At 38.1% G+C, this 286,801-nt stretch overlaps 7 protein-coding genes across 9 annotated transcripts; 1 reads left to right on the plus strand and 6 right to left on the minus strand.

The window, feature by feature from the left end:
* Nucleotides 1-47,074: 47,074 nt before the first annotated feature.
* scn8aa (sodium channel, voltage gated, type VIII, alpha subunit a) lies at nucleotides 47,075-99,426 on the minus strand. The gene is given in 27 exon segments (XM_030139595.1): nucleotides 47,075-52,415; nucleotides 53,295-53,565; nucleotides 53,689-53,793; nucleotides 53,886-54,023; nucleotides 54,125-54,178; nucleotides 54,520-54,804; nucleotides 59,786-59,908; nucleotides 64,836-65,009; nucleotides 65,637-65,791; nucleotides 66,873-66,990; nucleotides 68,929-69,402; nucleotides 69,505-69,861; nucleotides 71,057-71,230; nucleotides 72,194-72,432; nucleotides 72,671-72,806; nucleotides 74,465-74,746; nucleotides 77,092-77,373; nucleotides 77,795-78,001; nucleotides 81,710-81,851; nucleotides 82,078-82,141; nucleotides 82,411-82,632; nucleotides 86,572-86,663; nucleotides 87,272-87,400; nucleotides 89,286-89,375; nucleotides 91,061-91,179; nucleotides 95,599-95,933; nucleotides 99,144-99,426. Coding segments are annotated over 26 exon segments (5,871 nt in total). The 5' UTR covers nucleotides 95,878-95,933; nucleotides 99,144-99,426; the 3' UTR covers nucleotides 47,075-51,255.
* Nucleotides 99,427-100,356: 930 nt separating this feature from the next.
* LOC115422467 (acrosin) lies at nucleotides 100,357-106,309 on the plus strand. Its single transcript, XM_030138820.1, has 5 exons — nucleotides 100,357-100,420; nucleotides 102,424-102,607; nucleotides 103,400-103,680; nucleotides 105,837-105,979; nucleotides 106,061-106,309. The coding sequence occupies exons 1-5, from the start codon at nucleotides 100,357-100,359 to the stop codon at nucleotides 106,307-106,309; spliced, it is 921 nt and encodes a 306-aa protein (XP_029994680.1).
* Nucleotides 106,310-113,289: 6,980 nt separating this feature from the next.
* dip2ba (disco-interacting protein 2 homolog Ba) lies at nucleotides 113,290-186,365 on the minus strand. 2 transcript variants are annotated; one of them, XM_030138176.1, is made up of 39 exons: nucleotides 186,100-186,184; nucleotides 150,959-151,030; nucleotides 149,198-149,353; nucleotides 148,767-148,892; nucleotides 147,428-147,664; nucleotides 147,199-147,327; nucleotides 145,489-145,500; nucleotides 144,995-145,114; nucleotides 144,408-144,605; nucleotides 143,595-143,686; nucleotides 143,388-143,498; nucleotides 142,700-142,823; nucleotides 142,330-142,439; nucleotides 140,098-140,200; nucleotides 139,893-139,957; nucleotides 139,705-139,798; nucleotides 139,376-139,495; nucleotides 139,172-139,286; nucleotides 137,627-137,766; nucleotides 137,376-137,512; nucleotides 135,716-135,796; nucleotides 135,495-135,622; nucleotides 135,226-135,340; nucleotides 133,800-134,001; nucleotides 133,014-133,126; nucleotides 129,114-129,194; nucleotides 128,158-128,281; nucleotides 126,333-126,454; nucleotides 125,854-125,965; nucleotides 124,510-124,619; nucleotides 123,703-123,833; nucleotides 123,430-123,598; nucleotides 123,152-123,322; nucleotides 122,202-122,263; nucleotides 122,026-122,083; nucleotides 121,842-121,916; nucleotides 121,571-121,745; nucleotides 120,363-120,486; nucleotides 113,290-117,352 (listed from the first exon to the last, which is right to left on the minus strand). In XM_030138176.1, exons 1-39 carry the CDS (start codon nucleotides 186,182-186,184, stop codon nucleotides 117,100-117,102), a joined length of 4,752 nt encoding a protein of 1,583 aa, XP_029994036.1. In that variant the 3' UTR covers nucleotides 113,290-117,099. The 2 variants fall into 2 exon arrangements, with proteins under 2 accessions (XP_029994036.1, XP_029994038.1); XM_030138178.1 differs by lacking the exon at nucleotides 145,489-145,500 and having other exon boundaries at nucleotides 117,100-117,352; nucleotides 186,100-186,365.
* Nucleotides 186,366-189,725: 3,360 nt separating this feature from the next.
* Nucleotides 189,726-205,508, minus strand: atf7a (activating transcription factor 7a). Its single transcript, XM_030139123.1, is given in 13 exon segments — nucleotides 189,726-192,599; nucleotides 193,599-193,704; nucleotides 194,649-194,837; nucleotides 195,400-195,549; nucleotides 198,070-198,186; nucleotides 198,272-198,365; nucleotides 199,764-199,912; nucleotides 200,196-200,360; nucleotides 201,005-201,126; nucleotides 201,344-201,400; nucleotides 201,403-201,438; nucleotides 205,390-205,408; nucleotides 205,410-205,508. Coding segments are annotated over 13 exon segments (1,521 nt in total). The 5' UTR covers nucleotides 205,494-205,508; the 3' UTR covers nucleotides 189,726-192,366.
* Nucleotides 205,509-216,464: 10,956 nt separating this feature from the next.
* asb8 (ankyrin repeat and SOCS box containing 8) lies at nucleotides 216,465-224,125 on the minus strand. Its single transcript, XM_030139381.1, has 4 exons — nucleotides 224,028-224,125; nucleotides 222,821-222,997; nucleotides 222,626-222,730; nucleotides 216,465-218,363 (listed from the first exon to the last, which is right to left on the minus strand). Exons 2-4 carry the CDS (start codon nucleotides 222,947-222,949, stop codon nucleotides 217,692-217,694), a joined length of 906 nt encoding a protein of 301 aa, XP_029995241.1. The 5' UTR covers nucleotides 222,950-222,997; nucleotides 224,028-224,125; the 3' UTR covers nucleotides 216,465-217,691.
* Nucleotides 224,126-229,036: 4,911 nt separating this feature from the next.
* Nucleotides 229,037-247,491, minus strand: larp4aa (La ribonucleoprotein 4Aa). 2 transcript variants are annotated; one of them, XM_030138263.1, is made up of 17 exons: nucleotides 246,923-247,491; nucleotides 241,883-242,000; nucleotides 241,123-241,281; nucleotides 240,164-240,245; nucleotides 239,945-240,081; nucleotides 239,725-239,828; nucleotides 237,992-238,102; nucleotides 237,851-237,904; nucleotides 237,550-237,759; nucleotides 236,007-236,110; nucleotides 235,745-235,786; nucleotides 233,897-234,118; nucleotides 233,373-233,427; nucleotides 233,119-233,283; nucleotides 232,861-233,000; nucleotides 232,566-232,770; nucleotides 229,037-231,532 (listed from the first exon to the last, which is right to left on the minus strand). In XM_030138263.1, exons 1-17 carry the CDS (start codon nucleotides 247,037-247,039, stop codon nucleotides 231,140-231,142), a joined length of 2,418 nt encoding a protein of 805 aa, XP_029994123.1. In that variant the 5' UTR covers nucleotides 247,040-247,491; the 3' UTR covers nucleotides 229,037-231,139. The 2 variants fall into 2 exon arrangements, with proteins under 2 accessions (XP_029994123.1, XP_029994124.1); XM_030138264.1 differs by lacking the exon at nucleotides 235,745-235,786.
* A 3,483-nt stretch (nucleotides 247,492-250,974) lies between these two features.
* Nucleotides 250,975-281,299, minus strand: LOC115422166 (ATP-dependent 6-phosphofructokinase, muscle type-like). The gene is made up of 22 exons (XM_030138265.1): nucleotides 281,212-281,299; nucleotides 278,634-278,707; nucleotides 276,495-276,572; nucleotides 272,239-272,428; nucleotides 270,096-270,261; nucleotides 268,652-268,696; nucleotides 267,376-267,484; nucleotides 265,371-265,466; nucleotides 265,176-265,268; nucleotides 262,082-262,207; nucleotides 261,893-261,957; nucleotides 260,547-260,610; nucleotides 260,219-260,365; nucleotides 258,037-258,107; nucleotides 257,867-257,954; nucleotides 256,703-256,855; nucleotides 254,744-254,908; nucleotides 254,590-254,651; nucleotides 252,806-252,917; nucleotides 252,601-252,700; nucleotides 252,388-252,493; nucleotides 250,975-251,342 (listed from the first exon to the last, which is right to left on the minus strand). The coding sequence occupies exons 1-22, from the start codon at nucleotides 281,297-281,299 to the stop codon at nucleotides 251,201-251,203; spliced, it is 2,340 nt and encodes a 779-aa protein (XP_029994125.1). The 3' UTR covers nucleotides 250,975-251,200.
* Between the last annotated feature and the right edge of the window lie 5,502 nt (nucleotides 281,300-286,801).

The raw sequence follows: 286,801 nt of genomic DNA on the forward strand, positions 1-286,801 counted from the left end.
ACATCTGTGCAAAACTTTACCGACATTTATTAAATGTTGATAAAACAGAAGTGCATAATGTCGGTTTTTCCATTAAATCACAAATGTGATGATTTGTTTATTTATTATCGCAAGATGATACGGGAAGTCATTCCATAAACATGGCGACAAACGTAAATATAGTGTTGAGTTACAGATATATTCACTATTATTATATTACCCCTCTATCTCATACTAAATTTAAAAAATGATTGGGTTTCCTGGTGTCTCCACACAAACCATGACACGTTTCTTCTTCTTCGCTTGTTGTAACATTCATCAACATCTGTTTTTTTTTAATTCACCTGACTCTAGTTGCGAAAAGAAGTCTGTTCATTTCAGTTTTGCATGACATACCATTTGTGCTACGCCCAAAAAACCACCTCTTGCCAGTACAAAAACTTTTAACTGAAAAATGAGACTTTCGTCGAAATAGTCGTTTTTCCATTAGGTAAATTTTTATGTGCAAGTTATATTTGTGCAGTTTGAGGGTCAATGGAAAAGCGACTATTAACAAGTGAAAACTGACTTTGTTTGAGGTCTGTCTCTGTATCAACAACAATCTCCTCAGAGATCTTGATGTAGAAATAACAAGTGGGAAAATAAAGTGAATTATAATTACAATCCAATAATCTTAGTAACCCAAAAAATATGGTGTTAGTGCATTACTAATTTATTTAGACATTGTTATCTACTTTCATTCATCTACATGTTCTCAACTCTTTTCACTCTGCTAACTTAGGAGACAGGAAGCGAACCATTTCATATTACTGATGAGGCCACAAGTTTTAGAAACAGAGAATCTTTGACTGTTCTAACAATCAACCCCATTAATCAGTTTATTTCTAAGATCTGAGCACCTTCAGAGTGGACTTTCAACAATTTGCCAGTTTGACTTCTTGTCTGTGGATTAGTCAGGTAATAATAGATACTCTGTTGAACATCACTGACTTTTTCATTAGTCAGTGCATGAATTATGAGGAAAATCATCCAAGTGTTTTGCTTTTTAGAATCAAAATTGTGCTAAACTTCAAATACTTTAATTACATTAACTGCAGGTGGATTATACTAAGAAACCCTTACTGAAAACTGATAAATATACGAAGGGGCTGGTGGTCTTGAAATGAAATGAAGGAAAATAAAAACTGCACCATCTACCAGCTGTACCTTTTGCAGAGTTATCCAATGGGAGAAGAGCCTGTGAAATTTTATCAGCACGTCATAAAATTCAGCCGAGTGTCTCTAGGTTTCCATCGCCATTTGTTTTGGGTTTGTGCTTCATTTGGTGGATGGGTCAGAGCACAGTGAGTCGGACTCATAAAGGAGGGATGAACACACAGAACAGGCAAAAGGGAAAAACATAAAGGTTTACTAGAACAATTTAATTATGTGGTACTTTATGACCTGCTGGGACTGGGATCACCTCAGCCAAATACGAGGACGAGCCACACATGACACATATGTGTAAAAAATGTATGTGAAAGTTAACAGCTCCAGATAAATACAACATATGGATTTTTAAAAATACAGTGTTAATCCAAACCCCAATGAAAAAATCCACAAAGCGCAAAACAAGCTCGTGTCGTAAACTCAGCTCCAAGAGAAAGGCAGTGAATAACAGAAGGGATTTAATTACTGAAATGTTCCAAACAAATCAATGGGCCTCATGCAATAACATTTTTGCATCCATATTTTGACTTGTGGCTTCAGAAAACTGTGCAAAACACTCACATAAACATGATAAATGCAACCATCTGGGTCAAACAGGCTGCAAACAACTAAATTAAAATTAGGAAAAAAATGTGAAAGTGGGAAGCTCTCCCAAACACGTGGTATTTAGGTACAAATATGTTAGTACAAGTAGGGATGTAACAATTAGACATTCTGGTGCTACAATTATCGTCAGAGAATAATAATAATAATAATAATAATAATAATAATAATAATAATAATAATAATAATAATAATAATAATAATAAACTTTATTTGTATTGCACTTTTCATACAGAAATTGTAGCCCAAAGTGCTTCACATTGATTGAAAAAATACAATATTAAAATACATTAAGATGTGATTATACATCAAGAAATAAAATGAAATTTGAGAGAAATACAATGAAATAAAAATAAAAATAGCGCACATTAAAATATTTGATTATGCATAGAATTTTTGAAGTGCAAGAAATAAGATGAAATTTGAGAGAAATACAATAAAATAAAAATAAAAAAGAGAAATAATCGCAGTTTCACGATTACTATAATTATTTTGCAGGGGTTTATACGTAGGGGTGCAGTCTGTGCCGTGCGTACCACACAATGGGTACGCGCAAACCATAGAACCGTACGTCTATTTGCAAAGAGAAAGTGAACCTTAACACACGTTACTAATTCCTGTATGTCTCCCGCTGTTGTGAAGCTCATTTACCATTTCCCTACCTCCTAAAACTTTGCTAACTTTCATTTGAGGGGGCAGGACCAAATGGAACCGGGCCTGCTCTTACAGGTGCATCAGACTATTTTATGCTGTTTGCCTTGTGATCAGAGCGTGTTTATTGCTTCAATTCACAAGTTCACCCTCCCAAAGCTTGTACGAAAGCCTGAACTGCTGGAGAAGAACGGCCTTACTCTACCAAAGCTATGCAGACAGACTGTTGTGAATGGGTTGGACAATGGTAGCATGAAGCTGTGTAGATGATGGTAGTGAACGCCAACTCCACGGAAACGAAAGTGAGCCTGCATCGAAAATATATTTACGGTCATGACAATTCAGAAATACGTCCGCCTCCTGAGACAGATTGTCTGCTTGTTCCTTCTCTGTCATTTTTACTCATGGAATGTTGAATACAGCGCTTGTGTAACGTTGCTTTCGTTCTGTACGGGAAGTACATATTGGCTTGTCTTTGGTTCCACTCTTAATCTGTTGTACTTAATGGGACAGTTTTTGGCAGCCTTGACGATTAATTAACCCTGACGTTTAAAATCGCGATTAATCGTAACACCATGACATTGTTACAATACAAGTGGTATTTCCATTGTCTCAAGAGGCAAAAAGTAGAACTAATCTATTACTAATGCTGATAAGAATAAAATATACTGCATACAGATACTCAAGTGTTTATATCCCAGGTTATCAGCAGGTATGAGTAAGGCAAATTTGGGACTTTTGAAGATGTTTTTCTAGGGGTACTTGGTCAAATTTATGACCTACATTCACAAAAAGAATAGTCCAACAGGCCTCATAGTTACTGTTATTGTCTTGAACCAGTCTTAACCATGTTTCAATCAGGCTAATGCTACATTTCCATTTGACCATGACTAATGTGTCTGCTGCTGACGTTCAAGCTGTGAAGCTCATACCTGAACCAACCCACCCATGAATGATGGATGGAGGCTCCACTCATTCCCATCTCTGTTACAATAAAATGCCTTAATGTAGTACAATCAAATTTAAGACTTTTTAAGGATCTGCAGACACCCTGATATTAGCTATAGAGGGTCTTTAAAAACAAGCAAACAACGCACTCTTATTAATTTCAAGAAATCCATAGAGCAGTGGTTCTTAACCTGGGTTCGATCGAACCCTAGGGGTTCGGGGAGTCAGTCTCAGGGGTTCGGCAGAGGTCAAGACACACACTCGACTCATTAGTCGGGTGTGTGTGTCGGGCTAGGTCCGTGTATGTAAACAAACGGCTTCAGAGACTCTTTCTCTGATTGACATCCAATATACACAGTGTATTGTTGTTGCTTATAGCACTACAACACATCCGGAAGTGTTTATAATCTCTTCCACTCGTCTGACAATGAATTATTCTCCACATCGTTGTTATGACTTTTGCTACTTCCTGTTAACCACGGAGGCAGCCATGTGTAGTGTTTGTTTACATTTTCGGTCACCGCACTGGTCAGTTACAATCGTGTGACGACTGACGCACTGTCACGGATGGAGAAAGAGAGTGGCACTTGCCAAGGTGAAGCCACGTATTTCTGAACTGGTCTCTCAAAGGCAACAGCAGAAGTCACACTGATTTGCAGTAAATATTCATTATTATTGTAGCCTGATGGAAATTAGGTGAAGGGTGTGTGTTAAAATGTTAAAAATGATAAATAGCATAAATTCAATAAGTTCATTATTGGAATACATAAGGTTAAAAATTAAAACCATTTCAGTGTGGTAGTATTAAAAAAGGTCATGTCTTTGAGAAAAGGTATGTAATTTGTTGTGAGTTCATGCACTGTATTGGTTTTGTTCTTTGAACACAGTGATGTTAATGCACAGTTCATTTTGTGCACCAGTAAAACATATACCTGTGTCTTGAATTTGAAAAAAATCATATTTTATTTTTTAATAAAGAAGGGTTCGGTGAATGCGCATATGAAACTGGTGGGGTTCAGTACCTCCAACAAGGTTAAGAACCACTGCCATAGAGTAAGAAATATAGCACCGTGCATGGTTAAGAGGGTCTGCATCTCAGGTGTTTTCTACAAAAAATTAAAAAAACTTGAATTTCTCCGTTAGTAGTGTACAGAAGGGGACATCAAAATGGAAACATCACTCCATTTTGCAACTGTGCAAGATACCCAGTTGCTTCTAATTTGTCTTAAATCTGTTTTTGATTATTAAAGAGCAACAGACACTGATTAGGAGGAAAACAAAAGACAGCCTATTCCTATTTTATTGGGAAACTCAAACCGGATTCAGTGCCTTATTTCAACACTAATTTTTTTGGTCAACCTGTCAAGCACATGTTGTTGAGTCGTCCTTTTCAAGCAACCTGTTCAGGGGAGCTGAGAACCCCTCCCCACACTGGTTCACTAAAGCCACTGCTGGCCAGTGGTTAGGTGTGGTACGCTAGCATAAGGATATTCACAGTCCCTCCCCAGTAAAATAGGGATGTTTTCCTTTGTATGCCTGATAATCTATCTCTCAGGAAAAGACAAATACTACGATGGTGCATCACTAAAGTCATGCAGTTACAAAATGGAGGAGGGTCACATTTTAATGGAGTGTACAGACCCTACATCTCTGCATACTGACATAGACAAACACTAAAGTTACTCTCACTGATTAAAAATATGATATAAATGATTTAGAACATGTTTTTATTGATCAATAATAACACCATAATCTAGTTTACTTGTTACAACAACATATAAAGTAAAATCTTGTATTAAAACATATCTAATTCTTAAATGAATGCGTAAAGGGAATCACAGATTTAATATTTTTCTAGCGTAGTCAAATTGTGTGACGTAGATAAACAGAACAGAACAGGTTGAATATTTTCATTTTTGTTTTTGTTTTTTTCTCTTTTTATGGGAAGGTGAGGCAACCCTATTCCTCGACAATCCTGTTACTGCCGGGATTTGTTCTGCTGCCCCTATAAAAGATTAGTCCTCGAGGAGAAAGAATGGACTTGATTAGCTAGACAGCAATTTAATGGGATTGTCAGAGGGCCTACAATAAATCAGCTTTTGTGATTAAATGGGATCTCCAGTAAAAGTTGTATGTCTCCAAATCAATAACTATTGAATGTTTCTCCCTTTTGTTCCAGGCAAAGGAGGAGGGGGGGGGGGGGCAATAGAAACAAAGCCAAAATTTCCGGTGGGCTAATGACCCTGCAGCCAGCGGTGAGAAGCAGCTTAGATGTTCAGGAGGGAGGGCAAGGAGCCACTCAGCCTGGAGACGAAAGGGGAGAAAGAAAGGGAGACAGAGAGAGATTTGTATTTAGAGTAAAGAACAAAGCATCAGGGAATAGTTGGGGCATTAAGTAAAAGCAAATGGACTTAAGCAGAGGCGGATGTAAAGCCATAATTGGACTGATACTGTAAAAGCTCTAGGCATCTCTATAATGGCTAACCACAGACAGCGCTGCACACACCCCCTCCCTATGTCAGCCTCTGTCCATGTGCTCGCAAGGATATGAGTCAGGTCCAGAGAGAAGCTCCGCATGTGTGTCTCCCTCAATGTGATTGAACACTTGCAGAAAGAGCAAGGCTTTGTCTATTAGTGGGAAATACAATGGTGTGGAGGCACAGAGTCTCCAGCCAGCCTGTGACCCCGTGCAGCGATGGAGAGCTGCCCTGGTCAATTAAGCAGCACAGCACTGATTCCCCTATACATATTAAGCACCGCACTCACAGAAGGTACTGCTCATAGATCATCACACCAGGTTACATGAAAATATCACTGACCAATGGCTGTTTTTGTGGCTAAATAGATATGGGATTTGGATTTTGCAGAAAGGTTTCACAAGGTTAAATGATTTATTGACATTCTGAAAGGAAATGTGCTTTTTTTGCAAAAACAGAAAAAAACAAGGCAATTATCAAAGTGTTGTGGTGGAAGAAATATTCAGATCGTTTAATTAATTGTGCAAACATGCAGTGTGTGAAGAGATTTACATGTGTTTTGCTTTATTGTTCACAGAGGTCATAGAAATGTCTTCAACTACCTAAGTTGCCTTCAAGAGCCTGGACCGTGATTTCAATACATAATGAGTATTGTGACTGTGTAGAGGTTGGATTCTTATGAGTACATTTGAATGCTCACTGCGGAGTTCAGCAGCAACACTATGCAACACCAGGTACAATCACTAACAACCAACTAGCTACAGCTGAGTACAACACAAACTTTACTTAAGCATGCAAGCATATGCAGTATTACACATTGCTGCTTTAAAGGAGTGATATTTTGCTTTTTTAAATGGAATTATGCATTTTAAAACATTTTCCTGTGGTCTACATAAACTGTAAATGCTATGCTTTGGTCGTAATTCTTCATTAATTCAACTCTACAGGTCCATCTTCAACCCTATTTCTGAGTAATGACACCAGAAAGGTCGTTTTGAGCGCTGGCCCTTTAAATGCCAATGAGCCACTTCACGCCGTTCATTGGTTGAATTCCTACCAAACTGGGTTTATAGATTGCCAGTGACCCAGAATAGATCTGATTACATTTTTTCAAAAAGTAGGTCAAAGTTCAAATTTTTGGTAATTTTTAAAATCTTTTTTCCCCCTCCATTTACTTAGAATGTGTGAAATTTCAAATGTCTATAAAAACATCAATTTTATTTAAATTTACTTCAAACTTGGCACATATATAGAGGCAGTTGATATGCTGACATCAGCACATGCATAGACGTGATGACATCAGCTGGATCAATACCAAAAAAAGCTACAATACGTGCGAGGGGAGGGGTTTACTGTGCCTGGCACCACTTATTTTTGTTCATTATTACAGAATAAGCCTGACAACAGCACACATTACAAAGAAGAACAATATTCCTTGGAACTGGACACTAGAACATGTAAATAAAACCTAGATCTATGGATTTTAGGGTTGTGTAAGTAAAAAATTCCACTGGCAAGATTTTAAATGGTAAGCCTTCTACAGAAATACACAGGTTAGGCTAGTTGCTCCTGGATGAAGAGGCATACTGAAATCATGTCCATAAATATACAGGTCAAATCTAAAAATGATGTGGAAGTTGTCACGGAAATGTAACTTTTTTGTTGGTTTCATCCAACAGCTGCAAGGACATGATTATCACAGTTATTTAAAATGATTGCATTTAGCTCCAATACTTGTAATAAGGCGATAATGTCAGACAGATGTCATGGTGTAAAAACTATATTTGCCTCTGAAATGTAACTGACTAGAAGTATAACCTCGAAATTATATAAACATTACAGGGGAATTGAAGAGTCGAAGAACAGCCACTGCATGATTAAGAAAACGTCTACGAAGTTGGAAAGTTGGAGAGTGTGGTGATCAGTCGTTGAATATGCAGGCGTCGATGTGAGAAGAATAGTTCGAGGACATTTGTATGATAGAGAATCATGAGACACTTATGCAGAACCATGAGGCTCTGAAAGGGTTTGTTTGAGGTTTTGTACTGATTTACCATCAAATACAGCCCAACCTTAACATCAATAACCATTTACATGTTCTCTGTATTTCTTTATTTTTGCTTTTTCTTGTTGTCTTACTGTACTTTCCCATGAGGACTTGGATCCCTGAAGTACTCTTAAGCCTAGCAATGTTCCACACAAAAAAGCCATTCTGTGACTTGTGTTGTAGTGTCACTGTGGGCCGGATCTACTAAAGGTTTGCATGTATTAAAACGTGTGCAAACTCATTGCACATCAAAAAAAATGTACAAACTGATTTACTATCAGTACGCAATAAGGGTTGCGTCTTTCAAAGGTGCAAATTAGTGCATCTGCATCAGTTAGTACATTTGGCACAATGAATATGGGGTGTTTACACACAGTTGTGCATTTGGTGGGAGGAGAAAATGTCAATATAGGGCTGCACGATATGGACAAAAACTCATATCTCGATATTTTTTAAATGAATGGTGATATGTGTGTCATGTCGGCTCCCAGACTGTGTCTGGATTTGTCTGTCTTTTATGTTGTCTGTCATTTATGTTGTCTGTCATTTCCTGTTTTATTTTGTTAAGTTTCCCTCATGTCTCATGTCTGGTGTCTTTACTTCCCTTCCCTGATTGTTTCACCTGCTCTGATTACCTGACTCCACCCTGATGTGTTTCACCTGTGTCCAATTGTCTTCCCGCCCTCTTGTGTATTTAAACCCTGTGTCTTCCCTTGTCTAGTTGCCAGTTTGTTTGCTACACTCATGTGCTTACTTACCAGTGTTTTGGATCCTGTCAGTCTGTCTGCCCGTTGTGACCCGTTTTGTCTTCCGACCACCGATTCTGCCTGTTTGTGTTTTGCCTGCTCGTCTGTGACCTGGTTCGTTTACCCGACTCTGATTCTGCCTACTCCCTTTGGTACCTCAGCCTCCAACGTTTACCTGTGTATCGACCCTGCGCCTGGTTTACCGACTGAGTTTTTGCCTGTCCCTCATGCTCTGTCGCCTCTCATTGTGCCTCCCCGTGTATGACCTGGACTGTGTTTTGACCTCTCTCTGTTTGCTCCTAGTTGGGGTTCCGTTGGGGTTTTCCCAGCTCGGCCACGCTGGTCGTCTGCTGTTGCTACCCACGGCCCAGACGTCAAGCCCCGAACACCGTGCCACCACAGATTCACTAATTATTCTGTGTTGTGTCTTCTCTTTTGTTAAAGTGTTCAATAAACACACTCGAACTCACTTCTGGCTAGTGATCTTGCAATTGGGTTCAGCCTCTGTACTAGACTCATTACAATATGATATATCTCAATTTTTTTTTTTTTTTTTTTTTTTCCTGCAAATTAATACCAATAAGCCAGTTCTTGGTCAAAACCACGTGACAAATGTCACAAAGGCACTTTTATTAACGTTCAGCAGCACAAAACAAACATGCAAATTGTGCATGAATTCACAAAATTCTCTTGAAGCAAAATAAAAAAATGTATTTTTCCTTCACTATGAAACAAAACATCCAATTTATGCAAAATGTAAACTGATAAGATACTGGCCAAAAACAAGTCAGCTTGTCATTTACAAAAGCTTCAATCCACTTAAGTTTTTTTTTTTTTTGCCAAACAATATGCTTCCTCCTCTGTAAATGCAATTCAAGCATTTAGTAACTTGGCAAATATCCAAACGTGTAAATAATCAAATAATGTAAACAAGCTCTTGATGCAATGATTTACTAATCATTTAACTTTCAAACAATGAAATACCTGTAAGATGTACTGTACATCCTACAGATTTTATGCTACAAAAATGAGCCTGTTAACACTGTCAGGCTTCAGGGATGCCCTGTGACAAGTTACTATGTTTCCACCGCAGCTAAAAACCCTTACTGAAGGGGAGCTGGTGGCTGCCACACGAAGATACTTCTTGGCCAGGCAGCTCAGTGTTGGAAAAGCAGTACTTAACTCGTAGTAAAGATCCAAGTGTAACTTAAACGCATTGGATCATCATGTCACACATAATTTGCGCTGCAACTCGACCATCGTAAACGTAGTGATTATGAGGCAGTCAGAATCCTTCAGCCTCCTTCAGTGAGACTAGACCTACTTCACGTTCCAACTTAAGTAGCATAATAACTAATGCTAAAAGGCTAATAGCAGAAAAACTGGATACTGTGAGAATTGTGGTGGTCACTTTTCCAACTGGGTTTTGTCATTAAGCAATGTATAAACAATTTAGATTGAGAACTATTTATTTCTCTGCGGTAAACATAAGACAAGATACATTAACTATACTTTCCTTACTAAAACTACCAGGTGATAATGTCTACATTTATTTTGACAAGAAGTCAAATAATAAAGCAAGATAATGGATAGCCTACAACGCGGGTCATTAATGACTCGCGTTTTGTTCCTAAATGGCCTGCGTTCTGTTCATTTATCCCTTATTCTTTTGTAAAACAAAGTAGGCCACTGAGTATTAATCCTGCAATTTTTTTGTAACATTATTATTTTAAATGAATGATTCAGTATAGCACTTACCAATAGCTGGGTTAGAGGTCTGATCTCACTTTTCCGACTGATTTGTACGCAGTTTGAGGCACTCTTCATATTCAACTTTATGTCGCTGTTACAAATGGTGAAAGAGATTGGTAGTGCTTGAACATTTGGTCGGAACAGGTTTTTGGCATAACCTGCACGATACATTTTTCTGCTCTACATTTGAAACCTTAAATCCAAACCAGCTCTATACGACTGAGCCATTGTTTCTTTTTTTACAAACCAGCTCATCTTCCACAACTTCTCTCGAGTCAGACTCCATTGTTGTTAATGTGTTGCTGCTGCAGTGCAGTGAGTGGGAAAGGGGGCGGGCTATTCTTCAGGAGGGAGAACAGAGGGGAAGCGGCGGGAAAAGTGATTATCGTCATATACAATAATGTCTGATCCTCTATCGAAAGGCACAACATTCTCGATATTATGATCATTTCGATATATCGTGTAACACTATGTCAATATATTAATTTAGCACACACAAAGTGATTTATCAAAGAAAAAATAATTGAGACATATGCCCGACCCCCCCCCCCCCCACACACACACACACACACACACACACACACACACTTTACGGGACTTTTTTCCACTCCTGATGATTGTGATTACAAATACGCACCAACATTGGACTACAGTGTGACAAAATTATATGCGTCTGACAGTCTTTAAAACGAAAAATACATGAATGAATGAGTCATGCTATACCTTCTATGACAAAACTCCTCCAACTTTACATTTCCATGCGTCTGGATCATTTCAGCACACTGTTCCCATTAGTGCTGCCCTATCCCAGCACAGTTTTCCAGCATATTGCCTCCAGTACCGCACGCAAAATCAGTACATGTACAAATTAGTATACTCAAATTGGGATCTTAGTAGATCTGGCCCTGTGTGTCTTAACATATCATTTCAGATTCCAGCAAAAATGAATTAACCCTTTAGGCACTGGAGTTTTTTGTACCTCCACCAAGGATGGCAGAGGTTATGTTTTCATTGGGGTTTGTCTGTTTGTTTGTCTGTTTGAAAGATAACTCAAAAAGTTATGGACGGATTTTGATGAAATTTTCAGAAAATGTTGATACTGGCACAAGGAACAAATCATTAAATTTTGGTGCTGATCAAGGGGGGGGTTGATTAAATTTTTTGATATCAAGATTTCAAAAGCTGTCTCATTCAGATATGTTGCTTGTCGCAATATTGACTTTGGCGTTTAAAGGGTTAACCAATCAAGATGGTGGTTTCACACCCAGTAGTGAGTTCAGTGTTTCTGAACAGAGTAATACAATGGCTTCAAGTCATCAGAAAAATTAATGAAGGTGATGCAAGGACGCGTCAATAAATATAGCGTTTTTTAATACAAATTTCATGATATAGAACTGTACTACAACTACATCACCCTGTCATGAAATAACAAATAATCTGCCCAATTTTTTTTTTCATTACTTAAATTTGTATTTATATTTTCAACATTTATAAACGACAACAATAACAACAACACTGTTTTGGAGTCACATTATTAATAGTCTATCTATTCTTTGCTTTTCTGTTATTCCTTCTTTTTGTTTTTGTCGCTGTTTTGGGTTCTGAATAAAGTCCATTTTCCCCATTTTTCTTCAAACTGTGCCTCTTGTACTCAGATGGTGAGTCAACTTTTCCATTATGCAGATTTCTTTGACAATTTCCACCCACTGTTCCAGGTTAGGAGGATCTACCTTGCCCCATTTCCTTGTAATTGCTTTCTTTCCAGCTATCAGTAATATTTTAACCAAATACCTATCAGATGCTTGTACATTTTCCTTAATGTATTTAAAATGACAAAGATAAAGTATCATGTAATTCATAGGGATGTCATATCCCAATAGCTCCTTCATGCTTGTATTTTATTTGCCCATTTTGAAATGCATTATAACCAGTACTCATACATTTCATTGTAAATAAGTTATATGGTTCTGTATACAGCACAAAAAACACATTTAGTACCACTTTAAGTACAATGCATGAGTAAAAGTAGTCAGTTTAACAAATGCTGTCATGACAAAATACTGACCACTGCCCTCCATGAAAATAAGCCTCCCTTTCTGTTTGTTCTTTTGTGCTGGTTAAAGTCTGCTAACCAGCTGCATGTCGGAGACCCCTGGTCAGTATCTCGGGTGCTGTGTGCAGTGCTAAGCTCTGACTCACCCCTCCACTTCACACATCACATCAGATCAGAGAGTTAGAAGAGTGTTCCAGGTCCTACCAGCCCGCTCTACATTCCTGCTGCTTTGATACTGGGGGGGCTCCCCTGTGTCTGTCCATCATCATCGTCTCCCCTCTCCTCCACCTCCAAACCTCCTCTAATCCCCCCACATACACACACCACCACTCTCTCTTTCTGTCCTCCCCCAGCTCAGAGGAATTCTCCAGCTCTGGACAATGTTTCATTTCTTCACAGGCCACATCCTTGATAGCTTAATGGCCTCTGCAAAGAGAGCCTGAATAGGGAGGACTATTCTCCATATTATTATATACTGTGTAAAGACTAAGACTGCTGTATAGGCTTACTGGTGACAATAGAAGAATACAGAAGAGCATGCTCTGATTCTGTGTGGCTGTATTATTCAGCAGGCTCAGCTGGATGTACCTTTTACAGGCTGCAGCTCTGAACACAAGGACAGAGCACAAGGAGAGGGCAGCCTTGAGCATTGTCCATCGGCAAGCGAGAAACACATTTCACACAGTCATGCCATATGCATGAGGCTGGACTCAATTCCATCGATTCTCATTGAGCCATGGCAGCTCTGCTCTTTGTCAAAGCCATTTCTCTACCTCTGCCTTTAGCATCGTCACAAGTGTGAATGCCATCTATGTGGTCCTCTGCACTTTGAAGGTCTGTTCATTTTCTGGGTTGAAGGCACAACACAGAGAGCGGCCATGCACACACACTGAGCTTTCCATCTGACATTAAGTATTTTGGTAGATGTGAAAAAGGCAGAAAATCCCTCTGGCTCTGCTTTTCTAAAGAGTGCTCTAAGACATGAAAACACAAACAGTAAAATCTTCAAAACATAAAAGAAATGATGTATTGATTTACTTTGAGCACTATTATGTCTCAGAAATCAACACATCTCAGATGTGTCTTTTCATTCAGTCACCAACCCATTCAGCTGTTCTCTGCAGTAGTGACTCTCAACCTTGAATTACCACAGTTCTGGTATTATTCCATTTAATTGGACCATATCTACTAAGTGGTATCAAAGTAGTATGTGTGCTACAGTGACTGCAATGATTGATCAATTATTGTTACTTTTTTAATTGAATAAATGTGAACAAAACCAAGGACTGACAGTCTGTAATCATGTTATGATAAGAAAGTGGAAAGAAATGTAAGATGTTCTTTTTCTTTCTCCATTTTAACTGTAAATAATTGGTGTTGCAGTGTCTCAGTTGGTAAATAAAGTGGCCCTATTTAATCACAGACTGCTTTACACTTTGATCACTATCTAACAGCACTGAACACCACTCTCCTTAATGATAAAGATCAGAGCAGAACAGTTTGGACAGAAGCCCTTCCAAGAGGAGGCAACTGGGAAATTACTGATTCTTGAGATTTTGGATAAAACAGGATTTTTTTTGGTGGAAAAAAAAGTTGTAATTTAAAAAAAAAATAAAAATCTTAAGTCTTATGGTCATAGAACCATTTCTTGGCCACCAAGTTTTATACTGATGTAACCTCCCCATTTTGTAATTTTTCATAAAATAGGTGTTTTTCCATTACTTTGTTTTTGTCACCACCGTCAGACACAACAAAAAGCTAATTATTCCTATTTATTTTGTCAAGTATGGATTTTCAACCTTTAAATAATTGTGTCTGACACCATATGTACAGATATATGCTGCTAAATGTTGAATATTCAGTTTTGTTCATTTTTTTTACTAGTTCTCTTGTTCTCCTCAATTGTGCAACAGCATCATGCAACTTTCATCTATACCTTTAAACAGACAAAGTAACAATATTGTAATTAAAAAAAACACATTTCTAATTTTCAAGTGACAACTACTTTAATAATTCAAGTGCATTGACAAAACAGATTATAAGCATATTCACTAAAAAACAAATAAAGCTCGATCTGACGGTGTTGACACAAATCTGACGGTGTTGACAGTGGCTTCATTACAACAAACAATTCCAACATTTCATCACTTAAGTTAATGCTTCTTTGCTTAAAAACTGTATTTCACTATTCTGGAATAAATAACAAAAAGGCTAATTTGACAATTTAATTATTTTATTTTGTGAACATTATATAATTTCAGAAAGGAACACCATAAACATAAGCAACGAAACTATTTCTCTTACTATATTCCTTTGACACTTTTTTTGTTTTTAACGACGTGTCCACAGTCCTGTGGGACTGCCTTTGTCATGTGTCTATTACCACAGATCCAGTCAGTGCCCTGGTTCTATCCTGTGTAGACTGGTAACCTGTCCCCCTGCTGACACAGTACTGTGGACAGAACCATCATACATGCCATGGGCCTATCCGGGTCCAGGAAAAGGACAGGGGACCAGTTACCAGAAGCTGCTTTGAGCCTATTCACACTTTCAGTATCAGCATGGAGGCAAATAACATGCAACGCAGCAAATGTTTTGCCTCATAAGAGGAATTTCCCCAGGTTTTTGATGGATATTAATCAGTCACTGGGACAACATTCAGAGTACAGAATTCAGATCATTTGATTGGCTCTGTGGCAGAAGACAAACTGATATTTCGTGCCACAGTACTGTGGCTGTAGCTATTGATATATTTATATATTTTTTTTTATCCGATTCCACACCTTTCTCTAACTCCTTTTTACATCTTCTCTACAACCCGTTCCCTGTTTCTACTCCTCCACTGATAGCTGCTGCCTAGCCATAACTGTCCAAAAAATATAAAAGTCAGAGTTTAATGAAATTGGGTCAAATGTTGGTTAAATTCATTTCCATTTGGCTTTTGTCATTGGGGATACATATAATACGGAAAATTGTAGGATTACAATATTCTAACAATGAGCATCTCCAATGACTAAGTGTCTGTGAACAGACATAATATTGCATGACACACAGTTGGAGCACAATGAGCTGCAGAGCAGTTTAATGGTTAAAATGTTTTAAATGGTATTGTAGGTCTGTATGGAAGAACTATAGGGGAAATTTTACAATAAAGAATAGATAAAGAGGTTAATGAAATATGAAAAGCCATATTAGTATTTACTGTGATCCTAATCTATATTATAAAAGCCAAGTGGTCTGTGTATGTGTGTCTCAGGATTCACACAAAATCCAGAAAGAGCTGACTGCTGCAGTTTGTCAGACTTATTTATTTTTGGCCAATGAACAGACAATTAAAAACGGCAAGTTGATCGGACCAATATTTTGGGAGATATTAGTAATTTTGGAATACAATAGCCTTACTATTATGTTGCTATGGCCAGAGGGCGTTGGTGGTGACTGCTGGACAAATGCGGTAACATGTGTCAACATGTTAGTGTGTATTCAGTCCGCAATTTTGAATGATCTTTGGGCTTTTGTCAACATTGTCAAACTATGTGTCAGCACTGTCAGACAGAAAACCTGACAGTGTTGACATCTGACGGTGTTGACAAAAAACAACTTTTTTTCATATTGTGCATGAACTGTATACATTAGCCATCTGGTGTTAGCCTGTGGTGCTAGCTACCTCTAGCCCTACTATAAATGTATACATTTATGCAAAAATTCTATTTAATATTTTCTATACAACAGTGACGGTGTTGACACATCATGGTTGTGACAGTAAAGATATCAATAAATATGTAAAGACTTTTGAAGACATAGAACACTTAAAGGAGGCTGAGTGAACTTCTTGCTTGTGCTGGATCTGGAAGATGAAGAAGAAAGTCCTCATGAATATAGGTGACCCTGTGGTGCCTGATTTTTTAGTCTTTTTTAAAATATCTGACAGTTTTGACAGAAATGTGGGACACATTTTAAGAAAATGGAAAATAATAGTAAATGTTAATGAAAATTCATGGCTCTTAGTTTTCAAGTGATTTTTTATTTTATTTTTTCATTTGATAAGTATTTTATTTATTTAAAAAGAGTTTTCACTGTTTGTCATCAAATTGAAATGATAATCTCTTGACTGTGGATGAATCATTTTGTGGGTAATGGACTAACAGATTATTATAAAATTCATTAAATAAAAAAAAAAAACAAACTTATGGAAATAAGGCTACATTTGTGCAAAAGACCCTTAAAAGATCAACTCTGACAATTTTTATAGTAAAAATATTATTCATTTTCAATGGAATTAGCACTTTTCTGAGTGGGACATGTTTTTTCCAAAATCTTAAGAATCAGTGAAATGTAGTCACTCCTGCACATCCTGACAGACAACTAATACCTTCAACACATTAAAGTATCTTCAGTGGCTGCATGAGTCTGAATATATAGAGGTTCTTTAAAATATAAATGTTATTATTGTCACGCATTTCTATTTTTCTTGCATCTTCATTATTAATTAATTATATATTATTAAGTGATGATTATTTCAACAGCAAGCATGTAAACATTATATACTAGGAACTTACAAATAAAAAACACAAAACAAACTGCTATAAAATAAAACAGATCACAAAGAAAGATATTGAAAAAAATCGAGACTTTTTTTTCTTTAAGCTGTATTACTATCAGTAGAGCCGTACTGATATGGGATTTTTGGGGCCAATGCCGATACCGATATTAGGGGCTAAAAAAGCTGATATCCAAAATATTGGCCAACATCTGACATGTTGGCCAATAACCCATATATCGGCCGATATATGAAATAATAATAATAATAATAATAATAATAATAATAATAATAATAATACATTGGTTTTATATAGCACTTTTCTAAGTACTCAAAGAACATTGATATACACAGGATATAATAGTTTTGTAATAGATAATGGTGGACATGTGAATTAACAGTTGCATCTTTGTTTTTCTCACAAAGATAATTTACACAACTTTACTAGTGCGTGACCCGGGGTTGTAGATGTGGTAGTTTTTACGCTGGGGAGAGCAGACTTTTAGAAAAAGATGTGAGTAGTAGTAGTGACATAAAAATTGTTTAATAAATCATTCTTTAAAATGTAAGCGACAATTAATATACAGTATTAATACCCAGGCTCGCCTGCAGAATGACATTGATAGGTACACAGGAAGCACACAGACGGGGGGGGTGGTCCATGATTGTCAGAGCGTGGGGGGGGGGGGGTGCGATAATGAAAGTGAAACTGAACGTGCTTTACTATTCCTCTAACTCTCTGGGCAGCACAGACAAACAGCAGGGCGACAGAATCTCCGCGCAGCAAAAAAGTTAATCCTTTGGTTACATATTGAACAATGTTGATTAATCGGTGAAAAGCTATAATCAGCCCAATTAATCAGTCAGGCTCTAACTATCAGTAATGAAATGTTCCTCTGTTATTACTGAAATAAACAGTGTTTCTATGGTCCTCAAAAACACACAACAGTGGCTTTTCATTTCTTTTCTAATTCTATGCATGATCTTACAAGACCAATGATTACTACAAAAAAAGAAGAAAAGAATAGAAGAAAAAGTCAATAAAGCACTTAATGAATCTTCTATATGTAATTTGTGACTGAAGAGTGTGTGAACTACACCACATGGGCCATGAACAGAGAGTCAGTAAAGGCATCACAAACCTGTTGTAAGCCTCGCCTTCCCTCTGTATTCATGTATTCAGTCATTCCACTGTGACATAAGTAAAATAAACTACACTTTGATGCATGATGTAGAAAAAGTCTAATTAAAAGAAGCAAAACAAAGACAACCAGCAGTTGTTTCTGAATCAGCTGGAGCTGGAGAACCACAGCCAGCTCCTGACCTTCAGATGCCATTTGAGGGACAAGACCATGATGCTGCTTTTACAGCCAACCCCCCCCACACACACGCACACATTCTCTCCACCTCTGTCTGTAATAGCATGGCCTATAGTCATTTTCAGCTATAGGACATTTTATGACAGCCATAGCTATGATTGTAGACCAGTCCAGCGGCAGTGGCAGCATGGCTGAATACATAGAACAAGGTGTGGGCTGACCCTGAACCAGCCCCCACACTACTGGCTCAGCCATGTCAGAGAGGAGCAGGGACACACAGATTATGGCAGCAGAGGTGCGAGTGTGGGTTAATCTCAGGTGTTGTGAGCAGGTTTTAATATAGATGGTCAGCGAGGATGTGATAGGGGATAATTGCTTCTGGGGTTGTCACAGATGGTGCTGGTTGATCTGTTAACTATGGCCACACCAGGGCTCTGTCAAGGACATTTTTACTGCTCTGATCTCCTTATCTCAACCTCACAATGTCAATCAGCACCAGTCCTGCACAAGTATGACTCCATGTGCAGTATATTTTCTATAATATTGCTTGTTTAGCACTGATGTGTCCCTACACCACTGCAAAAAATGTGTACTAGTATTCAACTAGTACAGATCAGCAACATGTAAAAATCATAATTCATCATAATTCACTGTAATATCGATCCCTCAATGCTATGACTGCCTTTACATAGAATGAAGTCCAAAAAGATCCATTTAGTCCATGTAGAATGTGTAAACATGCATAACTGTACATAAATTTGCACCAATAATAAAATAAGAGTGCAAGAAATTAACAGAACACAGCATGAAATATTAACAATTCAACAAACTGTATGTACAATTATCTCAACAGTACAGTGAATAAAGTAAATAATATCAGATCTATTGTACTGAATATTGAGTGTAGTGTTTAGAGCTGTCCAATATAACCATAAATACCTGTCATTTCATATCAGACTCATTATGTACTTGTTGTTTTGGGAGGGTGTACTCCTCATAGATGATTTGTTCATGAGGAGTCTGAATGTTCTGTGATACTGTGGACCAGTTCCCACAACTGACTGAAACACCCTCATTCAACCATTAACTTTAGGCCCTGTGGATATGAAAACGGTTTTAGTCATATCTGCAAAAGTTTTGTATCAGATAGGCCTTTCATCCAGATGAAACTGACATTTTCAGTCACTGAAACCACAACTTTTTGAATCCTGGTCCCAGAGTGGATACATTTGAAAACACCAGTTTCGCGTCTTCGTCTGTACAACCAAACCACAACTTTTCTAAAAGGATGATGTCATAGCTCCACCTCTCTAACCTTTCACCCAGAGTAGTGTTGGTGCTACAACAGCTATCGAGCTTATTGGAAACACTGAATCAAAATCTTTGGCTACTCTTTCATTGCAATGAGCAACAAACAACCATAGCTAACAATATTTACGATGTGCTCTTGGATCTACCGCAGAGGGGGGCCACCAGAAGGGCAACCAGAACGAAATATTGGATCAGACCTGGTAGAACCAAGCAAGCAATCTGTGCATGTGCCACATCTTCTTTGTTTTTTGCGAGAGCAGTACAACGCCACATACAGGCCTGGCATTTGTACTCTGGGGCACCGTAAAGGGGGAGTAAACATGACAAATTCATGGGGCCTAGCATTTGTGGGGGGCTCATTGAGCACTGGAGGGGGTCCAATGGATGCAGGTTAGAAGGTGTGAAAATTTCTGCAAGATCCATTGAATAATAGAGGCATAGATGTCGGGAGTTGGACACTGAAAGCATGTTAAGTTTCAGTTTCGTTCCACGCTAGCGTAAGTTACATTAGTTATGGACCACACCCCCAACTATATATACAAACACACACACACACCTGCTCCGACAGATCGACAAGATACTGAATTTTATGAAGGGTCTGTAATGTTTACCTTTCATGGGGCCCACAGTTGCTAGCAGCGCCCCTGTTTGTACTACATCGTTTTCAGTCGTTTTCAGTGGTTTTGTGTGGATGCAGATATTTCCTGAAACGACTCCGTGTTTACAGAGCCCTTTTTTGAAAACGACAAAGAAAAAGACTGGATAGGAAAAGATGTGTTTCATGTGGACGTGGCCTTAGTTTGAAGTTTGATAGTTTCACTAGAGTTATATTCCATATACTGTTATCCTACATTGTGTTAAATGCTTAAGTGAAATGCTGTATGAAGGTGAAAAAAAATCAAACTAGAAGCACTTGGAGAGCGCAGACCTCCGCCAAGGCTGATCATGGGTCCCCACCGTGAACCCCCCCATGCCAAGGAGGTTATGTTTTTGCCAGGGTTTGTTTGTTTGTTTGTCTGTCTGTTTGTCTGTCCGTTAGTGTGCAACATAACTCAAAAAGTTATGGACAGATTTTGATGAAATTTTGTGGTCGGCGCCCCCCCCCCCGTGGGCCCCCCCACCCCCGATCACCACCAAAATTTAATCATTTCTTCCTTATCCCATTTCCAACAAACCCTGAAAATTTAATCAAAATCTGTCCATAACTTTTTGAGTTATGTTGCACACTAACGGACAGACAAACAGACAGACAGACAAACAAACAAACCCTGGCAAAAACATAACCTCCTTGGCGGAGGTAATAAGTACCTTTAATGTTTGACACAGATTAAATAGTTGGGTAATGGTAAGACGTTGGTTTGACAGAAGCTGGGACTAATAGGGATTAATAGATAACACAGAATTAGCCTCTAAACTGGAAACACTGAAGGTAAATGAAGACTCAAAAGATAAAAATCTGTCTAAACTTGACTTCTCATAGTTTGACTCAGTTCCACATTGGTATAATTACTTAGAGTTTGATGTTCTGTGATTCAGATTTATTCACTGAGGTATTTTTTACTTTGACAGAGATGTTCTGTTCAACAATCATCCAGTTTCTAATACAGTGAAAGATTAAACCTGTAATTGGCAACATTTTCAGGGGGACAGGTTTTTTCCTGCTCCAAAGTGTTCTTATTAAATCAGCTACTGGTCGACCTCCATTTTTTTTTTTTTTTTTTTTTTTTTTTTAATCGAGTGTATTATTCAAAAAGTAATAAGAAATTGAATTCTCATTTTGGAGGTTTTCCTATACACGATTTATTCCTGGAAGATAATGTGATATGTAAAGTTATCTGGATATGTAATGACCTGTAGTATATCAGACTATGATATTTTGCCCATATCCCACAGCTCTCAGTAATATTGTTCTATATTTTTCGGTTGGCTAACAGTATAATGATATAACCTCCCTGCTATTAATATTGGTTCAGCTGCTTTATATGACATTATAACTGCAATAACAGTGAACTTTCTGTACCTGCCTGCATGTAAACAATGTCAAAGTAAAAAACCTCTTATTTCACTCGCCAAACCAACAACAGACAAGCATGTGCGCACAGAAACAAAGAAAAAAGCAGAGTGACAGGGCACGGTGGCTGAATGATAGAGGTCTGCCTTGGACTCTCATCAGAGCTATTCCAAGCGGCCGCCCTGTCAGAACACGCCCCAGATGAAGTCTCCGAAGGCGGGGAAAGAGCTGTCATAACAGCACGCCTGGAGGGCCTTTGGATCAGACAGACAGCTCTGAGAGGTGTTAGACACACACAGGACCCATCTGTATGTGAGAGGTCCTGGTTACAGCCACGCTGACAGACAGCCATCATTCAGATGCCTTTATCTTCATCTATCTGCCTCCTTTCCACTCTTGTTTTCTCCTTCCTCTGAGAGCGCACCAAGAGGGAGGGAGCACTACTGACAGGTTTGCTTAAATATTTATGCTGACAGGGGGAAGACAAGAATGTTATCTCTAACAAGACTTGCTCCCATATCAACACATGCTCTGACTCAGCCTTGCACTTGAAACTTTTTCCCTGTAAAATCCATCCATCATCCTCTTAGATCTAGTTGAAAAGGTATGTGAAAGATAAGATGAGCAACTTTCATTGTGTTGTAAATATTAATACGAACTCCTTCCATTTAAATGTCTGTAAAAATGTCACAGATAAATTAAAAATTACTTTCTTCAATTGCAAAATGATCCCCCCCCCCACACACACACACACACACACACCACCAACTTATTTATGCTCACCATTCTAGCCTCAGTATTTTGAGTTCACTTTGCTCTCCACTTACAAAACACAGATGGGCTGGTGTTGTTACAGTACCCTGGACCCCGGGGACGTGTACAAGAATGAGGCAGTGCTGTACACAGATGCCACATCTCATGTGATGCACATCCCATTAAAAGAGGGAGGACGGATTCCCCAATCAACAGATCACCTTCTCAAACAGGCCTTTGTTCCCCGACCTCCAGCAGCTGGCAGCAATTAGCTGGCAGGACAGCTCACAACAGTCCGGCTTGCCAGTCAGTCCATTATGGTGCAGAGTCGGGTGAAGGATTGGAATCCCGAGTGCTGGAGGCTGTAAATTAGATCTGTGATAGATGTTGTGAAGACCTACTCCCCAAAACCTGCGCGGCTAGCTGGGCAGCTTTTGTCGGCCGGTCACACACATGTTCTCCTCCATCCATTCCCACAGACTGGGTCATGAACCGCAACATCTTATTTGGGTCGGTAAATAAATTTTCTTGCATTTTAGAAATGTTCAACATCAAGCACACGTGAATAGAACTTAAAATATGGAATCTGGTAGGAAAGGCTAGTGTTTGTTTTTGAGATGAAAGAGAAAAACACAAGTCTTTTATTTGGTCTTAATTATATAGTTTCTTTTATCACTATTTTACTGATGAGAGGAAATAAAAACAATGAGAAATCCTGTTACCTCCACCTAACTTTTACCTCATTTATTAAGTATTTATGGTGTATACTGTATGTAAACCTCTAAACCCTTTATGACTGTGGTGCTGCAGCTTTTGCTTGGTCCTTAATGAACATGTTCCTTGGTGTAGTTACTGTAGCATACCTCCAAAACTCTCCTAATGTGAAAAAGAAAACAAGTCATAAATATATAAAGCTGCATCTGTTAAGCTATAAACTAAAATATCACACAAAAAAGCATTAGACGGACTGTTATGATTTAGGTATTCAGGACAATATTAAAAAGTGATGTAAATATGGTCAGGGACATGAATTCATGCACAAAATTCACTCCTGTGATCTATAGATAATGTGAAGTAGGTCACAATGGAGTTTTGAAAAGTACCAAAATAAAGAAAAAAAAAAGTTGATTCTACTCCAGCCAAATTATGCTTAGGGAATATTGTGCATAAAAACTGTTTTTTTTTCTTTGTCAAGTTGGCATGGTAGAGGAGATGAGTTCAGTTTACCCAGTGGACTGCCAAGTTTCCCCTTGAAAAGTCTTGTTGCTGACAGCAATAATAAATTGCAATCTGACCAATCAATTGCAGACCAGCTTGAACCCCTTAAGTCCTTAAGAATGAGATGCTGGGGAAAAAATCAATTTGCAATTTACATCAGGCTGATGAGTGTTGAAAACACTAAGAAAGAGACAGCTGCAAGGAAGTATAATTACATCCCAGCCAGTGCAGAGTTGTGGTCTAACATCATCCTGGGTTTGACAATCAATGGTGCTGAGTAGAACTCACAGTGCCTTAACTCCTGTCATTCATGTACGCTGTCGGCTTCACACACACCAGCTCTCACACAGGGGAAGTGATTTGTGTTGCATCATCGGGCAGTAAGTGTGTAATGACAATCTTTTAGTGGCTGGGCTTCCTGGAAACGTGGCTACCTGACTGAAACACAATGGGCCAACTGGGAAGGGGACACCACTGAGGTTAAGGAGCATATTGAGCCAGGACCATGTATCAGGTGCCAGAGGCTACTGTTGTTTTGAGGCCAACACGCTCACATCATGTGGCGAAATCAGATCTGAGGAGTTACAAAGAGAGCGCTTGTGTGTGAGGCTTTTACTTCATTCCAATATGCAAACAAGGAGCAGGAGTACAGGAATTGTTTCCGTCTCTTGTCTCTCACCAACACTTGCAGATAAAGGGTCTCCACATGGTAAAGAAAAGAGCACGGCACAGCCAGAGACAGAGCCAAACGTCATAATGAAAACCAGAAGCAGAGGGAGGTGAATGAATAGTCGTGGTTTCAGCTATGTTTTGTTTTGTAGTGGAGACAGAAAGAAGAGGCAGAAAAAGGAGCAGGCTCGAAGGGTTAAACGTTGGCAAAAAGCGGGGAGGGGACAAAAGCCCCATTGTAAGGGCCAGAAGTGTCCCCGGAAAGGAGGGGAGAGAAAAGAAAGCCACCACTGGCTGGTCCCCCGGACCCATTGTAAGCAAAGGGGAGTGCAGCCACGCATGACAGATGTCCCTGGCTATTGTTTCCCAGCAGCCTCCTCTCTGCCTCCTGCTCCAGCTCTGGAATTCCACGAGACGGCCTCCGCCTGTGAGAGTCGCTCAACACGCATCGTCTCTCACGCCGTGTTTCGCCACCACCATCCGTGGGTGTATATTAGGGCTGAGCTTAAAGATCAGGTTTCTGACTCAAATCAGTCCAGTATTAATTAATAAAATCCTCAGATCAGTTTTTAAATAACTGATTTTATAAGCTTCTGCTCAATAGCGAGCACAGTTTGAGTTTTAATGCATTCATCTACACTGAAGAAGTCCTGTTAAATCAAAAGTACAATCATTTAACTGCTTAGCTTATATTCTTAATGCAAATATTCATACTTTCTAATAATAAACTAGGGTTCCTCTACAATTTAACATTGTTTCATTGTGAATAACAAAGTTAGAATTGTAGCTAAAGTAACAGGGTTGATACTGAATTGAACCAAAGTAGATCCTTCTGAATTCAAATCCATTCATCATGAATCTACTGATTCAGTAGATCAGTGGTGATGTTCATGGAGACCTCTGACGGGTTTTTACTGGATGTGGAAGTTGGTCTCAACAGGCAGGGCTGCTGCCAAGTCAGTTCTTATTTATAAAGCCAAATATCACAATTACACATTTGCCTCAAGGGAATTTACAATCTGTACAAAATAACAGCCTTCAACACATTTTGACCATTGGTTTATGTAAGAAAAACTACCCCCAAAAATGACAGATGCTGAGATATGAACACATATAAATAATTATAACAACAGACTGAGTGGTGCTGCTGTTTAGGGACTTATTCTATTCTATTATTATCATCATTCATTTATTTATTTTCCCTTCTTTCTGTGCTTTTTATTTATTTGTTTAGGTAACCAACTGTTATATGTATTTATATACATACATAATGACTGAATGTATTTGTCTGTGTAAGATAATTAATGGAAAATGCAACAAAAACAAGAGTAGTGGCACATACGCACAAAAATGAAATGAACTGATATTATTCAAGTTACCAAGACCAAAACATGAAATCTGACATTCACCAACTTAAAAATCAATAAAAATAAGATCAATTGCATTTGTAATCATGTGAACGTCTTCAAAAAAACAGCACTAACATTTTTATTTTCGCCTCTGGGCTGTGAAGCAAAAGCAATTACTAAAATGTTAAGTGACGTACAGGTGAAAGCCTTCCACAACATAAAGAGTTTAGGTAAGCTGTTTTCACAAAGCAGTGACGTTTTGCATTCCCCATTCAGCAGCCCACCATGTGGTAGACCCACAGAGGCGGCTTGTCGGCCTGTCAGTCACAGCAACAGTGTGCCAGTGGGAAGTGGGACTAACAATGGCCCTGTCTGGTTAATGGGTGAGAGAAATTGCAGACAATCCTTCATTTCTATGCCTTACTACCACACTGTCTGTTCTCTGTGCTATTCTTCTCTCAGACTCGACCACATTCTACCAACACTCGCTCACACCAACACCAATCAGTTACCCCACCCCCCGCCCGCCTGTTAACACTCATTTCTAACACACACACCACACACACAGTCACATTCCAGTGCATAAGCAAGAGACACAAAGAGAGATCTCCAAACAGAGTGAAAAATCTGTTTGAAAGCAATGAATGTTTACCAGGTGGATCAATGGCGGGTGTTAAATCACTGGGTGAATTATAACCGTGCTGATGCATAGCTGCTGTTGTGTAGCGCCCAGGGACTCTCAGCTGTACCGACTCCAAACACAACACACAACTGCGCCACTAGTGGGAGACACGTCCAGGCCAGCACTAATGAAGTTAATTAACCCATAAAGGCCCAGCGCTACTTTTGCAGAAGTTCCCAAATGAATTTTTCTCTATATTTAACTTTTCTTAAGTGATTTATCACCATTTATTATAATATTATCCTCTGTATTTTGCACTTTTTCAGTGAAAATCTGGTATTTTCTATATTAAATTTACTGATCATGTAGATGTTTATAAAAGCTCAGATTAAAGTTAAGGGGTTATTATAAAAGAAACACAGAAAAAGTGACTTTTTCCACCAAAGATATCATTAACTGAACATAAACCAAGTCTTTCCATTCACTGTCTTTTATCAAACTCTGTGGGTTTTACTGGTGAATCAATGTTGTAGAAGATGATGGTGTTTCCACGTTCACTATGGAGCCTCTGAACGTCCAAATGGGTCATATCTGATGACCATGAAACAACGACAAACTGTATTTAACACCAATATTTACATGTATTGATAGAATTAGTGGATCAACAGGTATTAAACAGTTTACATCAGTAGATGGTGTGAGCTGATGGTGGATGTTTGGGTCTTTATGGGTTAAGAAAACAATTACATTTCAGATCTTAAAATATTCCAAAATGACTCGGTCTATATTTTATACGAATACATTTGTTGACCTGTGTACTTGCATTATATCACATTTCCAAAAATCTTACTCAGCCTAATGGTTTGTTTCACTTGCTCAGCTGTCAATAACATCATTAAGACTGTCACAGTAATGACATTTTAGCTGGAAATTACGTGGCAAATAAATATGAGTAACAATTTAATTTCTAGTCTTTGTCAATTTTTTATTTAGTATAAGCTAATGCTGAACAATATATTGAAATAATTATATTAATCAAGGTTTCAAGGTTTTACTTCCTCTCACTCCTTTTCAAATATGCACATGAAGTCATATTTGGTTTTCATGTATATGCATAAGTTTTTCATGTTTTCTTGCCATCTGTTTTATTTCTAAGGACTAAGGATTACTTGGTTTTGTTGAATATTCAAAATAAACTGAAACTAACTAACTTTCTGAAAATAAAAAAAAAGAAACTGAAATCACAAACTTGAGATTATTCTTCTGAAGAAAATTTCTTCCTTGAGTTTCAACGTTCAACCTGTTCGCTTCTGGTGATGTAATTATGCAACAGCGTTTTTCCAGTTGTGCTTGACATAGCCTATACTTTTAGTGAAAGACAGAGTGCTGTTCATGTTGTTGTTTTGGTTTTGTTTTGTTTTTTTTTGTTTTTTTTCAGGTCTAATAACCAGAAAACAATCATTTAAAATAGCAAATCTTCTATAATACTGAAAAAAAAATTGCCATGTCGCTAAGTTTTAGTATAAACCTTAATATAAATTATTTACATGTGAGCCCTGATTCAAAGGATTGCTTGACTTTTGTGTCCCTAAAACCAGTGGAAACTAAAAAAAAATATACCACAACCATGCCCCAGAACAACAATATTACAAGTCTGAAGCATTCAGATATTAATAAATACATTCTCATTAATATTAAATGGGTTGTGAAGTGAAGTAAGAGAGAAGTTTAAAAAAAAAAAAAAAAGTCCATCTTGGTTTGTAATGATGGAAGAGCTTAAAGATACAGAGTTTGTCACCGCACAGTTAGTGGGCATAATCCTTCAGGTGTCTCAACTGGATTTTGGTGACTTTGATGGAAAATGATAATTAAATCACACCTAGATTTAAGATTTTTTTTAAATGTTAATGTTCATTTCCAAATGTATTAATTGACTGATTCATTTTACAGTATTTAATACTTCAATTCAAGAGTAATTTAGTTTCTGATAAAGTAAAAATTTCCACATTTCCAACAGTGTCTACTTTTTCTGCTGTGATAATGGCCAAGTCATTGTCTGTCAGTTAAAACCTCTTTTGTTATTATGGGCCATTAGTCAGTCACTAGTGCCAGTAGAACTGTAGCACCTTGAATTTCACGGAAATCAAAGATGTGATATTAAAATAGCAAATAGTGGAAAATTATGTGGAAATAATGGTGGAAATTTGACATGTCTATTAGCCTCATTCAATCTTTTTTTATACGTGAAAGAAGACTATTATCAAGATTATCCTCAATAATTGCAGTTAGTTCCTCTCATTGTGATAGGATGATTTATGTGATAAGTTTGACATGTCTAAGAATCACATCAGTTTTACACATAGAACAGTCACGTCTTTAAACTAGATTTAGGTTTAATAGAACATCAGTCTGGGAGGTGGGGGGTGGGGGTTGTCTTACTTATTCTGTATGTTTGAAAGACTAAAAAAAAATTAATTGATAAAAAAAAATATCAGATTGATTTTCTGGGCATTGATGGTGAGAACAGCTAAAATTCACATGCTTCCTCAAGTCACCATAAAACTATGGCACAGGATGGAACAACCCTTTACAGCAGTTTAATTAATAACACTGTCAATTCATTTCAATAGCATTACTCGCTCTCTCTCTCTCTCTCTCTCTCTCTCTCTCTCTCTCTCTCTCTCTCTCTCTCTCTCTCTCTCTCTCTAGGACATATATACATAAACATATAAATATATATAGAGAGAGGCATGTAAATCTATTATCTATATATAAATATAAATAAGAGAAATGGAAAGCCACACTGACAATTTCATATAGTATTTGAATGCACTTTTATATTTTTAAAAACATCAAGTAAACATATACTTACAAATACTATAATTTCAGCCATTTACTGTTTTGCATTTCTTACAAATGTTTCTAACTTTGCCTATTTTTTAGTATTCACATAATTTCACAGTAAAATTACCTGCTTGGGGGAGGGTGTCTATCAAACACAATCATAGCAAAAGACATATTAGTAGATGATGATGTGAAGTACTGTGGGATCATGGGAAAGGCATTTTTCACTACTATTGCATATGTATAACACAATGTGGAGATTCAGGGAGAAAATGTTTACAGGAAAGGCAACATATTAAAGTATTACTGACCTCATGTAACATCATTTCATCCTTATGATGTAAATAAACAACATTAAACATTAAGGATGGTCACTGAAAGTTGAAAGTGAACAAAATAATGCATTTCTCTTACTTTTATTGGAAACATTTGATTTAATTAACAAGACAACAAAGGATAAAATAACTACACTGAAAAAAGTCTAAATCATACTAAGTGTATTTTTCTCATTTCTAGTCAAAATATCTCATCACACATAAAATGAGACATAATCACCTAAAGAGTAACTTTTTAGTGAGCTATAAGAACTTATTTTTAGAAAATCTTATTTCAAGAAATCTTACCAAGATAATTTTCACTTGTTCCACTGGCAGATCTTTTTCCTTAAATTAAGCAAAAAATTCTTGAATTAAGCAAAAAAAAAAAAAAAAAAAAAAAAAAAAAAAATCTGCCACTGGAACAAGTGAAAATGATCTTGGTAAGATTTCTTTAAATAAGATTTTCAAGATCTATTGTCTAAAAATAAGTTCTAATAGCTCACTGAAAAGTTACTCTTTAGGTGATTATATCTTATTTTAAGTGTGATGAGATATTTTGAGTAGAAATGACAAAAATACACTTGGTAAGATTTTGATTTTTTCCAGTGTATCTAGCTGCATTTAGATATTATGGGTTTAAGTTATTGTGATGTCTTAACTGTCTACTGGTCCTTTCACTTTTGCTTTCACTTCTGCAAACACGTGTTTGTGTTATGTTGTTGTATATTTTATCCCTGGATCTCTTCGCTGTCTCTTTCTTTGACTGAACTGTAACTCAGTTGTTCATCTTGTGTTCTACTGTCAAACTTGGCTCCAAATGAGTGCATCCAGAAACAATGTAGACTAGACTAAAACACTTGAGACAATACACTGGCCTGTTTTTCTGTCACGTCTGTCAAGTTAATGTCAACAGAAGAGCAACATTAGTGTCATACATGTTCCTCAACCCACTCGTGTTAAAGTCCAGAGCTGTTTTGACTGTGGAAAGCTCACACACACAGTAAAAGACCCGCCACGGAGAGTATTTATTCACCCTAACTAGCATCCATACTCTGGTGGGTTTGACCTTCAGACCAGAGGTGGAGAAAACCAGGACATATGGCCTGGTCTGCCCATCAGTGGGCCGACCTAGACTGGGCCAGCAGACCCCTGGGTAAAGTCAAATGAATGCATGTAAACATTTAGCCCCCTGTGCACTGTGCTGTGATCCCCTGTACGGGCTTAGGTGACCCCAGTCAACATCAATCAGAAAGAACACAATGGGAAGAGGCACACAGGGGAAAAACCGGGGTCAACCACACTTTTAATAAGCACACATGGATGGCATTGTGGATGCGGATCGGCCCTGTTCTCCTGACCGTGGGTAAGCTTGGCACTCCTGCCCCCTCAACCACAAGCGACAATTATGAGGAACCCTCAATGCATGAGCTTTAGAGATGAGTGGATAATCTACTTGGGCGGATTTAGGACTAATCTGCCATTTCTGCTCTCCAAATCAAATCACAATGGGATACATATAGGGCTTATGCACCGATATGATGATTTCAGAGCATGGCCAGAAGGAGCGCGATGCACAGAATGGCCAGGGGAGTATTTGTGAGGATTTGGCAGGAAAATGATGAAATGACAAGATGAAATGCTTTTTTTGGTTGAGTTTAGATAGCACAAATGGCCAGTCTCTACTACAGTACAAATTGTACTATGACAATCCATAACGCCTTTCTTACAGCTCAGCTAAGCTCTGTATCGCAGGGACATGCATCAAGTAAACAGACAGAAAATAGCTGTTTTGACAGCTGCAGGGACAGCATTACCCTATTTCTCTGCCTTCTCAGATAAGTACTATCAGTAGGGTAGGAAATGCAGGAGCTGGTCACGCCTTTCCTGTTGTAACATGCTGCAGTTACGCTGTCATTCTGAGGTTTGGGTCTGTCACCGCACTAAAGCTACATACCGACCCACAGAGCTAATGACAGTTTGCAAACACTAACCCATGTGATCCTTGTGCCGGTCTGACTGTCAGCAGCAACAGCAGATCTGTGAAAGCACACTGTCTGCATGGGTATAAGCTCATGTACTCACATGTTCACGAGGGTGAAAAAACATACACACACACACCACACATGATGGTGTGTGTCTACCAATGTGGGCAACTGTCAGTTAAAATGTCTCGCTCTGACAGCCCCAGCCCTTTATTTCATTACCACTCCCTCTGTCTGCCAGACACTTACAATCCCATTACCTTCTGCAGATCAGCTTCAGACTGAGCCGGAGCTTCCCCAAACAGACACAAACACATTGATCCAGCATGTGAACCAGTAAACAGCAAGGGCCAAAGCCACAAAATCAATGGTGAAAGGAAGTGGAAAACCAATGCGAGTTAAACCAGGCAGATTTAGGAAAACAGAGGGTTTTGCTTATGATTGACAGGTTTAAAACTGATCAGAATGGAGATGAATGACACTGAATAGTACTTTACTAAATCTTTCATCAATCTTGTTATGACAATATTGACAAAAAAGAATTTCAGTTTCTATTTTACTATTATCCTTCCAAGTATTTGTTTCATTAGAAGAGTAACCAAATTTAAAGAAAATATTTCTAACTTTTTTCAATAACCTTTTCTAATTAACAGTGAAAATACGAATACTACATTTAATCTGTAACGAGCTAAAACAACAGAGAGGAAGAACATATTCTAAGAGTGATTCCTTTAGCACACTTGGTCTCTAATAATTTGCTTATAAAAGTGAAACCTGCTTATATTTTTTCTAGGTTTGGTCTTACCTTGAAATTTTTCAGTGACTATAAAAATGTGCTTAACCCAGACAGTGTTTTGGAAAAACACAAGACAGTTTGGTGGCATTTGAGAATATTTGGTTTCTTTGTCAAATGACGGTTTTCAAGTGTTTATCCCCTTTAAAAAACATTAAAGTAATAATATTTTGCTTTTTTAAATGGAATTATGCTTTTTAAAACATTTCCCTAGGGTCTACATGAACTGTAAATGCTATGCTTGGGTCTGAACCCTTTATTAATTCAACTCCACAGGTCCATCTTCAACCCTATTTATTGTATTGACAGTATTGAGTATTGACACCAGAAAGGTCGTTTTGAGCGCTGGCCCTTTAACTCCAAATGAGCCACTTCATGCCCCACCCCCTCCAGGTTGTTGACCGTGCTTTCTGTCCCGTTCAGCCACTTGTGTTCATTAATACAACCAACAACTGAACATTTTAGGTAATCGGCTCGAAGTTTGGACATATTTTCAGTATGGACTACAACTGCTGCTGACAAACAATTATGTCATACTCAGAGAAATGTTTGTCGGAAGTCTTGACCTTATACGTGCAAATGTTGTGACGTAACTAGTTACAGACGTAACAAATTAAGCAGTAATTAAAACTTGTTGTAGAAATCCACTCGATTTTTGCCAAAATTAATATAAAGATAGCTTTGCAGCACCTGGAGGGTTCAAATTCAAACTTTTTGAACTATGAGGGTCCAAATACACAAATAAATGTACCAACGACTAATAAAATATGACCCCTTTTAATATTTTCAACACTTAGCCTCCATTTAAACTGTTCTGCATTCCCATAAAGTTAATCGGACTCTGACTAAAAGCTGACTCCTCCTCTCGCTTCATCCAAAACAAATGACATGAGGCCACAGAATAAACTATTAGACAATCACTTGGTGGCTGACAATTGAGATCACAGTTGTCTACAAGCATCCTCCAAAACCTGCTGAAAATAGACTTCCTCAGCTGCTCCTTAACCACATCGACCAGGCTGATTGCCAAACCCCCCCACCCACCTCTGCCCCTCCAGGAGGAATGGCCATGCTGCCATGATGTTGCCCTCAAGGTGTTATTAAGAAAGAAAGATCATTTTAACTCATTACACTTCTCATTTATTACAAGCAGCAGAGGACCACCCGGCCTCTTTTCAGTTTTGCTCCAAATTGACAATTTACGCGAAAAGACCAGTTATGGGAAATCAGGTTTTGTGTTTTGCAAATGGAAGTTAATTAGGCACTAAGAGAGTTAAAAACAAACATGAGGTGCTGGGTTTTTTGACTTGTTTCCGTTCTCCCTCCTCCCAACCGGAGAAAAACTAGCAGTGAAAAAATAACTCTGTCAACTGAACAAAAAAAAAAAGATTTAATATTAAACAAAAATACGCTATGATCTAAAACAAAACATTATTGCAGATAACATCAGCTGTGTTCTCATTTTCCCCTTGATTTGCACAATATTCGCTAAAGTAGAGAATAAAATAGCTTTGCACTGCATGAGATTTTTAATAAGCAATGATTTTTTAATTATTAATATTTGACCGTGCATTCTTTCATCTTTTTCAGCCTAAGAAACTTTCATCTTACCTGAAAAACTAAACTAATAATATTGAGAAAACTAAAAACAAGTCAATTCATGAAAATCCAACTGAAATTAACATTAGAAATGAATAAAAACCAAAGAAAAACTGATCCGTTCCTTATAATAAACCACTTCTACAGTTATAAAACTAACTAAAACTCATTTGAGACTGAAACCAAAACTAAGACACTAAATAAAAATAGAAACCAATCAAGATTTCAGCTCTTTAATGGCTCCACTCTCCACCCCCCACCGGCTGAGTGTCTATGCCCTGAGTGCACTCGCTGGAGCACAGGGCTATGCAAGAATGGAGCCTATTCAACAGCCTGCCTCCAGATGCTCGTCAAAACAGTCCTCCAGGCAACAGCAGGGAGAACAGGAAAGGGAGATAGGAATCTGATAGCCTATCATTAACAGCCAAAATAAATTGAAGTAAAATCTCAGGCTAAACCAGTGCCCTCAGTCGTGATGTTTATAGGTGATATCCTTATTGTTTTGTCTCCTGTGGACTTTCAAAGGCCCGTTATGCTTCACCACAGAAGGTATTTGTTGTTGAAGATAAATTATCTAATCTGTAGCATCCACTGTGATTCACAGATGCTGCCCTCAAAGCCCCAGTGAGGCACGATCCGTGTAAGTGCACTGCGTGGGAGTGCACATAAACTAATCTCTCACTTTACCTTAACTCCACCTTCTACTCAGCGTTCAGGCTTTTTCCTTCTGATGCAGCTCATCTCCTGAAATGAAACAAAAAACAAAAAACATATAAATATACAGCTTACAGTATATAGAAATGTTCATATCTGCAATTGTGGGGAAAAAAAAAAAATCTTTATTGGCTACTTATTTCCATCTGGATCAGGCACAAAACACAAAATCAAACTAAATTCAGGGAAAATCTGATATCGCATCTGAGATCTTTACTTTGATTCAAACATGTTTGTAAAAGAGTGTTCCACTACAAAATGGAAGGAGCGGATCAATGCAATATTAATGTATCAATCAGCACCAAGTTAACAGGCAGCGACAGAGAAAGCAGCAATGTAGTCCCTGTAAACATGACCTTCGGCCTCCCCCTCTTCTCTTAGTGATAATATATATGGAATATAGACTCAAACATTTATGTTCCTCCTCCCCAAGGATAACGCCAAAAGAAAATGGAGGGTGTAAGTTATGAAAAAGGTGCGTTTGTGTATATTTCTCCAAGGATACTTCTTCTATTCATATTCAACGGCTCTATTCTCACCAGATCTTCAACAGATACAATGATCAAGTATTTGCCATTTTATCACTGCCTTTTTCTCAGTATCAGACATGTGTGGATGTATGAACCTTTTTGTTAAGTTTTTGCACAGTAAGAAGCCAATCTTTGTTAACAATAAATCTCCTTTATTAGTTGTTGTTCGACTAAATGCAGATAAATGTATAATCAACCTACAGCTTCCACCAAAAAGAAAACAACTCAAGCCAAGAGCACTGTGGGATGAGAGACAGTGTTACACCTTTAAAATATTGAGAAACACTCTGGGTTGCAGTCACTGACTCTCCTGCATGAGAATGAAAGAAAACTATCTGAAGTGTTGTGGTCAATGCTGACCCCTAGTGGTCTACTTTTGGAAGTACACATTCCTACACACCATCATCGGCTTTAAGGAAAAAAAGAAACTATAATTAATAAAATAGCAGAAATGATTGGGCTCAGTTAATTGTTTTAGGGTTTTTGGAGCTGGTAAAGCACGAGCTTCAACAATTCTAACTGAAGTTACAATAGTTCCTTTTAGAATTAAAAATCTCACTTACATCAATGGGGATATAGGAACCTTCTCAAAGATAAACAAGTGTTTCAAATTTCCATAAATGTAACAGTGAACATAACATCAGCATACACTGGTGGAATAAAATCTGAATACTCTCACACTACACTTCCTGGAAAATATTACTGTTCTGAGCTACCCATATAAGAAACATAACTCAATCAATGAGGTTCATGTATAATTACTATTTTATATTGCTATTGACTGCAGGTACAGATATACAATTCTGTGCATTGTGCAGTGTGTAACTGTGCATGTGACAAATAAAAGATATCTTTTCTTACCATGCACTTACCGCAAATTAAACTATATATAATAAACACTGAAGAATAAACTAACGAAATGAAGACAATATACTAGTTGGAAAAGCTTCCCTAACATGAAACTCATATTTACATTTAGTGATAATACACGTAGTGTATAAATGTAAAAGGGATGCAGAAAATTGTTTTATTTGTCTGACCAGGGTAAATCTGGAGGAGGGAGGATGTCATCCTGAGACCAGCAGCCTCTGTCTGAAAAAAAACAACCACTGATTCATAACAAGTAAATATTCTCTACATCAAATATACTGTCATGTCTCAGATGCTAATCATGGCTAAATGTGTGTAACTTTGTAGCAGAAACTGGTGTGGACACCAACAAACTTCATCACTGGAACCAGATTTTATAGTTCAAGTTTTTAAACGAAAATAAAATAATGTTAGGGTTCGAAAGTAGAGGCATTTGACCAATACAGTTGATTTTAGTTTCTAAACTCAGGATTAAACATGTGTTCATGTTCATGATCATGTTCAGACACGTCACAACCCACCTGACACGGACACAAGTCCCACAGACCCACTGACCTCCATCCACAGTGTGTGTCACAGACAAACAGAGGAACAGACAGTCAGACAGAGCAAGGGAGTACGTTTGAATTTGACATTGGTGGGGACACAAAAGTGCTCCAAGGCAGAACTCCTGAAAGTTGATGTTTTTTTTGCATTTTTTTTTTTTTTTTTTACATCATGTAGAGCCAATCAAACAAGCAAACAATCATAGTCAGTCAGTTCTAGCCATTTTGGCACCCTCAGTGAGATATGAATTTGGTGCCTGCCCCCCTTAAAAAACACACACATGCACACAAACACAAACGCATGCATATGGGGGGTGGGGGGGTACACGTAGAGGAGATACATGAAGCATGAGAGGAGATGCACAAAGCAGCCAGCAGCAAACCACATAGAGACATATATCAAACAGCCAACTAGTAGTAAACCAGACAGAAACATATAGAAACTACATAGAAACCTGTATAACCCAGTTCAGCAGCAGTAAACCAGGCAGAAACATATATAAACCACATAGAAACATATATAACCCAGTTCAGCAGCAATAACCCTCACACCTTAGCAGATATCTCATATCTTAATCATCTCCAGTTCCATTATTAGCCATCTTTGCTTCATTTCAGTTCAGCTAACTGTTGCCAGTAACATCAAACTATTTTCAACATTATAAAAGGTTACATACCTCTGTAATTGGATTAGTTTTCTGCCTCCTCTTCTCTCCTCTTCTAAACTGTGCAGCTGAGGCCTTGGAAGGGCTTTTCATGGTGATAAACTCTCCATCCTTCACCTGGATGCTAGTTCTACACCTGTCTGACTGTCTTTCAGCTCTGCTCTGTCTCATTCACACACCTGCAGTGAGCACCGGTCTGGGAGAGCTCACCTGTGAAATTACAGGGGGGGTTGTTGTTTTGTTTTTTCCTCTCATTTCTTTATTTTAAGGACAATTAATTAGAAATGATCATGTTATCAGTTATCAGCCTATGCCATGAACTGCCCCTGCACGCACAGACACGCATACGCACGCGCTCACGCATGCAGACAAACAAACACATGTACAAATGTACATGTAAATATAAATGACACCTCTGATATTCAAATCCGTCTAGCTGACGTGACCCAGGCAGAACAAACGCATACATGTTGACAACTTACACTGCGGTTAGAGATACGAACTGCCTCCTGTCCTGTCCAACTAGTGGGTAACGGTAGCTTTTACAAGTAGATGGAGTAACAGCGGGGACGGCCAATCACATGTACGATAGCAAAACCGCAGAGCCAATCGGAGAGTGATAATTAGGTTAGAGGCGGGACTTCTAGCAGAGACCGACTATTAACCCTTTGTGTGCCATAATCGTTGAGTAAACACTACGGACAGCTGTTGGATTGGTAGGAACAGCACAGTAGTAGATGGATATTGGTAGGGACGTGTCCCTAGCGTCCCTACGCAGTTCTACACCCCTGAGACAGAGGAACAGACAGACAGACAGAGGAGCAGGTCATGTCACCTCAGTTACTTCCTCTTCTTCTTGTTGTCATAAACATAAACATTCATCATGTCTGTCTGGATCATAAACACACAGTTTTAACTGTAAGTACAGAAGCTGAGAAAGGACAAAACAGACACTGTAGTGTGAAGTGGAGTGGTCTGTGACTTCACCGCTAGATGTCACTAAAAATCCTGCACTGAACATTTATTTACTAATGTCATCCAAACCTAAACAGTCCTTTAGAGGTTAATTCAGTCATTCATTCATTCATTCATTTGTTCATTCATTCATTTCATTTATAGTATAAATGATATATACATACAAATGATATAAAGTTGCTGCAGAATAATATTTAGAAATGTGCTCCATCAACTAGAGCAAGCTGCCATTTCTTTCTTTCTTTCTTTCTTTCTTTCTTTCTTTCTTTCTTTCTTTCTTTCTTTCTTTCTTTCTTTGTCATTTTTTTGTTTTTATGTTAATTCTTAAGTCTTTCATGTCAAGTCAAGAATGTGTTACAGTAGAAACAGAAGCAACGGTGTAATAATAATAAGAAGAACAAGAAGAACAAGAACAAGGAGTTCCCTTTATGGTCCAAAACTTTCTCCAGTTTCTCTAATCTCTAAATTACACACAAAAAAATGACATATTAAAACTGCAGGAGCTGAAATGAGGAAGACTTTTTGTATACTCCACAGCTTTCTCCTCTTAGTTCACTTACAGTCATATGTTGTATGTATCAGTCTGAAAACACCTAAAATGAATGAAACATCCAGTTTTGGGGCAGGTTTTCTGGAGCCTCTCACTTGAATTACAATATACTGAAAGCAAATTATAAAATTTTGACACAACACACACAAAAAAAAAAAAAAAAAATCAAGCAGATTTAATGTAGATAAAACAACCAGTAAACTCCTGTAAAGTGAATTACAGTACTCTGATACACTGCAGCTTTTGTAGGTGCAAAAGTCATAAAATTGACACAGCTTTTATAAACCCATTAAAGCCCAAATAGCAACTGGCACATCATTTATGAACATCTACATGATCAGTGGATTAAATATAGAAAAATACCTAATTTAGACTGAAAAAGTGCAAAATACAGAGAATAATATCATAATTAATGGTGATAAATCACTCAAGAAAGATTAAATGTAGTGAAAAAATTCATTTGAGAACTGAACAAAGTAGCACTGGGTCTTTATGGGTTAAAGCATCTGTCATCTGTCCAATATACCAAAACTATTACAGAGGTTATATGCAGCATTTTAATTTTGAAATATCAAGAACTGACCGGTAATTATCAATAGAGTGTTTAAAATAAAGAGCTGTGAAGTTCTGCCAAAGATTCCAAAGTATTTTATTGCAGAGATATGATCTGAGTGTATTCACATTGGCGGAATGTTGAATTTCTGTGACCACTAGAGGGAGTAGTGAATCACTATAGCAGGGGTGTCAAACTCATTTTAGTCTAGGGGCCACATTCAGCCTTATTCAATCTCAAGTGGGCCAAACCATTAAAATAATAGCATAATGACCTGTAAATAATGACAGCTCTAAGTTTTTCTCTTTGTTTTAGTCCCATAAAAAACATTAAATTATGAAAATATTTACATTTAAAAATTACCCAAACAAAAGAGATGTGAATAACTAGCAAAAAAATACCAGAAAAAAACAGAAAATAAGTGATTTTGTTATATTATGCCTCAACTTTTCACTTGTACTTGTGCATTACACACAATATTACACAAACATTTGGCAACAGTCATATTATTGTTGACATTTGGAAGTTTGGAATTTAGAACTAAAATAAGAATAACTTCTAACTTACATTATTACATATTACATTATAACTTACATTATTAACTCAACTTACAGATCGGATCTACAAATACACACAACATTTAGTAACAGGCAGAATATTGTTAAAATTGTACTTACTTCTCTTAAGACATTTCAGGTTGTTCATATTTGTTCTGGTTATTCACATTTTTTGTTTTAGTGTATATACATGAAAATATTTACATTTACAAAGAGAAACACTTGGAGTTGTCATTATTTATATGTTATTATGATAGTATTTTACTGAATCCTGCCCACTTGAGATTGAATTGGTCTGAATGTGGAACCTGAACTAAAAGGATTGTTAATATCTTAGTGTAATTTTTGCATTTCACAAATTCATCCCAAGGGCCGGACTGGACCCGTTGGCGGGCCGGATTTGGCCCCCAGGCCGCATGTTTGACACCTGTGCACTATAGTGAGGAAAACCAACACCATGGGGCCCCGGACCAAAGCAGAAAGTGATTAACCCCTAAAGACCCAAACAGCCCCTGATTCTCAAACCATCTGTAGCGGCTATTTGTCATCAAAATTAAATCAACTTAAAGGTCACTGAACTTAAGACTTTAACATAACTCAAATAACCACTAGATGCACCATGGATTTGTGGTTTACGCAGTCAAAAACACAATGTCCATATCATAGATGTAGTTCAAATGGTTTATTTTCAATATTTCGCAGGCAAACAACAACTAAGGCCTTTTGTGCTGTCTCTGCTGCTCATCCTGTCTGACTGTCTGATAGTCTGTGTGTCTGGTAAAAAAAAAAAACATAGGCCCACCCAGGTGCATGCTGGTCTATCTTTGTGCTCCCTATTTATACCCAGGTGCCCACGGTCTAAACCAATCAGAAAACACAAAACAAAAAGGTGCTAAATACCAAAGAATGAAAACAATAACCATAAAAATAAAAAAAATATATATATTCTAAATATTAAACAAACAAAAAATAAACAATTAGCAAAATAATAATAATAATAATAATAATAATAATAAGTTAGTAAACAAAAACGGTAAATTAACTTTAAACAAAAAACTAAACTGGCAAATAGCTCCTACACCATCTACTGATCTAAAATGTTTAAAAGCTTCTGAACCATTAATTCTATCCATACACGTAAATCATTGGTGTAAAATACAGTTTGTCATCTTTTCATGGTCATCAGATATGACCCATTTGGACGTTCAGAGGCTCTGTAGTGAACATGGAAACACTGTCATGTTCTACAACATTGATTCACCAGTAAAACCCATGGAGTTGGATCAATGACAGTGGATGGACACATTTGTTTTTATAATAAGTTATCGATATATTTGGTGAAAAAGTCCCTTTTTCCTCACTTCTCTACATTTCTGATATAAAAACCCTGAACTTTAATCTGAGTTTTTACGAACATCTACATGATCAGTAAATGAAATACAGGAAAATGCATGATTTACACTGAAAAAATGCTAAATACAGAGGATAATAATGCAATAAATGGTGATAAATAACTCAAGAAAGGTTAAATAGAGAGAAAAATTCATTTGGAACGTGAAAACATAAAAGTAGCACTGGGTCTTTATGGGTTAAATGAGATGAGAACCACTAGGGAACAACTTTAGATGTCAAAGAAAGTTACAAAGTGATAAAAGCTAGAGACACTGGTGTTGATTTCTCCACTGGACACAGATAGAAAGAAAAAGAAGGGAGTTTAATGATGAAATGGCAGCATTTCTTCTACATGGGTGAGTTTGATTATGAGGCTCATGAAGGGTATAAAGTTATTATGGGATGTTATTATGTTTGCTGAGTTCACTGTTTTGTTGATCCACAGTTCAGACTAAACTGTGACGGTTCTGACCTTGTTTGGACGATTCCAAACAAATCTGTAGTTCAGATATTGACAACACAAGCCAAACAGAAAACAGAGGTGATTTGTGGTTTTACTGTGGATGTTTTCTGTCTAAAAACAGAGCTAAGCTAACAGAGTTATAATGTAAACTAGCAGAAAACTTAATGATACCATAAAACAGATAAACTATGTCCTTTATACTTCATTCAGTGAGTGGTACATTCTGTGGAGACATTGCATTGATTTATCTGTGGTTCTAGTATCTGTGAATGTGTTCAAGTACATGAGTTCTCCCTCCTGTTGATACTTTGGAATATCAACTATTAAAGTATAAAAAAATAAAAATAAAAATAAAAAAGATTGAAAAAGATGTATTTCAATCTATTTTATAATGAAACAGAAATAACCCATCTGATGACAGCTATGAGTCTCAAAAAACTACAACATTGGAGCTGAAATGACATCACATCAGTTCCAGATAAAAGACATCGTAAAGTAGTCAGTGGTGCAGTTTAGAAGACGTCTTTCTGACATCAGATAGGAAACACCTGCTTCTGTCTGAGGAAGAAAGAATGACCTCTGACCTCTGATCTGTGTAGAGAACACGTGCCATTCAGGTTCAGATCAGCTATGACCCCGTCCACTGTAATGAGGAACAGGGTCATGAACTGTGGAAGGTGACACATGTCATACCACAACACTGGCTGTCTTTATTAGGTGAAAGACACCACCAGGCTCTGTACAGGTTGGTCCACTCCCAGTACTTTACTAGGAATGCTTCTTTTTGGCTTCATCACATTACACTGCATGTGTTCAAGACAAGCCAGAGTAGCGCTGGACAAGTGGACACAGGTCAAAGCTCCTCGAGGTACGTGATTCAATCAGCTCTTTTCTTCTGTTTAAATACACTGTTCCTTAACCCTTTCATGCATGAATTATGAGAACTTTGGTCAATATTTTTTTCTTGAGTGTTTTTATTCCTCTTTAGGCATGAAAAAAAACAATGCAATTGAATTTTTTTATGAACCTTTTTTTCGTGGAGTTACAAAAATGTCCACTCAACTGGACACCATGTGTTTAATTTTTGAAGCAAAAAAACATGTACGTAAAACCCATCATCAGAAAGTGATAAACTGTGTGAAAACTATGAAATAAAAACAGTTTTAATGCAGCTAATCTGATGTTTTCTCACATTTTATCATACTCTAATATTAGTTATTACTCACTTCATGGAGATAATATCCTCTGAGACCCAGGAAATTGACAATTTTAGTTTTTTTACGCTAAAAAAATGTCTTGATTGGAAACTGCATAATCCAACAGTTTTTTCAGTTACATTTTTAAGATCATTTTTATTTATTGATTGATTTTTTTAATGGAATGTCCTTTGCAACGGACAGCATTTAAATTCAACTGTCAAACTTTTGTCCCCTATAGAGGACACAATGCATTACTGGGTCTCTGGAGGATATGCAAAAAAAAAAAAAACAAAAAAAAAAAAACTTTTTGTTTCAGAAAACTTTTAATTACAGTCTCATAACAATTAGCAATTGATTTACACTCAAATATGTTAGTGCAGATCAGGTTTATCAAGAACAGCAAAGTTACAGTAACGGTCTGAATGTAAGTGTATGAGATGATGCATAAGAGTCCACTGTGTTGGCTGATATGGAACTAAAACAACAAAACCCAGGAATATATAAGAGAACAGCTGTAGAAGAACTGTCCACTGGAATGACCACTATGCATGAAAGGGTTCATGTTAAGTAAAATAAACAGTTTCGTGTTCCTGTTTGTGCTTTTAACAGGTGACCTAAGAATGAGCCTCCTCATTTGGTGTGTGTTGGTCTTGTTTGTGTGTTCAAGCAGTAAAGAGATGGTTTTAGACAAAAACAGACCAGCAAGGTATGTATTGACTTTAATATGTCTGATTTTTAGCAGCATCTTCATCTAATTCATCTAAATGATTTTACATGAAGTTTTGTTTAGTCATTTTAACCATTTTAGCCACTGAATAAAATAATAAAATGTAAAATGATTTGAGGAAAAAAGTTGGTATGTTTTTAAATATTAGCATCAATTAGATCAATTAGAGTCTAGTTTCTATATGTAAAATGTCATGAGATAACTTTTGTTATGATTTAGTCCTATGTAAATAAAATTTGATTGATTGATTGATTGATTGATTGATTGATTGATTGATTGATTGATTGATTTACAACTCAGAAACTGACTGTGCATTGCCCTTGGTCTTCAAACTTATTTTTCCTAGATTGCATGCATATGAGATAGAAAAGGGAAGACATTTCATCCACAACCTTAAAAGACATTCAGATGGGACATTTACCAGCGACTTCACCACTAACCGAGATAAGATCAAAGCTAAAGACTTTGTGGAGTGGCTGGCCAGCATCAAGAGAAACGGGTGAGCTTAAAACCACGATTAATTTTCAAATGTTCCTTCAGTAAAAGTTTGTTTCAGCTGTAAAATTCTAATCAAGAAGTTTAGTGGTTTTTTTTGTTTTTTTTTTGACAGATTAGGTCTAGTTGAAAAGTAAAGTTTTCAAGATCCTGTCAGAATATTTAGACCTTTGGTGACTGTGTTTTATTTCCAGATGTGCAGAAGACCTGCTCCAGTTAGCGATGGTTTAAGAAATGACACATTACTGCTTTATGTCATCCAGCAACATGAAAGATGCTGAATATTATCCATGCTGAGTTATGTTCAGAAAAAATATAACTTTTATTCATTTATTTTCAATTCTGTCCAAATGTTTTCAATGTCAGAAAATGATTTGAAGCTTATGCTGAATGTAAATAAATGCAGACTTCATCCAGTTTTATCTTTGCTGTGTCAATAAATGAAATTGCATGATTTAAAAAATTACCTTTAAATAATGAATGGTCTTTTTCTAAATGCATTGATACTTTTGATGTATACCTGTGATATTGTGATGGAACTTTATCATTTTATTTAAAGCTTTAAAGTTTCTGTGTTGAAATAGAGACAAATTACAGATACTGCTGACTCTGGTGGAGCTCAAATGTATTAGGTAATGTGGGAAGGCTCAGTGAAAGTGGGCAGGTTTGAAACATATATAAGAAACTGACCAGAAGTGGGTGCTGTTGTTCAATAAATGTGAAAAATAAGGCACCGAAGGAGTTCACACAGGCTGAATTGGGGAGTATTTTTTTTTATACTTTTATACAAACATTGTGTAGGTGTGAAAGCTGTTTTGTTCCTTTTTGCAGTGGAGAATACACACACACACACACACACACACACACACACACACACACACACACACACACACACACGGTGCAAATCTACATTGTTGCACAATAAGGTTATGTAATGAGGCAGGCAAAAGCCAAAAATTAATGGAATGGTGAAAGTCCATGTGAAAAGGCCCAGACAGGTGGAGGCAGTGCATGGGTGGTGTGTGTGCTTCTGTCCATATTTGTGCTGGGGTTACAGGAGGGAAGCATGCCTCGTTTCTCATTATAAATGAGAGTTGTTAGAGGGTGCAGCTGTGGTGGGGTGGGGGGCTCTTGGCTTCTGGCCACAGCCGTGATGAAGAACTCACTCCTCACTCTTTAGGCACCGTCCTCCCTCCTCAGTCTGAGTCTCTCGGGAGGAAGGGAGACCAGAGGGGGAGGAGGTGAGGAAGGGAGAGGAGAAAGGGGGAACACCAGCAGAACACAAACACAACCCTCTGATCTCAGTCAGGGGTTGAAATGGGATCAGATAGTAGGAATCCCCCCCGCCCCCCCCTTTAACTCCTGGCTATTCGCGCTTGGTTGACATTTAGAAGCAGGACTGTGGCAAAATGGAGCAGAAGGAAAAATAAGAGAGGAAGGGAATGCGACTGGACTGATAGAAGATTTTCGAGAGACGTTTTATTGATATGTTTTTAAAATGTGCAGAAAGAAGTACACCAGTGATTAAAAGCATCCCATCATAAAGCTCACCGTGAAAAAAGAGCAGTGACAGGTTCAAGCGTTATATTTAGCCACGTCCAGGTCTACCCACAGAGAAACCGCATGCTTTGTGGCAGCATCCTTTAGGGGGGAGGCGGGGGGTGAGAGGAGCAGGGGAGTGTAGGTGTGGCTGTCTGTGAATTAGGTCGAGCTCCTCCGCACACCAAACCGTTTTTTTATGGTTGGAACATGCTCCACGCCAACCAGCCCTGTCCTCCATCACCAATGTAAATCCACCCAGGAGGATCCTCGGAGCGAGACACGAGTGGGTTTCCTCCACCGCCAGCACCACGGACAGCTCCCCTCCAGAGCGCACCGCGGACGGCTGCCGGTGCTGAAGCTGAGCCGCCCTCAGATGTCGCACACCGGCATCATGTTTTGTTAATTTTTTTGTTTGTTTTTTTGAAATATGAATCATCCTATAATGGCGTGATTGCGAGCAGGGGTAGACGAACTCCTACAGAGACGAGCATGGGCGCAAACTGAAGAAGGTACTGGGCCAAACTGGGAGTGTGCTGCTGACTCAGCCTCGACTGCTGCATTAATTTATCTGCACTGCAGTGCTCCACCACCCCTACCCCTCGCTTCTTCCTTCCTCCCTCCCTCCCCCTCCCTTCCTGACTCTCTGCCTTCTCCACCTCACTGCACTCGCACAGCCATCCTGGGAGGGGGGGGATCAGATCACCCTGATACATGTGCATGATGACAGATAACACAGACAGTTTGGAAAATATACTAAACATATGGAGGATAGAGGCGGGAGTTTGGAAAACGCAGAAAGACAAAAACTCCAGAAAGAAAGCAGGGAGACCAAATGTTGTCAAAAAACAGAAAGAAAGGGAGGGAGGGAGAAAAGGGGAAAGGGAGGGACTCCTTGGAGAGTGTGCCATCTTTTCTGTGACTATGCACAGTCTGAAAACACCTCCATGCATCATTTACATACAACTCTCCCTCCTCCCCAAAAACATGCTTATCCTTACTCCCCTCCCCGGAAAACCTACAAACAGATCAATATACTTTGACGTGGCTATCTCAGCCCTGTAGTGAGATTATGGGGGTGGTTATTGTGATATAATACCTTTAGGCTATTTACTTTATGGTAGACCGCAAACAAGAGCATCCCAGTACAGATGGACTGCATAATAATGGGGCTATAGTCCATCTTCTGCCTGTGAGGGGGATGTTAACACAGGCTCTTAACAAATTCAATACATCCATTACATTTGAAAGGCTGCCTGTTACCACAGCACCACTCAACTCCATTTCACAGGATGCTTTGTGTTTCTACTTGCATTCATATACACAGCACAAAAGTAAAATAATCCACACAAAATGGTGACCATCACTTAAAGTGGACACTGAGTGAAATAAGCCAGAGGGAAAGAACAGAGCCGGCTCCACCGTATCAGTCTCCACTTAATCAGTTTCATAGAGGTATTATGTTACAAACGTAGCAAGTCATTGAAAAAAAGCAACAAGGCATGGTGTAACTGGAAGGCTGCTTTATTGGTAATAAAAAGGTTCGTGCTCAAATGAAGACAATCTTTCATATATTCTTACCAAGTCCAAGTGGTTGTGCAACACACCATCGTATTGTACTGTATATCCTCTTTTTATCACGGTGTCAAATGATAACAACAGTTTGAAAAGCACTTTTAAATTTTTCAGCAAAAAGAAAAAACGCCCATAATAAACCATGCTAAAAAAGAATGAGTCCTATAATCAAATATTGATACAAAAATAAATTTCAGATGGAAACAGAAATATAGAAGAAATAAAACAGAAATATAGAAGGCAAGCTGCTTTTTCACAAGCCAAGTGGGTGACACACATAGCACTAAGAACAGGACATTTTTGAGTTAGCTGTTTTTCTGTTAACATCACACACTGTTGAATATTAAGATGAAGTGGGGTGTCTGGATGATCCTCCGGCAGTTTTTCTGACTCGACATCCCTGATTAATGTTGTGCTCACCCTCAAACCCCCACCCTCCACAGTTTGGAAACATATCTTTTGTTTGTTTTTTTTTTGGTTTCTTTTTTTTCATATATATATATATATATATATATATATATATATATATATATATATATATATACTTACATACATACATATATATATGTTTTGTTTTTATTTTTTTCAGTGTGGCATCGACATCCAATTTTGCAGAAAAAGCAGAAAAAAGGCACATGCCATTGAGTGGAACATTAGAAACAAACCATTCAACGAAAGAGATGTGAGGATGACAAGCAAGTACATGACTGTATGCATGTTGAGCTGTAATGGCACTGATGTGTGGGTATGGGGTGGAGGGGGCAGTCAGTCACACCAGCTGACGCCCTCCGGGAAGAAATCACTGGTAAGAGTTGGTGGGCAGTGAGGAGAGTCACTTGTGTGTGTGTGTCTGTGTGTGTGGGTGTGTCCTGTATACTCAGTGAAGGTGAGAGATCTGACAGTAAGTGAGAAATGTGCTGGTAACATTATCCTTTCATCATGATCAGGCTACAATCCATGGCAAGCAGCTCCAGTAACATCGCACATGAGCTATTCCCCAACATAGAAGGGTGCTGGAAACAACCAGTTTTAGACATCCACTGAACGTGTTGCACATAAATCAAATGTGACAAACAGTGTTCCTCTGTTTTATGTATATACATATAGACATATATGTATACATGTATATATCTTTTGTATTATATAATATCTATATTTCATTCAATTTCCGTCAACAAAGTGAAAAGTGTCTCAAAAAATCCAAAAGGTAACAAATGTGACAAAGGGCATAGCTGGAAGCCATTCTATATTATTGTTATTATTCATTTTTTGATTATTAGTAGTAACATTTTTAAAATTCCATATTTACAAAAAACACAACAAAGCATGCCAATAAAATAAAAGAATATAATACAATATTTATAGTTTCTCTCAAAAAGTTCGTTCTTTTTCAGCGATTGTGCCATTTACATCATAGCCTGCACTGTACATATATATGTTTTTGTGTTTTCTTTTTTGTCTTTTTTTGTTTTTATTTTTATTTTTTTCAAGTGTGAATGTACCATTCTAAAACATTACATCCAAGATGAACATGGGTAAATTGGATGAAGTTACTCACTCCTGTGGTTTTCATTGGGAATGTATTTGGTTTCAGTGTGCAGCAGCCAAACTGATTCGGAGACCTCATATTGTAAACAGACCTCAGTTCTTGTTACAGACAGGGGGTTCTGGTACAGGCAGTGTTAAACACACCAAAATGGCATTAGTGGTGTGACGATGGATGCCAGATTTATGTCCAGCTATCCACTTATAAATAGGACCATCACTCCTGTGTAGAAAAGAAATGGCAGGAACACCTAAGGAGGCAGTTGTGTCTCATTTACCACTTGACAAGCCTCAGGTTTTTTCATGAAAAACACCCACAAAGCTTATTATACAACGTAGCTGCATCGATGTGAGGCCTGCTGATGTTTTATCTCAACAAGTATTAGCGTTTCTACCTGCATTTCTGGCTAATCGTTTTGAAGCGGGTGATAGCATTTGAAAGCCTGCAAGAATGTGAAAAGATGGTGCGAGCCTGGGTCCAACACCACACAGTGTTTTAGAGGTCCCACAGAAGCACAATGATACACTGACAAACATGGGACTTTCAGCATTCTGACTCAGACCAAAGCCTCGCTCTTCTTCTTCTACTTCTACTCTTCTTGTTCCTATGGCAGTCAGTCTAAAACCCTGAAGGGAGGGGCTCTACCTATGAATTGGTCCGCGTTATATTGTATTATCGTCCATCCGCCTCCCTGAAATATCAGACCAAAATCCATTTATTCTAGTCAAAACCACAAGCCCTTCATGGCTATCCACCTTCCATACATGCTAGGCACGACAAGGCATATCCTTGTGATAATCCTCTACTAACTGCTGCGTCAGGTAGTCAGTGTCACTCTCAGCGATCAAAAAGCCTTTTCTGAGAATGATTGAATCACAAGGACATCAGAGAAAGACTCCAAGGCTTTTTTTTTTCTAAAGCTGGCAACTCAAATTGTCCAAAAAGCACTACCTAAGACATCACACACTTGGAAATCCTGATGTTAATCTGACAGAGTACAAAAGAGGAACTGTAATGTCTAATGTACCTATTTAAATGCAGTTTTCACTTCTTCCACTAAGCCAAAACAAAACAACATAAACCAAAAGCTAAAATCGCACTCGTGTCCCTTCTTGGGGAACTACAGCAGAAGAGGGGATACCTATGACACTTGAGAACACCAGACCTTCACTGGTGCCAGACATGTATTCCTTGGCGTGAAATATCACCTTCTCTCGTTGCTGTAACAGGAACCACAGGTAAGTAAGAAAAGTGACTGTATGATGGATGTAAGTAAACAAAGAAGATGTAAGCCCCAGATTTGGTTCAGGACGACTGAAATGGCCCGCAAATCTGTGCATCCTCAACATGAGGATATGCATTTTCCTAACACTCATACACTTCTCACTCTTTCTAGACTATTAACATTCAGAGCAGCAAAAAACCTTTTCTAGTTTGTCTTATGAATGACAGACTGGGACTTGGCCTCTGAGTGCTTACATCCTTCATTCAACTGGAATTATGATGAAGGGCAGGATTAAAAGATCTGTCAGTTTTGAAAGAAAACTAGTGAAGGGCAGGATCATATGACTACCTTTCCCCAATAATCTATATATCATTTACCATAATCTTTATTTTCCTGTTATAGTTCTCATAATTTCCCCAGTGGACAACCTCAAACTTATAGTCAACCCACTGCAGTGGTCTGAAAATTAGTGTCTTGTGGACTATGATACTCATGCATGATTCCTGATCAAAACATGCCTTCATGCAAGTCATTTCTATGCATTGAACGAGCACAATAATTATTATTTATCTGGAACTCGGTCTGAGCAAGTCTCCTTCAGCCCAAGTCAAAACAATGACTAATGACCCCTACCCGGTCAGTGTGAAAGCCCATGTAGAAAATGTCTTTTTCAATGTCAGTATAACAAAGAGAAGATGAAAAGACTAGTGACATGGGCTAAATGTTATCTTTTTTGCTGCTCAAATAATGTAAAGATGCAAGTATACTCAGCACAAACAAATAAAAAAAAATCTTTGTCTACGCTTCTGGGTTTCCCCTCCCTCGCTAATCTTGCTTGGTTGATTATTGTTTTCTTCTTGATAAAGATGGTAAACTGTGTTACAGACCCTTCTTTAGACTGCTAATACAGTTCTTTTGGGATCTGTACGATCCATTCCCGTAGCAATGGCGTTTTGCTGCGGGGGTCCACACAAGGTGGTGGCAGGGATTTTGCAATTTTTCTCCAATCATTTAGCAGAGATTTCTGTGCCTTGGCAGTTGGTCCCCAAAGAAATGTGTGTCATTGGCCAGCACACTGTGAGTTACTGGTTCTTGTGTTTGTTCATCATTACTTGGTCACTATGCAGCAAAGTTCCACGGTAAACTGATTGTGTTTGGTTCAGCTGTCTTTGACGACATAAGAAACCATTTTGCCTCAGTTGTGTTTGAGTCTGTAAACATTTTTTTTTGTATGTTTTTGTTATTTTTTTACTTGCAAATGATCACTTTTTCTATATTTGTTGGGTTCTGGGCTCAGAGTCTCATCTCGCCGTGTTTTATTGGAGTTTGAGAGTCAGTGAACCCTAACACTTGGATTCCCACTCATCTTTTTGGTTTTTGTCCTTCTCTTTCCTGGCCCATTCTTCCTTGTTGTCGTCCTGCTTCTCTTTGTCAGGTTTGGTCACGCTGTCATAAGAGGGAAGAGAGGCTGTGGATGGTGTGCTCTCCTTCTTCTCTTGGTTGGTCCCACCATTCTCAAGCTTGTTGTTGGTGAAAGTGTGACGCTTGAAGATGATGCCACGCCTAATGAGGTGGGCACGGTAAGCATTCTGGATAATTCTGGCAGAGACCTCTTCCTGTTTGCGGCGGAGGGTGGTGGTGATCGGTTCATATGACACTTTGGAGGGGTTGGCTGCCACAAAACGCTCCTCCATCTGCTGCCTCAGCATGTCCAACTCACCACTGTCACCCAGCACACGCTTTGTGAAAGCAAACAGGATGTCCAGGCAGTGAATGCGATCGCCACTCACCATTGGCATGTCCATGGCGATTAGTTCTATAGTGTTGGGCTTTGGCACACGAAGTGGATGCTCCAAAGCGTCAGCAAAGTCAGACAGCTTGGCAAAAGTAATAAATTGAGAGGCAGTTGGATCAAACTTCTCCCAGATCTCATAGAAGGTTTCAAAGTCGTCCTCACTGAGTGGATCAGCACTTTCCTCTGTGGCTACACTGAAGTTCTCCAAGATGATGGCAATGTACATGTTGACCACAATCAGGAAAGAAATGATGATGTACATGACGAAAAAGAAGATTCCCACTGAGGGGTTACCACAGTCACCCTTCACTGATGTCCCAGGGTTCTCCAGGTTGGGATCGCAGTCTGGTGGGTAGTTGAGGATGGGCAGCAATAAGCCGTCCCATCCAGCTGACGTGGTAATCATGAACAGGATGATCATGCTGTTGCCAAAGGTCTCAAAGTTGTACAGGTCATCGATACCTGCTCCATGTTTTACATAGCCAAAGTTAGACATACCAAAAATGGAGAAGATAAACATGACCAGGAAAAGCAGGAGCCCAATGTTGAACAGGGCTGGCAGTGACATCATCAGAGCAAAAAGTAGTGTCCGGATACCCTTAGCTCCTTTGATCAAACGGAGGATGCGACCAATTCGAGCCAACCTGATCACCCTGAAAAGAGTCGGTGACACAAAGTACTTCTCAATGAGGTCAGCCAGGAACATACCTGAGGGAAAGGAAAGACAAAAGACAGTCATATTCAATACTCTTTCAGATGACATTAAACCTGAGCTGTTTATCTTCTACCATGTCCCCACAAACATGAACTTGTGCTAGTTCTAGGCTAGACCTACTGCTGCTACTGTTCAGAGTTAGTTCAACCAGTAGACCTTCTAAGAACCACCACAGACCCAACTCATTATGTCATGGTATACACAGATCTACAACGTCTGTATACCGATGAGCTAATCACAATGCTGGCTAACATTAGGCAGGCTAACATGAGCCACTGTTATGAAGCTGGGTGGTTGTAAGTTTTCAAGATAATACAGTTTTTGGGGTCAGAGAGTGTATTTTAAGATCTTTCAGGGTTGAAGTGTAATTGTTTGAAATCACTGGTTGATTTATCAAGACTGAGTCTAACTGAAGATTTGCTCCATTGTTTTTGGAGACGTGCAGTCCAGCTACCCTTTCCAATTAGCAGTTAGGCAAGGCAGGCAAGGCAAATGTATTTGTATAGCACCATTCATACACAAGGCAATTCAAAGTGATTTACAAAGGCATAGAAACTTAAAATTTAATAGGACAATAACAGATAGCAATAGCAATTACTTAGCTACTTACACTAATCTGGCTCTGTTTTTATGTGACGGTCACAAATTTTGTAGCTGATTATTCTTTGGCATAAATGGTTCATAGTTACACAGAAGTAAAATGAAGGCACCACTTCTGGAACCTGTTTTTGTGGTAGTGAACACACAAAGAACTGGTTCATGATTAATCACTATCTCTGAACCAGCTGTGGAAGTACCTCGGTGGAAAAGTAAAATTAGAAGGAAAAATGTAAGTCTCTCAGAGCTTTGTGTCTCCATTATCCTTCACTTACCAACAATAGACAGGATGACCACCACCACATCAAATATATTCCAGCCATTGGTGAAGTAATAATGGCGAAGGGCAAAGAGTTTGAGCAAGAACTCTGTCGTGAAGACCACAATGAAGATGAAGTTGACCCAGTACAGAACAATCTCTGTTTCATCAGACTGGTCGTCTGTTTCCACCATCATGGTAACCATGTTGAGGCAGATCAGTATCATGATGGAGATGTCAAACACCTGCTGTGTCACAAAATCAAACACCATGCCCTGGACCTTGTTCTAAAAGGTGAGAGGACACAAGAAAATGAACATTAATCAGAGCACCATAGGCTGAAGCGAAAACCATCTGCTCTGACACATTAGTCTAACATACTACGAAGTTGTAACCTAGATAAAACATACCTGTGGTCGGGGAATAGGTTTTTGTGGCTTTTTAGATCCTAGCTTTTTCATGGCATTGTAGTATTTCTTCTGTTCTTCTGTCATGAAGATGTCCTGACCTCCAAAGTAAAGGGATAAACAAAGATTTGGTTATAATCACGTTAAAAAAAAAAAAAAAAATTCCAAAATGGAGGGTTAGGGGACAGAAAGGGTCTTATCTTTTTCTTTTGCTGGTTGAAGTTGTCAATGATCACACCAATGAAGAGGTTCAGCGTAAAGAAGGAGCCAAATATGATGAAAACCACAAAGTAGATGTACATGTAGATATTGACTTCATAGTCAGGCTGGTCTTCCACCTTGGAGAGAAGAATAAGGTGGTATTGAACTGATTATTATGACATTATCTGACATATATTGATAAATATTACACAACTGAGTCCAGAAGTAAAGAATGTACCCCTCTCGAATCCACGGCTGCATACATTATGTCCATCCAACCTTTGAATGTGGCCTTTAAAAAGAGAAAAAAAGACTAAATACACCTGAACCCGTAAACAAACACAAAAACATAAAAGATTTGACAGATGTTATTCCACAAAGAATATTCAAACTCAAACCGAAACTGATGTCTGTCCTGTGGTACAGCTTGTGCATGGATAGAAGTGAGTACATGAAAACAAGGGCATGGAGAGACACTAAATATACAAACAAAATACTCCATGAGATTCTTTTAGGGTACTGGTAAGGAAATGGAGTTTAAAGAGAAAAAATACATGGGAAAAGGATGAAGGAAACACAACTAAGACAAGAAATGATGTTAGAAACTAAGGAGAGGAAGAATAACATTCTCACCACTTGCAGAAGAGCCAGGTATCCAGCGCCCACATTGTCAAAGTTGATCTTGACGTTCTTCCACCTGACCTCACTAAAGTTTTGGTGAATGAGGGCCTCGCACTGGGTCTTGTTGTTGACTATGTCAACGGGAAAGTATTCCTCTGATGTCTCATTGAAACAGTAGTAGTACTTGCCCGCAAACAGGTTGACCCCCATGATACTGAAAATCAGCCAAAAGATGAGGCAAACCAGCAACACATTCATAATGGAAGGGATGGCACCCACCAAGGCGTTGACTACCACCTAGACCAAACCAGGGAAGACAGGATATGACGGTGTGAGAACCAGGAAACAAAAGCAGTGCATTAAACCCCTATAACAAGACACTACATACTGCTATGGCGTTACACTTAACACTTCAAAATCCTATTCAACCCTTTGTTATGGGTAGTGTTGAGGTAAAGAGCAGCAGTTCTGTCCTATTAGGATTCCAAGTAGCCAAAAATAAGCACTGCACTGCACACTTTGTTGCCGTGTGCATACTGTAGTGTGGGGAATTAAAGGGAGGGAGAGCTGTATGAGTCCCATTCTAATTAGTGAAGCACTGATGTGACTTTGAGACAGTCTTTGATCTGATGAAGTGTGCCGCTACAAATGCTAAAGGAGGCCTCAACCATACATATAAATACATGTACCAAGCCAAACAAACATGTTAAAAACTATTAGAATCAAATGCATGTATGTGCAAATTCCAAAAATGGTTGTACAGCAGACTACAGTTAGACTCTCATGCTTCATGGACTATTCTACCACTTTCTACATTTACTTTACTACTTAGATACTAACAAATATTTACCTCTACATAAAAACTACTTATATTGTGTGTTTATCTAGTCATCAGCAGAATTACACTGATGGGATAAAGTATACCATATCTTATTAATTATATTATATACTATTAGATTATATTATACACATGGCATCTTTGCAAATGTTTTACATTTTCAATAAATATCTTTTTGTTGAAGAATATGTTAACAGTGTAAACCAGGGGTATTCAAATCCGGTCCTCGAGGGTCAGTATCCTGCATATTTTAGATATTTCCCTCTTCCAGGACACCTAGTTCAATTAATGATCAGCTCATCACCAAGCTCTGCAGAAGGCTGATAATGATGTAACAGCTTCCAGGTGTGCTGGAAGAGGGAAATATCTAAAACGTGCAGGATACTGGCCCTCGAGGACCAGATTTGAATACCCCTGGTGTAAACAAAAGGCAAAAAACTGGCTACAGTTATAAAGATTAAAAAAAAATGATGCTAATACTGTGCAGTTATGTGAATACTGGTGCATTTTAACTGCACAACTTCAGATCATAAATGAATGTAATATTTCATTTCATACAGGCACACACCCTAAGACACTCACAGACACACAGTGTCTAATCTGTTTAATGCTAAAATTACATCTCTTTAAAGACTTGGAACACTGTCACACTTCTATTAATAATTCATATGAACATGTTTTTTAGTGATAAAATTTGAATGGGCACCTGGACGAATTAGAGGTGCATGTGTTTCTGTTCTTTTGTCCAAGATAGAATGTCATAAATGTCATAAATAAATAACAAGTGTTTGCCATACCACTATGAAGTGTCTACTCTCTCCACCCCAAGCTTTAACAGTCAATATTTTAATCTTACTGACCTTCTTCCAAACAAACAACAGTATGGCAGTAAAAGTAAAGCTTTAATTAAAGCATTTTCCCACCACCACCCAAAAATATAGACCTTTCTAGCAATCCAACCTGATTTCACATAAATATTCATAGCAGTAATTATAAGCTCAGCACATATTGAACCGCTCACTACCAGTGTTAGGCAGGCCGACCAGCAGCTCTCAGGCAGACAGCTGAGCATGCATGTCTTTGGCAGACTGGTTTTGTGGAGCCATATTCCCTCCTCATTACATACAGACAGGGAGGAGCTCTAGAGCAGGATTCTCTCAGCGTCTACACGGCCTTCACTGGCTGACTCATGTCCAACATATGATCATAAATTTCACATGTACTCTACAGAGTTCATGCAATTAAACTAGTGTCATATAATGACAAAATACAAATACTTAGGCATCAAATTTTACATGAAAATAATAATTTATTCTTTCCTCCACAGTGTTTGCCACTGCATTCGCTGAGAGAATGACTCTTGGCTCAATCTCAGGTACAATTGAACCGCTTTCAAAACTTCTGTGCTTTTAAAAAACAATTAGGCCATGCTATGTGGAAAGCATTCTCGAAAAGAGGGAAAATGGCTTTCAAAAATGCATAATGTGCATCGGCAGTTATAGTACATGCGTGTTACATGGCATTGTGCAATCTCAAGAACCGCTCAAATCAATAAATAAATAGATAGAGAAATGTGTGGATAGAGAGATAATGGCTGAAGAGATAATGGCTGAAAGTTTGCTTGCTTGTACATTTGACAAGTCATGTTGATATTTATATGGATTTTATGGGTGTCTGACAATATTTACAGCACAGTGTAGCTGGTACTGAGAAAACAACACTAACAAACTGGATTAGGTGTTGGCTATACTTGAGGCAGGCAAATAAAAGGATCAGAGTTCACAGGTTATATGAGATGCCCCCTGGTGAGGAAAATACTAGGTTGCCATTTTAAAATCTCTGTGTACAACTTAAACTCCAGCAAGCAAAATGGGATTTACTGAAACTAAGGTAAAGATGGCTAGCAGTAGTATCAGTCCTGTACAATGCATTGCTTAAAAAATTAAAACTGAAATTACAAGGCAGCATTAAGAGAAAGAGAGAGCAAAGTACATCGTCAGAACAGCCCATAATCATTGCATGTTAAGCAGTGCAATGTGACCAATTGAAGCTGCACTGTTCGCTCGACGCTGTTGAGTTACACTGGCCTCTGCGATGCATCGTGCCGTTAACACTCAACCAGCGGGGAGGTAAGACTTCTCAACATTCTAACTCTCTAGAATCTCTTTCATATGGTGTCATCTCTCCATTCATGAACTTCCCTGTTCATTTATTTATTGCTTTGACCTCAGTTTTTTTCCGTTTTCAGTTCAAACAAAATGGTAACTCAACTGATGAACATAGACATTATAGTAAAAATTGATACAGCAGGATCAAATTCCTCTGTTTGTTTCCCTATGCATGACTGGGCCACCCTCACCTCTCTTACCACATACTCCCAGTGAATGACATCATTCATAGGGGCATTGGTATTTCACTGAAACACGCTAGTGAAGCAAATGTGCCATGATATAAAACCCCAAAAATGACAGAATCTTAGAGACAGGTATATTTCCTCTCCCAAAACATGAATTACATGTATTAAATTTTATATTTTAAAACATACCAACATCCATAAAGCCTATCCAGGGCCTAAAAGCGTTGATGTCTGCTCATATGCAAGGGCATCACTTTTTAGTCACTGGATATCTAGTATGAATGACACTTCACTGTTAGTCCGTCAATTTATAAATGAATAAATCCACCACTAGATAGACACAGGCCTTCTTCTCCTGCTGGTTGTCATTTTTGGGACATGCTAGACAGGGGCAACACATTGTCTCTCTAGGGTTGAGAGTGTACGGATGCTGTTCTGCTAAGTCAACCTATGGGCCACCACCCACCCAGACCCACAACTCAAAGTCAGAGTTTAACTGGGCCTGTTGTTGCCCTCCCAGTTTCACTTCCTGTGGGAGTGGAAGGCAACAGGAAGCCAGGGCCTGCTGTATGCACTATATGGTGCCATGACATGACAGCAAATGCCTTGTGTGAAATGGCAGCCTAACATATTTGCTAAGCTTCTGCCTGCATTCCAAACGGAAAGCCCTGTAAACCGTTGTTGGCATTTAATGTATAGAAAATCCTGTAAAATTTAGATGGAAAACCTGCCAATGAACCAGACCATCAGCAGATCAGTCGATCAGATGGTGTAACCCAAACTGCTGACACTGGCAGAAGCTTAACAAATATTGTCCTCCCAAAGCCACAACACTGTGAGTGTGTGGTTTCTGTCTCTGTCCTTGATGCAGAAAGATCCTGGACAAGCAGGAGAGAGTGTGGTGACCCTCCAATGGTCCAGCCTAGCCGAACCAGGTTGATGTAGAGTGAGTAGTGGAAGGATAAAGGGGTGCGAAGGAAAAGGAGAGGGAAGGGTGGGGTGAGTGCTGCACAGTGCTGCACATGTGGGGCTGATAAGGAGGAGGAGGTGGGGAAGGAAGGGCTGAGGTGAAGAGAAGCTCAAACTAGAAGACAAGGCAACCAGTCCAAGAAAAGTGAGAGTAAGAAAGAGAGAGATACAAAGACTGAGACAGAGAGAGAAAGAAGAAACAGGAGGGACTACAGGTGACAACAACCAGGTGCAACCTATCGCTACCGCCAGTCACAGAGATGACCAATCAGTGTGTGTGTCAAGAGGAGACAGCTGAAGCAACCAGAGGTAGCACCACTGAGAACAGTGATCAACCATTTAGTGATTTAAAGTTTTTTTCCACCATTAACGGCACAGATTTCTCTGACTGGTTGTTTGGCAGCCGTCCTCTAGGCAGAGTTTTGGTGTGACTGGTTAGGCAGAAGTTTTAGTATCCTGGAGCTCCCCGGTTCCTGCTGGTTGTTTTCGATGCCAGATGCATTGAGGGATGGGTGTGAGCTGGGAAAGGGAGGGGGTTATGGGAGCAGGGGGCATGTGGAGGGGAGGGGGGGTTCTCATTTGAAAGCAGTGGTTGAGAATCAGGCCAAATGAACAGCTAATAGTTGATTTGAATGCTCTATGAGATGGCATGTAAGTTTGGTTAGCCTTGACCAATTTGACATTCACTTTGGCCAATCAACAAGAAGAAAGGAGGATGAAGTAATCAGAATTTCTAAGTTTTCACTTATGTGATGAGGCAGCTTTTTGAAAAACATTTCTTTTACTTTTGGGTATTGTTTTTTTTTTGTTTTAAATAGATCAATTCAGATATAGATTTTGTTTGTTTGTTTTAAGAAATTCAATTAAAATGCACTTTAATTTTACTTTACTCAGTCTCCCAGCTGCATCATGACTTGTTCTTTCGCTCTAACAAAGGCATGGTACAGGATTGCGCATGGAAAGGTTGACTTCGTGGCTTTCATTTCTGGTTTTAAAAATCCCCCCAATATTTGGAGTTTTTGTCCTCTTAGATTGTTGTTTAGATCAGTTTCTAGCATGCTTTAAACTGTTGAATGGGCATGCGGAAGGATCAGCTGCTTAGCTTTGGATCTTACCCTCATCCCTTCAAAACGTGACAAGGCTCTGAGGGGGTCTCAAGGCCCTTAGTGTCCTGATGATTTAATGGGCCCTAGATCGGAGTAGCCCAGCGCATTAGCTACAAGGCTGACTATAGACACCTACCACAAAAACAGAGAAGCAAAAAGAGGTTCCAAACTGTTAGAAGTGAGAATATTCACTAGGGAAGAGAGACGGCCCTGGCATAGGCGGAGAGTTGCTTGACATACACACATAAATCTATGCATGTATATGCATGTATAATATTGCATTTATACATGTATATACACTGAGAGAGAAGGTCAATGTTTAGTATAGGTTTTATGTGCGTAGTATTTTTAGTAGCAGTAGGCCATTGGGATTGTTTGTTATTTTGGGGCAGTTGACGAGTTGTGAAAAGTCCTTTGTACCTGCAAGAAATTTGTGGTTGAGAGAGAAAGAGAGGAGATAGAGACATAAGACTCAAATAGAGGGTAAATTAGGCAGAAAAGAGTGCTACATGATTTAGTAAAGATACAAGCGAAGGGACTGGGAGAGCAAGAGGAAGAGGATTTGGGGAAGGAGGGAAGGAGAGAGGTTACCCTGTAGAAGCTGATAAAAACCCAACAGACTTGAGAGCCTTACCCTTGCCCCTCTAATATTGTCTCTCCATGTCGCTCTTGGGCTGAGGCATAAAATCCCATATAATTTAAGACAGACAAACTAACGGAACCTAAGAGAAAGAATACAAGTAAACATGTACAAGTGTGTCATTTTGCCATTTTCTTTCTCAGACATAAAATCAAATGTTCACACATCATTTAGAGTCAAATAGGAGAGCCACAGTCACATGAACCACACACAAAAAACAGGGATGGAGGTTAAGGGCAGACCGGATATAGTTATTAGCACTGGATGGCACTGAAAGGACAGAAATACACATAGTACAGTCGAGTTACACACAGTTAACAATGGTTAACAATAACAACACACAACCTCAAAGAAACTGGCACAGCTCTGCTCATGTTCAGCAACCACCAAAGCATTCCTGGAGCCAAAAAACACTTGGTTTTGAGGTATAATACGCTAAAAATACTAACTACGCCTGTAAATAAAGTCACTGTAGAAAGCTCTTGAACAAAACTGTATGCATTTACAGCACAAATATAAACATGCAGAGCTCTTGTCATTGCAATAGATCAATGTAAATTTAGGCAAAGTAGCCTGAGTTATGGTTTAGTAATTGTGGACCATATAGCTGATCTAAGCCGAATACGTATTGCATCGTTAACAAAGGAGCAAATGGACGTTGGGGAGCGCAGTCAATAAGCTGCACTAATGTTCTGTGAAGGGGTGATGAGGAGTGCAGGAATGTCTTTGATGAAGTCACCTCAAGTGCACCACGACAGCCATTACAGGCCGCCTGCTGCACAGGGAAGCTCTGTAAAGAAGGACAATGAATGCAGCTTAAGCATTTGCTTTGTCTAGAAAATATAGGGAATAACTACCTAGGATTTTCACTCTTTGGTTTCTTTTTCCTTTCTAATTGCAATATTCAAGGTGGATGCTGGAAGGACTGAAACATGGAAGAAGTGCCAGTTCCTTACACATAAGGAAAAAATATCAACAGTGAACACATGTGAAAGCACCTCCAACCAGCCACCGACACCAACTGGTCAAACTCACCGCAAGAAGAACACAACATCCAAAGCTTACCAAAGTCACGGAGGGAGGATTGTAACAGGCAAAATCTTCATTTAACCGATGCCATTATAGAAACAAACAACTACACACTAACCATTAAACTACTTAGGGGGAGACTCAATCTAAAGTACAGAATAAAACATCAGAATTAATTTGGATCTATTCAAATTACTGTAAATTTTGCACATTAATAGAATGTGCTGGGTATTTACAGCAGAGCCTACATGTAAAGTCTCTAGAGATGTTTCTCTTACTTCCTAGAATGAATGAAACTCTTGATAAGTCAATTCATTTGTGTTTCACAGATGTTGGCAGCTGTTCTGCTGGGGATACAGCAAAATAAAGATTTTGCCTTAATCTACACTACAGTGTTTGGGGTTATTGTCACCTTCAGCCTGACCCCTTGAAGTGCCCCCCTTTGGGGTGCCGGGCCTCTGGCCCCCCCGCTGGGCCAGTTGTGCGGTAGTGGCCTCAGTGCACCAACGTCCTTCTCACAGAGCTCTGCAAGGCAAGGCCAATGACATCTGGTGCTGTGATCCCATGATGACGACAGCACAAACCAAACGGAAATAAAACAAACTAAAGAAAAAACACAACAAACAATGATAATAATCTGAGTGAAAAAGAAAGATGAATGAAGTATGACAACTATCAGCCTTTCCCTTGTTGATTTAAATATTTTCCATGATTTGCCTTGCTTTGCCTATTCTCTCATTAAATATAAAAGTCAATATAATTTATTATTGTAATGTCATGAAAATATTTAAAATACTTTATTTGCAAATATTTGCATCATTTGATTTTGATCATTTAGGGTTGGGCGATATGACAAAGACATCAGAAGTACATCTACAGATGGCACAGGTTTCTGTGTGATCTCAAGTTGCCTCTCAAGGTACTTGAAAATATTGGTCTCGTGTATTGAAGCTGGAGTTAAATGATTACCTGACACTGGTACATTGTAGTTTATTTTGACTGTTATTATTCTCATTGGGAGCCTTAAAGAGCCTTAAAACTTAAAGCCTTAAAAGCACATTTTATTAAACTCAAGTGTTGTGTCATATGAAGCAGTTGAAATTTGCAGGTATAAAAACAATAGTCACACAGAATAAAGTGCATTATTGCTATTTTAAACAGTTTCTTAACTAAATTTACTTCATTTACAATTTCTGTATCAACACAGATACCATTACTGTAATACAGAATAACATGCAGTGTGATGGAAGATTTTGTCCGTATTGCCCATCCCTAACATCATTTATCAGACATAGCTCTCTAACATTACATAACTAATACCTGCTAAATATGGCAATAAATAATACAATATAAAAACATTGTCATAATAATGAAAACCAGGAAGACAACTCAAATGGAAAACAGAAAACAGTAACAAAAGGGGAATGAGGAGTAACACACTCATACACAGATCAAATCCACACGGAGAGAGAATTACGGGCCGGTCTAATGATGGTGCCCCCCCATTCTGAGTCCATGGCAATGGTTTCACCCCACAACACATGACAACAGAGTCAGGCCACAGCACAACCCAGACTCATCAAGCACTATTTTTTTTTTTCTTTTCTTTTTTTTTTTTTTTTTTTTAAAGGGGGGCGTACTAGTGAAGACCAAACTTACCGCCGGCTGCCTGTCACCCACCATCATTACATCTCAGCACAATATCACCACATTCCTGAGGTTACAATTTCAAGAGGGAATGAAAGGAGGACGGGGAAAGAAGGGAGGAGGGATGTCACTCTTTGTAAAATGGTCACAGCTTGGGAAATGTAGCGCCCTGCGCTGTCCCAAGTGTTTGACTTCACAACACACCTAAAGGGAGGGAGTCTACAATGGCAATATTCAGTATGAATTAAATTACCACATGCTGTATATAATGTATGTTTTAAGCTTCAAAACTGTGATTTAAAAAAATCTTGAATAGCATTTCTTACAAGTACAACATATTGTTATGATAATATCAAACTTATCATATTTTAAAATAGATAAATTTCAAGATGCAACAATTAAAGAATTAGGTATATGTTATCTATAATATGTAATAGAACCATGTTTTCTGTATTAAGACTGCAGGAGCTTAAGATAAATCAACATGGCAACCTCAGGCCATTGATAGGAGTCCATTCACAGGTTTTGGCAGACGGTGTTGGACACTGCGGAGAGGTGGTTAGTTCAAGGAGAAAGTGAGAAGTCAGGGAAATTCTTTTCTGTCCAATTACCCGCTCATTTTTCAGTTCTACATTATGCAGATGACTCAGTGATTCAGCATTTAAATAAAACTGACCCCCCAGTTTACACCCCACACTGAAATATGTCTCTGAAATCCCTGAAAGACAGTTCAGGAACTTCACAATCAGAGATTACCTCATCAAAAAATGATGTTATAGATAGGAATATAGATAAGTAAACTGTAGTTATAATGCCTATACGGCAAAGAATAGAGTCAAGAATGTTCCCTGTTCTGGACTTTCAAACTTGACTGACACAAGGATCAGAGAAGAACATAGAGAGAGAGGACAAAGGCACATATCAAACATCTTACAGGTCAGAGACACAGGCAAAGAGACCTTTACAAAGACACATCTTTGACACCGTCCTATTGTTCTGAATATGACTTGAATATGATTGGAATCAGGAGTCATTTGGTTATGGACATGTCTGATTGACATCTTAGCGTAAATATCAGTAGGCTCATGCTTCAGTCAACTATTTTAAAATATATGTGTCAGTTTGTTTCTACAGCCTCTTGCTTGTGGGACACCAGACAAATCATTCTGATTCACAAGCAGAGAATCATTGTACATATTCAAGCATCTCAGAGTGACAAAAGAACAAGTGAAACAGGGTTTGTTGCTTGATGGAGCTGTAAAAGGTGACATGGGCATGTATGCAATTAAAATGGACAGACTGCAGAGAAGTCTTGTAAAACACTGCCCCTGTAGTGGTGATAAATCCAACAGACAACTGTTTTTTATTGTAAATAACATGCCCTTTCACCTATTCCATGCCATGGAGCAGTTATGCAATTTATAACCTGACTTTTCAAACCTAACCACACCCAACAGACAACAACAGGGGCAACACATACATAGAATTCTAACACAAAAACATCTGATCCTTCGGAATATGATAGGGTCCAGAATAATACACTAAAGCAAAAACAAAGATTTTCTTTATAGCTACAGCTCGAATACGGGAAATTGACATTAGTTTTGCTTTTTAAAAGACTACATATGTATTTATATGACTGTGTTGCTGTTGGACAAGTGGTGTGGTTGACCACTAAGTAAAATTTCACTTTGTCTTATCTAGTCTAAAACACATATGAAAGGAAACAAGAGCTAGACTTACATCCACAATGAAGAAGTCCAGCCAACACCAGGCATTGGTGAAATACTTGACAAAACCATATGCGACCCACTTCAGCAACATCTCCAAGATGAAGATGTAGGTGAAAACCCTATCTGCATACTCCAAAATGATCCGAATGGTCTTCCTCTGCTCAATGTAGACATCCTCAAAGGCCTACAGAGTGGCAGGAAACGTATGTCAGCCATGACTGGTCGGGGAAATATACAGTAACACCTTAAGATTTATGGTTCCGCTAATGAAATTGTATACAGCGCTACAGCCCACTCATGGCTGATCACTAACAATGATTTACAAGGCAAAAAAAAATCAGTTCTGCATGAAATATTTCAGATAACTGCAAGGTTAATGCAGATGTGAAACAGTCTTTGGTTTAGTAGTATTTGACATGCTTGAGAACACGGTACCCCCATCCCCAGGAATAGATTCCCTGTTTGATAAATGGTACAGTCCATTAATCACAGGCACTGCTGAACCCTCCCCCCACCAAGCAGCTGAGCAACTAAGCTGACAGCCACACTGATCGACTACAGCCCCCTCCTCACTACCACACACACATTGGCCCCTATTTCAAATGACTCATCTATATTAATTTGACTTCTTTATCCCTTTATTCTCAAATCAGTAGAGGGTTTACAAACTGTAAGAGAGATATACAAACTGATGTTATGTGATGATATTATACTGTTTCTTCATTATTACTTAAAATAAATAAATAAATACATGGACAGTCTGTTTCAGCGTTGGAATGGGAATGTAAACATAAATCGAGATCGTTCTCACCAGGGCACCACTACTGAGGAGGATCATGAAGATGATGAGCGTCTCAAACCAGTTGTGCTCAACAATCAGGTAGCAAGTCTTTCTCAGGAACCACCAGCTTTTACCCCAGCCCATAGTGATATCAACGTCACAGCACTTGTACTTGGCCACACATGCTGAGGAAACACAAGAGAGACACTTCATTGTTGAGTTTCAGATTGTGTACTTTGGTAGATATTTGGGTTTCTGTAGAATTTGAATACCTTATGAAAAGGTAATTGTGTATGCTTTATGACTGACGTAAACATGCTGTGTTAATCACTTAATGAACAGTGAATGGAAAAGTAGTTTGGTCCGTTAGAGGTGAAATCCTGGATGCTACAGCAATCATGTAGAAATATTAAGGACATAGAATTGACCCTGTTCTGACTGTTCACAGTTCTGTAAACTACATATACATATTAGTGCTGCCAAATAGACATGTTCATTTGTATCATTAATTAATATATCTGAAGTGGTTAAAAACTGCAGATGTATTTGTTAACATCTTGTGTTGACTGACAGTAGTCTCGCCATTGGCCTCAATGGTTTAATTGGAAATCTGTAGTTCTGCTTCAAGGTAGAAAGATGCTATAAAATAAAAAACATCTGCATTGTAATATACCTGCTTTGTGTTGATTCCACATGTATATGTTTCTGAATATCCATTATCATAACCTCGAGTCTTCAAGGCTCAGTGTGTAATATTTATTGACAGCTAGTGGTGAGAATGTGGATTCAAACCAATTAACCTCCCTTTGCAAAAAAATGCAGAGAAAAAAAACCCTTGTTAAAGCCAGTGTTTGTTTATTGGATAAAAATATCAGATAATAATTCTGGGCTGCACTCAAATATATTGGGTAAAATAGAAAACAACAAGAAGAGGAAGTCCAGTCAGGGTTACTTTAGGAATAGGTTGCCCTGTCTTGACCGCCTCCTGGTGTGACAACCTTATTTTCATGTGACACTAATGAAAAAATAATTATTGATATAATTTTACATTTGAGCATCTGCATACATCCTCATTAAACTTACATACTGGAGGAAAGAGGGTAAAAAATATAGACGGATAGACAGACAGATAGAGTCTCCATGGATGAGTGATCTTTTCTAATGAAGCTGTCCTTCACCCTGCTGCCCTATCATTTCCATTCAGCCCTGGGGAGTGTCTGTGCTGCGGTGTAGAGGTAATGGGTGGAATGGGAGCAGCAGTCTCACCATCTGTCCAACATGGCTCTGGTTCCATGTACTCCTCCACCGTCTCAACCACCACCACCTCCTCCACATCTGGCTTGATGTCGATGGTGCTACCCTCTGATGAACTGGTGTCATCAAGCTGTGGAGACACAGATGTATGAATAAACTCAAGCAATACACACACAAAAGCAAGAAAAAAAACTTTACTCCTTCAAACCTACTTCTGTTATCTCAGGCTACAAAGGGAAACAAATGATTCGATTAGAGACTTTTCCATTTCGAAATCATTATGATAGCAGTCCTTAACATCACATATGATCCACATGAACACCGAAATGGAATATCAAATGTCAGTTCATCTGCTCTGAGAGTCTTCTAAATGCATTTTGTAAAACTACATGCGTCAGCAGATATCCATTTCACCCACAATGCCTGCCTTCCCCCACCTCCACAGATGCCTCTGTGTACTAATGGAGTCATATTAGTGTCTGGGCAGTGCAGAGTAGCCAGCCACACCCATGGTTTTACAGTCTAGAGACAGGAAACTGCACTGTACACGGACGAGCTGAGGATGTTAAAACAACAAAAACAACACCAGGCCTTGTGGAAATAGAATTATGTTACATCTGCAGTATGTGTCTGGTTTTGACATTTACTACCGAAAAAAACCTGTATGGGATATTAAAAACATGATTTTAAGGAGAGCATCTGTAAATTTAGATGAAAAATTTATTTTTTGTCAGCATTGTACAGAGAGGGATTGCTAAGAACTGGATTAAGAAATGAGAAAATATGTTGCACAAATTGCTGGTACATATGTAAAGAACCTCACAAATCATTGTCTTTTTAACAAGAAATTCACAAATGCTCGAATATAATCACTAAAAATGCAATTCCTTTTGGTATTTTAATTGTGTATGGGGCTTGATAACATTTAATTTTACTGTAAAACAAAATGATTCGGGGTTTTAAATTTCCTTAATATACCATTTACAGGTTGACATAAACAAAAACATAAGGGCGATGACAATAAGCTATATTATAAAGCCAAGTGGCCTCTGTGTGTGTGTGTGTGTGTATGTGTGTCTGGGGATTCACACAAAATGTAGAAAGAGCTGACTGCTGCAGTTTGGCATACTTATGTATTTTTGGTCAAGCAACAGACTAGCAAAAACGGCAAGTTGATAGGACCAATATTTTGGGAGATATTAGTAATTTGGAATACAATAGCCTCACAATTACATTTCTATACCCAGAATGCTTTGGCAGTGACTGCTGGACAAATGCGGTACAGCATGCATGAATACACAACAGCATAAAAACTTCAACATCTAGAAACTGTGGATCCCAACGGGTCAACGCGCTAGTAATGTTTAAACAAGTGAAAAAATATGCAGAGCTTACTAATACCCCCACCAGGTCACATAACACTATGCCCCTCCTGCCCACTGATACCAAGGGATTCATGTTGAGTCTTAATTTTCCATCTTTTTAAAACTTTTCAAAAATTTGTAAAAAAATAAATAAATAAAAAAGCACAAATTGAGAGAAAGGCACACGTAAAGAATATATGTGTGAAATCTGAAAAGATTTGGGTGAATAGTGTCCAAGAAATGGGATGGACAAAAATCTCAGATGGAGGGAGGGAATTCCTGGCCCTCTGGGGTGGGCAGGGGTATAAATACCTATATAGACTCTAATATCCTATGTTTTGTTTTTTAGGGCATTTAGCTGTTTTATGTAATTGACTTTACCTCTTATGCTTAACAAATTGTTATTCTACAAAAAAGAACTGGACTTGACTGGATTTTTAAGTCTTTCAGCCTTTCAGCCAGTCTGAATGAGCAAAAATTCAATAACACTAATTCTATGAAATAATGTTTTTAATACAACGCAACAGATTTGGTAACAGGACAATGATGGTCCACAAACTCAATACTAGTGTTTGAGTCATGTATGAAAAAAACTTTAAGAGGCAAATAAGAGATATGCTAAAAGAGTGAAGGGTAAAAGGAAAATGTATAATCAGGTAACAGTATGACAGTATAATGATAGCATACATTCACTCTTCACTGACCTCTTTGCTGTTCTCATTATCCGACTCGCTGCTGAAGTCTTCTGTGTTGAGATTCTCAAAGTCAGATTCTCCCACAGCTATAGGCACGCAGACGGTCAGGTTCGGGTTGTGGATGAATGACATGTGGTCCTCATCGATCATATACTTGCCAACACTGCTGCCAATGCCACTTGTGGTGCCATTACCATTCTTGGCATAGTCCAAATCACGGTTGATGTCCACCCCAGTGTGGTTAGCGATGCAGTTCACTTTGTTTCCATACATGTCTTCCAATGGCTTCTGTTCATCCTCCATGGGTGGTTTCTTCAGCAGACTGGCCACCAACAGCCGCAGCTTTGCTTTTATCCAGGCAATGCCTTTCTTGATTCGTATGACAGAAATTTGTAGGTTGTTGAGTTCACCATCATCATCTGTTGCTGCCAAGTTGTCAGCACTGAATGAGCTCAGCAGCAAGGCAAGAAACAGGTTTAACACCTTTGGAGTTAAACAAAATAGACAGAAAATGACACTTAATCACCATTTATTTTTTAATGTTTGAAGAGCTAACATTGTGCTGTATGTTAGAAAAACACTCACCACCAAGTTACCAATGACCATGACCATCATGAAGACGATGAGGCACATGGCCTGGCCTGCAACTTCCATACAGTCCCACATGGTCTCAATCCACTCACCACACAACACCCGGAAGACGATAAGAAAGGAATGGAAGAAGTCGTTCATGTGCCAGCGTGGCAGTTCACAGTCAGTAGCAATCTTACACACACAGTCTTTGTAGCTTTTTCCAAACAGCTGCATGCCCACCACAGCAAAGATGAAGACGATGATGGCAAGCACCAAAGTCAAGTTTCCCAAGGCTCCAACGGAGTTACCAATGATCTTGATCAGCATGTTCAGAGTGGGCCATGACTTGGCCAACTTGAACACTCTCAGCTAAAGCACAAGGTGTGAGAAAAGGAGAAATAGGATTTAGTGGTGTGCAGAACTATAACTTTACAATGACACTGAATACATTTCAAAAGAAGGGAAAGTAAAAATAATCCAGATATGCTTACAAAGACAAGGCGAAGCTACACTTAGCCTATAAAATGCCAACTGAAAGCTTTCTGATTATGGAACATAATTTCATAGACAATTTAAAACGTAAAATAAATACCAGCACCTAGCCACATAAAGACATTAATTACCCCGCCCCCTGAAGGGGAGGCAAGGGATATTGTTTTTGGTTTGGTTTGTTTGTTAACATTCTAAAAGCAAAACTACTGGTTGAATTCATACCAAATTGGGTTTATAGACTGCCAATGACCCGGAATAGATCTAATTACATTTTGGGAAAAGTAGGTACATTTTTTTGAATTTTTAAAATCTTTTCTTTTCTATTTACCTATAACGGGTGAAATTTCAAATGTCTACAAAAACATAAATTTTGTTACCATTTACTTCAAACTTGGCACATATACAGAGGCAATTGATATGCTGACATCAGCACATGCATAGACATGATGACATCAGCTGGATTGATGCCAAAATAAGCTATAATACGTGTGTGAGGCTCATTGTGCCAGGCACCACTTGTTTGTTTTGTTGCTGAGTTAAACGTGAAAATTGTTATAGTCTCATATCTACAATTTGTGTTCATTATATACAACTTGAGTAAAAATGACACTTTATTGATTTAATGGCGGTGAGGTCCCGGCAGAATGAACTCCTACAAATTCTTCCTAACGCCATCATCTTGGTTGGATGAGATATAAAAGGTTAACATTGGTGTTAATGAGTTCTGAGGACCATATTACCTAGAGCAGAGCTTAACTTTCAGTTTTTGCCAGTTTCCAGTTGATGTGCTTAGATATCCAATTTTCTGTGGCTCTAGTGAATGCTGCATAGTTACCCTAAACACAGTAGGCTATATAAACAGTTAACCTTATTGATGTAAGATAATAGACACAGCTGGCTAACAGTCCCTAAGACTCAAACTAATTGTTTCATTTTAGTAAAAAAAAAAAAAATTGTATGATTAATATCTGTAAGTAATGTCAGTAAACCCCTTTAGTACCTACAAATACAACACAATAAATATTACTACTCAAGTTGCTGTATCCATACGAGACCAGAAAAAAACATTTACCAATCGGAATGATCGTAGCACAGACAGACCCTCGACATCAGCCAGAGCCAGCTCCACTAAACTCAGAGTCACAATGAAGCCGTCAAAACAGTTCCAGGCCTCTTGGAAGTAGTAATATGGATCCATTGCCACCAGCTTGAAAAGCATCTCCCCTGCAAAGATCCCTGTAAACACCTGGTAGACAGGAGATAAGACAAATTTAAAAGGACTTTAAGCAACATGTTTCAAGTGAGAAACTGAAGAACGAAAAACAATGCGGTTGTCTGTTGCAGTGTGTGCATTAAGGAAAAACACATCACAGTGTAATTTAAGGTCATAATATACTGAACCAGGAAGACGTTATTTGAGCGAAAGTGTGTGCACCAGCTGTTATAGCAGGTCTAATAAATTACTGAGGGTTATCCTTAATCATAGAGTCTACAAAAATGAATAAGTACACAATCTAATGCAAGTATGTGTAACATTTTGCATGTGTATGTGTGTGTGTGTGTGTGTGTGTGTGTGTGTGTGTGTGCGTGTGTGTGTGTGTGTGTGTAAGATGGTGACTCATATTGCATCAAGGTGACCTAGAAATTTCCACCTGTGCCACTACAGGGTCTTTTCTGCTAAATTATCTTGCAGCAGAATGTAAATAACACATTTCAGTCATTTTTACATTACTGATAATACCTGTCCACATCCATTTACTCTCGTGTCTCAGAATCCTTATATAAAAAAAAATGCTAATATAAAAATGGACAGGTTGAGATATCTGAGCTACAATTCAGGCACCATTTCAGAGCAGCTCATCGATCAGACTCCATGAAATATTAATGCAGGCCTCCCACCAGTCAGCCAACCAGCAGAGAGGTAGGCAGGTCCCGCTGAAGCAAACAGCAGCTCCACTCAACCAGGGGAGAGAGAAAGAATAGAAAGGAATGGAAGGAACGGACAGGGAACATGTGTGCGTGTATGTGAAGACTGTCAGAACTACATGGATACAAGAAAGCAACAGGGAAGTTAGAGATTGTTCTTTTTCTTCTTTTAACTTTGAATGGGTAATGACAGGGCTGCCAATTATGATCCCAAAAATAACACTGCCGAGGAGAACCACTGGAGATTCTTAACAGGTTAACCTGAAAGAAATCAAACACTCACCAGATTGCCTACAGACAGCATCTCCTCAAAGTCGGGGGTCATAGGGTAGTGCTCCATGGCCATGAAGAGGGTGTTGAGAACAATACAGATGGTGATGGCTAAGTCCACGAAGGGATCCATCACTATCAAGTTCACAATCTCCTTGATCTTGATCCACAAAGGGCTGCACTCCCAGATCAGGAATGTATTAGAAAACTTATACCAGCATGGTGGACACTTGCGCTGAGACTCCTCCAGTTCTGAAGACATAGCGCGGATCACACGTCAAAACCAAACATACTTGCATGCTTAAGAATACCGCATGCAATGGTATTAAAATGATAGAAAAAATTGTATGCATTGTATGTATCTGGTACTTGTTGGATATGCAAAGCAGATAAGCAGGAAATTCATGTCAAACTAATCAACCAATGAGAGCAGCCCTAGTTAAAGAATAATGAGAGAGCAGGTTAAATAGCTGGGTTAAAGTGGCAGTACCCTCCACTAGTGTGTTGGTAATGACGCTCATGACACTGTTGGCCCGCTCTTTCCGCCCAAAGGAGGTATTGAGCTGGTCCACAGACACCATCAGGGAGCCCGACAGCTTCTTCTTCACCTCAACCTCAGTAGTTGGCTGTCAGGAGGAGAGGAAGAATCAAGCACCCATGGAGAGGACATGAACACCATCCCACATCACCACCGGTGGCCGGCGGAGGGAAGTGCACAACAGCATTGGCAGGAAAAAGTAGTTGGGGAGATCAGATTTTTTTAGAGGGGCATGGGGGGCAGGACATGTTTCATTCTTTTCTATATCAATGCTGGTTTCAAGGAAGATGTGTGTATGCTGTAAATGCATGCAGGTCTCAGCCAAAGTGGGAGCAGTGGTCTAGGGCTACTTGACCTAATTGTGTTTGAATGTAATTAGCTCATCCAGATTAAATAATAAATGGATTGTGAGATATTGTGCAAGGAGAGCTGTTTCTGCATGAATGCATTTTCAGTCCTGTCATGCAATAATGGAGGCTTTGCTGCCATTGCAATATAATTATTAGGTTACAGCTACTTTACAAAATGTCTCCCAAATCTGGCCATTTTACAGTTATTTTGCAAATTGAGGCTACTGTATCTTCCTACTTTGAAACCATACAACTTATATTGCAACCATCAAGTCAAGAGCATTGTAAGAGATCATATGGAGGCAGGTAATTCAGATTCATCCAGTTGTCATGCACGAGCATGCTCCAAGTCAAAGAGAAGGAGAGGAAATTACAGACACCATAGCCATTTTCTACTTATACTACTACAGTATGTCATGCTTAATAAAAATTTAGGGTTTAAATCTACCATGCTAACTAACAAGAGAACACATCTATTTTACTAAAATTGACCAAGGGAGAGTTTGGAAAACAGAGAAAGGTAAAGACAGACAAGGACAGCAGCCCTCCTTTTGTTTCCTAAATTATAAGGCCTAATAGGATGGTGTGAGATCTACATCTAGCTGTGTGTTCATACTGTACATCTATATCAGTTTTGGGATGTTAGCTGGGTTTAATGGAGGCAGATAAGAATGTCTGTGGCTCTACATTGCTGGTCCCCTCTGTTTCCTCCGACTCCTACTGTAGATCTACCCACACAGGCTAGCAGAGGACCTGGATGCCTGGAGGAGGAACACATCAACACACTGGAGCATGTTAACTCATCATTATATGCTGTTTGTAAAACATATATCGAAAATGGTCTATTATTTCTAAAGTGTGTTACATGGGAACTTGAAGACAAGAAGTTGTGTATTAAAACTTAACCAGGCTTTAATCTACATGCCAAAATTTAAGATGCCAATAATGTAAGCAGTAGACTTAGAGACAAACACAATGTCTTTCTGATTGTATAATAGTGTGACTATTGTAAATGTAGAAATAATAAATATTTTGTTAAGGACATATTCAAAACATTGACATTCACTGTTACCAGACAACAAAATATTGCTGGAAGTCATTGATAGACCCAGTAGTACTAATATATCAAATGGAGTTGGCTATAGTATATTCATTATAAAAATTCATTTTATTTCTCCATCCTTTGCCTACTTTCGGAGGGCAGCATACACTGCAGGGGCTGGGGGAAGGGAGGCGCGAGCGCTTAGCCAAGAGATACATACGGACTTGCAAAGATGACAGAGTAGAAGATAGAGAGCCAGAAAGAAAGGAACGGACGATAGGGGGGCCATGCCTAGATTGGTCTACTCATTGACTTCCTTACACTGTCGTCAGTAGCTGCCTTATCTATTTTCACCTCAGGCAGTAGGCGTCCACCAGGCCCTGGGCCGATGAGCGACACCACTCCATTGCAGTCCACCGTGCTGTTCCTCTTCCCGTGGAAACCGCTGTAGCTGCTCCGCCTGTACGGGCTGAACAGGGAGCCCCGACGCTCCTCGCACTCCTCGACCGTGCTGTGTTCATCGTCTGCAAATTCATTCTCTGAGCCCACATCCTTACCACGGCCCTTGAAACTGAAGATGCTGCTCTTGCTGTTGTGGCGGGACAGGAAAGGTGAGCCGGGTATACTGAGGAGGGACTGAAGGGGACAATGGAAAAGAGAGAACAGAGGAGGAAGTGTGTTAATAGCTATGCAAATTTCATTAGCTGTGTCTTAATTTAGTTTGTTTTGGATTTCAGTTTACTTTCTTTTTTAAGGAATTGAATAGTTTTAGTCAGGTATCATGAGGAAAGCCTTAATTTTTACAAGTTGAAAAACGTAGAATGAAATAATATGCATCATATTACTTGTGATGTATAAAAGGTCCTGTATTGTATAGTCGTTTTACTCATGTTAACCCCGGTCTATTTCATAGGTGTTTTTATTTAGTTTTTGTATTTTTGAATACCTCTGACATTATTATTTCAGTCAAAAAATTATTTTGTCTCTGCTAGTTTTAATCTTACTTTTCATTGCCTATAACAACCTTGCAGGGGAGTAGAGGTTTGTATGACTGATGTGGCCCAGGGTGTTTCTGAATTACACTTAACTGCACCATCATTTTTTTGCTGTTTGTCATCAGTTCTGGAGGTCAGGATGAATAAAGGAGGGGTGTGGGAAATTTAATGCATCTAAAGCACTTTTCCCCAAGGAGGTGTATGCTGCCTGAACGATCATGTGACTTCACATACAAGGCAGAAATACATAATTAGGTCAGTGATATCCTATACTGTCAAGGTCACACATGCAGGACAGACACACACATCTGAAACACCGAAGAGAGGAGCATGAGTCATGAGAATATCAATCTGAGCTGCTGCTAGTATCGATCCAGGTGTTATTATAGCTGCACACAGAAATAAACCTAAATAAATCACATTTCCGACAACCGAGCTCTGCCTGTGCAAATAGTGAATGTAAAGCAAACACAGCAACCTCTGCATTTCAAAATAGTGTTAAAAGTGTTATATAAGCCCTGTGTGCTTTGTTATATTGTTTGTCACATACCATAAAATATAACATAAGAGGCAGTAGAGCCAGAGTGAAGCCTAAACAAAGCTGCAGAATTGCTCCCTCTCTGAAACATTCATGTAATAATAGTTAATAATTCAGCATGTGGACATGCATTTTTGTACCTCTGGCCACTATAAGCTTTTCTGTGTGTGAGCTCATGCAACACTGCAGAAGAACACTGAATCTGAAATATTTCCCAAAAGATGTATGTATTTCTAGATGAAATCTCCCACAAGATCTCATCAAGTGTATACTAATAATTAATAATACATAATCTTATCATAGATCATAGTTATTTTGCATTTCTTTTATATTAAGGAAATTAAAAGTAGGATGTATTTGTATCATAAAATCAATGAGATTTTAATTGGATTATATATTTACATTTCTGTCCTTCTTATACTAATGGGGCTGGCCAAGGGACGGTTAACATCTAGATCAAAAAATACATTTAAAATCACCTTTTGAAGACTAACCTTTTTTTGAAAGTACATTACTGCTAGTGTCCAGCACAGGTTTTATTTTCGATGGCATTATATTCACCATAAATTCATGTTTGCATTCTTTGTCTGTCACTGCAATTCAAAGTATGACTTTGATCCTCTTCTGTTGGACCTATATTATACTTGTGATAAGTTGTAAGGTCCATTTAAAAACCTTTTGCTACTCTTTTTACAGCAGTTACAAATATCTAATAAACTGAGATAAATACATGTTAAAATTTATTAGATTAGTTTATTAGGATATTTGACTTTGTAGATATTATATGTGCAATGTATATACTAATAAATATTCTGAATAAACAACTGAAACTTGTAATTATTCTTCCTAGTCCATCCATTACTATAACGGCTGTGTCCATCCGCTGACGAAATACCCTTGCTATTTTATGCCCTTATATATTAAAAAAATACAAACTGTTTACTGTTTTGCAAAATAGATACCCTAAAGGACAAAACAATAAAAACATTACAGTTTTATGAAAATTGGAACTTTAATTTTAAGGCAGGTTTTATAAAGTGGTCAAAAACAGATGTTAATTTTCTATCTGATATCGAGGGATTTTTACTATTTTTAAGCCAGAAAATACGGTTAAAACATTTTTTTCAATCACACATTTAAAAGTGCTCATTATTCCCTGCAAAATGAGGTATCATTCATCTTTCTACCAAAAATAGTTGTGAAAGTCAAACAAAAGCATAGTAAGGCTGTCCATCCGTTACTGCTTGGCCAGTCCCTAACTTTTTTGCTGTCATTTCATTAAGTGGTGAGTCCATAAAAAAATTTTGAAAACACCTTTTTACCCCCATAGTACATAAATGATAGACAACTCAACTCCTCAGTATATAAACCCACATTTTTTATTATTATTATTTGCATAAACTGACCCTATAAATAATAACATTTATGAAAAAATGTGAAGTCCTCACCTGGTTCATAATGGAAGATTTTCGACCCAGGCGATTATCAGGGAAACGAAAGCGACTCCTCTTGCTCCCATCGTCAGACTCTGATTTGACAAACTTCTCGCTGTCGCCTTTCTCCTTCTCCTGTTCTTTCTGCCGCCACTTCTTCTTCCGGTTGCGGCGCTCTTTGGCACTCTTGGAGCTGAGCTTTGACATCTCAGAGGAACTGCATGACAGTCGCCCTCCTCCATCGTCTTCCACCGCATCTTCTGAAACTGTGCCCGCAGAGGTTGCCATGGCAGCAGTCTGACAAGAAATGCATAAATATAGTCAGTGCAATGATATGGCATGACTCAGGAATCCTGTCACAGTGTTATTATAATTAATGAAGGAAAAAATAACAACAATGGAAAATGTAACACAACTAAAACTGAAAAGAACTGTAGGCAAAACTTTGCTTTCATTTAACTCTAATGATAATGATTCAATAAGCAACGGTTTTATGAATCATATTTTAGGCCATTCATTCTTTCTTCATAAACTAAAATGAAATAGAAAGTAAAGTAAAAATTCCTCAAAACACAAGTAAACTAAAAGTATCCAGTTCTTTTTTTTTTTTGTTAAGCTAATAGCCAAAGTTGAACACAAAAATACTAAATAAAAGAAAAAATAATTTAAATTTCTAAACTGTAATCTTTTCATCTCATCAGTTTCATAGATGACTGACCTGGGCTTCTTCTTGTTGTTTCTTGAGCTGCTCCAGCATGGCCTTGAACTCCTCCTCCTTCTGCTGGGCCTCCTCCATGGTGGCCTGGTTCTGCTCCTCATAGGCCATGGCCACCACAGCCAGAATCAGATTCACCAAGTAGAACGATCCCACAAAGATCACCAACACAAAGAAGATCATGTAGGTCTTCCCTGCCGCTCTCAGGGTCTGTTTGTGTGGGGGAAGGGGGGGGGGGTGTTAGAAGGGGGAAATAAGGGAGACACCAACGACATCTGATACTCAACTACAATCCCTGCGTCAAATTTTGCGTTGACCTCACAGTGACTCATCACAAATAACACGAGTCAGCTGTTGGTGGGGAAAAATGAACCAGCAGATTGGTCTGATTAGGCATTTCTGTGCACAAAAATCGAGCTCAGCACAACTGTCTGTTGCCTTCTCCAGGCAGCGGGTTTGAGGAGAAAATATAAACAGAACATTCACACCTACAGTTAAACATCTATTCCAAGTACGACGACTGCTTGGCTCAATTTAGTTCGACGATCAACTCATAAAATAATGAATTTGTAATCTGCACAGGAAAAGTCTTATACCATGTTTTCATTAGGGTTCTCAGGCTGAGCTCAAGGTTGTGTTGTTCATCAGGGAGACTCACTACATATGCATTTTTGTCCTACTTTTTCATGCTTACCACACTAGAGTCTGTGCACAGCCAAATAATGGGATGCAATAATGGAGAAATATGGTCTGAGTTACAGAGTTAGATCCGAACAAATGACAACCTAATGGACAACCTCCAGAAAGTGTTTTCTTGTTTTTGTTTCATTCACTTATGCATTTAAAAGGTTTATGTTTGACTGAGGGATTGCAGATGTGAATTAAAATGTTCCCACTTGTCAACATCCGCTATTTCTCCTTCTAAAGGCAAACTAATGTCTTCAGGGAGCAGAGGAAAAAAGAGAGGACTTCCTGGGATAGAGAGGAGAAATTCCCTCACACATCAATTATGGATGATGTTGACATGTATTGCTAAGAAGTATGTACAACACAACATTCTAAGTAAGAGAGAGACAAATAATTAGGATGCAGCAATACTGAAAATGAAAACCATTTGCCCTATAGCTGAGGCAGACGTTACTTTCCAGTATGAAAAATAAATGTGTCCTTTTATAGTCAAACAGCCTTTTGTATAGCTCATAGTAAACTGGTGAAATGTCATCTCTGCCAGAGTCAGTCATTAAGGTTGATTTTGACTGATACCCATGTTTGGCTGATGAATATGTGAATCCCTACTTAAGATGTGATTGGGTTAGATTTTGGTGTAAACAACATAAAAGCATGAATCCATCCTGCCTGGTATTAACGGTTATGGTTGATGGTGGTAGTACAGTGGTCTGGGTGTATTATTGCTGTCCATGTCCATGATGTACCTTTCTTGTGGTGGGTACTTCCAGCAGGATAACATACCGTGTCACTAAGCTCACAAGATCTTGAACTGGTTTCTTGAAAATGATATGGATCTTAATCCAATATGGATGTGCAGTCGACAAATCTGGAGCTGCTGATGTGGCCATGTCAATATTGGCCAAAATCCCTGGGGAATGTATCCAGCTCCTTCTTCAATATATGGCAAGAAGGATAAGTAGTTCTGAAGGCAAAAAGGAGTCCGACCCAGTGCCAGCAAGGTGTACCTAATAAAGTGTCTTTTAAGGCTGTAATTGCACCTGGGACTGCAACCACTTGGCTAAAATGGTGCCTGTGTAGTTTACCATGTTTAACTGTATAAATACATTAAACAAATGGGTTTCAACAGGTCAAAACACACCAAAGGGTGACCCTTCCCTGGGGGCCACAAAAAAAAAACATGGAAGTCCCTCATTACAGTATTTGTTTTGTCTGTTATGTGATTTTTGGTGTAGGGAACATTAACTCATTCCAGTACACAGGGAGGGTGACAGCAAAGTACATTAACAGTGAGTGCCACCTACTGCAAGACAAAAAGAGGAAGACATCTTTTCTGAGCTACTGTGAAAACAGCGCAACATTGTGGACGCCCTCTATACCAACTCCCATCAGTGATGAGTGTGATTCAACCCTAAATAAAAATATAATTATTAATTTTATATTCCATTTATTTCACTACATTTTACAAACTGGATCTTTAATTTAATTGTTTAACATATGACAACAACAGGCCTAAACAAGGCTGCATAATCATTACTCTTAAGATCCAGAGCTGGTAGTTGGAGGCTGAGTATCAAGATAGGGCCAAAAATAGAAGTATGAGCTGGGATGCTCCCATCAGGTCTCATCTCCCTCATTGGCTGTACTGTAATCCTGAGTGTTAATATTTCATACTTCCTTCCTTCCACTCAGCATCCGTATGTAGAGGGTGAAGTGTTCCTACCATTTCAGAGCAGCTTTGTGCAGCTGACAGACAGACAAACGGATGGACAGACAGTGGCCAGACCACAGTATGTAAATGAATCAAAGTGGGAACACTGGGAGAAATATTGACAAGAGGTGGACTAGAGCTACAAGCAGGCTTATCCACCATTTTCTGTCTCAGAAGCGGAGTTACACATAGAAACTGCTTTTATGTTGCAACACACTGCAATGTGGGAATCAGTGAAAGAGCTGAGCATCTAAAAATTAGTGCCAGAAGATCACTAATCATTCTGATAGAGCTGTATCCCTAATATAAATCCAGTGTTTTCTTTCACACAAAATTCCTCTTCTCTGCAAGAGAAAAAGAGACTCCCATAATTTTCAGTGACATTATTTAATGTCCTTTCTGGTTTGGACTTTAAATAGACCAAAGGCTAAAACACATAGAAATGAACCCTCTATAACAATGGTCTACAAGTAAAATTCCTCCAGAATAAAAGTAGTGAAAGTTTACCAAGTTTGAGTCACTAATAAAGAAAAATATAGTCAAAAATGCAGGTTGGCTGTAGTTTCCAAGACACAGTCTTGGGTCAAAAGGGTGACACTCTGGAAATTAATGAGAGAATGGGTTTTACTCAAAAGGAATGTTTGCCTCAGAGCTACCAGATCTACTTCAAAACAGTGTCTGGACATTACAAAACATTCACTTTACAGGTTCTTTCTAGTGGAAGATTTATTAATCTATTATACAAATGTACATAAACCAATTTATATGTGTAATAATAGTTTATCATATACAGTGATCTGATTAGCTAACCAGTACTTTTGTCATTTATTTTACAATTCATCTTATTAAAGTATGTATGATATAGCACATTTAATCTCTGTGGCAGACATTCTTTAAATAACTGCAGACCAATGTGATGAACCAATGTTTTCTGGCTCTATGCATAAACTTTTTTGTCAATAAACTGTTGTGACGCATTTAATGGTTCAGTATTTAGTTTAGCTGTCGTATTTAGTGAAACCTAGGGGTGGGGTTGTTTTGTTTGTTTTAGTTAAATGAATATTAACTCCGCACTCAGACATATGAAATAGATCAAATCAACCATAAAACAGAGAAAAAATATATTGAAGTCCATTCTGTGCTACAGTAGAAAAATGGTAGTGATATAAATTTAAAAGACCTTATTTTCATGTGATTATACTCCACTGAAAACATAATTGGAAATATTATGTTCTATCTCTGGACTTACATTCTTCCATATCCCCCTAGACCTTATACACTGGAAATTATTTCAAAATATTAAAACGATGTATTGTAAAAACTAGAAAGCACTAAATGTTTAAATGTTAGAAAATTGTATTCATGGATACATTTCTAATTATTTACTTTGTTGATCATCTCATCTATTAATTGTTTGAAGGGACATTTATTTTAAACATGAAACATCTCAAGTCGATGTCAATCACTGATCTATAGGCCTCATTCGGAAAATGCTGAACTTGTTGACATTTCAGCTTTACCAGCATGTAAAGATTCTCCCAGAAGTCCTGTGTCATGAGTCGAAAGAGAGCCAGGAAGGCCCAGCCGAAGCTGTCAAAGCTGGTGTAGCCGTAGTTTGGATTCCTCCCAGCTTTCATGCATGTGTAACCCTCCGGGCAGCGGCTGAGGGGTGAGCAGAGAAAGAGAGAGAGAGAGGGAGAGAGACAGAGAGAGAGAGAGAGACAGAGAGAGAGAGAGAGAGAGAGAGAGAGAAACGGGGCACCAAGCCCGAAAATGACTCAGCATTATTTTACAATCTAATCTGATTTCAGGCAGACAGATAAATGAAAGCAGGTCTTGGTGGGGTCAGAAGAGGAAGGGGAGAAATAGGGCAGAAAAGGCAACTCACCCAGAGTCAGAGCTGTTTCCACAGAGAAGAGCATCCGATTGACCAGGCAGGAAGTAGAAATTGGCTGAGGATTAAAAAAAAATCAATTACGAGACATTTTACTCACATTGTGTTGCAGTTCTTTATTCAGTAACAGACTGTAAATCTACTCAAAGCAATTTCTGACTTCACTCCTTCTATGCATTTTAAATTCATTGCAGTTCATTTTAAACCAATTCTCTTTGTCTACCCACTGCCAAAATGACATATTGTATTCTCCATCCAGCATATGGGCTGACTCATGCACAAATATCACAGCCAGCTCACCAATGGCCTTGCTTCACCTCTACTTACTATCGTTCATGATGTACTCATTCCAGTCGAAGCCCTTGCTGCCATTGGCCAGGTAGTTCTCGGTGCTGTTGATTGGCCAGATCACACACTTATGGCGTAGGTTACCCATGAAGAGCTGGAGACCGATGAGGGCGAAGACGCTCAGGCAGAATACGGTCAGGATCATCACATCTGACAGCTTCTTCACAGACTGGATCAGGGCGCCCACAATGGTCTTCAGGCCTGTAGGGTGGGCACGTACACACGTACACAAACCACGCAAGTGATGCAAGAGATGCTCACACCCAAAATATGAATCTTTGGAGTGTATTACTTTACTGAAAATTATTTACTGTGGGCAAAAAGCTAATCTAGTTGTACCTCATTTACTGCAGAATTACAGCTGGGAAATCTACAGTTTGATTGGATTTAAGTGAAAACACTGCAGTAAAACTACTACTTCAGTATAAAATTGAACTATTTAATGAAATATATATTCATTAAATAGGTATACTATTTGTTAGTTACTCTAAATGTCATGTTCGTGTGATTTTTTTTGATGACTTCTTGTGTTCAACTGAATCTCCAGGAAAAATCATGGAATAAAATTTAATTGGAGCAGGTTTACTGCTTTACATATACTGTAGGTAGTAATACATTTTGGACAAAACTGACATATTACATACATAACACCTCTAGAGAACAAAAACAAACAGGAAATATTTAGAAGTCCTCCCACTCTTTTCATTTTCATTTTTCTCAAGATAAATTTGTATAAACCAATTTAGGGAGCACTTTGAGTTTCATTACCAGTGATGGATAGAGTGGAAAAGAGGGGGAAGACTGTAGAAAAGTGAGGAAATCCATAAGGAAGAGAGCACAGCAGCACAACGAGGGGCCATGAGAGGGACAGAGGCACAGGCAAGGGGGGCTGGAAACCACATGCAGGTCATTTAAACTCCAAGGCTGAACAGGAGCAATTCAATGCCAGCGCCAGCGAGGGCACTTTCTTGAACTGTCTTGTATAAGGTGTCTTTAGCAAAGCACTGACTCCCCATAGCGCGAACCCTGCAGTCTGTCTCATCCACAGCTTTCTCTAAAGACAAAATCGGTTTACCTTCCGGACAGGAATCCTCTGGCAGCGCTCACATGGGTCCAGGAGGAACTCAAACATAGAAGCAGGATGACCAACACCCCCTTTTCTCTTTATTAGCTGTACATACAGTTAAATGTGGTCTAAATGTATGTTTATAAATGAAGATAAAAGCTACACAGCTGGATATTTTTCTGAAATAGTCTTGTTTACGTTCTTGCAGAGAATTCAACATCATTTTCACGTCTGTACATTAAATATGAGACTACAGCCAACACTTCAAGAAGTTAATGCATCAAAGAGACTGTTTTTGTTACTTTCTATTTGTATGTATCAAGCATTGTAAATGCTGACATACCTTCAGTTTACTTGACTATTTATATCCTTTTGTCCTGTACATTAATGTATATTGTAATCAGCCATAACAATATGACCACTGACAGGTAAAGTGGTAATAATTTTCATCATCTCCTTTCATCCTTTCAATGTGTACAGTGTATTATGCAGCAAGTGAACATTTAGTCTTTAAAGTTAATGTAATAAAAGCAACAAAATGGGCAAAGGAAAGGATCTGAGAGACTTTGACAAGGGCCAAATTGTGATGACCAAACAACTTGGTCAGAGCATCTCCAGACTGCAGGTGAAGTTGATTGTTCCTGTTCTGCATTGGTTAGTAACTACCAAAAGTGGTCTAAATCTCAACCCAATCAACAATGAACAACATTTCCACCTGTCTAACATTGTGTAGGTGCCATTTTGCTCTCTGAAGGTGTGTTGTGATATCTGGCACCGAAACATCAGCATCAGATATTTTATGTCCATGGACCATGATTTCTTTGTCTATGACATCCTACAGGTACTCAATTGGACTGAAAATATCCAAAAAACATAAATGGAAAACTCAATTGTTGTTTATTAAACCACTTTTAGTAGGTACTTACCACAGGGGACACTGGGAACACCCAACAACACCTGCAGTCTGGAGATGCCCTGAACCAGGCATTTGGAGATCACAATTTAGCCTTTGACAAGTCTCTCAGATCTTTACACTGCTCATTTTGTTGCTTCCAACACATCAGTATATACAGTAAATGTTCACTTGCTGCCTAATGTACAACACCCACTGAAAGGTACCAGTGTAAGGAGATAATCCACATTAATACCACTTCATCTATCACAGGTCGTAATGTTATGACTAATCTGAGTATGTATGCACTGTACAAAATGTTACTAGATGTTTGATTTTATATATTAAATATATGAAGATTACAAGATTACATAGTGGATTGTGACAGGAGATACAATGCAGCACTGCATCTAATTTTACAGTCTCCGCTTTAACTGTTGATTGACGCATGTATTACGCTAAAAATAGGTAAAACAACATATCAAAATTTTGCACTATCCTGCTGCAAAATCAGTGGCTTTATTTCATCATATTTGTGATGACAATACCTCTGTTGGTTTGTTTCTTCCACTGTTGGCTATAGTGGCATATTTAAACAAAATACACAAATTACTCCTCTAACTTCTGGCAAGAAAGCAAATGACTGTATTCCTCAAAATGTTACTACTGCTATTTAAAATGTATTTAAAGTGAAAGACTTTTTTCTCTCAAGGACCAAATTACTTACAGACAATATGTTACATTTAATACTATTTAGGTATTATGTTAAAATACCTTCTTGCTTAAAATACAAACATGCTTAAAAATTTTTACCATTCCTATACTGTAGGCCTTGATGAATTATTCTTAAATATATTCAGTTTAAGATATGATTCAGTCACCAATATTGGCTGAGTAAGCATGAAATATGCTCACCATCCTCTATCAATAGATAGACAGATGCATTGTCATTGTTGGTCAAACGGGTCAATAGTTTGTACAACCATCCCATCCCATCCTCTGTGTTCCCGACCACTGTAATGTGACCGCACCATTTCTTTTTTCCATGTGTGGTAAATCATTCAAGTACGTTGTAACAAAGGAAAAGAAAATCAATAATCAAACTAAAAAACAAAAAGAGGGCAAATCAAACTTTCAATGCCATTTGTCAGCCAAGCTCTTAGTAGGCTAGTATTGTAAAAGCAAGTGACTCAAAAGCATCATGCAGCATAAGAGATATGTTCACAAACTAGGCTTGGCAGTCTTCATACATTAATAATAGGTGTATTCCGTTGGATCTCTCTAAGAGCTAGGCCACTTCTCATATGAACTTGAACATATATGAGCTTTTTCTCATCCCAAAACCATGGGATTGTGTTTTTCAATCCAATCATCTGTTACAAATGTGTGACAAAATTATTGACCTGTAATTTCACTTGCACATTGAGTCAACTAGAGGAATTTCTTGCAAATTTAGGGAGCTAATTTCTACTCTTTGCTGGTAAAATACAAGACATAATGATCTAAATTTCATCCTGAACATAAGAATGTTCTTTCTGTAACTTATTAGATACAGAAAAGGGCTTTTGCTTAATCTGTAAGATAGTGAAAGGAGTGGGTTAAAGCTATTTCTGAAGAGAAACACAGCTGCCTTGGAGACGGGCCTCATAATGAGAGTGCTACTGGGGCAGAAGAGAGTGCAGACACTTTGGAAGGCCCTAGAGGAGACTGCAAAGCCTATCAAAAAATGTATTAGTACCATTTGATAATTTTGGAGGAAAAATAAATCAAAAAATGGTTGTCTCCAATTCTTTTGTTGTTGCTTAAATCATAATTGTAATCATAATATAGTGAGTAGAAAAGAAAGGGTGAGAAGATCAGCCTTAGTGTTTAAAACTGAGTCCTCACCTGGAATGACAGAGTAGTTTTCAATGCTCTGGAGAACTCTGATGTTCTCAGCGCAGATACATTGCCCAGGTCCACAACTCTGTTATATATCTGAATAGGGGAAGGATCACACACAGAACAAAACACGATGACAAAAACCACACACGCCAAGAGCACAACACCACCGAACCAGGAGGAAACGACGCCACTCACAGAGCCTGTCCACTGAGGAGAAGGGTGGAAGGTAAAAGGAAAGAAAGACACACACACCTAACACCGACCCCGCCCCACCGTCCCCCGCCCCATCCTGTCTTACCTGGAATTACAGAAATAGTTTTCAATGCCCTCAACACCCTGAACGTGCGCAGAGCTGAGACATTGCCTAGGTTTACAAACTCTGTTATATACCTGCAGGATCAAACCACAGTTACAACAGCTTGTTATTTACATGCAGATATGAAGATAAATGATAAATTCACACACAGTCGGGCTATGGGACACCTCTACGACACTGTGTGGATTACGTATCTGGTCACTTTGCTGATATGGAGGCAGTTCTATGTGATATAAACCACATTGATGGAAGGACACTGGAACTTAAAGTGGCAGTTGCAGACTCCAGGGACTGAGACAGAAAAGGTAAATGAGAGGAAAAGCTGATATGATAGGAAGAAGATATCAGATGAGTAGAACTAAGGTTTGGGAGTTGGAACGGAGGGTTGCAGTGGCGGATGGAAACCTTCAAATTCCCACAGAGGAAGACCAGAAACATATCAAATAAATGGAGGAGACACATAAGATGGGTTATTAGAAAAGAAAGAAAGAAGAAAGAAAGAAAGAAAGAAGAAAGAAAGAAAGAAAGAAAGAAAGAAAGAAAGAAAGAAAGAAAGGAAAGAAGGTGAAGGATCATGAGCAGACCTGAAAGTTCACTTTGTTCACCTTCCTCCTAAACAGACCAGTGGTGACATAGTTTTCACATCGTTCCTGATATTGATCACAAAACGAAAATACTTACGGCCATCGAAATGACCATGAAATCCAGCCAGTTCCATGGATCTCTAAGGAATGTAAACCCGTCTATACAGAATCCTCGCGCTGTGATTTTTACAAGAGACTCAAATGTATAAATTCCTGTGAATGTGTACCTGAAAGACAAAAGTGTTGACAGAATCAGTTCACTCTAGTGGATCAAAGCGCCTCCTGCACACTCGTTAAATGATAAAACACCCAGGAAAAGAAAATGTTGAGTGTAGGGCAGGAGATAAATTTGGAACAATTAGGTGAAAAAAAAAGTCTGTAAAAACTATTCAATTTAGTAGCCTTTTTAATACACAGATGTGTTCACATTAGGACTGGGTGATCTTAAGGTTACGAATTAATGAGTTACCTGATTTTGAAAGGAAATGTACAGATAAAATAATTAACTCAATAAATAGAGAAAATATGTGCAGAAATTTTGATAGCCCCTGCTGGATTTTTGTAGCACAGCATCCCTTTCAAAAATTCATGGTTTGATTCAGATTAAAAAACTGTTCACCAGTAACTGTATTTAATGTGCATTTTGAAAGTTCTCACTGGAAAATGTTTATTGAAATAGTAAGATTTAAATATATTTCGACAGTTTTACACACAAAAAAAATTTCATTTGGTTGAGGTGGTTTTTAGCCCCTTTTCACCAAAGACTAAACATGCACAGAGGGAATGTACACACCTTTTTTTCATAAGGAACATTTGACTTAAGACTCAGATATGCTGATGAAATGTGAAAATATGTCTAGTAGTACAAAGATGGCATGGACTGATGAGGAGATTCCTCTGTCTCATTTGTGAAAAGAGATGCCACGGCCATTCCAGATGGAAGACAACACCGAAATGTTCTGCGTCTTCAACTCCGTTTATTAGAGCCACCTATAACCATGTAATACGGAGGCTACACAACATGGCCACTGGCCTACATAATTCACTCCAAACCAGTTTAAAAAAGCACATATATTTCTATTGTCATCTTTGGTATTTTTCAAACCTTCACTTCAAACTCACTTGACATTTTATGGAAACAGCTACTGATTGATACGTAGCTTTGAGTAACACAAAAACACAAGTTTCTCACTTACAGTTTCTCATCTCACCAAAATCTTTTCCCCATGAGAGAGAAGAGACTCATCTAACCATGTTAATATAAATCTGAAGTAGATTTAGTGGAAATTGTAGGAGATATAGGGATGTAAAAAGTGACTTTTTCTAGTTTTGAACATAAATGTTGCTCTGATTTATCATTGGGTTTAACAGAGGCAGATGGATTGTAACTCCTGTCACTTTGAAACTCATATGTCAAGTTCAGTAACTGGACTTTGAGAGTCACACTGTATGAATGACGACAAATGTGGCTACATTTGTGGTAAATATGGTTTACTAGTTGTAAAAGGTCTCAGAGAAACAGCATTCTTACAAGAAAACTATTCAATATTTTTAGTTTAATGATACATTTTGTGTGTGGTGTTGTAATAAATTGGTGGGATTAAATAAGTGTTTAACTTCTTCCTACTCCTTTTCGGATGTGTAAATAACACTAAAATTGTATTATTTCTTTTGTATGACAATATAAATGTCTTTTTTTACTGTTTTGTGTTGTTAATTTGAGAAATAAAAACTCCTTCAGTCATTCTCATTCATTAATTTCACAACTCTATTGAAGTCTTAAGATTGTGTGCAAAATCAAGAAAAAAATCACAAAATTTAAACAGCAATTTCACAAATATGAAATTAGCTACCAATATATAGTTTGAGCCTGCTAAAGTCTGGCATCCTGTGAACTTTTTAAAGTTTCAACTATCTTTCTATGACAAAGCATGGTACTGTGATTCAGTCATGACACTTCCTAAAAACACTGTCACAAAATCTTTTGGCCAGATCACCCAGACTTAGTCAACATTTTAAACAAAACAATCCAAACACAGAGCAGTAAAGTTATCTGGTAGCACAAAGACATGCATCCATATTATTCAGTAGAAATAATGAATCTGTACTTACTCTACTTGTTTTGACCACTCGGGAGGATCACTAAAGGTCATGAATATACAGTTGGTCAAAATAGTACACATAATGATCATGCTGAAAAGAGTGGGAAGCAGGTTAAGGAAAATGTGGATAATAGACAGATCACAAACACAACACAAATCCTCACAGTTCTTCAAACTTAGATGCAGTAAAGATACAGTAAATACAGTAAGTACTGTAAATTTAAAAAACACAACCCTAAAATGATACACAGAGTATATCTATAATGTGATTTCTGGTTCAAAGGGTTAATGCCATGAAATCTACTTGTAGCACTTAAAAGAAGGTGGTTATGTGTGGCCACGACCACAAAGGCCATTATTTTGCCTATGAAATATTTAACAGCTGTGTATTTAGTGGAAATACAGTGGCTCAGCCTTCCTAACAGAATGACCAAACACAATGTTGTAAAGCCACGATAAGGCTTTCATTGCAGAGCATTAACTACACAGGGGAAAGAGGAAATGAGCTTTAAAGGCAGCCGGAGGTCAGTAATAGCTAAGGGCAGCAGCTAAGAAGGAGAGGAAATGAAGTGAAAGTGCGTACAGAAATTTGCTTGCAATAATATAATAAAATGACCAGATTTCCACTGTCAGTATTATTGCACCAACACCAGTGGACATATTTGACCAAATGATGCTCATATTTCTAAAAACATGCCTAAATTACTTTCTTTTTGTAAATTTATAAGTTTGTCTAGTGCTTACAATCCCAGTCATGTTATTTTAATATATTCAGAATCACATGCTTAGATACTATAAAAACCCTAAATCTTTATTGTTACTCTATAACGAAAACATTGACATTTTGCTTGGCAAAATGCTACAAAATCCTTAAGAACAGAGAAAAGTTTAGCTAATGTCTCCCAGTTTCATTTATTAGTAGTATAAGATTTTAATATATAGATTATAACTGACGATAATGTAGTTGTGGCCCCATAAGTACAAAATATTCTATAATTAGACAATGAAAAAACAAGTTTTACTGCATATAGATATTATCTGAATTATTACACACTCCAAGCTGTCTCAATTTATGCAAAAATAACTAAGAATAGGAATTGTGAAACCTAAAATTCCGAATCAGATGAATTCTAAAAACATGCCTAACAATTTCAATCTATTAAACATGAGATTTGTGTCTGCACACTGAAGCCTCTCTTTTATTTTACTGGCTTTTTGTCAAATATTCAAGTAAATAGTGTAAGTGTAGCCAGAGTCTGGTCGATTCTGTTTCAGTTTCAGTGTCATTTTTAAACAAACAGTCCATGAGTAAACAGATCTGACCCAGATTTAAGAGATGATGTAGCAAAGCTAAAATTAATATATGAATATCTTTGAGTCTTTAACATGTCTGTAAACAAAAGGAGAGGTTCAGGTCTGTGTGCTGAGATAGATAGGACATTGTTAGACCACAGTGGTCTTAAAGGGGAGGTCTAACCTGGTTTACTGTTAAGCATGACTCATCACTTCCTTTCCTTTTGGTGACAAAATGGCTACTGATTGACTTATCGTATGCTCCTGGATGTCATTGGTTTAAAGAAGACATCACTTTCCGTTATCTGACATGCTATTAGCTGCTGTTTAGTACAACCATACATCCCCAGTGTCTGTATCCTCCCCTATAGCAACAGTCACAGGAAAACATCAATAGCAGAACAAGCAGAACGACAGCCCATATCATCATGAATAATACACACGAACAAGGAACCCTTTTGTCTTCTGTTAAGACACCGTTTCAAAGGATATGAATGTATCAAAATTTTAATAGCTACTCGCCTAACCGGATTAAAAGGACTTATGAAGTACAAGGCAGGTGTGGCACTAAAACGGAAGATTGTCTTCCCTTTATTTAGCACTATAAATGTCTGTGGAGAGAACAAAAACAGAGACAGAAAACATGAATCAGTTAAGTCAGACCAAGAAGATGCATTTACAAAATGAATTTCAGACCAAACTTATTCTGGCACAGTTGATACACATATCTTTCAGGATAACTAATTCATATCAAACTAAAATATTATTTATTGTACATTCGTTTGTGCATGGTCTGTCACATACATTTGACTGAATGGATGTTTCTAATGTTGGTATGTTGTCCCAAGCACTCTCTAATCTCTCGCACTGTTTTTTTTTCCCCAGTGGAAACACCCACAGTGCGTTTAACGGCATTCAGGATACAGGAGTGTGCACGTGTTCAGCAACCATTTCTGGTCCTGTCATAACTTTGGTGGTTTTGAGAGAAGGAAACAGGCAAAACCGAACAGGGGTGGGCAAGCCTTTTTTCTGTGGATAACCTCATAATTGTTTAAATAAAACATGGCGATTTGCATGAAACTTTAATGACACTGTGCATTTGCACAAGTGATATGGACCCTTGTGCTTTTAACAAGGCATCCCTCACTACATTAAGCCCTGCAGAGCTGAAGGCTGGAGACAGTGGAGTCAGGAGGAGAGGGCGGAGGATAGAAGAGGTACAGTACGAGTCTTCATGGTGTCACACTCAGTCTGTGCAATCAACAGAAATGAGGTGATATGCTGATGTTAACAGGGTGCATAAACATCCCACAGAAGGAGAACATGTTGACCAAAATGAAGTGTTTCTTCTGCTGGAGAGTCACATGACCTGCTAACATCATGCCAGTGCAATGCGCTTAATCATGAAGAGATCATTTTACGCTCTCGTTACTATTACGGGTCAGAGCAGCAGTGCCTGACTAAGGTTTCATATGATTATATATACTGTAAACATTCCCAGACAGCATGTGGTCAGATATAATGACACACTTGGAAATGTATGTAACATGGCATTTCAGCTAAATACAGCCATCACACATACTGTATGTTGTGTGCATAGACACCAAGCTGCCTTTACAAACACACTAATCTGACACGTGCACAAATGCAACATGCCCAGACCTCAAAATTAGTAATATCATACAGTTACACTCATATATGGGTGCTATGTATGTAGGGAGTCTTTTTCTGTAACGCATGACTAAACTGCTGCAAAGCTACTGAAAATTTCATAATCCAGAGCTAAGCAAAGAGGAGAGAGGGAAGGCAGAAAAAACGGGGGAGACGGAGAGCGAGCAAAAGCAGGCAGGCAGGCAGCCAACTGTAGCAGCAGCAGGCTGAGAAGAGGCAGGGCGGAGGGAGACGGAGCGAGAGAGCCAGGAGAAGACTGAGGGGAGGGGGATGGGCGGATAGGAGATGGAGCTGCTTCAACACAGAAGCTCCAGCCATCAGGCAGGGTTGCAGCAGCTGCATCTGTGAGGGCTGCAGTAACCATCCAATGAGCCCCCCTTCGTTCAACCTTGTGTGTGAACGCTAAATGGATTGCATTTTATGACACTTTAAGCCTGAGAGCCTCAGATTCACACTCATCAATACACAGATGGTGACCTGGCTGAGCTGCATGCTAGGTGCTAACCTGCTCAGATGTCTTTTTTTCTCTTCATTTTACAGTCAGAAATATATATATTTCCATTATTAGAAGACAATCTGTTATATTTGTTTTAGTTAAAACACTTTTTCCAAGTACAGCTGAGCTGGAATCACAATTTATAACACTGTGAACTACATATAGCACATATTATCTCCATTACATCATGATAACTTACATCATGAGCGATTGGTGACAAAATGTTTTAAGGTCAAATATATATTGTAGTAAATATTTGTGTTTTCCCAATACAGAGTATGGAATACAAGGAGATGTTAATAATAATAATAGTAATAATAATAATAATAATACATCGGTTTTATATAGCGTTTTTCTAAGTATTCAAAGACGCTTGTTGTCTATGCTTTAACCTCATACACGATATTGTGGAAAAATTCAAATAACTTCCTCATGGGTATCTGTAAAAATAGCTCAGTTTTTGCATCTTCTAGTCTTTTCCAGTCAAACACATTTTAGTTAGAGTGGGAGAGCCAGTGAGCTCATGCATCCTTGCACATGTCGTCCATTTCAGCTCTGTCCTCATCTCTCCCTCCTTCTCCTCTCCTTGTATTCTCTCAGTGTGCCTCTCTCAGGTCTCCTTGAAAAAGGTCTCATGCTTTCTATACTGACGCGGAGCTGACCTGGCCTGGCTCTGCTCAGCATGGCCCAGCCCAGCTCTGGCCACCAGCTACGCAAAGGGGGGGTAGGACTGGATGCTGCGTCATCACCCACCCGCCTGTGACACAATCTAAAAGAGCCACGACATCTGAGGATTTGTGATGAAGTCGGTGAACAGCCTTTCCTTTACCCCCTCCACCACCTGACAAGACATGAATCCAGGACCGGCCGCTCCCCTCTTTGTGACAAAGACATACAGAGCAGCGTTCTCTCATCAAGGTCACCACCTGATCTGACGTCATGGCCGCACAATCTGCCAGAACCAAAGCAGCACCGGCTCCCCTTGGCATTAGAACGAGACTAGATTGAGGGCCATAATTAGATTTGCTTGAAGCTAGGAGATGACAGGGCTGCTGGTGAGGGCAGGCTCAGAGAAGCAAAACACAAGCAGCGCAAAGAAGTTTGCACAACTCGAAGCGAGTTAGCTGTGTGTCAGGGAGTGAATTTATCAACAATCCCACGTATCACTGGACATGTTTGCCACGTTTCATCTGAATCGTGTCTCCTGCTTGTGCACTGGACTGGTGACTTACATAACCATCCGAATGCACTGTGTAAAGACAGTAATATATGAGACAGAAACAGAAACTGTGTAGCTACATGGATATGTACACAAAATCAGATCACCTGATAATAATTAAACAAGTCACTTCAAGCTTATTTTACTACAGCCAACTACTGTACATTTGAATGTATAAAGAATGGACTGGCCCTGAGTTATGCAACACTGTTGTCAAAAAAGTGCAGCAGTATTAACAATTTGTGACTGGAGGAGACTGTTTTAAACAAAATGCCAGTTTGTTACATAAACCATTGTTAAAAATAGACAACAAAAGACGTTTCCATGGTAAAATATTTCAGCCACACTGCTCAGTTAGAAAAGTGACCAGAGTCAAACTGACCTCAGTCCTCCCATATTGATTATTAATAAATTAAAAAAATAAACATTTTCTCCCTGTTTCTAAAGTCCAGTTTCACATACATGCTCTGCTGTCAAAATGTGTTCAATGACACATGCACAGGCAGCTCCTATTTTCCAAAATGGCTGCAGATATTGAGAAAAGTTTTCAACTTTTTGCACTGTCCATTTCACCCTCCCTCTCATCAGGATTTGCAAGTCATGTCTTTCATGCGTTTTATGCTTTTCAGAAGCAATTAGAGATTACAAAGTAAGGTACAGTTTCTTGGGATGTAAGCCGTCCCTTTGTTCTGTTTTTTTTTTTGTTTTTTTTCTGTTGACGGGTTCACATGACTACTCTCAAGGTCACCCATCTGTCCTCACACTGAGACGTCACACGACAGAAACCCCAGAGAGACACGTGTCTCCTTTAAGACAGTCAGAATCCTCTCAGCTGCCTGCTCCGGCTGCTTTTTCTCTCCTGCCTCAGATTAATTTTTGAACAATTAGGAAAGTCTGTCATGTGGAACAACAGTCTTTCAACAGTTACTGCTTCTGACCTTTTCCCCAAAGCACTGTGAGCACATCAGAGATATGCCAGTGGCCCACTCAACAACTCAAGTGCTCAACCCTCACACTCCCTAAAGGTCCTCAAGGAGGAAAACATAATTATATTCTGCAACCTAATCATGAAATTAAAATAACTGTAAACACAGCACACCTGGAAGCCAACCACCACAAACCAGGCAACATCTCTGCTTTGTCACGTTTTTTTCCCCCAGTAAGTTCCAGACAAAATGCATGACTCACCTCAACATTGTGACGCCATTCATCTCCTGACTGTTACCGGAAATATAATTACATTACTTTCATTCAGGTAGAGACTGGCCATAGCATCAAGACATGCATTTGCCAGTCACTTTGAAAGATAAATTGCCAGAAATACATAGTGCGACACAAATGATTTTCCAGATCTCAAAACCACAGACTTTTCGAATTGGCTCATTCTTAATCACAGGCAAAAAACACATGAGGTAGTATGTACTGGAGTTTGTCTAGAAAAATAGTTGCAAATGTGGCCTCTGTATGTAGCTGTAATTTGAGATTTTGGATGCCTGAGGACTAAGGACAACTACCAATCACACAAAGGGCTAAGCTCTGTTACATATAAATATGACTGTATTTTGACACTGGGTTTAAATAAAGAAGCCATATTCTGAGAACACAGTGTATGTGTTCATGTGCATTTTTGTGGTTTTAACTCACTTTCTGAGAATTTACGTAGAATGGGTCCAGATCCTCCAGTGGTACCGCCACCATTCCTTTAGGGATGTCCCCATAGATGTAGGGCAGGCTCTTCCCAGCCTCCAGGTCGCTGTTGGGCTTGGGCTTGTTCTCGTCATCATCATCACGATAGCTGCTGTCCTGCTTGGGTGGCTTCTTGTTCTTCTCCTCATTGATGCGCTGCTCAAGGGCCGCCAAAGATTCCACAGTAAACTTCTTGAAGCTATCAGGTCCTGGCGGTGCAAGAAGGGGTGCAGCCATGTTTTCATCCTGCAGCTACTTGGTCTTTAGGTTTGTACCATCCACAGTAGCTAGCTCTGTAGGACAAAAAGGACAGGTTAAGATCAGCTCTCTTTAGACTTCATGATTTCCAAAATACGCACACATACAAACATATTTCACAGCTCTAAAAATGAACATTTCGGTGGCTCAACTTATTCTTCATGTATCTAAATAAAAACATATGCTGCATATGTGTAAACGAACAGAGGTCTCCTTTAATATTCCATTGACATACGGGCTCATTTCAAAAAACAGAAATATAAATACCGTAAACCACTCTCAACTTTCCAATCAAATGGACACCAAAATCAAAAAGCTACGGTAAAACTACTTATTAAATTTATTTTCAATGAATTTATTTGACAGGGCAGTACACTTTATTTACACTACAACAGAATGCCTCTGCTGCAGTATATACAGGATTTCCAGCTGTAATTAATTAGCTTACTTCCTGTCTTTCCTGCCTTTGCCTTTGTTGCGGCTAAAGATGCAAAATATACAGGTACATAAACATGTATGTCTTGAATGATCTTTCACCATCTCTAGAGCATCACTTAAGAGAAACTCTGAGATCACAACCCCTATGAATCTGACTCCCAGCCTAAACAAATCTAATCCTAAACATTTTAGAGTTTAGAGTAAATATTTAAAGCTGAAGATGAACAGATTCTCTGATTTCACATGAATAATAACCAATGTAACAATTAGTATGAATATGTTTATAATAGATTATTTAAAAAGTACCTCATTCTCATATTTTTTATTGTAGCTCATTTGCCTCTTCTGTTGTTTGGGAAGCGTTATTTAAATTTAGTGAATTTCTTTCCAATTTAAGCATTGAATGTTGCTATTTTTTCTTTTGTTTGAATATTTTGTTTGGCCTGAATTTAAAGATCATACAGTGACTCAAGAAGCAAAAATAATGCAATTTACATATCAAAGACATTGTTTTTCATCATTTATGCCCGTTCTCATCTTGAGGCATCAGCTGTACAAAGAAATGACTGGGTGTGAGCCAATATTCTCATCCAACGTTGGAACAAAGTTCTGGACATTTCCACGAGAGCTCCATTAAAACTTAACACTTCTCACACTGAAGACAACAGACCCATTTGAGGATTTTACTCCTTATGATTTTTTGAATAGTGGTGAAAATGCTGAGTGCATTTAATGGCTGCATGACTCAGTACAGCCTTTTACCAACACACTTAGATGTAAAAGGGTATGATGGTTACATGACAACTGTTCGGGCTGCAGGACATTTCAGGGTCAGTGTACTAATGTGAAGGAGTGGTGAGGGGAAGAGGAAGGAGAGAGGATAGAGATGAAAAGCTTCAATTCGTGAAACAACACCTAAAAAGCCTGAAAAGAAATGGAAATACTTTTTGTATAATTTTACCAATGGAATCATTATTTCCAATTTGATATCTGTACTACAATATATTCCACCAATTGAATTGATCACAGTTAATCCCAAACTTTTTATAGCCTACAGTGGTGAAGATGGTAAATTCAGCCTAAATAAGGAGGGCAGCAGCACATCAGACATATCTGCATCACAAGGCCTGTCACTTCCCTGCTCCCCTCTTGCATAACACATTCTAATTAAAAATGCTCATCGTGTCACGCTGATATCTCATAGAAAGGCTTCGACTGGATCTGTGCAGCTCTACGGTAGGAAAAAGACGGAAATGCATCAGTGAAAACAAACATAAAACATGCAGCCTGTGAGCCAAGACGTCTGTTTTAAAATGGACCCCGGAACCTCGCAGTCACTGCCTTCTGCTGCTCTGCTGGCGCTGTCCGCTTCAGCACCGACGCGAGTGCGCACGCACGCACAGACACACACTCATATATAGACACACACGTACATATGCACGACTGCATGCAGGCCAGGCAGGCTTCATATGGAAAAAAAAAAAATCAAAACCGATCTGTCTGGAAACCGTTTTGGCCTTCATGCTCAGCTCCTCTTGTCGACGCCTGCAGGCCTGCAGTTTATCCTTCAATTCCACTCACTGTTATTAAGTCATGATGACAACACTCGTCTTGTTGTGTCTCAGTCTCGTGGGCTGCGCACTGCTTACATCCCAGTTTGTCAATGCGATCATTTTCATAGAAAAACCTTCATTTTCTCAATCGTTTTCTCAGAGTCACAGTAAAAATAGGTTTGTTTACTGGACATGCCATTAAAAAAATAACCGCCTACAGACACCTGATATGTGCATTTTCTGGAATATTCCACTCAACTGAGAGAATATTCTTAGCCACAATGAGAATCTGATGGTTAAACTGCGCAGAGAAGTGGCCCGCTACAACCAAATTGGCCAAAGCAAACTGCTGCAGTGGGTGGTTTGTACTGTATGTTGAAAATGTCACGCTGTGGTAAACGCATCCATGGATTTGTCAAAGCACACGTATGATGTCGATATATGAATATAGCAAAGAGTTTCATGTCTCTAAATGTCAGTTGGTGAAAACGCAAAAACGACAGACGGTTTTTTTTTTCGGGATATTCTGTGCGTTTTTGCGCGTTGCCTTGAAGGATCTGCACCACACCCGTGAAGCCATGTCGACTGCCAAATCAATAAGGGCTCTATCTGTGCACAAGATAGCCTACAATATGAAGCTAAACAGCAACATTAAACACACACACGATCCGAAATATAAAATAAAACTGTCAAATGTGAAAATCCGCAAGTCGTTCTGATGTTGCCACACCAAAATCAGATGGAAGAATGGAAATGTATTGGCTATTGATGATGATGATCAGGCTACTCACATAGCATCAGTCCCTTTTTCAAAGCCTTAAGCTGTTTCAAGTGTGTCATCCTGTCGTCCGGAGGAATAAAAATTAAAATATTAACAGATACTGCGAGAAAATAATAACGTTTTTTGGATTTTTCTTTTGACTAGAGCAGTCAGACGGCGCCCTACCTGAAGCCTAACCTACAAGACATTCACTCCCTCAAACATGTCTTGGATGCACGTCGAAATACATAATCCATTAAATACCTCATGATAGAAGGATTAAATGACTGTTCAAAAACACGTTTCCCCGCTCAGGTCCAGCCGAAAGATACTCAGCAAACGCAGACACCCTCTTCCATTCTGCTCCAAAAAAGATGCGGGGCAGTGTGCGGCTCTGCGACATTTACGCAAGGATACCGACGGAAAGAAAATCTACCATCGCCAATCAACATATGTCTTCTTTTCTCAAACGATTATAAATGAAGGATACTCACTTTATAAGCGTTACAGGGAATCCAGGAAGCCGTAGCAGGACTGCAGATGTGGAAAAGATTGGGGAGAAACTGCGGTTGTCGCCATATTGTTGCTGCTATCTTCCCCCTCAGAGCGAGCAGTTTCCCTGCATAATTGATGACTCTCAGCAGAATGTAAGGGAGTGTCGGCAAGTGCGTTTCGTGAAATCGTAAAGGTCATTTAGGCCTGCAGCCTCGAAACCCCCGTATGTGGCTCACAAAAAGGACTTCAGAAATGAGCCCGCAGAAGAGAAAACCTGCGCAAGGTTTATGTGGCAAAACGTATCGGCTCAGTGTGTGGAGAGTTTAGTGCAGGAATTTATGTGGCTGTCAGGCGGTGGGCATTCAAGACAGACACTTTCCAGAAGGCCACTGCACGTCTGACACCCAAAATCATAAAAATATACACACAATACATTTATGTGCGTTTAAACCCAGCCTCGGCACCATAAAACATGAGAATACATTTATAGAAATCATTAATTCCTTGTGAAATTGCGGAAAAACATGAATTATCTTCTTACAACATTCAATGCATAAGTAATAAAAAAAATAATTCAAGACATATAATTACTATCCATTAATACTGAGCATGTCTGTTGCATGTAATGGTTGCCCACCAAACACAAAGTAGCAAAAAATTAATACAAATTATAAACGTGTGAGTTTAACGACATGTTTTGTGCCATTAAACATGACATTACTTTTACTGCGCTTATCGCCACTAAATAGAGAAATACAACCGAACATGCTCTTTGAAACCTGTTAGCTTATATTAAAGGGTAATAGCATTAATTAGAGATATAAAACTAGATATATTAATGCTGAGGAGCTAATTTCTTGTATACTCTCTATATGTGATGTTTGTCCTCTCACCCCCTTTAAAAGCCGGTATTAATATGCAAATAAGTTGCTATTGTGCTCACCTACCTTTTCACCTGCCTTTTATTGTTACATAATGTATGTCTGAATTAAATCAGCTTAATTCTAATAAGCCGCACTGAATAAACATGACACATGAATAATTAATATTATATGTGCCGAATTAATTTTTGTGGCTTTTTGTCCCTGAGCTCATTACAAACCGATTATTTTCAACGCAGGGCACGTCAGACGTCAACAGTCGAAAAGAAACGCGCAAAGTGTTTAAGCTAAGTTAAGCTAGTTAAGAGTTAGTTACCGCTAGCTAGTCTAAATGAAGCTGTTTCTGCTGTTTGTGGTAGGTCTGAGTTTGACCGAACAGGCTTCAACCCAGGACAGTAAGTACACCCAGAGGAAAAATTAAAACGAATTTTCTTTACATTAAACATTAGCTAGTTAGCTAAATATATAAAGTTACTTTGAAATTTCAACTGTTGCAGACGAAGAGCTAACTGTCGCTAGCTAACTTATGACTCACCTTATTTCACAATGTGCAGTTTGTCTGAGAAAATGTTTTAATACAACTTATGTTTTGAGGATTAATTTTTCACTTAGCATTACGTTCTAGTTTCAGGAACGTTAACAGGTGTAACTCGCATTTTATTGGCGGATTATAATCAGCGTTATTAGGTGCACACTGTACAGGAGTGTGGACCACAGGTGAAACTCGCATTAAACCCGTGGTAATGAGGCCGAAGTCCCGCCTCTTCCGGTCGTGCCCGATAGGATTTAATTCATTAAAGGTCTGAATGGGAAAGACAAGTTATTGTTGACACAGTTTGAGTTAAACCCATGTCATTATTTACACATATGATGTTTGTCAGTTTAAAGGACGATTTTATATTTTGTTTTCTGGAATGTTAACAGGTGTAACTTGCATTAAACGAATGGTAATGAAGCCGAAGTCCCGCCTCTTCCGGTCGTGCCCCATTGAACCTAATTCAGTAAAGTTCTGAATCATGAGAGACAAGTTATTTTTGATACAGTTTGAGTTAAAACCATGCCATTATTTACGCATATGATGTTTGTCAGTTTAAAAGATCATTCTTTCTGTCTGATTGTCCAAGTTGTGATAAAACTGTCAAACTACCAAACTGAAAATGCATAAATGTTCAGACTACACACTGGAAAGTCATGGAGCTGATGGCTGTCTCTGCCCACGATCTGTTCAGTGTCACTGAAGATGTCTCTGTAGTTACAACATGACCAGAATTGTTGTGTCTTTCATCTCTTTTAATATTTTTTCACCTCACTTTCAAATATTAAGGTAAAATGTCCAGTTGGTGACATGTATCACATGTGACAAAACATGAAGTCCCTTTAGCTCTTTAACACAAAACTATATGTTCCTTTACTATTTTTGCCACCACCATGATTTTGTTGGATCACGATGACATGTATCATTTGTTTGAATGGTGGCAAAAACTTGATTGAAAAATGATTAGTTTCTCAACACTGGCTACCATTCAGATCTGTATAGATTTTAGAAATTACATTTGACTAGCATTGTTCATTTGTTTGTATGTTTTCATTTGTACAACTAGCTACTCACCAAAAATGCCCTGAGTATTATTAACAAAGTTTATTGTATTATATTGTATTGTAATATAATAATTAACTCAAATATTTTGGGTATATTTTATTCAGAACTTTGGAGGCAGTGACAAAAAATGTTGTTCAAAATCCATTTAACCCTTTCATGCATAGTGGTCACTACAGTGGACAGTTATTCTACAGCTGTTCTGTTATATATTCATGGATTTTGTTGTTTTACTTGCATATCATCCAACACAGTGGACACTTATGCAACACCCCATACATTACAATTCATACCATTACTGTTCCTGTTCTTGCTAAACCTGATCTGCAGTAACATATTTGAGTCTAAATCAATTGCTAATTGTTATTGGACTGTAATTTAAATTTCTTTTAAAACAAAAAGTTGGGGGTTTTTTGTTGCATATTATCTGATTGAGTAATAACTAGTATTACAGTGTGTTAAAATGTGAGGAAACATCAGATTCACAGCATTAAAAATGATTTTATTTCATAGTTTTCACACAGTATGTCAGTAAATACACATTTCTTTGCTTCAAAAATTAAATGCATGGTGTCCAGCTGAGGGGACATTTTTGTAACTCCATGAAAAATAGTTTCATGAAGAAAATTTCAGTCACATTGTTTTTTTCATGCCTAAAGAGGAATAAAAACATTCAGGAAAAAAAATCTTTATTTCAGTAATCATAATTCATGCATGTGAAAGGGTTAATTACACTAAAGTAAATTTACATGGATATCAGAGAAAAATGCAACAAGTCTTTTTTTTATTTTTATATATTAGGTTGTGGCCAGAGGTTCCTGGTTGGCCCTCCAGCTGAGTCTCGGATCGTGGGAGGCCTGGAGGCTCCAGAGGGGGCGTGGCCCTGGCAGGTCAGCATCCAGATCTATTTCAGCCATCACTGCAGCGGGACGATCCTAAACAATCTATGGGTGCTCACTGCCGGTCACTGCTTCAGCAGAATCCTGTGAGCATCTCTTCTTCACCCTCAAATGAACTCCACCCTGCAATCTGTGTTTAGAAGTCACTCTGCTTTTCTTTATGATGCAAAATCTAAAATACTTCTTTCCAGACTGTTTTTGCAGCGCGTGTCCAATAAGATCATTATATATTTTGTACTGTTGTTGTACTGTGAGAGGAATCTATCCCTAAAAGGTCAACTTTACATGGCCTCAGAAAAACAGGCCTATTTTCAGCTGTGTAACTCTGAATTTTTGAGGTATTCAGTAGGGCTTGTTTTAAAGAGTTTATTTAGCTTAAGATAAAGGAGGATTTTCTTAGCCTCTACAATCAAACAATTCAATTCTTAAATTTATTGCAAATATCTAAACTCAGCATATAGAGACACATGGTTTTCACTGGAACGGGAAGAGAATGAAAAACTGTATTGTGAAAAGTAATTAAAGATGTCAGAAAAAGAGTGCAGTGGTTTAAAATGTAAAACATTGCCTTTAAGATGAAGCTGGGGTGAACAGCAAAATGACTAATTTTACAACATTTGCCGTATGAATGTTATGAATATAGAACTTTTACTTTTACCAGAATACTTTTTTTATGTTATTAGTGATTTTATGTAAGTAATATTTGTAAACAACAGGAAGAGTACCAGTTGAACAGTACCTCCATTTCCCCTTCACTGGTGCCAAATCGTATGATCACGACCACACAACATCTTCTGAATTTTCAAGAGGCTGGTTTAAAGGATATTAAACTTGCAGGAGTTATCACATTCATTCTTTGTCTTTCTCATTTTTACCAGAAATCATTTCAGCCTAAGATATTTGCATGTGGTGGCAGGACTATCCATGTTATCTACCCCTGGAGAATACGTACAGATCCACCCTGTTTCTGAGATCAAAATCCACAAGGACTTCGATGAGGAGTCAGGTGACTACGATGTGGCCCTGCTGCTCCTTGTCTACCCCCTGAAATTCACTGATCATGTCCAACCCATCTGCACTCCTGACAGTGTGACACACGAGTTTCTCTTCAACTTCACCAACTGCTTCATCACTGGATGGGGCAGCATGTTTCACAAAGGTTGGTTGAAGAAGTCACTCAAGACAGTTATGAAAGGAAAGATTCACCCCTCATGTTAGTAAGTAAAGGAGAAAGGCAGTGAATTCTATGAGAATTACTTGGACTGATAGAAATTCAACCTGTAAACGTGGCAACAGATCCTCAAATGAACGAAAAGGCGACGTAACATTCTGTCCAAAAGTTATATAATACGGCTCCATAACATTTGACATCGATCAATCAACCAATCAATCTTTATTTATGTAGCATCTTTATTATACATGCAGGCTTGATGGCTCAGTCGGCACAATTCTTGTATCATAATCTGTTTGAGCAGTACTCTCAGTTTCTAACAACTTACAAGTTGTGACCATTCGTTAGACCTTTGGAGTCAAAGTCAATTTATGTCAAATTCTGTTGTTCCAGAGAAATTAAATTTTCAAATGTAATGGGTACTATGAAGGTAGATTTGTTTCTTTATCATTCAATCAAAAGGAGAGCTGCATTAACCCAAAAAAATATTTTCAACCAAAAAAAAACTTCTAAGAAAAAAAGTGAATGCAAAAAAGTATTTGAGACCCAAAAAATTGCATTTGAACCCTTTTTTCTTTGATTGAAAATGTTTTCTTTGATGGAAGTGAGTTATTTTTTGATTGAAAAAAATTTTTTTGACTGGTCATCTTTTTTGTATTTGGGCCATATTATGGGTAGGATATTTGTGTCTTTTTTATTCATTCCCAAAAAAAATATCACAACAACGTTAACTTTAGATACAAAAATAAATTTTACCAGTAACATTTTGAAAATATAGAACATTTAAGGCAGGTTTTTTAAAATTATTACATAAAACCTTTTACACCCTTTTTATTTCCCTTGAATGGCACCATAATTTCAGTATTTTTCAGTTTTCAATGGAATAGCAATATAAATGTTTTTCTTAACGGAACTTTTTGAAAATGACCAAAGACATTCCTACTAGAGCCCGACCGATTAATCTGCTGGCTGATTAATTGGGCCGATTATAGCTTATCACCAATTAATCAACATCGGCCAGTATGTAACTGATTTGTTAACTTTTTTGCTGTGGAGATTCTGTTGCTCGCTGTTCCTGTGTGTGTGTGTGCCGGGAGTTAGAGGAACAGTAAAGCATGTCAGTTTCACTTTTCACAGTTGTAAAACAGGTCAGTTGTAACTCTTGCAATTGCTCCAATCAGGAACATCTTAGGACTCACCTAATTCACTCTGCACGTGCTCAGTTTAGTCCTTAGTCCACATGGGAAGTTGTCGTGCCGTGAGAAAGACACATCAAAATTTGTGAGGGAAAACATTATTTTGTGATAAGTAATATTTTTTGCTCCAATTATTTTTGTGATTGCATAGCTCGCTTTGTAGTCCGACTCATTAAAGGTAGGTGTTGCTTACATTTTAAAGAATGATGTACCAAACAATTTTTATGTCACTACTTATAAAATATAGACTCAATTCTTTTTCAAAAGTCTGCTCTCCCCGGCATAAAAACTACCACATCTACAACCTGTGGTTCCACACAGGTCACATACTAGTCTAATGTAAGGCTATTATACAGTGGTTTAAAGTTGTGTCAATTATCTTTGTGACATAAACAAAGATTTATCCAACTGTTAATCCACCTGTCCACAATTATCTAATATAAGATTATTATATCCTGTGTAGATCAATGTTCTTTTTTCATATATCGGTCAATATATCGATTATCGGCCAATATCGGATATCAGCCGATATATTGATATCATCTGTTTTTTAGCCCCCAATATTGGTATCAGCCCCTAAAATCCCATATCGGTCAGGCTCTAATTCCTACAGAGTACGTATAGGATGATTTAACATTAGCAGCCAGATTGAAAAGGGCAAAAAAAGCTTTTCCACTGGCTGTAGTGGGATGATAATCCACTAGGAGACAGAAAACACATATGAGGTCATAAACAACAAGTCTTTAAGGAAAGTATTGATCTTGTTGATAAGATAAAGGTCTCAGAACCTGACATAGCAAATATGATACAAATGGTTTTATAGGGTTAAAGAAGTAGAACAGATACTTTTACTTGCCTTAAATTTGGGCTTATTAATGAAAGTTTACCAAAGTTATATTCTTCCTTTAACAGTAAAGTGATATTGATGCTTTGGGTGATGTGTTGTAGGTCCTCCTGTGAACACACTACAGGAAGCTGAGGTGGAGCTCATCGACACAGGAACATGCAACTTGGACACCTGGTACTCGGGTCTTATCACTGAAAACATGATCTGTGCTGGACTGAAGAGCGGGGGAGTCGATACGTGTCAGGTGATTATTTATGTTTGTTTTCAGTTCCACTACACACTATGGATTTGTATTTGAGTATCACAGGTTTGTGTGGTTTATCAGGGTGACAGCGGGGGCCCTCTGCAGTGCTACAGTGAGGATGAGGAGAGGTTCTACGTGGTCGGAGTGACCAGTTTTGGGGATGGTTGTGGACTTCGTTTCAGGCCGGGGGTCTACGCTCGGACCACCAGGTTTTCAGACTGGATAAAGGAGACTCAGGAAGATGTGTCTGTCATGAGTGGACACAAAACTGAAAGAACAGACATGAAACTGGTCTCAGTTCTGCTCATTTTGGTTTTGAAGCTGCTCTGAAACAGCAATAAACAACACTGCATAAGATGTTTAGGTTTTTATGCCTCTTTGTTCAACTAATCCATCATTTTTGTATGAAACCACCAGCAGTTAGTGGCAACATTAATTTAGAATAGAATAGAATAGAATAGAATAGAATAGAATAGAATAGAATAGAATAGATCTGTATTGTCACTGTCACAGGAACAATGAAAATTTGTTGAGCACCTCTGTTCTGTTAGCAGCAAAAACAATTAGTGCAAAAAAAAGGGATGTATAAAATATCACAAAATCCTGAAAAATGTAAGTAATGTTCGAAAGCTACAAGATAAAATATTAGATATACATATTCTATTAAACTAGTACAAAAACTGCTGAAATATACAAAAAACTAACTTTATACTACAGATGAGAAATATGTACAATAAATAAGGATATACATACAGGCAGTATAGGATATATACAAGGTAAGATTTTGTTTTACACATTAAACAAAGATGAGTGATAGAAACAATAAATTACATACAGAAGTTGAAGGATAACACTCTTTCTTGTCCCCATAGGGAAATGATGTCTCAGCATTTTACCCATTCTAATACACCCAGTAGCTAGCATTAGCATTAGTGATTAGCATTAACACATTGCACACATTAGGAGCAGTGAGCTGCCATTGGAGACACTCAGCTCTAAACCTTCATCAACACTGTGGTGAACCTGTTTTTAATTTATACACAATGTCGACAAGAAAATGAACCCCAAAACATCTAAGGCGTTGATCAGGTCTTTGAAGAGTATTTAAATATTTCTGTTTAAATGTTTGTAAGAAGTTGTTCCCAGACCACACCTCTCCTCTATGAGGGTTGGTCTGGACCAGGGCTCGTGACTGCGACTGAATTACGGTCGCATGCGCCTGAGAATTTCGGTAGTGCGACTGTTTTTGAGATTACAATCGCACGGTGCGCCAATAAAAAAAATGAGCGAAAATTAATACGTGCGCCTAGAATAATGGCTGCAGAAGTAACTCGTCAGCTGAAAATAAACAAGCTCCACGCCCCGCTGACTGAAGCGGAAAATCTAGTCCCCGCCCCCTCGCGTGCGCAGGCGGCATAAACAAAGGGATCAAATAACTCCACCAACGTTTGAAACAATCTCCTGACTTCAGGCGTGGTGTAGACCACAGTGACTAAGGGGCACCAGGTCAAGGAGACTTGACTTCAGGCGTGGTGTAGACCACAGTGACTAGGGTACGTTTACACGGCAACACTCCGCAAAGATTTCTCCTTTGCGTTATAAAATCATTCCGCGTTAAGACGACGCCGCTATGATAACGATCTGCGTTAATATGAGTCCGCGAGGACGGCTGAATACGCTGTAGTGGCCATGCCAGACCAGTAGCTGGCGATGTAGAGCTGTAGTGAAACAGTGGTGGTAAAACAGGCGCCTGCGCACAAACAATTTCCGGGTTAGACAGCCTTTAAATGAGGAGAAGAAGAAGAGGAGGAGGCGGACAACACTATTTACAAACAACAATGGCGAGTGGTCGTACAAAGACGCAGAACTTCTTTGTCTGGACAGACGAGCTGAGCACAGTTAGCAGCACGTATGTTGTTCTGAACCGGCCATTGTTGTTGTGGTTGTTCCTTCTTTTTCTGCAGCTTTATTGTGTCATAGAGGCTGGTAAACCAGCTTGGAGGCGTATTACCGCCACCAACTGGCCCGGAGTGGGTTAACTGGCGGTTCTTGGCTGCGGGCGCATGCGGTGACGTCATATTTTACCCCGGAATGCTCCGATTCGCGTTAACACGGAACTGGAATGCGGAGCGTATCGATAACGTTCCACCCTGGACCCTGGTAGCAAAAGTTTCCGGATTCAGGCACTCTAGGCACCGTTTCCATGTTAACAGAAGGCTAATCCGCGATGAAATCTTCCCGGAGTCGACTGAAGCCGACGCCGTGTAAACAGCCCCTAAGGGCCTTTAGGCCATGAAATAAAAAAGTTGGTTTTTGCAAATAATGGTGTGATTCGTCTTTCTTCTCCAAGAACCAACTAAAGTATATACCACACATTGACAATTGTTTTGCACCTGTGTCAATGTAAGCTTTTTCTTTCATACTCTATTCAAATACTTTATTCTAGGTTGTTAACATTGCTTAAATACATATAGGAATATTACTTGGTATGGCCAAGAGTTTTGCTTGTTCTCCAAATTTTTTATATAATAGTGGTGCGCCTAGAATTTAGCCTGTGCTCCTAACTTTTTAGGGTTAGGAGCACAGTGCTCCTAGGTCAAAAAGTTAATTTTGAGCCCTGGTCTGGACGCTGTGTGGCAACTCTTCAACTCTTCACAGATCTTTACAGCTCTTTGATCTCTTTGCTCTTTTCCTCCAAAGAGTCCACCTTCATCTGTTCCTTCCTCAGCTTGGCCTGGTATGGAAGCTTGTAGGCCCCTGGTCCTCGAGAGCTACTATCCTGCATGATTTAGATGTTTCCCTCTTCCAGCACACCTGACGGTCATTATCAGACTTCTGCAGAGCTTGATGATAGGCTTATCATTTTGAATCAGGTGTGTTGGACGAGGGATACATCTAAAATATGGAGCATAGTGGCTCTCGAGGACCAGGAATGAGGACCAGGGTTGTAGGCAGAGGCACTGGTATATTAGTAGAACATCATTTTCGGGGACCAAGCAGTCAAAACACAAAACACAGGTTTAAAGTTCTGGAAAAAGGGATTTATTTCCCAGAAAAAATCTTTACAAAACAGATAACTGAAAAAAGAGTTATAGGGCCCTTACAAAAGGTCAACAAAATATAACTCTACTGAAGAAAAATGCCAACAAAACTACACATCAACCCAACTAACAGACCCACCAGACTGAGACACTGGGGCAGTATATATATACCTAAAGAGCAAACCACAGTAAACACACAGGGGGAAAGTAAATGGACATAAACTAAAACTAACACAAAGAAATCCTAATCCCCTTTCTGACGTGCACGCTCTTGGTCTGGTCTATGGAAGGGACTTCAGAATAAAAGCTTGCTCCGCCCTCAACTCCATCTTTAGGCTGCAGCAGGAAATGCCACCCAGCAGCCAGGTAACTCAAAGAAAAGAAAAATTAATTAATAGCAAAATGACAAACAATGTAAACTAAATGTGCACGTTCCATCTAGTGACAGTGTAATATCAAAGTGCTAATAAATCAATTTTAAACCAAAAAACAATGAGTGTTGTATGTATACTAAGTGACTGCGGCTCAACATAACTCAGCATGTGGTGGTGGTTGAGAGTGTGGCTGCTGCAACCTTTTGTGTGGCTGTGGACACGGACATCACAATCATCATCATCCAGGGTCTCACTGTTTGACCTGTTGCTTTTGGTAAATAAGATGACCAATCTCAGTGGCCAGAGTTTATCAGTGGTGTTGTATTAAAAGTAGCTGTATGATTGAATTTGCCATGATTATATAAAACTAGTGCGTTGACCCATGGGGAACCACGAGTTCTAGATCCTCTGATACAGTTCATTCTTTACTTTCTTGGCAAATTCAACTGGCATTTTCTGTTGAATAACCTCTCAGCTGGCATGTCTGTTTCTGCACATGAAATGTGACACCATGGCAATGTGGCCCTTTTGTTTATCTGTTGCTAGGTAATGTAAGGTAAGGTCAATTATGCCTCTAGGATTCTGGGCATAACAATGCGATTGTGAGGCTATTGTATTTCAAAATTACTAATATACTCCCAAAATATTGGTCCTATCAACTTGCTGTTTTCGCTAGTCTCTTCCTTGACCAAAAATAACATAAATATGCCAAACTGCAGCAGTCAGCTCTTTACGGATTTTGTGTGATGCCTGAGACACATACACAGTCTACTTCCCTTTTATAATATAGATGTTTACCTGGCAAAAAAGTGGGAATAGGTAACAACAAAAACCAAATAAACAAACAAAAAACACCCACTTCTATCCACAAAACTGTTATAAAATTCTGTTTCACTTTCAGCCCAGAACTGGTGAATCAGCTCTTCCCTACACTGATTAAGAAGCAGCACAAACTAACTATAACTTTAATTTAAAAGAAAATGAATTAAAAGCATTGGTAAACAGATTGGGCTTGGATTTGATAGTTGTCAGCATCATCTCAAGTACATCAGCCCAGTCAGTGGAAGATAGACTGGAGAACACACTGGTAGTTACCTGTTTAACTTTTCATTTTTTTGCTATCATGTCTTTTGTTGAGGTGATGGATATTGAATTTCTCCCTGTAGCTAAAAGCACCATGTTCCGATTTAACATCCAGTGATCCAGGAGAAGCTGATCAGAGAGTTTGAAACAGTTCACACTGGAAATCTGATATTTTAGACCTTTAACCATCTGGTGAATTATCAACAAGCAGTACATAATGTTGATTATGTCAGAGGCTGAAGCCATTGTACTGATCTGAGACACTGTTTACTACCATTTTTTAACATTTTACTGACCAAACACTGAGTTTAACAGAGAAAACATAATCCATTATTGAATCAATAATGATATTAAGAGAATGTTTTTATTCATAAGATCAGCTCTGATGGAAAATTGATGATATCACATGTCAATCAATGAACCAATCAGAATCCAGAAACTGAAGAATCAGAATGTGATGACAGATGTTGCTGATGTTACCATGGAGATCCTTGAGTCAAGGAGAGGTAAAATAGAGAAAGCCAACCAAAGAACTGATATTGACAGATTATATTGATTATATTGCCTCTAACCTTTGTTTAAGCTGTCAGCTCTTAGTCAAACAAACAAAAATAAATAAATAAATAAAAATCTGCATGACAACAAGGCAAATTCCTTCACTCTGATGGTGAGGGTCATTGCATATGATCAGAAGCTCCTTATCAGCCTTGTGAGAGGGTGCTGAATATTCTAAGAAGAGTAAAAGAGGAGTGTCCATTTGTCCACAAGTTTTTGTTTTACATGTTCATTGTAAACAACATGTAGTTTTCAATCATGTTCCATTTTTTTCCATGGGGGTGAAAAAGAAAAGAGCAAAGAAAGAATATAAGATAAAACAAAAAGAAAAACCCTGCTGTTGATATTAATAGTTATAATGTGTAAATAACAACCCATTGTGTTTTGTTCTTGTAGGAATAACTGTTTTTTCTGATGCTCCAGCTGATATGTATCCATAAATAGAAACAAAAAACAAAACAAAAATTATGATAAAGAAAAATGCACGGATGAATCACCAGACAACAATGAATAAATCAGAAATGCTGCATATATTTGAGCTGAAATAGTGAAAAAAGATCTTTGACAGAAACACAGCGACAGACATTGTACCTGAATGAAGAAACACGTTCAGTCCAAGGTTTTCTCATCTAGTTCTTAAAATTCATGTTAGTTTTTTCATAACAAAAAAATGTGATGAATCCAGTCCAGGAGTTTCAGGTGAGGGTTCATCCACTGTCTTGTGAAAGCTCTATTACAGCTAAATATTAAATATATATTTATTTTTCTAAACTTCTCCTGTTATATTCTCCACATTCATCCAATAGTTCAACAGCAACAGGTTAAACCTCCATGTTTTTGTTATATTTGTTTTCTATATTTATTTTTCTATATTTATCTTTTTGTGTATTTTATTTGCAGTAATAAACACCTTTAGCTTCTTATTATTCTTTATTATTCAGTTATTTTCTTACTAGTATGTGTATTTTATCATAATTTAGGTGTTTTGTCTTAATTCTTGGGTTTTTCTTCATTATTAGCTAGTTACTTATTATGTACTTTTTGCATTTTATTTTTACTTTATTATTATTCATATTTAGTTAATTAACTGTTGCATTATGCAGTTTTTAATTGCATAGGTCTTGTATTTCATTATAATTCTGGTGTTTTGTCTTCATTCTGTTATATATTATTTAGGTAATTCTTGTCTCACACCTAGAGTTACATAACAATTCATTATTATTGATTCTTTCATTGTTTTTTTATTGTTATTTGCATGTTTGTGTTCATTCTTGTGTTATTTACCTATTTTAGTATATATATTTCCTTCAAGGTTCTTTAGTTATCGTGCCATATTAGTTGTGTTTATTCTTGATATTCTTCATACATGTTTAGCAGTTCATTATTATGTAGTTATTCTTAGGAATTATTTATTCTAAAGTATGTATGTGATGTTTCTTAAAATACTAGATTCCATAATTTCTCTCTAGATTTTCCTGTCATGTTTGTGTCTCTCTAATGTTCCTTGTGTACATACAGTAATTTTTAATATTCATAATATTTCATGTTTTTAACTACAGAACTACTGCCTTGAAACAGCAGTGTTTGGAAAATGATGTTTTACAATAAACTCTATAAAAATTATTAAACAAATCTAAATAAAAATGGACCTGTCATCTATTATTTCAGTTATATGAAAATTAATTTAACATATTCTACTATGTGAGAGTTGAATGAAATGGGAAAATTTAGACAGGACATGAGTTTAGTCCAAAAGTGGCACACACTGACATCATCATAATCACACCTTCAGTTCAAATCTGTCAACAGTAGCTTTGAGCGACACCTGGTGGAGACAAGGGGGATTTTCTTTAAAGCAGCAGCAGCAGCTTTCTAAAGTTTCCAGACAGAAAAAAAAACACAAGAAACTCTGACAAAGCAATTTTTTATTTGACATGAAACACATCCAAATGACAGTGTGACAGTGTTTTTTTGTCAAGTAAGACATGTTAGAAGTTATCGCACCAGTTCAGAGCGTCTTTGCTGCAGCTTGACTAATGCATAGTGAACAGACAGTCGTTGAGGTATACATTGTGGGCCCTTGAGTTTGGTGTGAAAGATCCTAATTTCATTACCTCACATGTACATTTTACATTTTTTTGTGCTTAGAATAATGTTGGAGGTTTTTGAAAACGCACGCCGTTCTTCACAACACGACAACTTGACGGCTGAAATAAATATTGAACGCAGACAGTGCATTGTCTGTTTTAAGAGATTTTTTTTTTTTCCTCACCAGGACTGGCTATGACGAGCAATTAAAACGAGCAGTGGGTCGAGATATCTGAAGAAAAAAGTGGCGTGGAAAAAGACAGACCACACAACAAGGGCATCCAGGAAGAAACCTTTGTAATGACATTGGAGGACACACTTTCCCTTATGTAGAATAGCACCAATGTCTATTGAAAAGGCTTGAAGGCCAACATGAAATTATAAAACTTTATTAAAACTTGTCGGAGTGAAACAGTAGCAACAAAGCATTTATCACACAGTAGCTCAGAAAAGCTTCACTTTGTCATTTGTGAGTGATTTTCAACCAAAAGATTAAAAATACTGGCTCGCATACTGTTACTGTACATGTCACCAGTGTCTGAATGAAAAGTGGTTTATTAACGCGTCGGATTCATTATTATTAAACCAGCCGTTTGCAGAAGATGTTCAGTAAAAACAAAGATTACATCAGGAAATATTGATGAAACCCCTTAGAAAATATATTAACTTCCAATTTTGGATGGAAAGAATTAAAATACAGTGGAGGCGACATTAAAAAAAAAGAACTCTGGGATTATTTTCTTACAAAAAGACAAACCTTGTTGCACCAGAAAAGCCAAATATGACCGTTAAAGTGGACACACACACTCTCTCATTCACACACAACACATTTAAAATGATATTGGGAAAGTGCACATTGTTCCTGCCAAAATAAACTGAAACCTTATTCTTTCTTTTGTTATGAGATACCATTAAATTAACAAATGCAGAAAAATGCTGTCAAGTATGAAAGATCAGTCAAGTTTTATCAACATCTCCATGTACACATTAACACCAGTAATACAGTATTTGACCTCTAAAATACAGTATACAGACGACATCCTTACCCTCATTTATTACCCTCCCCTGTTTTTTTTTTTTTTCTTGTAAAGGAGGATTCTGCTGTTTTTTTAAAAACACACTTGCTGCTCACGACTGATTGTTGTTCATTTCTAATTTGATTATTTTCAGTGTTACAGACATTCAGGAAGAATCCAAATGGCGGTGATGAAATGACAAAAAGGCATGACCGCAAATAAAAGAACAAGACACCTCCCCACCCACCCCCCTTCATTTCCCCTTAATAAAATAAAAAAAATATGTGATATGAGCGTGAACTGAAACTGGCTCTGATTCCACGTATAAAAACCACCGGAATCGTTTTTTTAATCCGACTACGACTACAGCCAAAACTGAGGAATTCAAAGTGAAAGTAGTGAAGCTCCACAGGTTTTAGTAAGGCAAAAATTCTGTCCTCTTTGTGTTATTTATTTTTTTGTTGTTTTTTTTTTAGAAATTCAACAGTCCCATTATCATAAATGTCACGATGGTGCAGCATAAAAGGCACTGACCTGCCTTCTGATGATCATTAATCCACTGAGATGATGCTATGTGAAAGACGTTCTCTGCTTCAACATGAGGAAAATACACAGACTGAAAGCTAGTGGCTCGTTTCTACTGAAGCCAGGATACGCTGAATGATCCTGTGAAACTCTAAAACTCTACTTACTTGTTTGTTTGTTTGTTTGTTCTTGGGCTTTCACCTATATTCTATATTTTATCGGTTGACGGGAGGCGTACGCAGATGGTTACACTTCCTACTACTCAGTGGTGATTTAGCACTAATGGATAAACCACTGAGTCTGTAAAGACACTCTGATATGTGAGAAATGACCAAAAACCAGCGATGGTGGACCTGAACCGTTAACTGTCTAGCTTAAATATGTCAGCGCTGCTTACAGGTTGTGTTGTTTTTGTCGACTGAGGCTGTGTCTGAAATCACTTCCAATCCAAGGCTATTGAAAGGAGGAGGTTCAGTGGAAGATGCTTCATTTTCCAACCAAAGATGACAGCGGTGTTTAAAAAACTAAGATTTGGAGTCAGAATGATAGGTGTTGCTGATGTCGACAAGAATAACTTATACTGATAATTTTAACAAAAGCAACAGAGCTAGTTTTCTACCATGGCTGGACTGAAAGAGGTTCTCAAAAAGCACCATAATTTTTTTTTTTTCCTTCAGTCTTCCCCTATTTCTACACTCTCTGATATGGTCAACAACATGAATTATGAGAAATGAAATCTAATTCTTTCTTTCTCTATTTCCATCATTTTAAACTCAAAGTTGTTGTTAAAACGCACCAGTTTCACCTGTTTGCTTCTGTACTCTTTGACTTACACTCTTAAGTAGAGTTAAAACTACATTACTGAGGCAAAGAGGGAACTCTCCAGGTCCCACTTCTTACAAATAGACGTTGTTATGGACACCCTGGAGACTCACCTGGTGGAATCATGTACCACATAGGTGCAGATTTGATCCTGGTTGCATGCCTCCTACCTTCCCTGTCTATCTGCACACTGTGGAAAAAATGATCTTTAAAATATATATAAAAGTTATGTACTATGGTGGAAAAGGAGCTCTGTTGCAAAAGGAAAAAAGAAAACAATACAGTTCTTGTTACTTGGTTGAAACACCAGTGTTTTACATCTTTTAACATGGCCTGACATTTCAGAATATATTTCTTCTATTTCCCCTTTCACACAGAAAATTGACTGATCAGGAATCAATAAGGGACTTGATGAAGAATCAGACCAATTGCAGTGACCTGGGTTTGATTCCCAGCCCAGGTCTCTTGTGAAAAAGCCCCAAAAATATCAGAATCAGACCAATAAATAGAATCAATGATGGGAGGTTTCACTGACAGGCATATCTGCATCATTCTATCATCACAAAGACATTTTTTTGTACTGATTAATTGTTGCGGCTCTAGGAACCCCCAGTAGGAAGTTTTCATTATTTATCTGCTGTTTGTCTTATGGTGCTTTAGACACATAAATAGTAGCAGCAGAAGTAGCATGTATGTGTATATATATATATATATATATATATACACATCATAAACTAAAAAATGAGTGATTTCAGACACAGCACTCTGAACAACAGCGCCTCAAACATTAATGAGCACTATTACAATCATTACAATCTAAAGGACCGACTCCTACTCACACTGAAAAATGAAGAATCTGCCTGTTAAAGCTCATCTGTACGACCCAGGATGGAGTGAGGATTTTTCACTTTGACCGTGTGTGACGTGTGAGCGCCGACAGCAGCAGTGTGTGCGGTACGTGACGGTGGTGGGTGGACGCCACAGCTCATGGTGTCGGGAAAGGCTGCACTCGCTGGTGGCGTGCGTTAATACTGACTGGACTGATACTGACTGGGTTTGCTCTGGTGAAAAGGGGTGTCCCCTCAAGGCAGGCGGGCCAGGAAGTGGACTCATGAGGTGCGAGGACTTCAAAGTGCAAGAGGGGAAAGTTCCAGCTCCTCTCAGCAGTTCCAGTGTGACATCCTGCCTTCAAGACTCAGAGGTGAAGGTAAAAACAAAATAAAAGCAAAACACAGGGATGAATGGTTCAGGAATGAAATGAGGGCATCATTCTATGTTCTATATGTCTTGGATAAAAACAATAGGAGATGGGGGGGTGATGATGATAGATTTCCATCAGTTGACAGATGCATCTGAGCTGTCAAGAGGAGAGAAACCCCCACCCCAGTAAGAATCTGGACCGCAGTTTTCGAGCAGGTGGAAGCAACAGTTTCTGAGAGGGAAGCACGTTCCTACTACAACACTCGTACGGCGCTCACATTCCCAGATGTTCGGCGAGTCGAATGTGTGTCTGAGGTTAAACATCGGGGGCTGCTACCGTACCACCGCCACCCTCCTCCTAGTCTTTCTCCCTCATTAGCCTGGCTCAGTTTTCTCCTCTGTCGCTCGGGGGGCGTTCACATGTTGTAGGCCACGTAGATGGGGTCCAGTTGGTCTGCCAGGAAGGAGTCTCGCAGGTGCATCCTCTGCTTCTCTCCTCTGGAGTTGATGGGAATCACCCCAGGGTCCACGATGACCACCACCCCGACGATCAGGTGGTGCTCCTCCAGGACCACGTTGGTGACGAGGGGCACCAGGTCCAGGGCCTCCTGCTCCGAGCCGCTCAGCTCCGCCACCACCACCAGTAGGTTGGTCCATGTAAACACAGCACTGAGGGGTGACAGGTGGGTAAATACACCAGAGGTACTTGACTGGGATGATTCCATTTCATCATACTTTAGACTTCTACTGCACTTCATTTCAGACACAAATACTGCATTTTTTGCTTTGTCTGCTTTAGTTACTTTTACAATTTTTCACCCACTTCCTCTAAACTAGAGACACTCGTAGAGTGCAGACCTCCGCCAAGGCAGATCAGTGGGCCCCCATGGCCCCCCCACCCCACCCACCCCCGATCACCACCAAAATTTAATCATTTGTTCCTTGTGCCAGTATCAACATTTCCTGAAATTTTCATCCAAATCCGTCCATAACTTTTTGAGTTATCTTGCACACAAACAGACAGACAGACAAACCAACGCCAACAAAAACATCATCTCCTTGGCAGAGGTAATAAGAAGATTCTGAATGTTGGAATGACACAAACAAATGACGTTAAGAAGGGATTTCAGAATTTTGTACATAATCACCGAATTCTGAGTGTTAGAATATCAGAAAGCTGAAATCAGGCCTGTTTTTTGGCTACATAATTATCACCACAATGTACATTTTTGCTGCCTTTCCACTGTTGGTATCACCTGGACTCTGTACATTTTTTTGGCATTTCCACTGAGTGAGAACAGGAACCACGAGACACTATCGGAAATTACTTCTAGTATTACCTTCACTGAGGAACTAAGCAAACAAAACAATACCAAAAACAAGTGGTGCCAGGCACAACAAACCCCGCCCCTCACATGTATTGTAGCTTATTTTGGTATCGATCCAGCTGATGTCATCATGTCTGTGTGTGCTGATGTCAGCATATTAACTGCCTCTATATATGTGCCAAGTCTGAAGTAAATTGAAACAAAAATTACGTTTTTATAGACATTTGAAATTTTGCCCATCCTTTTTTTCCCATGGGGGAAAAAAAAGATTTTAAAAATTAATAAAAAATTTTAAGTTTGACCTACTGTTCCCAAAATGTAATGAGATCTATTCTGAGTCACTGGTAATCTATAAACCCAATTTGGTATGAATTCAACCAATAGTTTTGTTGCTAGAGTGTTAACAAAGAAACAAACAAACAAACACACCGAAGCAAAACAATACCCCTTGCCTCCCCTTCAGGAGGTGGGGTAACAACAATCGCATGACAAAAAAAATCATGCAACTCAGGCTGGTCAATCCATCTTGGTAAATCAACTATGCACAAAAAAATTAAGTTTTATGGTCAAAGTGATAAATTAATTTAGTCTTCTATTGGTGACTTGTTCATTGCTGCAGTTGTGCTGCAAATGTCAGAATAGTTTACGCTGCATTGCTATGACAACTGGCCATCCTAAAGGAGTGCTATACCTGCAGGGGGCATACAACATACTGGGGGCCAAACTGAGCCAAGTCGACATGAGTTGAGCCGATACCAGCAGCAGAAAAGTGGCATTTATAGGTAATATTTAGGTACTTTTACTTAAAGGTAAAGTATGTAGTATTTTCCTTAAAGAACATGATAATGTCACATACAATATTCCCTCTGAATCATCACTTCTGACCCTTTATTTATGTGTTAATGGTGTATTTGCCTACACAGACCCTGTCCTCTGCCTGTGCATTCTATTTTTCTCCAGTTTTACTGTGTTTTAGACGGTTTTCGGTGGTGAGTTTGTATTTCCAGCCAATCAATAACAGCATCTCCAGTTCCACATGGGTGGAGCGATATCAATGTGACATGACTCTTGTTATGATCTTCTCTTCTTTATGCTCTTCACACTTATTACTGTCTGATAAACAAAACTGTGGGCAAAGCACACATTCACATGGACCTGTTAGTCTCTATATTGTCTCTACAATATTCATGTAGTGTTTTGTGAGGGTGTGAGTGTATGTTTATATTGTAATAGGTAGATGGGAATTAGGTTTTCATGTTGTCTGTTTATACTATTGTTTGTTGTTCTTTATATTGTTCTTGCTTGAAAAGCCTGAGCAGGGATGGGATTTGTGTATTAGCTAATTGCTATTTACTCCTTGTGCAGAGCCGTAGCTGTTCTATATGTCCTCTATGTTTAACTCTATTGTCCCTGATGAATAAAGGAGTATATAAATAAAACAAGACAAAGGTGTATTTGTGTTTTTACCATATAAGAGCTGTTAGAGAATCCTTTTTTTTTTTAAATTTATTTATATTTCAATTTAACTGCTTTTTTGTACTCTACCACTCACTCTCCCCATTCATACAACTACTTACTCAACTAACAATGACATAATTTGCCTTTAGATTGAGTTCTGAAAGCAGAACTTTCATATGTCATGAAATATTTTACCAGTTTAGTTTTATGACTTTAACCCATAAAGACCCAAACATCCACTGGCGACCAAAATGATTTACTGATCTAAATTTAATACTTGTCGATCCATTAATCCTATCAATACATGTAAATAATTGGTGTAAAATACAGTTTGTCGTCTTTTCATGGTCATCAGATATGACCCATTTGGACGTTCAGAGGCTCCGTTGTGAACGTGGAAACACCGTCATCTTCTACAACACTGATTCACCAGTAAAACCAACTGAGTTTGATAAATGACTGTGGATAGACCCACTTGGTTTATGTTCAGTTAATGATATATTTTCCTGAAAAAGTCACTTTTTTCTGCAGTTTTCTCTGTTCTTGATATAACAATCCTCAACTTTAATCTGAGCTTTTATGAACATCAAGGTTCAAGGTTCAAGGTTACTTTATTTATACCCGTGTGTAGATTTGTTTGTTTGAACATGTACATGATAAGCGAATTAAGTATAGGAAAATACCTGATTTCCACAAAAAAAAAAAAAGCAAAATAAAGAGCATAATATTAGAACAAATGGAAATAAATCACTTAAGAAAGGTTAAACATAGGGAAAAATTCATTTGGGAACTGCCACAAAAGTACCACTGGATCTTTATGGGTTAATTTTAGTGACAGATCTACTCGTGTTTGATCGGTTCTACATCCTGTCAGTATGTCTGATGAACCTCACCTCTCTGCAATGCTGCGGTGTGCTCGGGACACTGACGTCTCAATGTCAATGGGGTGATAACGCAACCCCCTCAGCTCCAGTGTTTCATCAAGAGAACCAACCACAAACAAGGCATCATGACGATCTGTAGAATTGTGGACAAAGAGTACGATATGATGATTTATGTTGAAAACACAAACAAACCCTCAAGAAAACATGTCTCCACTTAATAAACAAATGAAGTAAAGAAGGAAACAGTTCACAAATCTGTACATAATCATATGTCATACGGTCCTCATTAGCAACTGAGTTTTCTCTCATTGGGACAGTGTGACATAATTAAATGTAAATGGAGCATCAACTAAAAGTATTTAGTTTTTATTCATCAGATCATTATTTTAATATAGAATATCTTCCCAATTATGTTTTTAATTAAATGTTTTGTCCATTCAAGTTCTATTTTTTATTTGACCACCTATCTAGAACTCAATGATAAATACACAACTGGGCCAAAAAAACATAACACACACTAATATTTCCTTGGATCGCCTTTAGCTTTGATGATGGGACACATTTAACACGGCATCATTTCAATAAGGTTATGTAATGTTACAACATTTATTTCCATCATTTTTCAGACCAATAACGTTGCTGAACCTAGACCTGACCAACTGAAGTCATCTCCGATCATAACACTGCCCCACAGGGTTGTACTGTAGGCACTAGGCATGATGGGTAATCACTTCATCCAGCTCTCTTCTGACCTTGATACTCTGATCTCTCTGGAACAGAGTCAATCTGGACTCATCAGACCACATGACCTTTTTGAATAAAACACAGTCCAGTCTATATGCTCTCTATTAAACTGATGGTTGTTTAAGTAATGAGAAACTACTCACTGCATCAGTTAAAGGGTTAAAGAACTGGTTGCAGCTGAAACACATTAATCACTGCAGTAAATATTCAATGGAAGGATTTCACCTGTTTGCCGAGTTAAATCCAGGAGGGGGATTTCTGTTTAGTTAGGCACAGAAGTTTAAAGACTTGTATATAATTTCTGCCTTAAAATGGTTCTCGTTTATTATTAATTTTTTATTTAATTTTTTTTTCTGGAACAGATGCCATAACATGCTCTTTCATACTTTTCCAGTAAGCACTTTCTGATTCTAAAAGGACATAGATAATGTCACTCTACTATTGTTTTCCATGACTTCTATGAAACATCTCACCTCCACTTGCGTCCAGAAGCTCCGTCCTCTTGATGAAGCCCAGGTATCCCGTCCTGGCCCATAGGGTGTGCGGCTCCCCAAAGCTCAGTCTGGTGTTGAAGTGGTCGGCTTGCAGGCTCTCCTCGCCGTAGATGGTGTAGTACCCGCTGGCACTGTGAGGGCTGTTCACCCAGATCTGAGCACAGACACGATGACCGAAAAGGTCACTTCGAGGTCAATAGTGCGTCTATAGTTTGGACAAAACATCTACTTATCCAATGTGTCTACTCACCTCCCCCAGATGTGAATCTCCCAGGGGGCCTCTGGTCTCGGGGTTCACGATAATGACCCTGACTCCTGGCAGGATCTTAGAGGAGAACACGAGAGTTTAGCAGACCACTTCTCTTACATCTCCATCTCTGTGGCCAGCTCCACCATCCCACAAATGAGACTCACAGTCAATAATCAATACTCACTGTCCCTGATTCCATGAGTGGAAGACTCTGTGGCGCCCCTCGCTCCACCAGTCGAACCCTGAGGAACACAAATAAAGCACGCTTGGTCAATGTTTCCATCTGAGCTGACCAACCAAAAACGTCATGTCTCTCCAACTGGATCACATGACTCTGCACTGTTCTTTCTATAGTCTTACCTGTCATGGCGTAAAGACTTCATATCAACATAGACCGTGGAGGGATCTGGTCCAGCAGTGCCCTGATGAGAGAGAGGATCTGTATTATCCTGATGCAGAATGTTCGCTCTTGAATGCTAGTTCCGACTGTACATATGTAATCACATTTCAGCCATGTTAAGATTCTATATCACTAAAATAATATAACTGATAATACAAATATTCTTTGAATGCTTTTTTACCTAAAATGACACTTTCTCCCTCAATCTACTGGATACTTTCTACTCATTTTTGTCTCTTTTTGCAGTGATTGCATCTAGTTTCCAAAATAACTCCACAATTCTATTCATATCAATTCTATTCAGTCCTACTCATATGTAGATATACAAAAGTGACCACATACCCCCCCACCCCCATGTGACAGAGACAAGACTGACTGTATCAAACTCTGCTCATACATTAATATGTACAATTGGTGCCTTTTCATGACGAAATGATTTAATGAGCATTCTGAAATTTTGGACTGGAAAATGTTTACAGAAATGGCAGAACCCAAATAATCTTGTGTGCAGAGGAATGGAAACACCCTTTTCAAATAAATTCTGATGTGAAAACATGTCTAGGAGTCAAACAGACAGTCTGAACTCAGTTTAATCTGTGAAAATAGACATTACAGCCATTTTAATGGAACAACAAAATACTCTGCTTCTTCTTTTCTGGTAATTGGAGTCATATAATGCAGCCTAGAGCACCACCTACTGGCAACACAATACAGCCTCAATAATCCGCTCCAGTTCATTTATCCTCATATACTCAGAATACACATATTTGTTTTTGCAATGTTTCATTTGCTTGACATTTCATGGACAAACAGGTACTGAGGTTGAAACTTTACAAACCACTTTTTTAGTAAAGAAAGATAAAAAACAAAGTCATGTGGAGAAAAAATGAAACATTCCTAAAAACCTCACCTGCAAACAGATGGCCAGGTTGACTCTGGAGCCAAAGGCAGTGCTGACGGCCCGCGATGACAGACCGAGGTCTTTGAAGAGCTTGGAGAAGGACATAGTGAGGGCGAGGCGAGGCCGCTCCTCGGCTATAACCACACAGCTCCGCACGCACGACAGATTCACACCTCGCGCCTGGAGACATGTACAACTAATGGTTATTCACACTCATTGAGTTTGACACAAACATGCACTCAGCATTAGTTTCCTCAGCTCACAGTATAAATGAGCACAGACTTTACCTTTAATATCTCTGTCTGAGTCCCCAGTCCTTTGGTGCAGAGCTCCATGACAGAGTAGGAGCAGAAGGTGTCTCTGATCTTGTACTGACTGAGCGTGCTCAGCCACAGCGGCAGCGAGCACTCCAGCTCCAGCGGAGGAATAAGGATGGACTGGTGACCTGAGTAAACGCTGAAACATGAAAAACACAAGAGCGTCAGCAACAGTGCTACTGTACCACAAACATAAAGCTCCATCAAATGTAATAATCTGTGTGTGTTTTGTGTGTGTGTCACCTGGAGAGGCACCACAGGACGAAGCCCAGGCCGCAGTATGGGTCAAGGCAGATGGCTATTTGGCGAGAGGAGTAGAGCTCACACTGCAGCTTAATGGAGCGGCATAGAGTACTGACTGCAGCGTGGGACATCTGAAGAACAAAGCACCCAAAATTCACCAAAAACATCCCTTTACATTTTCATTATACTACTAATATTCACATTACGTCCTATGAAGGGTTATTATAGTGAACGAAAACCAAGAACTAAAACTATTAGTGAATGTAGAATTGTGAAACTCAGATTAAATAAAAAGATCAAATAAACCAACAATGACCAATGCTACACAGACTAGAATAAAGCAGAATTGCAGGTAAAAAATCACCTTTTCTTTAATTTTGCCCCTTGATGTGCATTGTAGTTGCAAAACATTATCCTCAAGGTGAACAAGAACAAAAAGGTTTTGTACTATACAGGACTTTTAATAATCAGTGTTTTGTGAATTTGATGTCCTACATTATCTCATCCTACATTTATTTCTTTCTAAATCAAGGCTGTCCTCATCACAACTGAAAACTAACACTAATACTGAAGAAAATGATTAATTTCCTACAAAGACAAGAAAAACTACTTGTGCAAACCAAACTGAAATGATAAATGAAGCTGAATTAATAAAAAACAACGTAATAGTCTAATAACTCTGGTTCTCTACTGTTTACTTTTCATTTACTCTATTTAATGATCTGACGATGACTTGTGAGAGGAGATGTTAAACAGTGCAAGTCTGATTTGTTTTCAGTTACGTAGCAGACATTTGAGAGTGTTTACCTTGACTCCAGTCAACATGCCTGTGGTGGACACACTGAAGTCCAGATAGGCCAGCATCTCGGCTGTGGGGGGTTTATAAATGTGTGGAGGCCGCTTCCTGGGGAGATCATCTGCAAGCAGAAGAGGAAATGTTTTTAGCCAAACACACTTTTATTTTATAAAAATCTTTTACATTGAAAGTTTCTCTACAGTGAAGCAGAGCCCTATATATATATGTGTACAACAACCATAACAGACACAGAAAAAGCTACAAAAACCCAAATACATAATACCCCATCCCAGTCATTTACATCCAGCTACAGTGACTTGTACTTTGTATTAAGACAGATTTTCACTGAAAAATGAACCACAGTCTTGAAGTCTCCTCAACAAATTCCTTTTTGGTGTCAGACAGTGAAAATCCTCCTATGAATGACAACCTACATGAACCCGAACGCAGTGGTTTTCTGGAGAAAAGGGATCTTGTAGAATTAAATCTAGTGTCACATTTCAATGAGACACACATTAAGACTGAATTAAAGATTAAATACATTGGTAATATGTGAGTGACTTCCTTAAATGTGAAAAAGGAATGCTTTCTGGTGACCTGAAATAACTTCATATCCTGGAGCCTGAACATGACAAACACCTCACAGAGCTTCCATTTTTACAGTGTGTGCTGGTTTTGTTGCTCTGTTTGCTTTGCCTCTGCAGTTATTTTTCACTCAGCTGTTGAGTAGGAGGATGTTATAATTTCAGATGTTCATGCGCACATTTAAAAATCTACTAATTTAGATTTATCACTCCTACACTATGTACCATGACCCTCTGGTCATAATTATTTTGAACCCACAAGAAGGATATAAAAATAAATATTTTCCCAGGTGTTTTGAGCAATGAAAAGAGCAAAGAGGACATTTTGTGGCTAAAAGTGGAACATGTTTATGTGGCCCAAGTGATGTGTCATAGAAACACAAAGGGCCAGGCTGATGACAGCTGGGTTTACTTTGGCTCATTTAGTGTCATTCCCAACACGCCTACGCTACATTTGTTTCCAGTCACGTGATCCCGATGACGCATGAAATTCAGATGGAAGGCAGGAAGTGGAAAGCAGAAAGGATAAAATGAAGGAAAACTTGTATTGTGACAGTTTCCTGCATTTTTCCCCACTCATGCACAATAGCTTTTGGCAGTCAATAAAAGCAATCCAAGAAACCATTATAAAATATTGTGTTTGTTTGTATTGGTGTTCCCAATGAAAATCGCCTCCCTCCATCTGTTGTTCACACCACAGTGATGCCATGAGATGACATCACATGCAGAATACTTATTGTAACTCGAACAAATGCAAAAGTCCTTTGGCACCTGTGTCGATAATCGTGGGCCACGTCTTGACGTTGACGCTGGCGGCAGCCTCCCTGGACCTGAGGATCCTCATGAGAGGCTGAGTAGTGAGGATGCAAGCTGCTTTGCTCACCTGAAAACAAAGGAAAGAATATAATTAATGAGCCGACTCCTCCAAATGTATGAAAACACAAGCTCCTTGTGTTTGTCATCTATTCAAGTTTTATTTGAATCAATGCATAAAGCTAAGATCACTTCTACTTTTCTGGACTTAATGACTTCTAAATCTCTGGAGTGAGACCAAAGATGGACGCCCACAAATAATCAACCAAAGCATCAGTAGGGGTGTAACACACCTCAATAGCCTCAAATACATACCTATAAACTGTAAAATCAGTGTTCATTTTTTTCAAGGGCTCTGTCAATGCTTGCATTACAATGATTCAAATGCAGATGGCACTAAAGACGTCCATTTGAAATATTTGTTTGTGTGCACTCACATCGATGATCATTCGCACAGTGGGGAGAGTAGCAGCCAGGTTCTGTGGATGGGGCGGCCTCACCGTCACAGGGATGACCCCCGCATAGAGACAGCCATAGAAGGCAGCAATCAGGTCGATACCTGCACATGTTAAAGTCATGGACAGGTGGCGAAGTGAATAACAGTGCAATGAGTAGAGGTCCTGTGGTTATTAGTAAGTAAAACTTATGTGTATGGCATTGTTTACACATAAAAATCGCAAAGTGCTTTTGTAGAAGAAAAATTACACAGTTCAACCAATCCAAACAACAATCATTACAAACAACAGGAAATCAATGTGAACAAAATAAAAACTTACAAGCTTGTCTGAATGAAAAAGTTTCAATATAAAGGGACTGCATTCCATAATTTGCTTGGAAGCAGTTATCCCATTGTTACATAAAATGTCCATGTGGATTCATTAACCATCCCTGTCCAGAGGACAGGAGGTTACAAGTGGAAGAATACAGTTGTAAAAGGTCAACAATAGTACCTTTACCACCTTAAAAGTCAGCACCAAAATGTTCAACAGTATCGGAAAATTAACGAGGCTTATGCTGTCAGGGACCGACAGTAAGGGTATGTCCCCGAAATCACACCAATCCTCTGCTCCCCCAGCCATTTGGAAAAAAACCCACCACCTGGTGTCAAAATATGACATCATGTAAACTGAAGGTAGTGGCTTGAAGAAAGATAATTGTTAGACAATCATATGAACTCAATTTGAGCTACATTTAGTGGCAGAATAATGGTCAGAGAACCAATTTTTCCCCACAAAACTCCACTTAGTTACTGAAAATGACAACATATGAACTCTGGATGGTAGCCAGAAAATGGGTATTTGTAAGACGATCAATATGAACCAAATTTTATCTCAGTCGGCCTATTATTGCTTGATTTATGTCCAAAAAAATGATTTTCAACTAAAGTGCCCTCATTTGGATGACCCCCGCATAGAGACAGCCATAGAAGGCAGCAATCAGGTCGATACCTGCACATGTTAAAGTCATGGACAGGTGGCGAAGTGGTACTTACAGAGAAGCTAAAATCGATAGGGTTCTTCCACTATGGGTCCCCTATGTTGGCTATCAAGGGAGAAGAAATCCACCCAAATCTGTCCTAATTACTGTGTTCACATGAAGGATATCTGGCGGCAGCAGATCCGCTGCCGGATCTTGTGGCAGCATTCAGGGTAAAACCATCATATCCCAGAAACTCCATTTCGAGGATATAATAAGGATATAATATAATATATTAATGAATGATGATGTAAGTAATGTGTGCTCTTCTGTTTGGTGCAGGTAAACGCCTTGTGGCGGCATTCTGCACAGACTGAAAATGGTCAGTAGGTGATTGATTGATACAGATAAAAAGTGGCTACAATCATCTATATGTGATCAAATGAAAGCATGAGTTTTCATTACTAATCCAGTTACTTTGAACCCATCTTTTTCAGTTTACATATGGATACGTTCCTCAGGTGAACATATCAGATCCAAACCATTTATCTGGAGTCACAGTCTAGAGACATATATTAATGAATGATGATGTAAGTTTCTGATCAAACAGCAACAGGTTTTTGTCAAATGAAAGGAATGTTACCACCTACAGCAATAATCCCAGTTTCTGTCTTGTCTGAGATCTATTGGAGGCACCTTTCAGTTAACCAAGTCTTAATAGTAGAAAGACAATTTGTGAGTCTTTGAATGAGCAGTGTAGTTGGATATTGTGTATAAAAATGGCACAAAATTAATATTATTATTTTTATTGGGAAATGGAAGGGGTGTGCATCCGTGTCTGTGTACCTGGGGGATAAAGCAGCACCACGTTGTCTCCTGTATTGAGGCCTCCTCTCTCCATCAGAGTGGCTGTGATTTTCTCTGCTCTCTTGTGCAACTGAGCACACGTGGCTGTGCACACTGCCACCCCCTAGAGGACAAACAGAGGAGGTACATTCAAGCACAGACCCAACAAAATGGATCATCTGACAACAGGCGAACGTAAACCTGTCAACTATATCAACCTGTAGCGCTGATATTCAGTGGAATGGATATATATTTATATGTACAGGATATGGTCAAACTCCACGTAGAAAACTTTGTAAAGAAGTTAAAACTTAAATTGGGCTTTTAGTGTCAAAATAAGTTGCATTTTTCTTTTGATGTTAAAAAAAAAAAAACGCCTCGTCACTGCCACTTTTTTATCTGTGTTAGATTATTGAGATCTATTTTATATGAATGCATCATCAGAATGTCTTCAAATGGTTGACACAGTTTATCATGCTTCTCTGAGGTTTATTACTTATTCTAAAGACATGACTCAGATTCAGATTGAAATTTATTTGTCATTTCAGCATATAAAATACACAATGACACATCACTGAGTTGTACTACCGAGTGGGATGGCATTGTTAACCCCACAAACATAATAACTCCCCACCAACGTAATAAACCGCAAACATAATAAAAAATTTGCAGCTTTTAATAATCCCACAAATGTAATAACTTTCCTTTATGCAAAACCTCAAAAAGCTTCAAAATGCTGACGAAACACAGAGTAACCATATATGGGGGCCTGTTTTTCTATAAAGTCCAAAACACACCAACTTTATGGGGATCAAAATGTTGTGAAGGATTACATTTTAGGTTGGTTAAGGTTAAGAGAAGTCTCAGGGAAATAAATGCAAGTCTATGATGTCTCCTCCTGTGATGGAACTGGGTGAATGTGTGTTTTGTTTTTTGTTTTTTTGTGTATACTCCACCTTGGCATTGAGAAGCACATATAGAACATGGTCCGGGTCGGTTTGAGCTCTCCACTGCAGGGCTTCAGACAGAAACTGGTGCTGGAAATGTACAGAAAGTAATGACCACATAAACATCAAACAAGGATCAAGAAAGAAAATTTACACAAAGACATAATGATCCACTTAAAAATAATCAGCTGATACAGTAGATACATCGACACAAAGCTGGCCTCAAAAGTCAGTATATTCACACCTCCAATGTCAACCATCCAACACCAAGAAAGAAACAAACTTCTCACTGTCCACATAGAAAACAGTGTATTTCAAAGACTGAAACCTGAACAGAAAACATTAAAGGAACTCTGACTCATTTGACCTCTCACACAGACACACAACAGGAACAGACGAGTGTCCAGAGACCAGTCTGTCAAGTGCAGAGTCCTGCAGGGAGCACCTGCACCTGCTACCAGGCAAACGGGAGCTGCAGTTAAAGCCCAACAGAGGGTCACCAGGTCCTCTAACACAGGGGTGTCAAACATGTGGCCTGTGGGACTTAACAGGCCCGCCAAAGGTTCCACCCGGCCCGCGGGATGAATTTGCAAAGTGCAAAAATTACACTAACGACATTAACAGTTAATTGTGTTGAACTCGTTCTAGTTCAAGTTCCATATTCAGACCAATATGATCTCAAGTAAAACAAGTGGTGCCAGGCACAACAAACCCCGCCCCTCGCTACTTTTCCCAAAATGTAATGAGATATATGCTGGGTCACTGGCAATCTAAAAACCCAATTTGGTATGAATTCAACCAGTAGTTTTGCTGCTAGGATGTTAACAAACAAACAAACCAAACCAAAAACAATACCCCTTGCCTCCCCTTCATGGGGTGGGGTAATAACAGCATTATAACCTATAAATAATGACTCCAAATTTTCTTCTTGGTTTAATGTGAAAAAAATAATATTCCATTATGCCTCTAAATAATGACAACTGCAAATTTGTCTTTTAGTGCAAAAAATAACATCAACTTATGAAAATGTTTACTTTAACAAGCATTTAACAATAAAATGTGAATAAACTGAACAAATCTGAACAACATGCAATGTCTACAGACAATCAAGTGCAATTTTTACCATGTTCTGTTTGTTTCTACATGTTTTGTGCCTTTGTAGATCCAATCAATAATGCACATGTATAAATGATAAGTTGAGGCGTCATATTGTTAAAATTGCACTTATTTTTCTTGAGAAATTTTTTTTTTTTTCCAGGTTGAGATTTCATTATTTATGGGCTATTATTTTTCTGGTCTGACCCACTTGAGATTAAATTGGACTGAATGTGGCCCCTGCTCCAACATGTTTACTGAAATAAAATTAGTTCAAAGGAACAGCTTACTAGGTTGTTCAACCATTGAACGTTTCCCAAAGTGTGGCTCGTGGCCCTTTGATGGGCCGTGAAAGTACCACCGGTGGACCAGGGATGATTTCAATTAATTATTCTTAATTATCAAATTTGTCATTAATTTTGAAACTAATGTAAAATGTGCTGCATAGCATAAAAAGGCATTAATTAATAAAACAAAGCAATATGAGTGAAAATAGGCATTTATATTCTGTATTTAACCAACTCTTAATCCTGTAGCTATCAGGACGGTTTGGTCGATCTATCAGCACCCATAGGGTCTGTATCGGCAGAATTTTAATATTTAATATTAAGCTTTTGTAGTGGATTTTCTGACTACTGAGGGAAAATAATGGTGCAAAACTAAAATTACAACTATGTTCACTTGTATTTTTTTGTTTGTTTGATGTTCCATTCTATATTCATGGATTAATTACTAATCATTTTGATGTTCAGTGAAAGCAAATAACACTGGTCAATGATGATTTTGATACAAGGAGAAATATACTTGGTTTTTAGCTAAATCCTGATGCACAGGAGAGATTCTGATTTCAGATCAGCATCGACATTTAATGAAGATCAGATGTTTTCCCTCCAGTAGAAGCTTATAGTCCAATGTTAAGTGACTGATCAATTTATTAATTTATGTATTTATTTCTTTGAATTACATGTTAAGTCAAAATTAGCTAACTTAATACAATGTCGAGTAATATTGTCCATTTAATCAGTTTTCAGTCTTTTGTGGTTAATGGTTATTATATATGATCTTAAATATACACTGCCAGCTGATCTTTAATGTAGAACCAAATTCAACAAATAAACTAATAAGTAGGGAAACACTGTATCTTACTAAACTTAGCATCTATTGACAATGTTGTGACTAAAAGGTTTGGATGGGCTGCAGATTTTCAGATTATAAATGGGGCTGTTGCATTCTAATCTATAGAGTAGAAAATAAAAAATGATCCTGATTTCAGTTATTCTCTTCCATATCGATAAGGTGAGTCATCAGTGCACTGGACAGGATAAGAAGTCAACAAGTTCTTTAAAGACAGACACAGGAAACAGTGGGCAACACATAAAAAAAAAGAAAAACTACATAGAAGATCCAATAAAGGTGACAGTGTAATACTCTCTGGACAAACAGACACGGGGTCTTCAGCAGTGTCATGTCGCTGCTGGTCATCATTAAATCACCAGCTGGCGTCACCCACAGTGACACCCACTCGCTCAGTCAGACAGGTCATCACACCATGCTGCCCTGACCACTCAAGCCATGCTACACGTGGGAGCATCACAGTGAAAACAGCAAGCAGAGGTGCACACGAAGGGACTTTAATCTTTAATCTGGTGCTCTACGTCACTTTGTTTGAGCAAAACCTGATGAAAAGGGGGAAAAAAAATCCTTTGATTGTCTGCTTATTCATCTAAAAACAAAAAAATCAATATTGAAATACAATGCATTTCTTTTCCAAGGTCAAAAAGGGAGAAGCTAATTTTAATTTTCTATTTTCAAAAACAAAACCACAAGAAAAAAAGAAAAAACTGTTTTTCTCAATTCCCCGAGACTGAACACTATCATTCAAAACAAAGTGTGTTGTTGAAGATGGTGTTGTGTAGCCGTTTTTGACCCTGAATAAGAAAAATGCATTGTATTTCAATTGTTCAAAAATCACCCAAAACCACCCGTTTGCAAAAAGAGCGTCCAGTGACTAAAACATAAATGGATCTTTCACTCAGCAAATTAATTGTATCAAATTTATTGCTGAGCTTTTGGTTTGGCCAAGTTACAGAAACAGGCTGCTGGCCAACTCACATTTTAAGATGTGATGACAGAGCATCTGTTCTGAGAAGACACTAAATGGACAGTGTCTTTCCTTCTTCATTTTTTATGCATCACATTAGATAAAGTGTGTGGACCCCTGCTGCCGAGGAGACAGTTATCTGTGTGCGTCACGCCAAGCTGCTGCTGCTGCTGCTGCTGGTGACCGTCAGGAAATCACGGCTGCGAAAGCACATCTGACTGACAGAAGCAGGAGAAGCAAAGGCGGCTGGGACCAGATTAGAACCTTACCATCATGGTGGGCCACATACAGAGCTAAAGCCCAACCCAAGCAAAGTCAAGGCAGAACAACAGAATCAGAGAGTCAGCAACAGTTTAGCCAATTAACTTGGAAAACACATTAAAAGGTGGAGTGAGTAATTCATGTGTGTGTAAAGGACAGGGGATTGGATTATGGCAGATAGAGCAGTGTGTGAGGAGTGTGTTTGACCAAGGAATCACCAACTCCACCTTAAAAGCACAGATCAGTACCAGTATATACATCAGTTTAGGATCAATGTAACAAACAGGGGAAAACAATAATATCTGACTTTGACACCAGAGTCATAATTAAACTGCTTTACATATAAATTAACAGCGTTCTATTTTCTGACAACATACTGACAGATACCACTGTGATCATTAAGAATCTTTTTTCCAGTCAGTCAAAACACGTCAGGCTTTGTGTTACAGTACCTTTCGGATCAGGTCCTGGTCCTCCACCACGCCCAGTTCTCTGCCGGTAGCCTGAGCGATCCGTTTCCCTGCCACCAAATTACCGACGAGCATAGAAGCCGGACCGACGTCCACTGCACAAACCAAAGAGTCCAAGAAAAAAATTATTTACACAAGAGCTGAAATGATTATAAAACTAGTTCCATTACAATTCTCTTCAATCAAAGCTTCGTTTCCATCATTTCGCTGCCGCTAAACATTGGTTACGGTGTTGTTTTTCACACAAACACTATTGTGACGCACATGATCAATACAAAGTTGTATGTTGGGTCCATCTTAAGTTGTTTGTAAGTTGAATACATATTTGTTGACGACTGCAGTGCACATAGTTTGCAGGTGTAATTTTATTTTCTACATATCTATAGATTTTTTTATAAATTCTCTCATACTGTTGTTATTTCCATATAAATCTTTTTTACATATCCTTTTACTTTTACAGTTTTTGTGGTTGTTGTTTAAGCTGGTTCTGGAAAAAAGGACATGTTTGTCATTTTCAGACATTTCGTTTTCACAGTTTTCCTAATTTTCTTTTGTTGCCTATTCAAATAATTGTTTAATAAAATTGAACTGAAGAAAATAACCAATAGATTAATCATAGCTGCATCTCTAATTTACACAGAACAAACCCTAAAATAATCAACTCAGCAGTGTGATGCATTCATTCATCTGTTAAACAGACAGATGAGTTCTGAGTTGGTCTCTGTCTTCATAATTGTTAAAACCGGTACTGAAAGCAGTCTGTCGTACCTGGCTGTTTCTGTCGTGGTTTGGGCAGGTTGGTAACACAGGTGTGTGGGCACATGAGGATGTTGCAGGGGTGCAGGTTTCCCTCCAAAAAGTTCTGCTTGGTTTCACAGATATGGATGCCTCCGAGGGGCGTCTTTGGCAGAGTGTTGGCTGGGACGAGTGCAAGGCAGTAAAGGCCGACCTGGTGGATACTGTCGATGGCCTGTGGAGAAAAAAAACAAACACACAACACATGAACATGAAGCTACAAGATTGAAACAGGTAAACTAGGCATCATGTGTGTGCAACGAAATTAGGAGTGCTACTCCAGTCACTGCAACAATATTAATAAAACACCAGTACTAGAGAAAATAAGAATAGAGTGAATATGAAATTACAAAACTAAAAATAAGATAAAAAAACATACAATATAAAATTTTACAGAGCACGATAGGAATAGAGCTAAGTAGAATAAAAATAAAAAAAATAGACAAAATATGAAGATAAACAAATTTACAGTATTAATAGTATGTGACAGTATGAATATCTATGAACAATATTAACAATATGAATAATCTCTGAAAACAGTATTTATATCTATGCAACAGTAGGTGTATCTATGATCCCAAGTCTATAAAAAATAGCGCATTTATATTTTGATAAATATTGAATAAACATTGCTTTGTTACTAAAGAACAGAAGATTATTGCACAATTTATAGCACATAATTACACATTTTGTAGGGAAATTATGTCTTTATCTCAGATCACTTCACACAAATCTATGTTATACCAATAAAACAACACAGTTTTAACCCCAGTATTTATGGGCACTGTATAACATTTAAGCAGAGTACTAGTATCAGTACCCATCTCATCATATGTGGGAATATGAGAAGCTCCACCTATTTTGGAGACAAATCTCAAAATAAACAGAATATTCCCATTTAGGCCAAATTGAGTGCTTCACACATTTTACCACAAGATTTCCTACTAAATAGAAGAAAAATAGCATATTAATATAAGACATAAAAATCTGGTGTATCATTTTATACTATTTTAACGCATGTAAATATTAAAATCATATTAACTCTATTCAAGACAGGCTATAGGTTGATGCATCAGTATGATCAGAGAGAGAAGTTAGTAACTAGTACATGTAATGTGATAATGGTACAATTAGAGACATTATATAATACTTTGAGTCCAGTCAAAAAGAACAACAATATGAAACATATTAGATGAAACACATTTGAGAGAGAATACATACGCTACGGGGGGGGGGTATGTTGTTATGTTAGTTATTAAAACAGATGTTCCAACATTCACATCATAATCAGATATTAATGCTACCACACTGATATGTCTAAGAAGATTCATACAAATTGACTCATCCATCATCCATCCATCAGAATTAGAAAAGTGTTGTCGTCCGTAGCGTGACCTACCTGTAATACTCGACTCATCCACTGGAAGCTGTCCTCCTCACTGGCATCAGGTCTCTGCTCGGCCACGATCACAATCCTCTCATCATAAAACACTGTCACTGAAAACACAGCGATCCTGAGGAAATGAAAAGAGGAGTGACTTTAATGAGACACACACAAAAAAAAACACAATGGACACATGTGTATGATGGACTTGGATCCACTATAAGAATGCATGTGCATTTATGAGAATAAGAATTTATAAGAATGCATGTGCATGTGTTGCTCACCGTCCCCTGTAAACCGTTTTAACCGGCTCCACAGCCAGCGCCGTGGCTACCAGGTCATCAGCGTTGTGGCGGCGTCCGCTCACCATCAGCAGCCCTTCATTCTTCCCCACAACAAACACCAGACTTCCCTGTAGAGATGACATAGTTACCTCTGTGAGAAGAATGAAAGTCTTAAATTTACTTCAGTCAAACTTCAACAAAATTGTGTGTGTATGTCCTACCGGTCCTACAAATCCAAGAAGACCAGTACGAGTGAAGGGAATTTCTCCTATAGGTGCTCCAGCTTGGTTGACAGGGATCACCTTAGAATAAGTAGAGAGATTGAGGATTTTCGTCAGATGTATACAAGTAGAGCAACAAATACCAAAAGATCACACAAGACAGGCTGAAGGACCTGTGAAGTAGATAACACAGTTAAAGGTTTGGCGTAACATTCATTAATTACAACAGAAATATGAGGAAAAAGTATGTTATTAATCTATACAATATGGTTTTATGAAACTGAAAATCAGTAAAAATAAAAAACAAAAAAAACAAATACATTCTACTAAACTGTACTGAAATGTTTTGTTCCTATTGGTTTCTTTTCTTTATTTCAAATTGCAAAAAATGTAAAACAGAAAAAGAAAAATTAAAAAGACAGATATTAACTGGAAAATGGATATATTATATTTGCATTTTGTATGTTTCCATTGATAATTTTAGACATAGTAAAAAGTAGAAACATAATGAAGCATGGTACTTGAATCAATCAGTCATAAGACACTAACCTATGTCTGCACACTTGTATATCATGAACACTCATTTGTACAAACACAATCATCCACCAAGTAGACGTAAATGCTGTCATACGGTTTAGAGTTTCAATGAGACAAGAAATCTATAACTGCAGCTCCATCTAGTGGAACACTTTAAATGTTGCTTCCCATCATCCATTTTCTAAAGATGGTTTTCATGCATTTATAATTTACTTCAATTCATGTGCTGCCTTAATTTTTAATTATTATTATTTTCCAGTCTTCCCAACATCAATTTGGGTTGATTTCCACTGTGTATATTTCCACTTCGACTTCATTTCAGGGATTTTCACTTTTAATGCAATAAAAGTTCTTTTGTTACCCTGCCCCCTGAAGGGAAGGCAAGGGGTTTTGTTTTTGGTTTGGTTTGTTTGCTTCTTTCTTTCTTTGGTAACTCTCTAGCAACAAAACTATTGGTTGAATTCATATCAAATTGGGTTTATAGATTGCCAGGGACCCAGAATAGATCTGATTATATTTTGGGAAAAGTAGGTCAAAGTTAAAATTTGTTATGAATTTTTTTTAAAAAAGTTTTTCTTTCCCCATTTACTTAAAATGACTGAAATTCCACGTCTGTAGCAGCAAAAGTATTGGTTGAATTCATACCAAATTGGGTTTATAGATTGCCAGTCACTCAGCATGGATGTCATTACATTTTGGGAAAAGTAGGTCAAAGTTCTAATTTTTTATTAATTTTTAAATGTTTTTCTTTTCCCATTTACTTATAATGGGCAAAATTTCAAATGCCCATAAAAACGTCAATTTTGTGCCAAGTTTGAAGCACAAATATCTGTACTTCTACTTGAGTAACCCAAGTGTGTAACTGTGCCACCTCGGTCTTTCACAGGAAAACGTGTGGCTGGAACCAACCCCTACACATACTGTACTAAAGGTGAAATAATGCTTTCATTTTCAACATGTATTAAATAATGATTTCTGAAGGAGGACAATATAGAATGAAACTACATAAACATTTGTTCAGAAGCCAGTGAGTTAAATTTTGTATATTCTAGAAATATTTGAAATGAAAACGGATTTGGAGCCATACAGGGGTTTCTAATAATGTTTTTATATTTCAACACACCTCAAATGTGTTCTTAGTGACACCCGGCAGACCATAATACATGGTGCCTCCGGCCCGAGAGTTGATCACGATTTCACCTATTTCATCGGTTTTACACAGCTGAGGAGGTCCGTCTGGTTTCACAATGCACATCAGAGCTGAAACACACACCACAATATTAAAATACATCTTTGGAAGCTGACTAAGTTTAATATCCTTTATAAACTACATAAGTAGGAATGCAGGGTAAATGTGAGTGCTGCCTGTCTAACCTCCAGGCATGATGTGGCCCACATCCTGTACAGTGAGAGCAGAGTTTTTGTCTTCTGTGTTCACTCTGATCACGCCGTGGCTCAGCCCACCCATGGACAGGATGGCCCTCGCTGGTAACGGAGCTCCTCGAGCACCAGGCCTGCAGAGCCCACACAAAAGAGAAGTGATGAAGTGAAAAGTAATGACAGAGCAGACAGGAAGGCGACAGAGAGCTGACACATTGTTCAAGTGTGCTGACCAACAAAACAAGTTTCAAAACAGGAGCCTTTACAGCATTTGTTAACAACAGCATTTATTTTGCACAAGACAGAAAAAGTGGAAAAGGTTTTGGTAGTATTGAGAAGTCAAGTTGAAAAAAATAGTTTCTCTAAATGTTAAAGTAGTTAGACAGTTTCTAATATCTTTGACCTCATGAAACTGTTTTTTAACTGAGGTGCAACTAAATATGAATAACAGAATATATTGTTTCACCTTTGTTTGTGGAACATTACAACACACTAGTGTAAAATATTAACACATGCAGTCAGTACTTTGTAAAAAGACGACACATGGATGTGGAAGTTGCAGCTAATGTTAAAGTTCAGCCTGAATTTATCCACTTTTTGCTCATCAAAAACTCTGAAACTGCAACCATGATGCCATGAATAAATATGTGATTCACATTTTATCTTTACAAGGGTATTTTACCACAGATATCATGATGTATCACAGATACAATGTATCACTGTACTGTAAAACCACTGGTGATGAGGTCAACATATTATGATAGTGTTGTATGATGAGATCCTCTACACTACTACATGTCACTGAGCCCGTTTACATGACCACAAAATCCGATAACTGGGAGTAATCAGAAAAGTGTAATAATCAGATATGACATGTTACATGCACTTAGGAAATGTGATAATTGAAAACCCTGGTTTAGACGCTCCAGTCCATTATTAGATTTCTTTCAGGTTACGTACATACACAGTTACAGTAGACTCAAACTTCCTGTTACTGTCCTCCACTCACGTTTGACTATGCAACTTCTGTTTTCTATTATTTTAATTGTGTTTACATATGCGCAGATGTAAAAGAACAAAATAAATCATGTTAACCTGTATACATGCAGGAAGACATCGGATTATTGGAGAGAAATCCAGGTGTGTAAATCTGATTTCTCATAATCAGATTACTCCCATTATCTGATAAAACATATCAGATTATACAGTTTACATGATCCCTTGAATAATCTGTTAACTCCAGAAATCAGATAGTGATCAGAGTATTAGTGTGCATGTCACCAGGCTCACTAACAGTGCAAAAATCACATACATTAGTCCAGTCTTTCATAGTCACTTCTTTGCCTTCAACTAGTCAGATAGGAGGTTATCTACATATAATTGGAATACAAAAACAACACTGAAAAACTCTCAAATTGTACTTTTAAATTATGGCGTGTGCTATGTTCAGAAATGGTGGCTGAATGTAGACTGAAAGTTAAAAACCAAAAGTTTTTAATATTTTTGTATCACAGTATGCTGAGTTTGAAGATGCTGTACCTGCGGATGGCAACAGTCAGAGCCTCAGGAGAGGTGGCACATGGACAGATGACCTCAGGCTTCAGACCATGAGACTGGAACACATTCAGGAAGGCATCACACGACGACACAGACCCTAAAGGGACACACACAGAGCATGGAAATATTACCTGAATGGGAAAATACATGGACTATGGCTGGGGGGTCGTTATAACTGTGACTCACATGGATTTGCTCCGTCGGCCACTATCAGCATACGTATGGAGGATAGATTGGTGTCCTTTTGGTCCTTGTGGGCCATCATGGCCCAGTGGAGGTCACGGCACTTCACCAAGGCCACACGAGCTACAAGCAGATAAACAAAACATTTCAGTGTAGGTAAAGATATAATAAACTAGGCAAACAGTAGCAGTACTATCAAACACTGAGCTAATATAAAATAAGCAAAGCAAAGGGCTGGACAAAGGACTAGATTAAAAAGTAAACCACCATGAGAAATATATTGACAACAACAAATGATACAATCTGATAGTGAGATCAGAATTATTCTGAACCTTTGTGAATGTGGACTCTTTGCACCCAGGACATAGGACAGGCCTTCATAACAGCATATGGCACAGTGATGGTGTGGATTCTGTTCATGACACTCTGTAAGGGAAAAAACACATAATGTTAATAAGACAAAGGGCTGCTTAAATGTCTGACTGGTCTGGTTGTACAAACTGAATGTGTTGTGCCTCACCGTTAAGACACCGTGCCACATGCCCATATCTTTCTTGCAGTCCAACACATTGACCAGCGTCTCCCCTGTGAAAGAAAATGAAGACATTCAACACCATTATTACATTTTTCATTTCCTGGTCCATTACTTTGAATATGTGCTATGTGTCTCACTCTTACATACACAACAAATACAAAAGCATTAAGCATTCATACGGTGTTCTGACCTTCACAGTAGTTACAGGCCTGGGTGAGGGCTTGACAGTGGGTCAGCATAGAGATCTTTGACACAGCGACTCCCATCACTGTCCCCTCCTTACTCGCTTTGTACTGTGAGAGACACAAACACATCAGCAGAATGTGTAATGAGAACATTTCAAATACAAAGATGTGTGACAAATCATAGATAATACAGAATTAATGAGCAGTGAAGCAGGATCAATGGAGATGATTGTGTGCAGAATGAGCAGAGGCATCCATAACAAAGCTCAGTAGGTCCAGTTTATTCTGATTTTGGACCAAGACGACAAGATCTAATGGTGTTTTTAGGTATCAGCTCAACTTGCCTCGGCGCATTTTGCACCAGGTACATATGGTGCAGCATAATGAAATATAGGCAACAGTAGAGTTCAGTATAGTAACTTCATCATAAATGATAGGTATGTTCAGTCCTGATTCTCATGTGACCTTCTCAGCTGATACAGAACATTGATGGAGATGTTACTAAAAGAGAACTGGGTATCAGGCACTATCCACAACTTCTGCCTGATGAAAAAACTAAAAAAAAAAAGAGGTGAGTGGAGTGGAGAGGACGCATTTAAGGGAGAAGTACCATAAGTGACCTTCCCTGTGCTCAAATACCCACAGTACTATCCGATTTAGAAAAAAGATCAAGTATGTCAAAGACTAAGTTGTTCCACATTGACGTTTCCTCTTTTAACTTCAGCTAATGTTACAGAGGCAAGTACCAATTATATGCATACTGCATGAAACAGAATGCACTTTTCCTCAAAGTAAAAAGAAAAAGTAGGTGTTTTAGAAGTGCACAGACAGGAGGAGCTTCAGTCAAAGTCTGCTCAGCTGTTTCAACAGGAACAGTGACTAAAGTGACATCTGTATGTATATCTATGGGAAAGGCATAAGTAAATAGGGTTGGAAACTGAACGACAACACACATTTGCTCATGCATTAGTGTCACATTTAAGGAAGAACCGAGGTGAAACTCTCTCAGGTGACTGGAAATGTGATTGCAGGATGTGATCAGAGCAGTGTATCGACAGTTTCACACAATGGGATCTCATAGGAGGACTGGAGGGCATGAAACCTTCACTACAAAAAGGAATGGATGGTTCAGTTTCCAGCAGTGGTCTACATAGATGTGGAAAAAGGGATCTGGCCTGATGAGTCACCCTTCGCATGAGTATGAAAATAGTGTGAATCATACACTGTGGCCGTCACAGTCATATCCCAACCTAATTAAACACTGATGGGAAATTTTGGACTGACATCTTACATAGTGCTCTTAACCACAGTCAAACAGGGTTTCACAAGCTCAATGTATGACTTGTTGAGACCATTGCCAGAGCTATACCAGCAAAAACTCCTCAAAATACTATTTAAAGATCATAAAGACCCAAAAGCATCTACTGATCTAAAATGTTTAATACCTGTTGATGAATTATTTCTATCAATACATGTAAAAAAAATTGGTGTAAAATGCAGTTTGTCGTCTTTTCATGGTCATCAAATATGACCCATTTGAATGTTCAAAGGCTCCGTAGTGAACGTGGAAACACCATCATCTTCGACAACATTGATTCACCAGTAAAACCCATGGAGTTTGATAAATGACAGTGGATGGAGACACTTGGTTTATGTTCAGTAATTGATATATTTCACTGAAAAAGTCACTTTTTCTTCAGTTTTCTCTAAATTTAATGTACTTAAGTTTTCATGAACATCTAAATTAAATATAGGAAATTAAATGTAGGAAAATACAATATTTACAATGAAAAATGCAAAATACAGATGATAGTGTTAGAGTAAATTGCAGGTTGCATATATCATTTAAGAAAGGTTAAATAGAGAGAAAAATCATTTAGGGATTGCCACAAAAGCAGCACTGGGTCTTTATGGGTTAATTTTAAAATTCACATGATTATATTTGAGACTTAAGTCTTCAGAGTTCACAGACTTCAAGAATCAATGTGGATGTGCATCGAAGACATTCTGGAGGCACAGGAGGGACCAACACTTGACATTTTATGCTGATTTTTATCTATCTATCTATCTATCTATCTATCTATCTATCTATCTATCTATCTATCTATCTATCTATCTATCTATCTATATCTATATCTATATATATACATAAAATACCATAAATGTGTCAATCTTTGTTATTTCCCTGGTTCAGTAGACATAAGCTAAAACCCTGTATATGTGAATACATTTCATACCTCTATGTAGGCAGTGTCTGTGTTGGCTGTGGGGATGTGAGGCTGCCAGTCTTTGGAGGGTTTGGTCAGGTACTTGGTGTCTGTCACCACCCATTTCATCCTGGGCCATCCTAATAAATGTAACCACAACACAAAAAACATCACATACACGTTCTATTAATGCTGACACAGCCTTATATTGATGATGTTCACCTTGTAAAACCTCTGGTTTCAAGGCCAAAGGTGACCAGTCAATACTTTACAAGCAGAGTGAGCACCATAACACATCCATCCTGTGGATATGATACTATCTTTTTTTAATGAGTCATTTTATTGCATTCCCTTGAGAGTGAAACAGTGAACAGAGGCGACAGTTATCTGGTAATCTGACCTTTGAACTGGATGATCTCTCCGTTCGGTGTCTTGGGGAGCCCTTTGAGACACACTTCGCTGGTCAGTGCCAGACTAACACCACAGCTGCCCAGCAGGAAACCAATCTGCTGGCTGCCTGCATCCTGCAGAGACACACAACGGTCAACAAACTTCTGCTACACTTAAGAAACCTGTACACAAAACCGAGACAATTAAAACCCAAATATATAGGAACTGTCAATATGTCAGCTTGGTCAGAAGATGATACTCTATTTAAACAGGACATTGCTCATCATGTTATTTAATATGGTTTTAGAGGCTTATGTAATAAAAAGTATAGATTAAACAATAAAACAATTCAGAGTTTAACAACTAGATTTTCCTCATGTCTGTAGCTTTTAAACTGCAATGGAATCAATGTTTTTATCGGTAAGACTTTATACATTTTATCTATTAATTATTATTATTTAGATATCTCACTGTAGTAAGTATGGTGTACTTTTTTACAGTAACAATATTGATTATTTTATTGACACTGTTTTATATTCTTGGTTTCTTGGATTTTATTGCATTATTTGTCTAGTCTTTCAAAAATGTAAGACCTACGCATAATTGTACACATAATTTCTGAAGTAAATGTACACATATCCATCTAAAGACAAGTGTTGCTGTCATTTGGTCCCTGCTAGACACTGACTATCTTTTACCTGTCTTGACAGCGGCACCTCAATGGGCACAGGGATGACCTCGGCCAACAGGCAGCCATAGAAAGCCACCCAGAACATGCCAGGGTCACTGTTTGGGTAAACCAGAGCCACCTAAGAAAGAGAACAAAAAACTGTCTTTATTAAAATCATTTATAGTCACAGACATCAGCTGACTATTAAAGACAAATGGTGAGAGGCGACTCTTACCCGATCTCCAGGTTGCAGCACAGGCTCAGTCTTTGTGCCAAGTTTATTGAGCAGGGTGTAAGCCAGCTTCAGACTACGGCTCCATAGTTTACCTGAGAAGAATAAGAGCTTTATTTCAAGACATGAAGATATTTATGACAGTGTATGTTAATGCAGGAGAATGTCTGGGTCCCATCTATTTAGGAGCATTTTGAATGAAATTTAAAAATTCTTCAGATTTACACTAACAAAAGTTGAAAAGATATAGAAGAAAATTACTTGCTAAGTAAATACTCATATTCACATTCAACATCAACGACAGTCATGGAAAAAATTATTAGACCACCAAAAGTCATCAAAAACAATGGTTATGCCATCAAGTACTGCCTCATGTGTGTATCATGTGACTAAAACAGACTGAAAAGAAAACATGGAATGCCTAAAAACACTGTTTTTGGCAGTACAATGCCACAGCGATTGATGTAAGAACTTAAGTGGTTTTGGTTATTATCAAGAAAACCATTGAAAATGGCCAGAAATCAGCTCTTAAAATAAACTCTTATGAGCTATTTTTGTTGGTATCATTATATTTGTCCAAACAAATACACCTTTAGTTGTGCCAGGCATTAAAATGAACAAGAAATTGAAGAAATCAAGGGCGGTCCAATATTTTTTTCCGTGACTGTATGTGTTCTCAAGAGTAATGTATGAATGACTCATTAGTTCTGCAAAACACAGGAGCTTAAACCTTTTAAGGACCTGTGAAAACCCTGGTCACATGTACATGAGTGTATGTACACACTGATATTCATACACTAACATAGTCTTACTCACCATATGTGAGAGTATAGAGAGGTTTTCCGGTGATATCCAGAGCTGTTAAGGCAGGGCTTTTAGCCTGGGTGGCACCCCAGCGGGCCAGGGCGGCCTGTAGGGCAGGGGGCCAGTTACTGACCACTCCGAGGGGTTCTCCTTTTACTGGGATGATCTGACGTCCCTCAGGCTTCGGGGTGTTGGGGTCTGGCTGGGGAACTGGATCAACAACAAAGGCTACGTTCAGGTGGGTTACTTTAACTCTGAGGCTACTTAGAGGAGGCTTTAGTAAGATATAACACAGAAAGGCAGTGTTGTGGAAAAACGACATACATGTAATGATGCAACACAATTAATGTAAGTAATAAATGTCATTTTAGTCAGTAAGAGAAAAAATAAATAGAATAAACTTATAATTAATGATTAAAGTGTTCAACATATCCGATATTCATGTTAAATATTATTGATGATAAAACTAATCTTCAAATAAAAACTAACCGTAACAAAGCTACAGATCTGCTGCCTCAAATAATATGTAATGTGTATATATTAAAGAAATTATTCATCACATAACACTTCTCTCAGTAAAAACAGAATGTAAGCGCCACCTTCTACTATTTCCTCTGAGTCATCAAGGAAGAATTCGCTGAGTGGTGGTCTTTTGGGTCGTTTGAGTGTGTTCAACAGCTGCTGGATCTTAGTGGACACCCTGCTGTTGACTGGCACGCCTGGACAAACATCAAGAGAGGCAACAGTCACAAACATATGCAAACAAACAACCAAACAAGAGGGCACACACCCACACATGCAATTCTATGCTAACACGTATCACTACTTTGTCACGCATTCGCACACAGGCAGAGTCCTACGCACTAGCACACAGTCAGGATCAGAATCAGCAGCAGGAAGGATTTGAAAGGGAAATTTGTACTCGAGAGACACAGATTGGACCTTAAAGAGAATCAAATACAGGAGAATCTCTAACTCTAAACCCATGACACCAGACAAACATACGGACAGAAAGACAGACATCAGGCTGGAAAGCAAGCTGACTCGGGCCTTGGCATCATCCCTCCCCTTCCCCGGTTTCGATTTATATTACCTTTTCTTTTTCCTTTTTTAAATGAAAGGCAAGACAGGGACGGATTAATGGACCCAAAAGAAAGAACACAAAATATCAGTCATTAGCAGTGAAATGAGAATGAAGGTGATTTCGGATGAACATGAGCAGATCATACACTGATTGAAATCGGTTCCCTGGGATCAGGCCACACCGAACCAAACTGCCATTATGTATATCACTCAACTGGTGTGAGTATAGCACATGCAAATGGTTTAAGCCAGTGGTTCTCAGCTGGGCTAGCTTCGGGACCCACTATCACCCCCCAATGATAAACTGATACAAGTTAAACTTCTCAAATGTATTTAATGCAAAGATGGTGTGTTTTGAACCTGAGATGATACAGAATATCACAGTATGTCAACACAGAGGACTAGTTTAATGATAAACCAAAGTGACCAGCAGGTGGTGTTGCTAAAGAGGGAAATACTCCCTTTAATACTTAATTAGGTACATTTTAACCAAAAGTAAAAAGTGCACTCCGTTAAACATCAAAAGTACATTCAGTCATTTATTCAAGCAATAAACACACTTAGGTTTTTCTCCTCCATATCTGATATACTCGTTGTCATACCTGAGTTTTACCATGATTTGAATAGAAACTTTTGGGTCTTCTTTTATGCTTTGAAATGTCTAGTGATAATTATCATTACAGCACATTACTGCCACCTGTTGTTGGGGAGTGTGAATGGCTGGCGCTCCACTCCATAAAAAATAAAGCACTGGATATGATTCTTAACATTTTTTTGCTCAGGCACAGGCCTGCGACCCACTGGAAACGGGTTTGTGACCCACTTTTGGGACACAACCCACCAGTTGAGAATCCCTGGTTTAAACCAATGGTGTAATGCAGGAACCAGGTGATGAAACTCAAATCCACACATTTCAAAAGGAGAAAATGATCTGGAGTCAGCTGGAATGTGATATACACATTTAACAACCCCATCGACTCATTAAAAGACACCATTAACTACTTGAGTGGTTCTCACTTCAGAGCTGGATGTGAGTGAATGTGTTTAATATGATGAAGCCCATACTGAGTGGTTACAGGGATTAACCACTGCACACTAGAAAGAGTTCAATGTGATCTCAAGGAATTGTAGGAACAGAACTGTAGCTCATCTTATTATGTTAGCTGTATATAGTAGTCCTTATAATGTCAAATTGGTCTACGAGGGTGTACTTCCTGTATATCTGTATATTAGCATCATATGTTATTACAGACGTAGCGTTGTGTGATGGTTTTGCCATGTTCTTTGAAGAATACTCCCCCACTCACAAAAAAGTAAGATTTAACAAGATTAAGACTGTAATAATTATTCATGCGACCCATATGTATTTACGACACCTGGGAGTGCTCATGTAATTTTGTGCAAAAGTTACAAAGTCATTCCAGTGTGCGGTGGTTAATTCTGATCTGCCTTTCACAGAGTGTTTCAAAGACACACTGCGATCCACTACAGTTCACTCGTTTCAGTTCTCTTAGCCTGTATTTCAGAAAATGGCTGCCAATCTGAGCAAGGATAGGGCACCTTCTCCTCAGTCACATGTCTTGAAGATGAAGATGTAATATAATATATACTCATAAAGCATCCAGATCTAAAAGGAAGATGCATGGAAACATCACAGCCAGCCTTGAGTGCATATATTGCATCTGATCTTAATGGGGTGAATGTGTGAGTGTAAGTCTACCGTCTGCAGTGTCCAACATGCTGGAGCGGCTCTGTCCACGGCTCATGCCCCGGACTGCAGGAGGCAGGTCCACTCTGGACCCCCTCTCCTGTGGAGTGGAGGAGGTCACATCTGGAGGGACACTGTTTTCTATAGGAATAAAAAAAATAAAAATAGTGTCATAAAAGAGGAAAATTTCACAATCCATCACTTGATTAGAGGTTTTTGTGGCTGTAGTATTTTAGCTCACCTATTCGTGTGTGAGCCAGTACGTCGGCTAGCACAGAAGCAGCAGGTTGCAGCTGGGGCTGGGGCTGGGTCTTGGGCTCTCCATGGGAGAGGGTGGAGGAAGCAGATGAGGATGTGGAGGAGCTTTGGACGGAACGGTTGATCCAGTACTCGGGGCTCTGGAGGCTCTGGGCCAGTACTGCACTGAGAGCAGCCTTTCTACGCAGAGAGCCTTCATCCTCTGATGCGGAAGATGTATCTAAGGGAAAGGGGACATGAAATGAACTATGTCTCCAGGTAGTGAACTTTAATGGTTTTATATGTTTATTTTTACCCATTTCGGCCCAAACAACCATGATTATGCTTAGTGTTCATAATTACTCAGTTAAATTAAAGTAAATTAAAGTAATTAGGGCATAAAATAATGTTAGTGATTAAAACGCCAAAGCTTTTAGCTGCCACAGACAGAAGATCAGCTTTTCCTTTACTAACAGATGCATAAAGGTAACTTACTGGGTAGTTATTAATATTAAGTACTGCCATTCCACAGACACATGCCAGAATGAGTCCACTGGTGTTTTGTAATGCCCTTCTGGTTACCTGATGTTAGTTACCAGGAAAATATATGATGTTACTGTAATATTGTTATATTTAGCCTTTACTAATCTACTTTCTTCACTGGACACGACATTCTCAACCTTTCAAACTACACGGCTTAACCCTTAACATACATTCAAATAACACAATAGTCCAACAATTCCCACAAAGGGATTATCTATATCAAATTAAAAGCCACAGCTCTACTTAAAAATCAATAAAAAGCTTCTCTGGCTCTAATAAATGAGTGGATAATCCCTAATTAATGTTTCAGGAGAGGCTGTTTTATGTCCATTGAGAAAAAGCATTTGATGTCCCAGAGTATCATGTTCTATTTTACTTATACAATAACATAGTTGTGCTGATTTCAATATATTTTATTGAAACTGAAATCTACCAAGTCCAGTTTCATATTTGGTCAGATTTGACATAAACAGACTTCCATGTACAAAAATGTGCAGAACCTGTGCAAAAGTTCCTTTTTTCATCTTTTGGGTCTTTAGGAAAAGTCATTAAGACTTTTAAAGAAAGAAAAAGGAATTTAGGGGTGTTTCTATTACTGTTAAATGTCTCAACAGGATTTGAAGCAAACACTATGTTAGAGTTATGAGATAGAAAGTGTATATCATTTCATATCATTGGAGCAGCTAAATGCATTATCTAACGAGTATGTTTGGGCTTCAGCGACCAGGATTCAGACTGAGGATCAGCTCTCATCATTAATGCACAGACCTGCTTCCCACAGAGTGACAAATGACGTTTACCTGGAGGTGTGCAGGTGTCTATAGGAGACTGGACGAAGGCCGAGCGCCTCTTGGTTGGCATTGGCAGTGCCATCTTCTCTTCTTTGTGCTTTGCCAGCGCTGCCTGCACAGCCTCTGTGTGGATGTCTACGTAGAGACCAAAAACAAACAAGTGAAGTAGGCAGATAAAAAGAGGAAAATATTCTCTAGAAAGTGATGACAGATTGGGTATGATTTATCATTTGACAGCATTTATGATTTGTGTTTTAACATTTGTTGAAGTCACAATAGTTATTATTTCATTGGAAAGGAAGATTATGTGTATTTAATGTATTTGTTCTGTTTCTTTAAATGCTTGTATTATGATGAGAACTCAGAGGGTATTTTTGTGTGTGAATGAGAGAAATGAGAGATGCTGTATCATGGTTTCTTTCTACAGAGTGCGGTGCTACCTGATCTGTAGCGCTCATCCCTGGCCCCTCCACTGCGGTGTGCACGGTGATGTCTGGAGGCTGAAGACGTGGAGGGGCCCGGGGCCTCTGGACTTGGGCTGGGGTCAGCACTGTGGCCTGGGGACTGCTGTACATCCGGCAGAGACAGATCCACATCTACAGAAAAGGAGCAGATAAGAACACACTCACAAAAAAAAAACCAACATGTAGAGCAGTAATAAACAACAAACATGAGTTGTACACTGGAGCTTTACATAATAGCATTACAGCAACATCCAGGCATAAATATTGAATAAGATACTCTCTAAACTCAGCCTCTCGACATGAAGTGAAATAAGGACACGTGCCTGACTGATGCAACTTATACTATCCACAAGTACATGAAACTAGGCTACATTCAAGCAAATGTATTTTTAGTCGCCTGCCTTCTCAAAGGGACATAGCAGCAGAGCCCCTGTGATGATGATGGCGAGAAAGATGAGAACAGAAGCAGGAGGCCACCTTTACAGCTCCAAACCTTCCAAATATCAGCTCTAATAGGAAGGGCAAGCAGCCCATAACGCGACACTAAGCCCAGAAATATTTCATTAATAAAACATGGAGTCACTTGATGAGATTTTGTTGAAGTAATCATTTTTATGCTTGTCAAACCATTTAAGAAACCATGTTGATGATAACTGGGCCTTGGTGTTCTTGTGCAGATTAACAACTTTAAATTAAAACAACTGATTTCATTCATTGCAATGGTTCATGTCTCACGTACATATAGGATTTTTTGATGTTGTGTTTTGTTGTATGTCTTGGGGCAGAGCAAAAACTTCAGGAGAAAGCTTTGATAATGAGGTGAAACCAAACGGAATATATATTAGACAGTTTACACTTAAATACGCCATAGTGGAACTTATTTTACTTATCATCTTAAATACATGTTTTCCAATACAGTACAGCTATCAGATGGTCAAGATTTAATTCTTGTCTTTATTGGCATTTTTGAGGTGTTGTTGTGTGTTTAGCGTGTACATTTATTCATATATCTATACATAATTGTTCTGTTGTCTTTGTTTCTTGTACATTAAATTCTGTCTGGCTGTTGTGTTGCAACCAAACCACACATATGGAATCTTAATAAAGACTGAATGGAGCCTTTGAAATAACACAGCAATGCCCCTCTCATTTAATTACTTTTTAGTTACACATCAAGAAGGATTTTTTTATGCCTTTGCTAATGTGGTGTGATTTTTTCCTCAGGAAACACCACACCCTGGTGTCTAACTGACAAAAACTGAACAATATCAGTTTACGACCAAGGACAGAGGTGAGTGGCTCATAGTACAGCAGTGAAACTCTGGGACTTTCCCACTTCTCAAATGGATTTTAACAAACAAAGATTTAAGAAAATCCAGCAGCAAAATATTCATCTCAGAGGAACATGGTGGTTTTATTATTATTCTTGCTACAGTAGAGGTGGAGTTATTGGATCTTATTATGTATGCAGTGCCTGTTTTGACCACTAGAGAGCAACATTCTGCTAAAAATTCTTGCAAAACTGAGACAAAGGGTAACACTCAAACTGGATGTTCAGTTGACTTAGTTTTAATATTTAATAAGCACACATCTTTACCATTGTAATTCATGTTGCACAATTACCAAAAGAAACAATGCTGACAGAGGAGAAAAAAGTGACTCAGGAAAGGCAGGAGGGAGGAGTTAAGAAATGAAATAAAGAGAAGCAAAGAGCAGAAGAAGAAGAACTGGTCTTACTTGGCAACTGGGGGATGTAGGAGGCCAGCAGCTTGGCTCGTTTCTTCTCATAGCCCTTCTGTGTGATGTCACCTGGCAGAGAAGACAGCAACACCATACTGTTATGTTTGTCATAATTACCACACAAACACTAAACTGCTCAACACACACCAAGTACACACACATAAACCAGAAAGCGCACACAACACTCTTCGGACAGGCACGGCTTTAGCTAATACATTTGCAGGGGTTGAGTCATATTAATAATCCTCTTTAAACCAAATCTACTGAACTCCACATGTTGACGGCTCAGTCCATTTACAACAAGGAGAGGAGATAACACCATTGTTTGGCCTTACATTAGCCTGGGTGTACAAACACGATGTGTGCACAGAAAACTCCTCCAGGCTTCCAAACCCAAATATGATTACAGAACAGGCAGATAATCGTGCCAGGAGGAGAACAATGGCAAAACCGAAGGCTATCGGGAGCAGTTAGGATAGTAAGCAGAGCAAAAAAAAGGAAGCCATGTGAGCCAGTTTCACATGGGACCCTTCCATTTATCTCTCCGCCTTTTCCCACCCAGCACCACCCCTTCCTCATTTGGCCTTGGACTGGCAGGACTCCCACAGCAAGCACCGTTTGTCAAGACAAAGTCCAAATAAATGAGACCCCAAAAACACACATGATCAAGAAAGACCCACCCTATCCAGTTAGTTATCTACACACACACACACTTTGCTTGGACACACAAACAGTCCTGCTACCGCAATCTCCACCTAATTCTCCCTGTTATTTCCCTTCCTGTGACTCCAGTGATAACATAGTGAGTTATGTCAAGTGCAACGAGCAAAACGGCTGCTTAGCCTCAGTGCTGTGACACTTCCACACTGGCCAGTGACGACAGGAGCGACGTGGAGACCCTCGCACAACCTACAAAGGCAACGTTCACACTGAGAGCCTTAAAGGTCGAGTTGGATTTGTGCCACAGATACAATTTCTTTGTTTGACTCTTCACAATTTTTTTTACAAGTTTAAGCTCCCAAAAACTTAATTTGAAGGCTCTTTTCTTGGAAGCTGCAGTCACATCCTACTGCCCTGTTCTGCTACTTCATTCAATGTATTTTGATGTGTTTATTTCTTTCTTAAGATAGTTCACTTCTTCCCCTCCTGATTTATTTTGTTTGGATAAGAGAAACACAGCCTTCTCAGTATTTTTTTTTTTTGCCTTTTTCTGCAACTTCAAATAAAAAAATAATGTGAAAAATGTTTATTGGTGTGCTTTCCAACTCAAAAAACATCTGTTTTATTCTTTTGTTCTGATTTCTACAACTGATAACTGCGTAATATATATCATAAAACTCTCTAATCATATTTTTTGACAGTTATCACATTATTAAAATCTGTTTTGCCACCCCAATTCAAGTACTGAACAGTACATACAGCTTTGCTTGTACAGACATGCGGCCCTAAATATGTGTGAGGTCTAACACCTTCGCTGTCACTTCACTGACTTGTTCCATCACAGCTTGTGACAAATGTCGATCTGAAGTGATGTAAAATACACATGTTAAAATACCAGTGTTGCTGTTCAGACTGAGGTCACACCGCACAAAACCAGACCTATATGGGATTTAGGACCACATATGGAAGTGGGCTGGGTCAGAAATTAAATTAGATTCCACATAATTTATGCTGCCGACACTGAAAAAAGCACATTTGTCCCACTTTTGCCAGAGAAGAGCAGGAATCAGAGATAACGGAAAAAAACAGGAGAGCGGGTTGAAGTTTAATGGGAGGACAGGTTTAAAGGGAATGAGGAGGGGGATAGAAATATAAAGTGAGAGGGAACATAAAGCGCAGATGAAACAACGGGAAGAAAATGAGAAGAGAAAGAGGAGTTAATAGTTCAGCAGCAGCGTGGGGGCAGGAGGGCTGGATACATCAGCCATGGGGGACTTTGATACTTTAGTATCCTGGTTCTGGTCGGGTTTATGAAGTATCCAGATATTATGTTTGAGCATGTAAACATCACATCCTGATTTCAGGGGTTATCCAGGATATGGAGAACATTAAAACTAACTAAATGGCTTTTCTCAGATCTAATGGTAGCAGCTGGTCCCCAGTGGCCTACTTTGGCAAGTTTTGTATGTTGTTTATTTATTTATTTATTACTCAGTTCCCAATTATTGCACACCAATAAGGCAGTAGTAACAAAATGCACCTAACTCTTCTACAAACTGGAAATCAGACATTAACGATGCCTTTGGAAAATCTAAGGAAAATCAAAAACAATGGTGCTCACTTCAGGAGCAGTTTTCTATTTCATTGATAAAAGAATCAACAAAGATTAAGGACTGAATAATCGTTCTCACTGGCCATAGTTCAATTAATCTATGGTAAACCAAACCTATACAGGAAAGTCAGATTAATTTGCTGCTGGGTTTGTGTTTCCAACATCCCAGGCACCTGCACAAACACTGCACAGTAATCAGTAACTGGGATACAAGTATTTACCATGTACATGAGGAAATGAATAACCTCATTTCACTGTGTACCATGTAAATACCATATCATGCCCCAAATATGATCAAAACCAGGACAAGCCTCATGGATGGACCACTGGTGTACATGCAAATACTGTGTTTTTCACTGTTCATTGTGTATTTAAGCCTTTTCACACACTTGTTAAAATCTACTGGTGTGTTCAACAGTGAAAATAAACAGAATCTGAAGAAATTTCCCCTTTGGGTCTGAATATGTAGATTACCAGTAAGGGTGGAATTTGAGGATTTTTTTTTTTTTTCCTGATCCTTCCCATGCAGAAAACCCTCGAGGTTTCACAACAGTGTGAAATCATGAGAAACAGGAGGAGGAGGAGGGAGTGCACGACGTTTGCAGAGAAAGAGCCAACAAAACAAAGTCAGAGACGGTTTCAGAGCGAGAGAGGGAGTGTGTGATTGAGTGCTTTGTCATTCTCTGCAAAAAAAAAAAAGAAAAAACTCAAAGGGGGTGACCGGCATTCAGGACTGAGTTCACGCATGGGTACACACACTGGCCTGAGAATCTAAAAACAGGAGCAGTAAACATGTCTGCTTTTCTTCATTTGTTCTTTTCTTCTACATGCTACCATAAGGTGTGTACAAACTGGCATCCAGACAAATTCACACACACATGCAAACACAGCAATCATCGACCAGCTGATTGCAGTGCACTGGAGATTCATTGTTGCCAGAGACTGGATCCTGTCAAACCCTGTTCTGGTGCCCGAGTGGTGTCGAGAGAGGGGACCGAAAGACAGAGGGTGGGCCGTCATTAACACACACAGAGGAGAGTCTGTCTCGGTGTGGGGCACAACAACGGACACGGACTGGCACAGCCACTGTGGCTCTGTGGTCAGCAGTGGGCAGGAGACAGTGGTGGCTCTGGTCTAAAAGAGCGACTGTGACAGCTGGCTCAAACCAGAGGAAAAGCTGTGTGTTTGGAGTGCAAGAATGTGGTGTTTTGAGTGCAGGCATGAGCTGAAACAGTACAGTGCCTGTGAGTGTGTGTGTGTAATCTGAGGTCAGGGGACAGGATATGAGAGTTACCCCACCCTGTGTATGCACTGCCAAAATTGTGTCCCTGTGTCTGTCTAGGGAAAGAGGAATGTGCTGATTGGAGAACAGCCTAACAGAGAGAGCCAACTGGACTGGAGAGCGAGCTCACTGGCCAAAAACTCCCCTGAGGTGCAGGAAGAGAGTGTATCTATGTGTGTATTGTGTGTGTGTGCGTGTGTGTGTGTGTGTATGTGTGTGTACACAGCTGGTGCAGGTTAAATGGTGCTACAGTACACACAGTGATGAATGCTGACTGGGCCTAAAACAGAGTGGCATTACAGGCCTTCTCTGTCAGATGTGTGTCAGTGTGTCAGACCAGGACCCTGTCTGTTTTGTCGTTCAGGGTTAGGAATGGGTGTTGGGTTTAAGTTTTTCTGTGACCGGTAAAACATCAGCGGCAGATTGATGTGTTTTTGACCAAAAAAATAATACTAATATTTGAACACATATACAGTTTCAATAAAATTTGGCTGACTTGTTGAAATGTTAATATTAGCACAGTCATTGTACTTTAATACTGTACGTTGTAATCTGTTTATTAATCTGTATATAACAATATGTATGGAATATTTATAGCACCCCAACAATCTATCCCATATATTTACAGATTGCACTTCTGGTTAGATGCCAAACTGCATTTTGTTACTTTGTACTTGTACGTGTAATGACAATAAGGTTGAATTTAATCTATTCATTCATTCATTCATTTTCTGAACCCGCTTTATCCTCACTAGGGTCACGGGGGTCGCTTGGAGCCTATCCCAGCTACATAGGGGCGAAGGCGGGGTACGCCCTGGACAAGTCGCCAGTTCATCGCAGGGGTGACATATAGAGACAAACAATCACTCTCACATTCACACCTATGGGCAATTTAGATTAACCAGTTAACCTATCAGTGCATGTCTTTGGATGGTGGGAGGAAGCCGGAGTACCCGGAGAGAACCCACGCAGACACGGGGAGAACATGCAAACTCCACACAGAAAGGTCCCACCCCCCATCGACTGGTGTTGGAATTGAACCCAGGACCTTCTTGCTGTGAGGCACGAGTGCTAACCACTGCACCACCGTGTCGCCCTGAATTTAATCTAACCTCATCTAAAAGGCACATAATCAGACTGTCAACTCAAATAAAAAAGGATCATTTTCAAGTACATTTACACAGTGAACTGGAATGAAAATAAAAATGTAAATACTGTTAAAATATCAGATTAGATAGTTGACCAGCTCCTTTAAAACACTGCAATTCTTTAAAATAATTAGTCATTTTCATCACAGTCTGTCATCCAAAGGGAAAAAAAGACATCAGGAAAAAACAATAGTGGCCTGTTGACTTTTTCTTAAAATAGCTGCTGTTGACCTGTGACCTCAGAACAAGTCAGACCAAGCTGACTGGCTCACGGTTGAGAGCTTGGGATCATATGGGAGAGTAACGTGCACACACACAAGCGCGCACACACACACACACACACACACACACACACACACACACACACACATATACAAACAGCTGCCTGAGATAACACCAGTAATTAAAGCAAGTAAAGGCACATTCAAACCTAAAGAGGTTTTATTGCAATCATTTTGTTTAATTACATTACATAACATCATTATTTTATGTCATTACCACTGTTTGAGGTTTAACTGTCATTCTGTTAATGAAGTTAACCTGCTTCATCTCCTATGGTTCAATTGCACTTGAGTGGAGAACTACCATAATTTATTTGATTTACAACATTCAACTGATCCCATATCTATGAGCATCTATTCATGTTAAATCACATTTTGTTATAAAAGCCAAACATCTCATGCTTTACTCATAAATTAACAGAGATTTGTCACATTTGCTGCAAAAAGGCAAACAAATGTATTTTTAATTTATACATTCCAATGTTCAATGTCAATAATATCTGAATGGCAACTAATCATTTTAAACTAAATTGTTGTACATTAATACTGACCATCACTAATCGCTTTTCCATTGGACATATGCGCAAAACTTTACCGGCATTTACTAAATGTCGAAAAAACAGAAGTGCGTAATGTCAGTTTTTCCATTAAATCACAAATAAAATGATTTGTTTATTATCGCAAGACAACATGAGAAGTCATTCCATAAACATGGTGACAAACATAAATATTGTGTTGATTTACAGATATATTCATTATTATTACATACTACCCCTCGATCCCTGTTGTGTCCACACACACTGCGCCATGTTTCTTTTAAGAATCTTCTTCTTCACTTGTTGTAACGTCCATCAAGATCCGTTTTTTTTTTATTTTTTTTTTATTTTTTTTTTTATTCACATGACTCTTGTTGCAGAAAAAGGTCTTTCCATTCAGTTTTGCATGATATATCATTTGCGCTATGCCCAAAAAAACAGCTCTTGCCAGTGCAAAAACTTTTAAATGAAAAACGAGAGTTTGAGCAAAATTGTCATTTTTCCATTTGGCAAATTTTTATGTGCAAGTTATATTTGTGCAATTTGAGGGTCAATGGAAAAGTGACTACTGACAGCTTCAGTCTCTATTGTTTCTGCAGTTTGACTAAGCATTGAAGCATTTTCTGTTTGCTTCAGCCAGACCATATTAATCTAAGCACCAACTTTTTGTTCACAACCACAAAAATCTCTGGTCAACCACTATTTAACTGCACAGCAATGAGTAATATGAATGAAATCCTTTAAGCAGATGAAATGTTAAGCCATCCGACTGTCGTAGATGATAACACACTTTAAAATCTGCTTCTATTTACAAGAAATGAAGTTTTGGCTTGGCTTCTACAAACACAAAGAGGAGCATTAATCCACATCAGAGGTGGATAAATGATGAGTATTGAAGAGCGGTATGAGTGCATGCATTCAGTCTGAGGTCTTGGTAAAACCAGTGCGGTGCAGTGTGGAGGGAATGCACAATGAAACACAAACCAACTGGGACAAATCCTCACTACAAGCTCCCAAAATCTTCACGCACGCCTCCAGGTTGTTTAGCAATGGGTGAAATTAATACTGAAATTGGAGGAGGAGGACTTGAAAGGATTTTTAGATAATCTGACAGAGCAGGTTGTACTTTCATTCGAGCTGCCATTATCACACTCAGGTAGAAGATACTGTTTTCTCCACCTACTCTATTAAATCTACCTACTGCGAAATTCTATGGCATGGAAGTTCTAGGTACAATAATGACCCTGTTGGCCTGAAAGGTCTGGAAAAGCACGTTTTAGTGTCACATCATGGTATCGTTCATCATGAGGCAAGAGAACATTTTCTTGAGCAAAAACACAGCAACAACATTAAAAAGCCATTGTAAATGTGTATTCGGCTGTTCTTAATGTACAGAGGAAACAGCTTGAAATGGAGATGAATACAGCGGTTTATTACTCTGTTCCTGGGGCCTCATTTGTAAAACAGTGAATACGATTCATTCCAAAAGTGCACATGCAGATGAAAATGACATGCACTAAAAAATGGATCAGATTTGTAAAACTTGCAGATAATATTCCCTTTATACATACACAGTCATTCTGGAAATGTGCACGTGGATCAGCCGTATATGCTGCCGTTTCCACACCCAGTTCCAATATCACTCTGGAACCTTCCTTAGGATGTGTGTATCATTTGTATTTCTTTAAGCAAATCGCACACCTTGAGTGGCTCAAGTGCAGGATGCACCGACAATGTCTTTGCAAAACTGTGTCACAGTAGAACTTGTTTTGCTGAAGATTTGCACATGGTGAAGTGAGCTGTGGTATATGGTTATGTCATGTCTAATACGTTATGTAACACGGGTAAATATGTTTGATTACATAAAAACAGAGTACAACAATAAATACAGGTATAGATATTTTTAATTAAGCATTTACAGAATGACAGAATGACAAACTCTATAGAATGGTCACTCCCAGTGAGCTATGTTGTGATTATCCTACTTTTCTTACATCTATACATGTATATATTCACTGTTCACTTTGCTAGATACACCTGTTTAATTGCACATTAATGCAAATATCTAGTAGGTCAGTCACATGATGGAAACTCAGTGCATTTGGACATGTCGACATATTTAAAATGATCTGCTGAAGTTAAGACCGAGAGAACTTGGGAAAAAGTTTGATTTAAGGGACTTTGAACATGACAAGGGTGTTGGTGCCAGACAGTCAGGTCTGAGAACTTCAGAAGCTAATGATCTTGAGGGATTTTCCATGCACAACCATCTCTAGGGTTTACAGAGAATCATCAGCAGAGGTCTGAGGGGAAAGACCAGACTAGTTGGAGCTGACAGAAGGGCAACAGCGAGTCAAATAACCCCTCATTACAACTGAGTTGTGCAGAAGAGAATCAGAGAAGACACAATATGTCAAACCTAGAAGCAGATCGAATACTGAGGCAGAATGAAGGTATACACTCAGCCAACACTATCATGTAAACCCAGTACGAGCAAGGGGTATTGAATAAAGTGGTTGGTGAGTATAAGTGAGTTTATTACCTTCAGTAGATCACTGACAACACTAATACATGTAACAGTGTTTTGGTGAAATCTACGTACTATCAAGGATACACTTACACTCAGATATTACATGAGGTTCTGCTACAATTTGCCCATCCAGACACAATGGTTTGTCTGAACGTAGCTTACAACTTTATCAAATGGCTCCACAAATTTGCTATATACTGACTAAATTCAGAGCATTTCCAAACAGGGATTTTTTAGGTTGCGAACTCTCTGCCATCCTCACTTGCTTCAGTTTGACCTTGAGTCCATTTTAAAGCATGCTAAATAACACTGAAACTTTGGTCCATCATGCACTGCAGTCAATACATCAACCCACATGGAAAGCCGTCAGACTGGCTGCTGTAGTTGTGCTTGACAGTCACATATTCATATTCATATGTTCTGGTTTTGTCTGCAATGTAAATTTACAATATTTTTTGACTGCCTCACTAGGCTGTATCTCAGTATTAAATGAGGTCCTTGAGGATAAGAACATAGAAATATATATTAAAAAAAAAATAATAACAAGTGGTGCCAGGCACAATAAACCCCACCCTTCGCACGTACTCTTTGGCATGGATCCAGCGGATGTCATCATGTCTATGCATGTGCTGATGTCATTAATTGCCTCTATATATGTGTCAAGTTTGAAATAAAATGAAAAAAAATTGATGTTTTTATAGACATTTGAAATTTTGCCCATTATAAGGAAAAACAAGACTGGAAAAATTCATAAAAAATTTTGAACTGTGACCTACTTTTCTCAAAATGTAACCACGTGCATTCTGGGATAGTGTCAATGTATAAACCCAATTTGATATGAATTCAACCAATAGCTCTGCTGCTACAGACGTGTGAAATTTTGCCCATTATAAAGAAATGGGAAAAAAAAAAAAAGATTTAAAAAATTCATAAAAAATTTTAACTTTGACCTACTTTTCCCAAAATGTAATGACATCTGTTGTGGGTCACTGGCAATCTATAAATCCATTTTGGAAAGAATTCAACCAATAGTTTTGCTGCTAGAGTGTTAATAAGCAAACAAACAAATAAACCGAACCAAAAACAATACCCCTTGCCTCCCATTCGGGGGGTGGGTAACAACAAAATATAGCTCTCAGGGTTCACGGTGGCTGAAAGAGGAAGGTCCTGGGGTAATGTTTCCAACTGGAGGATTATACTAGCAGACCCCCCCCTCCATCCATGTGCCTGACACATAAACACACAGGAACAATCAGATTAAAGTCAGTAAAGTGCATTAAAGTGCAGACTTATAACATGTGTCTCGTGTTTGTGCACTGAATGGCTTTACGAATCAGCTGATCGGGCTCTCAGCGCTGACGGCTTAACTCAGCTGACACAAAGATCACGTATGATCACACCTCACCAATTTTCAGATCTAAGTGACAGAAGGCTGGGAGCCATTTCCTTCACTTCCCTTACAATGTGGCAACAATACTGATGTCATCTGATTTAGTTGGTGCTGCGGGTGGAGCATCTTGACACCTCCACCCTGCCCCCCCATTGACAAAGCTTTGTAATTACTGAGGGCAGATTAGTTTGGTTGTATCCAGCCCCGAGAGGAAGTGACATAATACCCACAATTTCCTGTTGCTTCAGAGTATCAGTTCCTCTATCTTTATGCACAGGCACCTACATGTCTGTTTATTTGGAAACACTTTGTATGATTCATGCAGCGCTCACATTTTAGGCTTCATTCTTATCTGTATTCTGAGATTATGTCCAAACTCACAATTCATATACCTTTCTGTCTGGAATTTCATATTGAAAGTACAAGTGGTAAGAATGCCACACTGACATGTCTGACTGTCTTCTACCTAAAAGCCAATGGTGCAGGTCATAGTTATAATGAACTGTTTATATTATTTCAACTTTAAGATTTCAACTTGTTCATTCAATTTAGTTTTCCAGGTTTAATCATTTAGTTTTTATCAGTTTCAGTGTGAGTTTTAGATTGTTTCTAATAAAGTATTTGTCAGGGGCAAGATTCAACAAGAACTGTGTTCAGGACAAGTGCAACAAGATACACATATATGCTAGTCATTCATTTATATGAACAACAAACCACCCAATACAGCTAGAGAAAGTGTGTTTTCATCAGTGTTTGTATCACCAACTACAAAAACTCATCTAGACATAAAAAAAGTGTAACAAGAGAAAATAAATTGAAAAGATCTAAAAGTACCTCATTTTTTTATGTGTTGATCGTTGTCACCGAGTATATTAACATCATCTGCACAAAGCTGCTTTTATTTACCACTTGCTTATTGTCTATGACCAACATAATGCTAAGATACAATCCTGTTACACCTCACTCTCAGTGCGAAACAAAAGAAAGCCACTCTCCCCTTGGGTCCTGGTGAGCAGAAGCTGACAGTGAGGAGATGTACTGCACGACCGCAAACAAAAATACTCATAAACACCCACAGTGTGCACATTTACATGTAAATACACACATAAACACAGTGGCTGAGAGAGAGGAACTAACGTCACCCACAGGATCTTATTTATAGAGACTCTGAGCAGAAACACAAAAACAACGGCCTCACTGTGCTGAGAACATGGGTAAACAGCACTTGGCAGGAAATGCAAATGAAGGAGGCTGACACCAAAGGCCGTGTAACGGCACCTGGTCATTAGTTAAAGTGGATGTTAGCAGCTTATTTCCAAACATAAATGGAGGCAGTAAAAGAAAAAACTGAAACGTCTCCATATGCTTTTACTTCTGATGTGTGACTTATTTTATTTTCTAACACATAAAAATATCAGTTACAGACTAGTCTTTACATGGTCTATTTTCACACTCTTGATGAAAATAAAAGGATATATTTTAAAGGAGTTATATGTGGTATTGATATAATAAGCTATCAACAGCAAAGGGAAGTCTCATATCAGAGTGTACCCACAGCTACCAAAACAACCAACAAATTAACAAGCTGCATCAGTAACTGAATAAAGTTTATCTGCATTATGATATCATTAAGTTTAAACACAACGTAAACTCAAGATAGTCGGGCACAATAAGACTGATATATATATAATCTTCATGTACTGAATCAGCTGATAGTTTACATTATAGCTCTGTTAGCTTATCTCCGTTGTTAGACAGAAAACAGCCACAGTAAAACTACAAATCACATTCACATTTTCCATATGGTTTGAGGTCAATAGCTGCACGTAAAGGAGTGATATTTTGCTTTTTTAAAAGAAATTATGCATTTTAAAACATTTCCCTGTGGTCTACATTAACAGTAAATGCTATGCTTGGGTCTGAATTCGTTATCAATTAAACTCCACAGGTCCATCTTCAACCCTATTTCTGCGTAATGACACTAGAAAGGTCGTTTTGAGCGCTGGCCCTTTAAATGAAAAGGAACCACTTCATGCCCCACCCCCTCCATAAGGTTGTTGACTGTGCTGGTCTGTCCTGTTCAACCACTTGTGTTCTTTATTACAACCAACAACTGAACGTTTTAGGCAATCTGTTTGAAGTTTGGACATATTTTCAGTACGGACTACAACCATTGCTGCTGGCAAACAATTATGGCGTACTCTGAGTAATGTTCGACAGAAGTCTTTACCTTATATGTGCAAATGTCGTGACATAACTAGTTATAGATGTAACAAATTAAGAAGGAATTGAAACAGGTTGTAGAAATCCACTCAATTTTTGCTGGAATGAATATAAAGATAGCTTCGCAGCACCTGGAGGGTTCAAATTCAAACTTTTTGAACTATTAGGGTCCAAATACACAAATAAATGTACCAAAGACTAATAAAACTGGGTTTAGCTAAATATGACCCCTTTAAAGATTTCCTTTCAATTGTCCAAACACGTTCAACAAACAGTTCTTCCTAGTGAATAATAAATGCTGCAATTTCAGCATCAACTTCATTCTTTTATTTTAGAGCTGTGTTGAGAGGTGAAAACAATGGCAATGCTTCTTACTTTACATTGGTTAGAATGAGTAATGCTTTACTGTCTGTGATTGCAAAAATGGTTTCTTCTCAGTTCTCATCCTCATCATGACCCACTGCAACCTCATGTGGTCACAGTGATATACCAGCCTGTAGTTGTGGCAATACATTACACTGACATATTTAGCATTAGAATCAGTCAGAATGTACAATTTATAGATATTCATAAATATATTGTAAAGTCTTAGGAATGAAAAGGAAAAGAAATGGGTGCAAATAACCTAAAACTCTGACAGCCATCCTCATCCATGAGTCAACAGGTGCTTTTTGTCAGTGTCTCACCTATTGAATCACAGTTACTAAATATTAGCTGCAATCAGGGGATTTCTGTTTATGTCTACCAATGTTTGTACATGGGCCTTCCACCTCGAGGACCAATATTTTCCACTCCAAAAGCAGGCCTACAAGTCCTCTGGGGGCCAGCTAAACCATGTGGGGGTTTTCAGACAGACAGGGAGGACTAAGTAAATTCTAGATGGTGTAAGAAATCTGCTGGCCAGCTGAGAAAAAGGGAGGGGGAGTGCAATTTCTCTTGGTTGAGCCTCATTCGCAGAAGGAGATTCAGCTTGTTTTTGATTCCTTTAAGGGTGGAACCAGCAGGTCCTGACAGTTTACCACTTTGTCAAATTATTACTGGGTGGGAATTGGCAAAACAGAGATTACTGTAGTGATTTGTGGGAATTTACCAAGTGTGTAATTCTTTCAAACAGTGCATGATACTGGGGTGGACTAAAACTAAACCAAAATATATTTAAAAGGGAGCAAAGGAGTAACTAAACATTAGCTAGCTGAATGTCAGTGAACTGAAGAAATGTAGATCATGACTTTTCAGAGAGTAATTTAATAATAAAATAGTAATGCAGCTGGCAGTTACAGCAGCTTATTTGTCATTAGTCCCATGTAATGCCCTCAGAGTCAGGAAGACAAAACCAACATGTGACTTTCTGGTATAAATTATCCTCATCATTAGAGTGTCTTTAGAATTGTCATTGCTTTCCCAACTGTATTACAGCAGAATCACCTAATAATAACAACCACTTTTAGGCAAATTGCTTTAATATAAGAAAACTGTCTGCTCGGGGTTGGTGTAATTCTTTTAGCTATTTCATTGAATATTCTGGAAAAAGAAGCAGATTGATATCTTTGTGTCAGATCACATGACAAATTAATATCTGCTTCTGTTATTGTATCTTAGATAATGTGTAGCATCTGTTTGCCAATATAGCCACCAGAACCTCCTTCTAGTGCTAGTTCAGACTTATTTCAATTTACAAAACAATTAGGAGCTGGTTTGTTTTTGCATTGGTTAAAAAGCCATCCTAACATCATGTCTTCATATCACTGTAAATGTGTACGTTTCAGTTTTCCCAGCAATACTAGCACCAATGTCAAACATAAAAACAACAATAACCATCAATGTAGTGGAGATTACATTGAGAATGTTTATATGTAAACTACTATTCCACTATTACTGTAAATACGACAACATTCTGAATTTGACAGGTGTCATGTAAACAGTATATTCCATATAGATATTCTGAATTAGGCATTTTTCCAAAATGGAGCATTTCCATACTAATCCCATTTTGTGAGGATGCTTTCAGTATATTCAGAATATGTGTCACATTTGCTTGTTATACTAGAGTTGGCGACACATGGCTGCTGTTTACAAACTGCTGGAGCACAGACAAAGATCCTCTATGGTAGAGATAAATGAATCAAAACTAAAGTACACATTTGTCAGAAAGAGAAAAATACCTACTGGTTAAAATTATTAAAGAAGATATCAACAGGTGTTTGGATAGCATCAAAATGAGATGACCTTTCCCAAAAAGAGGCTAGATGTGTTCACACAATTAAATGTCTGGCACCATTGAAAAATTATTTTACTTTTCAGTTTGGTTATGTTCCACTGCATGTGAATAGGAATGTTATGGCATATTCATTCCCTGTCACATATCAAATGCCCATTATCAAATTTGTCTTTCAAGAGTCAAATACATAATGAACATAGAATATTTTATGCATGTAAACACAGTCAGTGATAACCAAACATGAATGGCTTTGTTATCTCAACCTATCACAAAGTTTTAGTTGTTCTTGTTGGTCCCAGTAAACCTGCACCTACACTGCAATGAATGCAGTTCTTGGCTGTTGACCAGCAAAGAGTGTCAGTACTGGTCTGGAACCAGTTTTTCTAAAGAAGAGCCAGTTTCCTGGGTGTTTAAATGCAAAGAACTGGTTGACAATTGTGCACCGCCTCCTCAGAGTGGTAGAAAAGAGGTAAAAGATCAACAATGTAACAGCAGGCATGGGAAGTCCTGAAAACTAAAACTGAAACCACTTATCTGGCATGGCTAAGATGATAAGGTTTACTGTGCAGGAAACTACAAAGAGAACAAAGAAACACAGTAGAAAATGCAGTTAGTAAAATGCAAATACAGTATGCATTAAAAGACACTGAGTTTTGATCCTAAACTTCAGACACTTGTATACACAGGGGATCCACAAAGTCTTTTAAGTGATGAGATATGTTCATCAGATTGTTCTATGTACTCAGTGGTTATCAAAGTTTTTAATCACATTGTGGGATCATGTTCAATGAAATCATTGGTCCATTTTTCTTCAACAAGATAAGAATTATTGCAAATGTTGACCTTGACCTTTTGACTGAATATGTGTCACCACAACTGGATGACCTTCAACCAACCACCATATTCCAGGTAGATAGTGCACCACCACATTTGGTTCTGCATGTTGGTGGGTTCTTAAATCAAACATTTCCAGACCGGTGGATTGGAAGGGATGGTCCAATTCCCTGGACACCTCGTTCACAAGATATCATTGCCCTGGATTTCTTTCTATGGGGTTATGTTAAAGATATCATGTATCGAACAAAGATACAAGACATCAACGACCTGAAGTAAAAGATCACCGATGGCACCGGCACCATTAACAGTGAATTTAGAAATAAATCCAGTACAATCTGGATGTATTTCATGCAACTAATGGTGCCCATATAGAGGTGTATTAAATGAGGCAAAACAATTTCAATATCTACTTTTCATTTTATAATAATTTCCACAGATTTGTCTGTACATTGGCTTTTGTAATAAATAAATTAAAAATTGTAAAGAGACTTTATAGACACCCTGTATATCCTCAGCTGTACACCCTTGCAAACACCCATTTCAACACATCTCAAAACCACGTGCATACAGAACGAAGAAACACACCCACACACACATAAACAAGCACACCAGCTTTCACCTAATCGTTGCATCAAATCAGACCTTCCTGCACAGGACAAAAACACTTCAACTCAATTGTGCTGGCTCTAATAAGATCAAACCTAAGATTATGCATACGGTGCCCACAGCCAATAACAATCCACTTCTGTTGCTGAGGCACAATCAGACTAAATGGTCAGCATCCTGAAAGTTATTTATGCCAAAGAAATTAAACTGATGTTCTTCCAAGCTTTTAACGCATACATATTCAATTTGGAAGTGGTGGGAGTATTGCCCTACTTTCTCCATTACTTCTATTGCATTGTGCTTTCTATATTGGCAAAGACTTGAGCCAGCTGTGTGACTGCAGTGAAGTTTTTGGGCTGGGGACAGTCACAGCACTGTAAGCTCCTTTATGCCACAGTGAAGAACAAAACTCCAGAGACAAAACTCCAGAGCTTACATTGGAAGAGCCACTTACAACAGCTGCTTTGTCTCCTCTGGGCCACGGCAGTGACTCACTCTTTTTTTTTTTTGACATTTCATTTCAGTTTGCCCTGCTTAATAATGTCAGTCGGAATATTTTAGCAGTCTTCTAGGGAGTGATAAGCTATTTCACAGACAAATTCACAGCAGATTACTTCACCAGATTGGTAAACAACTGTAGGTGGTTCAACTGAGTCAGACACTCAACGTCAAACCAGTCTTTCTTAGAGGTTGATACAGTTTCATCAGGTTTCCCAGAAGTACACTCCATGATGACGTATCAGTAGATAACAGGTTGTGTGTTTGTTAGTTACATAGATTACAGAGACAACATGAAGTGAAAGAACAAATCCAGGATTGATTTTTTAGCTCAGATCAGTGGCTGTATGACTGTATTGTATTAAAGCAGAGATTATCAGCCTTTTACCTGTTAAACAACAACAACTATTTAACATGTAACTGATTAGGAGCTGTTCCTTGAGTTATAAAAAACTGCACATCAAATCCATGTGATATCAATTTAACACCAAAAAGTAGACTCTTTGCTCCTAAAACAGGTTATTTAACCTTTATTTTAAGGCACAAAAGAGAAAAAACAAACCTAGGTATAAGTGCTTTTCATCCATCTACCTGCAGTTAGTCAGTATAATAGCTTTAACAAGGTAAGTGCAGGTGTAACAATGGCTGCATTCAATCTGGTTCATTATATTGTTGTATTATAGTACTGTGTTGTGTTTGCTGGCTCGCTGAAATGGGAACCCTTGATCCATGTCATTAATTTCACTGGCTATGAATGTGCTTCAATTCAAAATGTCTGCAGGGAAAAAAGTCAGTCAGGTGGCAGCAAATGTTGATAGTCACACCTGGACTCAGGTATTTAATCCATCCATCCATATTCCGACCCACTGTGTGTCCCAAACTGTGTCCTCATGAGGATCATGGCAGTGCTGGAGCAAATCCCAGCTACCAAGAGGCGATGGATGTCTCGCCAGATCATCAAGGGGCTGGCATATACAGACAGACAACCCTGGCTTTTGATGTAAAGAGGAAGACATTGCATAAAGCTTATGTTTCTATTACTCATTTGTACTTGAAAAAAATCCTTTCAATTGTTTTAATATGATGATGTTTTCAGTGTCATTGTCAGCTTAAAAGTCATCATTCTAAAAAGAGTATAACCACCACTAAATAAAACCTTATGCAGCACACAACATGTCACTAAAATGAAAAGTAATAGCCTAGTATTGGGATACATTGGCTAGAAGGAGTAATTTAATGCTTTCTTCTGGATCTCATACGCTGCTTTTTGCCCTTATTCCTTAAAGACAACACTCCAAAGCTGTTGACATGACTAATGAATGTTCCACTAATATTACTAATATGTACATGCAGCCATGCATACCCTAATTAATGTCTGATTCCCACAAAGTTTCAAAGCCCACCCCTCTTTCATTCCCTCATCCATCAAATTGTCAACGATGTAATATTTGCTAAAAAAGTCACATTTCAGCAATAACAGACCACTGACAAAAAGCTTATTTCTAGGAAAAAAATAGCGCATTGACTAATAACAGTGTGCTTCTCCTCTTCCTTTAGCTAGGATGTTGGGTAAATAAGCCTTGTAATGTTATGAAATCCCTGTATAAATAGAACTGAAACCTCATTTGAGATGAATATTCCAAAGTCGCCATCTAACATCCAAAGAATGCTTCCAAAACCTGAATAAAATAGGCATATCCCATGGGTTTCCATCGGAAAATGCAACATCCAGACTCAAGTTAGATTCAGGTTATCAAAACAGAACACGCTGTTTAGATGACCCATATCCAAATGTTGGCATATTTGGGATAATAATGGAATGTTTTTTTTTTTTGCATGTAGGCATAGTTAGCTTTTGAAATTTACTGTAACTATGGAGGAAGGTTGATCCAGTCAATAGGCTGACTGACCTAATTCAGCAGTCTGTAAAGACAGCAAAACAGAGAGGAGACTTATTAACAGAGAGGCGTCCTGGCCAGTGAACTGCATGACAGACCAGTGTTTCAGCATTGCTGGGTAACCAAAATGCACTGAGCAGTGAAAGTAAGAGGAGTGTCAGGTTTCACTGAGCTGGTCTGAGGTTCACTGGGCCTTGTTGATTAGTTTCCTCAAGTATGAGGTCAGCAAGTCTATAAAACAAACATATAGCTAAATATTCAGAGCACACTGGCAGTGATATCACGTCTGAGGACCTGCAGCCACAACCAGCCTGATGCCACGCACCAAAATTGATGCTCCTTGACTGGGCTTTATTGTTAATGGATGACAGGTTAAAAGAGGGCATTAATGTACAAGGAGGAATGTTAACCAGGCAGCTGACTCATTAAATCAATATTAGAAGCTCATAATAAGACATGAGTGGCCATCGAGAAATGCTCACATCCCGGGTGTTGAGTCCACAGCTGACACCGAAACCACGCAGGCTTTATTGCCTACGTTCCACTCTGCGGACAGCTCATGGTCCTGACCTCCCACCACCCACCGCTCACAGTCATTACACAGCCTGTCATCGGGATGGAAATCTATCACTGCTCTGAAAATCACGGTGCTGGGTCCACAGGGATGTTCAACAAGGCACAGCACTACAGGAATGTGTGGAAGAAAAACATATTTTACTGGAAAATAAGCTGTGTAAGGGCTGTCAAGAGCTAAAATAAACAAACCTCTTCTCAGCAAAACATTTTATTTCACGTGCAGCCGAAGGTGTAAGGTCACAGGGGAGAAGTAGCAACAAGATACTCACTACTGCACAAGTATTTATGGGATAAGGTGAAAAGACAAAAAAAAGAGATAAAGTTCAACAATATGCACGTTCACTTCAACACTTCTACATTTTAAAGCAACGGAGCAAAATAAGCTCTTTTAGCATTCAGGTCAATGTTCTAACTCTAACAGCCATCTGCTCCTATATCCAACACAATAGAATAGAATAGAATAGAATAGAATAGAATAGAATAGAATAGAATAGAATAGAATAGAATAGAATTTATTGTTACTGCAAAATACCATTGTGCAGTGCAACAAAATCTGGTTGTATGTTCTATAAGGTGCTCAAGTAAAATACACACATCAATTATAAAACAATAATAAAATATATATATATATAAATAAATATAAATGTGACACAGATGCACTGTAGAGGGTCATTTGTTTGCCCTGATCTAAACTGGTGGATGAGTCGATGACCTTGGTGCATTTTCCTCTCAGTACAGTCTTTTCATACCCCAAAATGCACCATTTAAAGCTGCCCACATGACAACATTCACCCCTCATTGGTTAAATGCATTTAATGCAGAAGGGAGAAAGTAAATGCAGTTAACAAAGTTAAAGTTATCCCTGTCTGAGCTGGAGTAGAGCAACTAGCTGTTCCTTGAATGTGCACGAAATACACAGTATATGTGGAAATTTGAAGAGTGGTTGAACAGTTGATCTGCCAAATGCACTCTGAGGATGGGCCGGGTTAACATTGGATCAAATATCCACCACAGATGAAACCAAAAGCACCACTTCCTCCAAACGATCTTTCTGCGGTTGTCTTGATCCACACCAGAGTACAACCGCTATGTTCACATCTGGCCAAACATACTGCACCAAAGGAGAAAAGGAACCAGTGTCCAGCCAAACACAACAGTGTCAGTTTGGGAACACCCGTAAATTAAAGTGTGAGATTGGTAATATGCTCTCCTAGAGTTCCTGTTGGTGTTAAGAAGTTATGTTTCAGATCATTATGAATGCAGGAACAGGCTATATTTTACAGTCATATGACAAAAACTGATAGGAGGAACAAATAGTCCCAGAATTACTTGCTGGTGGTTTTTTGGTTTTTCTGACTTCTCATGAGACTCTCATGCCTTAATGAATAAATTCTTATTTTCAACAGGGTTTAACCAAGGACTAAATGCACTGTTGTTGAGACAGATCACATTAACTCATCTTAGATCAAAATAACATCATTTCTGATGACAGGACACATTGTCTGCATCACATCTATCTGCACTAGTTTCCTGTTACTTTGGTTTTGCAGCTTTATAGGGGTGAAACGATTCCTCAAGTTATTCGAGTACCTCAATAAAAAATGATCAAGGAATTTTCTCTCCCTCGAGGAATCGCTTATTTAATTGTAAAGCTCATAGCACGGCATTTTGCACAGACCACTTTATGAGGCACAACGTGCTTACGTCACTCACACAAAGGAAGATGATGGAGGACGCAGAAGTGTTCGGTTGAAGCAGCAGTGAGATGGACAAGGCGAGCATAGACAGGTGAGTGAATACAGCAATGATGACGAAAGACAAAAAAAAAACACAATAAAAAAGACAGAAAATGTCGGAAGTGTGGAAGCATTTCAGACTGAACAGCAAGGTGAACGCCATGATATGAATCCGTTGTAACACGGCCTCTCCATACCATAACAGCACATCTCCGACGGAGCATCTCCTCTGAAGACTTTCAGAATGGAGCGGAGGACCCAAGATAATATAAAATTAACGTAATGCAAATCAGTGAAATTAACGTTAATGTACCTTACTAACATAACATTAGCCCTGTGGAGGGCAAGGTTTCTGTTAATTGTGGCTACTGTCGAATGTGTGACTAGTTTATTATGATTGTGACAAGCATAGATTTAGGCAGCAAGCCGTGCACCCGTGATTTGCATGGTTAATTCCCAAAAGCACGGCCAAAATGGTGCACAGCTTGCTAAAAGTTTTCGCTTACCTTGTCACGGCCTAATTTTGGCAAAATCCAACTACTTTTTGCAAAAATTAAGCAAATCATCAATTAACTGGACGTGTGTGTGTGTGTGGGGGGGGGGGGTTATAGGTTATGAGACAGACAGATAAAGTGTGGGGGGGCATTGCCTTGATTCTCCTGAATATAGCAGAAATGTGTAAAACTGTTCATGCATGGACTCGTTCCAAGTTCCCATTCAAATGTTCTTGCCTCTTATATGCCACAACACATTCCTACATACATTTTGTTGTATATGCACAATACAAATGTAAGAAATAAAACTGTTAATTATCAAAAAAAAAAAAAAAGGAAACCAATTAATCCTTCATTATTAAGTGAAATACCTTATTTCCTCTTGTGTATTTATAATGGCTCTTTAACCAAGCAAAAATAAGTTTTATCCGATTACTCGATTAATTTAAGGAATTTTCAGTAGAATACTCGAATACTAAAATATTTGATAGCTGCAGCCCTATAGCTCTATAATCAATATTGTATAACTTTCTAATAGAAGCCAACGGATAGTAAATTCTAAAGCCTATCATGATAAAAATAGTCTGGTGAGGAACAATATAATCCCGACCTCTCCCCAAAAAAATGTTGACACTGCAGCATTATGCATGTCTGAAATTACCATCCTATCACTTTAATGGAAACAGGATAACTGTTGAACTGAAGCCAAAGCAGTAAATAACTTCATAAATAAGTCTCCCCACCATTATAAGGTGAAATACCGTAGCCAAATTAATGTCAAATCAGATTTATAGAGCATCATAACTAACGAAACAACTTTTCCTCAGATCCAATAGTTGGCCCAACAGTTGTTGTTATGTATGATATTATCTGCTCTAGTTTTCCCAAGTTTCTGTACACAGGTGTGGCGATAACAATAATCCAAATTATAAGAAATTTGTCTTTTGAGGTATTATTTTCTCAGAAAGCCAAATATTTCTGATTTGAAGCCTATTAGTAACCATCAGCCACTACTGATGCCAACGTACATTGAATGTTCATCAACAAAAACATTAGTATTCAGCTTTTTGCGTTTTATACTTTCAAAGGAAACACAAACATCTGTAAATTAGGGCTGGGTAATCTCACAATCCCAAATCTTAACTGATCTCAATTTGCCTTTTCTGCAGTTTGTGTCATTTAGTAAATAAATAATAGCACTGTCAACATTTTCCTGCTCAGCTAACATTCATTTTAAATGGTATGTTTATTAGTGTAATTACAGTATTTTACAGACAACATTGCACACAGGTATTGCATTAACTCCAGTGTGCAGTGAGTGTGATTTACACACATGGTTTAGAGTTATATTAGTGTCAAAACATTTTTAAATCATTACAAATTCCAGTGGCAGAAAACAGTCCGTCACAGTCTAGGTATTTAATGAAAACCCTGCAGTTGTCACAGATGTGTGGACTTGAATTTACTTCATTTAGAAACTGACAAAAATACTGTAATAATGTCAGTCCAAAATTATGCAAGCGTACACAATTTTTAGTCAGGTAACAACAAAAAGCCATTACTCACAGCCTAATCCTCCAGAAACCAGAGAAAACAAGAGGAAAACTTGTTATGGTTTGTTTATATCTCACCTAGATTTTATAAGACGTGAGAAAATCATGATTAAAATTGTGATTCTACCTCAAAAAAAATCATCATCTTATCTATTTGTCAGATCACCCAGGCAAAACTCAATGTCCATACCTCTCCTACATTTATATCAAGAGACAGTCCGGTGATCATAACAGCATAAATCATGCACAAGAGTAAACAACCAAATTTAGCTCATCTAAAGGAAATGACCACAGATGTGTGTCCACTCACTGTCAAAATATAAGCCTAATGCTTCCATTTAAGGATATGAGAATCCAAAACGAGCAGTTCACAAGCTCAAAAGTTCCTGATGACCGGAGATCTGGAGGCTGAAGCCACACCCATCCAATATGTTTTTATGCCCTTTGTTTCACCTCGTTCTCAGGGGAGTTGAATCAAAGAGGACCATGACTACATGAGTGGAGCACAATGTGCTCCAACATGGGCCAAAAACTGAGATACACATGGACTCACCGAGGGGGTTTCCTGACGACAACTACTCACTGGGACTTTTTGATAACCTTGGCTCCACACATGAATTAGGAAGGTGGACCATTCAAACACAAGGCACGGATCCAAAAGGAGGGGGAAAAAAGAGCCGATGAGTGAGGGACAGAGAAAGTGTTTGACCTTTTGGAAATTTTCATTGTATATATACAGCAGGACTACTTTACCCCTGATCTCTAGTTTCCCATCAGCCCTTCCTGTGACGCAGGCCTGTGCTTTCATATATAGAAACTGACCAGCTGCTGAGAAAATACTCAGTGTTCTCCACACCCTTCAAAGGTTGTAATGATCAGCTGCAACTGATCAGCTGAAGAGCAGACCAGCTTGAAGGGGGCAGACACTATTGACAACCGACTAAAGCAGAAAAAGAAAATATCAACAACCCTTCCAGTCAAAATTTATATGGACTTCATTTTTTAATACACACACTCATAATGTTTTAATTACTGAAAGAATATACATGTCTTTGAAGGTACTATTTTTCATCTGAGGTTGATATTTAAAGAAAAAACATTTCACTAGCAATCTATTCTGCCATTAGTACATGTGCAGACATTTATTTACTGCTGTGTTCATTCATTATTTTTGCAGGCTACGCTCTGGGAAAAAAATGGGGCTCGAGAGGTAACCATTAATATGTACACATAATGAATGAAAGTAATATAATGATTGATGTTAAAATTCATGATTTTATTTGCTGTTTTCTTGCTATAGCTCACTGGCCCTTAGAGACACTGCCAAGTACAAAAAGTAGGATTTTAAAAGCTTTGTAGTAACACCTCTATTAACGCATTTTATTTTTGACAACTGCTGACAATATTCAGTGAGCTGCATATCTGAAGCAGGTGAAGTTATCTGGAGTTAACTGTCATACACATATGAAGTGAACAGTATCCTGCTTGACAGTGTATAACAATATTTACAGTAAAAAGCGTGTGATACGAGCAAATATAAAGTAGATAAAGTGATTGGTAGTTCTGGTAACTAGAAGTGGACAGTTTGATGATCTTTTACTGAAATCACAGTCTAAATTGCAGAGAACGTGTTGCTCTACTCCTGTTTCCAAATTTAATATTTAATAACATGGTTCTGCATTGCATCAGTCAGTCAAAACAAACAGATACCTCAGCTGACTGTACAAATAACTAGCCTACAAGTCTCTTTTTTTACCTAATGTGATATGCCTGTAAACCAGCGGTGTCAAATATGCGGCCCGGGGGCCAAAACCGGCCCGCCAAAAGGTCCAGTCCGACCCACAGGATGAATTTGCAAAGTGCAAAAATTACACTGAAGATATTAACAATCAAGGATTTTGAACTCATTTTAGTTCAGGAGCCACATTCAGATCAATATGATCTAAAGTAAAATAATTCAAGATTCAAGAAGTTTATTGTCATATATACAGCAGTACTGAGCAATGGAATTCTTACTTTGTGAGTTCCCTTCACACTAATAATGTAAACAGTTAAGCTAAACTAAACTAAAACAATAGAAATAAACAATTTAAGTTAAATAATAGCATACTAGCCTTTAAATAATGACAACTCAGTTTTTCTTGGTAGTTCTTCTAGGTTCAACTGGACTAGTTTTGCTCTTTTGAAGCAAAACTAGTCCAGTTGAACCTCAAAGAACTACCAAGAAAAACAATGACCTGGGCAAATGAGAGATTGCATGAGTAATCGTTCTTATTTTAGGTCCAAACTGCAAATTTTTAACAATATTATACCTATTACAAAATGTTTGTGTAACACTGTGTTTAATGCACTTGTACAAATGATGAGCTTAGGCATAATATTGTTAAAACTACACTTATTATTCTTACAAAATTTCATTTTTTTCAGGTTATTCACATGTTTTTTGTGAAATGATTTTATGTTTTTTATTGTGCTAAAACAAAGAGAAAAAGCTGTCAATATTTATAGGTTATGATGCTATTATTTTACAGGTCCCGCCCACTTGAGATCAAATTGGGCTGAATATGGCCCCTGGAAGAAATGAGTTTGACACCCCTGCTGTAAACAATGCTACTTCAAAAGCAGAGTTTTAGTGGCCGAAAACCTGTTCATAAAACCAATAGGTGAGTGAGTGAGGCAAGTTAAGAGTAAAGCTAGGCCTGAAGAGGTTTATTTTGCTAAAAACATGGTTTAAAGCTTTCGACAATGTGAGTCTGAACATGTTACTGTGGACTGTAGATGCATCATATGATCTGCAAAGCTGCAAGTATTTTTTTTTCAAGTGTCCCAATTTAAAAAGTGCATGCTGGAGTGCTGTGGGGTTTCAATATTGATTAAGTTATTCATTTCCAGTTCCAAGGCTTTATTTTAAATACCCTTGAAAACACAAGTATTAAGCATTGTTTCAATAAAAAAATAAGGGTCTATGTTAGAAGTAGTGCTATTTTTAATTGTACTATAATTGTATAAATAAAGACCTTTACTGTCATCATCTGTTTCTAGTCTGTCTATAATCTACAGTTTATTTCACAACAGAAAGAGAAAAAACATCCCCACTGAAATTATGAACCATGATTGTGATTAAAAACACTGCGATATGATCTTTTGGTTGAGAGTGCCTGCCCCTCCCAGTAACCACTGGAAACCACTGGAATGATGCTTTTACAATTAGCACACCTATGGCAGCTTTCTTCACGGGTTCGACGGCAGGGTGTTTGCTCTGAAAAGGGTAGGTCACGGCAGTCTGCAGAATTTCACACACAACCCATGGGCGTAACAGTGACCCATATGCAGCGGCCCACCGGCCCCGTCAGTTGTGACAGTGTTCGCCGCTGACCGCTGATTACTGGGCAAGACCGGGAGAGACAGACATCCACAATTAGGACTGACTCCTTGGGACTTTGAGAAGGTGGCCTCTGCAGAGCTTTTGTGTCAAAGAGATGCTTGTTTTCTCCTCCTCAGGCATGAAAGCGAATTTGTCTTGCCAGCCAGGTCTATTTATATTCACAAAAGCATTCTTCAGCATTAGCACAGTCACATGGTCAGCCGGGCAGTGCGTATAGCTTACTGATAGACTGGAGGGGCACCGCATTAACTCTCACTGTCTGACAACCACGAGTAAACACAACATGATTTCTGTATCATGTCGCCTATGAGTTATAAATCAGCGAACATCAGTCAACGCGTCTGGTGTGTCACAGCATGGGCCCCCTGACTAAGTGCCCTCGGGCCACTAAAGCGCCGAGTGGGAGGGTTGTGCAACGTTACGTCGGTGCGGTGCTTCACTGTCATCTGGAGACCAGCTGAGATTACAGGTTGGTGAGGTGCTGAATGAATGTAGCAGATAGGGTTTTGATATCATGGCATCTCCATTCATGCTTCCCTCTCGGTGAGTCAGAGTGTGTATCACAGCGGTAAACAACACAGTGACAACCCAAATCCTAAAACAGGTTCTCTCACATTGTGGTGGATGGTTGTGCCCTGGAGAAGAAGACACGCCTAATTACAGTGACTCACACACATACAACAACACAACATACAGGCTTGTCTACCAAGACTTTATACATGGTGTATTTCCATGGACTGTTAGTTTAGCTCTGGATCCATAGGAAGGCTATGGAACAGGACAACAGAGCAAATTACAGCAGAACTATAATCTTTACCCCGGCTCCCGGTTACTTACAGAATAGAGTTTAACCTACTGTTACTGCACTACAAATCAATTAAATGTTTAGAGTCAAATAATCTCTGATACATGTATAAATGTTACAAATTAAGTAGAACAGGCCGGGGGTCAATATAAAAAATACCTGTACTATTTAATAGATCAGACTCATAAAATTGAACATGTGTAATACTGGCAGTGCTGGTTGCCATGTCCATGTTGACCCAACCACATGTAAATGGTTTAGGTTTCTAGAACAGATTCAGTCGTGTGCAAATGATGTTGTAGAAACATCACAACTAAAGGAAGGTAGGAGGACGACAAATGCATTTCACTACCTCAAACGAAATCAGCCAGAGCACTTTGCTGCATCACTGAAATACCGCAAACAGGAAGAACATTTATTGTAAGGGAAGAACTGTGGTTCTATGTTGCAAATAACTCATCTCACATGCATAGTTAACTCTAACTTGTTACAAATAAATGCCGAAGCAGTAAGTTGATATTTTCATTGTGCTGTATTGCCATTTTTGTTTATTGAGATATGTGTTTTTTAGGCATTTTTGAGCCTACAAAGCAGGGTTCTAAGATCTACTGGTCAGCAGGTACAGTAGCAAATATCCTGAATGCAACTACACTGTGTGCACAAGTGAGTATTTTGACCATATCATCATTTTTCTGTGTATTTTCCAACACCAGGCTGTGTAAACTTGATCATATCAGGTGAAGAGGGAGGGTGTGGCCTAAGGAGATCAACACCCCATATCAAGATGTGCATAATTATTAAGCAGCTTCTTTTCTTCAGGCAAAATGGGTCAAAAGTGATTTAACTGACTCTGAAAAGTCAAAAATTGAGGGAAAAAAAAGTCTTCAAAAGAGGAAAAAAAGGTAATCCCTCAGTCTTTCAGAGGGATGCAGCACTTGCTAGGATACTGGGGCTTGATCACAGAACCATCAAATATTTTGCTGCAAATAGTCAATAGGGGGGGTGAGAGAAAAAAAGACACAAATTAGCAGCCAAAGATTTGAGAGGAATCAAAGAGAAGAGCAATGTAGTTGTAGATGTTAATGGTCAAGAATAGAAATAATAATTGTTTACAGTGTAGACTAAATTATCAGTAGATCTTGACAGACCCTATTGTTATGGCAGTGAAATTCTACATTACTGCATTCTTTTAATCATACTACGTAATTTGTATTTTAATATTTCAATTACATTTTTTCATATTTTTGTCTTATTGTTAAAGCGTAACTTTACCCCTAAGGCCAACTCCACCCACAGTGTGATTCGGAGAATTACAACAGTTCAGTCCGAAGCAGGCTGACCATGTGGTGATAAGTGGCTGAATTTGTGTGTGGATTTGAGACAGAAGTAGTTCAGGGACATCTGAATGACAGACGAGCACGAGACACATATGCAGAACCATATCATTTGCCTAACAGCATAATTGCCTAAGTCATACTTTTGGCCAAACTGTGATATCTATGTACATAACTTTACTCTCCTAACACTGCTGCTTCATTTTATGCAGATATCGCAATTTGACCAAAAATATGACTTCGGCAATTATGCTATAAGGCTAATAATATGTGGCTCTGAAAAGGTTAATTTATGTTTTTGTAGAGTGTTTGCCCCCTGAGAGAGGGACGCATAAAAAAAATTCAGTATCAATTTACATGCACTCTATATTTAGAACAATTTTGTCCTTTTTCTTGTGATCAGAGAAAAAAACCCAAAAAAACAGCCATTCTGCAGCTTGTGTTGACATATCTTTGTAGTGTTTTAATATTATAAATAAAGTAAATCTATCTATCTATTATAAAACTGATAAATAAATTAATTGGCTGAGATAATGGTTTTACAAGACAAATATTACTGTCCTCGTGTGAGTCCAGTGGTTCAGAATAAAGTAATAAAACAACAGCAGTTCGGCCCACTGGAAAATCATTGAGGTTTGGTAGAGTGGGACTGATAAACAGGTGGAACACCTCTGTTTATTTTAATACAAACTTAGTGACACACAGTCGTATTCTACATTAGAACTAAAGTACCCTAATGGAGAAAAGACTCAAGAACGTCACATATTTGTTGACTTTTATGTGCATTAACACCAGCATTGCTGCATTTCATCACATTTGTGTTTGAACCTCAAAAATCCTTTTAGTGTTTAGTATCAGTTGAAGTAAACATGCCTTGCCTCACATACCACACAAATGGCTCAATGCAAATTTACATGAACTGTGCTCAGGGGCACTTCAGCAGAGTGCCATGTTGCTAACACAACTTTATCTGCACTTGCACAGTAAATACCTCAGTTTACTAAGCTATTACATTGCACACATCCACGTCACACTCATCCACAGTCCTGACATCCCATGCTGTGTATAATCTAATGCAGAACGTGAGTTTCACACACCAGAGACTTGAAGACACCGACGGCTCATGAGTGGGATGTCAACACATTTCATGGCACTGTTTCAAAGACGGCAACCTCTACCTGCAGAGCATAAACAAGTCACGCACAACAACCATACACGGCATCACACCCACCCACACCCACACAGTCCTGTGAGGGTGTCCTGGTATTTAATGAGAGCATGTGAATAATTCAGCCCACTATAGGCCTGGAGGAGGAAATGGACAAGAGCCACCATTAAGTATTCACAGAAACAGTATTATGTCACATGTACATACACATTTGCATGTGCAAACATGCTCTGTAGGCACAAACACACATAGGGAAGACCTCTGCCAAGTGTCCAACCATCTGCTTTGGCCTAAAGCTTTGGCTCTGAACATATCTGGAGTCTGACCTAGTGGGAACTTTAGGTGGCATCAACAGTAATGTACTATCAAGCAAAAAACAAGAAACACAGGGCGAGACGTGACAGAGTGAAGATCATTTAGATTTGATTTAAGAAATAGAGAGGAGTTGAAATTTGTCACTCCAGTAATTAATCATTGGTCTGGAACCGCTCCTTCATTTTTCATTTCTGGGGGTTGTTATCATCGAGTGGAGACCAAAACATGGATGAAATTGGATAGTCCTGCTACCCTATCAGAGTAAAGAAATGTGTGATACCAAATCCAGTCATAATTACAGCAAAAACATTTGTCTTATTAACAAAGGCTTTAACTGCAGTCGTTTGGTCTTCTTTTAGAGAGGATATAACTGTCCAGTTTACTTCATACCGACATGATAATGATTCAAAGGATTGCTCCACATCAGCAGCAGCCATTTTGGTTGTTTATAAAAGTACCTCAATGGCATTCCTCTGTCAGTTATTGTATTAAAGCTGCTCTGTATCGGCTGAGCAGTTGTGACTGGCATACTACAGTCTTGGTCAGGAGGAAATCTGTATGACGGGGGGGCATACAATCTGCCACAGCAAATGAAAGATTAGCTCTCAGATTCATTAGAGGTGTAAATCAATTTTATAATCATGATGTTTAGAATGATTGTATTCAGTTCTAAGTAGTTCATAGGTGCCATCATGTCTGGTGACTTTTCCAGCATGATTTCACTCAATTCTATAATAGAATGAGATTTTATGATACTGTTGATTTATGACTAAAAACTATAATATAAATCTAACAAAACATTTAAAAGCCCTTTGACGCAAAGGGACAAAAATGGGCTCTGTGTTGCATGTTATAAACCCCTGTCTCCCTCTGCTTGTTTCCTCTCATTTGGACTGTAGATAAACTAATGAAAGTGGTGTGATCATATTAGTACGATAATGCTGTTCTAATTGCCACATTAATTATTGTGGTGAAAGTATCCAACTCCATCCAGGGGATAAATGCACAATCACTAATAAATTAGTAAAGAGTGATTTCATTTGTCTTTTGGCTGAGATTTGAGCAATATAATCAGTGTGCGAGGGCCTTATTCCTCTTTTTGTGCCAGTGCAAAAGACCTCCACCCTAAAAACGTAGCTTTGCAGCAGATACTCCAGATATTTAAGGAAGTGTCTGTCATACGTCTGCAATCTGTTTCAAAATAAGAACTTCGCCTGTTTACAAAAATATCTATTTATTGCTGATTTCATTCATGAAACCCAGAGACAGCAGAGTCCCCCATGAGGATCCGTCTGGCTTTGTCCTACAGACCGTCAGTGATGATGAGTAGGATGACGGATGGCCAACACAGACTGGGTCCATATTAGTACTGTTGTCCTTCATGAGGGCACTGCCTTGAAACAAATGAGCCCAGCATGCTTTGCTGCCTCTGAAAATGAACTAGCTGGTTATGTGTGTGACTGGCCTAGAAAAGAAACAACTGGCAGTAATCTGGACTCCCAGTTGCTACGCACTGTTCAGGAAACATGGAGTCTGACTGTATCTTCACATGAAAAGACAGACATGCACACCAGAAAGGTCAAACCTAAGAAACCGATTAGCTTAAAGTCAGATCTTTCAAGTTGTAGTTTAACATCCACATGACATTTGATTAGTACTAATTCACAGACCAGATACTCATCTTGTCTTATCATTCAGACCCACATGGAACTGCTGAGGTAACATTAAAAAAGTTCTACAAAATGTCAAAAATTCAATTTTCACCTAATGAGCTACAAACGTGAACCTTCACAACATGATTAACAGCAAGAGACAAAGTAAATAATGACGTAAGCGATTTGCACATTTTCTAAAAACATTATTCTATTGAATGGACAATCAAACACAAATTAGAAATACTAAAAACAACAGTCACAGCTGAGTAATGATGTGTTTCGTGTCAAAAGACTGTTTTAATGGCCCCTATTAAGATTCTGTTTTTTGAAACTTGACGTGCCTTATTAAAATTACATACACCAGCTTTATCTAAACTCAATGAAAACTGCACAACACATAGGCTAGTGGGAGTTTAGCTCTACATTCTTTCTTTTCACCCAGTTTTACTCCTTTTTTGACGGTAACTGAAGTCCTCAGTTATGCTTCCACTCTTTACCATCACAATTTTCTCGATAATGTCAGATTTGCACATGTGCATGTCTAAACAGATTATAAGACAGTTCCCTCCTTAGCTACTTCAATCATAAGTTACAGAAAAATGTATATTTTTTTTACCACTTTCCCCAATCACAGACATGTAAACATAGAACCTACATTTACTGCTTCAGTCTGTTGTTGCATCACATCAACATGATCCCCATCCAGGTCTAATTCAATGCTAAAGACTGAACCTGAATGTTCTGTCTGGGATCTGTTTATCAGTGCTATCACGCTTCTGTTTAACAACTAGAGATGTCAACTCAATAGAGGAAAGACACACATGACCTTTTACCCCTTGGCCCAGCTGACAGTGGCAGGGTGAGTGGGATGAACCACTCCCTGCAGTTGTACACACCACACGTCACCTTCTTGAGTATGACTAGTCATGGCCCCTCCCTGTGGGGCTTCCTATGGAGGCAGCTCCTTCCAACGTACACACAAAGACTGGGTTCAGCTGAATGGCCTAAATGGCAGCAGAGCTCCTGGCCACGGCAGCTCAGACCAGCTGAATGGTCTTCATTGTGTCCCCATGGTCACAGGGGGCTTGCAGAACTGGGCTGCTTTTTAAGAGGCCATTTGGCAGGCCTGTGTTCTTATCCAAGCAACCCAACAACAGGCATTTCCACTTGCTTTACAGACTGAGTTGTCAGGGACTTTAGAAAAAGTAGCCTGTAAGGTAAAGCGACATGCCACAAGCATCTAGTCGTAAAGACACTAAGTGGCTTATGTGCATAGCATCCCTAAGTACCGGCAACAATAAAATAAAGAGCAATAACAACATTTACTAAGCCTTCAAAAGCTGTGCCTGTATGAGCTATGCAGTCAGACAAGATGTGCAAAAAGTCAGATACCATTTAGCTGACCAAAAACAAAAAACATGATTTTCACTACAATGACTTACTCAATGACTACAAGCAAGATTGTGCAGGAGTTTGCGCAAGTTATTGTCATCTGTCATCCAAGAGATATGATGAAATCCTTGAGCACAGCACATTTGATTTCTGGATATAATAAAGCTCTTTGAATGCCAAGCTGAATATTGGTAAAGAGATGAAAGAGCTACAATGACGATCTCATAATTCAATCACCTTAAAATCCTTCATAACATTGATGAAAACAGTACTGCCATAAAAATGTATTGGTGTATAAAACTACATCAATCTGTGAATACTTCAAATTGAACCATGTTTTAGATATAATACAGAATCCAGTATAAAGGGCCATTGTACATGATGCTTTTTTAACTGCTGACAGAAAGAAAAAACAACTTCACCTAAAAGCGCTTATTTGGTCTGAATTATAAAACACTGAATGTGCTTATGTTTTCAATAACACATGCATATAACAAGGTTATGATTTATCTAATGTACAGTACTGTGCATACTTTACTGTAGTATATACAGCAGTAAAAACTAATTTCAATGAAAAAAACAGCTTCTATAAACCAAAGTGGTCATATTTAGTGTGTCCTTCCTTTTACACTTAACATGCCTTTAATCCTATTGTTCAGACAATATGAAATTTTTGGCATTCACTTACTGATATTTTATTCCAGGTTTCATTCAACACATGCCAGATGCTTCTAATGGTTTTTGCTGCTGCTTGTCATGGGGTCAGGGGTCACACTAACTACTGACTTTAACCTTTACAACCCATTTAGTTCCATTTTTTTGTGTGCCTTTTAAGGCTGTGCACGTTTCTTGTATTTTCTTGTTGTATCTGAAGAAAAGAGAATAAGAAATAAATATGCATGTTCATTTCAACGCTGCAAAAACAACAAATTTAAAGGCTGCCTTAACTTTTGTACAGTACTGTGCATCTCTTCAAAATGGCTGGATGATCATTATGAGGTAAAAATGACAGGAAAAGTGGTCAGGAACATTCAGATCGGTACATCTTTGCTCACAAATGTGTAGATAAAGCCTCAAGTGAATTAGGCCCCGGTGGTTTGTCAGTTTTAATAAGTGGATTTGCAGAAAAAAACTACTTGTCTAATACACCCATCCAAACTTCTTAAAAAGGTTGGAGTACAGTAGGGATCATCACCTAATGGTATGGATGTAAATACTGTCCTATCCACAACCTATGAAATTAACTTATTAAAAAAATGGTAGTCATGTAAGAGATTAATACAGCATTAATATGTATTACCAGAGGTGCCAAAGTTAAAGGAACTCTTGTGGTTTTATAGAATATAATCAAATCAGGAAATGAAGTACTCATTAGCATTTTCATGGAACCATTTGAGTCATTATTCCAATGACAGATCGTACAAATAATATGTAGTGACCGGTCACTGCTTGAGATGATTGGATCCGTCTCCTCAGCTGGGGGAATGTGGCCCAGGTGTCACCAAGCTGCCACTGATGTGACAGCGAATGTAGAGCAGGACAGGGCCTGGCAGCTGCTTTGTGGAAGGAGGTGGGACTGGGCTACGCTTTGGTTGAACGAATGGCCAACATTTGTGTACACAACAACAAATAGACACATCCGTCAGCTTTCTTCACGGGGTTTCACCTGAGCAGAACCACAGAGGTATACACCTGACCTGACAGACCTCAGACAATTTGTTGGCCATGAACCTGAGGGTAACATAAACATATGATGAGCACAGTGCAGGTTATCCAACCTATAATTCTTGTAATGACAGGTTTATACTGTGTTTAAGACTCATACTGTTTGTCACTATGGCCAAACACTACCTTCACATCATTACTGGCAGTCATTCATAACAGACTGCACCTTCTTATGACACCGGAGCAGATGATGACTACAGGCCTTTTCATTATATTTCACTATTAGTCACAGTGAATCACTCCGACACTGAAATAATTCATTTTTCGGCCGAACCTCAGGTATCATGTTGGGCGGAGTAGTATATCAAATATATTCAATGTGTCGTAACTTGTTCTCTATAAGATAATAGCAAATGTAGTATTGCAAATATCGAGTATGAGTTGAAATTTTCTGAGCCAGTGAATGAAATTTGCTTTGTCATTTCAGATTTTCGCACTCCCTCTCTCACACATGTACGTATTTGCAAAAGGATCAGAGTATATAGGATATTTTATGTTATGTGTCATGAATGCCAGGTCCAGTTGGAGTGATTCTTCAGATCCTGACACCACTAAAATGCCTGATTAGTCCACCTCAACCAGGAGGAGTGTAAGATGCTTTGCTGCCATAGTAGAGTCAGTGTTTTTGTCACATCTTTAGAACACAACTGGAAATTTAACCCACATATCAAAACATCCCCATCACCATTACCCACCCCCCAGTCATGTATGAGGCTTGTATGATGAATGACTGGACCCCATGTAGTCTCACATGAACCAAACCCATACCATATGAACAAATATAACCAAGATGACAGGGGAAGGGTCAAGCCCTGACAGGCAGCCCTTGCCTGTGGCTATCTCAGTGTGTGTCAAAGCCACACTAACACTGAGCTATGCCTTTGACATTCAATCACACGACAAATAGGAAGATTTAGTACACACACACAGCTTTAAATCGACATTTTGCTTCGGGTAGGGCCACTTCAGCTCAAGGCAGAAGATAAAGGAAACACAATGGCAAGGATGAAAGCCATTTGCTTCCTCCTGTATGGTACAATGCTGCTTGTCATGCCCTGCTAGCTCGTATGCCCACATCCTGTATTAGCACAAAATAAGCTAGGTGGCACAGCTTGACGTGCACTCCCATTCAATGCATTATCAACGGAAAGTAGCCTGGAAGGAGAAAACTACTGGTAGAATCGATGCCGGTTAGCCCAGACAATTGGGCTACAAAGCTAGCTCGAAAATCTGCCCTAGCATCCCCCCATCAGCCCCGTTAGACCCCCTCCCCTCCTTTACCTTCAGACAGCTCCAGATCCAACTCCGCCAGTTGGTCTCTAACCTCTTTTGGCAGGGCGGACAAATCCACGCCGCGGTCTGCCATGACGGAGCCACGAACACGAGTGCAGGCGAGTTTTAAAGAACCGGGCTGTTGTCAAGAAACGTGGGAAAATAAAAACAAAACGCCCTCCCTCAAGACACAAAACAACCATCAGAGTGGGAGAGACAGTCCATCCGCACGGCTGGCCCCTCCGCCATAATGGGAAAAACTCACCAAAGGCAATGAGCGGCGGTCACGTGACTACATTTACCTCGCCTGTACGTTAATTCACTGCATCTGAGCCGAAATCACACCGAAACTAGTGCGCCCCCTGGCGGCAGTCAGCCGAACACACACACACACACACACACACACACACACGCACACACACACACACACACTCCAGTCAACCAGAGGGGAGTGGTGCAAGAAGTATTCACATGTGAACCAGGATTAGGACAGTTAACCCTTTCATGCACAGTGGTCACTCCAGTGGACAGTTCTTCTCCAGCTGTTCTCTTGTATTTTCATGGATTTCGTTGTTTTAGTTTAAAATTGCCCTTCTTCTTCCTAAGATATTTCAAGTTGTTAATGTTTTTCAGATTTTTAAGGAAACATTGTGGATGTAAACATTATCCTAAAGTCATTTTACTTTTTTCACCATTATTATTTTACTAGTCTGGCTCACTTGAGATCATTCATTCATTCATTTATTATTTGAACCCGCTTTATCCTCACTAGGGTCATGGGGGCCTATTCCAGCTACTTAAGGGCGAAAGCGGGGTACACCCTGGACAAGTCACCAGTTCATTGCAGGGTTGACATATAGAGACTCTCACATTCACACCTATGGGCAATTTAAATTAACCTATTAGTGCATGTGTTTGGATGGTGGGAGAAAGCCGGAGTACCCGGAGAGAACCCACGCAGACACGGGGAAAACATGCAAACTCCACTCAGAAAGGTCCCACCCCCGTCGACTAGTGTTGGAATCGAACCCAGGACCTTCTTGTTGTGAGGCACAAGTGCTAACCACTGCACCACCGCGTCACCCAACTCGAGGTCATATTGAGGTGAATGTGGCCCCTGAACTAAAATGAGTTTGACACCCCTGCATTACTGGGTCTCAGGAGGATACTGACAATGCCAGGCAATCTACAACAAAGTAATACAAATATAAACCATCAAAACAGCAAATACACTATGAAAAACTGTCTAATCAAATTAGCCCATAAAGACCCAATTAGCCACCGACGACCAAAACCATCTACTGATCTAAAATGTTTAATAACTTCTGATTCACTAATCAATACATGGAAATAACTGGTGCAAAATGCAGTTTGTCGTCTTTTCACAGTCATCGGATATGACCCACTGGGACGTTCAGAGGCTCCGTAGTGGACGTGGAAACACTGTCATCTTGGATTCACCAGTAAAACCCATGGAGTTTGATCAATGACAGTGGATGATACACTGGGTTTATTTTCAGTTAAAGATACATTTTGCCAAAAAAGTCACTTTTTCGTCACTTTTCTCTGGTTCTGATATAATAACCCTCAATTTTAATCTGAGCTTTTGTGAACATGATCCATAAATTAAATAAAAGAAAATACCTGATGTTCACTGAAAAAACACAAAATACATAGGATTATGTCATCATAAATTGTGATAAATCAAGTGAGAAAAGTTAAATATAAAGAAAAAAATATTTTGGAACTGCCACAAAAGTAACAGTGTCTTTATGGGTTAATGACTTTTGATAGTCTTTAGTGTATTTATCATATACAAATAGACAAAGATGGCTGCTGATGTGGTCCAATCTATGTCACATTTATATTTGATTTATTTTGCTATATATTGGTGTTACTTCAAAGTTAGGGTTAAGATGCTCAAGGGCCCATTATAACCTTATTATGACACTGGTCATGATGCAAGATTATTTTACAAAAACTAATGAGCGTAAAGCTTGACAAGAGGTAAGCATAGCAAACCAAACTTGACAAATGCACTTAAAATATTATACAATACAATATAAACAATATGATTTTTGGATGCTGATGATAAATATTGTGAGTAGGCTGAAACATTCATGTGCTGACAATGAAAGCATGATTCCAGAGTAATGCAACTTGGCATGCACTGATATCAACTCATCTGATTTTTAATGCTTTAATTGCAACGAAATAAACCCACGTTTCAAGGTTCATCGAGAACTTTAAACATTTGTAGTAGCTTAAAAACTTTTGAAGTAGATACAGCTGATTTCATGGAACATTTCCTAATCCAAGGCAAAAGTAAATATTAACCAGGTTCTGTAGTGTTGCATAGATATAGTGCAGTGAAAAGAACAATATTTCAGTCTGAAAGTTGCATTGGAGTAGAAGTATGAAGCAGCACAAAATGTACAATTGCATTTGCCACTGTACGATGGTATTTGAAATGGTCAAAATGGTCATTGTGAAATAAAATGGTCCCTGTCAGTGTTTTACTATTAAATATGATGTTTTAGGGTCATTGTACTCCTGCACTCATCTATATGTTATATTTTACTGCTTTAGAAGTTTGAGGCTGAGTTTATTTGAGTAGTTGAATCTACAGCAATGCATTAAGTTGTATAGGATCATTGTCTCTAAAAAAAAATCAACTTTAGTAGAAATAAAGAAGTAAAAATAGCAGTTATTTGGCTCTACACTGCAATATTTTATAAGTGTAAAGCTGCATAAAATGGAAATTCTCAAGTATAGTTACTTCACATTTATACTTAAGGGGAAGTGAAGTAGATATAGTCAAATCCTACAAGTGTAGATTTACTAGCTGCTTATTTCACCATGCATTACACTGTCATGTCACGAGTACTTTTATCATCCTGTCGCTGCTAAGTGATATTCCCATATATCAGACAAATCACTAAACGCTGTGACAGATGTGAGGATCCTTCAGGGGATCCAGAAAATGCGGAGGTTATTCCACTCAATATTTTTTGTCAGTATTGCAGTCAGCATGAATTGAAGAAGCACTTTGGTTGAATATTGGACTTAACAGCCTGTGTCGTCCATTTATTTCTGAAAATAAAGTTGTGTTTGTTAGATAGTTCCAGGAATGAATAGCACAACACATGTTTCGCAACTGGCTCACACAAAAATAAGCAAAAGCTCATAATTAATCGAAAAAAAGGTATAATCATACAGTATGTCATCAAAAATGCTCAGCAGGAACCATGCTGAAGAGATTCAACTACATGAAACAGGATTCTTAGTTATGCGTTGGGTCACTTTCAAAGGACCAGTGTGGTATTGTGAGAGTAACAGTTTCAATCTGCTGTAAATGCACCCTACTGAAGGCCTACTCTGCAATTAAGGGTCACTTAAAAATGTGGGAAGGACCATGTTTTCCTTAAGGAAAGCTTTGACATATTACAAGGAAAACATGATCAAAGAAAACTCAACAGTGTAATTAAATATGTCTTTCACTGCTGCTTTTCCATAAGAACAAAATATACTAAAATGAGAGGAATGAATGATAGTTTGAACACTTATTACAAGCTGTTTGATAATCTTGTTTCCGGAAAACGAATGTAGTGTGAATACTAATAACACAAAGTTCATTAAGATGTAGTTTCTTTAATTAAAACTGCAGCACTGTAAGTGTTCATAGTAATCCACTTGGACATGCATGGAAAAGTAAATATATTCATATAGTACAGATATGTACAGTACAAGGACATTTTGTTTTTTTTTTAAAATCAGTCCAACAATGGGAGTGTGAAAAACCACTAATATATAATATGCAACTTTCACATTGTTGCACTTTTCATTAAATTGCTCTTTTCACAACAATTCTAGTATCACATATGCCAAAATATGTCAACTGGCCAATTAAAAATAAGTTAGACAAGACCAATTCCTCTTTCGAAGTTACAACACAGGGATATATCTTTTTTTGTAAGGACTAATGACATTATTCTTTAGAGGAAAAGAAATGTTAATGAAATTAGATTCTATACTCACCAGTACAATCAGAAGCATTATGACATGAGTTGTAGAGTGCTGGAAGTAGCACGCAACAAAAAGAAAACAAGAAATGAGATAAAAAAGGTGCCGATCACATGTACATGAAAACATGAACGCTAAATATGGTTTGAATTTTCATTTCATATGACAATCGTCTATATGGGACAGCTGGACTAATATAGCGCCAGCTTCCAAGTACAACAAAAAAACGCTGGGATCGCCATGGTAGGACAAGAGGTTCAGTCAAAAGTGAAAAATATGAAAAAGTCGCAGAACAAATTCCCATGTATGTATACAGTACAGATAAAAAGAAAAGGTCATATAGCATCTCAGTGTGAAACAGACCAAGAGGACAAGAAATCTGCAAAAATTAAACTGAACAAGCAACAATAAACTTGCATTACTTTAGTGCATAATGACATGCCCTTATGTTTGTGGACAGATATCTTGCCGTTTTTTTGTAATATCACATCTTTCAAATACATGATCAATGAGACAACAGAGGGACAGACGTACAGAGGAAACACACAAAGCAAACTGCTTGTTTATGTAAAAAATAGATTGATATCTTCGTAAAATATCTTGGTGGGATCCAAAAAGACTTGAAGATTTAGAATCAGTCACAATTAGTAATTTCCTTTCTTCAAAGTCCTTTGAGGTGTCTATTCCATTTTTCTCCACCAGATGACAGACAAGTGTTATATGTTTTTATGTCCCTGAAAAGAAGCTCGGACATAAATTAACCATTATTGTAAATATTTAAAAGGAATTTTTGACTGCTAATCAATCCTGTTTTGGCTGATTGTTTGGGAATTGATGAAATGAACAGCGAAGACCTCAATTAGAATGGGCATCTTTCAGGCACCAATGTGATTTTTTAAGGCAAAACAATGATCAGACTTTGTAATCGAGCCCATGTGTTAAGTGCATGTACCTAAAACAGTGATATATTATAGATTGTCTCACTGCGACCTCTGAACCACAGAATTAACAGTCAGGTTATTTACATCCTGCCTCAGAACAGGCACCAGGCGGTCTTTGGAGATTCAGAGATCTGATCTGCGTTTATATGGCTTAGATAGGTTTGGTAAAGAGCAAAGAGATTTAGGGGTTTAAACGCATTTCAATGAGCAGCAAGGATGTGCAACCATCCTTTGAAGTGTGAAAATAACAGTTACAGTAAGTCCAGGGCCCACACAGAGAAACACAGTCACTCAAATAGTTGTATATATAAAGGAAATGGCATCTTCACCAAAACTGCCTGTTTTATAGAAAATCAGAATAGGAGACAAGAGACAGAAATCCCTTCAGGTTAGAAAACAATTATTTCTAATTGATAATAAAGATATTACGCTGTCTTGGGCAACCATATTGTGGTTCTATTGGAGGATGTGCCAATTCACTAAAAAAAATATAGCTGCACATATTGTATCAAGAAGATAACACCTTATCAGAAAAAGTCACATGCTAAAAATCTAGCTATTAACGTTTTAGGCCAGGAATAAGCAAACTGCTATGTTCTGATTTACATAAATATATACTCACAGAGCCAATCACACACAGTTTATAAAGTTTTTCATAAAGGGGTGTATGTGAGGTAAGGTTTTGGATCCATGTTGAGATTTTTATATTTAATTTTTTTTTTTTTTTTTAGAGATTTTGAGTCACTGAAGTCTAGACACCAGAGCAGAGTGTGTTAGGATGTACACTGTGATGAAGGTGTGTGGGTGTGGCTAAATAGTCAAGGAGCGCAAGGCACAATGAAAAGCCCTGTGTGTGTTTGGTGTCCGATTTGATCTGTGTTTGAATCTGTGCACACATGTAGTAGTTGTCCACACAGGAAGTTTATTATGGCAGTACACTCAGAGCAATGTAGTCCTACAGTCCAATGGAGGGCTGTTTTGACTGAGGGTGAGGGTAGACGCGTAGGGAGGCACGAGGGAGTCAAGTGGGGGAAGGTTGGAGTCCAGCCCCTGTAGTCTATGGCAAAGTGAACAGGAAGCTCTCTCAAAAGTCTCAGTCCGTTCTCAGAAGGCTGCTGCTGCTGCTGCTGAGCTCCAGGCCACAGCATGATGGCTCCACAGGAGGGTCAAAGAGAGCAGAGGAACGGGGGGAGGGGGGCTGGAGTTGTCGATAAGGGCATCCAGAAGGTGTATGGGAGGGTCGGGTCCACTGCTCTTTTTTACCCTTGGGTGACAGGTGTGAGCCAAGTCTGGGCCGAGGTGGCATCGCTCATCATCTGGCAGCAGATTGAGACTGTGCAGCCATGATAATGTGAGAGGGTCCACTCTCAGCTCGCTGCTGCTGACCCATTCCTGCGAGCACTGACATGGCCATGGCCTCAGCTGCTGCTCTGGTGTTGAGGCCATTTTGGCCTGAGGAAGGACTCGGCGCAAGAGAGCTGTGCTGGATCACCGGGGCAGGAGAACCTGTAGGCTCTGAGCTGTCTTTCATGCTCTCTTCTGCAGCTACAGAGAAAATAAAGAGGATGTGTGTGTTACAAAATTTCACTTTAAATACTTTCAGACAATATACTGTATATGTTTGTAAAAGGCTGTTTTTGTCACAACTACTTTCACATACTGTACATTATAAATATGTTAAGGTACAAAAGTACTACTATATTCTTCTGAACTTTCATTCATTAAATAAACCATCAAACAATAATGTGTGGAATGAATATCACAACAACAATTAAATGTTCACTATGTAAGACTGGCTGTGCTTATGTAAGGTATGTGGTGGACCATGTTGTGCTGGTACATAGTGTATAACTAGTGTAGTAGACTGTTACAGCAGTACAGAAACTGAAAAGCACAACCAAAAAATTGAACAGAACTCAAGAAAATGAAAATCCACCTGAGACCTCACAATATAGTGGCCGTTATCATGGATTTAGGCACCTGAGACAGTTGTTACAGAGATAACTACTGTCCACAAAAGCATTAGGAGACTTTTCTTCCCTTTTCCATCTTCCTTAATGTGGAGCAACTTTATTAAAGAACTTGGCCAGGATAGTGAGTTCCTTACACTATATAGTTTAATTGTGGATAGATGAAACACAAAATATCTTCGTTTGTCAAGTAAAATGTGAAGATCATCCCTGAACGATGCTGAATTCACTATTTTTTAAAGAAGGACCTACTGTAATCTACTCCGACTATTTACTGTAAGTATTGCACCTGTCAAATTCACTGCCACAATGAATGGTTTTGATGTTAAACATTCACAAGAACATATCTCTATATTATATAACATTTTCATGTTATTTATTCATCACATCCCCAGGGTAGGTCCTTGAACTGTAAATTAACTGCAGATGTTTAAAAACAAAACCAAATTTAGCAACAATATTCCCAGTCTAATCTGTTACCATGTCTGTTCACCAATGTATGAGTGGGAAACTAAATAAATGAGAGGAGCATACAGGTGAGTCAGGTGAGGCAAAATGCTTCAAGTATTATTACCTAAGTAGGCAGTCTTTTTCTGTAAGGTGGTCACAGGACAGTCCTTGTGGGCCAACAGAAGCTGCTTCAAATGTGCCACTTCATTCCGCAAGAGAGACACTTCATTCTGACAAGACAGAGAATAAGAAAACTCAGAACAAGGACCCCTACCTTACACATGCAGTGAAAAGCCAAAACTATTACAATACTACTCGTAGGAGTAAAATGTTCCCTAGAGAGAATTAATATGTATTTCCATTCTGTCTGGGTTTTGGTACATTACAGCCAATCATGGAGAGATGTTAAATTAAACCAGACAGTAACGCAACTGAAGATATGAAGGTGTAAGCCTTGACAGATGATGAGCTTAGATGCCCTATAGTATCAGCCATTCAGAATACGATGTAAAGATACACTACATCACCTGAGATAGGCCTCAGTTTGTCTAGAACAAATGTCATAAACATCCATTACTAATTGGAAATCTGTCAACTTTCTCATCAGTGAGCCAGTTTACATGACCATAAAAGTCCAATATCTGAGAGTAATCGGATAATTGTAACAATCAGATGTTACAATTATATGCACTTAAGAAATGTCATAACCGAAAAACTGTGGTTTAGACGCTCCAGTCCATTATTGGATTTCTTTCGGAGTACGTATGAATGTAGTGATGGTAGAATCAAACTTTCCGTTGCCTTCCACTCATATTTAACTATGTAACTTCAGTTCTCTATGATTTTAATGGTGTTTACAGGTGCGCAGATGTAGAAGAACGAAATAAATAACATTAACCTGTACACAGGCAGGAAGGCATCGGAGTATTGGGGAGGAATCCAGGTGTGTTAATCTGATTTCTCATAATCAGATAACCGCCGTTATCTGATAAAGCATATCAGATTATCCTGTTTACACGGTCACTTGAATAATCTGACAACTCCAGAAATGGGATAATGATCAAAGTATTGGTGTGCATGTAAACAGGCTCACTAACAAACACAAAGATGGTAATATACGCAGATATCCAGGGATGACACTTTGTCTGTGCCCATCTTCTCCGAGCCCACTCACCGACAGCGAGACGTTCAAGTTGCTGAGCTCCTCAGCTTTCTTCTCTAGAGAACTGACCCACAGTTTGCGTTTCTGTCTACAGCGCGATGCCGCAGCTCGATTCCTCTCGAGGAAGCGCTGCCTTCTCTCATCTGGGTCATCGTCCGCTGTCCGCCGCCGACGCCCACCTGTAGGCTGCGCTGGAGATACCTGCAGGAAGAGCAGGGCGAGGGTCAGAGGGAAGGAGATAGACAGGGGAGGGAGTGGAAGACAGACAAAAAAGAAAAGGGAAGTTTGAGTCAGAGTTTCATTATTTTACTCAGACAACATCAGTCATCTCACTACAAAAAGTACAGTTCCACTTTATTAATATGGTGCAACTTGGTGACTTTGGGTAATTATTTCAACATTCCAGATTTAACTTTGTTTTCCAACCTAAAAGTAATATCAGAGTCTTTAAATACAGAAAACTAGAAGTCTAGTTTTTTATTAATTCATTTACGCTCACATATTATTTATAGCGCACCAAAAGACAACACAAATCATCTCAATGCATATTTCTTTGTAAGGTCAGCAAACATTGCACAATATTCCAAAGTGAAACCAAATATATCCCCCCTGAGCAAGCATTTGTTGACAGTGGTGAAGAAAAACTCCCTGTAACAGGAACAAAGCTGAAATCAGCTCAGGCTGTTCGGCCACCTGCCTTGACTGGCTGTGGTCAATGGAGAACAAAGGGAGAAAATAAGAGCACAGAAAAATAATATTATACCTGAGGTTGTGCAGGTGAAGGAGCATCTGGGTGTTGGACTAGCAGCTGGCTCTGCTCTGCCTTCTGAGGCACCATGGGGCTGCTGCCCATGGCCATAATCCCCATACTGTGTCCTGACGGGCTCTGCTGGGACAACGCAGCCTTCAGACGCTGAAGAAGAACAGTAATACAAACATTAGCAACAGCCACAAGAGTTCTAACAGACAGTTGAATCAGCTATGATTTGACTCAGTATATAAGTACACTTATATATCAGTACAACCAGTATGTAAGTATAATAATGGAAGAAGTGACTCAAAAAATAACACAGGAAATGGAGAAGGTTTCTAATTGGCTGAGGAACTCTTGTCTAACTTGGAATGTTGATAAAACTGTGTCGATGTTTTTCACAAACCCTAACAAACCCAAAAATTTCTCTCATATCATGATAGAAGGACAAAAAATTAAGAATGTGACTGAATTTAAATATTTAGGTGTGACACTTAACCAAAATTTAAGCTTTAAAAAGCATATTAAAAAGATGACAAATACAATTAAATTTAACTGTTGCAATTTCTGATATATCAGAAACTCACTGTCTATTGAAGCGTCAAATATGTATCTAAATGCAAGGATAGTTCCACATCTTCTTTACTGTATGATCAGCTGGTTGCAGTCTTGTAAATCTGCTGTAAGGCCTCTAGAGTCATTGTATAAATATTCTCTCAAGATTCATGACAAGAAAAGACGAGCGTTCCATCAATGCCCAATTTTGTCAAAATATAAGATCTTCAGCTTTGAAAATGTAATCATGTATACAAATGTGTGTCTCTTGTTTAAGGTTATCCATAATTCTGCTGTTCCTCCCTTAAAAAGGTTTATTTCTTTGAGTTCTGGAAAAACACCAGGAACTACCTGATCAACAGCTCGCGGCAAATGCAGGATTCTGAGGCACAAAACAGCATTTGCAAATTCAGCGTTTTCATGTGTGGCCATGCGACAGTGGAATACATTTCCAACTGAGCTACTAACAATTACAAACTATCACACATTTTCCCACATGGTGAAAAAACAGCTACTCTCTAACCAAGCCTGTAGACATAATGTAATGTGATGTAAACGTGCTTAGAGTGTGTGTGACAGACTGCAGTGGAACGAATAAGAGTGAATGGTTGGATGTGAATGGTTTTTTTTCCTTTTTTTTTTTTTTTTTTTATATAGATGGAGTTATGAAAATGTATCTTATATTGCTCTTTTTATGTTTTAGTTTTTATCAATGTCTGCTTTTTTAATGATAACATCAGCCTGCCCAGGAAGTACAGGTAGAAATTAACACAAGTGCTACAACCTGGCACACTACATCTCTTGTTTAGGGTTAATGTACATTGTGCATTGTCCCTGTCTACATAAATAAATAAAATGAAATCAATAAAAAATAAAACTGATTCATTGTGGTAGAAAAGAGCTTAGTTGTCAGTAGTTTTTGGCATAATTTCCAATTCCATAATAACCCATTAGCAGGTTCTTCTTTTAAGTGGTCTGAGGGGAAGACTTCTGCACTTCCACTTTAGGCTTAAGAAAATCTAGCCATGAACATTTTTACATTTTTTAAGAACAACTGAGTATAAGAACAGATGACTGACATTTGGACAAAAGAGCTAAACTGGAGAAGCGTCCAAGATGATGAATGAGCTCGCCCTAAAGCAAACACACTGTACATTTGTAAAATATTCACGTAACAAAATCCTGGGATAGTCTTGTCAGTGTAACTTATGAACTACAGTTGAGCCGTCTGTCAGGCTTAAATATGTTCTATTCAATAAACAGAAGCTTGGCTTGGAGTGGGCTATCACCCAAACCTATTACCCAACAGCAGAAATCAAAACCTTCTAATATCCCTAATATTTTATTCACTGATTTTACAAAGATCACCAGTGCACTTATTAGAGGGTCCGAATAAAGTGAATGCGAGAGAAGTTCAGTGAACACCTACAGGAACCTGTGGGAGCCACCAATGATATTTCATTTTTGCCACTTGGTTGTACATCTTATATTATTAAAACAAAGAGGGTGAGATACTGAAGACTTCTGCCTACTGCAGCTTCAACTGTTAACAGGAGAAATGCAGACAGGTCAGATTTAACAGCCATAACACTTTTCATATTGTGTATTCTGTGTTATAATTCACACATTCCTCTAACAACATAGCAAGCCCACACATCCTGGCTTACAAACAAGTTAGTCTTCTACAAGGAGTCGGCAAAAAGTGCAGCATTTAAGTACCTAATATTTTGTTGTATTGGATCCTTTTTTGTACTGAGTTTAATTTTGTAACATATCCTGCTGTAAAACATCACACTGGCAACAAAAATCTGCATGTCTAAAACACAGCAACTAATAAAGAAGGTACACTATGTTGTAATACCATGAAATGAGTGGTTACTCAACTTTATCTGAAATTCTAATGGAAAAAGAAATGTTTCGATAGAATGTAATTTACAGTATAATTGATTCAGCTTCTGTACAGATTGTGTTGCCACTGTGCCAAAGGTTCAATAACCATCAAGTTACTGTGGTATAAAGTCATATGATGAGCAAACTAAGGCAGTGCAGCAGAAGGCTGGAGGGCAAACATGGGAGACAAAAAGAAGCGATAAAGAGATAAAAATAGAGAACTAATCTAGTGCTGACCATCTTGGCTTCTGAGTGGATGTAACCAGAGGGGGAGTTTGAGCCGCTGCTGCTGCCTCCCAGAGGAGGACCAGGGATCCCAGGAATGTTGGGTACCATGCACACAGGTCGGGCCAGCTGCAGAGCACAAAAAATACATAATTATACATAAACAAGTACATGTAAGCTGTAATGTGTCATTTAGACTGTCGGTGTGCCTTACATTAATGACAGAGGGCATCTGTACGGGACCAGGGAGCACAGGCACTGCTTGACCGGTGGGAAGCATCATCATGGGGTAGTGGCTGGTTGGAGAGCTACACAAACATGTACAGTTGCGGAAAAAATTAGTAGACCATCGTTGTTTTCTTCAATTTCTTGTTCATTTTAATGCCTGGTACAACTAAAGGTACATTTGTTAGGACAAATATAATGATAACAACAACAACAGCTCATGAAAGTTTAATTTCAGAGCTGATATCTAGCCATTTTCCATGGTTTTCTTGATAATAACAAAAATCACTTCAGTTCTTACATCAATAGCTATGGTATTCTACTGCCAAAAACTGTGCTTTTAGGCATTCCATGTTTTCTTTTTTGTCTGTTTTAGTCACATGATACACACAGGAGTAAGTACTTGATTGCATAACTACTGTTTTTGATGACTTGTGATGGTCTAATAATTTTTTCTACGACTGTATATAAATAACACGGCAATTTTATGTGCAAAAGCTTGCGTAAAAGCTAAACAGTTACCTAATAGTGCTGGAAAGATTCTTTACGTCATCTCTATCAGCTAATTTCTACTAGAGGTGTAAGCCATATACTTTGCTAGATTTGAGGATCATCATAAATGTTCTGTGACACTGTACTGATTCTCAAAAACATTACTGATTTAATTAATAGTGTATCAAATAGTAAATATTTGATGCAGACAGTGTTTTGTGCTGTCTGGCTAGTCTGGCTCAAAGCATTTACTCGGTTGGAATAAACTTGCTGTTATTGACTTTTTCAGCCAGTATGTTTCTCCCCTTTCACTATTTGTAACCAACTTCTCCTCACAATGTGAAACTACAACAACCTCCGCACTAGAGAAAATGGCAAGTAGTAATATTTGTGTGGTAAAATAACAAATGCTTGGTTCTTTATGGTCTTTGATTCTTCAGCAGGGATTTTGCCATTTTGATCATAGGATTTGCTTCTCTATTTACAAATGTTTCAAATGTACCCTAATAGTGGATTCAATTAGACCTTTCTTCAACACTGGCACATCAACAAATAACTGTTGAAATCTAGTCTGGCTCTGTAAAACTTCAACCAACCCCCGAGATAGATTTTTATTTTCTGTTTGTTTTTTTAAGTCAGGTTTTACGACAATGAAATACAACAAGACACTGCATCATAAACTTTGTATTGTCACATTCTTGCAGATACACAGCCATAATTCATATATCCATTAATACTGCAGACTATGTAAGGAAAGACTGCACAATAACACACCAATATTATTAGAATATTCTTTAATATTAAAGCTAAGTACAATAAATAAATCACTTCACAGTATGTCAAATGAATGATGTGTAAAAGAAATTTGCATACTGCATTAATGTAAAAAAGCTGTTTCTATTATTTAAACCAACTTATGGAATGTTTACATAGAAAACAGGGACAGAAGAAAAAGTTTGTGTAGAGGATGTTCACAGAGGTTTACTAACCCCAGAGTGCGATTGGAAGGCGGTGCCTGTGTGATGACAGAGGTGGGCGATGGCATGGTGGGCTGAAGGGCATCAAAGCCCAAGTGTAGTGGGAGTGAACCTGGACGCACTATGGTCGGGGTGGGGGCTGAACTCCTGGGTGGTGTGTCCTGGGGAATTAGATGTGGGAAGGTGTATAAAACTGCATTAAAACTATTACAAATAAAGGCACAATTATGCTTTTTCTATGCTATTTCAGAAATTCAAGAGGAAAAACAATAATGATTCACAATAATGCAATACTGTAGAAGTCAAAATGACTCGTATCGTGACAAATACTCTCTAACATCACTTTAAGGTCCCGCCCTTTTTTCCATGTACACTAAACTACCCCCCCCCCCCCCACACACACACACACACACAAAACACACACACACATATACTCTGTCCTACCTTTCCTTTAACCAGAGACTCTCTGGTGCTGTCCGACCTCGAGGAGATAGATTCTGGGCTGTCCGGTGGCGAGGAGTCCACCTCCACAGGAGACTCCTCTTTCACTTTCACATCTGACGACGTCTGTAAAGTCATATCCAAAGCCACAGAGTTTGAAGTTGGGAGCTGTCGAGAACAGTGGCAATGAGAGACACAGAAGATCAAGTTCATGTGATTATTATGACTAAGGAAAAAAATACCATAGAAGTAAATGACATATAGAACACAATACATTTCTTATAGACCACAGTACAGAAAAAAGGAAAAAAAAAGGAAGTGGGCATTTATCTTGCAAACCAAATGCACATAACATCAGTTTATGAAACACTTTCCTATGCAGTCAAACATGTAGAATACTTATTATATACAGAGGGACAAAGTAGGACAGACAGACAGACAGCTAGCTAGCTAGACATTTTATTGATTCCAATCTGGGAAACTGCAGTGCAGCAACAGCATGTGACAGTCAAAATAGAATACAAAAATAAAAAAAGAACAAAAGAGCAAACACAGTATACATAACAAATTACAAGTGACGAAAAACACAACTGGGTAAAAAAATCTACTAAGCAGCAAGGTGCAACAATAAACTGTTATGTGCAAAGTAAAATGTAATTTTCCAGTAGGATGGAGGTGCATAAATAATAATAAATAGTATAATGGAAATAGTTTTCAGAAGTTTATAGTTTAGAGTAGAAAGTAATATTTCAGTTCTTGATCTATGTGAAAAATTGCCTGGGATTTTTGTGCATAAAATATATCCAGAAAACACCCTTACTGAGTTTTTGGGCCTTCTTGTCATCTTCATCTTGTTCAAAGGAATTGGCGAGCTCATTGAACAGACCAACCTCCTCGCAGTTCTTTAGGAAGCGGGTGGGAGTAGGTGTCTGGTCTGGCAAAAGGGAATGAAGAGAGATAACTATTCATAATTTTTTTCACACTTTGTTCACACTTTGAAGTGAATATAGAAACCCGTACATGTGTCTTCAGGGCTGGTTTTAATGCTCTGGTAACGTGTTGGAACACAGTGACGCAAGCATGTTCATCTGAATACTGAGAGTTTGATATTGAACGACAGAGTAAAGGTGAGGGTTTGTTACACAACAAACCTGCAATTATGACAGAGTCGGTCCTAGCTGGTCCAAATTTCAGCGTCATCTCATGCTGTGTTTGTGTACAGCCAAGTGGTCCTCATTTGTAAACTCTGGAACACATGAACAAAAGAAAAAGACAAAGACGTAAGTTACATAAATTAGCCTAAAGGTACATGTCTAAGCATCCTGGTGACCTGAAGAAGTAGCTCATAGCATTGTAACCCAGATATCAAATTGCAATTATCATACACAGATAATCTCCTTGAGATGTGGCCTAACACATGCAGCCTTTACTTTGCCATTATGTGACAAACCACAAAGAAAACTGTGGCTAAGGTATACAATTCCTCATGTCTTAAAAGCTCTCTATAGGCCCATCACAGCTGCAGGACATGGCCTCAAATTACGCTGCACATTCTAGAATTATTACTGAAAGCAAATGAGATGACACATCAAAACATATGTTAAAAAAGAAAATGTAAAGTGATTTTACTGAAGACAGCACATTGTTGTCAAACTGTCTGATGTGTAAAATACGTGGGTGCCATAAAGTGTCTACCAGTACAGCTCTACATTGGCCTGTGTTCTTTTTTTTTTTTTACTTCCTATCAGGCGTCTTGTGGGCAAATCAGACCCACAGACGAGCACCAAGACCCATCCTCTTGAGACACAGCACTTCTTCTTCTTTGAAGAAGTGGCGAGGTGAATCAGTCAGAGTCGTAGGCGGAATAATCTTGGCTGTGGCACCAGCCTATTCACCATTCGCAGCAGACTATTTTAGGGTGCTGCGTTGCTGTTGCAAGTTCAGTTGTGAGAGAGTGAAGTGGAAACACAGTCAAGTGTCAGGAGGGTTATTTTTAGCGCAACCAGGCAGCATCACCAATACAACTACATGTCTCATTTGTCTCTTTCCTCTGAGTCTGGCAGAGGAAACTATCCCCAGCTAATCTCCCGGTAGGAGATACTGGCAGCTAGGATTACCCTCCCCACACAGTAAATACTGGACATCACATAATAGGTCCTGCTGTTGTTGTTGTTATTGTTGTCATAGGGAACTTGGAAAAAAGAAAACATACTGATGAAGTAAAACAATTTAGAAATCTGAATTTTATTTTTCAATATAAGCTTGTTTCCAATTTCTAACACTTCTATCGAACAACTAGCAATGAATTCAAATACATCAGCATATTCTTCTAGAGTAAGGAATGTGAGCACTGAAAAGAAATGAGATAGCTATGTATGATATATATAGCCCTATGAAGAATGGCCCAACTCACAGACCAAAACCAGATATCCCAAGTTAATTAAAATCAAGATCTGCAGCCATGTATATTATTACATCTAAGTGACATTCTGATTTAGAAGTGGCCACTTGAGGAGAAGTTTCAATCTTTCCAGAATCACCTTAGGACACCTGCGTTTGACACGTGAACCCAAATATATGTAACAGTATATGTTATCTTGTGCAACAGTAATGGTGCATATCACAATAGGGTATTGTTCAGTAAATTAACCCATGAAATGGTTTAAAATAACCACACTGCACGGTCATTTGATCATTTCTGCTTTATATGTATAGAACGACCAGACAAAACCAAAGACAAATGCCTCCCATGAGACAACACTTGAACACAACTGACTCAAAACAGTCAAAGTAACAAAATGGAAGCTTGAAGGTGGCTCCAAGTATGAGCAATAAAACAGTCAAAACAAACTACACTGCAAATGTCTGGTACTTGGATAACTTGTAGAGTCACTAAAAATGAGAGGAATATTTTCAACTTGTACTGGTTTTTTTAGTAATCTGATTTTAACACACAGTCCTGCTGCCAAATATGTTACTTTGCGAGACAACTGAATTTGCAAGATTGAAAGACCATACAGGGGTTGGACAAAATAATGGAAAACACCTTAAAAAAATCAACAAAATATAATTTAATATGGTGTAGGTCCGCCTTTTGCGGCAATTCCAGCCTCAGTTCTCCGAGGTATTGATTCATACAACTTGTGAATTGTTTTCCAAAGGAATTTTAAGCCATTCTTCAGTTAGAATACCCTCCAACTCTTTTAGAGACGATGGCGGTGGAAATCGACGTCTTACTTGAATCTCCAAAACTGACCATAAATGCTCAATATGTTGAGGTCTGGGGACTGTGCCGGCCATACGAGATGCTCAACTTCATTAGAATGTTCCTCATGCCAGTCTTTAACAATTCTAGCTGTATGGATTGGGGCATTATCATCTTGAGGTGAAGGTGTTTCCATTATTTTGTCCAACCCCTGTATGAGATGAATAGAGGTTGACCGATATAGGTATTTCTAAGGCAGATTTTTAAAAAAAATTGGTTGATATCTACAGCCAATTTTTGAGGCCGACATTTAAGACTGATTTTTTTTTAAGCACACTGACCGTAAATGAAATTGAAACACTCAGATAATTAAGATTTTTAAAGCAGCAATATAAATGAAATTATTAATACAGTACACATAAAATTCCTTTAACATTTACTGAACTTCAAATGCTGCTACACAGGTGTCTGATCAAATCTCTCACATTTTTACTGCTGATCGAATATCGGCTCAAATTAAAAAATTAAGGCCCGATGCTGATATTGAAAAAAATCTAAATATCAGCCCGATATATTGGCTCGGCCAATATATCTGTCTATCTGTAGAGATGATGCGATATCACGCTAAAATACACAAGATCCTACAATAGAAATAAAAAACCCCCCAAAAAAATACAACAGTCATTCTTTCATTTCAGCTTCTCTTATCAATTAATAATCATCACTCATCTCATATTTATATTCCTCATGTGCATTTTTATAACTTTCATTTGTTTTTATCCTGTTCTTGCATTACACACTGAACCTCCATCAACTAAGGGATGTCCAACAGATGATTGCATCGCCAACTTTCAGGGGACAGCCCTAAAACGCAGTCAAACAGCGAACACATCACACCATACTATGATCATCGACATGTTTATATAACAGCTGACACTCAAACAAAGCTGGTCAACATGCCACAGATGCAGGTTTTGACCGAACACTGTCATCAACCGCCACTTTGCCCTGAAAAGCTCCCATGCGGTTCCCTCTTTAACTGTCGACTAAATTAACAATGATCTCAAATAAAAAATGCAGACCATTTACATCACAGAAACATGCCAGAGAAGCTTGGAGCAAGGGAGGGATCCCTCAGTATCCATCCAAAAAAATATAAAAATAATCATCACTTATTCATCACGCACATGCATGCTGTGAAACTGCTTTACAGGCTTTTTTTTTTTTACATGTCCAATTCCATGTACAGCAGCTGATCAGACACTGGCAAGGGCCTGTGAATCATAAATATTTCTTACCCACATAAACACTTTTTTGCCCCAAACCCCTGGAGAGATAACCCGTCAGAGATATCACACCCATCAGAACAGCAGACAGCTAAATGAGCGAATCAGACACAATAAATCCTGTGCTGAATAACCATGAGTCCTTTAGTACACTGTTTTTTTTTGCCCAGTTTTCTGTGAAAGCCCCGACAATACACCATGTTACCGGCATGTGAGCACACTATTGGCACTCAGCTGAGTCACTGCCGTGGCTCAAACCTGTGTCTGCAGGCACTACAAGTCAACAGTAACAGGTTGAAACAATAACTGTGCTCTGATTACTCACTTTGAGCCTCCAATGAGTCACAGCTAAAGGAGACAGCGTTGTCTCACAAGACAGCGTGCTGGCTAATGGTGTGACAATCATAAAGACCATTGCATATATCACAGCCTGTTAACAGATGCCAGAAATAAGAGGAGGTGTTTTCATACACCACAAGTCTTTTCAAGAGTAAAAAAGTTGCCATTTTACACATACGTAGCAATATTCAACCAGAATTAAGTCCCTTTTCAAGAACTATATCTTTTTTTCTTTTCCTTCCTATTCATTTTAAGTTGAAACACAGTTAATCACAATCAACAGCTAAAGTACTTACAATAAAGGCCAAAAAAACAACACAGCACAAACACAGTGGCACATAAGACAAATGACAAGAGACGAGTGAACTTACCTGTCCACAGCCAGGAGGCAGTACACACAAAAGGTCAGGTCGTCCCCCATTTTGCAAAGAGCTTGCAATGTAACTGTGGGAGAGGAGAAGAGGAGAACATTGCTGCTGCTGAGTCTTTTTCTTTGATTTGTGAACTGGCGATTCCAGGAAAACAACCAAACAGGGATGCTGTGCTTTAGTCTGAGCAGGAAGCCGAATGCAATTTAAAAATAACCCTGGCAAGGAGGAAAACACGCACAGAGGCAGCGAAACGAAGTTTCCCTGGTGACACTTCCTTCACACAGGGGGGCTTCTAGTCGGCCAATGAGGAGCCGCATACATACAGGAGAGGACAACTAAGCTAGCATTTACACAAAGTCATCGCCCTCTCCTTCTCCTTCTGTCCTCCTGTGTCTCAGTTTCTCCTCACTTCCAGTCCCCCTCCTTCTCTCATTCCTCTCCCTCTCCTCACCTTTCCAGCACCTCCCAACCTTTTCCCTTCATGAACCCCTTGTTGAACCTCTCCCTCTCTGTGATTCAGCTGTCTGTCACACTACACTGAAGACAACTGAAGATAGATGGCCATATTCACTTTAACAGGACACTGTACCTTCCCGGTATTTGTTGTGCCTGCTTTTCTGCCTTGAAAGATTGAAGGATGTGCTAACACATCTGAAAGATGTATCAGGTTCTTAAAAATATAACCAACCTCTGTGATATTAAACATCTGGAGTAGTTTTTGAATTAAATAGTTGAAACTCTTTTTCATTCAAGTACACAGATTCCAAGCTATTTTCTTACTGAGAGTGGCAAAGAGAGCTAAATTATGTTCTAAAATATTCATACAACTACCGATTCAGTAATTTGTTAAACATGAACATTTAAGTGCTGTTTGGAGTTAAATATGTAGATGCTGTTTTTCAACTTCATGTTTCTTTAAGCCTTATGCTAAAGTGACAAAATGCAAAGCTGAGAATGACAGGTTTGGGCAATCAAACAGTATACATCTGTAGTAGTGAAAGATATCTCATTGGTAGTAATTCAAAAATAACTTAATAGAACTTTCAATAGTTTCATACCAGGGCGCAACAATCAGGCTTGTATGTGGCTTGGGATGAGTAAAATACCACATCATGGTAGTAAAGCCAGAAGTTCTCTTGTCGGTAAACAGAATTTAGCACATTGTTCTTTCTGAAGTGGATGATGGAAATAACCAAGGAGTGAGCAATCTTACTTCCTTCTCATCTCTATTAAAAGTTGTGCATTCAGATTAAACTTGTGTAAATTACTTGTTATACAATACCTGCTACTATATGTGATTTCACACCCAGTTGCCCAGTTACAGAAGTGGAAAAAAACTTTATGTTGAACCCTGCCCTTAAACACAAACTACCATGAAACTGCAAAATGAGTACCTAAAGTTCAGGTTCATGAATAAACCCCATGCATCCTCCATCCCTGCCTCATAAACAGCTTATCATATCTCTTGACAGTGGAGCGTGCTATGAGTGACACGTTACAGACAATCCTTTAACAGGTGTGTTGTTCGGCTGAAACCATCACTATGCTGGTGAAAAGTAATATCTGCCTGAGAAAACATGAGTGACAAACTGTTTATAAGTCACACGCAGCTGCTGCACTCTTCCCTGGGAAATACCAGCAAGACTTGGTTATAACTAAAACAGCTAGCTGTCACATGACAGAGACATGACTTACATTCTAGTGTGACACAAGCCAGTAAAATGGAAGCAACTACAAAAAAAATGAAAACAGCATCCAGAAAATCCATTTCCAACTGGAACACTGCTCTAACCAAATGATGAAAGGCACAAGCAAGCACTGCACATACTAAGCTGCATTCATAGTTCTGTGTGTGAGAGAAAATGCACCTTATTGATGGCCTTTTATTATACATTATGCTTTGTGTACCTGCATGCCTTAAAATTAAATCATTCAACTTTTTCCTCCTAGTTTTCAACAGCAATCGGTACATAAAAGATGCCAATTATTACAGATAGACGGAAATGTAATAATTTTCACTGTCATCACGCTCAGGACCATTGTGAAATATATTTTGCTCCTATCAGCTGCCTCCACAGAGAAGACTAACTTCTCACTAACAACCCCCCTCCTCCTAAGCTACTTAGATCATCATCATCTCCACAAAACCACCTCACCCTGCATCACTCAGCAGATGAGCAATGCTTCATTGAAGAAAGACTTGAGGGTTAAGACAAATAACCTGATCATTAATTTAAATCAGGGAATATGACGGGTGGTAATAGCAATGCACAAATGAACATTAATGTTTCAGCGCTCTCAGCTGAACAACATGACGTCTGTAGTTATTACACAATGCCGTCCCACTGACAGTACAGCAGGCTCTGACAATGCAGCAAGAAGTCTTTCAGTAAACAAAAGCCACTAACTGTTATAACATGCAGGTTCAGCTACAATGCCGTCATGAGTGGGCCTGTGATCTTATATTCGCTTTTCAGAGAATCATACAGAACACATCATTAAATAAGGAAAAAAAAGCACTCTTCAAATTTTCCCACTTCACTAATAATCATGTTAAATGGACCAAGGACCAGTGTAATTACGGTATTTTACAGAAAGCATTGCGTGTTGCATGTTTGTAGCACTAATGTTGCCAGGCTATGGAATAATAATGTCAGTTTATGGTCTTTGTTAAGTCTGCACTGTGTTCGGTTGTCCACTGTCAAATGAAAAGGTTTTGTAAAACATGGCTTTCTGGTCCTAGCTGAAATATTTGTGATGCTAAAAAAGAAGTTCAGACTATGTACAGCTGTTAGTGTTGCAGATCTCTGACTGCCAGAAACACGTTATGAAGATGCTTTCCTGGAAAAAACAAAACATTAACATGGTAGAGCTCTGTCAAGTTATAAACAGTGTACAGTGTGCAACAGAGAAGTACCCTACATCTTCTCCTGTACACTATGGTAGAAAACTGAAAAGAGGAAAACTGTGGAGATTGGTTATTAAAAAAATGATTTGATCATTTGGCATTGAGTCTCTACACTTCAACATTTGCGTCTTTTTGTCCCACGTGGATCCACCATCCAAACTGGCAGTGATAATTTAACATAACATTTTCACATACACTCATTAAAATTAACACTGATGCATTTATTCCGTTTAATAAATGAGGCTAATTCACAAACTGAAAAGCAGTGTTGATTAGAAGTATTTAGTGCTGTAATATTTCAGAGTGACTGACCACATTAACCTCTGTTGTACCTCGTACATGGGTTGAGCGTGTAGCCTAACATTATTCAGTGGGACAGATTATTCATTATGTTGGCGAGGCATAAATGTCTGAAAGTTTTCCCAAATGTTGAAGTCAGTATATTTTCCTCCTTCCTCCCTCCATCTCTCCCTCGGCCGAGTACAGCTGCCCCCGAGCCAACACATGATTACTGAAGCCTTGCGCTGGAATATGACGCTCTCCATGACGCTGGGCCTTACAGCGCTGAAGCCGTTTGTGTCTCCTCAGCTCTCTGTCTTTAAGAAAAGGGGCCTGCAATGTGTTTGCAAGATACAGCCCCGTCCCTTCCTGCGCAGATCAAAGGCCCAATGAAGCAGAGCAGTCTGATTTCTTGCAGACCTCCCATGCTCTGGAGAAAGGCAACAGGTCGGTGCCAGGGCTCTCACAAAGTGCTTCCAATGCACTGAGTCTATTTGGGCAGAGATGTGTGCAAACGAGATACTCCGACGGGCTCGTTATACCGAGGGTGTGGACTGTGTGGGGAAATGGACACATCTGGCGAGAGGATTGGGAACAGATTCAGAGTTTACATCTTACTACAGACATGCTAGACATTAACTTGGCTGGCTGGCACCAACATGAAATGTGGGATCTGATTTTGTGGGGAGTCCACCATGAATTCCAGAATGACAGGGATGGAAAATACCATTTGTTTTCATAGCTGCCCAACCAATATCTTAACCTGATTAAAACAGATGTGTTAAGGTCTTTTCTTTGACATGTGTTGCTTGCCCTACAGTGCCTACAAACTGAGAGATTTTAGTAGTCTTACAAGTTCACTGCAAGCCACCACTCTGAACATGAAGTTTGATTCTATGTAGACTGTGCAATATAACAGCTACTGAATCATAGGCTACAACACAAGTCACTGTACAAGAATAAATGTCATGAGCATGTTATATCAATCTGCACTGCTGTAGTGGTAAACAAGGAAGCTAAGCTAGACTTGAGCCATACACAAGTGGTATTTATGTGTATAGGAAAAAAAATTCAAAGAGGAGGCGGAGGAGGAGACCCGATCATGGCTCAGGAAAAAGAGGCACATTTGGCAAAGCAATGCTGCAAAAAGACCTTGAGGTAATAATTTTTTTTAACATAATAACATATACTATGTTGGCTCTGAAGGACAAAAATCTATATCACAGATCCCTATCATTTATGTCATCTTTATGTTATAGTTATGTTAGAAATCACCACAAAAAGTCAATTCAGGGAAGAAAAATAACCACTAGTATGAGCTCCTTGTTTTGTCTCCCATATTCAGTGTCTGCTCTGAGTCACGTTCACTCATCTCTGTGTTTGTTTGAGTTGCCTTTCCAATTTCTGGCCTAAATCCATGTGGAAGAAACACTAAGAGCTGTCCAATTGATCAAAAATGTAGATGTGAAGAGTGACTTTAGACACAATATAAACAATAGCACATAATATGAAATAATACACCTTTATTATAATAATTATAATAATAATAATAATAATAATAATAATTATTATTATTATTATTATTATTATTATCATTATTATTATTATATGATGCATATTGTAGGTTACACAGCCCTATTCAGTGCCACTGCCTAACCGACTAACTAGTGCATCATTTCACTCTATGTTCCTATTGGTTGATAACTGGATATAGATTGTAGCAGCAGTCATATTTTGAGTGGTGCATCCCTAAATTCTGCCACTGTCAGGATTATATTCCAAGATAGTCCTGATCACAAGATTGGGATCATTGCCATCTGTTTAAAAGACTTTCAGCCCCTTCATCATCTCATCAGAATAATTCAACTGTGGAAATGTATGAAACAACCAAGAAACACACAGATAAAACTAAGCCACACACCAATCTGACATTTTCATCACCAATATCTGTTCTCACCCTCTGCGTATTCTGTGTTACCAAGCACTGATCCAATATCACTATTAAAAGCTGCAGCAGTCAATAGTTTTTTGGTCTCGCTTGGCAAAAACCATAATGATCTTCCAGCATATTGTTATGCCAAATACTGTGACCAGACTCTGGGCCATAGAAAATCTACCTCCTGAAAGGAGATTCTGACCTTTCAGAGGCAATTTTCAGACAGGTACAGGGGTAAAATATGTGAATGACAGCCATCATTAATAATCACTGTCTGGATTCTGTCAGATGAGAACTGTATTGAGTTACTTCATAGTTGGATGCAGAGGTTTGGGAAAGTGTCTGACTTTTTTCCATAGTGGCATGAAAAGGGCAGCAGGTCATCTATATTTGTATTTGGTTTTTGATTTGGACAAAGAGGATAGAGCTGCAGGAACAAGTTGTATATTTTCCAGTTCTGTATTTTTTCCTCTTATTTGTGCTCCTGCTGTATGAAAGAGACTAGGCTCATTCTTTACATGTAAAACCACATCAGGTTGCCACTGGTACCTGATCCAGCTGTTTGTGTTAGTATCAGACCAGTATACGGTATCAATAACAGAACAATGCATCCATTAGATAAACACAAACCACTACAATTGTCAAATATCTCTCACCTCATGTATCAGTAGATCCTTAGAGGTAAGACATAAAGACGTTAATCCATAACCAATTACCTTCTGCACCTACATGAAGGTACATGTTATCCACTGATCTACTATCTGCCTCTACTAGATTTTACATAGGAAAACTAAGACTTATATTACAACTTAAAATATTCATTGAGAATAAACTCAGAGTAAATACTGAGTTTATAGTGTAGATTTTTACTGCACGCCATAAAACATTCTGCTTTATGTGGACCTGTGCGAGAGACACAATAAATCAGTCTGCTAGTTACATTAGTCCTGACGCACTGAGTATTCATTACAGACATGAATATCAGGGTCCGCCTATTTTCGCCTTCCTTTCATCCAAGGTGACATGGAAGCATTCAAAGTGCCCTAATTTCATGTCCTCTCATTGAGCTGCTGCCAAAGTCCCACCGTTAACCTTGGATTTCTCTAACTCAGCAGGTGTAAGGGAACGAGTCCCAGCTATAATCAGCCACAGCCGTCCAGTGTTTGATGCAGCCTGCTAGGAAACTGACTAAACAAACTGTATTAATAGCTCTCGCTGCAGCTATGACTCTGGAATCTGAGGCTTGAATTGCCAAAGGGTAGGGGAGACCCCACACAAAAAGAAAAAAAGCAAAACAGTGACAGAGGCCAGTGGGGGAGGTATAGGTGTTAATGAAGAAAGGGTGAAACAAAGTCACTGGTCAAGGAAAGATTTAATAGTATTTGTTGGATTACAGGTGGTATCTTGGTAAATCTGGGGCTGTAAGTAACAAAGACAGAGAACTAGGCTGTGGTTGGGTGTGTGCAGCTGCCAATATGTATTTATGTAAGCAGAGTGAACCTGAGATTTGGTAAATGGAACAAATGAAATCCTATATCCATGTCTGCATAACTAACAAGGCCTAAAAGCTAAATCCACACCACGCTAGCAAACAATACCAAACAATACAATGCAGACCTAGGGCAGATTTCTAAAATTAAAACTGTGCCAATTTTACCTGTTGTCAGAAACTTGTAAAAGCACACGCTGTGGAGGTGTTTTGTTCTACATTTACAAATTAAAAAACTGAAAAATGTTTATAAAAATTGACACTTTGTTTCTCTACTAAAATAAAGCTCACACTGCCTCGGGTAGTGATAACAGATGATTTTAACTATTCACACTCAGAAACGGAAAGTTTAACTAACAAAACACAAGAAATAACTAAATTTAAATCACTGCCATTATAGCCACAGCACAAATACATGAATAAAAGCACCTCAGCACTCCAGCTCAGTGCTGGAAACATTATCTCTCTCCACCACGTTTTCTAATAGGGCTGTAACAATGTATATCTGTGACAATAGAAAAACATCTATTTTTCAATATTATTCTCACTTAAGTGTTTCTTTTGTTGTGTGTTGACAAAAGAAACAAATAAAACACTTTGGTAGCACAATATTTTTTGTCTTTTAGATTAAGTGTGCTTTCATTCACAATGGACATAAAGGCTATTTCTGTCATATCAATGTGGTTTACGTTTCTAGAGTATGGAAAAGCATATTTACTTTGCAATATAATTATAATGCATACCCTTTTTCATATTTTACTGCATGGTTGATTGAATATTTGCAGAAAAAGGTCTGAAATACAGAACCAGAAAATATTGGTTAGTGAGAAATTAGCTTTTACTGTTGAAATATTAAATTCGGACTAAATCTAATGAGAAATTGGCCCTCCAATATGATAATTTTATTATACACTCAGTTTAGAGAAAATGTGCAATATTGTCACATGTCATCATGTAGATATAACAGTAACTATAGCAGAATGAGATGATAATCATATCCCACAGCTGTAATATAACACACGGAAGTTTTTTACTTCACTTTTGAAACTCATTACATGAAATGGGTTAAGACGTTTAGTGGACACAACAGGCTGCCTTTTCCTTGCTGTAACACTTTTTTATGTGATGGAATGAGGACTACTACTGCCAATAACATGACCTACATTTCTAATGAAGGTGTTGACATGCATGGGGATGCGGAAGTCCATGGGCGTTCAGCAGCTCACATTTGCAATACTATGGATATCATTATTACTTGAGACTTGTACCCTCTGAATCTCTTCTTGCAGACCTTGCCTACCGTCATAGAAATAAACACACAGGCGAATGTCTGGCTTCAGTCTATGGCGTCAAGAGGAGGTCGAGATCCCAAAGTCTTGCAAACGTTAGTTCCTTCTTCCAGACAACGCTGACTGGCTTGAAAAAGTTTGTCTCTTTAGCCTCCATTACCCTCTGGCTGCGTACGGGCAAACTTAGCCCTGCCTTTTCCCGTAACTGGACCGCCTATTCTTTTCTGCAATTGGTTACAGGCATGTCAGTCAAAGGCGAGTAATGCATGTAAAGCTTTGGACCCTGTCAGTAACATCGTTTAGCAGATTCTAATTGGTTAAAACCCCGAAATCAACTTTTTGTATCCACGAAAAACTGATGGCTAGCTGGTGTGGCTAGCATTAACAACAGGCCGAACGCTTATTGAAAACCAGTAACAACACAGTTACTACCACTTTCAGCGATGACAACGTAATAACATTAACATTAAACCAACTGTGTCTGACATGGAGTGGCGTGTTTTGAGAACACTACTAATAGTCAAAATCACAAAAGCAGACAAGCGCTAGCAGTAAGTTAGTTAGCGGACTGACACTTGAGTGCAAAGCGAGACAGTGAGTGCGAATGAAACGTTGTTGCAGCCACAACAGTTAAGACAATTGAAAAGACGAGCGGTTTTAAGACAGGCAAACACTTCAAACTCATCCGCTGAGCGCCATCTTACCATACTTTAATGTAGTCTACATATCTACGGTGTATTAAAAAGGTAATAAAGTGTTTACAAACTCACCCTTGCGCCCCTCTCTCTCTCGCTCCCCTCTCCTCTCCTCTCTCTTGGAATTTGACACTCCCCTCGACGTCGAAGCCTCGCGAGAATTCAGTCCAGTTATCGCGGGTGGACATTGTAAAAGGTATTCAGACGTAACGTGTATAGATATGAAAGACGAACTTTATTTATCCCCAGGGGAAAATACAACAAAAGAGGGTTTGTAGGCTTATCTTGGGTAATATTATCGATAGTTTTGAGATTAGACGAGAACATTTTGTTTTGTGCTTTTGTGTTGTTAAACGGACCACGACTATATTTTGAAAGAGATTTTCTAAACAATGTCTTTATACAGATGCCCCCCCACCCCCAACTTTTTTTTTTTTTTTTTTTTTTTTTTTGACATGCAAATAGATTTGTAAAAGTAAAACTTTACTTCATGTTTTCAAAAACAGAATGGAGCTATACAGACAATACAATATAAACTTTGCAAAAAAAAAAGAAAGACAGAAATTCTATTAAAACTGTGACACCATTTTGATCTTTTCAGTTAATTAGTATTCAGTGGTTTGCATGTTTTGGCTTTTGTATCAGCAATAATTTTAACTCACACCTGATTTTAATTATTTTATACATTTTTTCAATTACATTGAACACATTTAATTCAGTTTATTTCCACTGTTTCTATCAAGGACTAGACTGGGAATAACAAACCACAGAAATAACTATAGTACTTAATAGTTTACATACACTTAAAGAAAATGATCTTGCTGATGAGTGATCATGATGAGTTTGAAGCTCATTGTAAGACTTAATACTAATTAACTAACATTAAAAGTAACAATTGTGGCTCACGGTGGATATATTGTAGTCCACTGAAGTGTTAAAACATTTATTTCCTTAATTTTTTAATCTATTGTTTCATGAAAAATCTCCACACGATCAGTTATGTAGAAAAAGAGGGGGTCTTTTTTATTCTGGCTTTGGTTTCCTTCCTGATATTCTCATGCTATTCTCTCTGCCTGGAAGTGAACGTCCTGTCTGTGGAAATACAGGCAAGCACGTTGTAAAAGCCTCAAACAATAGACCACAATATTAGAAATATCACTACATGAAAAATAAACTTCCAACACTAGTTGAAATTAGATTGTTTGTGTGTATATCTTGTTATATGCTTGTAAATGTTCCACAGAGAGGCCATCTGATGCAATATGTGGTAATTATTACTTAATTTTCTTTAGTTGGAAAAAAAAACAAAAAAAACCAGATAAATGCTCTTGCAGGGGCATGTAGTTGTCCAACTGGATTCAGAGACAAGGCCACAGAGCCCCCTAGTGGATGTGTTAAGAACTGAAATTCATTCAAATTGTCTTTAATTCCAAGAGACCAATGCTTTTGACAATCTCAGTGTTTTGCAGAGTTTACCCCATGGAAAACACCTTTGTGTATTCTTTGCAGTGAAGAGACATTTTTTGGGGTCTGGAAGATGATGAGCATGCTTTCCCTCAGAGTCCAAAGTTGCTCAGGAGCTACTGACTATAACAGACAGCCCTGACTTAATGTTTAATTAAACTAACTTCTCTGCCACTGAAATGATGAGTGACCCTAAAGAGAACTGCAACAGTACTAGGTAAAGCAGCTCTACACTGTAACAATAATAAACAGGAGGTGCATCAATACTAGAGTATGTCATGTTGTTGCATATTGATGCAGTGTAGTAGTGTGCATTATCATCATGTATGGTGCATTTAGTGTGACATAACTACAAATATGTCTGTTAACAAAATGAGAAGAATGATGCCTGCTGCACAGAAGAATGAGCTAAGCTTTGTTGACCATGATCAACATGGGAAAAGACTTGTTTAGAGAATGTCTCAGTAACCGTCGAGTGGAAGGGATTGTTTAAGGTTATTTTTAGGAGATAAAATAACTATGATATGCCCAGTTATAAATTGTTGTATTCTTAGTCAGAAAAATGTATGTCATTTACTGAAGAACAAAAGAAACCACACATCTATGTACTGAGAGAGTTCCAAATGTAAACTTGCTTCCTTGTCACTGAAATGTTCTCTTCAACAGCTAAAGGTCAATTCATGAACAGTGAAATGCCTCAAGATATTAGTATTGTAAAACCAGAAGCCAGCAAGATTTTCAAAAAGATGTTGTAAGTGTAACTAAATGAGAATTTTATGAATTTCTATTAAAGACAAAACATGCTAAAAGAAAAAATAATGCAATACCTGATTGTTTATGATAACCTAGGCTCATGTTCACTCAAACAGCTGCACAATCTGTGAACTCTGAATTGTAAGACCTTGTTCCTCAAATAGCTGCTGAAAGATAATCTCTCACTATTGTATTTTTTCTACAACTTGTCTTTTGTTGTTCAGTACATGTGCGGAAAAAAATGGAGAGGAAAAAAAATTGAATATAAAGGCATTTACTTCCAATACGTTGACAACAAAAAAGCACTTTCTCAGTTCATACACGGGACATTATCTAAGAGGGCATCTTTATACACCGTCAGAACAAACAAATAAAATAGAGCACAGAAATGGTCAGATTTAGACAAATGCGTAACAAACTTAATACATTTTTCTAGCTTATTTAGTGAATCTTTAAAGGACAAAAAGTTAGTAAACATGCCATTTCATGGTTTAGACATTTAAACATTAATTTAAAAATAAAGTTGTTGTTTTGTTTTGTTTTTTTTTAACAGAAGCTGCAAAACCAGTGACCAGTACAAAAACTGTGACTCATCCTTGGCAACACCACCCTTAATTAAAATAAAGCCCATATAAATATTTAACCACATATGATCGCAAGCATTTTGACATCACGCTGTACAATTCAGTGGACTCAACGGAGGCAAGAATCATGTACCTGAAACTTTCTTTTTTCCCCAACTCAACACCGGTGACTTATGAGCATCTATCTCTTCTACAAACTGCATTGGGCACAATCTATTCTGTTATGATCGTTTCACTCCATTTTGTATTATTCAAGTGGCTGCATTGTGAGTTCAATAGGACATTATTGAGGAAAAACATGGAGAACAATCAATCATCACCTGACACTGTTTGTCATTCATAATTCAAATATAAATCAACATCCAAACTTATCAGCAAATGCACATCATATTTGCTGACACTGTATTAAACAATCTACGTTTTCTTCATGCTTTGTTTCAAAGCACAGACTGAAGTTTGAATTCATAATAAATGTTTTTTTTTTCAAATGATTTTTTTTTTATGTGATTGCACAGCCCAATGCAAAGATAGAGCTCAGAAAGTTTACATTTCTATCTTAACTACATGCAGAGTAAACAAAAAACTGTATTGACATTTAAATGCTTTGGGGGGGGTGTCACAGGAACTGCATTTTCTTCAAGTGACAATATGAAAATAAGGTTCATTCCTCCTCCTAAAGCCAGAACTGATCCGACATGTCGACCTGTAATCAATTCACATAAAGGTTGTGCAACCGACATAATAAAAAAAAGTAGAGAATTTTGTGCGCCTCTGCCAATGCATAAATCTAAATAATTTCATGACAATTAAGTGCTGTTGTGAGACAAATCCTCCATCTCAGTTTAGAGACATGGTTATGGAATGCAGTGTGTTGAGCTGTATCAGAATCAGCCACTGAGGTCTAAGAGCCACCATCCCTTACGGTTCTTATCACATACAGTCCTCTGAGCAGTAGATAGTCTTTGATAGTCTCTGGTAAAGGAAGCTCTTTACTGCAGTGGGGAAGGAATTGCACTCCGAGGCTCTGCCGGACAGCACAGCGGGCTAGAGAACGAAGCGTGGGAGCCTGAGCTACCATGCTGGTCAGCCTCGCCAGCAGCTGGGGGTCTTTACTCAGCTCCCTGGGAAGGGTGCCGTCAGCCCGTCGGATCTCAAAGCGCCCCGCTGCCCTGCACAGTAGCTCCAGGCACTCCTCCTCCTGCTCTGTGCCCAGGCCCCGGGCTAACAAGGCTACCAGTCGGGAGATAGGGGTCTGGCCCTTCAGGTTGGTCACGTGGACCTGGGCTCCGTAGTCTAATAGCACTTTGACACTCTCCAGGTTACCCTTCATGGCTGCCCAGCTCAAAGGTGTGTCATTGTTGTAGTCCCGAGCATTGGGACAGGCTCCACTCTCCAGCAGGGCCCTCACACACTCTGGGTTATCTTTAAAGGCGGCCCAGTGGAGTGGAGTGTCTTTGTTACCATCCAGGGCGTTTGGCTGGGCCCCGTACTCCAACAGCAGCTCCACGCAGCTCTCGTCTTTCTCTGCAGCGTAGTGCAGTGCTGTGCGGTTGTATCCGTCCAATGCGTTCACCTGAGAAAGAAGGGAAAAGTCATGAGCATACGGGAAGACACTGACAACAGAGTGAAAGATTTATGAAAACTGATGTTTGTCCAGGTCAAATTAATCACTATAAGCAGAGGAGTATTAACCAAACCCTTCCTTTGTCTTCTGTCTGTAAGTGTAACAATAAATGTGTGTGATAATAGAGTTTATTTTCCTTAAGTTGTTGATAGTTACATAAAAAAACAGATATAAAGTACAGTGCAAAAGTCCTAGTCCAACATTAGGTTTGTTGTTTCAGTAAAGATATAATGACCACACATATGCATTTCTCAGTCTCTGCTACATACACTGTGGATGTATGGGGAGTATGTACAGCATTAAAAACAAAAGTATTAGTAGTAGTATCATTGGCATGTTTGTAACCCCTTTGTTCCGACAAGATTTATTGCATTAATTTTCTGATGTTTTATACCAAGTTTCATTCAACACATCAGATGTTTCTACCTGATTGTGCTGCTTCTTGTCATGGGGTCAGGGGTCACAAAAAATACTGACTTTAAACTTTAGAACTGATTTTGTTGTTGTGTGTAGTTTAGAGCTGTGCACATATTCCCTGTATGTTGTTGTTGTATCTGAGGAAAAGATAATGAGAAATAATAAACAGGCTCATTTCAATCCTGCAAAAACAACAAACCTAGAGGTGGCCAAAGATGTTTTCACAGGACTGCATGTAGGGCTGGATACAAACATCAACACTGTCATGGCCTTGGCTGACAAAATTTCGATTTTTCAAAAAAATGTGGTGTCTCTATACAAAAACACATAAATTGCCATTGATCTACATTTCTATTGACTTCAAAACGTCAAAACACTGACCCCTGAAAATTTCTTCTTAAATCTTTACCTCCGCCAGGAGGTATTGTGATCACTGTGCTTTGTGTGCGTACGTGCATGCGTGTTTGTTTGTTTGTTAGCAAGATAATGCAAAAAGTTATGGGTGGATTTTCATGAAATTTTCAGGAAATGTTGATACTGGCACAAGGAAGAAATTATTAAATTTTCATGGTGATCGGGTCGGGGTGGGGGGCAGATCTGCCTTGGTGGAGGTCTGCTCTCTCCGAGTGCTTTTCTTGTTTATATTGTTGTTATTGTTGTTGCATCTTTTACGTTGAGTTCATCTTCACATTTTTTGTGTAGTGTATTACATATCTTATTAAGCTTCGCGTATCTTTTACCTCTGATGGTAAATGGTAAATGGACTGAACTTATGTAGCGCATTTTCTACAACCTTCATGTTGCCCAAAGCGCTTTACAATTCCTCACATTCACCCAGTCACACACACTCATACACCAGCGGGTGGCTGCTGCCATGCAAGGCGCTGCCTGCCCACTGGGCTCACTGTCTTGCCCAAGGACACTTCGACACATGAACAGTCGGAGCCAGGATTTGAACCACGGACCCTTTGGTCACTGGACGACCCACTCTACCAACTGAGCCACAGCTGCCCCCTGATACCTCTCATTTCCATTTCTTATGGATTTGTTGTGGAGAACACATAAAACTCTTCCAGAGACCACTTTTGTTCTGTTTTAATTTAAAAAAAAAAATGAATTCACACATCATATAATTAATTGCTATTCACTCTCCACCGGCAATTGGTGATCCACTAAAAACAGCTCCATCAGACCATTTAGAAACAGAACCATTTCAGATCCCGATCCTATATTTGAGAAATGCAATTTTTATGATAATCAATGATTGTCAAAAAAATGATACCATTTGATACCAATTGTCAATGCCTAAGAAGTAGATCTGACACAATCAATGCATCCAAAACTACTTTTGTGTTTAAGAATATAAATTAGCTTAAAAATTGTGTGTCTTAATGTGTATTGTAATTTTCTTTTTGTTACAATGCAAAATTGATATGCAGTAAATAAGGAATCCGTTTAGAAGCCAAGGTATCACTCTGAGATAATTTGGTAAATCATCATACAATTATGTTGTATGTATGTGTTCCTCATGGCATGTGCTGTGAGGAACACCTGATATCTGCAACTCCAGTGGGTTTTTCCCACTCAGTTGCTTGTAATTATGGTTCACAAGATAGGACATGGAAACAGCGTTAGGCTGATTGGTTCTAACAAATTCCTCATGCAGTTTCTTGAACACAAAAGCTCAAAGTAACTTCATAAAAGTCCTCAGACTCTTCTGCCTTTTCCTCACAGCACAAGGGCAACATTGTGCTTAATATTATCACTCCATGTCAATCACATGTGCACTTTTGTTTTCCTGTTTCAGAATGCACACAGCACCAACCTCAGGTATGAACAGTCCAAAAACAAAACTCTGTAGGCTGTCTACTTGATAATTATACGTAAATATTAAAAACAGTATTTCTATATTGTTTATATGATGTTTATACAGTATAATGAATCATTCAAATCAATGGATTGGTTGGAGTAATTTTTATCAAAAATGTAAAATTCTCAGATTCCAGTTCTTCATATTGGAATATTCTCTAGGGTTTTTTTTAACTACATGACTGTATAAACTGGATAAATTTGGACTCTAGACCAAAGAAGATCTTTGAGGATCTTTGGCTTTGGGAAACAGAAGCAGTGTATGTAATAAAAATGTTCTGTAGTGGAGCCAAAAACAAACCCAGTCAATATAAATGCTCCATCTTAAAGGTTAACTATGTCGTTTTGGGGTCATCATGTTGTGAGGTTTCAGATTGCAACCAAGTGAAAACCCCTATCTACAGTAACAGTGGCTGCTAAGATTGCCAAATACCCTCATTACACCAATGTTTGCTTTGTCCGTTTTAGGCTGTGTTCACACTGAAAGCAAAAGTGTCCCAAATCTGACTTTTTTTTGTAACCCATGTCTGATTTTTATGACAGCCTGAACACCACAAATCCCATTTTTCCCCAAATCAGACCCAGGAAATTTCATAGGCGGTCCTAAATTGGATACATATATGATGTTTTGCATTGTGAAATGTGACTCATGCCATATTTCATCCGACTTTTACGTCACTGAAATGTAACAGATATCACAATTCTGCACTGGAGAATTCGAGAACTGGTAAGACCCATATTTACTTCTTTTGGATCCGTAAACACAGAATGCAACATGTGACATCCTGTGGGTCTCTTCAGGCCGTAGACTGTTAATATATGAGTCTGATGGTGGTTGTATTTAAATTATAATGTGAACAACCACCAAAACAAACAAACAAACAAACAAACAAAAACGAAAAACAGATTTCAGCAAAAAAATCTGAATTGAACATGAAGACTTGCAGTGTGAACGTAGCCTTAGTTAAGAGGATATTAAATCTGGTCCATATTCAAACATATTAGTTGGTGGTAATATATGTTAACACTGGATGTCACCTGCTATGAAACAGAAAAAATAACAATGTCTTTTTAGACTTGTTCTGAGCTACCGTAGATACATGATGGACTATGTGGAATGACCTGCTCCCTTGATAGCTATACATAATCGCTCATAATGGTAACAAACAAACAAACAAACAAACAAACAAACACACACACACACACAACACACACACACACACAGTTCTTATTTTCAGAATAACAAGTGATGAAAATACTACATAATTAAGATCATCACATTCATTTCTGCAGTTAGATCCACCAAATTGTACACACTGAACTTTTAAAGTACTATTAATGTGCATACCGGGATATTGTTCTGTGTAACCACCATTCTATGTTACCTAAATTACACACAAAACATCTGTTGGGAACTTACTACTATGAAAAGTGATAGCATTTTTTCTAGAAAGAGATATTTTTAATTTGTAATGACATTCTTCAATGTTATGAGGACCATTAAGGAAGAGCTGTGCAGCTCCACTTTGTGACAAACGCCTTATTTGGGAATCTCAGAAAACACCATACAGCAAAACTAGCCATCATCATCACAACCTCTGAAAAAAAAAAAAAAGCTGTGCAAGCAGTTGGGCTGTATGAAACTGCAAAAGCCAAACATTTATTGAGTGACAACCTTGTTTAACATATGATCACAATATAATTAAGCTAAGATGCATCTAGGTCTGTGTGATTCAGTAGATGACTGATGTACTAGTCACATTAGTTTGTTTCATAGGACATATGAGAGAGACATGCCACCATATTAGGAAAATAAATGACATAACAAGTTGGTAGAACACACTGGCTGCCAGGAGGGGAAGTAATCTAAAATTTGATGGAATGCTGATATAATGTTTGCATTTGTTTGTAAATGTAATCCTTACCTCTGCCCCCTTCTCCAACAGCAGCTCCACACAGTCAGCATCAGCAACCATACAGGCACAGTGCAGGGGCTTAAGGGTTCCATGCATTCGATTTACATCAGCCCCCTTTAACATAGAGGAGATAAAGTCAATACAACTGCTGATACTGGGAGACATAACACAATAGAAGTTAGACCAGCCAATGAGACAGTCTACCTTACGTATGAGATCCTCCACGTTGTCATGTGGGAATGAGCGAATGGCTGCAATGGTGCGAATGAGCCGCTCAGACAAGGAGTATTTACTTTGAATGCTTTGCATGATGTACCACATAGTAGAGCTCATGTGGAACAGAGGAGCATGGCACCCAGGCAGGGGTGACACTACGGCACGCTGTGGGAGAACATGTGGACACATTAAATACATTTGTTTTACTTTGCTTCTTTCTGACTTAAGTAAATATTTTGAAGTCCCTCTATTGACCAGTAAACTCATTTCTGTATCAAGAACAAGAAATCTATCACAATTTGAGAAGTTTTTTGTAGAAATACTTTAAATGTTAACAGCAATTATATTTAGTGGTCCAACTGAATTTTAACAATATCTTATTTTATTGTAAGACTTGATTATTTTCCATTATTATTTATGAAAATTGTTAAAATGGCTTGCCAAACCAAAAATATTTTCACATATGCATAAAACAGAACAGCAGTAAATATAACATGTGAGAAACCCGAGAAGTGGTTATTTATCATCTGTGTGCAGGCTGCTATGTCAATTTCCTGCTTAATCTTTGAGTTGACTTTGTTGCATGAAGTGACACAAACTATCAACATTTCAATCCAGCATATGCTCTTGGTTTATGGGTTAGTTAGTTACACTCAGGAACAAAGGTTTGACTGTTCTTCCGATGCTTAACAGCTATCCCTGGTCTTAGAAATGCAGTGTACCGTGGCAGCGTGTATGACATCTAAATAAAATGTTGTTGTAAATTGTTCGATGGTGAATACATACATACACAGAACTATAAATAATCGCCTTCTACTGATAACAAAATGTTCACATTGACAGTTAGCATTAGATAAGCCTGGTAACAACAAAACACAAACACAGCAACTTGCAACAAAGATCCATCTTTTCCTCCACATTAGTTCAACGTTGAAGTTTATACACAGACAAACAGCTGCAGAGATACCAGTCTGCAGAGGAAAAAACCCTCACAGCATTTCAGCCTAGAGGAGCTAGCAGCCAGTTAGCAGCTTAGCTAGCTAGCGAGCTAACGTTAGCATCGAGATGCGAAAAACAGTCGACAAACTGAACAGATAAACCCAAATGACATTTGTTTTAAAACCCTGAGAGCACGCTTTGGAATGCTCCTTACATCGATCTTCGACGAATCGCCAACGCTAATGAGAAAACATACCGTTTATGGTCCACGGTTTGAAGGTCTGACAGATTTTGACTGTTTGCTGCTCGGTTTTGACATAAACACTGAACGTCACCGCGGAGCCACGCCCTCTTTCCTGCTCGGCCCTCTTTAAACCTGATGATCACTGTCCACTCAAAAACACACAGATTCGCTTTGGTCTGTGAATTGCCGGCGTGTTCAGTGTTTGATTGAAAGAGTGCACTGAGTTTCCCCAATATAGACATGTACGGATCAGAGCAGTCATGAAGCCACATACCATGGATGCCTCCGGCTCATGTCCATGTTAAGGAACAGTCCACAGTGGGAGACACCCTGAACAAATGCCTTCACCAGTCAGTCACTGCTGCGAGGAATACCAGACCACTTCTATGACATCTACTCCAACCACTGTCCTATCTGGAATTACATTTTACATAATCATACACAGTAAAAAACAGAGTGTCAATTTAACTTTTAGAGCAGGGGTGTCAAACTCATTTCAGTTCAGGGGCCACAGTCGCTAAATTTGATCTGAAGTGGGCCGAACCAGTAAAATAATATCATAATAATATATAAATAATGTCAACTCCAAACTTTCCTCTATGTTTTAGTGCGAAAAAAAGTAAAATTATTTTATGAAAATGTTTCCATCTACAAACTATCCTTTCAAACATTGTGAATAACATGAACAAACTGAAAAATAAGTATAATTTTAACAATATCATGTTTCAGTTTATCATTTACACATGTACATTATATATAACTTACAGATCACAGTAGGTCTACAAATACACAAAATATTTATTAACAGGTGGAATATTGTTAAATTGCACTTACTTCTTTTAAGACATTTCAGGTTGTTCACATTTTTTTTGTGAAATTATACTTTGAGTGTAAATACATGAAAATATTTACATTTACAAAAACAAAAATTTGGAGTTATGAGTATTTATAAGTTATTGGGTAGTATTTTACTGATCTGACACATTTTAGATTGAATTGGTTTGATTGTGGAACTTGAACTAAAAGGATTGTTAATATCTTAGTGGAATTTTAACATTTCACAAATTCATCCCAAGGGCAAGAATGGACCCTTTGGCGGGCTGGATTTGGCCCCCGGGCCGCATGTTTGACATCTGTGTTTTAGAGAGTTGAATTTAACTCTGTTTCAGATAACATTTGGTCTCACTCAAAAGTAGAGTAAAATTTACTCTATGACCAGTGTCAAATTTTCAGTTAATTGTAATTGTAAAGTTAATTGTACTCAATTCAGTGTCAAAATTAACAATGAAATGTGTAAAAATATTTAACACTGTGGTGTTTTCACGTTGTTCAGAGTATTTTGGCTACTCTTTATAGAGTTATTTTTACCCCAGATGTAGTTATAAAATGACTCTATTTTAATATTTATTTCTTTGCAGTGTTTTTTTCTTCATCAATTTGTAACCTATGCTAATATTGGAACAATGTGAAATTGCGGGGGTCCTCAAGATGGGGTCAAGGGAGGTGGAAATTAGCTCTGTGGGTTTCAATCATCCTAGGACACAGGTGTCAAACATGCGGCCCGGGGGCCAAATCCGGCCCACCAAATCTGGCCCCTGGGATGAATTTGTGAAATGCAAAAATTACACTGAAAATATTAACAATCAAAGGTGTTAAAATCATTTTAGGTCAATTCAATCTAAAGTGGATCAGACCAGTGAAATACTATGAGGATAGCCTATAAATACTGAAAACTGCAAATTTTGCTCTTTGTTTTAGTGTAAAAAAACAGTAAAATTACACAAAAATGTTTACATTTACAGACTAGCCTTTTACAAAAAATGTGAATATCTGAAATGTCTTAAGAGAAGTATGTGGAATTTTAATAATATTCTGCCTGTAATTTAATGTTTTGCGTATTTGTAGATCCACTGTGATCTGTAAGTAGTGATTCACATGTATAAATGATAAACTAAGGCATAATATTGTTAAAATTGCACTTATTTTACTTAAGAATTTTCAGGTTGTTAATATTTGTTCATGTTATGTTCAAATACATTTCATAGATTTAAACATTTTTATTACTGAATTTTACTTTTTTCACTCAAAAGTTCTTATCCTATAATTTATATTATTTTACTAGTCCAATCCACTTTATATTGTGTTAGGCTATATGTAGCCCCTGAATTAAAATGAGTTTGGCACCACTGACCTCAGACATGATCTTCCTTTGATCTGTGCAAAGTCCCCCCCACCCCTTGTACTGGTTTAAAGCTTCATAACAACAATCAGATAATGCATTGTTCTGCCTACAGGTTTGACTAATGGTGTCACATTAATATATATATACGTATATATATATATATATATATATATATATATATATATATATATATATATATATATATATATATATATATATATATATATATATATATATGTGTGTGTGTGTGTGTGTGTGTGTGTGTGTGTATGTACACACACACACACACACACACACACACATATATATATATATATATATATATATATATATATACATACATACATAAAAAGGCCAATAAACGTTGTAAAACAGATGCATTAACCTAAATAAACATTGACATAAACCCCTCCTTGAACGCTTGCACATAAAATAGAACACAATGAGTAAAATGTCCAGTACCCACAATGCAATGTGGCAGACTGGCACTAATTATCACTCTGTAGAACTGAATCTGCATCTGTGCAGAACTTTACACTGACTTTTAACTCTACTGTTAGAGCTGGTTTAACTTTCAAAGAGATATAAATACTCTATCTAGGTTAAAATAGCTTGACTCTGAAATACTGACACTACTTTTTTTTTTTTTTACTGTGCAATAGCATTTCTCCTAGTCAGAATTGTTTTCTAACAAGTCAGAATGTTAAAGATATCCACAATAACATTCTTACAAGTAGAAATTGTATTTAAAGATATCTAAAGCTTTATATCTACAGGTCAAAATTCAATTCAAATCCTTAAAAAGTATAAGTGTTAACATTTCATAGCTAGACTGGATATGTATTACAGATATCCGTAATTCAATTCTTCCTAGCCAAAAAGAACATTTCAGATATCTGCAGTGACATTCTTCCTATCCACAATTGTCATTTCAGATGTCCAAAATGAAAAACTATTCCAGATATCCAGAATGTAATTTAGAATATCTAAAATACATTGTGATTAGTAAAAATGTCCTTATGGATATCCACAATTCACATTATGACTAGTAAAAATGGAATTTCAGATATCCTTAAATGTATTGTTGATATTTACATTCTGGATTTCTAGAATAGTTTTTCATTTTGAAATATCTTCAGTGTAATTTTTGAATTTCACAAATTCATCCCACAGGTGGGATCAGACCTTTAGGTGGGCCAGTTTTGGTCCACGGGCCGTATGTTTGACATCTGTGTATTAGATGGTTAATCTAAATTTGTAGTGACTACGAGGTCTTGAAATGCAGGTCTCGTCAAAACACAGTTTGTTTATAAGTACATATTCTGATGGAACAGATGCATTTTGTTTTCCGTAATCACAGTATGGTGTCTACAGCAGTGTGTCAGCAGGAGCATACCAACCTGATTTATATGATAAACAAAACCTAAATAAAAGCACAACCTCATTTTACCACACAAAAAAACAGACTTTTTATGAGAATTACATAATACTGTGATGGCCTTTTCCTCCAGCCAACTCTGCCCACTGATGACAGAAGCCTATAAGTGTGATTGTTTCTGGAGTACTGTCTAACAGGTCCATAATATTTCCATTATAATAGACCAACAGCCAAGACATTTGACATTAATTGGAAGTTGTCTTGGAGTTTCATTATTTATTTATTTTATTTAACCTTTATTTAACCAGGAAATGTCCCATTGAGATTAAGAACCTCTTTTACATTCAAAACACTGGACAGAAAAGCAGCTGCAGAGGCAGAAAAAGAAAAATGGTTTGATGTTTTCTATTTTTTCACATTTACATTGTGCGATTTTTCACAGATATTTATTTTCTTTGGTTCACAATTTTTTGGATTTCAGTGAAATGTCTGTTGAAGTTCTACCACAAACTAAAAACAAATAACCTTTTTGAATAACTCATTTAAGCTTTTCAGTTTGTTTGGTTGCTTACGTAAATGAGTCACGTTTTCTGTTTCATAAACACATCAGTAGTGAAACAGAGCAAAGTACTTTACTCAACTATCATATATAACTAACATAACAAGAACATGACTATCATATATTTTTGAGTTACTTGAGTATTTCCATAGTATATAACTTCATGGCTCCTCTCTGATCCTCTTACTCAGATATCGTACTTTAATTTTTTTAAGCTACTTTTCAGACTACAGGTTTTTTAAAAAAATTCTTTTTCTGTTTAATGTATCTCCAAATGAACTGAACCTTGACCCTTTAATGTATAGTGGTCACTACAGTGGACTGCTATTCTACAGCTGTTCTCTTGGATTTTGTTTAATTGATTGCCATCCACCCCCACCATTGACTGGTGTTGGAATCAAACCAAACACCCTTTTGCCATTAGACACGAGTGCTATCCACTGCACCACTGTCACCCTTCACTAATGTTCCTATTTAACTTTATATCAGTTCAAGTTTCGTGTTTCAGTTTTACAAGTTTTCACCTTAACACTTTCTCATCTTAATTTTCATTCTCCCTTAGTAGAGTCCCTTAGTAGTAATTTCTTGAACAGTTACAATAAACAAATGATTTTCTAAAGAAATCATAAAAATACACCAGTCTAAACCTTTCACGAATTTATTGGTTCATTCATAGACAAATGAAAGCTCAAGTATAAAAATGATGCAACCAAAGCTCTTTCCTTCATCTTTAAGACAAGGCTGTCAAATGTGAAGCCTTGGGCTATATTTACATCTTATATCCATCACTACTGACAAGTTTACATTACAGCATCATTCTGGATATGCTCAGACCATTAATCTGCATTTAACTGAAATACAGGCACAAAGCACACTTGGAAAGAAAAAACTGACACAATGAAGCCAAATCAAAATAATTTATTTTTGGTGACATTTCATACAGTTCTAGGATTGTGTCTCAAACACTTGGTTGATCCATTACTATATTTCCTTTTGCCACCCCATCCCAAATTAACAGAAAATAACCCAAACATGGAGGGGGAAAAGCAATTCCTGTAGGTATTTGCAAGCCTGTCAACATCAACCATATGCTTCTAAAATGATTTCACATTTTACTCATGAGTAAGATTCTTTTTAAAAACAAGTTAGTGCATTTATTTAATTAGACTAAATCACTAGCTGCTCATACTCATTAATGAAAAAGAAAAAAACAGCCCCAGTGATTGGTTACTCCTTTACTGCATTACTAAACCCAAAGTCAATGCATCAAGTATTTTCTCTCAGCTCAAATCTCAAACAGTATATAAATGTCATATGCGTGATTTTATTTTGCCAATGCGATTTCACACAACTTTGGGGAAACCAGCCTACCAAGATTGGGAGAAAAGCGTTGTGCATCAGAATTAAAATAAATAAATTTAAAAAGCAATACATACAGTGAGTCAAACTGCAACTTCTAGGTCAACCTGTTTGTCTTTCAAAATAAAAATTAAAAAAAAAAAAAAAAAAAAAGAAAGAAAAAGAAAATTAACAGCAAACTCACCCTAAAAAGCACAAAACAATCTGGTGGATACCTGCTGTAAAAGCCTCCCTCTGTAAATTCAGTACTAGAACAATTACATTCTCCCACACATATTTCTAGTGAAGGGTTATTACAATATAGCATAGGCAACTACACCTCTACAGCTTCTTCAAAATCCAGTTTCACTGGGCCAAAAGATCCCCCAAGACTACATTATTTACCAGACCTTGTCAATAAAAATCAAAACTTTAACCTATCACACTATGATCGTAGGCAGCTGGCACATAGCACGTGAAAATGTTTCCAATTTGCTTTATACCCAAGACTTGACTGCCAAATGTTACGTCGCTATCATCCTCAGCTATCAGCACTCTTCAGCCTATTTTTGACACTATGCTTTTGTTAAGAATTCACAGATAAAAGCTTAACCCTGGATATCCTGTGTTGATGTAGAACAGCCAAATCTCACTGAACAGTCACATCTCACTATTAACCCTAGTCTTCTCCTCTCCTGCGAAATGTCACCCTACGAGTCAAACAAACATGTAAACAGAGAACCTGACTGATTATCAACAAGAAAATGTTCTGAATCCATCAGAGTGGGTTGACCCAAAGATAAAAACTTAACATGAAAAACTTTGGACCAGGCTAGCAGGTTCACTGTGGCTAACAGGCCAGCGAGCACCCCAAAGTGGAGTTCGGCTTCAAACAAAACCACACATCTGACTGTGGTGAACATCAACAGCTTCTGATATTAAGCCAAATCATGAACCAGGATCAAAATACCACCATAGAACACATTTCATTAATATACATTAGAAGACCACATTGTCCAATTTCAGGACGATTCTGAATCTCTGATGTAAAAATCAAAAATCATCCATTTCATTACAACAGTGCAACAGCACACTGGAGCATTTCAATCAGTTTGCTTAACAATCAATTCAGACACAGACATCAGTCAACCCTTCAGTCATACTTGCAAACCTAAGCACAAAAGAAAAAAAAAAAAACAACTGATGTCTCATTGCGTGTTAGTGATATCTTTGTATATGTACATGACATATATGCATGTTCTTTTCTTCTTAGTGCATATGTTCTTTGCAGACCAACATCTATTGTTTAAAAATCAAAAAAAGGTAGAGGGCCACCTACATGGCCCAGCATCCCACCTCTCCCTAGCAGAGCATAAATGAAATTACCTCCAGTTAAATCGCACTTGAATTCTTGTAAGCATAACGCTGGAGGCCAAAACACGATTTTTGTTTCCTTTTCAAATCATTCGTCAAAGTTCTTCTGATGTCATTTTGCCCATTAGTCCTGGTTGTCCCGGTCTTATTGTCATTTTAAAAGCTTTTCTTTGGACAAGTTCCAGGGGGGAAGGTGGCTACCATAATGTTGTTGCTTTTATGTTATTATTTTTATATAATTATATATATCCATGTATATATTCATACATCTTTTTTCTATTCATATCAAGTTTTTACTTTGGCGATACTGGTGGGATATTCTGCTCTTTGCCAGTGTGCCTGTAGCCTCCCTGCGGGGAGCTGCGTCGGGCCGGAGGGGGACGCCTCTGCTCCCGGAACTTGAGGCCCCCACTGCCTCTGGGGCCGTTGCTGCGGTAGTGGCCTTGAGAGTCCCGTTCACGCGGGGACCGGCTCTCCTTGCATTCCCAGCCCCCCTCCCTGTCGTGGCCTTTCTCCTGCTTGTCTCCGGGCCCGCTGCCGGAGCCCGTCTCTTCAGCCTTGTTCACACGCAGCTCACGTAAAGGCTGGCCTGATATGGAGGCGGAGGGCGCTGGGGTGGGGGCTGCAGGAGGGGGGTCCTTGGGCGGCCGTTGGCACACCTCGGCGTAGCTGAGCTTACGAGGCTCCTAAAAAGAGGAAGATAAAACATTTACAACTGTGTTTCACACCATTACATTAAGTTTGATTATCATTTGCGGGTCTTCCCTCAGATCTCATAATCTTAATGCTCATTGGGGTAGAAGTGAACGTTCTGGGCTTTGGGAGAGGAAGGGAAGAGAGAGAAGAGACAGAGAGAGATTGAGAAAAAGAGGTGAGAAATATCCAAAGCCAGTCAGTCCACTTGCTGACATCCCTCTATGCGCAAAACTTCTCATCATTAGGAAGACAAGTAGTCATTATGGAAGACGTTTTTCTACTGCATTTTACAGACTCAACTCCACTCTTTTGGCTTTTTTAAAATTTTCCATCAAAAGTATAAGTAGCACCAAGTACTTGTTCCTATTCTTGCCCCTGTAATAATCAAACTAATATACTCTCATCACTGTGGCCTCAGTTATATTTATACCATTCATCTTCTGTACTTAACTACTCATTAAATGTCAACCTGCAAAATCCACATTGTGGTTGTGAAGATTCCTCCATTTGGCTGCTGAGCCTCTACTGTTCTATATCTCTTTAAACCCAGAACTGCCCAAAAGTCACATATCTTCATATAGATTCATTCCCAGGTTGAAACCATTGTCTGTACTCAAGGACAAATACCACCCTAATTAAGAAGAAACAGATCAGACAGATGACGATTTCAACACAAATCTGTGTCATGAAATTGGCATAAAAGTGACAAAACAACTTTGGGAAAAATCAACTATATAATATGCCTTGAATTTTGGTTTGAGGAATAATACGTAAAGGTCAGGTGTTTGTGAGCTGTACTGAAGTCAGCCACCAGGGGGAGACTGAGACTCTTTGGCTTCAATTAACAGAGGATTGCGTGTCCAACTTTCTATGGAGTCTATACTTGAAACAGTTGGAAAATTGAGTAGCATGTGCAGTATCTCTATTAAGGTGCAGTAGAAAACCATCTACCTGATACTAAAAGCAAGAATGGTTGAGCCATCACCATGCAGCAAAAAAGAGCTAGAAGTTTCATATTCTCACCTGTGCAGGTGTGGGGATTGTGGCTGTAGCAGTGGCCGGAGTGCTGGGTGTCACTGGTGCAGCGACAGCGGAGGACTGAGGCCTGGGGCTAGGCACAGACTGTGTGGAGGAGGAAGGGTTGACCGTGGGTGGAACAGGCGTGCGTGGGGCCACTTTTGGAGCTGGAACCTCAGGTCTTTCAACCCTCTTCTCTTGACGAGTGATGCTGTCAAAACATGATTCGGACCTCTGTGTTATTGTTTTAAAGTCATTAATCTTTCTGTTTTTTTCAGTTCTGCCATCAAGTTCATTTTACCCAGGAGCTGAGGATCCAAGTGGTTGGGTCAAGGGTTTTGCTGCTGCCAAGGCGGGACTTGACACTGTCACAGTCTCCTCTGTGACAGAAGTCTGGCCTGAACCTGAACTCACAGTGGTTTCTTTATTAGCTTGTTCCGTCTATAAAAAGCAAAAAAAAAAACAAAAAACACGACAAAGTATGAACTTAACACCTTTACCGTCCCCCAGAGCATTACACTGAAATGATTTAATATCTGCCAGGTCAGTTTCCTCTTACCTTGTCCCGGTACAAACCGCGTACAACATCAGACATTCGGTTTTCTAGCACTGGTTCTCCCTGTGTGCTGACTACACAGCCAGGAAGGGGAGGGAAATTAGACGCAGCCAAGTCAAACTTTGGCGGTGATGGTGTAACCTTGACTTCTGCTAGCGGTACAGGTCTCTGTGGAAGAGCATTGAAAAAGGTCATGCGAGGGTTCATGACTTAAATTTAACATTAATCAAACAATATTACATTTAATTGCCATTTACCACAATTCGTTCATCTTCTCGCCTTCTTCTTGTTCCTCTATAAGTTGTGCTCCGTCTGAAATTAAAATAATGTCAGTCAATGTGAATTCTGGGTCACTGGTTCTTTTCCATTAAATTACACATCACCGGCATTGGTGGGTAACTAGTTATGGGTAAAAACATTATATTATTAAATTACAAATACGACTGTAATTAGTTCAAATTTTGGCAGACTTAGGAACAACAAGGCTCAGGTTTAGGTGCAAACAAAGTAGGGTGACTTAGAAGAGTCTCGTCAGACAGACTGCTTTTATTTGGTAGGGTACTGGCTTTCTTGTGTGAATTCACTCTGTTTCTTGTCTGCTAGTTTCATCAGTTACCCAGTTTGTTACTAAAGTAATCAAGAAATAATCTAAAAGTCTAAAGGTTACATTCAGTTAATGCAGTAATTAATACAGATCCATTATCTGTTATCTGATACACTTAAATATATTAACTTCCCAACACTGAAAACTCTCAAAAGACAAAACCTGAAGAGGCCTTACCTTCCACGTCCAGTCATGTTGGTGTCATCGCTGGGATCCAAGGAGGAAGAAGATGAGGAGAGATGAGAGAAAGCTGAGCTCAGGTCAGAGGTCGTCTGGACTGGGTTAGTGGCGGCGGCGGGTGGCTGTGGGCTGCGCAGTCCAGTCAAACTCTCCAAGGGGACGGGAGTGATGGACGCTGTGGTCACTTCACTTGTCCTCACCTGGGGCTTCACATGGTTTCTGTAATGATGAGAAACATGATGATGAACAGTTCTGATGGTTTTTAAGGCTTATTGGCAACCAGTGCTTCCTGAAGAGTTTTTTGCATATGGGGTCATTTTGGTTTGACCCAGTAAGTGTGGATTTTTGAAGCTGTTACACTGACCACACTGTTTGCCAAGCCTGCCAATTCACAAGCTGTATAATTACTGCCTACAGTTTTCCATGTTTTAAATTGATTTCCTACTTTTTAAACAGGCAGCCGTTTTTCTGTAGAAACATGCTGTGAAAATATCCATTACATTCTGAGTGATTGATAGTTTATTTAATGGTCTGTTACTACACAAAACTCTGCATTCACAAGAAAATTTGAATTTTACATGTGTATTTCAGGTCTAATTGTGTTTGTTTTTAATCAGTGTATGTGCCTTTTCCATTTTATATATCCAGTAGAAAGGACAATAACATCACAACTTAGTTTTGTAGTAATTCACATTACAAATATTCCATTACTGCAGAAATTGAACAGCAATAGGGCAAGATAAAACTACATTAATTGCAATTTTGGGTTCATTTCCAACTTTGAAGGAAGCTTTTGACAGCTGCATGAATCCAATGGAAACACTGGTGATACCAACCATAGTAAAAGTAACTAATTGCCAGAGGGAAAAGACAGCATGCTGTGTCATCAATGAAAATGTGAAGACATGCAAGGAGGCTACAGTTGTGCTCATGACTGGCAGAGGAGATGCCAAGATATCTACGACCAGTCATAGGTAGAAGTAGGCTTCCAGCACCTTAATGAGCTCATGAGCACACTTTGATACAGATGATGGCTGCCAAAAACACTAATCTTCATATCAGTCTCTGACCCTCAGATCTCATAATCTGAACGCTCATTGGGATGGCAGTGAAGCTCCTGACTTTGAGGAAAGAGTAGAGAGCACAGAAATAAAGACAAAGATGAGAAAGATAGAACCAAAGCCAGTTACTCCATGCCCTGGTTTCCCTCTATGCGCATCATGATCTCATCATCAGGTCAGATTTCTGGAAAGGAGGAGATGCTGCCATTTGACAGAATAAAGGAAATTGCAAAGTTGTCATGTCTTTGCAAAAGATTGAATGTTAACACAACACAGCCTACAGGCTGACAGACTCAACTCCAGACTGGATATGTGTCTTCACTGCAGCAAATACCGGTGCAATATTGTAATAAAATGGCAAAAAAAAAAAAAAAAAATGGTAATAGTGATTGGCAAACAAAGCAGCAGAAAACCAAAGGAAAAATAATGGATAAAAATAAAATGGGTGGTTAGTTGGGATGGGGAAAATGTGTTATGTGTAATAACATCAAAAGTGCAATGAGGATATTTAGCAGCCAAGGTGGTCATTACTGGAAAAGACAACTGCTTCAAATCAGACAGCAGCTGCTGCCATTTAGTAGGCAAGCCTACAGTTAATAAATGACATAACAAATCCAGGATGTCCATTACCTGGCAACAAACATTTATCACACTGATGAAAAGGATTATGACCATAAAAACTGACTGGCAGAAGCCCCGTTATGGATTTAGTGATTTGGCTGCAGCAGCATGATAAGATATGAGGGTAGCGATGAAGCTTATTGTACAGTATAATAAGTGGTACCTGAAGGCATTAATTACATTCTTTCTTGAATAGAGGGGGACACTGTGGGGACAGTAAGAAGACATAGGGAGTGAAGAACAATTCCCTGCTTGGGTTACATTATTTTTAAACAAACTTTTTACCGAGGATGATTTGATGTTCACCTTTCTAGCATCATGCAAACAATGGCACAACTGATCAAACATTCTTACTAAAAAATGTATGAGTATAGAGCAGAGCCCTGACAGAATGATGATGAGTAAAGATAAAACAAACACCTTACCGGTTTCTGTTGAATGGGCGAGTGATATTGAGGGAACTGGAGCCGGTTTTGTAGTGTCCAGCAGAGCCAAATCCATTCACAAAACTACTGTTGGGAAACGGTGCCTGAAATATGAAGGAAAGTCAGCATTAAAATCAAATAAATAAATCACATTTTATGTAGATGCCACTGTAGAGGCAAAAATATGTTTACAGTAACCTTTGCCTTTCGCTTCCTCCAGGTGTCAACAACTGTAGAAAAACTGGGTATATTTTACTATTTTATTGTGAAGCAGACTATTGCACTGTAGTGACTTCACCAAAGTTTGCTTAAAATTCACATGGAACAAAGCATGTGAATCTACTCAGTTTCAATGCCTCTCCAGACACCAAGAAAAGGGGTGGAAATGACAAACAAGAAACATGTTTTCTGGATGACTGGAGATCTGTTAATGCACAAGTTAAATGGTAACATGTAAAAAGAATGGGCATTTTTTCACAAAAAATGATACAAAAAACATAATAATCAAAAACTACAGTGCTTTAGTGCAAACCTCGATCAAAGCAGTAAAATGTCCCGAAACATACCAGCACTCACACATTTCTAGAGATGACAGCATTTATGCAAATTCAAGATCTTATTTTGGATCCTAGAAGACAAAAGTCCAAAGATAATTCAGCTACAATTTAAATGACATTCTAAGATATAGTGATTTCTAGGAAAGTGTCTCCTGTGATCATGACCTTTGACTATTCAAGGTCAAAGTTGTATCTGCTAAGTCAGAACCAAACAGAGTTTTGACCCACTAGATATTAATATTTGGACATTTGGGGAATTTTTCCTGATGCTGACCTTGAGCCGCCAAAAGGAAATCAAATGCAGTCCCTGCAGTCAGTAACTTGGACAAATGCTGATACAGCGATTACACAACCTTTCATTAAAACTAAAACTGTGTGCATTTGTACAATAATAAAACTGAATACATCAGAAAACAAGCTGAAACACTTTAAATAAATTAACATTTGATTGGACAAAATCCATTTCAGGAGTTACATTTATATATATTTTGTGATATTACTGTTAAATAAACCTGAATGTCTCTTAAAATCTGAAAATATTGAAAGCAAATAACACAACAAACAGGAATACACTAACATGTAAAATACTCGACCATCGATAGGTCTTTTCTAATATTAATGCTCTTGGGCTGACTGATTCACCGCTGCACAAAACAGTGATGCAGAAAAATGGAAAAACTTGGATCACAGCAAACGGTGGAAACGGTGGTTTTATAAATTGATAACTTGTGTTTTTTTGGGGTTAAGAAATGTGCTCTTCAGATAAGTAATCCACAAAACCTTTGCAGATATCATGATTATATTGTTACAAGTGTGCATTGTGCTAAACTGGCATATATCAATCAAACTCGATCAAATCCCACCTGATATCAAAGGTCTACCTTCTAATTTACCGCCAGTTTTTATTTAAAGGAACACTGTATGTTTTAAATATGACAAGGCAGAAAAACTAAGGTGAAGTTTGCATTAAGTGCTGCATCTCTTACCAGAGGGGTTTCAAAGTAGGGTGTGGGTGAGGGCGTCCAGGTGGGGGGTACGATGCCGTAGACCGGGTACTGCTGCTGAGGGTAGACGTGCTGCATGTAGAGCGGAGAGCTGTACTGGGACTGGCTCTGGGACTGCGGGGCATACAGGCTGCTGTCCATGCTACGGTAACCATTCTTTGCAAAGAATGTGTTGATGGCCTTTATTCTGGCCTGTCAGCGTGAAAACCCACAAGAGGAGAGTGTCAAATGACCAAATGGTGAACAGAGCTCTCGAAATGACACCAAATCACATTCAACTCACCATTATGGGTTTTCCCTGAAATGTTTTAACTTCCTCTCTTAAGTATTTATACGCCTGTGGAAGCAGAAACAAGGAATCAAACCACAATTCACAGTGAAATACTTCAACAGAATAATGGAAGTAAAGTGTATTTGGAGTTACCTGCTGGGCGTCTGTGTCTGATTGGAATGTGATGTACCAGTTGTTGTTGTGTGCAAACTCAACACTTATCACCTTTGGACAGTTGTCATTCTTGAACAGTGACTCCACTTCCTGAAAAGTAGATCAATGATAAAATGATGTTCACACTGTGGTAGTGATGATTACATTCCTAAATGCAACATGTGAACATGGGGCATTTACAAGCAAATGTGCAACACCCTAAATATTTTAGCTTCAAATATATGTAGTTTTTAAATGCATTTCTGGACACCTTAGTTATTTATTTATTTATTTGTTGACTCACACTTAGTACTAGTCTTTGTTGAAACTTACAGATTTATTAAAAATCAGACTGCAAATTGACGATAACGTAATTATTATGCAAGTGCAGAAATCCTGTGATAATATTAGTCCCACACAAATTAAGGCTGATTCAAGTAATTGAATACTCGTTCTACAGATGAAGATCGGGTTTAGAATTTTAATCATCCAACATTTACTTTTTTAAATTATCCAACTGGAATATGCAAAACTATTGAAGTCACCAACAGACAAGTTACATGAGAAGTGGTACATCCTGTCACACACAACCTGTGTGTGTGTGTTAATACAGGAGGGTCACCTTCAGCCCATGATGTGAAGTATTCATTACTCTGCCTAGGTGGTTAGCACCACTGGAGCTAGGCTAGTGGCCTTATTACAGTCTGTTTCTATATATGGCTGGTTTGTTAACTTGAACCTGCAGAACTTTGTGCTAAGTGTTTTCTGCTGCTGCTGTAAAGTCATGACATTGCACTTTCATTCAGGTGCAGATGCCCATGAGTGACCATCTGAGCGGAGGGTGAGTCTGGCCCCAGTGGGCCTTGGAGATGTCCCACTTTATGTAACATTAGTGAAACTGTATTACTCATTTTGCCTCAGTACACTGTTCTGTGTTCAGTTTATTATGTCATGTGTCATGGTGAACTGTCAAAGCCATGACACAGCAAGTAAGCGCACTGCAGCAGTGGGATAAATTCAAACCTGCAAAAGACTGGAGTATGTTGTTTGACAATTTTCATGTACCTATCTTTACTCTGAGGGGTATGTGCTGCAGCAAATGCAACACACGAACCAGAACTTCCAAATCACCGTGGGTCACCAGGTTATACAAGTCCAATGTGAACAGGGTGTTGGTGTGTATGGACTACCAAGACTGCAAATCAACTTCACTGCACTTTGTGTAATGACATTTAAGAAAAATTACATTTCTACACAAGAAACGTCTTGTGGTAAAAATCATCTACAGTTTGTTCTAGAAGTCAACTGATATGGGTTTTTCCAAGGCCAATACCAATTTTTTTAAATATTTGGTCAGCCGGGCTGACATCTACAGCCAATTTTTGAGGCCGATATTTAAGGCCTTGTTTTTTTTAAAGCACATTGTCCGTAAAATACAATTGAAACACAATATTTTTATGCAGCAATATAAACAAAATTATTAATACAAGTACACATGGTACTCTTTTAACATTTATTGAACTTCAAGTGCTGCTCACACAGGTGCAGGTGCCTGATGAAATATATAACACCTTCACTACTGATCAAATATGGGCTTTCAAAAAATAAATTAAGGCTGATGGCCAATATTGAAAAAAAAAATCAGTATTTTAGCTGGCCAACATATTGGTCTACCTCTTGTTTGTTCTCAGAGTGTAATCGATTAAATTAAGTGTTTATAGTTTTTGTGTTACCTCCACGGGGGTGGTTTCAGGGACCTCCCTCAGGATGATAATGCACCGCTTGTGATTAGGACGCACTTTCTCTCCTTTATCGTCTACCTGTACCATTGGAGAAGCTGAGAAAAAAAAAGAAGCACAGGCAAGGCATTGAAATAAAATTTAAAAAACAAAAACAAAACACATACAATAAGGAGACTGTTCACACATGGAGCGTCTCAGACTTTCTGCTTACATCTTAGAACATCCAAGATGAGGTCCATGTCTGTTGTGAGGACCTTGATGCCCTCCATGCTGGCTATAGTCCAAATGGGGACAAACTGGTCACTGTCCATTTGGGACATTAGGTACAAGTCTTTTGACAGGTTTTCTCTGTAAAGCAAAATGACACAGCCGTGTAAGCGTCTTGTCCCTTTAGATCCACATTCCATGGGCACATGTGATGACATCTTACCGAGAGAAATAAAACTCCAGCTCCTTCTTCAGAGACTCTCGCAGATTCTCAGTTGAGATCGGCTGTTCCTCAGTTTTGGAATCTACAAAGAACCAAAAAAACAAAATGTCAGTGCTGCAGAAAGCCTTTATATTATCTTTACCTGTAATAATATAAGCCTGTTATGATTCAAGGTCCTCTGAAAAGGGAAAAGTGTTATCTTTGAAAAGATAAAAGACAAGGTAAGAGTTTAAGGTGTGTTAATTATTCTGAATTAAACACAGGGTTTGGGTGTGAAAGTGGTGAATCAATAACTGTTTTGCTGTGGCGTGGTTAAACCGTATGCTTTATCTGGCTCAACAACAAATATCAAAACATGTATCATGAGAGTCACAACTCCGCTGTGTTTTTCTTTTTTCCCCAAACAACCCTCCGATTAGTTAATTATACTCACAGGGTAGTGTTATATTTAACCTGTAGACATAAGATTATACACTGTAGTAACTGATATCATATCAAACTGAAAATTAAGGCCATGTTTTCAGAGATAAAAATACTGATTGAAATTTAATGTGACTGACATACAAAATAATGGATACAAATAATCTCTGAATGTTTGTTTTGTTTTATTTTGGTTAAATGCTTCAATTCAAATGTCTGCATTTATTCTTAGAGTTTGTGTATTTGCAGTAATGACTTCCATCTGCAACTTCATCCACCTCTTCAGTAATGATATTTGGTAAACACAGAAATGTTGCCCCTTAAACAAGGATCTAAAATCATCCTGACAGTAATCAGTCCATTAAAGAGATTATTCTACACAATGAAATTCACTGACACTTCACTGTGAATGAATGAACATGGAGAAAAATTGTGTTTGAGTGTAGAACACAAACAAATAAAATGAAAAAGTATTAAAAATGTCTCTTTGGTTCCAGGAAGTTTGTGGAGACAAGTGCGTGTGATGTGATGTGACTGACCTGAGGTCCCTTTGGTGGACTCAGCGGGGGAAAAGCCCAACTCTGGAGGGTCCATTCCATTTACTGCTATCTCAGCTGTTGCTGTGGAGCTGCTGTCATCGAGGGCTGTGAATCCCACAGTGTACTGCTTGCACCCAGCAGACGAAGGCTCAGAATAACCTGTGAACAAGGTAGAGTTTAATTCTGAACTCACTTTATATATTTTGTTGTACCCAAGTTCAGTGACACAAACACATTTTTAAGAAGTGTTCCTGTATAACCGAGTAATACAAGCAAAAAGTTAAATCTTGGACTTTTTTGTTGTCTTCATGAACATGAAATAAAAACCGGATTGAGAAGGAGCTCCCCGTTATAACAATACACTCTGTATGTGGGTATGTGAGCAGTGATGTGCATTACATGATAATAAATTAAAACTATAAAAATAAAGTAAAGCACTATTGTAAGTAATGACTAAAAACATATTTATAATAAATGGAAAAACAAACAGTTAACACTCTGAAATTCTTCTGATCAACATAATCCATCCATAATTCCATATGTTACTCAGCATCATGAATAATGGTAAATAAATAAAAACATTTAAGAACTTTAACCTAAACTTACAAGTACAAACTATACAAGAATATACTTGAATGTGACAGCTTTTAACACCTTAATAGGAAATGCTGACCCAAAACCATCTTCAAGTATTCACAGTTGCGTGCATTTCCATAGTATGTACTGTAACATCTTATTGGTTTGATAAAAGAAGCCTCACCTTCACTGAGGTCTGACGGCGGCCAATGAGGGCTGTTTGTGACCGCCTCGCTGGCGGCCACAGGCATCTCCTGCCACACCTTGGCATTTGGGTTCAAACCGGCGCCTTTAGACGTGACCTACGACACAGAAGCAGCAAATCGAGATGAGTTTAATTCTTAAACATTTCACCCAGATTAAACAGTTCTTAGCACAAACGGGGTGATTTTTAAAGGAAGAAATAACTGGGAAATGTACAAGTTTTGATTTCACACCACCAATTCTGTACAGACAACTAAAAGTAAAGGGAACAAGTGATACCAGACACAACAAACCCTGCCCCTCACACATTCATTCATTCATTCATTTTCTGAACCCGCTTTATCCTCACTAGGGTCACGGGGGTTGCTTGGAGCCTATCCCAGCTACATAGGGGCGGAGGTGGGGTACACCCTGGACAAGTCCCCTCACACATATTGTAGCTTATTTTGGCATCGATCCAGCTGATGTCATCATGTCTATGCATGTGCTGATGTCAGCATATCAATTGTCTCTATATATGTGCCAAGTTTGAAGTAAAATTTTTTTTATAGACATTTGAAATTTCACCCATTATAAGTGAATGGAAGAAAAAAAAAAAAAGATATAAAAATTCATAAAAAATTTGAACTTAGATGTACTTTTCCCAAAATGTAATGACATCTATTCTGAGTCACTGGCAATCTATAAACCCAATTTGGTATGAATTCAACCAATAGTTTTGCAGTGTGAGTGTTAAACAAACAAATAAATACACCAAACCAAAAACATTACCCCTTGCCTCCCCTTCGGGGGCGGGGTAAAAATATGAGTCCACCTCTGCAATGAGCAGAATGTTAAACATCTACAGTGGTTCATATCAGTTTTTGCCATCTCATCCTTAGCTGGCAGAGAGCATAGCCAGAATTCATTTAAATGGGTTTTAGCTGAAAAGCACCGCACCATGAGTTAGAACGGAAAAATATGTGAAGGATAATCAATAGCCCCTTTTCCACCAACATACCAGGAACTTTTATTACCTGAAACTTATTTACCTGAATAAAAGAATTCCTGGTAATCTGTTTGCGTTTCCACTGCACCCCAAAATTCAGGGTAATTTATTCAAATCAGACTGATGACGTATGGGGAAGTGGTAAAAGAAACTGCACTACACCTCCAGTCCAGTCGGTGGTGGCAAGAAGGTGAAGCCCCAAAAAGCATGATGACGCTATAAATGGTGACCGACAAGCACGAATCATTGTTTGTGTGACACAATATACCCAGGATGGAGGACGCCCAACTTGTTCTCATGTTTTACTACATCGCGAATAAAACCATGCGATCTGAATGAGAAAGATGACAGACATTATTTGCAAAGACATTTGTGAACAGCTGAAGAGAAAATCTTAAAAAAAGAAAACAGATTTTACAAGCTGATGAGATTGGCCATGAGATGGATGAGATGTGTTCCAGCATGTGTGTATCACACACACACACACACACACACACAGGAAAAAAAACATAAAAATCATCAGTTAAGTTTCAGCACCATAAACTTGTCCCAGCTGCAGTATTCAAACACGTTTTAGCTGAACATGTAGCAGGTACAGTTCATGTATTAAGAAACTAAGCTCTAATGCCATAAAATTACACAGAACTTTAAGTGGGTGGTTTTGCTTTAACGTTTTGCTGGTTGTTGAATCACTTAATCTGTCTGGAATACGTTTTAGGTAAAGTTAACCATCATTACATATCATTAACTTTTATTTAAAATGGTAGAACATGTATTTTCAACTTCTCAAACTAAAATCATGTCCAGCTTTAAGTGTGATGGATGGCCTTTTTTTCTATTTCTACTGTTCTATAGATAAAGTTCAAGTTCAACCCAGCAGTCATACAGATTTACTCAAATGCCTGCATTTAATTCTATTGCATATTACTTTAAAAAGTACTTATACTCTATTTGATGCCTTGTAAATGAACAGACAATATTAAGTTAGAATTTAAAAAAAAAAAATTAAATACGAAACAAAAGGCGCAAAAAAACAAGATGCCTTGAAATTAAAAAGGGAAATAAACATATGTGAAAGGTCAGGGCTTCTGGCCAAGTGTCCGGACCAGCTTGTCCAGGACAGCCAGCCGAGCTGGTCATGCCATTTGTTTGTTCGCCAGTGAGATCCACTGCGACCGCTGAGGTCCTTTAGTTTCTTATTATCCTGCTTAAGTTTCCTCAGCTTTTCTCTTATTTGTTTAGTCATATGTCTTACATTTAGCTTCACCAGCTTGTTGGCTAATTTGACATGAACTTGACCATTTTGTCTCGTCGATTCAAAGTCCCTCTGAATTTCCTCCTCCACAAATACATTCAAAAGAGCGTGGACCTAGTCGTCCGTCCATTTGTCATAGCTTCTCTTTTGGTCCATTTTCCGAATCATCAAAAGACGAAGCATTTGGAAATGAAATAAACAAAAAAATATCTGCTGCCACACAGTGGCTTAATGGGGGGCGAACAGAATGCGGAACGCTGTAAGTGTAGTCCACCAATCAGCATTCTCCAGCACACAGCCCCGCTCCTCAAGAATTCTGGGTAATCTGAAAAGTGCTACCTCCCTACCAGGAACTTCTTTGAAAAAGTTTGAGGGTGAGGGAAAGATTTTTACTCGAGTAATTTAAGTAGAAATGCACCGGCGTTTTACAAAAGAAAACTGCCCACCATAAAGGACATTCCATAAAAATTTTAAAAACTGCATCTGAAAAAACTGTTGCATCATGATGTTTCCAATATAGGCACTTATTTAATAAAAAAACAAAAAAAGCTTGTACTTTGCTGACCTTTCCTGGGTCTCAGAAGGTTAAAAAAGGAGAGCAGCTAAAAAAAACTCAAAAACAAAACTTACTAAATAAGTCAACTGGGGACCGACTGCAACCATTTAATCTGAGGAAAGTCCTTTTGAAAAGTTCTTAGTGTGATACTGTCCCTACATTGATTTTACATTAATTTGACTTCCAGCATAAGGAGTGCCCAGAATATCCTGGATCCTGCACATAACCTACATATCTGTGGGGGAAACTCTGACATTTTGTTTATTTTTTATTAAAAAATCAAAAGGAATGTGGTCACACTGTTATTTCAATAATATTTCTATATATTGTTCAACCACACAACAAGGACAAATTTTAATATTTCAATCAAACCACAAGCATTGAATTTATCGCAGCAACATATTCATGTCAGACACTAAACATCTACAGTGAATTAAATAAATCTAATTCCTATTAAGACTGAAAACAAATGTCTTAAAATGTGATCATCAAGGTAGAAACAAAATAAGGGCTTATGTTCTTGGAACTTAGAAGAGGTGATTAAAGCAACCTAATGTGACTAAAGTTACATTAAATAAACCTGAAACTTACACAACATGTATGGATAAGAAGTCCTTTAAATCCACAAATAAACCCAAGTCGAGGAGCAGGCATCTATCAGAATGTCAAATCAAAGTTCCCCCTCAGCTGTTTACGTTAATATGACTTTTGAGTGGTGTGTGTGAAGGCATGTCTGCTTTTGCAAAAGTGTCAACAAAAAACTGCAGATTAACAAGGAATTAATCTTCAGTTTGCGGATATGTACCCTGGAGGACAGAGCACAGAGGTTACACTGAACCTAAAAACAACACCCTTGAATTTTACTTCATAGGGTGAAATTGGCTGGTCTAATATATGGTTTGAAGGACCACCTGCAACCCCCCCGAGTACCCAATGAGTGTAACTGGAAGCTAGTGAGGATCATTAAAATCCTCATGACACAGGTTTTAATCAGGAAAAGTTCAGGAAGAATATGTTAATGAACTAAATGAGCATAGTGTGTGTATAATAATAAAGCTGTGGATATTTTAGATGCCCATTAGCAAAGGGTATGATCTGACTCAGCATATCAGAAGAGATGTAGACTGGCTGAAGAAATCCTGACCCTGTAGAGACCCAAGGCCAAGAATAGCACACATACTGTACATATTCAGGCATACAAACACTAATATGAACCAAATATGGATTAAGGTTTTTTTAAAAACCAGGAGTGTATGGCAGCTTTTCAATAACTTTAAAAGTTAGGTGACTGTAGCCACTTTACCACCTTCATTCTTTGACATTGTTATATGCCACCTGCTCGAAGATCCACCCCCTTTTTTGCAAAGCGCTCGGCCTGACAAGAACAGCTGCCAGCCACAATATGCCTCAAACCACTTCTCTCTTCCAAATAAGCATGAATGGATGTACCCATAGGTTAGGCCTCAATGTCATTCAAAAAAGTACATTTAACACTCTGTGCCTGCAACTTGACACATGGTTACAATGCATGCCTCTGTGTTACAGGCCGTTGCAAGCCAAGTTATGTCAGCTGACTGCTTTGCGCAGCACAGGCCAGGTATTTGCAACGCATGTTACTGCGCTAGCTAGGTTAGCTAGCAGCACGATTAGCTAACAGATAACGTTAGAGTGAATGAACGCCTATCCTTTGATCAATAATCGAAGCATCAATCATCTACATACTGAAAAAACACTCAATCTGTACTTTTCTCCTCCAAATGGCACTGCCGAAAATCTACAGTCGTGTCATAACTTTACTTAAAGGCTAATGATTACTCAGCAAACTACTTAATGAGCTTGCTTGTTTCAGTGGATGGCTAAGCTAATGTTAGCTAACGTAGCGTCACCTGAAGGAACTGTAGCTAAGATCTGGCTCAGGATAAATGTGAAAATTTACCTGCCTTAACTGGCTGCAAGACAGCAGTCATGCAAGTATTACCCGGGCTGTTGAACATCTAATATTACTTAACAATAACTATTACATTAGAAAGATTACGCAAACAGTCACAAAGTCAAAGCCTGGTTGAAAGTTACCGTCTTAAAATACGTTGTGTTTGGGATAATTTTAGTTGCAGCCTAATAAATATCGCTCGTCACACAGAGGGGGCGTACTGTGCTAACAGGTCTCCTCTCAACAGTCGCTTAGCCCGCTAGCTGGCTCGCTAAACAAGGCCGCACTCACCATGCCGCCTGAGCCTCCCTCGCTCCCCAGCGGAGCCTCGTCCTTCCCACCGGTCTTCGGTCCCGGATCAGCCTCCTCCTGCAGCAGCGGCGGCTCTCCGCTCTGGTCTGAACTCATCAGCCGCTCCTGACTCACTTCCACCCCGTCGCGTTCTCCCGGCACCCGCCTGCCACCACCTCCTCTTTCCGAAATACCGGCTGAGTTCAGCAGTCAGTCTGGTTCTCTCCTGTTCGACTGGATATGCCAGCAGCACACTCAAACTAGCGTACTAGCTAGCTAGCCGGCTAGCAGGTATGCTATAGACCAAAGCTAGCAACCTAGCGTGCTATGAATCAACGGAGCTGGCTAACGTCAGCTAGCTCAATGATTCAAACTTGCACACTAAGATACTAATGGTATAAACGATGCCAAACCATGACTCTTATAAAACCGCGCTCTCCGCTGACATTTCACCAAGTATCACAGCACACACCGGGATCTTCAGGCGCATTCCTAACCGGGCGACCGGAGCGGACACTGGGGACACGCACCCTTCCTCAGCGCAGGCACACAGTCCGCCGACGTCCCGGCTGCCACCGCGAGTTCTCGGTGACCTCTGCAGAAGCCATTTCCTTTTCCTTTTCCGGATTGTTACTGTAGTTTTACATCATTTCACATTTACGCTTTACCTTGAAGTGTATTTACGCCCCACTGATAATCCAACTCTGTTTTATGTATGTGTTTATGCGGGTAGATTGATTCAGTACATTTTTTTTTGGATGACTTTTATTTGCTCAGCAAAATTTTAACTAGTTAAAGTTACTAAACTTGTATCTGCATCAGATGAGAATAGAATAGGGTTTCAAAAATAAATCATGTGCTCTTAATTTGGTACCATACAAGTGTAATGTAACTTTGCTTGAGTATTTTCATTTTATACAACTTTATACTTGTTCTCAAAGGCAAATATTGAAATGTTTGACACCATTACATTTGGCTGACAGTTTTGTTTTGTTTGTTTGTTTGTTTTTTACCACCTACTTGTCGAAAGATAACCACATATCTCAAAATGGGGTGATTTTGATAGTTTGTGATAAACTGAAGCTTGAAGTGTTCCTTTATAAAACACCTTGGAACACTCTTGGATTTGCTGGAAAATATATTGCCACAAAGCTGAAAACAGCTGTTTGCTGTATAGAGATACATGGTTTTCACAGGACGGTAGTACTACAAATGTGATGATTTTATTTTTAAAAAAAAAACAACAAAAAAATCCATTTATGTAGCTTAAACTAGCGTCAGTGTGTAGAAGATCTTAGCCTTAAACATCTACAGCAGTAAAATATAACATACACATTATTACAACATGATTTCTACTATCATATGCATGCTGTTTAATCAGAGATCCATGTTTTGAGTCTTCTTTTTGAAAACACTGATCATAATAATCATAAATGATGATTAACTGCAAGTTGGTTTAATTAACAGTGTGACACCTCTTCTGTTACATCAACAGAAAAGGGGAGAATTAGAAAATACTGTGACGTAATCACTTTGTTCTGTGTTAGATTTAATCAGGAAGAGGTGATAAGTCACTGAAAACCATAGGGTGAGCACACCAGAGCTCAGTTCCGCCTCCTTAGGTCCACAACAAATGACACCAGAGCTCAGTTCCCTCTCCCTCAATGTAAAACAACCCTCTACTATCTCTGTTATTTAAATTCGTCACCTGATAAACTAAATAAACTATGAAGTTGAATAAGTGCAAGACGACCCAAAGACACACCCAAATCGGTTCCAAGGGATTGTCAGACATCATGTCATAACGCACTCTGTGATTCTAGTATCTCAGTACGTCAACATCAATGCACTGCTCATCTAAACCATGATCTAATCAAAACAGATCCTAGAATTTTAGAGCCTACAGTAGGGTTGCCCACACTTTTTTTGGCTTATGAGCTACTTTTTTTTTTTTTTTCAATTAAAAGATAACAAACAAACATGGCATTTATGTCACATTTATGTCACTATGTCACTCATTCAACCAGTGATTTATAAATGGATCAGTTTTAAAGTATCTACATCTGTGGATGAAAATTTTCCAAATGACATTAAAATGTTTAACATAAAAGTTGAATTCTCATTACCACATAGGCCAAATTTAATAGCCCTCCATGTTAGAGGTGGTGTTTCCACCCTCTTGGACTTAAACCAGCTCCATAACTCATTCCCAAAGGCCTGTACTGGATTGCACAGAAAAAATAAATGCTTCAAATTTTCTTTGTTGCTTTCATATAACACACAGTTATTCACTTCAAAGCTGAATCTCATTCTTAGAAATGTGTTGGTTGGATAAATGGCTTGTGAGCTACTTTTGAAATGACCAAAACAAAATAATCTACAACCACTATAGATTAATACTAGCGAATAGCTCATTAGGTAATATTACTATAAAACATGTCAATGGTTGGATAGTTCAGTAGGTTGTGCAAGTGACTGAAGAGTGAGAGACTGGGGTTCAAATCCCAGTAGGAGTGAAAGTCCAACCATTTCACTCATGCTAATTTGAGTTTTTTTGTTGTTTTTTATTTTTATTTATTTCTCATTTTTATCAGTATAATACAATACAATCTCCTCAGGTTGAGGAGCAAGAAAAGAAACAAAAGAACAGAAAAACAAACAAAAAGAACAGCCTGTGTTTGTGTCAGAATGTGTTTAAGTCCCTCAAAAGACACATTTTCCCTGAATGTCAGCCATTTTCCCCAGTTTTTTTATGAAGAGCTTTTCTTTCAACTTTAGTTTATATGTAAGATGTTCCGTGACAAGTATATCATCTATGATTGAAAGCCATTGTTTGTAAGATGGAGCATCAGTCTTGAGCCAGTTCTTTGTTATTATGGCCTTCTTCCCGGCCACCAGGAGGATCTTGACAAGATATCTGACTTCAGTATATTTTTCTGATCATATTTCACATGTCAGTACAAATAGCTCTTTGGCACTTAATGTAAAATTAAGTGTATGTATATCTATGAATGCTGTTTTATTGAAAAGAATGTTGTTTGGTTGTTTTGACTGCCCAAAACACCATGAAAAACTTTATTTCTAGACAATCTGAATATATATATACAGTCGTCCTCAAAATAATTCATACCCCTGCCATTTTTTTGTAACTTTTTGTTTTTGTGATGAAATGAATGAGTTTTGTCAAGTTTGTTTGTGACTTATATGTGATACACAAGTGAGGAAATAAGAACAAATGATACTTGGAGAAATACTTTATTTCATATATATATATATATATATATATATATATATATATATATATATATATATATATATATATATATATACACCCCGCCTTTGGCTGTAAGTAGCTGGGATAGGCTCCAAGCGACCCCTGTGACCCTAGTGACGATAAAGCGGGTTCAGAAAATGAATGAATGAATATATATATATATATATATATATATATATATATATATATATATGTATAAGCATCAAAGTGAATAGGAATATATACATACACAGTTTTTCCATACACTATTTTTCTTTCCTGCATACATTTACTTAACAAAACTTTAAGTCTCTTCTAAAGAATCAAGAAAACAATACCTTCGGTCAATGTGATTGCTTTTAAATTTTCACAAAAATCATTGAATCTTCATTTTTATTTTTTTTTCGCTTTTATTGTATATAACCACATACTGCATTTATTTATTTTGAAATATGATAGTTGTTTGTTTTGTCTTTATATATTGTTATAACAATGTCTATGTTGCTGGGTCACACTTAAGCTCAGTGAGGATTTCACCGTGTAATGGATATAAAGCACATGTATATATATCTGGAAATGACTAAAAATCCCAATTTGGAAAATGCTCACATCCTAACCTTTTCCATATTTCATATTAACCCTGTGTAAAATGTCTTGCTCAGGATATATCATGGTCACATGTAACAGATTAGAATTAATATTTTCATGTGGAGCTTCAGTTTCCATGAAAATAAAGGTATTATTTTCAAGGAGATGTATATTTATTTCAATTTTAAAGTAAATCAGCAAGAGACAGGCATTTCTTAAAATAAGTCTTTAATAAGCCTTTCAAAATCTTGTATCTTTTGCAAAGTTGTCATTGAAAGTTCTTGAAAGCACTGAACTCTGTGAGAAAGCACATGTTCAGGATAAAAGGATAAGGCAGCAGCTCGTGTACTACAGCACAGGGACAGGACATGGACAAGCAAATACGCTGAAACATGACCCCCCCCCACCCCCCGGACATGTAGTCTTCAGAACAGAGTCTACTTTCCAAGTGCACTCCTCTTCTTGATCACATGCTCCATGTCTGCGTGTTCAGATGTGTCGAGTTTGATGTTGTACTTGGCCAGAATCTTCATGATGGGCCTTATCTTCAGCCACCACTGTGTGTGGGGGATGCGGTGCCTGCAGAGACAGAGGAGGGATCAGTACGAGTCTGTTGCCCCTGTTAGAATATGTTTCATTGTTCTGATTAACTGATAAGTTACCACCCTTTAAAGTATTTTTCATCTATCTTGATAAATACATTGATCTGAAGCCTGATGTGTCTGTATCAGACAGTTCAATAAGATACTGTATGGATTTAGTCAAAACCGCAGTGGTTTCACTCTTAAAAGAATCATCCTTGACCAATTATGGAGTCTACTCTAGAGCTGCAGCTACCAATTAATCTGATAATTATTTTCTTTGATTCAATTAAAAAGATTATTTGAACAGACAAAAAACATAGTAGAAATGTGAAAAAGACATGCAAACTGTACTTCATTTCAGAACCAGCTGAAACAACAACCACAAAGAAGCAAAACCATAATATCCATATAGAAATAACAACAATAGTATCTATCTATCTATCTATCTATCTATCTATCTATACAAGTCAAATGACATCTACAAACAATATGTGCACTTTACTCTTCAACATATTTTTACATAACTTACTCCCTTGCAACAACTTAATATGTAACTAACATACAACTTGCAGTGATCCTGGCATCATGTGCATCACAATAAGTTATCTGTGTGAAACACAACAGCAAAACCAGTTTTCACTGGCAGCGAAATTAAGGAAACAAAGCCTCCACTCAGGTAAACTGTAATGGAATAATTTTTTTTAAGTGATTCGAGTTGATTAATCGATTAATTATTTCAGCTACTTTCTCGCTCAAAACAAAATAAATCTATTTGGGTAATGTTTTCATACAAAACCTTGTCTGATTCTGTCTTCTTAAATTTCAATGTCTTTTGATTTCTTTACACCACATTAAACTAAATATTTCTATACCTAACAGGACATTAGAAGAAGTCATCACTGATCAGTATTTTTCACCACTTTCTGACATTTTCACAACCAAATAACTCATTAATTGAAATAATCTACAGAATGTTTGATAGTTAAAATAATCATTAGTTGTAACATCAGTGTGTTTTATATGTGGTAAAAAAGTCTTACTCAAAATCAGTGTCTGATTTCAGTTCAGTGAGTGCCTGGAAGGTCAGGGCCCTCTTCCTCATGCCCAGTACACAGGCAGAGTCTGGAGTATTAGCAAAGATACGACCTGTAGGAAAACATGAGTGGAATGTTTCAGTTATTAAAAAAAAAAAAAAAATCACCATATTTTGTCAAAAGAAAAATGAAGTTGTTTTGTGCTGTGTTTGTTGGTACCATGTCTGTAGCACTCCTTCAGTTTATCAGTCAGCCACAGAACAGACTTGGCCCCCATCTTTGTTCCAAAGTTTCTGTCAAAGGGTGTTGGAGTCCCACCCTGTCAATGATAGTGGACAGACAGACAGACAAACAGAATGAGTAGTGTCTGTTCCTGCTGTATGAAAAAAAACAAACCAATGAATCCTTCAGTACTTGAACCGACCTGCTGCATGTGTCCCAGGACATTTTTACGGCAGTCAAAGACGCCTTTGCCCTCCTCTGAATACAGGTTGAAGATAAAGTCAGTCGTGTAGTTGGCATTGCAATTTTCATTCCTGTTAAAGAACAAAAAGAAAAAAAGAAAAAAAAAAAAAACAGAGATGGTGATATTATTATACGGATCCACATCAATTAATTGCATTTCCAAGGAATATCACCTACCGATGTTATACAACTTTATTTATCATCTCAGAATGTATTACTGTAGCATCAGCATTATGACAAAAAAATGTGTTCAAGATTTAATTAGATGCAAAGATTTTCTATTCAATCACTTGTTAACTAGTTCCCCATGCAAAACTCATATATGTTGAAATATTTTTGGAACATAAAGATGCACTGTGTGTACAATTCAGTATGTAAAATGAAAAAGAAAACAACAACAACACACACATACATACATACATACATACATACATACACATATATATATATATATATATATATATATATATATATATATATATATATATATATATATATATATATATATATATATATATATATATATATATATATATGAAGGTATACAGGTTATACAGTATCTTTTCTCTAAATTTGCAGAGAAATCTCACTTTTAGGTTGATGCAGTCCCATAATTATTGGGAAAACCCAGATATTTTTTCCAGATATTATTTCTCATTGTCTTTATAACCCCACCCCACCCCCCCACAAAAAATAAAAAATAAAAATACATATATTCAGAACTGACCTGCTGATCTCTGTTGATTTGATAGTTTTGAAGGTTTTCCAGTCATCCTGTGGTATAATTTATGTCTTGCTTCATGCTGAAATTACCAGTTCTTTATTTGACTTGGGCTGTCCTATGTCTTTTTTCCCTCTATTTAGATGATCCCATACAGCCTCTATTGTTCTGAACTGTTTGTTTTAAAGCTGTGTTCATATTTCCTGTATATTCTGCTTGTATAATGATACAAGCTCTGAGAATTGCTGGTCTTTATAGCTTTGTTAAAACAATACCCCTAATGGTATCCTGGGACTTTTGCACAGATTCCTTGTTAACCCACATTGAGCAATGCATGTAAAAAAAAAAAAGCATAAACTGACAATATTTTGTAATACATGAAGCAAAAAGGGGGAAAAGGCTAGATAATATGTAAGAGGACACAGCCTTTATTTTTTGTTTGATGAGTTGTGATCGTTGGACGTCAACCCGTTATCCACTGAGAACTTCCAACAAATGTAGGTTTTTCGTAACTTATCTGCATGTTGCTCCTGTCCTTTACTCAGGACAAGAAACAACAGTATAGTAATGTTTGTATGCACCATTAATCATTGATCAGCATGTGCACAGCTGTAAACTGTATATATAGCTTTTTTGAGTTTTGATTTGTCTTTATTTTTGATTTGCACTTCTTTTGCTCTGGTGTGCTTTTGTACTTGGCTGCTATAAACCTGGAATTTCCCCTTGTGGGACAAATAACAACATATCTTATCTTATCTTAGATAAATAAAAATTAAAACACCAAAACTATCAGTGTACTCCAGTCTTTTTCCTTTTTGCTTCCAGTCTGATACAAGCTGAGAAACACCTATTATTATTTTTGTCTACTGAATGCACAGAGAATGTTATTCTACTAGATTTCCAATTATATTTAAATATTTTGAACAGATTTATTTATTAATTGCCTTTATGTTAGATTTTTTTATGGGCGTGTAACCATAACATACTGCCCGAAGTCTGGGTCACATCTGAGTCAAATCTACCTGAGAATCAAACCTCTCTTCACGGTTGTCTTCATCTTCTCAATAAGATGCTCTACGTTCACCTGTTGAAATAAATCACCAATCAAACAGTCAAAATACATCACTGTTCTTCTGTTCATTTCTTTCTTGCTTTCTTTTTGGCAAACTATTTTACCTCCAGGTCTTTAATGTTGAATTTGTCCTCAAAGATGTAGGCGGCATCGGCTCCAGCTGCCAAACCTGCCATAGTGGCCAAGTAGCCGCAGTATCCGCCCATGGTCTCCACGATGAACACACGCCGTTTGGTCCCAGCTGCAGACTGCTTAATTCTGTCGCATGTCTGCACAAGAGAATAGAAGTGAAATTAGGGTAACGCCTACATTTGGGTGTAAATATTGTAAGAGGCATTAAAAACGCTACACAGTAAAATTTACTTAAATTTTATTGGAAACAACATAAAAGTAATAACAAAATGTCTGAATACATAATGGACAAGGTTAGTGACACATTGCAAACACCAAGAACTGTAAGTTAGATGAAATGAATTTCTTCTGGATAGAATAGAATAGAATAGAATAGAATAGAATAGAATAGAATAGAATAGAATAGAATAGTGAAGTCCGCCACCAGACATTAGTCTGTTTTCATGTTTGTCTGTCATTTCCTGTTTTGTTTAGTTAATTTTCCCTCATGTGTCGTGTCTGTTGTCTTTACTTCCCTTCCTGGTCCGTGTTCACCTTTTCCCTGATTACCTGACTCCGCCCTGATGTGTGCCACCTGTGTCTCGTTGTCTTCCCTCCCTTTTGTGTATTTATACCCTGTCTTTTCCCCTGGTCAGACGCCAGTTCGTATTCTCTCGCAGATTACTTACCAGTGTTTTGATCCTGTCTGTTCGTTTGCCTTACTGTGTTTCGACCCGTTTTGTCATCCTGTTTTGCCTGTTTTTTGCCTGCTCCCTGTCGGTTTTGTCTGCCTCCATTTGCCTTCCTGGTTTTTGACTTCCTCGCCTGGTTTTTTGTCGGGCTGCCGACTCAAGATCCGGAGCCGAACCGTGAGTTCGCGTCCGTAAACCGGAGGACGAATCTGACGAGGACTTCCTTGGTCACTGTCCTCAAGATCCTGTTCATTATCATTATCTATCTAACTGTACTACCTGTACACAATAAACTCTGTAAACTTTTACATCCGCTTCCGAGTTCTGCATTTGGGTTCTGGGTCCGTACTAACAGCATCACAAGAATAGAATAGAATAGAATAGAATAGACTTATTGTCATTATACCAGTTGTGCAGCAAAATTGCAGGTAGTCCCTATCAGCAACAGTGCACTTACATCTCAATAACAACATAATAAGATATAGACAAATACTTAAAAAATATAAAAGTGTGCAATTGAAATATGTGCAAATTAGAAATATACTGTATGAAAGGGGAAAAAGTGGAGAGCCAAGAGCCACTGTGTGCAAATGCGCCACCATGTTGGCTCAGAAGGATCCTACAGTTCACATGATCTCAATAATGTGCGTGTCCATCGTTTGCTGCCAACAGTGCCTGTGTCCTTCATGGCATTGAACCAGATTGTCAGTCTGTCTCTGTGGAATTCAGTCAAAGTCAACCCAGAGTGCTTCTTGCAGCTCATGGTGAGTAGTTGGTGGGTGACTCTGCTGGCGTACACACCGATTCAGAAAGTCCCAGAGATGCTTCATATGGGGTGAGTAAGGAGGGCAGTCTAACACCCTGATGTTGTTGGTGCACCATAAAGTGTTCAGTGACTCTTGCAGCACTTATTCAGGTGATCAACATGCCATGTCATGGCATTTTTAATTTGAGACAAATCTTCAGCTTTGAAGCCAGACTTTTTATAGGCAGTGGAGTTACAGGACATAAGCATTTTTACGACTCACTGTTTTTTGTGGATTAACCTGTGACTGGGTAACATATTGGACCAATGGTCACACCACATGAACATGCTGACAAGGGCTTGAAATACTTCTCATGTGAAATGAGGAACTAATTCCATCCTCACTACATGTAGTTGTTTTTATTGTATTTATATCTAAATATTACAATTTGTACATAGGCATTTGTTGTGTTTTTAATGCCTCTTAGTATATATGTGTATTTTCAGTGACTGACCGAGGTGATGGTGTTGAGGGCGGTGTCAGCGCCGATGCTGAAGTCAGAGCCGGGGACGTTGTTGGACACTGTGGCTGGGATAACCACCATGGGAATGCACATCTCCTCATATTTCTCTCTGGCCTGAACCAGCTCAAGGCCTCCCACATAGGCCTATAAGAGGAAAGGAGACAGGAAATGAGAAAACGAGAATCAAAATATTTGATTTTTTTTTTAAACTTAATTTTTATTTGGTTTTGCTCATTCAAATATATAAGACATTTTACATACATTGACATATATAATCACACAATCGTATATGGCACACACAAAAAAGGGAAAAAAATCTATATCTACAGTAGATATTGATTACAATTAATCACAAATGAAACATGAATGACAAAAAATATATAATAATAATAATAATAATAATAATAATAATAATAATAATAATAATAATAATAATAATAATAATAATAATAATAATAATAACAACAACAACAACAACAACAACAACAGTAATATATATACATACATACATACATACATAACATACATGTATACAACCACTTCTGAATGCTTATTGCATTAAAAGCTTAATCATGGGACTCCATCTGTTTGTAAATAGCTCTCCCTGATTTCTAAGTACATATGTAATTTGCTCCATCTGATAGATATCCCTCACTTTCTCAATCCAAATGTTATATGTTGGAGGTTCAGGTTTCAACCACTTGATAGTGATGCATCTAATGGCTGCCGTTAGTAAAATTTCTCATGAGGTATTTTTGGTTATTTCCCTCTAAACTTTCTGGGATTACACCTAAAATAGCAAACTTTGAATCTTCAGAAAATGTTTGGTTGAAAACTGTGTTCACAGCGACAAATATATCTTCCCAGAAAGGTCTGATCTTAGGACACGTTCAGAATATGTGGGTATGGTTCCCTAAGTGAGCCCCACAATTTCACCAGCAGATATTAAGATACAGGGGGTTCATTTTTGAGACTAACTCCAGTGTCCTGAAAAATCTTGTGACAACTTTCCATTTAAACTGTCTCCATGAACTAGAATTAGTGACCTTATGGGCTTCAGAGCATATATCTGCCCACAACTCATCTGGTATGTGTGTATTCATTTCCAATTCCCATCTAAAATATCTGAGTTTTAAAGTAGAAGAACAGACTTACCTCAAATCCACCAATGATCACCAGAGCATGGATGTTGAATTTGGCGATATTCAGGCTGATTTGTTCCAGCATTTTAGATGGTAGAGTTCTTTAGGGCACAGACATAGACAACTAAGTGTAAGAAAATAAGATAATCGTGCTGTATCACCTTTAAAGTGTTAACATTTTACCTCTTGGTGCCCAGATTCGAGCCTCCCTTTCCAGTCCAGCCACTAACTGAATTCCAGTTGATGGGTTCGATCTGGAGGTGAAAAAAATAATGGATATGATTTACTAATACATCATCTACAACCAGGAAGCCGAATACAATAAAAAAAAGAAGATCAGATTACTACACATGTACATTTACATTTATCAACAGGAAACTAGAGCCTAAAGAGGGGCAGAGACCACAGTCAAATGAATATTTGGGACTAAAATAAACATTTAAGTTATTTTAATTGCAAATAAGATAATAGATAAGAGACATTATTGTCATCGTATTTTCATACAGGGAAATTTGGGTGCACCTTCAAAAACGATGCTCTAAAAACCATACATACATATAACATACAACACACAAGACACAATTCATTTTATTAGTCGTTCAGTTGAAAATCTAAAAAAAAAACCCCAAAACAATAAACAATAAATAAGATTAAAGTAAATAAATAAATAAATAACTAAATAAATATTATTGCACATTGTCATAATTTCACTGCCTGGGCTTTCAGTGCAGAGATCAGTGTGGTTATAGCTCTGGGAAAGAAACTGTTTTCATCTGACTGGTTGATATAGTTTTTAAATAAAGGAACTAATAAAGGAGCAAAATAAACCAAGGTCACTGAAGAAGCTGAATTCTAAACGGGCAAATTCACCCAGTATTTTATTTGACATTCTGGAAGATAATGACCCAAAGAAACCACAAAGATTTGAAAAGAATGTCCCAACAAGATATTAACATATAATGATTTTTGGAAAATCATGACAGTTATTATGACATTATTTATGCATTTCAATTCAGAGGAGCTTTGATCAGTGTTAAATGGGAATTTTTTTCCTGATTTTAATCATTTGTTGTCACTGTCATCAAGAACTCACACACCCACACACAAAAAAGGATGAGTCGTCCAAAACCGGAGATGGTAGACTGTTAACACACAGACACTGGTAAACCCCATTTGTAGAAGTAATAAACAAATTAAAAGCAATACATATTTGTTAAATAACTTCAACAAGAACCTGGTTCTTATGAATAAAAAAATGGAATTTATTAATGATAAATACACAAACCTTAAACACCGTGTGTATAAACCATATCTAGTTCAAAAAAATTGGAGATCATTATTAAGATATTATTTCATTACTTGTTTCATTAATGTTTGAAAAATATGTTAAAGTTTATTGGCTTCTTAATGTGAACCTTGTGAGACCCAGGAAAGTAAAAGTTTTGGCCTTTTTTTTTTAAGTTTAAACCACATACTGTAACAGTTTTTGTTTTGTTTTGTTTTGTTTTTTGGATACATTTATTTTATATGGCATGTCCTTTGAAACGGATGTATATATTTTTTTTAATTAGTAAAACTAAGACAAAAATAAACTCCTGGGTCTCAACAGGTTGAAACTATGTCAGTAGTTCCCAACATTTGTTTGCTTGTGACCCCATTTTAAAATCAAATTTCTGGCGACCCCAAATATTCAAAACAGAGACTTTTTTTTTTTTTTTTTACTAATATTGATTTTTTTTTGGATCATGTAATAGCTTGCTATACTATGTTGCAAATAAATGTTAATTTTAGATGACATTTGTGATATTTAATGTATATTATTATGAACGGAGGCAGAACAGCCAGGTGTAGATTACTGCACGAAGTGAGAATTTTATTTTCCTTGGTCAAGATATGTACAGTCAGTCCAGCTAGGATTTACAAGGCTGACAATTAATACTGAACAAACAATAACTCAAACTGTGAATTATGAAAGAGCTGCAGCATCTGAAACTGACCACAATGAACATTTGACAGATAAACAGTACCACAGTGCTTCAGTTTCAGCTTCACAGTTTGTCTTGCCTTTTATGTATTGGGATTGTCTCTCTCAACTCACCATATATTTTTTATTAGTAACTTTTTTTTTTTTTTAATCAATTACTTGAAATTTCAGGTGACCCCATTTGAATTCCAGGCAATCCCACGTGGGGTCCCGACCCCAAGGTTGAAAAACACTGAACCATGTCATCCAAAATGTAAGGAAAAGTTATGCACATGTAAACTGTAATAACTTTAAGATTTTAGATTTTAATAACTTTAAAATGAATTATCTTCATAACTGTGTCCCTTTGTCTCTCTCCTTTTTTCATGAATGCAGATTTACCTGTCCGTGAGCCAGACCATCGAAGCCGTCATGAACGGCCAACATGGTGTGACCCTGGATGATGCCCATCCTGACTGCAGAGCGAACCGCAGCATTCATACCAGCACAGGGAGCGCCAATGTTCATGATGGCCACGTTGATGTTGCTCTGGTAGGATGACAGACAGACACAGGGTGAGGAAGGGTGTGTGTGTGTGTGTGTGTGTGTGTGTGTGTGTGTGTGTGTGTGTGTGTGTGTGTGTGCGTGTGTGGGGGGGTTACTTGTCTGAGAAATGACGTTGCTTATAAGACATATTAGGTTTAAATTTGAAGCAGTGATCCGCCCTCACCTTGACATCTGGAGGATTGATGTGAGCCAGAAGCTTGTATGTGTTCCAGTTGTTCTCAAAACTCCTGCACATCAGAAACAGGGCTGAGTTTCAATAGTTTGGGGATCCATTTGACGTAAAATAAATTTAGAAATGAATATGTTTTTAGTTTTCTTTCCTCAGTGTAATATGTTATCAAGTTTAACCTTTTCATGCACAAATTATGAGAACCTTAATAAAAAATTTTTCCTGAGTGTTTTTATTCCTCTTTAGGCATGAAAAAACAATTTCATTGAAAATTTTCTTCTGAAAGATAAATAAAAATAAATAAAATAAAAATAGTTTAAAAATTAAAAAAATATATATAAAAAAATAAGGATGAAAAAAAAATTCTTATGAACCTATTTTTCATGAAGTTGCAAAAATGTCCACTCAGCTGGACACCACACGTTTAATTTTTGACGCACAGAAACATGTATTTACTGATAAATTGTGTGAAAACTATGGGGAGGGCTTGTAATTCTGGGGGTTTACGCTCAGGAGAGATCTGCATAATATTACCAATTCATGTCAGAAAAGATATGTAGTGTCTTAAAACTTTAATAAAGATATGTTTAAAAAAAACAAAAAAAAAACAAAACAACAACAACGAAAAGAACAACAAAATCCATGAATATACAAGAGAACAGCTGTAGAATAGCTGTCCACTGTAGTGACCAGTATGCATGAAAGGGTTAATATCTCTCTTCCAGGTTAAAATAAATACAGCTATTCCAAACCTTTTTCTCATGGAGACCCAAAACATAAACGCTGTGTCTGTTTGGGACCCAGTTACACAAAAATAAACCATGAATGACCAGTTTTTTGTCAAGTTGAACTTCAGACATAATTTTGTCCTTTTCTGTTTTTACTCTTTTTAATGTAACTTTCATAAAAATTTTCATTAACATTTATGTCATTATTTCACATGACTTTGAGCACATCAACTTTCCTATACTCTTCCACAATCTTAAAAATAATCCACATATTATGTTCTTCTTCTTTATTGACACTGACAGTTGATGGCCCAATAAAAACACTTCTGTCACCTACTTTGGCTGCTGACCATCTAATAAAAAGAACATTTTCCAACATGCTTTTTCAACTTAAAATCTTTTATCAAACTTTTACAAATTTTTCTAACCTTGAGCTACTTTTCATCTTGCCTAAATCTTACTACAGTAATGCTATGCTATAGAAACAATGCCCATTATAGATAATAAATAGTGAAAATAAAATAACTTACTAGGTCATGCATGTTCTCTCTGTTTAATGCTCTTTTTTTAAAACTTTTTTTTTTGTTTTGTTTTTTAATAATGTTAACTTACTTTCCTCTGAGCTTGATAGCATCATCAAATCTTCCCTCAGCCATGGCAGCAGTCACATCTTTGGTCTAGAATAAAAAATGAAAGTGAGTGAAAGATGAGAAATCCCCAGTGTAAAATCACTGAATATCCTTAGAAACACAATGACAGGAGACAAAAAAAAAAAAAAGTGAGTGAGATGCATTGACGTACCACTTGCACACACTCCATGAGCGGCAGTCTGATGGCCTGGTTACCCGACAGGCTCACCACACAGGCGGGGGTTTCAGGAGTGGCCTCCAGCAGCGCCATGACCGCCTCCACGCCCATCCTGCTGCCCTGAAAACCACCAGGACCATGTATGAGGAGAAGCTGAGGTCAAACTATATTTACCCTTCGTTTTTATTGAATGTTTCCAACATACACATATATCTGTCGCTCAGCTCAGTGAGAAATGCTCAGAATCAGAATCGTGTTTATTGCCATGTAAGTAAACAGGGGTCACTTTACCAGGAATTTGCTTCAGTGGTTTGGTGCATGCATAGAATATGGAGTAAGTAAGAAGCATGCAGAAAAAAAAATAAAATACAGTAAAATAAAGAAGTAAGAGAATAAACAAGTAAGCTAAAAATCAAAATATACAATATACAGTGTGGACAAAACCAGTGGGTTGAGTCAGACTATAATCAAATAAATTCATTAGAGATGTTCCATAACACTTACACACCACGTTTAGATATGCATAGCGTGGACAAAACAATACCCAATTAAACCAAGCAATAAAAGATCCATAAGATCCATCCATTTTATCATTTCTGCAGTGATTACTATGTTTCAGCTGCAACCACAGTATTTAACTCTAACTAAAGCAGTAAATATAGCTTCTCTTTTCTTAACCCATAAAGATCCAGTTCAACTTTTGTGGCGGTTCCCAGATGAATTTTTCCTCTCTATTTTTAACCTTTCTTACATGATTTATCACCATATATCATACTATTATCCTCTGTATTCTGTGTTTTTTCAGTGAAAATCAGGTATTTTCCTGTATTTATTTGACCGATCATGTTTAATCATTATGATGAGTATACATTTAAAGGTTATTATATCAACAACAGAAAAACTGGTCAGTTATTGCAATATTATCACCTGTATTTTGCATTTTTCAGTGTAAATCATATATTTTCCTATATTTGATTCACTGATCATGTAGATGTTCATTAAAGGTCAGAGTAAATTCAAAAGTTATAATATCAGAAACAGAGAAAACTGAATAAAATGTGACTTTCAGCTGAATATATCATTAACTGAACATAAAAATAAGTGTCTCCATCCATTGTCATTGATCCAACTCCATGGTTTTTACTGGCGAATCAATGTTGTGGAAGATGACGGTGTTTCCACATTCACTACAGAGCCTCTGAATGTCCAAATGGGTCATACCTGATGGCCATGAAACGATGTCAAAACTGCATTTTACACCAATTATTTACATGTATTGATAGGATTAGTAGTTTTAAAGTTATTAAACATTTTAGATCAGAAGATGGTTTTGGTCCGCAGTGGATATTTGGGTCTTTATGGGTTAAACAACCATCAGTTTGATACAGAGCAGGGGTGTCAAACATGCGGCCCGGGGGCCAAAGGTTCCAATTTGGCCCGCGGGATGAATTTGCAACGTGTAAAAATTACACTTAAGATATTAACAATCAAGGATGTCGAAGTTGTTTTTGTTCAGGTTCCACATTCAGACCAATGTGGTCTCAACTAAAATAATAACATAATAACCGATAAATAATGGCTCCAAATTTTCTCAGTTTAATGCGAAAAACATAATATTACATGACATCTATAAATAAGTAATGACAACTCCAAATTTTTCTCTTTGTTTTAGTGTAAAATCTTACATGAAATAATGAAAATATTAACATTTACAAACTATCCTTTAACAATAAAATGTGAAAAACATGACATTTTGAAAGTGAAATTTTAACATTATTCTTCCTGTTATTAAATATTTTGTGCCTTTTGTAGATCCAATCTGTTAATATGGATGTATAAATGGTAAGTTGAGGTGTAATATTGTTAAAATTACACTTATTTTTCTCAAGAAATTTCAGTTTTTTTCAGGTTATTCACATCATTTTTGTTTGGATAGTTTGCAAATGTACATATTTTTATAATTTAATTTTGATTGTATTAAAACAAAGAGAAAAATTTGGAGTCGTCATTATTTACAGGTTATTATGCTATTGTTTTACTGGTACGGCCCACTAGAGATCAATTTGGGCTGAATGTGGCCCCTGAACTAAAATGAGTTTGACATCCCTGATATAGAGCATAAAGATCAGACAACACCAGGATTCCTCAGGCTCAAATTATTAAAGGGAGGATTTCAGGGAGGATGAGACATCATTTTCACACATGGATTGGCCTCCACAGAGTCCAGACCTGAACCCCATGGAGAGTATTTGAGATGTGATGGAGAAGACTTTACACATTGGCCAGACTCTCCCATCATCATCATCATCATAATGAAAAATTAATGGGTCTGTGTATGAATATAAATGTTGTGATATTTGTTGTGAAACTGCATAAGCATTGCATCGCAGTGAATGCTTTCTATAACCAAAGCTGATGGCGGTCCAACAAAATATTGTAAGTTATCACCATATTAAAATAACAGCTTAAGTCATGATTTTCAAAAAAAAAAAAAAAAAGACGATTTGATTTTTGAAAAACTTGGGCATTGTGATCTTTAAGATGACAATGTGGGACTTCCTTTTGGAAAGGCAGTTTAACAAAAAACTATTTTAACAATTTGACTATTTCCTTTGGAGCCCTAAAGTGCTTCTTCTTTTAATTCTCTTTATTCTCTTTCTATAAACTTCAAATTCTGTTTACTTTTATTTTTGCCTTTATAATCTTTGTCGTTCATGTTTATTCCTTTTTACATTAGATTAATTTTTCCCTGTGACATTTTTTTTTTGGTAGGAATCCTCTATAAATAAAGTGTATTATTTACCCTTCACCCACTTACAGTGTAATGGTGGTTTGACTGATTTCCAGTGGATCAACATGAACCTTCACCACAGTGTATGAGGAAATGCAAACACTCCAGATCTACTCAAATTAAAAAAAAAAAGCAAATAATGCATTTGCTGGATCTGGATCCATCTACTTACTACAAGTATTAGTGTGTGTCAAAGAGCAGATCAGACTCATGCAGCTCCAAAACACTTGGTACAGTGGCCACACAGGTTAAACAGTCCACTGCTTATATATACAGTATGTATTATGACTCACTCACCAGGATTCTGTCGAAGGCAGAGGGCGTTCCTCCTCTCTGTACGTGTCCAAGGACTGTGGTACGGGTGTCAAAGCCCAGTCTGTCAGTCACCAGCTAAAGACCAGTGAGTTCACCCATTAGTACGTTCACTGAGTTTGTGTCTGCTCTGTTGTGTATTCTACTTTACTTATGGGATGTACCAGGAGGTGGACTTGCCTTTTTGATCTGTTCAGATGTAATGGGTTTTCCATCTTTGGAAATTGCACCCTCGGCCACGATGATCACATTCAGACGAGAACCTCTGGCCCTTTGCTGAAAAGAAAATATTAGACAAAATGAAAATACATGTACAGTCACAGAAAAAAATAAGAGACCTCCCTTGTTTTCTTTAATTTCTTGTTCACTTTAATGCCTGGTACAACTAAAGGTACATTTGTTTGGACAAATATACTGATAACAACAAAAATACTTCATAAGTGTTTGATTTCAGAGCTGATATCTATCCATTTTCCATGGTTTTCTTGATAATAACCAAAATCACTTCAGTTCTTGCATCAATATCTATGGCATTGTACTGACAAAAACAGTGCTTTTAGGCATCCCATGTTTTCTTTTCTGTCTGTTTTAGTCACATGATACAAACAGGAGTTAATACTTGATTGCATAACCATTGTTTTTGATGACTTTTGATGGTCTAATAATGTTTTCCGTGACTGTAGCCGTGAAATGGAAGTTAGTACATTTACTGACATACAAATTGTGCTTTATTTGACTCTTTCCATTTTATGTCATTTTACGCTTTTACTCCACTATGTCTCAAATGCAAGTATTGTGTTTTTCACTACACTACACTTGTCTTAATGCTTTACTAGTTCTTTAGTTTTACACAAAGCAAGAAATAAATTACTTCCAAGTAACATACAGAAAATATTCACAGATAGAGAAGGGGGTTAGGACTACAGACAAAAACTAACTATGAAACAACATTTTACTAGAACAAATCTTAAAAAGATGTGTATTTCATGTTGTGGAGTGGTTTTGTGGAATATAATGGAACTAAATATCAAACACTGTGAAAGCATCAAGAAATTTAAAAAGATGTATAAAAACCTTACTTTTCAGAGATATAGTGGCAGTGAACGCAAGTACAAAAGGAATGGTTGTTGGTGGTACGTAATTGTTTGTTCTCTTTTTTGTAATTTAGTGACTGACCTGTTCTTTATTATGGACTGTATACACTGGCTGATTCCCAGGTCATATGGAATTGGAGCGGGACAATGTGGGCTCAACTTCCTCCTATTCCTTTTTGGACATTGAGTGTTGTGGAAGAGTCACAGTGAAATTGTTGTACATTTGTGTGATATTTATTTTCTATTTTGGTTGATTTATTTCCATATATTGGAGTGTCACTTTGGATCTGGAATTTCTTTTGCCTACTTATGTTTGAAGTAAAGTCTATCTATATGTGTAATACGGCTACAAAATGGAAAGAATTTATTTTTAATATGGATAATATTTTTTGTTTCGTGCAGGATTGTTTAGAATTTATTTTGACGGATAAGATTTGTTAAGATACTTTGAGGAGCTGACATGGGACTTTGTGATCAGTAGAAAAAGATGTGGTAAGGGAGGGAATGTTTTTTTTTTGTTTGTTTTTATTTTTACTTTTTTTTTTCTTGTTGTTTTGGGGTTTTTTTGATATTCAAAATAAAAAAAATACAAAAAAAACCAAACAAAATAAATAAACCGAACGTGTTCCTTCAAGAGTTGAAAAATTTCTTTTCGTCAAGCTAAATAACCTCTATAAAATCCCCTTTTGGATTCACTGGAAAACAATATACATCATCACGTGGCTAAAAACAGGGCAGTTTCTCTGGGTTGATGAAAAGTTGACTTTTGGAGATTCGTGGTTATAACAGGACAGCGATGCTACAACCACTGAATATTACATTGTAGGCTGTGGTTTAAACTATTGACAGTACATAAAATAATTAAAATGAGCTCAGCCTTAAACATTTACAGTAAATGCCACAAAAGGAAAATAATCCAAAAACCTCATAGGTCTTAAAAACTAACGGTCTATTTTACTGCACAATGACTACTAAGTACATTTTACCTAGTAGATTTTTGCACTACTAGGATGTGACTACTTCTTTTACTGCTGTACAGACGTTATATTACTGAGTTAGAATTGTTTTTCCGTAAATGAACACATGCGTACATCTGCCAGCCTCCTGCACAGGTGGTTCTCCCAGCCCTCATCTGGTGGCATCTCTGGGATGAAAACCCAGTCAGCACCGCAGGCCAGAGCCGTCACCAGGGCCAGGTACCTGAAACCACACACACACACACACACACACACACACACACACACGCACACGCACACGCACACGCACACACACACACACACACACACAGGTTAACTCTGCAAAACACTGGCCTCAAGTGAAAGAATTTAACCCACAGCTGGAAACCACAGTTTCATTGCCTTCGCTGATAGAAAGTTAGTTCAACCTCCGATCATCACTTCTGCTTTAAATCAGCAATAGGTTTATAAGAATGAAAGTAGAGGGTTTTCTTTTATCCAAACACCCACTGGTGTCCAAAATCATCTACTGATGTAAAATGTTTAATACCTACTGATCTGAATCCTATCTATACATGTAAATAATCGGAGTAAAATAGAGTTTGTCATCTTTTCATGGTCATCAGATATGACCCATATGGACGTTCAGAGGCTCCATAGTTACCATGGAAACACCGTCATCTTCTACAACATTGATTCCCCAGTAAAACCCATGGAGTTGGACCAATGACAGTGGATGGACCCACTGGGTTTATATTCAGTTAATGATAGATTTGACTGCAAAAAAAAAAAAAAAAAAATCACTTTTTCTTCCATTTTCTCTGTTTTTAAAAAAAACCCTTAACTTTAATTGGAGCTTTTATGAACATCTACAGGATCAGTGAATCAAATGAAGAAAAATACCTGATTTTCACTTAAGAAGGCAAAATCCTGAGCATATTATTAGAATAAATGGTGATAAATCACTTAAGAAAAGTTAAAAATAGAGAAAAAAATGATAATTTCAGAGCTGACACAAAAATAGCACTGGGTCTTTATGGGTTAATAGCATCCGAACACACTGAGCAGAGTTATTAGTCTCATGTCCCATGAAGCAGCTTTTAAAGACAATTAAATGACAAGCTTCAGTGTGGATCATTTAAAAATTATGTGAAGATAGAGGTATCTCCCACAGCTACAAACAATACATTCATTTGATAAATATGCTGAAATATGGTATAAAGACATCTTGTTTTGCTCAGTTAAAGTAAATTATACTTATTGTTGAATATATAGTGGCAAAAAATTAAGGAGATAAACTTCAATGTGAAAAATATGAGCCTGAGGTAAAACAGACATGAATCAGTAAATCATGGACTTCAGGTACATTTTACTTTAGATCAGAGGTCAGGAGTTAAACACCGATACTGACCCACAGTGTCTGCCCATCACTTCCAGGATGAACGTCCTTTGATGGCTGCACAAAAACAGAAACAACAGCTCTGTTACATTAGATACAAATATGTCACGTTCACAAACATTCATATGTTAAGGGGTGATATTTTGCTTTAAAAAAAATGGAATGATGCATTTTAAAACATTTCCCTGTGGTCTACATAAACTGTAAATGCTATACTTGAGTCTGAATTCTTGATTAATTCAACTCCACAGGTCCATCTTCAACCCTATTTCTGAGTAATGACACCAGAAAGGTCATTTTGAGCACTGGCCCTTTAAATGCAAATGAGCCACTTCATGCCCCACCCCCTCCAGGTTTTTGGCTGTGCTGCTCTGTCCCATTCAACCAACAACTGAACATTTTAGGTAATTGGCTCGAAGTTTGGAAATATTTTCAGTATGGACTACAACCGCTACTGCTGACAAACAATTATGGCGTACTCAGAGAAATGTTCATCGGAAGTCTTGACCTTATATGTGCAAATGTTGTAACGTAACTAGCGAGGTTATAATAGTGTTGGATTTTTCAATATAGTTTAGTTAGTTGTAATCACTTTGTTTGTTTGTTAGCAAGATAACTCAAAAAGTTATGGATGGATTTTCATGAAATTTTCAGGAAATGTTGATACTGGCACAAGGAAGAAATTATAAAATTTTGGTGATGATTGGCGGGGGGCAGATCTCTCTTGGCGGAGGTCTGCGCTCTCCGAGTGCTTTTCTTGTTTTATTTAGTTTTGACCTTTTCTTCTCTAATTCAGTTAGTTTTAATTCATTTTTAGTGCAGGTTTGCTAGTTTTTATTAGATTTTGTTTTTTTCTAAATGTGTGGGGTGAGAAGACGACTCTAAACCACAACTGACGAGAAGTGATGGACCATGAAGTGTCGTATGGTGCTGCTAGCTAAAATTGCTTGAGTGAAATAAATTGATTTCCTATCAATCTGACATTGACAAAAACGAATGGAATTTTACCCATCATTTTTATATGTTTTAGTTAGCTTTGTAAGCACACAATACAGTTTCAGTTAGTTATCGTTTTTTCTTCTAATTATAATTTTTATTTATTTCAGTTTGCAAAAATGTTTTTTCAATTCTAGTTTTCATCATTTCGTTAGTTTTCATTAATGATAATAACCTTTGTAACTAGTTGTAGAAGTAACAAATTGCGCAGGAATGAAAACAGGTTGTAGAAATCCACTCGATTTTTGCCAAAATGAATATAAAGGTAGCTTTGCAGCACCTGGAGGGTTGAAATTCAAACTTTTGGAACTATTAGGGTCCAAATACACAAATAAATGTACCAAAGACTAATAAAGGTAGGTTTAGCAAAATATGATCCCTTTAAGATACTGTGTTAATCTGTAAAAGTAATGTCTAAAAACTGCTCCACTGAGGGAGAGCGGCAGCGGTGACCTCTGACCTCTGAGCGGTCGTGGTGATGGCGTCCACCACCTCGATGATGCGGTGCAGGGCTGAGTCAGTGCCGATGGTCATGTCGGTGCCGCAGAAGTCATTGTCGATGGAGCCGACCATACCCACAATGTTCAGATGTGAAGATTTCTTGGCTTCTTCTTCTGTGATCTTACCTGAACAAAAAAACAAATATTACTGATGGAGGAAAAAATATACACAGTGTTGTACTCATCACGTTTAATATTAGTGGATGGGATAAGGATTAGAAATACCCTTTATAGTGATCCCTATAGGAGGCATGTCACAACTTCTCCCTCCAATCTGTATATAAATATTAATGTAAACTACAGTTGGCAGTAGCTTCAGTAACACAGATAATCCATAGAAAATGACACCAAGAACAATGTACAATGTCCTAAACTAAGTACTAAATATAAATGCACCACAAATTCACCCCAGTAAAGCTGTAAAAATGAAAGAGGTCTTTGCTAAGGGTTAATTCATTCTTCTAATTCAGTCTCTACATTTTACCTAACCTATAATAGATGCAGCACCAGTATTAGCATTAGCAATTAGCATAGGCATTTTGTCTGTTGATTGTTTTTGTCATTTTCTCCATTTTTTTTCTTCTTTTGTAAACTTTTGAAACCATCTTACACACATCACTGTTTGAGCAGGGAATTGTTACACAATGTGTTACTTTGTTCATTTACGTGAAAGAATTTCATGTGCACTAACGGTTTATCACTATATTTTGACTTATTTCGAAGATCATGGAAATTGTGTGCATTTTTTTGTTTTTTGCAGTTTTTATAACTTCAAATGCTTATTATTTCCTTTTATTGAGTTAACTCATTTCATCTCATCAACGTTTTATATAAAAATACATATAAACTTTATTAACCGCCAGAGGAAATTCAATATCAGTCAGTTCTAGAAAAGGAAATATCTGACTTTTCTGACTATCGATCTCAATATTATGTTGGTTTTTTTGGCATAACTGTTGAACTAGTCATTTGAAACACTCTTTCAGTCTTTTTTAGGTTCATTCAGTGCAGATCTATCTTTGATGAGCACCTGATTTTTGTGCACATATTTACATTATTGCTTTGTACATTGTTTTTTTTTTAATATCTCGTGCAGCACTCACCATCAATATATTTTCTTTGTTATCTATAATATCCTCCTGAGACCAAGCAATACATTTTTGTCCTCTGTAGGGGATGAAGGTTTGACAGTTTTAAAAATGCTGTCCATTGCAAAGGACATTCCATTAAAAAATGAATAAAACTATTTTTAAAAATGTATCTGAAAAACTGTTGCATTATGCAGTTTCCAATCAAGACAATTGTTTAATGTAAAAAAGCTAAATCTTTCACTTTTCTGGGTCTCAGGAGGATATATTCAATATGTAAACATTAGAAGTATCACTGTGATGGGGTTTACAGTATAACAAGTCTCACATTTTATTATGGATAAGGGAAAAAAAGCACCAGAAGCAGAGACACTATAAGATTTTGCCAGATAACAGCCAGCGAACTCCTGGTTTTACATATTGTCACCTTCCTAAAATAACTGTTAAAGTTTTTTTTTTTTTTTTTTTTACATTTATTTTAACCCTTTCATGCATTACACTATTATTATTATTATTATTATTATTATTATGTCACTACAGTGGACAGCCCTTCTACAGCTGTTCTCTTGTATATTTTTTTTTTTACACATATCTTTATTAAAGTTTTAAGACACTACATATCTTTTCTGACATGAATTGGTAACATTATGTAGATAAACCCCCAGAATCACAAGCTCTCCCCATAGTTTTCACATAATTTATCAGTAAATACATGTTTCTGTGCTTCAAAAATTAAACGTGGTGTCCAGCTGAGTGGACATTTTTGCAACTTCATGAAAAATAGCTTAATAAGATTTTTTTTTTTCATTATTATTTTTTTATGTGTTTTTTTTTATTGTTATTTTTTAATTTATTTATTTTTTCAAATTTATTTTCAGAGGAAAATTTTCAATCGCATTGTTTTTTTCATGCCTAAAGAGGAATAAAAACACTCAGGAAAAAAAAATTTGATAAAGGTTCTCATAATTCGTGCATGAAAGAGTTAAGATGGTGATGGTATTTCAAGGTTCCTCACCTCCTTTGACCAGGTCGGCCAGCAGCCCACTCCACTCGGTCCTGAACTCATTGGCTCCGGTCAGACTACCATCACCTCCGATCACACACAGGTTAGTGATGCCCAGTTTCACCAGGTTACGAGCTGCCATCATACGACCCTCCCTGGTCCGGAAGTCCTTAGAGCGGGCACTGCCGATGACAGTACCACCCTAAACAGAACACATATGTAAACATGTTACTCATACCCATCACCATGTAAATCATTACACCTATTAATAACCCATAAAGACCCAAACATCCACTGTTGACCAAAGTCGTCCACTGATCTAAACTGTTTAATACCTGTTGATCCATTAATCCTATAAATTCATGTAAATAATAGGTTTAAAATGTCAAGCCTGTACCTAGACGATAGTCTGGTTTTGTCTGTCTTTTATGTTGTCTGTCATTTCCTGTTTTATTTTGTTAAGTTTCCCTCGTGTGTCATGTCTGGTGTCTTTGCTTCCTTTCCCTGATTGTGTCCACCTGCTCTTGATTACCTGACTCCGTCCTAATTTGTTCCACCTGTGTCTCATTGTCTTCCCTCCCTTTTGTGTATTTAAGCCCTGTGTTTCCCCCTTGTCAGTCGCCAGTTCGTATTTTCCTTGTGAAGTACTTACCAGCGTTTTGATCCTGTCTGTCTGCCTACCTGTTTTTTGACCCGATTTGCCATCTTGTTTTTGCCTGTCTGCCTTATCCCTGTCGGTTTTGTCTGCCTCATTCTGACCTCCTGGTTTTTGATCTCCTCACCTGACTTTTTACGGTACGTGAGCTAGCCTGATCCTTATGTCCTGTTGCCTGTCTGACTGCTTCCCCGTGTATGACCTGTTCCCGCCACTGACCTCCCTCTGCTTCTCCCTAGTCGGGGTACCGATGTGTACTACCGAACCGGACGGAGGGTTCTCGTCCCCAGTCCGGAGTACTAACTCGGAGAAGAACTCAGCGTCCATTGTCCTCAAGATTTTGTTCATTATCATATTCATTGATCTGTCAGTGAGCTGGGTGTTTAATAAACACTGAACTTTTACTTCTGTCTCTGGGTCATGCATCTGGGTTCAGTCTTCGTACACTGATCATTACATAAAATGCAGTCATCTCTTCATGGTCATCGGATATGACCCATTTGGACTTTCAGAGCAAGGTTATAATAGTTTTGGATTTTTCATTATAGTTTAGTTTTATTTAGTTTTGACTTTTTTTTCTCTAATTCAGTTAGTTTTAATTAGTTGTTAGAGCAGATTTGCTAGTTTTTATTAGTTTTTTTTTTTGTAAATGTTTAGTTTTTGTTTAGTCTTAGTATTAATTTTAGTTTTGTTGTATCTTTTATCTTCTTTGCTGTCGTATTCAAATAAATCCCAGACAGGACTCTGCTTTCTCCCAGCTTTAGTCTCCATGTTTCAAGGTAGAGTGGGGACGAGAAGACGACTCTAAACTACAAGTGACAGACCGTGAGGTGTCATATGGTGCCGCTAGCTAAAATTGCTAGAGCGAAATAAATTGATTTCATATCAATCTGACATTGACAAAGATGAAAACGAAGGGCATTTTATCCATCAATTTTTAAAAGTTTTAGTTTTGTAAACACACAATACAGTTTCAGTTAGTTATTATTTCTTTTAATTATAGTTATTTATTTCAGTTAACGAAAATGTTTTTTCAATTCTAGTTTTCGTCATTTTGTCAGTTTTCGTCAACGATAACCTTGGTTCAGAGGCTCCGTAGTGAACGTGGAAACACTGTCATCTTCTACAACATTGATTCACCAGTAAAACCCATGGAGTTGGATCAATGACAGTGGATGGAGACACTTGTTTCTATGATCAGTTATTGATATCTTTGCTGAAAATGTCACTTTTTTTTCAGTTTTCTCTGTTTCTGATGTTATAACCCTCAACTTTACTCTGAGCTTTTATGAACATCTACAACATCAATAAATTCAATGTAGGAAAACACCTGATTTTCACGGAAAAAAATGCAAAATAAAGGAGATAATAATACAATAAATGGTAATAAATCAATTATGAAATATCAAGTAGAAAAATTCATTTGGGAACTGCCTCAAAAGTGACATTGGGTCTTTATGGGTAAAATTTCTATAGGGGCGCATCCTTCAGTCAGTTTCATCACTTTACAAACATGACTCATTAAAATGCCTTGAAACTACATCATGTCAGACTGGATCATGTTAAATAAATAAACCAGGCTCTTTAAAGTGTTATCAGAGCCATTTCATGTCACACTATCTCCTCTACAATCTTTATTTAGACAACACAGATGATGGAAAGAAATGCAAATGGCAAGGTTCAAGGTATTATTACATCTCCAGGGTATAGAAAGCAATTTAATATCACTCAAAAAACACTTTCTCAATTTATCAGACATCAAGGAGGATTTTCCTGCAACCAGAGTTACTAATTTAAAGTATAAAAGGTCGGCTCAAATGGAAATATGAAAAAAAATATATTTCATTATTCTACATCTAGTGGCTTTTAACTCACTTTTGAGATACATTACACAAGTAAAAAAGACATGACTGATACGTTGTCTGTCATGGTTACAGCTTTACAAAATTATATTTAGGAGTTGCCTGTTCTGTTGATTTTTGGACACATAATTGTTTTAGTAGGTAGGTTTCAATGCATCAAACAAAAACACCATCTCTTTTTCCACATAAACATGACAGAATTATGACATATGTGAAGTGTTGGTGTGAATGTGCTTTTTACTTGTCTGTTTTAGCACTGGAAGTAAAAAAAGAACAGATAATAACCTTCCTGGTGCTGTTAGATGTACCTTGTAACAGAAAAAGGTACGTTGCAGACACTGTGCACTTACCAGGCCTGCCATTTAATGAAACAGGTTTCATTATGTAAAAGGAACAGCGTAGTATTTTTGGCTAGTTTTGGACCCACAATGGAATAAAATGAGTGAAAAGAATTGAAACACAGGTATATACACAGGTAGATTTCAGCTCTGTATCATGCACAAACCAAAACCCTCAAACTAATGCTCTCATGTGTAAAATGTAAGAATTAACCCATAAAGACCCAGTGCTACTTTTATGGTAGTTCCCAAATGTGTTTTTCTCTCTAATTTAACCTTTCTTTAGCAATTTATCACCATTTTTTCTAATCCTCAGTATTTAAGTTTTTTCTTAGTGAAAATCAGGTATTTTACTACATTTAATTCACTGATCATGTCGGTGATCAGATGAAGAAAATGACTTTTTTCAGCAAAATCTATCATTAATTGAACATAAACCCAGTGTCTCCATCCACTGTCATTGATCCAACTCCATGGGTTTTACTGGTGAATCATTGTTGTAGAAGCTGATAGTGTTTCCACCGTAACTATGGAACCTCTGAACGTCCAAATGGGTCATATCTGATGACCATGAAAAGATAGCAAACTGTATTTTACACCAATTATTTACATGGATTGATAGGATTAGTGGATCAACAAGTATGAAACAGTTTCGATCAGTAGATGGTTTTGGTTGTCGGTGGATGTTTGGGTCTTTATGGGTTAAAGTAAAACAGATTAATTTTCATGGACATGTTTCCTTCAGGAGGTTTTACTCATAAAAGCTTTGGAAATCAGATAAGGAAATAAAGACAATCCACAGGTGGTGAAAATCTGGACACTCTTGGTGTAGGATTTTTAGGCCTTGATTTCTTATTTTAACTTTGTGGGCAGCTTGGTTAGGTTTAAGTAAAACTACTTTGAAAAGATGAGGGCAACAACTAGCATTATTTCAGAGTATTTTTTCAACTTAAATTTTAATAAAATGTTGAAAAATGTTCCCTCAGTGTTTCCCCAAAGCCCATGAGGAGATCCTTAAATCCTCTGTTTGGTCCACAACCCAAACAATCAGATTACAGTCATAGTGAAGTAAAGAAACTGAACATTTTACATTTTAAGAACTTCAAATCAGAGAATTTGGACCATTTTCTTCAAGGAAAATTCACTGAAAACAAATAATCGGTTATCCAAACAGCTCAAGACTGATTTAATAATTTAACACTAATCCATTACTTGATGCGCTCTAGAGAAGACCATGGTTTGGTTCAAATAAACAACTAAAGCCTGTCTGCATGAAAACCCTGAGGTAAACTTCTCCCATAAGCTTAATTTTCTGCCATAATGAATAAAAATGTCTGCTGTGAAAAAGGTCTAAACATTTATAAGGAGGCTGGCGTCATGTTGGTGTGTGTTGTGAGTCAGTCACACACTCACCAGCTGCAGCATCATGGACACACTCTCCCATGTGGCAGGCCGGATGTGGTCTCCTCCATCCACCAGGCCTTGGTAACCCTGCACCACACAATCACATACACCCAGATTCATTTAAAACTGGTCATCAATAACAGTGTATTTATAAAAAGCCACTGATGACTCTGTAAAACCATCCTTCCATTATGTATTAGTGGGTCAATATATTCGATAAGATGCCTTTCACGCTTCAAAATGTCTAAAAAAAAAAAAAAAAAAACTTGAGATTTTCCACCTGACAGTGACAGGGTGGACAGTTTTGGCTAAAGTTAGCATTTAACCCTGTAAAGCCTGAACCACTGACAGAAAATTCCATTTCTTTGAAACCAGAGCCTTTATTGGTCCTTCTGAACAACCAAAATATTTTTTTTTTTCAAATATCAATTTCCATGTATGATTTTCAATTTTGTATCATATTTGATACATTGGGTCTCAATGGTCAAATATTATTATTTTTGAACAAACAAAAACATAATATAACACAAATATGTCTAACAAATTGGTAATTCCTTTTCAAAACTGGCAAACTTCTGCCTCTTTCCTCATTAACGACAGTCTTGTAGTGTCACTGGAAAGGCCTCTGGTGAACAAATTCCTCCCCCCTGGTCGATTATCTGTCTATCGCATGTATCTAATTGTATACGTCAGATTTTTAAAGAAAAAAAAATATCACACTGATCATGTAGACGGCTTCAAAACTCAGGAATCAAATATGATATGTTCGGCATTATAGGGTTAATGACAACATGTTGGACCTTGATTTGGAAAAGTAGGCCATCTTTGAACAGGACTGTGTGTTCAACAAATATATTTGGAATTTCTGAAAAGTTTTCATTAAACAATACCAGCGGCATTGTACCCGTGGTGCCATTGTACGATAGCATGAGGGGCTAAAATGCCCTCCTGTGGTGCAACAGCGGCATTGTACCCGTACGCCCTCCCGTGCTGCAACATCGATTGGACAACGTGCATTATATCGTAGGATTTTGTTGTGACAGTGTGACCATGTTAAGCTTGACCACATCTAAGTACAAACACAAAACGATGAAAATTTTGAAATGCATATGTTAATGGGAGCTTCTATGAAACTGGTCTATACTGAGATAAAAGAGAAACTATTTTTCAGATAAACACAGAGTGGACACAATGAGTTACACACGAAACCTGGATTGAGACTGCAGATTCATGAAAAACCTGCATGTCTGGATTAGAAAAACCCCTAGGATAATCACATTTAACACAGTGTCTTTATTTATAGCACTATATCAGACCATTTCAAGCCATGTTTTCCAGATCAAATGCACTGACACCTAGGTAGTTTTTCATATCCTAATTTTGGTCCTATTTTTGGCTCCAATATTTTATTAAAGATTCATTAATTTTGGGATGGCTCAGAGCAAGAGTTTGGGTTTTTTTTTGCATTTATCTGAGGTCATCATTAGGTACATCCTGGGGGGAAATATGTCTAAATTTCTCTTTTATTATTGGGTCTAAAAAAGTTGACAAAGTGCCAAATACCAGAATGAACCCAGTTTCATAGAAGCACCTAAATACTAAATGCTTTCCTAGACTGTTTCCACTTCCACTGAAGATACTAAAAATGATTATGATGACATCATCAATGATGTCATCAACCAGATTATTATAGGGCCGATTCCCCCAAAGTGAGAGGGTGGACAGCAATTTAAAGGAGATTTGTAGAATGTTAAATGTTATTATGAACATAAAATATAAATGATCAAAATGAAATGGGTATGATGATAACTTCTAAAAAGTTAAAAGAAAAATTCATTTAAACACTTATCAATGTCCCTGAAGATAGAAGGGCAGTGTGAGGGACATGCACAAATCATGTACATTTCTTCAATGAAAACTGTATAAACTAATAAAATCACATTCATAATAAAACCCCAGAATTTCATTATTTTGCAGTGTGTTCATGGTGACAGTTAGATTCTGCTGGAGACACCAGAGGCACCTTATAGTGATATTGACCTTAGTGCTTCCTGTCAGTCTGAATCAACCTAGCAGTGTGTTTAGTTTAATATTATGATGTGTGTTTGTGCTCAAGTCTTTGTAGTGTGTTTGTTATGTATCACATACCTCATGAACAAAGAAGACCTTGGCTCCGGTGTAAAGGCCGACTCGGACGGTGGCTCTGACTGCAGCGTTCATACCTGACACACAGAAACACATCATCAGTGTGGTTCAGTTTACTCTCAATACACGTCAGTACAGACTGACATGAATGCTGGGTCTGATCACTGGTAGGGCAGAAGTGGCTTGGATCTTATTTTTTCAGCTCACTTTTCAGGACCTTTTGTGTGAGAGCAGCTTTATAGCTCAGTGGTTTGCACCACTGACTTTGGGGTGGAGGGTTGCTGGTTTGAATTCTGGTAGGAGCAAAGCATGGATCCAGGTGGGCCCTTGGGCAAGCCTTTACGCTATACACCTATATCTCTGAATGAGTGGTACAATACATGATAGCTTTATATATATATATATATATATATATATATATATATATATATATATATATATATATATATATATATATATATATATATATATATATATAATTAGCTTAATATTAACCCTCTAAGCCTAAAATGGTCCACTTGGACTTTTCTCTTATTGACTAACTAAAAGGTTAGAAAATAGGCTGTGAGTGAGTCTGTTTGCCCATTTTTCCAGAGCACTTCTTTTTTACTCCAGATCTTTCAAAATCTAGCAATAACTTACAATTTACTGCATGTTTTAATACTGCTAAAACAGCTTCTTCTCCTGCTTCTAGTACAGGCATGAGTGAAATTCCCATAATGACCCAATCAAACCTATAAAGTGCAGTGTCTCAGGTTTCAGAAACTGTTGGGATTTGTTCAGTAGCACAAACAGTGAAAGAGTTACAGCCATCCAAAATGCATATGCATAGGGTGTGTCAGCAAAGACATGACAGGTTTTAAAGAGTTAAGTTTTTAATGCACATCTTTTACTTGTATTAGAGGGTTTTAACTGTGTATAATTGTATTTTTATTGAGGGAAGTGATCGGAACACTTGTGCTTCCACTAGTTTTATAAATGTGGTTCAGCATTGTGAACAGTTTACGATGAAATCTGATATTGATGAAACTAAACTAAATTAAAACTAAAGTAGGAATGTGTAGCATTAGTGTTGCTTTCAGGTTTATTGCTCAGATATGTTTCATTTAGGTGTTCATTTTACTTTGTAAAATTGTCCAATATCAGTCTTCATAGTAAACTGGACATATTCCTGAACTAAAAAAAAAAAAAAAAAATAGAACAAAAGAGTCACTCCCAACACACTGTGATAGCACAGAGGCCACTGTGGTCAGTGCCTGTGTTCATCTATAAGCTGATTTGCAGTGGAAATAAACAAATGAGCCCAACTGTTTTGCTGACTGACCCCATCTTATACAAAAATGTGATGAATGTCATTTTAGAATGACATAATGGTTACATTAATTGTCCAGATGAAGGTTGCACTGTCAAAAATCAGATACATCTGATTTAGGACCAATATTGAAGTCAAACAGATAAGATGTGATTTTATTCACTTAAAAAAAAAACAACAACAAAAAGAAGAACAGATTTGAGCCACTTGTTTCCCATTGTTATGTAATTCTATTAATTGGAATTAACAGAACAAAGTGATGTATATGTCATTTTTTTCCTGTACATAACCTACCAAATACATGACTAGATAAAGTCTTCCATTTTTACGCTTTTGTCAGATGCCAGTCAGAGACCTTTCAGATCCATTTAACCTTTAAGTGACTCGTGCATGAGCAGCAGATGAGATAAAAATAGCCAAAAGGAAAGAACTCAGGCTAGGTTTATGGTGCTGTACGTCTTGCGTCTTGTGCTGGATGTCCGACATGCTAAAGGCCACCGTGTGCCTTTAGGGGAGGTTGTGTTGTGGCAGGCTGGCATGTAGCAGCTCTTGTTTCAACAGACAGCAGCTGAGGGTTAGGGGGGTGTTTCTCTGTTCCATACCAGAAAAAGGTCACCGCCACTAAAATTAGCCCTAAAGAGTTAAAATGAAGCAACACACAAGAAGCTTATTTACACAGAGTTGTCAGGGAATGAAGATCCTGCAGAAATGATGAGACTTGATATGGTTGAATTAAAGCTGATGAAGTGATGGCCTCCAGGTGTGTAACGACAGGGTGTCAGGAAACAAAGGAGGTGGAAAGAGAAGGAAAAGGACTTCCAAGATCAAACTTCAAATGTGAGAAATGTTCAACTTCATTCTGCTAGGATTGTTCATGCAATTCTGTACCATTTTATATTTTGTTGTGATATAAAGCCTGATGAAACCATATCGTATTAAATCTTATCAGGCCGACTTTATACTGAAGCCAAACATCCATCAGTTTGACAGCTGCCCTTTAACTATGCCACTTTGGCATCTTGGAAAAATGTTGCTTGCCCTTTTTGTATTTTGGATCTTGAGCTTACTCAGGATGTCATGCAGAGACAGTTTATCCTTGAACATGATACGCTCTTTTGTCGACCTCAGTGATGTAACAGTCAGCTGGTTTGGCTTGGTGCTGCACTGAGGATGCAGCCTGCAACTAGAAACAACTCTTTGTTTTTAAATTTTAATGTAATTTCACTGTGACTCTCATGAACAGTACTCTTCATATCAGCCTCTTCTTACCTTGGGCATCTCCTCCTGACGTCAGCACAGCGATGGAGCGGCCGATCCCCATCTTAGTGGGGTCCATGGTGGGGGCGTGCATGGACATGTTTTCAGAAGAGGCAGTCAGTCAGGGGGCTCAACCGAGGAAAAAGAAAAGGAGAAAGACCAGAGCGTGGCAGCTCCTCCTTCACTCTTTGCTTCTCAGGGAAGGGTCGAGTGAATCCACGAGGCTTTATAGACTAACGCCCCCTCCCACTGACCCCCACCACCTCTCTCACACACACAACTATATATACAACAGGCTGCAAAAGCACCTGCAGTGGACAGTTATGGAGACTGAAAGCAAATGGCACCAACCTGATAGTCCAGCTCCACTCACAAACATTCAGTCATCTTTAATTTTGAGGGTTTTTACACAGTAACCTTCTGAAAGGAGAAACTTTCTTTGTGGTCACCAAAAATCTGAATGTAAGGGCCTTATCAGTATAATAACTACTAACATTTTGGAGCCAAACAGGAGCTAGTCTGCACCCTTTATGAGTGGAATCATCTAGTATCAAGCAGATAAGTTGAATAATCTCCTAAGACCCAGGAAAGTACAAGTTTTATTTTTTTTACATGAAATAATTGTCATGATTAGAAACCGTATGATGCAACAGTTTTTCCAGGTACATTCATTTATTCATTCATTTATGTATTTATTTATTTTCATGGAATGTCCTTTGCATTTTTTTTTAGTAAAACTGTGAAAGTCTTGTCCCCAACAGAGGACAATATATATTGCTGGGTCTCAAGAAGATAAATTAGAGGTATTGCAGAGTTTTCCTCAGACAGCTGAGGTGCTGTCATTACTGTTTTTAGTGGTTATGTTGGACTTCTTTGGTTCCAAATAAAGAAACAGGATGTACTTCAAAGAGACAAAACATAATTTATAGAAGAAAATAATATTAAAAAGGATGGTAACAAAATTTGAGAGCATGTTATTAAGTTACAATCACATCAACCTAGGTCAACAATTTATTGAACACTTTAACTGCACTTGGTAGCAAACATTTCTAGTAAATGCTTTTTGTGGATCTTGGAAGTCTCAAATACCTTCCCAGGGAAAGCAGTTCAACCTGGGAATTTACTGGATGAGAAAGATAATAATAATAATAATAATAATAATAATAATAATAATAATAATAATAATAATAATAATAATAATAATAATAATAATAATAATGCTTTATTATAATAATAAATATAGCTCTTTTCAAGGCACTCAGTGCACTTAACCCATTATCAGGCAAGTGACTATTTTTGGTAATTTCCACATACATTTTAAGACAGTGTGAGCAACATTTACAGTGAGGACAGTGAGTCAACAATCTCAGGCCTAATGTGGTCTACAGGGTCTGTAAGGTCCACCTCTGCATGAACAGTGAGTGTACCTGCTTTGTTAGGTACCATGAAGTAATGGTACTAATGTAAGGAATGTAAGACAGGTGTCTGGATCAGCACTTATGTTGTAATGTTCTAAAAGTGGAGTTCTATGTATGCATATTAATGTTCACTGAAATGTGTGTATGCTCAACATGTAATGCACGTACTAATATTATTATCAATATTTTATTTTATTCACCGTAGATCTTATTGAGGGTGGGAGAAGGTGGGTTAGAAGGTTTTTTTTGGTTGTTTGGAGTGTTGTATTGTTGTGTTTATGATCGTATGTTTATTAAAATGTAAAATCAATAAAAAATATAAAAATAAATTATTATTATTATTTTTTTTTTTTTTAAGTGAAGTTCTGTTGTTCTAGAATACATGTTCCTTTCACCTTACACATGTTTTTCTTGTGTTTTATACACATACTTCTTGGATTTTTTTTTTTTTTTTTTGCCACGTATAGGCAAGGAGCCAAATGCTGTAACTTCAATGACCCTGATTTTCTACATGACAATATTATTCTTTTGAAAAATTTCAGAAAAGTAGTAAAGTCTTGTTATGTCCTCCAACCACACACTAAGGCTGAAATTTAAAATTTCAGAGTATTTCTATGAGTGAACTATAAATGGTTAAGATCACTTATGTCAAAAGCTGATGATTTCACTTGTATTCATCCCTCTGTCTGAACAGTTTGCCTTTGCATTTGACATCTCTGTGTTTGCAACAACCTCCACGAGACAGTACTTTCTGCAAGATTCTTGTTTACCATCAAGAACTTTCTAGGTCACCCCAAAGTCCTTAAGTTTTCCTATGAGGTATAACGTCTGTTTTCCTAAGGTTTTAGTTACATAACATTAAATATTTCAGTACCAACATAGATGATCACCTAAAGTTTATACTCTTTGTTATTAGTAAACTTAAGGCGACCATCTACATTGGTACTGAAATATTTAATGTTTTGTAACTAAAACCTTAAGGATTAACTTATATTGTTTTCATGTGTTGGAAATAGTTCAAAGAAACAAAAAGCGAATCTGCTCCCTGATGAATTCAACCCTTTCTGGTATCTTTTCTCACCAGGAGTGGAAGACAATTCCCAGCAGAGGTGTTTTTTTCTAAATGCTCAGCTCAGCTCAGCTTAACATGACGCTGATATGAACACCTTGTTACATGTTTCCAGAAAAAGGCTTGAACTTTTCATCTGAACCAAAGGCAGTCGGAGGAATGCAAGACAATATGGTATATCAGGTTTCAGGCAATAAAGTTCATCCTGGTCTGATTTTAATGTTGAGGAACAGAGAGTTCAGAGAAGAGGCTGCTTTATACAACAAGACTGTTTGATCAAATGCGGAAAATTAAAAACAAAGGAAGTCTCATTCAGAGTCACAGGAAAGTAATATTCAAGTGAACTTAAGACAGTTATTGTGATTAAATTTTCAGTAGATGATTCTTGTTTTTTCTTTAGTATTAAGTCTGTTTGGTTTTTCTCTTCAGTTTAGTTTTTCTTTAAATTGAGGAATAGTTTTCATACTGTTAGGTGTAATTTAAAAGGTTTTATTAAAAAAAAATGTTAATTCATAGACACTAAAAGAGACATACACTGGGATTCAAGGACCTATATTGTTCAATGCCATTTTATTGACACCATGAATCCAATGGTGGAAAACAGAAACGAGGAGTGGCAACTAATGTTTATTTTCATTGTCGACTAATTGATCAGTTGCTTTGTCTATGAAATGTTACATAATTTTGTTGTCCCAGTACCCAAGATATTGTCCTCAAATGTGTTTTTTTAGTCCAAAACACAAAGATTTTTAGTTTACTGTCACAGCAGAGGGTGGATTTTGTCAAAACAGGGAAAAAAAAAACCACACTTATGATAAATAATCTACTTTCTGCTGCTCCCTTTAGGGGTCACCACAGCCAATCATCTGCTTCCATCTGACCCCATCTCATGTCCTCAATCACCACATCCATGAACCTCCTCTTTGCCTCCTGCCTGGTAGCTCCATCTTCATCATTCTTCACTATCCCTCCTCTGCACATGTCCAAACCATCTCAATCTGTCCTCTTTCACTTTGTCTCCAGTGTCCAACCTGAGCTGTCCCCCTGGGCCCGTATTCCTAAAGATTCTTAGTGCAAAGAGTTGCTCCTAGTGGCCAAATTCTAAGAAACTTCTTAGAATCATGATGTTTTCTTAGAATTTCCCCTAAAAATGAAGAGTAGATCCTAGTAAAGAAAAAAGCTATTCCTAAAGAATCCTAGCCTTTAAGAGAGCTCCTAAGGTGAGATCTGATAAGAGCAGGGAAGAGGACTTTTAAGTGGCTTAGGAGTTCCCTAAGCAGAGGACAAAATGGCCGACGGAAGAGGCAGGAGGGGTATTCTCCAAACACTGGATGACAGTGAATTAATTAAATGCTACAGACTGGATCGTGCAGGAATCATGTTTGTGGTTGATCTCATTAGAGGTGCACTTACTTCTCCAACCCAATGCCACAATGCAATACCACCCAAAATGAAAAGCATCACAACACTGAGGTATTTGACAACAGGGAAAATGCAGCAATGCAGCAGTGATGACTTGGGTCTGTCACAACCCTCCATCAGCAGGGTCACAACCTCCTGAGGCCAGTCAGCAATCACAGACACTGATGAAAGCTGAGCCATTTTACCCTCATTAATACCAAATTGAGTTGAAATGTTGAAAGCTGAAAGTGCAAAAATTACCAGCATGCCAATTAATGAGCAAATGAATGTAACTATCACTATGTGAATACTGTGCAAGTGGGCCTGAGTTTTTTCACACATTTTGTAGGCTAATTTTAAAGTATAGCTCACTATTCATTTAACAGATATTTTCTTTTATGTGAAATATTTACAATTAAGTTTATCGATTTGAGGGTCCATCCCTTGCCCATCATCACCAAAAGTATATTTTTTTCTAGCTTTTAGGATCAACCAATCACAGCTTTTGAAATGATGACTCATACCTAGCAACAGGGTCAACCACACCTCCTCACTAAGATAGGAATTTCTGTCCATTCCTTGCTCAGAGTTCTCTGAGAGTGTTCTGGAATCACTCCTAAGCTAAGACTCCTTGCTAGGAATTTTTAGGTTAAGTTAGGAGCTCTCGGAGGAGGATTTTCAGAATCTTTAGGAATATGGGCCCTGATGTGCTTGTTCCTAATCCTGTCCATCCTTGTCACTCCCAAAGAACATCTAAACATCTTCAGCTCTGCCTTCTTTTTGTCAGTACATCTCTAAACTGTACAACATCGCTGGTCTCACTACTGTCCTATACACCTTTCCTTTAACTCTTGCAGATGCTCTTTTATCACACATCACTCCTGAATCTTATCCACCTATTCCACTCTGCCTGCAGAATCAGAATCAGTTTATTTGCCATTTGCTGAAAAACTACATTGGAAAGGAGTTGCAAGAGCTCAGGATGAAAATACATGAAAGACAGCAACAAGGTAAAAGGTAAAAAAAAAAAAAAACAATGAAAAATGCAGTCTTCTGTTTACCTTCAATCCAACCTCCCCAGTGCTCTCAACACTTAACTCGTAATGTTGTTGATGTCTTGATGTGGCTGACTTTCACAGAAACTAATTAATATATTTAGAAAATGACCATTAATTTATTGGCGACCACAAATTTCTTCATCGAACACCAGAAAAACACGTTTCACTTGCAATTTTTGCTTTTTCCCCCCCTTTTCTTTTCCATCTTTTCCATTCAGTGAATTAAATTATTTTTACCCTGATTTAGGAAGAAAATTCTAAGCTCTGAATTAAAAAATAAAAAACCAAACAAATACACGCTCTGTTACATATATAAATTTATTATGCACACTGTACATCAAGTAACAATTCTTTATTGGTTTATTTAAAAATACACACATTTGTGTTGAGGGATGTACAGGGTGTCCCATAAGTCTCCATACATAGGAGACATAATACAGGGTGGGGAAGCAAAATTTACAATTAACATTTAGTTGTTTTTTTCTCAGCAGGCACTACGTCAATTTTTTTGAAACCAAACATATATTGATGTCATAATCATACCTAACACTATTATCCATACCTTTTCAGAAACTTTTGCCCATATGAGTAATCAGGAAAGCAAACGTCAAAGAGTGTGTGATTTGCTGAATGCACTCGTCACACCAAAGGAGATT

The sequence above is a fragment of the Sphaeramia orbicularis genome, chromosome 7 (genome assembly GCF_902148855.1).
Source record: "Sphaeramia orbicularis chromosome 7, fSphaOr1.1, whole genome shotgun sequence".
Classification (NCBI taxonomy): Eukaryota; Metazoa; Chordata; class Actinopteri; order Kurtiformes; family Apogonidae; genus Sphaeramia; species Sphaeramia orbicularis.

Coding starts and splice junctions, on each gene's coding strand:
- LOC115422467 (XM_030138820.1), top strand. CDS start 100,357: ATGAAGCTGTTTCTGCTGTTTGTGGTAGGTCTGAGTTTGACCGAACAG. Junction 100,421..102,423: donor ACAGGCTTCAACCCAGGACA/GTAAGTACACCC, acceptor TTTATATATTAG/GTTGTGGCCAGAGGTTCCTG. Junction 105,980..106,060: donor GGGGAGTCGATACGTGTCAG/GTGATTATTTAT, acceptor GTGGTTTATCAG/GGTGACAGCGGGGGCCCTCT.
- dip2ba (XM_030138176.1), bottom strand. CDS start 186,184: ATGGCAGACCGCGGCGTGGATTTGTCCGCCCTGCCAAAAGAGGTTAGA. Junction 151,031..186,099: donor GGATCTGGAGCTGTCTGAAG/GTAAAGGAGGGG, acceptor CTTCTCTGCCAG/GTGACATCACACAGAAGGGC. Junction 117,353..120,362: donor CACCGCAGCATTGCAGAGAG/GTGAGGTTCATC, acceptor GTCACCCCTCAG/TGCTGTGTTTACATGGACCA.
- asb8 (XM_030139381.1), bottom strand. CDS start 222,949: ATGAGCTCTACTATGTGGTACATCATGCAAAGCATTCAAAGTAAATAC. Junction 222,731..222,820: donor TGGAGGATCTCATACGTAAG/GTAGACTGTCTC, acceptor TCTATGTTAAAG/GGGGCTGATGTAAATCGAAT. Junction 218,364..222,625: donor TGTTGGAGAAGGGGGCAGAG/GTAAGGATTACA, acceptor CTTCTTTCTCAG/GTGAACGCATTGGACGGATA.
- larp4aa (XM_030138263.1), bottom strand. CDS start 247,039: ATGAGTTCAGACCAGAGCGGAGAGCCGCCGCTGCTGCAGGAGGAGGCT. Junction 236,111..237,549: donor CCTACTTTGAAACCCCTCTG/GTAAGAGATGCA, acceptor TTCATATTTCAG/GCACCGTTTCCCAACAGTAG. Junction 233,428..233,896: donor AACATGACTGGACGTGGAAG/GTAAGGCCTCTT, acceptor TTTTAATTTCAG/ACGGAGCACAACTTATAGAG.
- LOC115422166 (XM_030138265.1), bottom strand. CDS start 281,299: ATGTCCATGCACGCCCCCACCATGGACCCCACTAAGATGGGGATCGGC. Junction 256,856..257,866: donor TGATCATTGGTGGATTTGAG/GTAAGTCTGTTC, acceptor TTCCTCTTATAG/GCCTATGTGGGAGGCCTTGA. Junction 254,909..256,702: donor CCCTCAACACCATCACCTCG/GTCAGTCACTGA, acceptor TCTCTTGTGCAG/ACATGCGACAGAATTAAGCA.